The sequence below is a fragment of the Copidosoma floridanum genome, unplaced genomic scaffold (genome assembly GCF_036245765.1).
Source record: "Copidosoma floridanum isolate Cflo_tuat_1 unplaced genomic scaffold, Cflo_Japanese_pri ptg000014l, whole genome shotgun sequence".
Classification (NCBI taxonomy): domain Eukaryota; kingdom Metazoa; phylum Arthropoda; class Insecta; order Hymenoptera; family Encyrtidae; genus Copidosoma; species Copidosoma floridanum.
The window spans coordinates 2904344-3131525 of NW_028321891.1; the positions used below are offsets into that span (position 1 = coordinate 2904344).

At 41.9% G+C, this 227182-nt stretch overlaps 8 protein-coding genes across 12 annotated transcripts; 1 reads left to right on the top strand and 7 right to left on the bottom strand.

Moving 5' to 3' along the window:
• The first annotated feature begins 30467 nt into the window (after window positions 1–30467).
• On the top strand, window positions 30468–53217 carry LOC106638261 (uncharacterized). Its single transcript, XM_089592183.1, has 17 exons — window positions 30468–30507; window positions 41775–42140; window positions 44693–44977; window positions 45548–46226; window positions 46493–46831; window positions 46896–48188; window positions 48263–48607; window positions 48683–48994; window positions 49070–49638; window positions 49721–49904; window positions 49972–50188; window positions 50281–50460; window positions 50545–50828; window positions 50907–51236; window positions 51326–51546; window positions 51634–51814; window positions 51895–53217. Exons 4-16 carry the CDS (start codon window positions 45873–45875, stop codon window positions 51806–51808), a joined length of 4803 nt encoding a protein of 1600 aa, XP_089448309.1. The 5' UTR covers window positions 30468–30507; window positions 41775–42140; window positions 44693–44977; window positions 45548–45872; the 3' UTR covers window positions 51809–51814; window positions 51895–53217.
• Window positions 35808–37192, bottom strand: LOC106638148 (eukaryotic translation initiation factor 3 subunit G-like). The gene is made up of 3 exons (XM_089592031.1): window positions 37119–37192; window positions 36281–36728; window positions 35808–36199 (listed from the first exon to the last, which is right to left on the bottom strand). Exons 2-3 carry the CDS (start codon window positions 36726–36728, stop codon window positions 35811–35813), a joined length of 837 nt encoding a protein of 278 aa, XP_089448157.1. The 5' UTR covers window positions 37119–37192; the 3' UTR covers window positions 35808–35810.
• A 138-nt stretch (window positions 53218–53355) lies between the features above and the next one.
• LOC106638147 (glutamate receptor ionotropic, kainate glr-3-like) lies at window positions 53356–55083 on the bottom strand. The gene is made up of 5 exons (XM_023392800.2): window positions 54877–55083; window positions 54551–54819; window positions 54036–54471; window positions 53715–53968; window positions 53356–53629 (listed from the first exon to the last, which is right to left on the bottom strand). The coding sequence occupies exons 1-5, from the start codon at window positions 55081–55083 to the stop codon at window positions 53356–53358; spliced, it is 1440 nt and encodes a 479-aa protein (XP_023248568.2).
• Window positions 55084–64180: 9097 nt separating this feature from the next.
• Window positions 64181–66274, bottom strand: LOC149374749 (lipopolysaccharide-induced tumor necrosis factor-alpha factor homolog). Of its 2 annotated transcripts, none has more exons than XM_089592029.1 (4): window positions 66238–66274; window positions 65562–65714; window positions 64816–64969; window positions 64181–64676 (listed from the first exon to the last, which is right to left on the bottom strand). In XM_089592029.1, exons 2-4 carry the CDS (start codon window positions 65695–65697, stop codon window positions 64577–64579), a joined length of 390 nt encoding a protein of 129 aa, XP_089448155.1. In that variant the 5' UTR covers window positions 65698–65714; window positions 66238–66274; the 3' UTR covers window positions 64181–64576. The 2 variants fall into 2 exon arrangements, with proteins under 2 accessions (XP_089448155.1, XP_089448154.1); XM_089592028.1 differs by having other exon boundaries at window positions 66207–66267.
• Window positions 66275–68637: 2363 nt separating this feature from the next.
• Window positions 68638–72078, bottom strand: LOC106638230 (uncharacterized). 2 transcript variants are annotated; one of them, XM_089592013.1, is made up of 4 exons: window positions 71999–72078; window positions 69459–69833; window positions 69202–69373; window positions 68638–68956 (listed from the first exon to the last, which is right to left on the bottom strand). In XM_089592013.1, the coding sequence occupies exons 2-4, from the start codon at window positions 69823–69825 to the stop codon at window positions 68857–68859; spliced, it is 639 nt and encodes a 212-aa protein (XP_089448139.1). In that variant the 5' UTR covers window positions 69826–69833; window positions 71999–72078; the 3' UTR covers window positions 68638–68856. The 2 variants fall into 2 exon arrangements, with proteins under 2 accessions (XP_089448139.1, XP_014206793.2); XM_014351307.3 differs by lacking the exon at window positions 71999–72078 and adding an exon at window positions 70789–71003 and having other exon boundaries at window positions 68639–68956.
• Window positions 72079–78328: 6250 nt separating this feature from the next.
• Window positions 78329–83300, bottom strand: LOC106638201 (uncharacterized). Of its 2 annotated transcripts, none has more exons than XM_014351268.2 (4): window positions 83220–83300; window positions 79191–79316; window positions 78948–79101; window positions 78329–78858 (listed from the first exon to the last, which is right to left on the bottom strand). In XM_014351268.2, exons 2-4 carry the CDS (start codon window positions 79306–79308, stop codon window positions 78759–78761), a joined length of 372 nt encoding a protein of 123 aa, XP_014206754.1. In that variant the 5' UTR covers window positions 79309–79316; window positions 83220–83300; the 3' UTR covers window positions 78329–78758. The 2 variants fall into 2 exon arrangements, with proteins under 2 accessions (XP_014206754.1, XP_014206755.1); XM_014351269.2 differs by having other exon boundaries at window positions 83117–83293.
• A 2892-nt stretch (window positions 83301–86192) lies between these two features.
• Window positions 86193–217901, bottom strand: LOC106638241 (uncharacterized protein CG43867). Its single transcript, XM_089592188.1, has 20 exons — window positions 217540–217901; window positions 216802–217470; window positions 193818–194915; window positions 107877–107939; window positions 97796–97963; window positions 97408–97593; window positions 96788–97080; window positions 95585–96351; window positions 95234–95525; window positions 94883–95156; window positions 94404–94802; window positions 94093–94311; window positions 91404–91696; window positions 90497–90830; window positions 90184–90423; window positions 89980–90110; window positions 89769–89898; window positions 89469–89678; window positions 89263–89398; window positions 86193–88917 (listed from the first exon to the last, which is right to left on the bottom strand). Exons 3-20 carry the CDS (start codon window positions 194679–194681, stop codon window positions 88853–88855), a joined length of 5064 nt encoding a protein of 1687 aa, XP_089448314.1. The 5' UTR covers window positions 194682–194915; window positions 216802–217470; window positions 217540–217901; the 3' UTR covers window positions 86193–88852.
• Window positions 217902–219237: 1336 nt separating this feature from the next.
• THADA (Thyroid adenoma-associated protein homolog) lies at window positions 219238–225774 on the bottom strand. Of its 2 annotated transcripts, none has more exons than XM_089591973.1 (14): window positions 225751–225774; window positions 224416–224711; window positions 224191–224331; window positions 223493–224110; window positions 223313–223419; window positions 222930–223239; window positions 222254–222847; window positions 221890–222180; window positions 221631–221819; window positions 221375–221559; window positions 220734–221298; window positions 220500–220656; window positions 220165–220421; window positions 219238–220099 (listed from the first exon to the last, which is right to left on the bottom strand). In XM_089591973.1, exons 2-14 carry the CDS (start codon window positions 224584–224586, stop codon window positions 219758–219760), a joined length of 3927 nt encoding a protein of 1308 aa, XP_089448099.1. In that variant the 5' UTR covers window positions 224587–224711; window positions 225751–225774; the 3' UTR covers window positions 219238–219757. The 2 variants fall into 2 exon arrangements, with proteins under 2 accessions (XP_089448099.1, XP_089448098.1); XM_089591972.1 differs by lacking the exon at window positions 225751–225774 and adding an exon at window positions 224790–224992.
• Window positions 225775–227182: the final 1408 nt, after the last annotated feature.

Below are 227182 nucleotides of genomic sequence, written 5' to 3' on the forward strand. Positions count from 1 at the left end.
ACCGACGACTGTTCATGGTTTTTTCAACAACATAAGTGACACATTGATCGATCGCAAACGTCATCGAAGGAGCTTACCGATCAGTGTACCGATCTCTTCGGTGATGATAAAAAAAAAGGTCCATCCCTCCGTTCTACACAGTCTGACCAACGTCCCAGCATTTAAAGTTCCCGCTCGCACCAAGACCTACCCAACCGATCGATGGTAGGCGCCGGAACGCCGGCGTTTTACCGATCTTACAACCACCCCCGCTCGCTCGCTAACAGCCGTAAACCCCAGCCGCGCGCGCACGAGCAGTGACGCACAAGCCAACTATATGCTCCCGACGGTGGCCCCAGCGCATATCGGGCAGTCGAGCGTCGGCAGCCTCGCGCCACGAAAACTCTACTCGGCTCCCATCCTCGCACCGCTAGCGCACACTCGTACACTCGACTACACTGACAACGACAACGACGAATTGTCCAAGCTCGTGTCCGACCAACCGATCGAGTTAGCGAGTGCGGGGTACAAAAGAGCCGATCGGCTAATGAAAAAAAAAAGAAAAGAAAAAAAAAAACAAAAACCCAACTAACTAGACGAGAAGAGTCGCTATATACATATATACGTGCACGGTCGCGAACGCGCGTCCACGGTATACGTCATGTTGTTGGACTCTCCGGCTCCGTTGTGCTCGCCGTTCCCGTTGAAATTTCGGAGCACCGCAGTGCGCGAAATACTTACTCGCCACACGTAGCTCAATGGTAATTGAAATATTATTATTAAAAAAAAAGAAAAAAGTGTCGATGCTGAATGATTGTATATGCGCGCAAGCGGTGTGTGTGAGCCCTTCCTCCGTGTTCTTCCTCGAGTGTTTATTTTACGTATACATACAGATGTATTTGTGCGCGGGTGCAGCGTGAGCGAGAATAAGAAGAAAAAGCAGTAAAAAAAAAAAAAAAAGAAGAAGAAGAGTGCGTACGTGTATACATAACAGTCGGAGAGTGGTGCCGTTGCATTTATCGTGCACACGACAACAAGTGAAGAGGGCTCGGATCAGTCGCTCTCGGCTGGTAATACATCATCAACCTGCGCGAGTCCGAACGAGGCCCATAGTTGTACACACAATAAGAGAAGAAGGAGACGTTGCCGGAGCCGAGGGAATACAGAAGAAGGTACAACCGGGGAAGGGTCCTCGAGGGGGGGAAAGGAAAAAAAGAGCGGAACAGCAACGACAACAACAACGGTACGTCTCAACGTGTATCTCACGGTAAAAGCAATAAATAAACCCCAATCGTGTCGTTGCAATTGTACATGTACAAGTACATGCGATAACTGTATATACGACACGACATAAAATCTTTAAATGGCATATTGTCAGAGCTCGTGGGGCAGGGGAGGCTCTCCCTTTCATCGATGAAATAATCAATGAAACACACATACACGCGTGTATGTACATAGTTACTGTGTAGCGAAACAACGTACGTATAATCCACCCCCTGACGTACGAAGGGAACCATAGGGGGGTAGCAGTGGCAGCTCAGGAAGAGGGGGCGGGTGGGAAAGTCGAGAACGTAATATAATACACGGAGGCAGAGGGGAAGAGGGATGATTTTATCGGAGCAAAGCACATTATCGGGCAAAAGAAGCAACTGGACTCGTGTCTTTCGTGCAAATGCGCAACCCCCTCTGATGTACACAAATTATACTATGCAATATAATATATGTGCTGTGCACTCTTGGTTGTAGGTATATATACATCTCCTTCGGCCGTGTGTGCAGCAGCTGCTCTCTGCACTTGCTCTTCCCAACTCCCCCGTCGCCTCCTTCCCTTTTCCCCGGGTCGTTTGCTCTTTCGCGATGCGTTTTGTCGCACATATAGGTACATACGTACCCCGAGCTCCCGGCAAACGTCAGCAGCAAGCCATTGTGTGTGTATGTATTGTATACGCGCGGCGTGCATTATATTTATACACACACACGCGCCCGAGAGAGAGACGGGGAGGAGGTTTCACCGGCGTCGGTAACCCCCGCGCGCTCCCATTCAACCCACGCAACTTCCCATCCACCCCCTCGCAACAACTGTCTGCCAAGTTCGCGAATATTGCGCTAGGCGAGGGGGAAGAGAGCGGAGACAGGCAGAGAGGAGCGAAGGGTGGGACGGAGGCTTTTTCTCTCCCCCTGTGTAGCTCCTTTCCGAGACTACACTGCTGTTATTTTCACGGAGATGAGTTAGTTTCTCGAGAGGACGACGTCTCCCTGTGCTGATGAGGATCTTTGCCGGCGCGCAGAAGAGGGGGACCACACCGTGGTTGCCGAGCGGTCAAGGGTAGCTTTTTTTTTCTCCCCCCCCCCTACTGTCTTTTTTTTCTTTTCCTTCCCAGAGAGCACAGGCGCGAGAGATGCGCCATGTACGTGCGGGAATGCCGAGAGAGCGCGATCTGAATGCGGATCCGGCTACTTGATCCTCGCTTGTATACATCCGCCTGTCGTCGTCGCCGAAATTCGAATAATGCAAACACGCGAGGTGCGAGAAAATTTTCGTTTTCCTCTTTGCATAATACTATTGCGCTTTCGGCTGTATTTGCGAAACAAAAGTTTTTTGAATGCGCTTATAATGTGCTAATTTGCGACATCTTCGTGTATATATAATCCATTATTGTATCTCATTTTTCGTTTTGAAAAGCTATGTGATTACGGGTGTCAACTACCCTTGGCTTCGATAAATCTCTGTTAAAATAAAAATCAAACCAATCTCTTTCGATCGATCTTACCATACATTGCATAGGCTCTTCGCGGGTGGCTCAATTTTCTCGAGGCAATTTTACACCCCCATATACACATACGCAAGTGCAAATACATACTTTTTTATTTGAACCATATATATGTATACACATGTGGGACGGAAGAGATACGATTTTCGGAATCGCGTCGGTCGTATGCGGTGTAGGGGCAGGGAGCTAGAATAATTTTCCGTATTTCCTCGAGGAGATTCTTCACGCTCCGGGGGACGAGGGGATTAGAAAAATCGATCCTCCGCGCGAGCTCGATCTACTCGCGTTACACGTAATTTCACGCCCGACTTCGAGATCGATCTCTCTCTCTCTCTCTCGTCCCTGAAGTTTTTCCATCTTTTCTCGCCTATATATATTATATACGCGCGTGCTCTATACCCTATACTCCTTTGGGAGCTTATCTCCCGCTACGTATATATATTTATAACTTGTAACACGGTGGTCATGTCCCTTCGGTTTCTCCCTCTATATAAATACACAGATATACAGCAGTTCACGTTTGCAGGACGCTAAGGCGACAAGGAATATATACACGTACCCGAGAAATCCCGAACAAATAGACACCCGGAGGATTTCAATAAAACCCTTTTTTTTTTTTTTTTTTTTTTTTTCATTCTCTCACGTCACCGGTACGCTATTCATAATGTACAGTCGATAAAAACAGTTTGACCTCCCCTGCTGCACCCTCCGATCGCGCCGATTTGTATCGATAACCATTAAACGCCCAAATTGAAAAAAAAAGCTATCCCTCTCGCGCAATATCACTTATACACTCGTCCCTCAGCCGAGCGGCGTCGCGATAAAATCACGAGTGAGCCCCACGCGCTCGTAAACACCGTCAAGAGCCCAACGTTAAAATAAAAAAATAAAAAAGACCCTCACGCTGTATCTGCGATGAAGGTAAAAAAAAAAAAAACAGCAGACGTGTCAATTAATTAAGATATCTCCCCCTTCCCGATTTGCGAGAAAAAAACAAAAAACAAACAATGCGTGTGCACGTACAACATATTATGTATATTTATTGACAAAAATGAGAAAACAGGCACACGATAATATCCAGATTACGCGTCGCGATCCCAACTAGCGCACGCACAGAAGAGGAGGGTTATATTCACGAGGGAATTCAAAAGAGGCACCAAACGAGCAAATCTATTTATAAAGCGCACGATGATCTCCCTCGTGTGTGTACACCGCGGGACCAAATGAGAGAGAGAGCGAGGAAGCTAACGATATCCCTCGAACTGGAAACGCGGGTGGGCGACGAAAAAATACACACGACGATGGAAGAAAAAGGAAAAAAAAAAAAAAAAAAAAAAAAAAAAGGAGTTATAGGGTGCGTAGGCTGCCATGGTGAAGAATAAGGGTGGGTGGCGCGAAAAATTTCTTTTTTTTCTTTTCTTGCACCCGGCAGAAGGGCTGCAGAACGACAATTAAGGAAATTACCGGTGGCGCTACACCCATTGTACTTTCACTTACCCATGCAGGGAACTCATCAATCGAGCCATATTGTATTATGATATACCTTTACGGGTGGATGTATCATAGAGAGGGGGGCACGCGACGATGACTCACGCTCGAGCATGGATATATATTATGAACTTCCAAGTTGAACTACATCTATATGTATACTCCTACACACCATACCATAGACACATGTACCTATACTATCGTTGGCTGGGCAAAGACGTTCCGTCATCGCGATACACCCACATTTACATAATATATATATATATATACGTGCACGTAACGGACATGTATATGTCGTACGTATATTATCGCGCCACGATGTGCGTGTACACGCGCTCGCGAGCGTAATATATGTTATACACGTATATGTATGTAATACACGAGCTATCGTGATGAGAGAGTACATGTATATCTATAATAGGGGTAGATACAAGGAAGGGAGCTGCGCTCGTGCGATTGCGCGAAAACTTTTCGTCGCTTCGGGGCCCCGTGCAGTTAATATATAACATACAACGGGAGATATTGCATGTGGGGCAGACTGTGCGCGAGGGGAGCCAGTCGTCACTGTATATGCACCAACGAGAGGGATTGTTTTGATCTTTGACACCTACCCACGTTCTATACGTAGAAGCACACGTACACGAAGCTGCCGGGAGATAAGGAGCTTTGTCGGCCTATACAATGTATATATATACGTGTGTGTGTGGGTACGGTGGCGTATTGTTTTACAGCCGCTACCCCCTTGTACTTACACCCTCGGAAGGAAAAACGCAACAGCATCCCTTACGCTCGTCCGGAGGGCTTTGTTACTGCACGCCTCGTTTACAGTATACGCACATGTATATAATATATAAATATATATAGGGGCGTGCAGGCGGATTGGAAATTTGCATTCGTCGCGTTGCCCCCACCACCGTATGTTGGCAGCAAAAGTGTAAAATATAATATACATGAACCCTCCCTTTTGCTGGATTTTTCTCTCTTATATACTTTCCTCCTCCGTTATTTCTTTGTTGAATTTTTATCCACCGAGTCTGCGAAAGGCTTTTTATTGGTTCCAGTCGAGAATCTTGTACGTATATTATATAATATGTACGATCGCGGGGACGATGACAACGAGCAGGAGGAAAGAAGCCTTACGTAAGAAAGGATGAGGTGTCTCTTTTTGTGCTTTTGTTCCTTGTAATTAGGGCCATCGGAAGTGTCACCATAACAACCTCTAATCACGGAGTATGGATCTTTTTTTTTTTTTTTTTTTTTTTACAATAATACATATATAAATAGGAGGGCACAAAAGAAGCAGCGGTGCATTGTGTGAGTGTGTGCGGGCATCGTTCGAACGAGATCGATGTCAAGTGATTTCGATGAAGAAACTGTACATGACGCTGCCTCTGATGATGCGCTTCGAAGAAATTTTTTTATTTTTTGTTTTTTTTTTTTTAGCCGCTTCGTCAGACGACACATCGATATACGATGGATAATGTATTTATATCCTGTGTATACAGATTTAAGGAAATTAAAGGGGGGTATATTGTAGGAGTATTCGTGTATATATATATACATATTCCTATATATTTATGAGACTCCGACTGCCAAACAGATCGATACGAGAATGTGTATATATATATGCGTGGTTGGGTACGTATGTATATATGTATATGGCACGCCAGAGTGTCTCAATAGAGGAAATAAATGCACAAGCACGACGCCGGCGAGGCGCCGGGGCGCCTACGTGAAAAAGTCAAGTAGAGTCAATTAAAGTATACACCCTCTCCCGGTCGAGACGACGACTACCACCGAGACGATGGCCGATAAAAATTTATTATTATTTATAGTCCCTCTCCTCCCCTCTCTCTTTCAAGCAACAGCCAATGTTTTGCGTGCACCTCTCTATCGTCTAATCCGTCGGTTTTACAGTGTATACGATGTTGTTATGGTGGCACTTATGTATATATTACCAGTATTACGGAATGGTAAAAAAATGCTAGTAATGTACAAGTAGGTAACTTTTGGTTTTTTTTTTTTTTTTTTTCGAAAACTAGCATTGGGAAATATGAATGATACAACGTTGTCTTCACTATACTTATATAGTAGATATACAGTAGCTACATACGCATGTTTGTTGCAGTAATTGTTGTTTGTTCAATGTTTTCGAGTCACTTGAAAATTTTTATGTTATTATTCGCGAGCAACTGTGTGGGAAAAAAAACAATACTGCAAACTAAAAGCCTTTAAAGTCAACTGCAGCAGTTAATGGTAACGATTGAAAAAACTTAGAATCTCCTTTTTCCGCGTATAGTGAAGTATAAATAGGTGTACGATTGTACAAGTTCGGGTCTCACTAACGGCAAATACCACAGTTCACAAAGACAAAACGGCTTATGCTTCTGATACCGTGATATTACCAACCACCGACAGTCCTTCCCCATACCCGTGTATATTTTCGCCACTGAATTATTCCCTTGGCACCGGAGGACGCAGGCATTGTGCATCGGCTCCGATGGGAGAACGAGAGAAAGGAACAAAAAAAAAGAGAGAGAGATTATTCATCCAAACTCGCCAACCGCGCATTGATTGAATCGGCACAAAAGAGTCGCGCAATCAGGAAGCCCTCCATACACCGGACGAGAAGAATCCCTTTTAATGAACATTTTTCCGCGCTTCCCACCGATTCTTGAATGCAAGTGTGTTTTTTTTTTTTTTTCCACCAACCCTACGCTTCAACCCTGATTTCAATCGGTAAGAGTTTTTACAAATACACGCCCCCACAATTAAGACCCGCGAGATTCCATTGAGGCCAGAATTTTTCACTTTTTAGCCCCGGCAATAACATCTTTTCTCGTCGAATTCATTGAAAAAAGCTCGCAGGAGGGGCAAAACAAGAAGAAGAAGAAGAAGAATACCGATATCTAATTAACCAGCGCGCAGGGGCCGCGATTAAACTTCCCCAATTAATGTTTGCCTCGCAGCGGCCAATCTGCCCCCAAAGAAAACTCTCATTTTCCCCCCGCGCGGCAGCTGCACCCTGTATTATATCGATTACCAACAACAGCAGTTTCATTTTGTTTATTATACATATTCCGTGGCAGAGTGTCGAGTTACGCGGCAAGGGGGGGTGGGTGGGCAAAACACTCGAGAGATACTCCGCTCCGGCGCGGGTTTTATCTCTGGCGGCTGCGGGATTCCTTTCTCTCGCATCCCCGCATATTTCACGAGGAAATGAGCTGCGGCTTTTCGCGTTCTCCTCGGTATGGCGTTTTCGAGAGACGCAAGGGATTTCCCGGGGAAATGTTTTGCGCGAAAAATATACGCCCGTGTTGCTTTGTGATTGCAGGCGTGTGTCAGTATGTCTGTGTGGGGCTCGTAAAAAAGTCGTTATATACGTGCAATTATGCTTTTAACAACACAAGAGAAGGAACTTTCTTTCCTTCACCACCGAGTATGAAAGAATTGCGTTTCTCCGCCGCGCAGTCGTTTTTTCCCTTTTGTTTGTGCCTTGCACGGGAGAACAATGCGCCTCGCGATGTTTCACGCCCTAACAAATTAAGTATATATCCACGGAAGAAAAATAATTTGTTGTCTTGATTCATGAGAATGCAAAATGTATACATATATATTTCGCTCAAAGTGCAGGATAATCAATAATACAGAAATGGAGCAGAAGTGTCGATACATCGACGCGTTTTAATATCAATTAGTACGTAATATTACCTATACGCATTGACTCATCAGATTTGAAACCCGTTATTGCGAGCGCATATAATATATCGCCAAAATCGCACGCATCGATCATCGTTACGTAAAAACCGAGGTGTGCATACACGTAACACTCACGATTTTCCGGACAAATTATAATAAATTACCCAACGACACACACACACGTTATGTTGTCGCAACTCATTTCTCAACTGCGACGAGCGATCGATAATAAGTCGTTTAGCCCCACGCGGTTTCTCGCTCTCTCGTACGTTTCTTCGAAAAAATTGATTTTCACGATGTATACACCACCATACACACAAATGGAAAACAACGTCGGCAACGTTACTCGCTCCAATTAGAGGCAGCGTATTTTTTTTTTCCCCCCCAACTCCCCCGTCGTCGTTGGCCCTAATAAATATGTACACAGCGAGGATCAACTTCGAAGAAAAGTAATTTATCGCTTGCCTTATATATAATGTACACCGGGCCTGCATCAGCGTCCTAAATCTCTTCTCGCCGCCTGTACGAGAGATTCTCAAAGGCACCAGCCAATAAGTTGTGGGTATTGGCTCTCATCCGTATATCAAAAGGGGAATGGTGCGAATGACTCGTGGCGCAGTTGTTTATGGTTTTTGCATCTCTGCAATTATCGGGCGTGAGGCTTTTTTTTTTTTTTTTATCAGTTATCCCCGTCGCTCCAATACACGTGTACACCTTGAAAGGAAAGCCACCGGCGAGCTTGCGTGAATCACTATTCGAGAGTATACATGGTACATGTGTTTCACGTCCGTCAGCGCCGGGGTGTATAAAATCCAGGGCGTGAAAATCTCAACAGAACAAAAAAAAAAAAAAAAAAAGAGGTAGCAGAGAGACGCGAGAAAACAAGAGCGCCGAGGCGCCTTTACCGCCAATAAGTAAATCAGCACAAACTCGCGATCGAGGGGCTCTGATACATACGTGTATATATATAGGCGCGCACGCGAAAAACGAGAGGAGTGCTATGGCTGCTGCATGTGTAGTAAATTATCATACATAGGGAGTAGAATTGCAGGTCCTTGTGTTGTACTTTTCATTATAAGGACGAATAATTACGCGCGATGTGAGCACTAGATCGATTTCTCGTTGCATTAATGGTCTAAGTGTGCAGCGCCCCTGTACATATGCGTATATATATATATATATATATATGTAAAGAAAGTATACTCTCTTTAAATACAAATAAAGCGTGTCCTTTGATAGGTGATTGATAGAGGGGGTAAGGATATTGAAGGTAAGAAGTGAAACAATAGAGAAGAGAGAGGAAAAGGAGTAGTAACAGATATAAACTCAGAGAGAAAGGTAGTGCGAACAAATAAGGATCAAGAAGCAAGTGAAATATAAAATTACAGTCTTCAGTGTAAAATATAAAATACAATAGAGATAATAGACTTATATTTTCGTTCCTCTACTTTTTTCAGGTAAAATTACGCTGTAAATATTGTAAATATTGTATAATAATTATTAAATAAACTCTACTTTTTTCAGAGTAACAAAAATTAGTTTATTTTTCTCGTATCTATTGTTATAAATATAAAACATTATAGAACGAAAATATTGTCTCAAGATAACAAAAATGCCAAAATTAAGATTTAATTTTGAAGTTGTTTCCTCACCAAGTGATAGCAAAACAAACATAACAAATATAACCTTCATCGAAACGGAAAAAGGAATACAGTATGCTATACCACGGCAATATCAAAATATAGACAATCACACAGAAGTCAAGAAAACAGAGGTATTTATTAAATTTAAAAGTAACGCTAAAAGGGGTACACAACAGAAGTTATGGATAGGATTAGATGATGAGTTAGCAAAAGTATATATAGATGAAATAGGAAATTTTCAATTTAAGAATGTATATTTAAACGAAATTGAAAAAGAAAAAAAAATAATAGAAAATCCTGTAGACATAAACAACTTGATAGAACAATTATTAACAAACAAACAAAAAGATAATAGCAAGCTGAACTTAAAAAATATATCAGAAAAATTTATTTTAGAAAAATTTAATGAAAAACAGACGAATATAACTCAATGGATGAATACATTTGAAAAAGAATGTGAAAGATTTGAAATTATTGAAGATAATACAAAAATTGAAATTTTAAGATTATTTTTAGATAAAGCCTGCATGGACTGGCATTATACAGCACAAACAGAATTAAAAATAAATAATAACTGGCAAGAATGGAAAGAAAAATTTCTAAAAACTTTTGCAGATAGAAGTTGGAATTCATCTATATATGCATTGTCCTATAAATATTATGAAGGTTCATTAACAGAATATGCGATAAAAAAAGAAAGATTATTAATAAATGTGGACCCAAACATGGGAAAAAAGACAATAATAGCGTTGATAGTAATGGGTCTGCCAGAATGGATAAGAAATAAATTAGATAAAGAAGAATGTGTAGATTCAACAATATTAATAAATGAAATAAGAAAACATGAAAGTTTGAACAAAAAAATTATAAGCAAGAAAAATGATAATAGATACAATTATAAACATAAAAATGAAGAAAAAAAACCGTGTCAAATATGTGAGAAAATAGGAAAATCCAACAGATTCCATCCTGAAGAAAAATGTTGGTTTAAGAATAAAGATAAAACAAGAGTAGTTGGGGCAAATGAAAGAATAAATGCAGATTTATATACAGAAGAAAAAAACGAATAGAGACACCATTGATTAAAATACCAATATTGTTAAATAATAAATTGAGGGTTATAGGAACATATGATTCCGGGGCTCAGATATCATTAATAAATAAAAGAATAGTTAAAATACAAGAAGAAGAAAAAAATGTAAACAAAATATATTTGAAGTCAGTCAATGGTGTCAGCGAAACAAAAGGCTTAATAAAAGTGAAAGTAAAAATATTCGAAATAGAAGAAGAAATAGACTTAGATATAGTGGAAAGAGAAGACTTTGAGGATATTATAATAGGTTTAGATATGATAAAAAAATTTAGACTTATACAAGATGAGAATTTAAATATTTCCCAAAAGAAAAAAATAATCAAAGAAAAAGATCAACATATAAAACAGAATTCAACAGAAAAGGTTACGGAAGTAAAAATAAACTTTAATGAGCATGTGACAGAAGAGGAAAGCGATTTACGATTAGAACATTTAGAAAATAGTAAAAAGAAAGAGATAAAAAATATAATTAAGAAATACAATTCAGTCTTTGCAAAAAACAAATATGACATAGGGACAGTTAAAGATTATGAAGCAAGAATAGATTTAATAGAAGAAAAATACTGTAGCAAAAGACCATATAGATGTACAATAGAAGATAAAAAAGAGATAGAACAACAAGTAGCAAAATTACTTGAAAAAAAATTAATAGAAGAATCGTACAGCCCTTTTGCAGCACCTGTTACTCTAGCATTTAAAAAAGAAGAAAATAAGAAATCAAGACTATGCATAGACTTTAGAGACCTAAATAAATTAATTGTACCGCAAGCACAACCTTTCCCACTAATCGAAGATTTAATAACAAAAACAAGAAACTGTAAATTTTTCACCACCCTAGATATAAATTCGGCTTTTTGGTCAATACCTCTTAGAATTGAAGATAGAAATAAAACTGGTTTTATTACACAAGATGGACACTACCAATGGACTTGCCTTCCGTTTGGCTTAAAAACAGCACCAGCAATATTCCAAAGAATACTAAGCAACATTTTAAAAAAAAATAATTTAAAAAAATTTTGCAGAAAATTACATAGATGATATACTTATATTTTCACCAACTTTTGAAAAACATATAGAACACATCAAACAAGTTTTAAACGCAATATTAAAAGAAGGATTTCGATTAAAATTTAAAAAATGTACATTTGGTTCAAATTCTGCAAAGTATCTCGGACACATAATAGAAAATAATACCGTTCGTCCAATAAAAGATAATTTAATAGCAATAGAAAACTTTCCACAACCAAGAACCCAAAAAAATATTAGACAATTTTTAGGCAAAATAAACTTTTATCATGAATATATTCCGAAAAGTGCGATATTATTAGACCCACTCCACAAATTACTTAGGAAAAATGAAAAATTTATATGGACAGAGGAATGTGAAAAATCATTTCAACAAACAAAAAAGTTACTGTGCTCAAAACCAATTTTAGAGATATTTGACCCAAACTTAGAAATAAAACTGTACACAGATGCATCAATAGAAGGAATAGCAGCAGTGTTTAAACAAACACAATTTGATGGAAAAGATAAACCGATAGCATATTTTTCAAAAAAACTAACAGAAACACAAAAGAAAAAAAAAGCAATATATTTGGAATGTTTGGCTATAAAAGAAGCAATAAAATATTGGCAGCTGTGGCTTATTGGAAAAAAATTTATAGTATATTCAGACCATAAACCATTAGAAAATCTAAATATTAAAGTAAGAACAGACGAAGAACTAGGTGATTTAACTTACTATTTATCGCAATATGATTTTACAATAAAATATATCCCAGGAAAAGAAAATATAGAAGCAGACTGTCTTAGCCGAAATCCGGTATTAGAACCAGAAATAAATAACGAAGAATTTTTAAGAATAATAAATTTAATAGAAATAGATGAAATCAAAATAGATCAAAAAAAAAACAAAGAAATACAAAAATCAAATAAAATGTTAATAAAAAGAAATGAAATTTTTTATAAAAAGAGTAGAAAAAAAGAAAAAATAATACTATCAGAAGAGTTTAGTAAAAAATTGATTAAAAAAATACACAAAGAATGGTTTCATATTGGAATAAAACAAATGATGACTAGAATAAGCACAAACTACACAGCGAAGAATTTAACAAAAAATATAATCAAAACATGTAGAGAATGTAAAATATGTATAGAAAATAAATCAAGAGGTCAACTTAAATACGGCCAAATGTCACATTTAGGCCCAGCAAAAAAACCTTTTGAAATTGTCTCAATAGATACCATTGGTGGATTTGGAGGAAATAGATCAACAAAAAAATATTTACACCTCCTAGTAGATCACTTTACCAGGTATGCTTATATAATAACATCTAAGACACAAACGGCAAGTGACTTTATTAAACTAGTAAGAAAAATAATAGATACTGAACAAATAGAAATGATTTTGTCAGATCAGTACCCAGGAATAAACTCAAAAGATTTCAAAGATTTTTTGGAACACAATAATATCAAAATAGTTTTTACAGCTGTTAATGCGCCATTTTCTAACGGATTAAATGAAAGACTCAATCAAACAATAGTTAATAAAATTAGGTGCAAATTAAACGAAAACCAAAATAAAAAAGCTTGGACATCAATAGCTCATGAATGTATAAAAAAGTATAATGAGACAGAACATTCTGTTACAGGATTCACACCGCAATATTTACTAGATGGGACTGATGTAAGCATAACACCTCAAGAATTAATAACAATAGATAACAAAGACATCTGGCTAAAGAATAGACAAACAGCAATAGAAAATACCATTAAATCGCACAATTATAACAAGAAAATATTTGATAAAAACAGAAAAAATCATATATTTAAAATTGGAGATCTAGTATATATAGAAAATGGAAACAGACTAAATAGGAGAAAAATGGATAGATTACGAATTGGACCTTATGAAATAATAAATAAAATTTCAGAGTCTATATATCAAATAAAAACAGAAAAAAAATAGAAAACCAGATTTATTTCACATAACAAAATTGGTTCCAACGAATATGGAACTAAATGACGACGATTTTAGTGAGAAAGAAATGTAAATAAAACAAAATGCAATGAGATGTTCCAATTTTCGGCTCATACGGAGGGGGGGAGATGTAAAGAAAGTATACTCTCTTTAAATACAAATAAAGCGTGTCCTTTGATAGGTGATTGATAGAGGGGGTAAGGATATTGAAGGTAAGAAGTGAAACAATAGAGAAGAGAGAGGAAAAGGAGTAGTAACAGATATAAACTCAGAGAGAAAGGTAGTGCGAACAAATAAGGATCAAGAAGCAAGTGAAATATAAAATTACAGTCTTCAGTGTAAAATATAAAATACAATAGAGATAATAGACTTATATTTTCGTTCCTCTACTTTTTTCAGGTAAAATTACGCTGTAAATATTGTAAATATTGTATAATAATTATTAAATAAACTCTACTTTTTTCAGAGTAACAAAAATTAGTTTATTTTTCTCGTATCTATTGTTATAAATATAAAACATTATATATATATATATATATATATATAACAATTCGTGCGATGCATCTTTTTTTTCACTCCTCTGAGCTCCAAAGTCTGAGCACGTATAGAGGTACACCTGATGCACACAAGTGACAGCAGAGTTGGGCGCCCAACGACATTTTCGCTCACGATGCATTTATACGTGTGCGCCGCGATGCAACACACACACACACACACACACATATGTGGCAGTATAGCGCGGAGGTAGCGTTAAAAGTCGCTGACTCGAATTAACGCGCGAGGAGAGAGAGAGAGAGAGAGAGATAGAGGAAAGCAAGCCCTGCGAGTAAGCCGAGTAGGCTGGAGGGGAAAGGGAGGACTCTCCCAGTGCACATGCTAAAAGCTGTCTATATAATATGCACCGGCTGTAGCCCACTTGTTCACATAGACAGAGAAAGGAGATAATTAAACTCTCTAGGCGGGGTTTTTTTTTTTTTTTTTTTTTTTTTTTTTTTTTTTTTTTTTTTTTTTTTTTTTTTTGGGAGCCACGAGGGGGCTTTCACCGTAAGGGGGGGCAGCGTCGGCAGTATCGTATTATCCATCCTGTAGTGTGGGTTACATCTTCTCCTCTTTCTCTCTCTCTACTCTCGTATGGTCATTTAAAGAGTAAACTCGTGGCGTCTTTTATTTCTTACTATTCGCAAATAAAAAAAAAAACCGTGATCGATAATGTTATTGTTGAAAGGGAGGCTGTTCTTTTCAGTTTTATTTCTTTTTTATTGCTGCACTTTCATTCCTCTTCCTCTCTACACATCCATCCATCCGTATCTGGCGAATATTTTATTTTTGTCATCGTGCCAAGTCCCCGACAATGGAACCAACTCTCGGCGACGCCGTGGCTGCTGCTGGGGAAACGTTCGTCGGGGGGTAAAAAACAAGTATATATATATTGTACTATGTAGATGTACGCCCATCCGAGCGCATTTAGGGTAACTGTATAAACTTGGAAATTTTCGGTCGAAGCGATGCTTAATACTCGCGGGGTTTTTTTGTTTGTTTGTATTTAAATACGTCGATTTCAGAGCCAAATCGTTCCCATTAGCGAGATAGTGTCTCGGTAATCGGCTGTTTTTTAATTAAATTGCGGGAATTAATCCATTGGGTGATGGCGACAGCTGGATCTTACATTACCGCGAGCTACGACTACTCGCGTGGGTTTCAATAAAGATGTGCTCGTTAAATAGGGGGGGAAAGAGGGTGAGATCGATCCCCCAACGATTGGAAATACCGATAGCTAGAGTCACCCAGATAAAAAACAATCTGTTTTATAGGAGTTTCAGGAATGTTTTATCTCCCAAGATTGGAGACTTTGAAACAAAATCAATAACCCAATAGTCGGTCACTTTTTTCTTTTATAAGTAGGTCCTTCGTTATGTATTCAATTAGGTATAAAAAATTAATATTTAAAAAATCAGCCGAATGACCGATTATTGGGACATGGCCGAGTACTAGGACACCGACCTTATTCTCCCGAACCAGTGGTTTATAATTTTTGTACTAAAAATGGGTGACGAAAGTCTCTTTATCTTATGTACCGGAGATTATGTTCGGTCGAGCCCATGTGTAATGGTATAAATTAATCGTGTGATTCATAAGGTTTTTTTATTGTATTTTTCCTTTTGACTAAGTAAATTTTGTATACAATATAGACACATCGGTGAATTATTTGACGATTCATCCAGCTGTATACCATATATCCAAAACGACAACAAAAATCATGTATGTATGTAATAATAGAGTTTGCTCGGAGCGTCGGGTTTTCGCGAAAAATTAGAGATAGCCGCGGTAGCGCGCGGAGAGAGGAGAAAATGAAAGAGAAGCAGACCGTCGGGAGCGGCGCATTGTACATAATATTATTATTACACAGTCCGCGAATGAAACGCAAGAGAGATGCGTGTGCGAGGGACGTGTACAATACCGCAAGGAAAAAAAAAAAAAAAAAGCGAGACTGAGCGCGTACATGCCATAATAGAGGCTAAACGAGGAAGACGGAATAAAGAAGCAGAACAGCGAGAGAGGGAGAATGAAGATAGATAGATGCACGGAGGGGGGGGGGGTGATGGAAGGAAAAAAAGAGGAGCGGAGCGTAATGGATATATAAAAAGAGAAGCGCACGTATATTACAAGCGCCGCTATCTCTATCTCGTTCTTCTCCTCCCACCCCTCACCCCTCACCCTCTTTCTGTTTCAGCCGATGATGCAAAGGATAATACAATACTCGCAACGCACACTGGCAGTAGGTATATACACACCGGGGTATGCAGGGCTGACTAATACTTTGGCGGAGCGAGCGAAACGGACTCGCGAAATCAGATATGAGTGGCGAATGAAAAATGCCGTGTTTATAAATATAGGAGGGGTGGGGGGTGGGGGTAGACACGGGACACTTGTAAATAAAAAAAAAGCGCACGAGCCGTATATGAAAATGTGAGTTTTTTTTTCCCTTCCCCCGCTATCGATTCGAACACAGGTACTTTGCAATATTATAGAGTATGGAGAGGCTTTGCTCATTTTACTTTCTAATGTACAGTGGCCTCAGCGGTTTTCCATCCATACTACACACTGCACACGTAAAAGTGTACAAAGAAAGGAAGAAAGAAATAAAGAAAAATGCTCCCTCTCTGAGTAAGTAAGTAAGTATATATACTTATTTATCAGCACGGAGGATCGCCACTAGCTAGGCGAGTTGGCCTTTGTATGTGTATAGGTATAAATATACGAGTATATTATATAATGTGTACAATCAATTAATGGGATATGGAAACGAGACTATATTTATACGATATCGGATTTTTTTAAAAAAAACTCTTTTTTTCCAAGAGAAATAGAGAGCGGGGCACGGTGTAGCCGATGATGCCGAACAGGACAGGAGTAGGTACATAGAGGGTATACATTGCCAAGAGCACCCGGTCATCATCAACATCGGCTGCATCACCGAGCAAAAGAAAACCCGCAGAAAGAGCAAGTGCGCGTGTGTAGAGCCCTTATAGTTCTCTCCCTCTCTACTTCCTCTTTCTCCGATGCGTGCTCTCCTTCCGTCGCGTCGTCGCCGGTGCGTCTCGCCATCGTTTATGCGTACACACACATGTGCACGCTCGCGCGCGCGCGGATGCGAAAAAAAAAAAAAAATAGAAAAAAAGAGAAAAAAAAACAGAGGGACCGGAAGAGGGTTGCTTCGCAGTCGTACAGCGAGTGTAGATGTATAATACTATACGTGCTAGCATATAGGAGTATATGGGAAAAAAGAACCGAAAAATCCCTCCAAGCTCTCGTCTAGGTATACCTATACTATTTTCTTTTTTCTTTTTTTTATTCCTGCCGTTCGTTCGTTCGCTCGCAGGTTTCCATTGCACGTCATCGCGCGCAGTTACTAGGTACCCCTAGGTTTAATCACTGCAGCCATGGCTGGTCCATACCTATATATATACGTGCCATACATACCCCATAATACTGCACCGAGTGCGCCGTGCCTGGCATATACAATATAATCGAGTTGCGCGTTCACGCACATTGGCGCAGCCGGTGCAGCTCCTCGCGCTGTATATGTGTGTTTCTGCGCGCCCGATGCTAACTCTCTGCATTCGCTCGCTATAACGGTACACATAAGTATATACCTATATGGTACGTATTGCATCGATCGATAGTTTGCTTCTTTTTTGCTAACGCCTCTGTGTGTGTGTGTGTGTGTGTGTGTGTATGCTCCCTACAGCTTCGTTCGTTCGTGGCCTTTTTTTTTCTTTCTCTCTCTCCGCTACTCTCTGCAGTCCTATACCTACTTATATGCTTGATGGTATGGGTGGTATACATGTATACATTGCCATGGCGGCACCGACAGTGACGCCGTCGTGGCTGGTCTCTCCCTTCTTTCCCCCCCTTTTTTTTCCCTTCTCTCTTTCGCTTTCGTTTCTCGCTCTTTCTTCCTTTCTTTCTTTCCCCACACGTATATATGTACATGTATGTGTGTGTGTACACTTTTTGCACTGCCGTGCAAGCAAGCACCTTCGATTATTCACTTTTCGCAGTACACAACCTGCATGCACGCCGCCTTTCAACGCTCGACATCATCGATCCCTCCTCTCGCTTCATTCTTCTTCTCATTGACGCCGGCCTAATTTGCATTTCTCTCTTTCTTTTTTTTTTTTTTTTTTTTCTCCGCGTCTTTTGGTCCACACCTCGGGCAATCGTCCCATTTTTCCTTTCACACCTCGGCCCCCCCGGGCGAATCGACCTTTTTTTTTTTTTTTTTTTTTGTTCGCAGACCCCCACCGTCTCCTTTATCTTCCGGCTCGTGTTTACTCTTCGGATGTACAATAGAGTCCCCCGCCCCCCTTTTTTTTCTCGATCGATCCCAATACATTTCACTCCCTGTATATATACAAGTGGGTGAGAGCTTCGGCCCCTCTGTCTCTTCATCCCGTTATCATTCGGCTACTTTTGGTATCCCAGGAATATTTTTATTAACACTGTCTGCGACTCTACTCGCAGTTTCGGCAAGTTTTGCTCCTCCGCCATAATTATATTATCTTTCCTTCCGTACATACTTCCGCTGTCGCTTTTATCTTTCCTCCTTCCTTTCCCGATAACGAGTATACTGCCGTGATACACCCTTTTTCTTTTCGAGATAACGGCGTAATCTTGTAATTTTTGCGTTAATTGGGCTGTTGGTGCAGATAGAGAGCGAGAGGGATATGATTCATTTGTCGAGTGTGTATGTAGTATTTACAATCTCCTCCGTGTGCAGCGCGTTTGTTTACAAATTGCTAATCTGTCGATTGACCGATGACTGACGGACTCCATTCACCGGACTAATTATTATTGGTACAACGCGTGCGTCACCCGCTTATTTTCGCGGCAATTACACCATCGCTGTTTTATTAATTATGATCGATCGATCTCCGTACTATATGTATAATACATGTTATACACCACGTCCGAGGCGCACTGTAATTAGGCGCAGAAGATGGAGTGCGACGATTAATCAATACGGTCCATATCGGAAAGGATGTTTTTCTCGGGGGGGCCTCATCCTCTCTCTCCTCTATATTATCTGTCATTGGAGAGGAAATATCGTACATCAGCCACGAATCCCCGGGAAAATCGCGGTTTGTCTCTCGTTGGCGCGTGGGTATACATGTACGTACTCTGCACTTCTTTCTTTTTCTTTTTTTCGTGAAAATTAACACCCAGAAAATCCAAAGAGGCGCAATCCGTGTGTAATTAAAATTCCGGAAATTCGTTCGCAACTGCTTGCACTGATAAAAATTCCGTTTGAAAAGTCGAGAGCTCACCCGAAATTCCACCCACGAACTGGTTACAAAGTAACGCGGGCTGCTTCTTTCATCGGGGGTCAATACGAGCACCGAATCGAATCCCTGGATTTTAATTATAAAAGCCAACGCCCCTGCAGAGCGGCAGTAACAAACGCTCGCCCACGTGTGAGTTTTTGTTTTTTTTGTTTTTGTATCCCAGCTTGATCTATTAATAGAAGAATTTTTTTTTCGGTGAACCGTGACGCGACGGATTTCTCATGGGTTCTTTTTTTTTCAATCTTCGTTTAAAAAATGAAAGTTTCCCCATAGCGAGCAGTGGTGTGTCTTTCCGCGTCCGCTGGTTCACCACACCCGTTTTCTATATATAAAAGTGCGCGCAGTGGAACCCACACTGTGACGGCAACCATAATGTATACTTGTCTTGCACTTCCTTGGGTCATATATAGTATACCTATACACACTTACAAGTGCATACGGGGCAGGCACGAGTTTTCTAACTTTAGTTCGTCGCGCCAGCACCCCTGAATATTTTTTTTTTTTCCCCTGCAAGTGCACGCGCGCACATTATATTATATACACTTGTATACGCTGTAGCATATACCAACGCGATGACCCAACACAACGCTTTATTTTTCTTTACACAGTTTATTTGTTGACAAAGTTTCATTCATAATTAAACGTGCAAATAGTTGGAAAAAAAAAGGTATTGGTCTTCATTGGTTTAACCAAAACATGTGTTCAATGTTGTGAAAAAAAAAAAAACCTCAAAGCTTCGTAACGTGAATAATTATCCAGAGGAACATGGATAGGAGCCAAAAATATCCGTATCGACGACTCGGAAGAGAGACTCATCGCTGGAGAAGAATAAGTGATGTCTCGGGGATAGGTGGATTTTCCCAAACTTTAGAGCGTCACCTCTGCTATTTTGTTTGAGATAACAAATATTCCTGGAACTATTATCTCTATCCTAATGGACGAAGACCCAATCAATATTTTCACTTACTCATACGAGCATTTTTAATTTTTTCTCTCGCTTAGTATCTCGCTTTCTTTCCTCGAAATAAAGTGAGATCAGTTGTTTGTTTATCACGATTTTCCGAAACTGTCAACAAACAGGTAGTTGTTTCTACTATCGGAATCGATTTTTTTTGTCTCTCTCGCAACGACAAAACTCTATATCTCTCGCTTCCTTTTGTTCCTCCTCTTCCTCCGAGGGACGCCCGCCTTATCAGCACCGTAGCGCCGTATACACCACTGCGGGATTGTGATTTTGTTGCGCAACAATGGCCATTTCAGTCCAAGAGTTGCCAAGTAAAACTTACTGATTATATAGATCTCATCAATCTGGTCTGATGTATTTTTCTTTTTTTTATCTTTTTGGCCGGAGAGTTAGTAATGGGGTATACTTTCTGGGAACAATCAATGGAATATCGCGTAGTCTTTGTGCGAAATATACATCTCTTCGGAGGTTACAGCGCGGGAAAATTTTAATTAAAAATTTAGACGTTCAAGTAGGTCAGTCCATTTATGCTTCAATTTGTTTGAACCTTTTTCGCCTCTCTCGACCATTTCAGTTGAGATTTGCGCGATACACTTGGTGTATAAAGTACACAACCTCTTTTTTTTTTTTTTTTTTTTTTTTTTTTTTCCTCTGCACAGCTACAGAGTAACAAGTTCAGTTCGTGACGGGAGAAAAGAATTTTTTCATTAAACGCAGCCGAGAGGGAGGGAGCTGTGGGTATAGATGCACTTAAATGATATACATACAAAAAGAGAGAGGAGGGGGGGGGGAGAAAATAACTTTTCATTGAAACACTGGTAGAAACTTTGATTTGAAAGCTTATACTTACTTTCTTACGTATATAAAAAGACGCTTTTCAGCCGCTCAGACGCCAGGGTCCTTTCTCTCCTTCTCTCTCTTGCATTGGATTTACGCCAGAGTAACTTTCACCAATTTTGCCTAAGAATTTTCGTCGAAAAGCCGGTTCAACTGTACCATTGTACCATTTACGAACGAGCTTTTTTTACCCGTATTGCCTCTTTTCGTGTATTAAAAATTATCCACGTAATATTTTCTTCTCTGATAACTGTGCTGCATCATCCTACGCGGAAAAACTCTAAAAAAAAAAATCATGCGACTGACATCCTCTACCTCTCTAGAATTTCATTCATACCGTTCCACCCATACGAGAGACATAATACACATTTTTTTCAAAAAAAAAAAAAATTGTTCTCTACGTACTAAATAAATACGAGGACACGCAGAGACTGGAATCTCCATTAATCCAGTGTCGCGTAACAAGTACACGGTAATTAATTTCTCAGCGAAAACGCGCAAAAAGCGAGCAGAGAACTGAGAAATCGATAGGCCAACGAGACAGCGAGTGCAGCGCTGAAAGTGCAAGGAGCCGATATACGTGTATATTTATATATACGGTACCTGCGGGAGAACGAAGCTCATCGTTATTCAACACGTGTACCGACACGGCTGACTCGAGAGTATAATACACCCCCCCTCCGCACCGCCACCTTGTACATTAACATATATAGACACAGACGCGAGCAATTAGATGTCAAGGGAGGGAAGTTTTCCTCCAGAAAATACGGATTCGCCACGAGGAATGATTTTCCCTCGAACGAGAGGGAGAGGGGAAAATGTATAAGCTGCAGTGTCGCCTTCTACGTAATTAATACTCCAATTGCGGCAATTGACGCTGACCCCGCGGCGCATGTACACCACACGCACGCGTCGAGAGAAAATTATTACTATTTACAGTTATACATATATACATCGCATCGAGGTGGAGGGGAAAAGTCTCACAATTTTCCAACTAGGGGAGACCGGGGCGAGATGGGTATTCGGGGAATATGGGTATTTGCAATATTTCAAAAATAATGATATGTTAATTGCTATACTTTTGTTTATTGCATATTAAAAGATAAAGTAGTTTTTATTAATAAAAAATAGTGATCCAATCAATTAAAAAACTAAGATATTTTACGATGAAAATTCAGGCCGTAAAAGAAATAACTTTAAGGATTTTCAACGAATAAAAAAATTATGAAAAATAATATACTGAAGGCTAAAAACTATTCTTTCTAAATGTTTAATTATCTAACTTCAAATTGATGATCTATTTTCATATTACCCTTTAAGAATAAAATTATTGTAACTGTTTTAAATAAAAATTACCTTTGGGGCGGAATGGGTGTATTTTCATGAGGTGATATGGGTATATCGGCTCGGTTGCGGTAGCCTATATGCAGGCGCACATAAATAAAATAAAATAGGATGTATCAAATGCTATAGGTACCTACCTACGTACCTACTTATTGTTAAGTAATTTAGTTAATTTTAAGTGTAGGTGATAGCAAATATTAATGGTGCGTAACTATAAAAAGGTAACGAGCAGGCAGTCATGGTCTGCCGAAGATTTAAAAAGTGCATTAGACGCTTTAGCGAAAGGGAAAACAATAGGATCCATATCCGAAAAATTCAAGATTCCTCGAGAAACATTGCGAAGAAAATTTATTAAGATATCAAAAACACAAGTTTTAGACGATTTTGCTTATAAACCAGGTGAGTACGCTATAAAAACGTCGATCAATATTTTGAGGTTAAATGTATTTTTATGTAATAATTTTAGCTTTAGGGTACAAGTCTGTTTTTACTGCAGAGCAGGAAAAGTATATGTGCGACAAAATTTTAGAGAATGAGGCAAGATTGCATGGTTTCACCCAATTGGAAGTTCGAAGGCTAGCGTACACTTTTGCTCAAAATTTAAATATACCAAATCGTTTCAACAATGATACTCAGTTAGCTGGAGAAGACTGGTTTAAAGGTTTTCTCAAACGAAATCCTCAACTCTCACTCAGAAAACCAGAGCCAACATCTGCAGCTAGAGCAAGTGGCTTTAACAAACGTAGCATTGATGAATTTTATAAAATACTGAAAAGTGCATATGATCAGTATGATTTTGATGCTCAAAACATCTACAATGTAGATGAGACAGGTGTTTCTTGCAACCCTAAGAGCCAAGCAAAAGTGTTAGCATTAAAAGGCAAGAGACAGGTTGGTTCGAAAGTTTCTGCAGAAAGAGGCACAACTGTGACTGCCTGTATATGTTTTTCGGCCTCAGGGAAATATATGCCACCGATGCTAATATTTCCTCGCAAGAATGAAAATCCAAGATACTTGGAAGGCAAGCAGCAAGATGCATGGGCTGAGTTTAATGGAAGTGGCTGGATGGAAGAGAAAGTATTTACAAAGTGGCTAGAACGGTTTATTCATTTCTCAAATGCAAGTACGAGTAACCCAGTATTGTTGCTATTAGATGGCCATGCAACGCATGTTAAGAACCTTGATGCAATTAAACTGGCTCAATCTAATGGTGTTGTGATGATCTGCTTTCCCCCACACTGTACCCACAAAATTCAGCCACTGGATGTATCTTACATGAAGCCATTAAGCAATTTTTATACTGCTGAGGTAAATAAATGGATGAGAGATCATCCTCAGTGTACCATAGGATTGAAAGATATTTTTTCAATTTTTACTCCAGCATTTTTAAAAGCTTCTTGTATGGCTACTGCTGTCAATGCATTCAGGAAGACTGGTATTTTTCCTTTTAATCCAGAAGTATTCACTGAAGATGACTTTGTAGCATCAAAATCCATTGGTAGTGTTGCTACCACAAGCTCAGGTGAAAGTAAGTGAGCCTCTTTATTTTGCTTGGTATTTTTATTAATATATGATTTTCAATCTATATTTTTTACTCAGATGCAGTAACAAATACCATTTCTCAAACGTATAATCACACAGCAACTAAACAACCACACTCACAAGTAGAATGTTTACCTCCAGAAACAAATACAGGTACATTGTTCAGTAACATTGATTCACATTATTCAAGTAAGTTTTTTCATTGTACATAAAATTTACAATCTGTATTTTTTGCTTAGATGATGCAGTAATGAACACTATTACTGAAACCTTTAATCATACACTATCGGATCAACCAAACTCAAGAGTAGAGTGTTCAACTTCAGTGAAAAGTTCAAGTACGTTGTCAGCCAAGGATCATGTAACTAGTCAAGCTGTTCGATCTAGTATTATTGAGCACCAAGAAGAACTTCTTTCACTGGACTTATCTGATATTCCCATTGTTATATCTGGTGATACAAGTATCGTGACAACAATGCCATTTCAATCTTCTAATCTAATCACAAGTGAACCATCGATTATTCACTCAGATTGTGACGCAACTAATGTATTATTGGACGTATCAACTACTACAGAAAAAGTCAACATAAGTTTATATCCAGAGGCTGTAAAACTTAAAAAAGCAATTGTAAAAAGTATTGAGAAATGCATTGATGCAGAAATTTTTAAGTACTTTCAAAGTAAAGTTGATAATGTGCAGCAGAAACCAAAGGTAAATTTTATATTAAATAATACGTTTAAAGATATAATATGCTGATATAATGATGATTATACAATTTGTTTAGGTGCCTCGAAAAAATAATACTAGAGGTAAAGCCGCCATTATAACATCTGTAGAATATGAAAATGAACTGAAGGAAAATAAGAATAAACGAAAAGCATCTAACATTAAGTCTGAGCCAAAGAAACGAAAAGTTGGTCAAAATATTACGAATACAGTTCCATTGAATCAGACTATGCCAAGTTCTGAAATGCGTATTTTAAACTTTCCAAAGCAGTAAGAGGCAATTTTAAAAAATTATTCCATGTCAAGCGAATCCTATAATTCAGACACTCGAGCTTTAGGAAGAAACGAGCAGTATTATTGTGTGCCTTAATTATTGTAGTTAAAAAAAATTATAATTTTTTGTTGCTTGTTTACTAGATTTCAAAGCAACTGTGATTTTGTTTTGCCTTATTAATAAGTAAATTATTTTAATACTTAAATATTAAAATGCACATACAGTAAAACCAAAGACTTATGTGTTACTTATGATCAGAATATATGAGAATGTAATATATTACTATTTTTCTGAATAAATATTTAAAAAATATATCATTATAACTTTTACTAACTTTATTCTATTATTTTTTGTAAATTAAAGGTCATACTGTAGACATTAAATAACTTATTTGAGAAAAATCTAGCCTCCATTTAAAATGTATGGACTCATACCGCCTCGATGCTACACCCATACCGCCCCAAGATTGAGGCGGAATGGGTATACTGAGTAACCGTTACATTTTGTAACTTTAAAAAAAAAAAATTTGTTTTTTAGATCTCAGTGGCAGCAAACGCAATTTTTAAGACTCCGTAGAATGTATTGTAAGTTAAAGTGTATAGTAATTTTTTCAAATTACACAAGTTCTAATAGTTTAAAAAATTTGTTACCCATCTCGCCCCGGTCTCCCCTACATCAATTTCTCGTGGGACGAGACTGTTTGCTCGTTTAAGCGCGCATTTACAATATATGATGTGTATAAATATATCGTAAGTAAGTATACAATTGCCCTGGGTTTTCGATTAAATTTGTTGTTCGAGTTAAACGTTCAACTACAATCCCCGCGTACCGATTACACGCGAATTTCAATATTGGGTTTAAAAATCGTGTACATATATGCAAGCGAGGAAGCGGATAGGGAAAAAGATTCAATGGCAAGTATTGGCTGCGATTTTCCCACTCGGAGCATATATATATATATATACACGTGTGTACATATCGTACATGTACCGAGCAGGCTGGCTCGTCGAGCGAAATAATGCTTTTAAAAAGGCTCTAGCTCGCTCCACTCGAAACTTTTTTTTTTTTTTTTTTTTTTTTTTCAAACACAACCTTTTACGCGCATGAGAAAAGTATACGCGGTGTCGGTGAAAACAACCGGGGTATTTTTTTAAAATGTATCACCGACGGAAAAGCTTTCCCGGCACTTGCGTCTATTTCGAAAGATACACATCGCTCGCGACGCGGTATATAGGAGCACGTTGGGTATGGAGGGCCGCTTTAGCGAGTGCAAAACTACGTGTATCCATACGCGCATGGGTATCGGGAGCGATATATACACAGCCGGCTCTGCTGAAGAGGGGCATGCTAACGACTTCTTAAAACTTTCATACCGAGCCCAGATTCGTATACGAGGGAGGGAAGGGAAAAAGGTCTCGCGGCACTGCTCCAAATATACTCGAGTGAGTGTGCGTATATATATGCCTGCAAAAGTTTTTCTCGAAAGATGGATAAAAGTGAGTACTTACTCGTATACAAGCACATATACGTATATAATATACTTGAAGCGTGTTTTAATACAACTTCGTTGGGGACGACGAGACGTTACTTTTAGCGAGAGAGAGAGAGAGAAATTATTTTTCAACCTTCGCTATACTTTCACTCCCGCCCTTTGCTTTTTACACGCTGCACGCGGTATTCCATGCATTAGGAGTCCTCTCTTTAAATCAGTGCTGGAAAGACAAGCACACGCGCGCGTTACTTTTCCGCTGATGCATCTCCGTGCTTTTACATTACATTTTCCTCCTCCTTTCCTCGCCGCTCCCTTTCGCGTATACACCCCGAATGAAGTTATTTTTTCTTTCTTCCCTCGTGGTTCGCTACAGAGCGTACAGGTGGGAACTCTCGAAGGCCGGGGAGAATAGCGAGCCGCGCTCCCGAATGCTTTTTTTTTTTTTTCCTCAACCAACATGCCGTTTAAATTTTAATCCATGTTTGTACGACTCGCGATTGTTGTTTGCACATTATAACACCGCGAGGCTGCTTTGTCGCTATAATTGAAAGGACCATGGTGTTTGTCAGCGGATTTGGATACGAGAGGGGAACAAAAACCGACGCCAAAAGCTCCATCAGCTGTATTTTCAAATGTCAACTAAGAATAAAAAAAGCTCTACGCTCGAGTGCGCTCACGCACCGATGGGACGACCGATGTACACGTATCAAACGATAATCGATGTATGTACGCTCCCGTTTTTTGTAAAAATATGCAATCTCGTCACTTTGACATTCGCAGCATAGGCTCGCCTTTATTAATTTGAATACACGCGTATACTACATGGCGAAAGGGTTCAACGCACGAGTTCGGTCGAACTTATCACATTCCGCAGCGACGAATCGACGTATCCCGCGTAGACGCGGCGATAAACCTGTCCGCCGAAAACTCCAGCGAGAACAGATAACTCATACGTTGCGCGTATATGCGTGGAGACGACGCGACGCTCGGTGCACGTCGAGGAAGCTGCCGGCGCCAATTCAATGTATATATACACTTTCGGAAACGACCGGACCAATCGGCGTTAATGGAAGCGCGTGTGTACAACCCCCGCGTTTAGATCTTGGACTGTGTATATATGGGGTTGCGGACGTGATTTTACAAACTGCACTTTTATTTTTTGATCCCACACTCGGCAGCGTTTAAATCATCATCGCCAATAACTCGTGGTTTTTTTTTTTTCACGTGACTCACGAGCCTTGAAATATAAATTGGCGGTTGTGTATGGGTGTATATATGTACTTCGCGTCCGCACTTGTCACTCGTTCTCTCTCGACTACTATATTTATATACGTACGTAAATACATGTACACTCGTAAGTTTCGTCACCGCGTTCATGCAGATCGATATTTGGCTCGCGGTTGCTGGTTTCCGCGTTGGATTTTTCCCAGTAGCTTTGCCTTGAGATTTCGCTATTTTTGGAACAGCCGGAGCCAACGCACCTACACGTTTTCGAGGTGGCATACGCGTTGTTCTTACTGCGTTTAACTTTTAAATAGAAAGGCTTGATCTTGTTCCAATCGAGTCGATTCAGGTGTGTTACGTGTTAGCTTGGATTCGGAATTACTTTCCACCAATGAAGGGTGCCAAGGAAAAAAAAAAAAAAAAAAAACTGTTTGACTGAATGATTCGAATAAACGTTTGGAGGTCACTTGAAGAGAAATATAGTTTTTTCACCTGAATTTTCTCAAAGTCTTTTGAAAAAGTTTTTTTTTTTCCAAGTAACTATTTTTCAGAGCTAATTACACCTTGTAAAACGTGGAAAACGATGAAAACTGGACCAAAAAATGCGCTTTCCTCAAAAACATGCTTGCTGTCCACGGCTTTCTAGGGGACTTTGTCTACTTTCAATTTTTTTTCTTTCATCCTCATTATAGCTGGAAGATTCTCTGTAATTTCTATTGTTTAATAAACTGGAAATATAATTCTGCAGCGGTAGGTGTAAAATGAGTACACTTGAGTGTATTCCAGCTGAGAGAAAAAGAATGACAATAATAATAATAATCAATTAAGGATCTCTCGGGCATTAGCGCGCCACTGTCCCACGACAACTAAACATTGTAACACTTGTAGTGCACCGCATTAGCACAAAGTCTTGCACGCACGCGTTACACTTTTCTCTTCGAGCAAATCTCTCCGGAGGATTTCTCGCACGTGTACCCGTATACATAGGTATACGGGCAGCGTACAGCCACAGCTCCTTTGTTTTTTCGAGCTCATCGCGATATACCTGCAACAACTTCCTGCTTTAACGCTATATGTTTTTTTTTTTCTTTCTCCCATAGTCATCGCGCGTCGCCTCCCTCCCCGGCCCCTGGGAAAGATCATCCTTTTCTCTAGTGCTCATTATTCCCGGGAATCCCGTCTCCGAACGAGCCCAAGGCTAAATGCACACGATCAACGGAACCGAGCACGCGAGCGGAGCAATTAGAAAATTAAAAAAAAAAAAAAAAAAAACTAAGTAGTCGGGACATTTTTCGAAACGCCGGCTTTCCATTCGATTCGCTCGTCCCTCTCGCTGATGGGCTATACTACTCGGAACCCATACGTACATATATATAAACAGCTGAAATCTCACGAATTTGTGCGCTGCTCGTCGACGATTTTTGTTGATCAAACGAGTGGCTTTTAAAAAAAAAACTTGGTCCGAGTTTGGAAAAATAACATACGCGTAATGGGAAACAAGAGAGAGCGGCTCGACGGTGCCATTAACCATTTCGAACTCTCGCGACCCATAGTCGTCGTCGTGCAATTGAATTACAAATTAATTAACGATACACGCTTTAAAGTATATCGATCGGTAAGTATATATGCTCCTTCCACACTGGGCACGTTTCAAGCACGCGCGGGCCGTCATATTATACAGATTAGGTTTCGGAATCGTTTTACCATCACGTCTGTGTGGGTCTTTTGCTCAAGGGGTGAAGAGTTTTTTTTTTCTTTTTTTATTTGGCCTTGCGAACGAACGATCGTTTTACAGCGCGACTCTATACTCTATTTTCGCACAACTGCGAGGGGTTTTATTCAATTGATTGTAACTTTTTTTTAAATATACGGAATATACACAATGAAAAAAAAAGAAAAAAAAAGAAAGAATCTCGATACGCTTGTAAATTGTACGCTTTTGTTAAGACTATTAATGTATGGACGCGTCATCGGTATTTACCGTTCCGCGGCACAAAAATGACCCTCCAACATACGTGCCGCTTTTCCGATAATCACCGTAATTATACGTACTTAAGATTTTTCTCCTTCGCCTATGTAATATACGTGCACAAACTTGCAAAGGTAAATCTATAGTGCTGTTCATCGAGGAAGTCGTTTTTCTGTATAATTACGCGTCTCGCTGTATATATATATATACATTATTATCACCGCGTCTCACGTACATCGTGCGTTTCAGCCATAGCGGGCGTCATTACGTAAGATGCATATAACTAAGGGGTATGTGGAGTACAAGCGGAATTATAAATAACACACGAGTTGTAACCACTGCGGTGGCTATATGAATTTAGTTTTGTTTGTGTATGCCCAATTGCACGGGTCACCGTTTCGAGGCTGTATTTATTATATAGGTAATACACCACCGCGGAAAGGAACAATCATTGGATCGTATAAAAATATATACGTATACGTATAGTGACCTAGATAGTTTAGATTTTTTGCGATTAATTAAAATAATATGCTTACCCATTGTTTTTTGTTTTTTGTTTTTTTAAGGTAAATCTCACGGGATTGCGCGAGAAAAGAGCCGTGGCATTGTTTGAGACAAGGTTTCTTAACCACGTGAGTAATGAATGAATGACGAATAAAATAAAGAAAAGGACATGAAACGCCTTAAGCGTGTATCTATACACATTGAAAGAGATACGCTTTAAAATAATAATGATAAAAAATTTAATGACGAAAGAGCTGCTGTGTACAACTAATCAGAGTGCGCGTCTGCAGATTGGTCAGGAGCACGAAACGAAATTTTCACAGCGGTAGGTGTAGGTATATAGACTTTTTCGCGTGTTTCCGCCCACATGATCGTATAAATTCACAGTGGCTCTGCACGGGATGTGTAAAAGTAAAGGGCCTTCTTTCCACGTCTTATACGCGAAAACCCGAGTGTAGGTACAACATACAGATACCTATGTACACCATATAATATCCTCTCCGCATGAGCTCTCGTGTGCCGCTTGTAATTTGATTGCCCTCGCTCTCTCTCTCGTCAAAAGCAACACGCATATGCACGGATACCAGAGCGAGCCAGGAAATTTCAAAACTTCGCGTTCTCCTTTTTCTTTTCTCCATACATGGGGGTGTCGGATAAAAATGTATGTACTAATATTCCCACAAACTTACTTCTTTCTCCGTCATTTCGAAGATGATGTCGTTAAAAGCGAAATAATAAGTAAGTACTGGTCGCACGCGTGACTCTATACCGCATAAGTACGCATCAAAGTCAATTTTGATTACTCTCTCTTTGTGTGTACAAAAGAGAAGGCGAAGCGAGAAATAATTTTCGTTGCCCCGGTGGGTTACGAAACAACTGAAGAAGAACAGCTCCCCCGTCCCCCTTCGAGTGCTTTTCGATCACTCGTTCGAGTGTATATAAATATCCATGTGTATATGCCATCGAGTAATTTTAAATTCTTACAGTCACTCGTTCGCCCCAACAGTTATAAGATACTTCGTACATAATACTATACGGTTAAAGCTCATTCCACATGCGAGAGGAGCGTTTCCTTCTTTTATTAGTTCGGCGTCAGTTGTTCTCGATTTTAAAGTGCATATTTCATAAATTGCAATATTTACTCCTCGGTACTATCATGTAGGATCTCTCTCTCAAGGGTATTTGTCAAGAATTTTCAATTTAGATTTTGTACAGAAGCAAACTTTTCTGGCGCACTTATGATAACTCTCAACATGTCAAGCTGTACTCGAGTGCAAATCAATTGCTGCGCCTGTGTATTTTATTACTCCCATTCTGTCGAGAGTGTGGAGAGTCATCGATCGATTGTTCCAATTTGTTCGAACGATCTTGCGCGTTGACTTCTGTGAAATGTCAAAACAAGAGTGTACAGCAAATTGTGCAGAGCCGAGAAGTGCATATACGTAACTTTTCACGGTTCGAGGATTCAGGAATGTAAATTTTGCGAGTATGTCTCTTGAAAATTTCACTACCAAAGAGAGTCTCTCTTTTCAAAAATTCGTAACCAACCGAACCTGGTGTCCCTGTGCGTTTTTTTTTTTTTTTTTTTTTTTTTGCAAAAGCACAAGTAAATTACTTTGATACGTTACGTATCATCTCCCCAGAGGGCAGTGCGCCATTAACGATGAGCGAACATTACCCAAGAGCTTTAGCGCCTCGAGTTGAAACCTTCGGGGCCCCACCGACAGCTATACACGTACAAAGCCGGTCTACCGGCCGGCCGGCCGGTACACAATGAACTTACTGTACCGGATGTGGTGTAGCAGCCTGTGTCATGCAGTCGTGTCACACGCAGGAGGATGCGCTGCACATGTACGTGCATAGATACATGCGGCACGTGCATCCAGGGCACTGCATAAGTGTGCGAAACAAGAGGGACGGAAATAATGACGCACTGCAGCTTCTATATACATACAAATACAGAGATGATATCAACTGGTCCTAGAAATTCACATGTGCTTTACCCATACCACAGATGCTATACGTACAGTAGGGACCTTTTTTTCCCTTCGTCATCCCTTTCTGTTTCTACACATACACGGATGCAACTCTGGTGTAATTCTGGAGCGGAAAGACGAGCTGCCCCGAGAGACACATTTTCGCAGCGTTAATGGGCGAGCGACTGTCGATATCCTGTATTCGTCGTTTCACTTCCATTCGCCTACTCCTCTTATTCCCCGGCTATTCTTGAATCCGTGTCAATGTGTTTCTATTCCCTCTTTCCACGCTCGTTTTGCGAATTATTCCTCTTTCGAATGCCGAGATCTCGGGATGCGATGATGGCGAGAATGCGGGCCTCCCTGTTGTATTTTTAATCCAATGCACCGTATACGAGTCTCCGGAGAAGTAGCACGCAAGTTACAAGGGTGTATAAATTATAATATAGTTGTTAATTGATGTCTCGTTTGAGAAAAAGAACGAAAGTAAATAGGTATGAGCGACAATGTGTGTCGAGCCATTGTAGGTACTATGTATAAAGTGAAAAGGCACCGGCCGGCGTTCAAGTGCCTGTGATAATTAGTAGGCCAGGATTATGCTGGTTAATGAAAGCTGGGGAGTGGGTAGGGAGAAATCCTCTTTTAACATATTGGATTTTATGTTTACAAGTATGTGCTCTCGACTCGAGCGGTTTGACGTGCACGATGAGTCAATGAAGCGCGTCTCGAGTGCCTTTACCGGCATTAAATTATCGGATTATCTGTACACCTCAATTATAATATACACATAATAATAATATATACTTTTCACGCGGGCTCAGAGTTTTTTTTTTCCTTTTTTTCAATTAAACAGAGCGCAAAGAACTTTTCGTGTTGGCGATACACATTTTTTTTTATAAAGTTTGAGGAGTTCAACCGAGTTATTTTCTTCGAAACTCCGACTTTTCTCTGTTTGCCACTTGACCCTGTTTACTCACTGCCAAATCGGTGGCGTTTTTCGAGCAAATACCTACTACCCGTGGATTGAAGCTAACACACGGACGATTCGAAAAAAAAACTTTGCTCTCCTCCAAACGGGCGTTCTACTTCGCATTGCGTGTGTATATTCCAATAACGTGAGAGTACTTTTTTTTCAAGCAGATGATTTTTGGCAGATAGTGTACAAAAGTTTTGCTCCAGAGAAAAAGTACTTACTTAAATTTTCTGGCTTATTTAAGTCTCGTTTACTAAGTTTTAAACTTAAAGGAAATTAATATTACTTAATATAAAAAATAAAAATCTCACAATCATGTGATACCACAATAAAATCAAAGGTTTTATTACTTACTTGTTATGTTCGATGCCGTCAAATACCTATACTTTCCACATTCATGAAGCGCCGATTTGACATGGTACATTTATTTGAGACCACTTAATGTACTGAGTATTTACTGCAACCATCGCTTGCTATTTACTGCAACCATCCACAAACTTCATCTACGGAGCCCAAAATCCTCTGTCATTATTAAACTCACTTTTAACTAAAGCTTCACTAAATTTTCAGAATAACTTTGGTGCTTTTGGATCCTACAATAAAAATAAATTAGTAGAAAAAATAAATAGTATTTGTAGCATTTTTAGAAATAAAATAATTACTCACATTAAGGGTTAGTAATTAACAAGATTTTATGTATAAAGGTGATAAGCTATTTTTTAACAATTTTTTTTTCTTTGTACACATCAAGACTCGCTGTGTAGCACTAGGGATTACTAGGGATTTTTTTGTTCATGCCTAGTTTTAGTGAGTGATTACTCCACTTATTAAGTATATGTTTAACGTTTATTTAATTAAACACTGTCACGTTGGAAGTCTTTCTCATATGCTCTATTTCTATACCTTTGTAAAAGTGAGAAATAAGAAACCATTATAACGTCTATCTTCAGAAACTTTTTTTATTGTCTTGTCTTGGTAAAAAAACATACTTTTAGGGTAGTCGTATACTTATACAAGACTGCAAATTAAACAGAAACATGGTTGATAAATAATTTTCAATACAAAAAAGATATTGGGATGGTGAATTAAAATTTAAAAAGGGGTATATTACCGTGTATGGCTTTAAATACATCTTTCTGGACTCGTTTTGACTTTCGTAAAGCTGCTTGTATGATATGGGCTCTAAAGTCTGTGGTCATTTCACACTTAGCCCATAAGTTCAGGATGAGGATTCAACTTAGGGTTCAACATATTAGTGTAACTTTTGAGTGCCTCCTACAAAAAAAAATATTTTTCAGATAAACCTTTCTTTCATGTTCATGGTACAAATCTCAAGAAAAAAAATTGAGTATTATGAATGTGGGAAATAAAATAACGAATTTAAATGAAGCCAAGCAGTAAAATAGTAAAAAACAGACCTTGTTAGGAAATGCAAAGGCAAAAATAGAAAAAATACTCTTGGCTTAACCTTTGCTGATGAGAGTATATATATATTGATTAAAATTCAACGCAGATGGCAAAACACGAACAAAAATACAATACGATAAACATTAAAGAAGAGAGTATTTATTTACCAACGAGCCACTATTAGAGCTAAAAATTGTTTCGTATTTACTTATGTAGGCATTCTGATGAAGGACGAGGAGGTGCATTCACTGGTGCACAAATATTACTTACTTGATAAGCGCCATGAATAAATGACCACTAACAGTTGTTGACTGCAGAAAGGAACGTACAACAAGAATAATAAAAACATACTTGAAAAAACCTTCCATAGGTACATACTAACAATTCAACCGTATTCTAAGTACACGCAAGTAATCCTTGAACCGCTCGGTGCTTAGGTTAGAAACGTCTGATGACGAGTCGTCGTCGTACCATTGTAGATATATACCACAAGTTTGTGAAGAAATAATTTATACACTTATACAATTGCTTTTATTTTAACACAGCGACTTACCTTTATTTCTATGCAGGATAAAAGGAAAATTTGGAAAAATTTCAATAAAACCATGAATCAATTATAACAAGGCAAAAAGACTAGTTCTGAATACAATGAAAATGTTAACATGTTGACAAAAAACAATTATTTTAGAATGCACTCGTACGATACCAAACAGACTCGGCAATAGAACTTGCGAACCTGATTTCGTGTGCTATGTAGTTTACCCTTTTAGACTAAATGAGAAAAAATTAAAATATAAGGTAATCGGAAATGATTTTGAGCATGGAAGGGTAAAATTTTAAACGCTATCGCGTTCGTTCGGCTGCCCTTCATGAAACTATAGACACTCCCATCTATAGGACATTAAATGCAGTGGCAGACATACAACTTAAACATTAAATTACATTATAATGTAAATATAAACTAAATAAAAAGATTTACGGGATTTTTTTAACCAATATATAATTACACTGTCATACAAGTTAATAAAGAATAATTCGTATCAAAATTTTTACATTTATCAGAATTGCATGCATTTTAATGACTGAATGGTAAAGCCCAATCAACTTCCAAGATCAAGTGATCATATCGATGTTTGTGCAAACCTTTAATAGCACGGGCAGCCTCTTCGTTTGTTCTGTAATGCACAAATGCATAACCTTTGCAAATGTTTGTATTATTGTACTTTGACAGATATGTTTTTAGTATCGGACCAAATGGTTCGACTAAATCAAGTAGATCCCCGTCTGTTGTGTTTTCAGGCAAGTTCCATATTTTGATCCTCGTTGAAGGAACTTCCTGTTGCTTCGAATCATCGCTATTGTTGCCAATGTTGCGCATATTTGGAGGAACGTATTTTAAGACTTGAGATTTTCCAGTTTCTTCGTTAAGTACCATTGGTTTCTTGTCATCTGGAAGTTTGTCATCTGAAATTTAACAAGAAATGACAAGGTTCATTGACATGTTGCATAATGCATTAGGTTAAAGGTATTTTTAGAATAACTTACTGTCCATACTGAGTGTATCTCTGTAGGGACACTTGGAGGTCCAGTGAGCTTGTGTACAATGACGGCATCTAATAACGCCCGTATCTCCCATGCTTCTGAGTTTTTCTAGCACATCCTCTTCATACATGTTGTTTTCTTCCTTGTTGGATAAAAATCGCATAAATGTAGCTTCGGAAATGAGTGTGGTTGCTGGATTTGGTCCAGGACCATCGCTTTCAGAGTCTCCAAACTTGGCCCAGGTTTTCCTGGCTGCAATAGTTTTGGAAACTGTATGCTTTTCAATTCGGTAGGTACGAATCACCTTGACTCTCTCGCCCTCTTCATTCACCTTATACTCGGTTACAATTTTTAAATCATTTTCATAGACAACAGTGAGAGGGGGACAACCAATGTTTCCCTCTTCTTCAATCTCATCTGCCCAACTTGATATACCACGATTGCTTGTCATCTGTAACATAAATAAGTTTTTTTTTAATACCTAGTCCCTGGTATACCAAGTACTGTTGGTACAAAAAACCATTTTCGCTGTTTACTTGTAATATTGTAACACTGTGTGCGAGTACTATTTTGCAGGTTAAGTTTGCAAAGAGCGAAAACCTGTACTGGTAAAAACCAAAAACTTTACAAAAGTTTATAATAAACTAAGACGAATCTGTTTTGAAAAAAAAAAAAACAAGAAACGTGAACTACGTAATAATATACGGTAAAACGTATTTTGTTTCACGAGTATTCGTAGTAGTGCAGTTACAGTATGTTTTTTGATTACGAGCAATCTGTTGAATGCATAACAGTAAAGTTAATGAAATAAACAAACTATGGTTCCTTAAACTATACTTACATTTCTTTTATTGACGTTGTTCACTTTTTTTTCTCGTATGCAATGGAAACGGCAACGAAGAAGCTCCTGGCAAACTGGCAATGCGCACAGTAGTGGTGCAAGGGTGTATAACGGGTAAAAGCCTAAAAGGCCTGGCCATGTTTAATTCTCTGCACTTCATACAGCACTGGCTATCGCAAGATAAAACAGATACCTACCAAAATGGCCTCTGTTTTTACATAATTTGTTGATTTTCTCGACAGTTACCAAAAAATAAATACGTTATAATGATTTTTTTTTGTAAAATAGATACTGTAGTGTAAATTAAGTTAGTAATTTTTATTGTTAATAAATTACAAGATGCATATTAATAGCTTCGAAAAATTATACATTTATGCGCTTGATATATACCTAAAGAGATGCCAAAAAGAGCACTTTTCTGACAGACCGATCGTAAATAGGCAAATACGTTGAATGTGAGAAAAAAGTTGATAATGTACCATTAATAAAAAAGTACAGAATATACTTACCATTATACAAAATTAGTTAAAATAGTGAAACATATTTATTTAAATTTTTTTAAATGACTTAGTTATTGATGAAAATAGTGAAATATATCAGGCTGGGCTAAAATACAAGTACATACATCTCTGTATACGCAGCTCTATATACTTATTGGTATACTTAATAAGTGCATTTTGAATTTTAAGGGACGCGCTTCGCTATTACCACAAAAATTTACGTGCGATTGTAGAAAGAGCCTAAGCTATTTTAACCGTATATACATGAAAACTCGTCACTTGTTGCTAACTTGATAAGTAGACTTTCCATAATTTTTACGTCATATCTAGGTGATAAATATGTGGGTTGGTCGTTAGTTTTCGAACCACTTGAAAAAATGTGAAAATCGAGAGCAAAATCATTAATGAATCCTTCCAAGCCCACACAATGTGTACCTACATTTGAATATTATGTCGCAAAAAGGGAATGGAAAATCGTGTGGTAATGGATGCTATGACCGTTAATCTGATCGTTATATTTTTTGACGCAAAAAGTCTCTGGTACCTTTTTTTTCTTGTAGACTGCACCGGCAGATGTGGCACTAACTTGTGAGCAAATTTTTTTTCCATACAAGTACTTTTTATATTTTGTTTTGCTTGGAATGAAACTTAGTACTCAGTTAAGGCTCAATATTTCAAAATTAAACACACACACACTTGTGTCAATGAATCAAACCATGGTAACATTGTAACATGTACCATTTTCGGACCGCTTTATATCGCCATAAGTTAATCAAATCATTTTAAATGTGTACACTTGTAGTGAAACCAATGTAGAGTAATTTTTTTTTTTAACAAACTGCAAGAAGCTATGAAACACATTGTTGTAAAAAAAAACAAGCGAACCGTCGTGAGTCTCGCCAATCGCTTGCGCTATCCTTACATTCCCGATCGATACGACGAAACACATGTACAGCTGCTCACGTATATGGCAACTACCCCGATATTTTTTTTTTTTTCAAACTTTCAGCCAACAGTTCTCCTCGCTCTCGTTCACAGTCAACCGTAAAAACAGCTCTTTTCTGGCGTAAAATAAAAAAAATAAATGAATAAAAAAAAATCCTCCCTCAGTCGTGTTTGTACGCACTAAAACGCTCTCTCTTTCTCTCGAAAAGCCCCATACATCCAGAGATTATACTTTTAATAAAATCACGAATCCCTTTCGCTCCGCGTACAAAACTCAACCCCTTCCCCTTTGGATACATATATATATATATTATACTTGTACACGCGGAAGCTCTTTGTAAGTATAGGTACATGCGTTGGATATTTTCTCCCGCAGCGCAAAAGTCGACGACGGCGAGCTTTGCCAAAACATCCCACACGCGTAAAATGAAAAGGAGCAAAAGGAAGGAAGGGAGCGCAAAAGAGAAGACGAGATAAACTCGAAAGAAAAGGGTCTCGGTTACTTTCTTTTTTTTTTTCCCTATATACCGATGGCAACGATGTACAATTTCTCCCGTCTTTATAGGCGCAACCGGAGGAAGGGCACAATATATATAAGTTTGGATGGGCGGGGTGCAGACGAAGACGACACAACATGTGCGCTCGTCGCGGCGACACCGAAGAGTCTCGGGTATATAATACCTAGTGCGAGGCAACCGAACTCGGATACGAACGCACATAACATCCGGGGAGGGGAGTGGGCGTATTTGTTTTTACTTGCTTTTACAGGACTGCTATACTTAGGGGATGTTGGGCGTGACGATTTAAATGTGTAAAAAATATTCATCCTTCGCAGCTTGCAAAAGCAAAGAAGGTCAAGTGCGATCAGCAGCTTGTTAAGTATATCTTAAAAACATATAGGTATGTAAGTAAAGTTGTTGGAGGGCACTCGACCGGTACAAAGGTATTTGAATATTCGAGGAATAATTTGCGCAGTTTCGAGAAAAATATGGAATGAAGCGCGGTTTCGTCTGTGCCTGCTTTCGAGACGCTGTTTGCAGTGTAATCAATAAGACAAGCTGAGTCAGCTACATTTTTTTTTTCATTCGCCGATTTTCCAAAGGATCAATTAATTTAAACGAGATTCTTTTTCGGCTTCGAAAAGTTATCTTTGAATAAAAAAAGAATCTGCTTTTTCCCCGATACCGATCTCGAATAAAACGGCGACGAGGTCCAAGTTTTTCGGCTCATCCACGTCTCTCGACTAGAGGATTATCGCTTGGGGCACGATTAGCATCACAAAGAATTTAACGACCATGACATATGAATGGAAAAAAAAGATGTATTTTTGCTGCGCTGTTTTAGAGTCAAAGAACCGGTTCGCTGCAGTTGGGCCAAACGCCTCATAGTTGTTTCTTCTTCTGTTTGGTCAATGACTACATATACATATGAATAACACGGTTTAACATTCGACTTGCAAAATAAAATCATCCCTTGAGCAGTACTATTTTTTTTTCGTACAAACGCACTTATGGTGACCGAAAAATCGGCAAGGGGAGCAACCACACGTGCGTATATACCTAATGAGGCGTTAGTAGCGTCATGCATGATACATATAAAATAACGTACAATACCTAAGTATAATAATACAGGTAGCTCACGTGCATTGAATTACGCGCAAACACCGGGAGGAGAAAGAAAAAAAAAAAAAAAAAAGTCAGAAGGAAGGGAGCGTATTGAAAATCCTCCTCTGGCAGGATAAAATCGGACAATCGAGGGCCACGAGGTGATATAGCATAACCCAACCGCGCTCGTTATCGTGTACACGTATACTTCATCACGCAAGGTACCCTACAAATTACCGAAAAGTTTCAGCTCGTTAAAATCGATTTCGCGGTTTTGCTCGGCTTTTTATTGCGTTGCGCTGCAAAGTTATGAACGAGCGGAGGCCGATAACGCGGGGGCTTGTTTCACATCCGTGACCCACTTATCGGGTTATAGTTGAAGGGGGTGAAAAAATTCCAAGGATCCAACCACATTGCATTTTCACCCGTACACAAATATAACTACGATCGTGTCATTGTAAATCCATGTATGTGCTTGTCTTTCTTTTTTCGATGCGTGTAAAAAAGAGAGAAGCAACAATGGGAGAGCGAAAGCGAATATAACGAAGATTAATTAGCCCCGGCTGCAGTTGTAGCAGCTGTGCCCCGGTTCTTCATTTTCCCCAAAGATTTGGCTATACATTCTCTCTTACACCCGATGTCAAATTTTTTTCCTTCCATACTTTCACCGTTTCGGTTGAAATCAAACCGGAGCAGCTTTAGCTTCGAATCCATTGTGATCTCACTAATCATACACAATAAGTCCCCTACCTCCCTTCCGTCGAATACGTGAAATTAGCACCCTTATATTATATTATATTATATTATATCTAAATGAGGCGCTGTTATTTATAGAGGGCAATTAGTTGATGGGATGGATGCAATTAGCGCAGTGAAACGAGTATCAATGAAAAAGCAATAACACGCGCGGGCATGTGATACACAAATCTTCAATTACGGTGAGTGGAGGCGCGTATACAGAGGTTGTAACCCCACTACACCATATACACATATATAAATACACGGAGGGAGCGATAAACTAATAGAGCTGTTTTTCATTACGGAACGTATTATTTTTCTTGCCCAACGATGGTAACGTATGTAGCCAAGCTCCACGGGCACTCTCAGCCGATGCCGGCTTTTTAGGAAAGTTGCCCAAGAGATGCTCATCAGAAAACAGCCGAACTCTCTCTCTCTCTCTCTCTCCTCTCACAATATACCCCACGAAAGAGAGAGAGTGGAAGCCTGTATATACATCCGAGTCTTATTACCCGCGCCACAGCGAGAGCATCTCAATAATGCATAAATCTGCGCCCCCGCCGTAATTATCTATCTACCCCACTCGTGTAGCTCCTTTCCCCCCCTCCCCTTAGCTCTTCCTTTTAGCTAAAAATGAAAAACGAAATGGCAGAAAAATGACAAACCCCCCCAATAAACACGACGGCTCTTTCCTGAGTCTTAAATAAGTAAAAAAAAGAAGGGGGGATTTCTTAAAAGTAAAATGGCACCAAAAGGTAAAAAAAAAAAGGTAGAGCCTCCTTGGAAGCCTCCCCGTGCATAATTAACCACCCAGCCCGTTCTCACCGGCCTCGTTCTCCATGTATGCTTATACCCGTGTATCTTTGCAGGTTTTCGTGAAGAAAGGAGGGAGACCATTCAACCCCGTGGACTACACGGCCGACCCGATTCCAGAGATGCGGTCCGACCGGCCACACTGTCGAGCGGCAGCAGACCGGAATATGAGCGGAACATGAAAAGGGTCAAAAGCAACGCTCGGCTTTGGCACATCTGTGTATACGTATACGTAGGTACGTCGTTGTCAGGGGCCGAATGGAGGAGGCAGCCGCAGAGCCCCCCCGGGCACGGTGCTCCTCGTTATCGATACCATTCCGGCGTTCCTCGACGCTGCCGATACGCTACACCTACTAGGTGTACTCTCTCCTCGTTCGATCGTCTTCGTGGTCTCTGGCAATGCCGAACATCTAGACGTATAGGTAACTGCACGTATCATGTATATATATATGTACACACCTTGCATTTGGGCATTTACCCACTCGTATACATATATGTATACGAATCGAGAGACTACAAAGGGGCCATTGACGTTATGTGTGTACCTTATAGTAGCCGTCCCGAACGGCTTTTATCGAGGAAAGTAAGAGCACTATGCGCGTCGTCCTGTGTGTGTGTGTGTATAGGTATCTATACGGGAGATAGCGCGAGCGCGGCCGTTCACCGGATGCCTTTTATATGTATAGATATACACTTGCTTGTGCGAGAGGCGCTCTATATGCGCGCTTACTCCCTATACTCCTCCTTAGTTGAGATGCTACGACACCGATATAACTTACTTGTGCTCTTTTTTTTTTTTTTTTTTTTTTTTTTTTTTTCTTCTACTCCGAGAGACACAGACCAGCTGATTGTATGCGGCGAGGCAAGGACTCTGATTTTTTTTTTCCGCTTCGCGTACGATCGGCAGTAAAAATAGTACTGTATAGTAGGTGGTCGGTAGTTTACGAGGAGATCGGTATACACCAAACGGAAAAATAAACTGCGTGTGTTTTCGAAAGAGTCGCCTAATAGCGTTGGCCTCAAAAAATGTATGTGTAATACGGTGCCCCTCCTGCTTTCGTATACGTATTTTAGTGTACTTACAGTAGCAGGGAATGGATGCTCATATATTGCAGTATATGCGTGGATCGTTAAAATTCAATCGTTCGTTCATGATGACGCGACGATGAGTGTTTTGATTTTCCCTCGGACCTATGAAAAGTTAAAGGTTTCACAGATGCACAATCAACTACACTGCATCTGACAAATGAAAAAAAAGTTTGGACAATTGTTAATTAAAGTTATTAGTAGTTTACTTGTTGATCTGTTAGGCAAATTTTAAATAAAATACAATAGTTCTGCAGTATAACAATGAACAAAAAATTGAAGAAGTATTGTGTTTTGTTCCAAATTTGCTTTAACGGATCTACAAAAGAATTATCATATTTCATAGCGAATATAATGAGCAATTGTATCGGTTCGTCAAAATATCCGTGTCCAAGTAAATTTTTTTTTTTAGTACAGACACGTCTGCCGGACTAAATCCTCGATATCTGCGAGGATGGCACTCGAGGGTTCGAAGTAACGATCGGTCAATACGGCGCACCCTCTGTTTGGATAATTCAGCGAAAATCAAACTCCCACGCAAGCAACACGTTTCGTTTTTACTTTTATCACCCGATCGACGATGGGAGTTTTTTTTTTTTTTTTTTTTTTTTTCTCCAAAACAATTTGCGAACCAACGACAACCAGTGAAAGTATTAAAATCCGATGAAAACTGCGTTCAAAACGCGTTGAAAGAAGAAAAAAAAACAAAAATCCTCAAACAATGCAGCTGTGCTATACATCTACTCTGATAATTATATACTACCTACCTACGGCGGGAGAAAATGAAAAGTTTGCAAAGCTCCTTCTTGCGTTGCAAAAGCGCGTTTGGGCGTCGTAGTTTGCGTCATGGCGTTACTCGATGATATGGGGTTAATCGTGCGAACAATGTATTTACTTACCGAGTCCATATACTTACACGTCGTGCACCACTGTGCCGGTACTTTTTTTCCTTCTTTCTTTGCTTCACACAGATTGTAAGATACTTTTATGGGAATTTCATAGGATTCGAAACGCCCGAGGTTTAAAATGCACGTGAAAATTAAATATCTTCTCCAAAAAAAGGTTGTGAAATTGTTCTAACAATATTGACAATGCTATTTTTTATTATGTTTTTCAAGTAGTGAAAACGATGATTTAAAAAAAAGTTGTATGTATAAGCTATTCGGGATGTACGTGTAGGTATAAAAACGAATATCGATCTTTCACCCTTTCATGTAAGAGCTAGACAAATCGTATCGAGGACGCGTTGGATGTTCCGTAAAGCGCTAAATAGCGGTAAACAACAACAACAACAAAAGCCCATCCCCTGTTGGTAAACACTCAGCCAAACTCTGTTGTACCATCAATCATTTGTTTTGTAATCAACTCGTCACTTCCAAGTGGGCAAACAGCTTAGCGTAATGATACAACCTCCAAAAAAAAAAAAAAAAATTTCTAGACCAGAGGCCCGTGTGAAAAAAACACTTATCAACAATACATTCAATTAAACATGCCCCTCGTGCAACCCATTTGCAGTGTGTATAATTGTTTTTAAATTAAACTGCCACACCAATAATCCCCATTTTTCTTCAAATCAGCGCGGAAAGATGGTCTTATAGGTATTTAATATTATATGGGCACATATATTATATCGTAATCCCTTTGGCATATAAAATCAAACTCCCTCTATCTCCCCTTGGTCGTCATGGTATAATGTATAATAGAAAGCCCCACGGCTGTGCACAGTATGGAGTAAGCATCATCGGGAGAGACCTCCATAGGAGATAGAGCTAGGGAAATGCATGTACACGCGAGTGATTTTCCATGAATGCATGGGGCAAACATAACATACATACAGCCGAGCTACGGGAGATCGAACCTACTGATCGGCAAAACTATTGTTCCGCAGCCGAGCGATAGAAGAGGAGACAGACGCGCACCCACCCACACGAGCCTGTATAGATAATATACCTACAGACTGTGGAGCAAAAAGGGAGAGGAGCCCGCTGATGTTGCAGAGCTGCAGGGAGGGCCGATGGCGAGAGATTCGGCCGAGCAGAAGAACCAGCAGACGCAGAGGAGCGGAAGCAGTGGAGGAGAGGAAGGAGAAGGAAGCCGCGGGCTGGATCCAAAGACGACGGCCGAAAGCTACCGACGGAGGAGAAGGAGGCGGAGGAACCGGCACGCGGGCATTGTGAGTTCCTTTTGCGATATTTTTCTGTGTACGCACTGTTTTTTTTTATGCTCGCTCTTGTGGAGCCGACGATTCACGGAGGAGATCGGTATGCGATCGTCTTGAGATCTTAGGGGAAAAATACGCGTTTAAAATTACCGTTGATAGATAAACTCGCAGATGAACGTCGTGCATCACAATTAATCTAGAGTGTGCGTGAAGGAATCCCCTAACGAATTCATGCGGTTTTTCGCTTTACCGATCTCGATCCCATCTCGGGAATGGAGTACAGAGTCGAGGTATTTACTCGCCCGACTGGAATCTTTTATTAATATATATCGATGGGTTTTCATCGGCTCTCAATCGAGGACGGTAGTGCCATTTTCGAGTATCATCGATCGATCTCCCTTTTCCTCATGAGGAATCGGTACGACGATAAGTAGGTCAGTCGTTTTTTTATTTTTCAGCATCCACTGCCAGTAATGATTTTTCATGGCCTCTCTGCGTAATTTTACTGTCTCTCGCTACACCTATATACTGTTTATTTTTAAACGCAACTTTACTGATTCGCCTTTTTGCTTCCATTTTCAGTCGATTCGCCAAATATTTGGGCACAACCGCGGACGACCAGCCGAGAGCACAACTCGCACGAGCATCGAATTAAAACGAACGAAGAAAAACGAAGGAGGAACGGTGGGACGCGGTTACACGCAACAATAATACAACAATACAAACCAAAGGACCAAAGCAAAAAAAAAAAAAAAAAAAAAAAAAAAGAAACCTAAAGAGCCTCACGAAAAACGATAAAATATAAATTAACGCTTATACGCATACGCGGTAATATCGATATAGTATTAGCAGTACATATAGGTATACATATAAATTTAAGCGAGAGTAGGCGGTATAGCGATAAATAATGGCGGCACCGGTGATCGAGAAGAAGCGGTTCTTCTGCCGGGAGTGGGCGTTCGCGAAATTGGCGCACTGCCTTGAGCAGAGGCCGGCGTCGAAGACGTGCGGGGCACTGGTGGTCGGCGGCCCGGGCAGCGGCAAAACGGCCCTTTGCGCCGAACTGGCGTGGCCATCGAGCGGCGCCTCAGCCAGGCACCAGCGCTCCCTCAACCGGCGCGTCCTCGCAAGGCACTTTTGCCAGGCCAGAAGCGAGGCTAGTCTCTCCCCCGCCCAGTTTGTAAGGAGCCTCGTCGCCCAGCTACTCCAGACCACCTCGGACCCAGTCTGCCGGCTACCCCCCACGGCCGACACCTCTTCGGTGAGTATTTCTTCTTTTTTTTTTCTTTGGAGAAACCAAAAGCGTATTTCCAAGTGCAATCGACCCCGGGGAATCTCGATGCACACACAGCACAACGTACACTCGGCTGTCCCGCGCGCGCGAGCCATGACGTCACGCTCGAACAACGTAATATTTTTTTTGTTCCTTTTCGTTCGTGCGTTTGACGCTAATCCTAAGACCCGCTGCTGTAGGCCATAAATCTCGGTTGCCCATTGGCTCCAAAATAATACCCGTAAAGAGAAAAGGTATGCGCTTTGTCGCAGCTGCCGACCTCGCCGACGACGACGACAGTGGCGCCGAGCACCACGTCGCCGACGAGCGATCAGCATAAGCAAGCCAACGGTTCGAACGGGCCGTCGTCGCGCGAGGCCGTGGCCGAGGCTTACGCCGAAAAGCTGCGCACCGACCCGGAGATACAGGCGGCCCTGCAGCCCGAGGTCCTGGACCGCAACCCCGACGAGGCTCTGCGCAAGGCCGTGCTCTTTCCTCTGCTAGAGATCGAGCCTCCCAAGGACTGCCTGATCCTCGTCGTCGACTCCATAGACGAGGGGCCCATCATCGGGCCCGGCACGTCCGCCGGACAGGTGCGTGGCTGTTGTTTTTCAAAAAATATTTCCATTCGAGTGTAGGAATATTTTATTGTACGAGCAGGTGCCGAGCGCGAGCGTGTTGGCCTTGAACACGAGCGGCTCGACGAAGCGCGACTCGGAGAACGAGGAGGAGGACGAGGTGTCGAGAACGATAGCCGAGCTCCTGGCCAGCCACCACCACCTCTTTCCCCAGTGGTTGTTGCTGGTTTGTACGGCGCGCCGCCAGAGCAAGGCCATATCGCGCATGTTCACGGGCTTTCGGAAGATATCGCTCGACGATCTGCGCAAGTCCCAGGTGGTGCGGGACGTGCAGCAGTACATCCTGGCGAGGCTCGACCAGGAGGACGCCTTGCGCCAGCACATATCCCGGGACACGGCCGAGATGCTCAACCACCTGCACATCAAGAGCAACGGGTGCTTCCTCTACCTCGAGAAGGTCCTCGACGGCGTGGCCGAGAATTTCATCGTCTTGCGGGAAGTTAGGGAGATCCCGGGTACCTTGAACGGGCTTTACCTGTGGCTTTGCCAGCGGTTGTTTAGTCGCAAACAGTTCGCCAAGGTCCAGCCGTTGTTGAACGTCATACTCGCGGCCAAGCTGCCCATCACCCAGGCTGTGCTCTACGAGTGCGTGAAAACGGCCCAGCCGAGCATGACCCAGGAGGACTTTAACCGGCAGTTGCACCTCCTCAGGCGCGTCATCTCGGTCTCGCGAGCTGGCGCGCTCATGCTGTTTCACCACAGTTTCGCCGAGTGGCTGCTCGACGTCAAACACTGCACCCAAAAGTACCTTTGCTCGGCGACAGAGGGCCACGCCATGCTGGCCGTGCACTACACCCTGCGAGCCCGCAACCTCGATCCCGACGAGATCTGCGTCCTCGCCCAGCACGTCCAGGGTGCCTTTGTCCACCAGCAGAAGCACCACCACCACCACAACAACCACGGTTATTACCACCAACACCACCAACACCACCACCACCACCACCACCACCACCACCATCACCACCGCCAGCAGCAGTTGTCGTCCGCCAACTCGATCTCGACGTCGCTGTCGGTGGCGCTGCAGTCGGAGACGAACACGGCCGTGACTAGTGTGCCGCCGGTGCCGGCGCTACCGGCGCCCGACAAGCCGCCCGACAAGCCGGCCATCGACACCTACACCCTGCAACTCCTATGGCTGATCAGTAGCGGGGCGCCCATCAAGCACTGCTACCTCGACAGCAGCGAGTGCATACTGTGGCCGAAGCAGGACGCCAAGCTGCTCAAGCTGCTCGTCGACGCGGGCGCCAGGCTGTCCGAGAAACTCGCCAACGAGGAGGACAGCCCCGACAACGCCCTCGTTTCTTCTAGTCAAGTATGCCACATTTACACACATACATATTCAATACCCCACCTTCCCCACATCAGCTCCCATGTATGGAATTGCAGATATCGCGCAACTCGAGCCCGACCGACGAGTCGCCGGTCGAGCCCTTGGCCGAGCTACTCGGCGAGAACGGCGACATCAACCAGACCGACTCCTGCGGTCGCACTGTCCTGCACAACCTCGCGGCCGATGGTAACGCGTCCCTCCTGGAGTTGGCGCTCGACGCGTGTCCCCAGGCGAAATTGGAGGCGACCGACCGACACGGACAGACGGCTCTGAACCTCGCCGCGCGACACGGCTACTCGGACGTTGTGAAGGTCCTACTGGCCGGGGGGGCTTACGTCGACCACGCCGACTGCGACGGCTGGACGGCCCTGAGAGCCGCGGCATGGGGTGGCCACACCAAGGTATATTAACGATACTATGTGTATATCTCGTCGATGCAGCTTCGATCCAACGTACAACGAGCCGATGGTCCACAGGTGGTGGAACAGTTGCTCGAGTGCGGTGCCATGGTGGACTGCGCGGACTGGGATCAGCGCACGGCCTTGAGAGCAGCCGCCTGGGGTGGCCACGAGGAGATCGTCAAGGCCCTACTTCAGCACGGGGCCGACGTCAATAGGACCGACGACGAGGGCCGCACTGCCCTCATAGCCGCGGCGTACATGGGCCACAGCGAGATAGTCGAGCATCTGCTGGACTACGGGGCGGAGATCGATCACGCGGACAGCGACGGGCGCACGGCTTTGAGCGTCGCGGCTCTCTGCGTGCCCTCCAACCACGGCTACACCAAGGTTCGTATACACATTCATATCTTGTTCCCCTCCCCCAATTGTTGAGTTATAATCCAAATCGTTTGGATGTGGCAGGTGGTGAACTTGCTTCTCGAGCGAGGGGCCAGCGTCAACCACCAGGACAAGGATGGGATGACGCCCCTGTTGGTGGCCGCGTTCGAGGGCCACAAGGACGTGTGCGAGCTGCTGCTCGAGTACGGGGCGGACGTGGACCACTGCGACGCAACGGGCCGTACGCCACTGTGGGCCGCGGCGAGTATGGGCCACGGGGCGGTGGTCGCTCTGTTGCTCTTCTGGGGCTGCTACGTCGACAGTATCGACAACGAGGGCCGTACCGTGTTGAGCGTGGCAGCGGCCCAGGGCGGGGCGGACGTGGTGAAGCAGCTGCTCAACCGAGGTCTCGACGAGCTGCACAGGGACAACTCGGGCTGGACGCCGTTGCATTACGCGGCCTTCGAGGGCCACGCCGACGTGTGCGAGGCGCTCCTAGAGGCCGGGGCGAAGATCGACGAGACCGACAACGACGGCAAGGGCGCTCTCATGCTCGCGGCCCAGGAGGGACACACGAACCTCGTCGAGAGGCTCATCGTTCAACACAGGGCCCCGATAGATCAGCACGCCCACGATGGCAAAACCGCTCTCAGGTTGGTACCCTATTTTCATTCCCAGCTTGGTTTGTATCAAAAAAATCCATGGTAAAGAGAAACGCGGCGACGTTCCCTTCAGGCTGGCTGCTCTCGAGGGACACTACGACAGCGTGAAAGTGCTACTGTCCCACGGGGGTGACATCAACGCAAAGGACGCGGACGGCAGGAGCATACTCTACATCCTGGCTCTGGAGAACCGACTGGCGATGGCGAGGTTCTTACTCGAGCAGGACAGCCCCGATATCGAGAGCAGAGACTCCGAGGTATCCTCATCGGGTGATGTAACAAACATCACGAGCAAATAACAAACATCCATCGATTATCTTACAGGGCAGGACAGCACTGCACGTGAGCGCCTGGCAGGGGCACGTGGACATGGTGGCGTTATTGTTGGCCGAGGGCTGCGCGAGCGTCAACGCCCGGGACAACGAGAACCGCACGCCTTTGCACTCGGCCGCTTGGCAGGGCCACGCGGCCATCGTTAGGCTGCTGCTGGAGCACGGGGCGACGCCCGACCACACCTGCAACCAAGGTGCCACGGCACTGGGTCAGTAAATACATGATTATATTTTGTCTCGTGTACACCTCGTGTGTGTACTATAACGAGTCCCTAGCTGCATGTTATATATTGTGCGACAGGCATTGCGGCGCAAGAGGGCCACGAGAGCTGCGTACGGGCACTTTTGAACCACGGCGCCGACCCGAATCACTCGGATCATTGCGGGCGGAACGCCATCAAGGTCGCGGCCAAGAGCGGACACGACACCGTTGTCCGGCTACTCGAGGAGCACGCTGCCAATCGACGCTGTTCACGACCAGGTACGCGTTGCACATTAAAGCCCTATAAATATAGCCATTGGGATCCGCTTGGGTGACATTTACAAACGAGTGTCGTTGGTACAGGTGGGAGCAGCAGCGCGACCTCGGTGACGTCCAACTCGACGACGGAGACAAAGCCCTCCTCGGCGGTTTTGAACCCCATCTCGACTCAGTACAGCCCGGCCGAGTCGCCCGACTCCACCAAGAGGCGAAGCTGCGTCTCGTTGGGCAACAACTCGAGCAACAGCAAGTCGAGCAGCAATCTCACCGGCAGCACCAAGAGCGACCGTTGCAAGGCCAATCCCAACCCGCCGGTCGTCGGCCATCAGCAACAACACCAGCAGGGCTCGTCCAGCGGTAACGGCCGGGTCAGTGGTGTTGCTAAACTAACGCATCTCCCGTGAAATTTCCATGGAATGGTAATCGAGTATTTGTTTGTCTCGCAGACGGTGCTGTCGTTCACCCAGCAGCTGCAGCAGTGCTCGCGGGGCGTCAAGTCGCGTCCCCTGAGCAAGCTGCTGTCGCCGCTGAAGAGCGAGCCCCAGTCACCGATCTACGCGTCGCCGCCGCACTCGCCCTCGAGCGACAGCATCATACCCTACTCGCCGACCAACACGAGTCCACCGAGCGCCCAGACCGCGGCCAGTATCATCCAGAGCCAGTTGGGCGTTTCCCTGCTCACGGGCAACCAGAGCACCCAGTACAAGCCAGCGCTGGGTTACGACCGCACGGGCGCCCTCTATGACGCCATCTGCATCAAGAAGAACCAGCACGTGGTGAGTTTGATTGCCACCGGGAGGCAGATGGTGTTATATATTATATAGAGACAAAACAAAGAATAAAAAGGTTAATCCTCGTGTGGCAGCCAATCATGGAAAACAGCGCGGACGCCAAGCCGTTCGAGTTGACCAACGAGATGTTGGGACTGTCGGTGAGCAAGGACAGGATGAGAAACAACGGCCACGAGGAGAGGAAATTGCCGGACAAGCATTTCTCCAGGGACACCCACATGCGAATCATCTTGGGCAACAACGGCGCCGGTGTCGGGCGCAACGTCAAACACGCCGCGGACAACCACACCGGAAAGTTAGTTTCGTTGTCTTTGATATCCTTATACTACATATCAGATCCTTTGGGAATATGATTAATGGGACGTGCGTGTGTGTTTTGTAGTTCCGGCAACTCGAGGCCCAAAAGAAACGGCTTGGTTTCGTCGAATCCGGCGATGCGTTTGGTCGCCGGTGTCAGAAATGGAATAGAAAACGCGACGAATCGACACAAGCCGGTCACCACGCGGGTCAATGGTTTCCAATGGAAAGCAGAGGCCAGAAAGGAGACTCCGTTATAGGAGCAGGTATAATACATGGATACACATTTTTATACGTTACACTTGAACGTTTTTTTTTTTTTTTTTTTCAAACGAAACTTTTGCAGGATTTGACGTTTGCCAGGTGCACGCACGAGGTGGCATCGAGTCACCAGCCGAGCAATTCCGATTGGCGAAGCTACCTGAGTAAAAAGCGCAAATCCATCAGGAGGTTTTTCTCGTTTCCGTTGAGCAGAATCAAATTACCGCCAAACTACCGCCAAAGCATCCGAAGCAGGAGACGCAGGAAGAAGGACGACATGTGATTGGGCTCGGCGGGCCACTGGGTACCGCCGACGTCAACTCGATATACCAAATTCTTTAACGAATCGTGTGAGAATTTAAATTAATAACAATTATTACAATATTAGGATGAAAAAAAAAAACGTAGGAAAAAAAATCGTATGGTTATCAATATTATTATCATTACTATAGATGTATGTAAACGAGCAGGTGGTGTGTAACCGTAAGTAAGACTTTAAGCAACAACGTATGTATAAATGTAACATTTAGAAAAGTCCTTTTATTGATCTCATCGAAGCTTATGAAAAAAAAAAAAAATAAATAAATAAAAAAGGATCGTTTGGATCGTATGTAATATGTGCGGCCTTAATCTCTACGCGCGTATTGGATAAAACAGTGAACATAAATTTGAGCGACGAAGAAAAAAAAATTTGGAGTGGACTGTTTGTAACGAATACAAAATAAAATACAAATTGAGTCTTACGTAGTTGTACGGAGCATGACAAATGAGTGAAAATAATTATAAAAGAGTGTCAAGTGTAAAGTAGATTGGATAAAGACTGAAGGCACACCGAATACAGTGCTAATAATTTTTTCGACGACTATATACTTTGATGAACAAAAAAAAATGTAGATTTTAACAAAGGTTGAGAAAAATTAAAGAAAATACAAAGCATATACAGATATATAAATATATATATTATATTGAAGTGAAGCGTAAAGGGTTGAGAAAAAAAGACAAACAAAATACTATTAGCATTGTCATTGTTATTTTTATTAATGTCGTAGAATTGAGATTGTAGTAGCGAGTTTTGACGCATTACTTTTGATCATACCAAATGTTACAATGAATACGTAAAAGCATGGCCTCATTTTAATGAAAAGAAAAAAAAATTAAGCTAGAAAAAAAAAAAATCAATTAAAAAAGAAAAAAATGAGATTTGTGTATATAAGTACGACGATAAAAAATATGTCACGCATGTATGCATTATGTACTTTTTATATTATTTTATTATTGATATTATTGCGAACAAATATTTATTATTAGTTCTAGTGAAACTATTAGTGATGATCATAGCACTATAATCGATTTGCGTTTTGTTGTTATGAAACAGTAGACAGAACAATAAATTAAACTTTTAAAAAAATTGTCATAGTTGTTCCACTATTACGTTACCCTGAAAAAAACTCAAAATTCTTCACTTTTGTACATAAAAATATCAATCATAATGAAAAAAAAAAAAAAATCCTAATTCCATTGATTACGTTTATTTACAACAAAATTATTATTCAGCCAAGAGAAAAACATCATTTTTACGATTTTTAACGATCTTGAGCTTTTCTAATTCGTTTGTTCGTTTACTTCTGAAAAAAATCACGAACTCGAGCATCAAAACAATAACGGACAAAACACACCCTACAATCAAAATGGTAAATATCAAATACGTTTGCGTGACGTCGATCGACTGAAACGGCAACTCCTCGTTCTCGTCAACCTTCCAATCGAGCCACCGATCCTTCAGCCCGTCCAACAACCCAGTTTCGTACATTCTCAGGATCCTGCGATAAAATTGTCCCTCAACTCTGCGCACGATTTATCATCCACTGGAAAAAAAAAAAAAAAAAAAAAAAAATATCGTATTACCCGTTGTCGAAGCTGCGCCTGTACCGAAACCTCCTCTTGATGGCCGATGCGATCCACGTCTCGAAGTAAGAGCTCTGGGTTGGCACGAGCCGACATATATTTCGGCCAATGGCTTTGTGGCGATCTATGGCCTCGAAAGCCGCGTATTTTCCCTTGGTCGAGAAGCACACTTTTCCGTAAACCTCCTCCGCGGACGAAGCGAAAGTCACCCGACCAAAGTCGCGCATACCTCTGTAATACTCGGTGGCCGTTTCCTGAAAATGGACATCCCATCACAATGCACGATGAACATTGTAAAAAAAAAAAAAATACTTCTCTCACTTCGAACTGTTGGTGGACCATGGAACCACTGAAGGCGACCACGCCGTACTTGCTGTTTTGTATCAAACTTTTCAAATCGGTAAACGGCAAGTTGGATTTTTTATTCATCATCAAGTAGATCGCGTGTGAGCTGAAGGCGATGATGATGAGCCACGAAAACATATTAGTGCACAAATATATCAACTTGGACTTGTCCTCCAGTTCGGACGAGGTGGCTCCTTGGGACATCGCTATGGCTATCGTGTGGAAAACGTGGTCCAACAAACTGTGGTGGGTGACTGTTCCCTGCTTGTCGAGGGAGTTTTTTTCGTGGATGTACGCTCCGACGCTCATCAGGAGCAAAAGTAGGAAAAACGAGTACCAAACTTGCGCGGAGAACAAATGGAATATCCAACCGTCGTCGTGCTTCCACTCGGGCTTGATGTACAAGTGGTAGCTGATCGAACGATAAGTCGTTTAAACGTACATTATATATAAAAAAAAAAGGTCCAAGCGACAATATTACGTTCATTCACCGGACTCTCCACAGCGGCATCGTGTATTGCAGCAGCGACAGCCGGTCGCTGAATATTCCGGACCTCGGGACTATCTGGGACTCGTTGCGGTGTATGAGACCCAGGATCCCGTCGTAGCTGCCGTTCGCCAGCCTGCCCCCGAAATTCCGGCTCTCCATTTTGATGGGGACCAACGTGAAGTTCAAATAATCGGCCAGGATGTTCCACAGTTCGCCGCAAACTCCGGTCATTTTCGTGTCGTTGTCGACGAAACTCACGAGGTTCGGCTCCTTCGGAATAACAAAGACGTACAGGAATGACTTTTTGAACCCGATTCGCATAGGTACCTCGTAGTAGACGGCCTTTAGAACGGCTCCGTGGAAGTTGTGGCGTTCCAGCTCTTGGATTTTTTTCACGAAATTCTCGTTAGCTAAGGAAAACGTTGGTATGCTCAGTAGCGACACGAAATCGTTACTACCCTCGCGCCAAATGACCCCACTGGCCGCGGAAGAAATTTCCGCAATGCCCAGCACGAGTCCGATCGCAAGGAGCATTGCGTCGACGAACGCGAGGGCGGTAAATGACGGCCGTAGCGCGAGGACATCATCTGATTGTGTTTCGAATCAATGAACTAAACTACCGTTGCTCGTTTGTCATTGTAATCTGATTTTTCATTACTGTTGCCGTGTAATTTTCTTTGGAAAACTCCCATTGGGGCCATCTGTACTGTGGCTCATCACTGGCCGTCACCCCTCGCACTGGAGTTAGGTATCGTAATGTACTGCTGATTTTGCTTTTTTTATCGCGACACTTTATCGGACCTATTTGTTTCGATTGCATATATATACGCGTACATCGGCCTTCACCTACATTATTTAGCTTAGCTTATTCAAGAGCAGAGGTGTGCCCAGGATACTGACATTACTTTTAATACAATAATCATTAATACTGGAATATCTGATGGCAAAAATAGATAGAAAGTTGACAAAAGTCACGTGGATCATGGGAAATTCATTGAGGGAGCCGTAATTTCTACAATTTATCGAGATTTAAATTTATTACATTTTTGGTATCTTGGATGATAATCTTGTTGCTTTTAGAATAACTAGTAGTATACGATAATGTAAGTCTAAGGGTTCAGGAAATTAATAAAGGATAATTCAAGGATCCGCTTGATAAAAAGTATTATTTATATCACTTAAGAATAATCAACTAATCAAAAAATAAAAGTAATTTTCCCCCACGGAAACAGAGATTTGTATCAATGCGCTTACTCGAAATCAACCTTTTAAATGAAAAATTCTCAGACCTTATTGTATTCAAAGTAAACTAATGAAAATAATAATATTATTTTGGCATCAAAAGAAATTGATGTAAGCATTCTAATTAATTTTTAATAAATTCTAAGATTTTAAATTATAAAAGTGTGAATTACTAAATTAATTAATTATTTATGGTTCTTTCGTTCTAAAATATGCAAAAACTTTGTGAATCGATGTTTGTGCGTATCAATTAAACAGCGTCACAGGTGAATAATAATATTAATATTCAATGGGTGTAGTGATATCAGTTTATAATAATGAGAATGAAAGAAAAATACAGTAAGTATGTATGCACTTTTTTTATGAAATCGAATTTTAAACAGACTTTGGCTTTATGTCATGATAATTGGACTTTTGACGACACTGTGTATAATTTTAAGCCAAAAGGCTTGTTTTTCCCGTTGCATGAGAAAGCGGAAACTCTGCTCTCTATTAAGTAAATAGAGATTGAAATAAACAAATTTCATTCGACTTGAGCCAAAAAATTGTTACACGTAGGGCAATAGTATTTTTTTATCAAACATTCATCGCAGCAGTAAACAAAAGGTGAGCAGGGCCAGCAACTGTAAAGATAAAAAATGTGTGCTCCGTTTTTTTGTAAAAACATTTGCGTTATCATCAAGTACACATTTGGCCTACAACTTACAAAAGACAGCATAGGACAAAACAAAGATGTGTCCTGATTGTGGGGACTTTTTTAACTCTCGGGACGACGCTCGTCCTACAGGTTGGGCAATGCATTGTTACGGGTTCTTCCATGGTGGTTTACTATAGAAAAGAAAATCAGATTTAAAAAGTCTTTAAAAAATGGTAACTATCTGCCACGTAAATTAATATAATTTAAACTAAATATTACATTTTACAGTTTAAAATAGTGATTCTCCTACAGTGATGTGATTTTCACTTCAACAACTTTAACTCGTGTGGAAATATTCTCATGTATTTGAATAATATAAGATATTATTTTTTAGGATTTTTTGTTCATCAGAGTGCAAATAAAAAAGTTGAAAAATTTTCATGAAAAAAAATACGGGTGACCAGAAGTTGTTTAAACAATTATAGTAATACCTTATTTTGCAAATATAAAAAAATACAATGCATTATTAAAAAATGAAAAAAATTTCTTAAACATTTTTTACTGGAAGTATAGTCATTTCATATTGCTTTTTAAAAGCCATTTTGTAGTGTAATTGAATAAAATAATCAACCTTTCATAGACCATGCAACATATGTTTTCAAATAATTTTTTTTTTCCTTTGGTCATGAATAATTTTTTAAATCCAGTGATCATGGGAAAAATGGTGCTAAGGATTATATAAAAAATCGTAAGTACAGAAATTTAAACTGCTTACAACTGCCAAAAAAGAAGGTACGTTGAGGTATATGGCTTGCACAAATCAGAAAAGTGTGAAAAATTACTTGAGGTGTGATTGTCAATTCAATTTTGATGAGCGCAAAGTCTTTAAAAAAATCCGTGGTGGGGGCTGCTGTCGAGTTCACCATTTACTGGCTGCATCGCTTTTTCTTCCACTGTCTGCCATTTCGCGGCAAGGCCTTCTTCCGAATTTTTCGCACTGTAAATTGAAATCAAATAATCCAGTAATCGGTTCTGTTGTAACTTTTGATATTTTTTGGACTGGATTGGATTTTATCATGCAAAAACACCACATGATCAGTAGAGTAAAATTGAGACGAAAAATCAGTCAGAGACTTCTTTAGATTCACATGTCATACGTAACTGAATTGGTTAAAAATGTAACAACTGATAAAAATATCTTACAAAACGTTATTAAAAAGTTTTGAAAACAGCTTGTCCATAAGTATTGAACGCAATTGGAAAATCAACAAAAAGCAAAACCAACCCTTAAGCTTCCGCTAGAAAGTACACATCGTTGAATCACACTGAAAACACCATAGAATTTGAATGAAGGTCCGCTGTTGCACAATAGACGACGGTCATTTGTACGACCGCGCGTCACATTTGCTAATTTTGCGTCAGCCTGTAAAGGGGACAAGACAGACGACTAGGGATGCAATAAAGGTCAACTACTCAGGTTAAATTTTTCTCACTCATGCGTCAACTTCAGAGTGATCAGGCGGGCATTGTGTGACCTTTTTTTTTAGTTTACGGGCTCATGTCTTGCCATAGGAACTGAATATAATATTACGTAATACCACCTTTGCCCAGACAAGTGCCTCTAGACGAGGTCGGCGTTCGAAAATTGAGATTGGAAACTGTGACTCTGTAGTCCATTCCATGTTTTAGTTTCTCTTCTCCCGGTTCAGTATATCTAGTGCTGTACGTCGGCTGCTCTTTGACACGTGAGTACACTGATACAATTTTTAATTCTCTCGGTTCTCGAAGATTACAGAGATATGGAAAATATATGGTCGTAGGGACACAATATTTAACATAGAATTCTCTTACATACGTAAAGTAATAATAATATTAAGGCGTTTTATACTTTTTATTTTTATTAAAAAAAAAAAAAAAAGTTACAATTATTTCCAACTAAATGCGTTTCAAACTTTTTGTATATGATATCACAACAGTCGTATCTATTTCTAATGCGATTATACGTACTATCTCCTTGCGAAAAGAAGTATAACTTAGATTATTCAAAAATCTTGATTTACAACAACTTGATATAATAGTTTATCTACCAATGATTTATATCGACTTTGGAAATCAGATTATCAACTTAATGAAAGTTTAAGTAAATGGAAATTAACTTGGTATCTTAATTGGAAACAGAAAATGTTGCAAATACTGTGTTTGTAGATGATACTACTACAAAATTTTTTTGCTTCGTTCTAATGAAAAGTTGTTTTTTGGTAATACGATCATTACAATTAAGATTATAGTGGTTTACGCATTACCATAAAACAAGCCTCTAAAGTACAATACCCCTATTAGACCCACGAATCAATTAAAAGCTGTAAGCCTAGATTTTACATTATAAAAATATAAATAATAAAATCAATATTTATGGTTTTTTCGTCCATCAACGTTGGTATAAATTTAGTTAAATTGTTTCGCATTGCAAGTAACCAACAGTTTTACAATTTCAATATAAATATGTAGTAATGACGTTTACTAATAACTGATGATAAAGGGAAAATACAGGAAGTATATACAAGCATTTTTTTATAGAATTATATTATAAACAGAATTTTGCCTTGCGTCATGATAGTTTGACTTTTCATGACATTGTACATAATTTAAAGCCCAAAGGGCTTGTTTTGTCTATTACGTTGGGAAGCAAAAACCCTGTTGTCTTCCTTAAATAAAGGGTCAAGCAATTTCATGAGACAACACCTAAGAAAGTGTTGCATCTTGGGCAGTAATGTTTTTTCACTAAACATGTATCGCAGCAGTAAACACATGGTGCACAGAGCCAGCAACTGTAAAAAGATTTATGTCACCGTCAAATATGCATAATTATAATAACAAGTAAAAACTCGGCGTGTATGTATACATTGATTCACTAAGTACTCACAGAAAAACACAGCATAGGATGAAAATAATGTGTGTCTGAGCTGAGGCTCCTGTCTTAACTCTCGTGACGACGCTCATCTGGCAGTTTGGGCAATTCATGGTTTCGGATTCGGTCATCTTGCCTTACTGAAAATAAAACAATAATAACGTTTCAAACAAAAATTCTGCAAGGTGACACAAACACATTCAGCTCAAGTAACGTTTCTTTATTATCTTTATTTGCCTAGCTATAAATACTATTTCAAAAACAACCACATCATGTAGCTGGCTCTTGATAACTCGTTTAAAAGGAAGTTCTGATTTGATTGCTGATAGATAGATATAATAAAGATATAAAAGTAAAATTAATGACTCAAAAGCAAAGGTACACAGTATTCTTATAATAGTACATAATTTACGTCATATTGTATACAGAGTGTTTAAATTTTTTTTTTGAATGTTAACAAAAATAAATATATTAAAAAAAAATAGCAACGACTTGCCATCTCAATTAATACAGCGAATGTTTGGAGATAAACAACAACATTCATACTCGTGTACAAATAACTTTATGAATGAATACTATAAAATACTATTATTTACTTATCGTGAGATTATTCTGACTTTGAGGGCCTTTTCGTGTATCAGTATAACAAATTGAATAAGTAATGTTTACTAACAAGTGGTCAAAGGTCATTTCAACGAATGTAATAATACTTTGTTGGTAATGTTCAAATGCGTATCGCATTCTTTAAAAAGTATATTTTTTTTTATCAATTTATACTGAGCACTAGAAAATAATTTAGATTGTTGTTAAAAAAGGCCTTTTGTAGTAATCAAATAAAAATTAATTAGTCAAGAATCAATCTTCCATAGACTAGTCAACGCAAAGCTTGGAATGATTTTTTCACTACACTAATTGCAGACTCATGATTAATGTTTTCACTGAACATGAAAAAAATAGTTTTAACAATTTTAGTGTTTCAGTTACATGTAAAAATAAGTGTAAAAATTCAAACTGAGAAAAATAGCTTGTACCATATCGTAAAGACATGGAAAATGACTTGAGAAATTATCATGAGTTAGATTTTGACGAGCGCACAGGCTTTATAAAATCTGTGGTGGGGGCCGACCGTGGCCATTTTACTAGCCACGTCACGTTTTCTTCCATTGTCTATCATTATGCAGTGAAGCTCTTCAAGGTAATTTTTTTCAGAACCTTGCACTTAAAATCAAAATCAAACTATAAGCTGTTTAAACTTTGGCCTGTCATTTCTTATAAAACTGCAATACTACAATTTTTTTTACACTTTTTTCCATGATCAGTGAAGTATAATTATTAAATGCCTATCGTTTGCACGGTACAAGATGAAAAGTACAATTTCAAAGCCTTGTTACTTGGAATATTTTTCCTAATGTTACACCACGTTAAATATAGTATTGTTTTTATAACAACAGAACGTTAAAAGATTGGGTGCAATCAAGTTGTAAAAAATGTTTTAAAACATCTTAAAACTGAGACTAAAAAACACTTCTTAACTTTCTCAGTTTTAATCTGCATGCCAAGCGTAACTGAATTAGTTAACAGTCTAACAATTTGGAACAATTTCTTTTTAAAACGGTATTGAGTTTTAATAACAACTTTTTAAAATGTATTTTGTGTACTAATATTAATAGCGAGTTTACGAAAAAGAAAACCAACCTTTAAGCTTGAGCGGGAGGGTACACGTTGATAAGAATTCAGAATTTGAACTATGGCTGAATGGCTTACTGTTACGAAGTAGAAGTTGGTCTTATCAACTACAGTGGTAAGTACCTCACGTCATGTGTATGTATATATGTATTGATTTTGTGTCAGTCAGTAGTGAGGACATGACAAGTCAGTCGACGTATGGGCGCGCGATGAAAAAACAAGTGAATCATCGTAGTCGAATATTATTTATACTGTGTATAAGTATACATATGATTCCTTCTAATACTTATGAGACTCAGACCTTACCTAAACACTTCAATCGTGAATTTTTGGTATGAAAAAGAAATTATTTTCCATCTAGAATGGACGATTATAATTTGTATTGTAAATGATGATTGTATGGGTAATTGGTAATAGTACGCATAATAGATGAAAATTATAATTTTTGATTACAATCACCGCAATTTTCAATAAAAAATGTAATTTTCAACTACAGTACTCGTCGTAATAAGGAACCATCAATTTGTATTAAAATGGAAAGGATCTTTGGATAAAAATTAATTTATGAAAGTCGAAAAACTTCTAATTTTAATCAGTTTTATGAAAAAATATTAGACAGTAAATATTAAAGAGAGTAGCAGTCCAACATTCAGTGACTATATGTGGATCAGTTTACCTCTCTTTAACATCGGGATAAAATAGTTTTGAATATCTAATCATGCATGTTTACCATATGAATTTCACCGTTTTTTAAAACAAAAATAGAAATTTTTATTTACATTTTACTTTGACCGAAATACAACGTGTGAATAATTTTTGCAAAAACTTCAAATATTCGTCTACTCTGTCCACATTGATTTTATTACTGAAAATCATAGTTTTTTTACTATGAAAAAAAGTTTTTACAAATAATGAATCCATATAAACGTTTGTAAGTGATGTCAAATAATTTATTTTGCAATGACGTTAGGATCATAATAGCAGCTTGAATTTGTATTTAGAAACACAGTATACATCAAAGATTTTTTTTTTACTTGTTTAGTCAATAAAAGTATTGCTGACGATAATAATTTAGGAACTATGTAATATTCTTGCGTATAAGCCTACGTAATTGTGCGTCATGTATGAGATCCCTTTTTAAATTTTTTTTTTTTCTTTTTTGTCAAATTTACCTTGGAGACCTATTATCCTTGTCTTCGAAAATACAAAACAGGTTTATCTATCATATACACTGAGTTTAACTACTCTATCTTACCGTACGTAAACATTACAATTTTTTTTTTTTAATGTTAACGTTTTTAATGACTCAGAAGCAATGAAATGTGAAAATACTGTGCAAAAAGGTTTCCTATCTCTATCGCAATATTCTTGTGAGTCATGTATGACACAGGCACTTGATAACAAACCTTTTGATTCACACAAATATCAAAACCAACAAGTTGACGACAGAGAGCACACGCGTCTTACAACTCGATCGCAATGATAGTAAAGTTCAAACTGAGGCACATTTCTACGCAGCGATGTCTTATTTATCAGATATGACTGTCACACGAAAAGTGTCTTTGAGATAATTGGGCTCCACCCTTTCCCCTTCCTAAGTACAAAATGATTCAAGCATATGCGAGATAATTATGTGTGTATTGTATACATACATGAGGATTGTCAAAGGTAATACAACTCTTAATACTCGGGGATCACGGAGGTAGGGGCCAGGTCGTAGTGAAATAATATTCTAATCGTTTCTTCTCTTTAAAATGTAGAAACGAAAGAACAAGATATTTCTACTTTTTTTGAAAATAATTCTTATGTACTATTTAATAATTTTGGGTAAATACATTTTATTTTAACTAGTAAAATTGGTTGTTTTTAAATTTTATCTCGTATGAAGGAATGTATTGTGAAGTTTGATAATGTGGATTTCAGCTACTTTTTGAATCCGAAGACATGCTCATTCACATGAAGTTTAAAAAAAAGTTGCAGCCAGCACCGTTGATAATTGTAAAACATAAAGAATTTTTTTTGTAAGTATCCATGATGTCATAAAATAAACATGTATAAGATCACAAAATTAATTTAGTAAAGGCTTTTAACATGTTTTTTGGGTATTTATCTACTCACCTCCCAGTTTCATTTAATAATTCATATTCTTACTCTACAATAAAAAAATTTTTCAGAGATGCAATGATGCCATGCTCATTTCTCTTGTCTTTGTCTTAAATCTTGCCATAACGGTTTTTTCAAATAATTTCGTTACAAGAATATATACACTTGGCTTTTACCTTCTATCTACACCGTTAATCTTATCATGTTTCACTATCGTATTTCTTATCGTATTTATTAAATTTTAACAGATACTTTTTGATGATGTTGTTCCAATACATTATCTATAATTTTCATTTGCCACGTAGAATTTCAGTACTGGTTAATACAAAAATTTACTACATGATTGTATTTCAAACACATGATTTACGAGTAATTTAAATATTCACAAGTAACTACGATTATCATAAATGTAATGACAGGATTAGAGATAGAACACTATAAAATAAAATATTTTTAAGTTAATTTGATCCAGTTCCGTATCTGTTGGCATCAATAAGCTTATGGATATTCGTCCACGGCTAAGTTACTATCTTAATTTACATTTGAGCTACTATTTGTGGGAAGTGACTAATTTAAAAATGACGAAATTAATGAGCTTTGACATCAAAGACGATTCTTTCAGCTACTTAGCTGTATTATTTATAATATCACTTGTTGGATAGTAAACAGACACTATGAAAGTTATATAAATAAATTTATAAGTTATAAATTGTCATATTGCTTTCAAAATGTTGATTACGGAAATTTACACGATTTATTATGTTAACACACAAGTGTCGACTGTTGTTTTATTAAAAAAAAATTCTTTTTCAATTTTACAACACGGTTACTGAACAATTCATTTTTAACACACACCAAGTGAGGTACTCCCTAATAATCATACGTATAATGAAAAATTGTTTTTTCCCTTTTGGTTCATAAACAAAAAATGTATTCATTTGTTCCTTTCAAGTACTCGAACAAAATCCAATTAATAAAGTGAAGTAATAAAAATATAGTAAGAAATTTGAATGAATTCATATTACATTTAATTTTAAATTTGTTTTTGAACTGATTACATTTTTTTTTTTTACAATTTTTTTTCATAATTATTTTAATCCAATATTAAAGTACACAGTTTTTATGCTGACTTTAAAATTCTGACAATGTGATTCTCCCTTTCGTGTATTATTATTTTTTTTTTTAGCACTCGTGCTAATGTTTCAGAGCTATACAAAAGAAAAAAATGTGTACTTGGAACGTTTGTATTACATTTTATTGTCATCTTACGCTGCTACGAGTAGATAGACATGCATACAGGCAGTACACGAGTTGAATAACAGTACACATAAAATAGTTTTTAACAGTATCACTTCTGTTCTAGAAAATGGTTGTTCACTAATAATACAAAACTACAATTCCGGACAAGGCGTATCCAAGAAGTGCTGCTGTATACTAAGCATGTGGTGATTTTATTGACTCTGCCCTAGATGGTAGTTGCAACTCGGGCAATAATGCTTTGTTCGTGTTAAAGTACTGTCGCAGTAAACAACAGGTGCACAACACCAGAGCCTGAAAAGATATAAAAATTTTTATCCAAATTTCACTCGGACTTTAACAAATAAATAAGTCATAAATTGGCATTAACTATATCGATACGTATATAAATACATAAGTACACTAGTACGCAAAAGTCAACGTGACCCCTTACCCCAGTAGGCAGCATAGTAGAAACGTAACGTGTGCTACCGCTGTGGGAGTAGATTTGATTCTTGTAACAATCCGTGTAAAGCAGCGTGGGCATTGCGTGTTTTGGGGTTCTGGACCGAAAACTTCATTTTGAAAGACGATGATTGGTCGTGGTGCTGTTTATACAAAAAAATTATCGTAATTATTTAGATTATACATATAATTCAATAAGTATACGTGTCCCATATATTTAGCTTATATTAAATTATATATTTCTTTAGATTCTCCCCCTTAGGTTGTTAATATCTTATGGAGGCTGCACCAAAAAAATGAAAGATATGGTCAAACAAAGCATTATTAACAATGTAATTCTTCAGTACAACGTCATTAAATATATTTAGAAACTAAAATTCTTGTCGAAAAATTATTATTATTCTTCGGGCACGGTACAAATGGTGTTAAAAAGAGGAAAAGGTGCGATTAAGCAGGTTTATGCAGTAACCGACACTACCGACAACGAAGTCATACTGTGGTTACTTAAACTGAAAATTGTGATTTTATTTAAACTAAGCCTAACATAAAACTAGGGTACGTGCACAAAAATACTTGTTATTGATAACATATTTGACTAAAATATCTCCCACAACGATAAATTCTAGTGATAAAGAACTTTTTAATTTTCCGAGTTTTCTCACTATGGGTGATTCGATAGATTCGTCTAGTCCCTCTAACCTCATGTACCTGGTAAATAGTTTGTTTGTCTTATACCTGGAATTCCAGTGTGAAATTCATACGGAGGTGGTGCCTGTGGTGGAATCCCGCTACAACTCATTTGCTGTGGCGAGACAGCACTATAAGGTGGCGGGGCTACGAATCCGGGTGGGGCCAGAGAATTTGGGTGCATGCTACTTATTTTCTAACCTGTAAAAAAAAACATTGAATACCCGAAGTATATTTAAGATCGATTAAAAGCTATAAAAAGCACGCAATAAATGTATGGTTGCTATTGTCTCTAAATTCTTGGCAGTCAAATATTCGTAATTGCATAAATAAATGCATTGCATGTTGAGTGTGTATTAACTAAAATGTAACTTTAACCGATATTCCAAACTGTTTTCGCATGTATATAAGATATGGAAAAAAATACTATTATACAATTTTGGTCTTTCTGGCACTACATTTGCATTAGAAGTTTTAAAGAAATAACACTTAATGATGAATGAATGTAACGGTATCTCAGTTTATTATATGTAAGTATACAATACATCACAAAAACTCCCAATGCTTTAATGTAAATCCAATAGCATATTGGTAAGAAAGTTCTTTAAAAGTATCTTAATATAATTGTAATTAAATAATGTTTAAATAGATATCAACTAAATAAAACGGCTAATAGTAGAAAACTATTCGTACACAACAAAAACAAAATAAGCTGTAAGTTCACCATCAGACGTGCACTCGTACACAAAACTTGACTACTAATGTTTAAACTCAAATTCAGGCTGATTTTTACGCTGTAGAGTTTTGTTACTTATCATCTATAATTATCTACTAAAGATAGTGAGTGATTATGAGCCTCTCTCATACTATCCACTGTGATGGACGAGAATGACGCATGCATGTCTAATACGTATACGTATCTACAATGTCCTATGAAAGTAGAAATACGTGTGAAAGTAACGTTTCTTTTTACATTTTTCAATATCGTTTTTCTTTTATTTTTTGCTGTACAAATTTTAGCTTATTCTTCATCAGTACACAATTTTAGTCATAGTGAAATATTGTTTTTTTTTTTTTTTTTTCGAGATCTACTGAAAAAAAATATAGATTACTATACATATCACATGTATGTGACGTTCAAGAAAATACGTAAATGTGATTGAGTTGGAAAATGGAATTATCTTCATAAGGTTGACGTCAAAAACAACACTAACGTCATTTAGCTAAAAGATTACACATAACTTTTATTTCACTGTCGCTTACAATGCAAGACAAAGTATCTAACAATCTATAAATATATAATACTCGTAGAATAATCATTGCAACTCAAATAATCTCATTCGTAAAATGGTTAGCTTGGAGAAATAAAAATAAAAGTCATTCAGTAGCTTATCAAATATTTATATAAATAAATGACCTCTTAAAACTTTCACACATTGAGTTATTCAGATTTATCTGAGTTTTAGCTAGTTCTTGAGTTCAAACTAAGATTTAAATGATAAAAAATCTAATAAGAAAAAAAAATTACCGATTATTTTAGAGTTTTCAGGTATTGGGCATTAAAATGACTTCTAGAAAAAAATGATGCATAAATTTATAATACAATGTTATCTATAATTTTTCTCAAAACTCACTACTGTAAGACGTCAACATGTGAAGTTATCCAAATTTTTTCTACGAACCTCTGTTGTAAGTCTCTTGTCAAACAAATCGATCGTAAGTTTACTTACAGGAGATTTTGTAAAAGATATTCGTCAACTTCTATTTTTGTTTTTATTTTGTACTTTAAGATAGTGTTAATGTATTTTAAAAGTAAAATGTTGTACAAACAGTAACAACATTGTGAACAGCAATTAGCAGCATTTTTTTTTATCAATCAACATCTGTTTTGCAATCTGCTGTTAATTAGCTCTTAGTTGATTTTTGTATGGTTATTGTCATACCACAATAAATCTACAAATTTTTTTGAAAAAACCAAGTATAAGCTACTTCAAGATAAATATTGCCAAAACCTACAATTATATCAGCCATAGTCTCAACCTTATACAGCGTGTCGGTTATACCTGGGCAAAAAGCTTATACACATGAGCTACAAGTGACTACAAATATCGCTTATTGACTAAGCTTAAATACACTTGACATGTGCATTGAGTAAATCTATGGCATGTAATGTACGATAATAGATAAACTGACTGTAGATTGTCTAAAAGAAAGAAAATCCTTAACTCTTCATGGAATGAAATTTCAGCTTTAACGAATGTCATCACAAAGGGAAGAGAAAGTACAAACACTGTTTATCATCAGAACAAAACGTTTTATTGCAACAGATCTGATAATATTTGGGTCCACTAAAAGTTTGATTTTATTAAAATCTAGAAACTTTCTATTTGATCTTTTTCTGTAAAAGCTGTAAAAGTACGATGCACCTCACGTCAAAAGTCATAACTTCTTTCGTTATCAAACATATTTCATTTTTAAAATTGTTTTATTCGTAAATTATACGTTTTTATTACACGCATTTCTTTAAAAATCTAAGTTTCTTTTAGTTATTCATACAATCAGTAATTACAAATAAGCTTGTATGAAACTATTTATTTTTTAAAATTATTAAAAATTTTCTCTAGACCTATAATGTTATATAACCCTAACTATTTGTGGTATATAATTTTTTGTGTACAATTGCTTTTATGTAGTAATGTCAATCAATGATCAACTGACTGCTCTATCATCAGTATGAACAAAAATAAGTTTATAACTTGCGATTAAACAAAATTTGATCAAAATCAAATGCCCTTTATCCTTTTTTTCATCATTGGTCAAAACAGATACAATATATTTAATCAGTGTATTCGAATTTTTTTGTGATATGCTAGAATATTTAAGTTTCTAAAATTTGTCTTATTACGAATAAAATTTCCAATACCTAACCAATATTTAAGTAATCAACGTGATGATAACAAGAAAGATATAATCTTTGTATCATATTACATCAAGTGAGCATAACAATATTATATATCATAAGTGTAACGAAATCCAAATCGTAAAAAACTTCTTTTTTATTTTGATGTTATTAATACATTTATATCTTAAATTATAAATTATTGTTGTTTTTAATACGGAAAAGTATGGACGTACAAGTATGAGTCTTATTAACGGACCCTACTTTGACCCTAAAAGACCACACAAAATAATTTTTAAGTATTAGATGTATTTATTATAACCTTGTGGTTAAAGTTGCAGTTGAGTTAGACATTTTTTAAATTGTCAATGGAAAGTGTTAAAAAATCTTCGCTTGCTTTGCGTTTCGTGGTCTTCCTTTCCTCAATAAAAAATGTAGAAGCCTTTATTGGCTCTGTCCGAGGTAATGATTGCACCTTGAGCAGTAGTGCTTTTTCTCCGTACAAGAGTCTGTACAATATACGCAAGGCGCGCAGCAAATGCACCTAAAAAAATAAGAAAAATGTGGTATATTGTTTGATAGTGTGTACTCCAAAGCTACATAATATCTGCAAGAGCATTTTGAAATGTGTCGTGTTGAGTAATAGACAATCTTTACAAAACAACAAGTAATATACATAAGATATAAAGTTACAATCTGTACAACGACAAATCGTTCCCATAAATACAAAATAGCTTGGAATTTCATGAGTATATTATACATCAAGAATTAAAACAAGGTGTTGCATACCCAAAAAGGCAGCATAAAATGAACACAATATGTGTTATAGGAGTAATAGCTGTCTCGGTTCTAGTGAACATCTCGGTGTGGCAGAGCGGGCATCTCGCGTTTTGGGGTTCAGAACCAAAAACTGGATTTTGCACAACAATGACTTCAGGTTGCGATGGTTGGACATTAATAACTGTATAATCATTGATTGTATAGTCGTGAAAATTAATCACTTGATTTGACTAGCCAAATTAATGTCAAGCTAACTTTTTTCGTACCTGGTTGTTGTTGCTGTTGTGCACCACTGTAAGTTGGATGTGGATAAGGTGCCGGTACTGGTCCTCCACTGTAAGTTTGATGAGGGTAAGGTGCTGGTACCGGTCCCCCACTATAAGTTTGATGAGGGTAAGGTGCCGGTACCGGTCCTCCACTATGAGTTTGATGAGGGTAAGGTGCTGGTACCGGTCCTCCACTATGAGTTTGATGAGGGTAAGGTGCCGGTACCGGTCCTCCACTATGAACCTGTAGTGTTGGATATGCTTGTTTTTGTATATCACCGTGTGTTGTCTGTTGCGGTGATAATGTACCGTACGGTGGTGGCTGAATATCAAGTGGAGCCGAGGGTGCATGTGAGTCTGAATTCATATCTAATTCTACAAAAAAATAAAGACAATAGGTAAAAAAAATTTTGATTGGATTAAAAATTTTATATTGTGTTGTATAGTGATGAATTTTTTTTACACTAAGTTATATCTTTAAAGGATATAAACTCATTAATCAACATCCTAATAACTGGGGTAACATTGTTGTAAGGTTACAGGGTTAAATTCTTAATAAATATATTTAAAACATTTTCTGAGCTATTTTAACGGGGAAAGTTCCTGCGTTTAATTTTCCAGTCAAATATGTATAATAATTTCATTTAGTACTTCAATACTAAAAGTTTGGGAATAAATAGAAAAAAATGTTCAAATAATTCAGTTTTATTTGAATAAATTTATACGTTCAAATTAAAACCAGGAAAGAGAGACACAGCAGTTTTTGAGGGCATTTTATTGAATGCACAATGAAATCCAATGCATGTAACTCAGTGAGTGAAATACTAATACATGTTTAGTACGTTTTACGGATAATAACCTTGCATGTTCTAATATTTTCAATTCGACAAAGTATCAAAAAATCTAAATATATTACGGGACTGTCGATACACTGAATTATATGTATTTATTGGTGTTCGTTTAATGAAATGGTGATGAAAAAGAAGTTGAAAACAAGTAGATACTAAGGTATTGATAGTAAAGTAAAAAAGCACATGTTTCATACAAGAAGAAAATCGATGTTCAAGCCCTAGTATCAACTTTTTTTTTTTTTTTTTTCGAAAGGTATAGAGTCAATGTAAAGTAATATTGTCTTAATGAGAACAATAATAATGGGTTTGATAATATTTAAAAAATAAAAACAGCTTAAAATAATCTACAACATTGTATACAAGTTATACAAAAAGAGTCAGCTTGAATACTGACACTAGCTTTCGAATACGTATGTATACCCGAAAATCTTTGTTGTTAAAACGAGAGCTATTAGAAAAACAAAAAGAAATGTTACAACCTTTTTATGCTGCAGAGCGAGAGGACGAGGCGAGGGGAATAACGATTTCGAACGAATTCCTCGATGAAAAACGAGCAAACGTGTTTTTGAACTTTCAAAAGCAATAGTAGCCCGTTTAGCTTGACTGCCACGAAGCAACAGAGCAAGCCCACATATTTACAACTAAACGCAATCGTCACGAGGCTTCGCCACGAGCACGGGCGGGGAATCCTACTAGCGACATGCGTGTCATCGACACAAACAATAAAATTTTCAAGACAACCTGCTCTGATTCTTCGGCTATGCCCAAAAGTGACTTCATAAAGCTACTGTCTCCAATAGTACAACTGTATGTAATTAGCTATATTAAACGAAACAATTTTTTCCTCTTATAGATTTAACACTTCAGACGTCATGTTTCCTGACAAATTCATACAATCACACACAAGCGTTTAAATAGTTCGTACTTGAACGATTATTTCGTTTATGAAATGCTTATTAACATTGCTATTACATATTTTTTTTTTAAGTATAGTCATTTCAATAACTGCTCGCTTCAGTTTGCAGTAAAACATTTTTTGAAGAGTAATTGAACAAAACTAAGCGATTAAAAACGAACCTATATCGATAATAATAAAATTATGAAAAATAAAATAAACTAGAATTTTGTGATGGAGAATACAGAGTATCCATAAAGTTGAAAGTTTCAACGATTTAACTTGAACTGAGTCTTGTTTTCATGTAGTAACGTTATATAAACGAGAAAAGTTATTCCATATAACTTTTTATTTTGCGAAAAAGAAGACTACTTGAGTGAGGAAAGGGTCTCCATCGGCCGGCTAAATTTGTACCACGGTATTTCCCACAGCACAACGTGTCCTTCTACTTGCTCTAATATCTGACTCATCCGTTATATTTTCATTACTTTGACACGTTGAGTGTCCCGATACAAAAGCTGTGTGCACGTAGTGTTCGATGAAAAATTAAAAATATTCTTACCTTTTAAAACAATGAGTTACGAAATATTAACATCCAACAAGCATTACCATGATAGAAAAAAAAATGTATGGAATTTTTTCTTTGGAAGGAAATAGACAAAGGACGATAGACAGCTGCAGTTTTTATACATTTAAAAAAAAAACGTTGAAATGAGTGTAAAATTAATGAGCGTAAGATAATGATCGTTGATAGTTGATAGTAATTAATTCAAGCCAAGTATCTAAGAACCAACCCTCCAAACAATGAAGAACTGAAAAAAAACGAAACCAATCACTGCTCCACAATAGACAATGTATAACTAAACGTGTCCAAAAGTTAGAGCGCACTAGTCGTACAATTTGAACTAATTTTTGTATATGATCTACAACCGACTACGAATATCGCTTAATGACTAAGCTTAAACCTTCCCCCTTCCCAAAGGCACTATGATGCACGTACTTTTAATAAATACATGACACTATTGAATGTACTGTAAATTATGTTTTGTAGAAAAGACAATGCTTATTTTTTCACAACATAAAATTTCGACTCAAGCAACCATCACCGTGGAGTTCGTGCACGATTACAAGTTGTTAAGAGACACAGTAGGATGAGTGACACGAAACAACAATCAATTTACGAAAGGTCAGTTTTTTGATATTATTCATACGTCACCTTTTCTGGTTTGTTCCTCTGAGGGACAAAGTGCGACTTTCCCAATTTCTAAAAGAACATTTTCAAATGCTTATCACATAATTACTATTTCAGCTTCAAACGATAAGATTACGACGTCATTTACTAATATTTGAAAGTAACGAGAATACCTTTCAGAATAACGTTCTGGCTATACATTTTTTCATTGCACTCATTATCACATTTTATAAATGGTTATGTATACAAACAATAATGTACATCACGTATCCTTTTTTAATTGACATTTTTATTTTAATTATGAAATTTTTACATTCAAAACTTCCATTCAAGCAAAATACATGTGGTGAAAAGATTCCGTGGATTCTCAAGTATTACCCTAAAGATCAATTTTGTAGCTTTATAGCATACTATAGGAGCCAGCTTTAATGTATATGCCATCCATTCTAATCCGTTCTGTAGATAAAACATCAACTCTAGTGGCAGCGAGACTTCCATCGTGTCTATAGATGTTGTTTTGATGCAACGTCACAAGCTGGCTTCCAACGTTTTATAAAAATTAAACCTTGACCTATAAAGAGATTTTAACGAATAATCAGAGGTAACAATTACACGAAGTTGCTACTTGCGCTCTACGAAAGTTGGAGATGATCTACGACACAAATTTTCTTCAGTGGACCGACTTAAATTTTACCGGGTAATTGATTTCAATCATAGGAGGGTTCTCTCTAGACATAAATATTATTACACTTCTGAAGAGAATTTTTTCTGTTATCATTAAAAAAAACAAAACTTGAATCGTTTTCTTGAAGCGTACAAAATAAATGTTATTTAATGCTAAGATTAAAAAAAAATTTTGGATTTGACCATCACAATAATACAATAATATTAGTCGATACAGATTCAAAATGAAGCATTATGAATTATTATAGTGAGGCAGGCCAGCAAATAATATTACCCCAATTAACTAGTAATGACACAATTATAATGGACACAATAGGTGTTAAATATTGTAAATTCCGATCACAAGATAAATCACTTGAGCTAGTCCCGAAATTTTATAATCTGAGTGCATGCAGAGTTATTTATACACATTGTGTTAAAAATACTCAAACCACACTGGTTTTAGAACTAAAAGTCAATTCATATGCATAAATTTAAATACAAACAGAACTATTTGATTGATATCTGTGTACTTAGAATAAATGATCGTTTTATATTATATTCTCTTTTTTCTCAATTTTTTTTATCTTTTTAAGTATACATTTTTGCTGAACAAATGTATTTTATTTATTAAACAATCCACAACTTACAATAAAAAAAAGTCATTATAGCCAAGTGCTCCGACTTTATTTATATAATTTTGTATATCATTGTAGGTAAAGTATTTAAAAGTGAAATTTTTTTTTTTTATTATTTTTGAATTCTGAACTTTACGAAACTCTTCTTTTTTTTGTAACAATTTGAAACTTTGTAATAACAAAGAAGCATTACGTAACAATAGTCAGAAAAGGATAACCGAAAAATCAATGATTGTATTACTTTGTGTATCTTCATTAGTCTTCTTAAATCATTTATTCTAACCCTAATTGTATATAAAAAATATCTCTAGATATTAAATATAACAGCATTAGTATAAGTTTTGTGCTGCTATTTTACTGAAAAGTGTGAAAGTGCCGTTAGTGTCAACTAAGAAAGTTAACAAAAAATATTTTTTTTAAATGATACAAACATATCTCGTAGTAAAAAAACTATCTGTAGGATAAACGAGGCATGGTCTCACCAATCTATTTTTAACTTAAAGTTCAAGGAGTAACCCACTAAATTCATTGAGAAAAAAAGCACATGTACACTTGAGGCAGCCTACTTACCGTCAATTCCCTAATTTGTGTTTCTTACGTCTTTTCTTTGGACTTTGAAAAATGTTTGTACTGGTTTTACGTAAGTTTATTCTGGTATAAAAATGTGTGTATACTAATCCTGTTCACAATTATGTTTTTAAAAATACTTTTAGAAAGTATTTACGAAATGAAGTTTAGCGCATTTTTATCTTACATTCTTTTTTATTAAATTGATGATAATTTTTTCTTGAGCCGCAATCACTTTTTATTGCTTTTTTATTATCCCTTGAACATTACAGAACCCAACGAATAATAAAGAGACTGTTATTGGCTCTGTCCGAGGTAATGATTGCATCTTGAGCAGTAATGTTTTTTTTCGGTACAAGAGTCTGTGCAATACGCGAAAGGCGCGCAGCAAAAGCACCTAAAAAAAAATAATATCAACGTGGTTAATTTGTTTGATGATGTTAACAAGTAAAAAATTTATGTATTTTTGTTAACTATGTACTTCCAAGCTACGTGATATCTACCATACCCATAAATATATAAAATATCTTGGAAATTCATACATCAAAAATTAAAAAAATGTGTTACATACCCAAAAAGGCAGCATAAAATGAACACAATATGTGTCATAGAAGTAATAGCTGTCTCGGTTCTAGTGAACATCTCGGTGTGGCAGAGCGGGCATCTCGCGTTTTGGGGTTCAGAACCAAAAACTGGATTTTGCACAACGATGACTTCAGGTTGCAACGGTTGGACATTCATAACTGTATAATCATTGATTTTATAGTCGTGAAAATTAATCACTTGATTTGACTAGCCAAATTAATGTCAAGCTAGCTTTTTTTGTACCTGGTTGTTGTTGCTGTAGTGCACCACTATAAGGTTGATAAGGGTAAGGTGCCGGTACCGGTCCCCCCCTATAATCTTGTAGTGGGGGAACAAATTGAGTTCCGCCAAGATGAAATACTTGCTGCTGTGGTGGTGATACTGTACCGTAAGGCGGAGGCTGTGCAACATTAGCTGAAATTGGGGGTTCAGGAGCCTGTGGATACTCTTTGTGCATTATTAAATCTGTAAATACAATAAAAAATTATTAGAAAGTGTTCACGCTGTATTTTATTTGCTTATTGGATATGAATTTTAGAGTATGTACACAAAATTTTCACATGTAACAAAAAAAATTTTTTAATTTCTTTATTATACTGAAATTCCATGTTACTTGAATAGATTTAAATTCAAGAGTAAGAATAAAATTTCATTTTCATTTCTAATGTATCGAAACGTGATTTAATTGTATCAGTGGACTGTAAGACGAGTTAAATTTAAAAAGTAGTTAAACATTGCATTGTACATAGTTTAAAATGGTTAATCGTCAAGGTGGTGTCCTATAAATTATAATAGTGCATCTGTAAAAACTCTGCATTTTATCTATCATATTCCTCCATATTGGATAAGTTTGCAGGTGTTATCAAAACGTAAAACTGTTTATTTTTAAAAAAATTATATAGGTATTGACGAAAATTGCATCAGATGTCGAAACATTAAGTTGTTTCAAAGATTGTTTGTAGTGTTCAAATATTGTTTTAGAGGATAATTTTGGTATTTTTTTGATTTCAGTAAGAAAAATACCTAATGACTCGTAATAAATGCGATGTTTGCCCAACACGTATATACTTGATGGAAATATGCCTGAAAGAGGTAACTATAGAAATATTAGATTCGCTTCACTAGGAAATTGTATTACAAACGGTTGGACAGGATTGCTGTTTGAATTAACAATTTTAAATAGCCTCTATTAAGCGTACTTCTGGTAAAATAGTAAAATAATCGTTATCATTAGTTTTATCATCTGAAGTAACTAAACTTCGAAAAAGCCCATTTATACTGTATTAATACTGTATTAAAATTCTTGGGGTAGAACAAAGAATCGGTTTAAGTTGTGCCAACTGTTACTATATTTGGATTAACTAAATTTTTTTTCAAATAAAAAAAATGTCATACTTGGACATGGAACAAAACTCATCAAAAGTTGGCTCACTCTATAAATAGATGGATAAGGATTTTGTGTTGAGTTCATCTCAGACATCAAAAATTACAAAACGTATTATGTTAACGTGTGTATCAACAAATTATTTTGATGCTGATCATTGTTACAGGAAAGCTAAATTCCGCATCAGTTATTTAATCATTAATTAAACAGGATTGTAAAATCATACTAATCTGAAATTAACGTTATACAGATCTACAGGTTTTATTAGATATTATAATAAAAATGAATTCTAATTGTATAAAATACTGATCTTTGGTGGCAATTATATTCAAACCAAGTAAAAACGTACCTTAAACCCACGATGGAGATTAATTAATCGTGTTGAAAAATTCGATCACTTCAAACGTAGCGGTATGCTTCGAACTGAGACTATTTCTTAAGCAGCAGAGTCGTATAGATGAGCTACGACTCCTACCCCCCCCCTTCCTCTACTAGGTGTAAAAACGATATTATATACTAATTGAATAGCAACGCATACGTGAAATCTAACATCTTCTTTAATCTTGTCGATTTGTCTGCAAATCATGTTTGTAAATATAAAAAATATTTGTATATTCCAGTGGAAATAAAAAGAAAACTCTTTTATAAGCAGATTCACAAAATTTTCATAGCTGTCAAAAATATTGCAACTCTGTCATTAGGAAAGCTAACTGGATTAATCGGTAGTTTTTGTCACAAAAGAACCATCGCCTCCAGAGCTATTTTGTGACCCAAGGGTCCTGCGAATTAGGCCCGAGGGAGCGTATGGTAGCCTCGGATGGATATGGTACTTGTGGGCCGAACACTGTTTTTCCTGCCGAGATCATGCCCGAATCATCAAAAACGTCCGAGGTAGGAAAACAACCACTATAGCCTTAACACCACGTGAAGTCTTGATCATCCTTGTGGCAGCTTTGATCGTAAGATAGGAAAGTTGGACAAAAAAAAATATCCTTTTTAATGGTAAATAAGTGTATTTGTACGGAATTCACCATACTATATTGCATTGAAAACATTTCGACGTACATTGCACTCGTGTTGAACACAATTAAATACTTCAAACCGCTGGCAGGTAAAATATTTTTCTAGCTCTTGTTCTAATAAAATTGAAACTGTTTTAAAATATTTAATCCAATAAATGAATACTTTCAAAATTCATTAAAGTTAAAGGGGAGTAAGAAGCTTAACTTTAAAACTCATAAGTTTAAAAAATATAAATAGAAGGAAATGAAGGTTCATCTGTGATACATTCCACTCCTTATAAATCCTGAAGAGCACAATGAACTTTTGATGATTCTCGAGAAAAGTACGTACGTTTGGATGAGGTGGATACGTTTCAAACACAATTTTGACCATCTTAAGCATGTTTGCAGTGAAACAAAACACTCTAATTTAATTTAATATATTCGCTCAACTCACAATGTACACACACACGCGGGCGCATGCAACACTCCTAAATGAGATCGGTTATATGTTTTTATGTATAGTCATAGCTGACGGTATAGGTATTGTTTGACGAGGAATCATTTTTACATTTGACAATGAACGTGTGTTTTAACAAAGCATTTTTTCGAAGTAAAAGGATGTTGCATCATATTTATGGTATAATTGAAAATTGAAATTTTTTATAAATTGATTTTGGTAGTACCCCTGAATTTTATCATGTAAACATAAGATATGCTTACAATTAGAGCTTGAAGTTTTTCGAGGATTAAAACAACAATGTGACGATTTCAATAAAAGGTGTAATTCGAGTGGACGAAAGGAAATAAAAAATGTATATACTGTGACAGTATTGGTATTTTATTTTCAAAAAATGATTAACAGTACGTAGAAGGAATATTTTGATTTATATTAGGTATTTTAACTTAGTTTGCAATACCTAAGCTTACATAATTATAATTACGTTCATTATAATTAAAAATTATAGAATAACGAATAATTAATCCATGATAATAAAAATAGGTAGAAAATGTGGAAGAATCAATGCTCGTATCACACTTTGTGCCAAGTAAGTATTGCAATATACATTGTAAGTACAATACAAAATGCAAAATTGTAATGATACCGTTTATTTTTCATTGAAATTACGTAGAATCACAAATATAAATTTAAAGCTTCTTAAAGTATCAAAGTCGTACAATGTACAAGTGTATACCCACTAAAAACACTCGTGAAAAAGACTTCTCGATAACTTTTAAAGTTTTGAACAAAAAACCTGTTGTAACCATAACTATTTGTTAAAAGAATACTTCATTGTAGTCACTTTTGAGCCCATAAGCAGTCGTTGACATACACATTTTTGCATAAGCATGACAACTTCTCAAACTCCTTACACGCTAAAATAATTCAATACTTTTTGCTCTGTACACAACATTAATACAAAACGTCTATGAAAAAATGCGGTGTTTGCTCGCATCGCGATCGACGATCCCGACACGATGGACAATCGTGGTCTCCTTCTCGAACGAAGAATGGATAAGCTTTCATTGTCCTTGGCCCAAGTAATGGTTGCATCTTGGGCAGTAATGCTTCTTTGCCAAGCAACAATCCGTGCAATAAACGAAAGGCGCGCACGGCCAGCATCTGGAAAAAAAAAGAAGGATGTACTATCGTCATTAAGTTTTTGTATGCGCGTTTTACAACGATGGCATGAATCAAGACACGTGACTCACATGAAAAGGCAACATATTAAAAACACGAGATGGGTCGTGGCTGTGGGAGCCGACTCCGTCCTCGTGACGATATCCGCATGACAATGTGGACAATTCATCCTTTGGGGTTCAGATCCAAAAGACGTATTTTGCACGATAATGACCGTGGATTGTGCTGTTTGAAGGGTTAAAGCCGCACTATTAATTTGTCATAAAAATGTTTTCAACAAAACCTAACAGGCACTTGGATTTGATTTTTCATACCCGGTGGTGGCTGATGTGGTATTCCATCGTAAGCATGTTGCAATGGCACTGAACTGTAAGGTGGTGGCGGTGCAAAGCCAGCCGGTGGTGCATTTGGGTCCGGATACATCTTACTCATTTTTTAATCTGCAAAAAGTAAAGGAAGACGTGACCAATATAATATGTCTAGAAGTACAATAAATGTGTCTTCGTCTTAGGTACTTGTATAATAAATAGAGAGATTTTTTTTTTTTTTTTTTCTAATAAACTCTGTTGTATCAAACTTTCATAAATCAGTTTTATATATTTCAGCGCAACAGACATGCTTTGCATTTTGAAACGCGCATCATACATGAGGATAAAGCGTACGTGATTGTAAAGTTATGGTTAAAACAGTAAAAACTTATATGCGGGTAAGTAAAATTTATTAATCGATCCTTTTAAGGTTTACCGTTCCAGAATGGTAACTTTTGCTGTTCTTACCATAATTTTTACCATTCAAACTACAATTTTTACCGTTAAAACAATAATCTTTACTTTTAAAAATAATAATTTTTTCCTGTTTATCCAGCTCGCATCCGATTTACTGTTTGAGATGGTAATTTTGGCTGGAATTTCTCTATAATATTTATTATTTTTTTCACTCAGTGTGTATTCAATCTAATATGAGCAAACCGCCAAGCTTCTCGGGAATAAAGTTGTTTAACGACGTGATGAAACATCAGGTAATCTATTTGCACATTGAGCTAACTGATGGACTACGCGTGGGTGATAAAACGGGAAAAACTCGAGATGCCGTTTTTCTTACATTTCATGCCGGATAGATAAGAACTGTAGCCTATCGCTTTACGGCTTTGGATATCTTTGAAAAAGCGAGTACGTAGAAGGAGAAGACTGATCTTCTTGTTACAGGCAACAGTGGGCGATTTGACAACGCGGATGCTTCAAAGGTAATTTGCAACTGAAGCAAGCGTGTACGAGAAAGAGAGAGCTCGAAAAAAATTACACAAAAGCGCGTAACAAGTTTTTGCACGTGCGAGGTTGGCGCTGTTTTAAAATCAGCCTTGAGGTAAAATTGATGGAGCCGAGCTGTGATTTTTCAAGCCACGTATTATTTTCGTCGTAGCACCAATACAAAAACTCGCGGTACATCGACAATAGAATTTTTTTGTCTTGCGCTGTATCACATGCGTTTATCTTGATTCTTTGAATGGATATTGGTACATGTACTGTTAATCGCATCTTTTGTCTGATAACGATTGCTACGTTTTTACCTCTAAGAAACATTATTGTTTGTAATGCAGAGCGATGATAAAGTTACAATAAGAATATCGATGACTCATACTTGATACGCGAAAAAAATCTCTGTACGGCGCGTAAGTACATACAGGTGATGTTATAACAGCACTCGGACGAAACGAGACACGTGTACCCGTACAATATCAGATTAACGTTGTATCTATATCTGTTTTTTCCTACATCAACGTCTGTACGTAACGAATCGACGAACGTCGGACTACAGAAAATACATGTAAAATTCTCGAAAAAGAACATGCATGTGTTCGGGAGAGGAAACATTTCAAAAAATTATTTTACGTGCCTTACTTTTCAAAAATCTATCGTCTGTTGTAGAGGAAAAAATGCTCTACAATAAAGTGATGACCAGAGACGCCCAGAAATTGATTTCTAAGATTTTTTCAACAAAGGATGACTTGGCTACAGAAAAATTGCGGACAGTGTTATTTTAAATCTACTATTAACTTGTGAATAATATTTCGCAATATTTGGCGCGCAATCTTCTGTGCACTAGAAAAAAAAAAAAAAAAAAAAAAAAAAAAAAAAAAAAAAAAAAAAAAAAAAAAAAAATAGAGAGAATCTTGTGTGGCGAGCTTATAGAAAAAAAATGAATGAATGATCTTTATATTCATCTCAAATTACAGTATAGGCTATGAAAGTTGGGCTTAGCATACACTGCGGTATTTTTAACATAAACAATTTCATTTTTTTTTTTTATTCATTCATTACTCTGGTTACGAGTAACGTAACACCATAACGTGGAGGTTCAGTAAAAAATGGTGCATTTTTATGAGTCGAGAAAAAGTCTGTACGTCGAGACGCGACACGAGAGATGCGATGAGTCACATGCTAACCCGAGCTGAAAAGTACGGTACTATGCAGCTTGGTTTGTAGAAGATAAAAAAACTCTTACACGTGGCTTTTTGCCGGCTTAAGTAGGTATACTCTTTTATTTGAAATGCTTTCTTTGTTTGCAATAAATATGGCCAAAGATGTAATGCTTGGAAAAAGAGTAGAGAAATTTTCATATCAAAAATATGGAAAACGAGGAAAAGTGTTGCGTAAAATTGTAAAAATTTCTAGCACGAAACATAACGTGTGAATGTAATGTTTTTGTTATCCACACACGGTTATTGATCGGAAGGCTTAAAAAAAGAAAAACGTGTTTAACTATCTGCTGCTGCCATCGACGCGAGCACGGCAACGTGTATTACGCAGCTGCAGTGTCTATAAAAACCGCGCCACAGACAGCGTCCCCATGAAACGGAAACACGAGAAGTAGAACTCAACTTCACCTCATATATATATATATAAAAGGACAGCATGGACTTATTGATCGCCTCTGAGGTTGCGCGACGTCACGTTTTCCTGTCTCTTTTCTGTTCATCGATACTGAAGTACATGCGTATAGGGCACGCATAAGTACAGGGCTTCATCTCCCCTTATATAATCTCCCAACTGCGGTATCCTTGGGAAGCAATTTGCGCAAATCGAGTGATATTGTTTCGTTTTAACGAGACCGATAGGCTCGATTATGAACGTTAATTTGCGGGAAATACGAATGACTCAATGTTTGTTTTTTTTTTTTTTTTTTTTTTTTTTCATTACAGTCCGAGTGTGACGATATTTTACTTACGCAGGCAAGCCGGAGTAATCTGATATCAGCTGAGCAGCATAAGCATGCGCCTCGGTATGGGCTGACGAAAAAAATGTACGCGCGTGCGGGTAGATTTATTTTTTAGAATATTTTTGTACGCCGTTGTCTATTGCCTCGGAAACATTCACTTGCAAATGGTGCTAATTAAAGGGGAGATCTGCAGCCTTCGTGACTTATTTTATTCACATTCGTCAAAAGGCAATTAGCTGAATCGAATATTAATATTGATTCCTCGTAGTGCATATGGAAAAAAATGATCAAACATATTTTTGTTTTTATACTTTTATTAATTCCCGGAGAAATTATGAAAATCAAAACGACAAAGGTGTTGGTATTTGTTTCAAGGTTTCCTATGGTCCTACGTAAGCTTAATGCCTTGTACGATGAAAAGTGTGTATTTTTTGTGATGCGCTAAAAAATCTAAACTCATAAAATATAATAACTCGATAAGGGAAGGCACGCTTGAGTAATAACTATTTTATCCGATAAAACATCTGTATCGGAATGATAAGCGTTAAATAAACAAAAAATGAGTAGTATAACGATGAGTTGTCTACTTTTTGCAATTAAAAATTCCAAAGACAAACGTTTAAAAAAAGGAACTAAAAAAATTGTATTTTGTCCAACATAAAGACATAATATACATGCACACACACAAAAATACACCCATGGATGAAAAAAATGTATGTCTATAAAAATAGACACGATTTCGGGAATTCCCAGAAAGACTTTTAAAGATAAATTACTATTCAAGCAGTATTATTACCCAAAGAAAAATACATGTAGATGCAAATCATAGAGATAAAAAAAAACTGCATCCTTAATTATTACCTTAGAGCGTACAGGATAAATTTTACGTGAGTTTTGAAAAAAAATTCGGTACTTTCAATTAAAAATCTACCACTACTTTAATTTGCCAGTCAAGCATTGCGGGAAGCAAACGGGAAAAAAAAAAAATTATTCCTACTACTTTCGACACCATCTTTCTACTCACGTGTGCCTGTAACCATTCGTACATGTTTGCCCAGCACAGATTTTTTACAACAATGCTCTTCGGCAGTGATAAAACAAAACCAAAAATAAAATCGACAACTAACCTTTTTGTCACAACAAAAACACACGAAAAACAAAAATCGAGGACCAAATCGGTAATAAAAAGCACGAGAGTGAAAAAAAAAAAAAAAAAATCGAGACTTGCTGACAGTGTTACACTGAGAGTCAAAACGAAACTAAGATACTGTCATACGCAGCAGTGGCATATACATTACGTTCACGTTACGAATCATATACGCCAGGAGAGGGAGAGCAGCGAGGACCAGCCTTCTCCTCCACCGCTCTACGACACATTAGAGCGCACACCAAAATTATATATAAATGTACATTTATGTTGTGAGCGGCTTATTGTGTACACGTGCTCGATGAAATTGTGTAAACACATAAGTAAGTATCTCCCTTCTGTCGTATCGTGGCTGTTCTTTTAGGTGGCATGTGGTTTTAATTTTTTGAAGAAAAAAACACGTCACCGGATACCTATAATGCCCCCTTGGAGCGATGATGTCATGATATCTCGCGACAACTCTTTCCATACTGAGCTTTCGTGACCATTTTTCTCTGTAAAATTTTATGCCCATACTTAGATTTTTAATCATTTTGCTGTTTTGTCGCTTATTCTGTTCGAACTGGATTAATTATGGATCGAGTTCATTACCTCCACGAAGTAAAATTATGGTTTGCAATAAAAATAGTTTCATGTAGAGGAAAAAAAAATTCGCAGAAAATTTACAGCTTTTGCGTATTGTATGTTTTACTCAAAGATGGATAAAAATGCTATATAATTCAGGAAAGATACGAAAGCATGAAAAAAAAACTTTTGTTTATTCGTTGCAGAAAGTAACTGATAATTTTCAACATTGTAACTAATGTAAAAGCTTTGAATGAAAAAAAAAACTTCCAAAAAAACAATTTTATTCTGTAATGGCTTTCTAACGCTCTCAACAACCAAAATCGTTTTTAATTAGCAAAAAAACTGTTTCGTAACATCTATTTTTTATATACGTGTCATGAAATTTCTTGCATTCAGTAATGAATATAATTTCTGTCATGCCTTGTACGTATGCACAAGCGTAATTTTTTCATAGCCACTAGCTTTTAATAATAGATCCAGCTTCTAAAGTGTGTTGTCAAAGACAACGATAACTTGGCTCTATTGTATTACCACGACTAAATTTCATTTAATTCAAGTTGACTAAAATTTTTTCTTTTCAAGCAACAGACATTCAATTTTCTGCATTTATTAATAAGTACATCATCTTTATCCAGATTCTAATCGCTTCGTCTATTCCATCTGAGAAAAGGAAGAAAGCCAGACTCGCCCAAGTACTGGTTACATTCGGAACAGTAGTGTTTCAGAGTCAGACAGCTTTTGGTGCAATAAACCAACGGGATGCACGGCCACATACTGCAAATGTATTATTTTTAATTAAATTTTTTTTTTTTTTTTTTTTATTCCACGTGCTTCAAATTGCGAGCACATGTGTACTTTTTCGACGTACCACAGCAAACACAGAATAGCAGCTGATAAGTGAGTCCAGATTTTGGTTCTGACCTCCATTCTCGTAGTCATTTTGGCCCGGCAATACGGACATTTCATGGTTGTAAAGTCGTGTCCGAACCGAATCTTGGGTTGTTTCACGATTTCAACTGCAACTACGTATGCGATTAAAAAAAATAATTTTTGTACAATATGTATAATAAAATTTATAAATAAAATGTACGGTTTTTACAAATAATCATCCATTGCGCTTTTTAGCTCGAAAAAATAGAAAAACCATATCAAAAACGTGCAACAGTACAGTTAAAGATCTATAAAACAGGTTAGTATGAATTAATAATTAAAAAACCATAACATTGGTTAATTAACAATTAGTATGGTAAGTAACGAGACTTGGGCATGGATACTTTTCCAATTTTTTGAAACTTTTTTTTTTTGCTTAAAATGTGTTGTGCATTGTTTGTGTGAAAAATTTTTTTTTAATGCCGTTTTTAACATAGTACGAGACGAATTTTTTTGTAACAATAATAATGCATTGTAATTTGAAAGAAAAATAGATAAAAAGTCAAAGTATTTGAAAAAGTATAAAAATATTTTATTTTAAATATTTCATAATAAACTTTAATATTTAAAATGTATCGCACTTATTGTCAAAAAATAAAAAAAATTTTACCATTATATTGTAAATCGTAATAAATAAAAAAAATTTTTAACAAAAAATGCGCTGTATTCAGGAAGAAAAATTTATGAAACGAGTGTATTCAAGTTCCATAGTAAAAGTAAAGATTGTTACGAAAAATTAATTTGCGTGACTGTTAAAACATATTTTAAATTACATATTAAAAGTAAACGTATCATTAATAATACGGATTTATTTATTAATAAAATAATAAGTGCCGATTCCATTTTTTAACTACAAATTATTACACGATAATTACTCTAGTAGAAAATGATAAGACAATTGCACCGTGGATTAGTATCTTTAAATAATTGTGAAAATAAACGAAAGCTGTTGCAGGTGAAATAATAATCCAGTTTCAGTTTGATTTTCATACACATACCTTCTCGACCGGCTTCGACATCACGCGTCAGCCTTTGATTAAGTTTCGAGCGAGGTAACTCTTGCAGCTCCATTTTTCTCGATTTAAAACTTTTAAAAATGCAAACCGTATGAGTGGACAAAATAAATTTCTAACCAACATATAAAAAAACCAGCAGAAATTTTTTGATAAATGTGACGAAGTCGTTACGTGCTCCCCGTCAAACTCGGAGTGAATCTCTCTTCCATCCTGAAAATGTTCTCGACTTCCTACGACACCTTTGCTCAACGGGAGGTAGAAATCTCTCGGAGTAGTTGTTTTTATTGAATCCCAGAATGTAGGAGTCTTTTAACGACATTACATTCAATTGATGGAAAAGAAGTAAAAGATAATGGAAAAAGAAACTTATTGCATGGCACACATTCGAGCATAATATAATATATATTTATTGTTTGTACAATGGTACAATGTATCATAAATTCTGTCGTACATTGTGTGATTTACGCCTCTAGCGTCGTGTTACAAATAAATAATAAATAAAGTTATCCAGAATGCACGTGCGCGCACACCTTGCACTGTAATTTTTCCCTTTTTTTTATTATCCATTCACATATCAACCAAATTTCGCTGAGCAAAATTTTCAGCTGCTCATGATATATATATATATTTTCGACTAATATAATATGTGTATGACATACCTATACATCCTCGCTTAGATACAAACATAGTTATGTACAAAATGAGCCAACGTTTCGCTTACATTTTCTCCGCATATCGCACAATATTCGTATATTTTTATTGTTTACAAAGGCGTCAAGCACCGACGACATTATGTTCCTCTTTTTTCGTCTTCGTATAAAAAACTAAGGACAAAAGTGTCTTACTTTTACATTTCGTGAAAACATTTCATTTCGTCTTTTTATTTTTTGTACTACTGCCTCCTTTCCTCGATTCATCGTAATACAATAGTCATAGTAGTCCACGATGCGACTATTTCTTATTTTACTTTTAAAATTATATCGAATTTTCCATTTATTTTTATTAAATCAGGCCAATAAACTATAGACTTTCATCAATACTTCCTTAATGCTCATCCAAAAGATAAAGAAGTCTCGTACGTATTGCACGAAAGCCCATTAAAATGTATTTGTGTATTTGCTGTACATGTAATATTTTATTTGCAATTACTTAATAAAGGAAGACATTTTCTAGTTGATTAGGGCACAACAAGCGATTGCGTACAAAACTTCTGTATCGATTGAAGTGGTGCATTTATATATGGATCATATTTTGCTAGTAGTACAAAAAACGAAACATCAATCGTAACGGAGAAAATATTTATAATCACCTCAGATTTTTATGAGCATTCAATGCACAGTGGTTGCGTTGAAATTCGTACTTTCATTAGCGTGAGAATGAAAGAATAATTTAAGATTGTTTGGGATAACTTTATTCGATTAAAAATAAAAAGTATCACATTGGAAAATTTTACTACTCCAATAAATTTAAACACTAAAAACACTAGTTTTAACAATGCAAAACATATTTTAACGTTAAAAAATTTCAAACCACATAAGTTTAAGAAGTAAATCAAAATTTGAACAATACATCGCGTAACATTAAAATTTAAACATTCCAATTGAAGCAACCAATAAAGTCACCAAATACGTGCTTGAGTTAGAGGAATAATTTAATGATACAATTTCATCCTTTTGAAAAATCATGATTTTTTTATGACTATTTGGTCGTGTCCTTTTTTTAAATCAAACAAAAAAGTCATACTCTATTACACCTGAAAATAAATTAAGCGATTAAACGCGACTAGCTATTATTACATTAACAAAACTTTGCGTCAATGTTAATAGGTGCGATCGTTGCACATCAAGTTACATTCGTAGTTACAAAGACATTAGTTTCACACGCCCAACATTTATATTATTAGTTAATTTTTTAGGCACCCTGCTTTTATGGCAATTCATTCTCACGTTTATAACTTCTGGAGTACTAAAAAACTTAAAAAAATTTTTTTTTTAATGAGTGCAATATCTTTTTCGTAAACCAACTTCTGCTTTGAACAGAATCTACTCGAATTACAATTTGAATGAAAACGAATTCGTCTAGATAAGATTCAAGTCATAATGTAACATACGAGCTTTTTAATTTCGTTTCTATATAATTTAATATACACTCGTGCGTCCGATAAATTGTTTAACTTTCTGATACGCGAAAAAAAACATGATGTGATAATGTTAACTAAGAAATGCCAAAATTACTTAAGTAATAAATAAAAAGTTATATGACAATGGCACGCACTATATCAGACTACAATACGTTATGATTATTTCTACAGGTGTATGCAAATTAGATAAAAAATAATTGCACAACTTTTTTCCTCGTGATGATTTTGGCAATTACTCGAAAGTCAACTATTCATTCACCCCTAGTTGACATGTATCCATGCAAGGTTTTATAATTCGTGTCTAAAAACTTTCCTTGCCATGTGTTGCATTGTGTTTCTAGAGTGTTGAGATAATTTTTTTCTTTCGTCTAAAAATTATAAAAGTGCTTTCAGCTTGTTTCGACTCTTGCGATGTGTGGATAGTCTCATTTTTCTCGCATTGTCCTATTTAATTCCCTAAACATTTAGTTGACTACTATTTACTATACTATTTACACAACGATTACGTTCGACGATTCTTATCTATTTTTTTTTTCGTTTTTTGTTTTGCTTTTTTTTTTTAAGGAATATAAATATGGTGTAACAAAAATCATTATCCAAACACACGTTCAAACAAAGCTGAGCTTCTTTTTTTTACTCTTTGCACATCGATCCGAACTTTTTATCCCGTAAAACTTCTCTAAATTAGGCAGTGTCAATCTGTTTGTATTGTTTTTTTCTCCTTATTTTAATCGACTTACACGTTAATTTTTGTTTACTGACTATCACGCTCCTTATACCATTAGTCCGTTCGATTTATTTACATTACGTAAACCGATTAATTTCTTCTTTTTTTTATCATGTATATAAACTTTAGGATGAATGCTTTAGTACCTTTGAAAAACGCATGGCTCTTACGGAGCCAGACTGTTTGCTCGTATAAAACAATTCGGAATCTTCCGAACGATTTTTACTACCGTCTCATGGCCTCTGATGGTCTGGCGTCGATTTCAGGATGTCAGGCTGCGTTGGGAGGCAACCTGAACCTGAAAATTTGAAAAATTAATTCAATTTTCGTTTCGTGTTTTGAACTTTGCTAATTGGCTATGAACGTGGATGCTTTTAATTGGTAACTACTACTGATCAAAATGCTGTTATTCTGTTTGTTCATCCTTTCAAGTCCCAAAAAAACAAAAACAAAAAAACAAGCTCGATTAATAAATTGTTAATAAAAATGTTTCATTTATTTGAAAAGCAAATGAGGGGTTTAATGGTAAGAATAGACACAAAAAAATAATAGTAATGACTCTCAATCCAAATAAATGATCTTTGTTGCATCTTAACTTGTACTCCTATCAGGGATTTTTAGGATAAATCAGATGAACTTATACCAGTGCCAGTCCGTAAAGTAGACTTTATCGATCGATGAGAGCCATTTCGCGTTAACGTGTTCATTTGTGGCGTTCCGGGTAACGTATGGCCCAATGCATTCATGTAGTCGGCTATCAACAAGGTGATTTCCAATATCTGTCGAATCAAAAGCATTTGTATCGAATGTTAAGAGTCAGATAAGGGCGGAAGAGGAAACAAAACGGACCTTAGGTTTGCTAAGGGCAAACAGGAGCTTTTGCTCGGCAGCTCCTTCGTCGGGGCACGCGACGAGCATGAAATCATCCAAGCATCCACCGAACGTGATGATGTTCCCATAATTGTACCGGCACACGACAGCGAACGTCTGTAATTCGAGAAGCGTCACGCTGTCCTCGGACACCGCGATCCACACGGTCGTTGGATCAGACTGTTTGATCTGCAAATGTTGTGAAAAAGGAAAATTTTGATTTCACTTGGAGAGAATCGTCAACGCAATGTGTATATTATAATTGTCTCAAAGGTGTACCTTTGCTTGATAAAGAGTCGCACCGAAGAACGGCCACTTTCTCGTGCAGGTCAGGTAAATTCGTACGCAATCCAAGATGCCACGACCCTTGAGCGACATCCACTTTTCTTGCAGTTTATCTTGCAACTCTCTGTAAGAACACATGAAGAATCGATCAAACCTTTTTCACAAAAAACCCACGTAAAATCGAGAAAAAAAAGAAAACACATACCTCAATTGATCGGCAGTGATGTTGGCGCGATATCTAACTGGGAAAAACTTATCCAACGCCTGCAGTACCAAATGATGAGGATTGTTGCCGCTTCCCCGTGCCTTTTCCGCATTGTACTCCCCGTAATCGATCTGAAAGCAATAATTTCATTTAATCTCGATTCAAAATAATATATACGTACAGAAAAGAAAAAAAAAGTCTCACTTGAGCCATGAGGGCTGCCAGCTCAAAGGCCAGTTCGCGGTTGAGGGGAAACTTGCCCTGGACGACCTGCTGATTAACTTGGTAACACAAAAGCAGCCGTTCACGATCTGTTTCCATTTTAGCCGCGTGTCGCCAGTAGCAGCGCGACTTGTACGTCAATTGGATCACCCTCGTGTTCTCAAACTTGCCCGAGCCCTTTTCCCGTAGGGCCGTTTCCCACTTTGATATTATATCGCAGAGCTGAAATGTAATTGATTTCCACTGTTGAGACGAGAAAATCCAAAGTAAAGAAAGAAAAATCTGCGTATCTTACCTTGGCTTGGAGGTCGATAAAGTGCTCGAGATCCTTTTCGATAGGATCGTCACTGAAGAGCGTGAAGCCCGACTGGTGGACGTCCCTGCAGCCGATCTCCTGGTTGAGGGTTGCCAAAAACTCCTCGATAGTCGTGCTGCCGTCGAAACTGACCACTTGGTAGGTGCCGTTGAGAAAGTGCACGGGTATCGCGTGAGGGAGCGAGTGATGGTACGGATTCTTCATTAGGATCGACAGCACCTCCATACGCGACGGCTTGACCTCCCGGCACCCGTTTTGCAGGGTACGCTCCAGCGCTCGTTCGCAGTAGGCCGAGTACTTGCCGCACTCCGTTCTACGAGTTATAAATATACGGTGGTTTCCAAAGTCAAAAGTATGTGTGCATTGTATACCTGCAGCTTAATATTACTACGCGATTGTGTGTGGAGCAAGAAAATTAACGCCCAAAAGACACGGTTTTAACATATAATTTTGAGAATTTATCAGGTATTTTTAGCCAAAGTTGGGGAATAAGTACATCTATTGCTGATTTTTTATTACATTTTATATTTCCATCAAGCATTTACATGATGGCAGACTAGAACAAAATTTGTTCATTTGATGTCATGTGTGCCAGTCAAGTCTCTGAAGTAATACCATTTGACTAATTCTAAGACATCACTGTATTTTAAGAAGATTTTTTAAATTATCCTCTCTAAATGGTACCATTCTAAGACATCACTACATCTGGCCAAAATTTCTTTTGGTTTCCTCTAGAAAAACTATTTTGGAAAACAAGCTCTTGTTAACACGAAGGGCCATTAATTTACAAATTTTTTTACGTTTGAATCGATTACAACAATCGCGGTAACGTCACAATGGTATAGTGGAAAAAAAAAAAAAAAAAAATGGGGAGGTATATACTAACTTGGAGTCAGCGTTTCTTTGCAGGTGTAGCTTGAGGTACCAGAGGAGCCGATTGTTGCGGGGCAGGAACAGCGAGACGGCCAATGCGAGCAGCTGCCAGCCCTGGACGAGTACGTACTGGGCCGGATTGGTCTTGCAGTCGAGGAGATTCGACGAGGAGTGACCCTGCGCGAGCGGAGGACTGTGTGAACTCGAGGCGGTCGACTGAGCGTCCGCGTTATCACCGGCCCCGCTACCCCCGGGGCCCTGCGTATCGCACGTGAAGAGCGATTGCGTGGCACACAGCAGGAGTTGCTGCAATTTCAGTGGTATGCTGGCGTACTTCTCGAGGAACTTACTTGCCTTTTTTTCTTTCTTTTCTTTTCTTTTTTTTTTTTTCAACTTTTTTTTAATGGGCTCTCTAATTAGATCATTTTTTTTTCTCGTTTCCATCTCGTTAACGCGTGGTGGAGCATTTTTTCATAGTGAATTATACACGGTACGCGATTTTGATATATTTCTTTTTTGTTTTTCTTTTGAATCATTCTTTTTATTCTCTGTGAGTTTTTTAATTCTTCATAGAACTGAGGAAAGTTCGTTATCAGACATATATAGATTTAGGTTTCGGTAATATACCGTGTACAATCAACAGAACCGAGTTTATTTCATTTGTGATTTTAATATGGAAAACTATAGATTTTCTTCCATTTTTCTAGATTGAATCAAAATGTTATTAAATAAGCAAATGAAAATTCACCTTTAATTTTTTGACAAGTATTTACGTTAATGTAAAAATTGTATAATCAGTGCACCAGTAGTGATTAATCATTACTTGTAAAATGGCCAAACCTCCTTCAAGTTAGTAAAAGCAAGAACGGGAAGTTGAAGGGGGCCCACTGCAAAGTCTTGATTTGTTAAGCACCAAAAGTTATAAAAACTCAACCGAACTTTTAACCGAGCCAATGTCACCGGATGAGGATGATTAGCGCCTAAGTAATACAATAATCTAAAGGAAGAGAGGAAGAGTGAAAGAAGAAGAAGAAAGGCATTTGCAAATATATAAATATGGTTCCCCAATTTTTTTCAAAAGCCAAAAAAAAAAAAGTAGGAAGAAAGAGACTATCGAAAGAGAGTCTAAAAAAACCTTCCACATGTGTGTAACTCAGTAAAGCAAACAAAGTGTATGTTCACAGTAAATTGGGCATCCTCCTAATACATCAGCAAATCAAATATTCTAACAACAGAGATGCTTATTTGTTTCTACGTTTGGAAAAAAATTGTCGAGCTCGGAAGGGTGCTTTGAAACGTTGTAGTAACACGCCAATAAAGTTGCTAATCTGTCACTAATCAATTCCAAGTATTTCAAGCGGCATTCAGTATAAACACAGTGATAAATGTAACGAAAATATTTTTTTTTTCTTTTTTTTTTTTTTTTTTTTTTAAATAAAACAAAATAAACATAAGCCACTTTGGAGAAAATAATGCTGTAGTTGAAATTATAATCAAATTATAATAAAAGGCAGGATAACAGTGGACAAAACAAACAAATAAAAAAAAAGAAGTGGAGAACGAACAAAAAATCGAGAGTCTAAAAAGAATGTCTTTTTTGTGTGTAAAAATCTTCTTCTTCATGTACACCAACATACCATTCTGCATGTGTGCGTGCCGCTGAACGTACTTTGACTAGGTGTGAATCATTTTTCACGTTTTAAAAAAAAAAAATGTAATTTGTTGTTTGACAATAACTGTGGTAGTGCTCACATTGACCAGTAAAGTGATTGTGTGTCAAAATACGTTCGGCTCGCGTGATTGGACGTATAGGGCGTTCAGTGATTTTAGAAAGTATATGGCTGATTTAATCTTGAAAGCATTACATAGAATAGAGTCGAATTTCCTTTTTTTTTCCATCTACAACTATATGTGTATCTTGTGATGGAATCATATTAAAATGCTACAATAATCATTAGCAATTTAATGCAAACATATTTCATCGACTCTATTCTTTAACAGTTGAGTATACAAAAAAACAACAGATTGTGTTAAAAATATGATTGTGATTCATGTTCCACATGTAACAAAACATTTGTCAAAAAAAAACCCATGCAACATGTGATTGTGAGCGATATTGGCAGCAGCACATTTAAAGCAGCAAATGAAAATGAAACGTGATCAGTGGTTTACAACTAAAATTATGGTTAACACTTTGTCAAGTATATATTTCGTATTTTCGGTTAAAACGTGTGCCATAAACTCTATGTATAATCAAAACATTGTTAATAGTGATTAGCGGACGAAATACCACATTCAAATCTACGGCAATCACCAAATGTAAACTGTATCCTCGTTTAAATCAACTTACAATTGTTAAAAGTGTTAATCTACGATTACACGTGTGTATTAAGAAAAAAAAAAAAAAAAAAGTTGTAAGCAGACATATTTTAATGGTATTTCCACAAATTCCAGCTCTTTGGGCATGGGAAAATATTAGTTTTCATACTTGACCAAGTTTACCCAATGCACAGTTTCTGAATGAGATGCAAGTTAAAAACTATGTCCTTCATTTCAGAGGTACTTATTTTTATGACTCGTATAAAACTGTACTTGGTCGAAGAAAAAAAAAAAAAAGAAAAAAAAAAAAAAACCATGAAAGAATAAATAAAACTGTGCGTTGAGCTACCGAGTGTTGATTCAATACAAGAAGCAGGACTTACAACGCGCGCACTGCCCAGCGACACAAGTCTTGCGGCCTTTTTTACCTGTACGCCCAAACGGTGCTGCGTGTGCCTACTTGTCTGCTTGACCAGGGCGCATATGAACTCGGACTGCAGCTCCGGCTGATCGAGGCACTGCTGCAGGGCGTTCTGCGCGAGGACCACGTGGTAATCGATCCCAGCCTGCTCGACCGCCACCGACATGAACAACTGGACCGCCTATAGTACGAAGAAGAAAAAAGTTGCTCGAGCCTTTTCAGCGCTCGTTACATCGACACAAATGGTCTAGGTGGTCAACACGTCAAACGTACCTTGAACAACTTGATGGCCTCAACCTGCAAGGCTTCCGAAGTAAGGCTCGTGAAGGGCGTGGCTATGTGTTCCTTGGAGTGAAGCAACAACGGATGCCTCCAGAGCACGCAGTTTGGATCCCCGTCCGTCTCCATGAGCCGCTGGACGAGCTGCTCGTACTGCGTGCCCGCGCTCGGAGCCGCTCCCGAGACTACCGTCAAGTGGTACAGCCAATTGTCCTTGTCCTGCTTGTGCTGCATGAGCAGGTAGGTCGGGCCCTGATGGGACGGGAATATACCGATCGTGTGCTCGTTGCCGCACTCCGAGTCCCTCTCCTCGCTGTCGCTGTCCGACACGTGCTCCACCTCCTCCACCCGCGCGTCCCTCATGTTTATTTGACCGATTGGATTTTGGGTCGTCTATTTAATCAACGTATCATCATCACCTGCTCTATTCTATCCACTTGTACTATTGTACAAGTACACGCATGTACACTCACCACGTCGTTCGGGCACTTGAAGTAGAGGAACATCTTGCCGATGAGGACGCACCAGCACCTTTTGGCGTGTCCATTCTTGACTTTGGTCAGCCAGCCCTGTATCGTTGGTTTGTTGTCCTCCTTGCTGAGCAAAAGCTTGGTCGCGTTTCGCCTCTGCACGTTCTGCAGCACGCGTATCCAGTCCTCCATCGTCGCTATGCAATCCGCGGTCAAGTAGTACGTTTTCTTGCCCGTGGCTATCTCGAACGTCGCCGCGCCCTCCGCCCTGTTCACCCTGTGGGGGTAATCAACGTAAACGTCAATACATGGCACCAAAAAAACCAACTAACGTATCATGTAACGAACACCCACCTGCACAGATCGTCGATGAGTATCTGTCCCTGTGGCTTCCTGTTGACGTCGCTCTGGCTCTTCCCGTAACTGAGCACGCCGTTCTTGAGGACAAAGTAACGCTTCCTCCAAGTCTTCAGTTTGCCCCCGAGCTTGGCCAAATGGCCCGACTTCTCGAGCGCCTCCAGCCTCTTGGGACTGTCGCCCGAGACGCGCAACAGTAGGCTCGGCATGCTGGACTCGAGCGACGCCGAGCTGAGCGCGTCGGGCGGTATCGCGTAGTCCTCCGACAATCCGGACTCTAGAGACATGTCTGCGCGTTTAATAAGAAACAAAGGTGGTTTTGTACCCTCGCCAATTCGAGCAACTCACCGCGTTTGACGCTCTTGCTGGGAGAGCCGCTGGAGCTGCGTTTAGCCGGGCTCATGCTGCTCGTGGTCTTGACGCTCTTGGAGGGACTGCTGGCGCTGCCGAGGGACGAGTCCGTGTTGTCGGACGAGCTGTTGGTTATGCGCGTGTTCGTCTCGGTTTGGTTCTGGTGATCCTCCCCGTCCGAGCTGTCGTCCGAGCTGTCGCCAAAGGGCATGGACCTGATCTGGCTGGCCCGGCCCTTGACCGTCGCGTAAACCGGTACCGAAATGTCGCAGTAGCCGGCCGCCGTGCCCACTTGGACCTGGTGGTTGTGGTTGTGGTGGCTCGAGTGTTTCGACGAGTTGCTCGTGTTGGTCGTGGTCGAGGGCATCGAGGATTCGTCGCTGGTGGCCGGCCCGATGCCCAAGCCTCCATCGGCCACCTGGTAGATCTTGGCCTCCCAGCTGGGGAACCGGTGCAACGGTGGAGTCGGTGGCCTCGGCGTGCCAACCTCGGGCTGGACCTGCTGCTGTTGGCCGTTGCCGTCGACAACCACCACCTGCGCTACCGCCGTCGGGGCTAACTGCTGGTGCTGGGGCCAGGCGTTGTTACCCTCGCGACACGGCGTGTAGATCTCCGCGTAGTCGTGGATGGCCTCGTTGCTGCTGTCGGCGCTGTCCCGGCTGAGGCTCTCCGAGGCGGCGCTCGAGGCCACGGCCGTTCCCGGCACGCTGCTCGGCAGCATCACCAGGTTCTCCACCGCCGCGGCGAGCTCCTCCGAAAGTAAGCTGCGAGGGAAAAGTTCAACCGTATACCGGCTACGTCGAGCGAGGGGAAGATAAACGTGTAAGGAAGGCGAAGAAAAGAAGTTGCGGTGGGAAAAGCAGGAAAAACTTGGTGTTGTTCCTCGGCCGACCGATAGTTCTATCAAGAAAACTTGATTTTAACCATCGGCGACTCCACACGAGGAGCATTGATTGTTCTTTCAATCGCAAAGTGGAAGACGATCAAAGGGTGATCCAATCGTTTGGCAAGAAGCGCGTTTTTTCACTCCAATCGAGCGATCGATTTACAGGCTCTTGTCCGATTTCTCGAACCGCGCGAGATAACTGTAAGCGATTGGCGAAACGTGGAATAGCCTATACAAGCAAGGAGTTGAAAAGCATCTCAAGGGAAAAAATTTTAAATTATATGAATGAAATGACGAGTGAACGTCGATCTCACCTGGAGTCCATGTTGGCGTTGTGGCCGATGATGGGTTGTATGGTGCCGCAAGCGGAGAGGTGCCTGCGATGCCTGGTGCCGGCAACTAGTCCGGAGTGGGCCTCGGCTTGTCCCGTGGCAGTGGCACCGGAGGATTGTCCCACGCCACCGGCGACCTGGTGGTGTCCAGCTGTCGAGGGAACGGTCGCCACCTTGGCTGTTGCCACCTGGTGGGCCGTGCCCTCGAGGTTCTCGGACCGTCTGCGCAGGCTCGAGTCCACCTCCAGAGACAGGGAGGCCCGCGTCGGCAGTATCTGCGGATGTGTGGACGCGCGTCAGAGCTGCGCTCCAACGGGGCAAAGAGGGGCTGCCGAAAACTGAGTCACGCGGAGATAAACGGAGACGAGGCTGGGTTTTGTTCCGACCAGCTCAAGCGCGCCTGATAACTACTCTCTCTCTCTCTGCGTGCTAAAGCTTATTTTGCTGTGTTTGAAAATGGCGCGTTTTTTACGAAGCAACAACGGAAACTCGCGTGTATTGGCTCACCGAAGGGCAATTTTATTTAAAAAACTGCGAGATTTTGTCGTACACTTGTACCATTAGGTACGAGAAAACAGAAGATAAAAAAGGGGGGCACTTACAGGGGGCCTCAAGCCGATGTTGGTGATGTGATTGCGCAGGAGCTCGAGTTGCTGGTTGCACTTGTTGTTTTGCTCGCGCAGGTGCTGGTTCTGCTGCTCGAGCTCGCGAAGCTTGTTCGTCACCCACTCCTTGATGCGGGCGGCCTTAGCCTCGACTTGACGCGCGTCCTGGAGCCTAAGCTGCCGCTGTCGTTTCAAAACGATTTTCATGCATACACATATTATATATTTGTATAAGGCACCTACACCCTTAATAACCACCGCCGCGAGTTAATCCTTTTGACCCACTTTTTTTTCAATTTCATCCCCTTTCGTTTTGTGCGATCGAGCGTAAAATATAGATCGAGCGAATCGACCCGAAAAGTAAATTCTTGTATAGGTAATATACCTGCTCCTCGACCTGCGTCTCTAGCTTGGAGATGCAGGCGCAGTGGGTATCGTCGATCTGGTCATTCTGGACGCTCGAGGTGGATGGCAGGGAGTGCGGCGGGGAACCGACCCCGGACGTGTTTAGGCAGTATTCACCCTTCACTAGCCGCTCCTCCATCATCCGTACCTGCAAACAACACCGAGTCAAACGTCACTCTCTAGTTCTTTTTTATTTATTTTTTTTTTGTTTCCTCCCTCTTTTTTCCCTTCGCTCGCAAGCTCCGGCACCTGCTATACATACGCTTCCCTGCCAAGCAATTATATATATATATATGCACACATCGGAGGGTTGGTAACAGCGGCGTATTTTTCTCTTGCCTTCCCCTTGTCTTCAATGAGCGAGTCGTAGCGTTTTCCTCGAAAGAAGAAGATCCACGCACGGGGAAAAAAAAAAAAAAGAATCATACAGCGGCCCTTCATTCTCGTGCAGGGATCCAAGGGTGGAAGATGATGAAGACGGGGATGCACGGCCGCACCGCGTGCAAGCGCGGCGTCCATCGTATATATAAACTCGCCACCCCCTCTTTCCTGCGCCGCGAAAATCCTAACCAAAGCGCGGAACGATCGTGGGTATAAGTATATGGGTAAGTGTGTACCTTTTTCTTGACATCCTTGATGTGCTCATAGTGGGGGGATGACATGATACACAAACAAATGCCAACGAAAATTGACGACATGTAGGCCTTGGAGACGATAAATTGTGGCGGCGTGCAGAATAAAAGAAAAAAAGAAAGAAAAAAAAAATATATACCACCAACGAGAAAAACCACCCGCGCTCGCAATCACGACACCATCACCATCACCTTATAGCCACCGGTGCAATAATATATTTGTACACATTATTATACGTAACTTGTCCAGCGCGCGTGGGTTGTGTATGTACGTATAATATTTGCCACCAACTGAAATAAAATATACAATGGTATATACGCGCGCGTGTGTGTGGTGTACACCCCCCGTTATTATCTCTTAACCCACGCCGCTACGCTTGCACGCACGCATCGCGCACTTTGTACAGACTGGCGACGCGAGAGAAAAAGAGAGACGTGACGACGACTGTACACACACGACGAGGTCCTCTCGAGTGCGCGTCGCTCTTTGCCCCCGACGACTTTAACCGTGTGTATACATATGCGTGCGCGCAAAAAAAAAAAAAAAAAAAAAGGAAAAAAAAAGGTAGCGACAGACGTCGCTCGTAGGTATATGGATGGGGTAGGTATAGGTGGCGGTGGCTGTGGAGCATCACCGAGAGAGAGCGAGCGGTATAAGGTAACGGAAGGGCAAGGGCGATTTATCCCGACATTATAAGCGTAACATGGCGCGCGCGAGCCAAGCTTGGTGTATACACACACACATATCCCAGTGGGGTAGGTAGGTGCCTATAGGGGCGACACGTGCGCGCTCGGGCTTTCGCTCTCTCTTTTTTTTTTTTTTTTTTTTTTTTTTTTCTTCCACCCCCGTTTACTCCGTTTGTACCACCGTAATGGCTATATATACTACGTGTGTATACGCAAGCGCGAGGGTGCAACCTATACGTATATATGTATACACGGTAAACTCGCAAATACCACTGGGGCTGCTACCGCTGTCTGGTATACGCGACCGTGTTGGGGTGTACAGCAACCCCCCCCATTTCCCTTTATACGTGTTATACCTATTTATACACGCGACTACGAGCAGCTGTCAAAAATCGATCGCGGGTACATGACGTTGTAGGTACCTACGTATACCTACCCCTCGCTATAAACGGACGGACAGACGCGCCGACATCTATCCATCTCTCTCCGCACTTTCTCAGGCTCGCCGTCTTTCTGCACGTTGTATGTATATATATATACGTATGCGCATCTGGGGGGGTGGGGTAAGAGGAGCTTGGGGGATAAGCGCGAGCCGGAGAGGGGGGAAAGAAAAAGGGAGAGACAGGGAAAATCAATACCGAACATTAGCCCTTTTTCTTTTTCTTTTTCCCCCCTTCGAGGGGCCCTATACGCACCCTCCATCCGTTTATACCCCAATGCAGCGCCCTCCAAACTATCCCTTCGTGTTTTGTATACCTTTTGCATACACGCCCACCCTTCCTCCCTCCTCTATATAGTTCTCCTCCTCCTCCTCCTATGTATATATACGCGTGGCCTCTTTTCGTTCGAGCAAAGGGGAAAGGAGGGGTTGGGGATCGACGTTTTTCAAATACGTATATGAATAGGATCGAGTGCCCGTGCACGATGACGCTTTGTTGAGGGCCCGCGGGCGCAAGTGGCTAATCGGGGGGGGGGGAGTCGGGGTGCCTTTGTTTGTTGTTTTTGTCCTCGGTATAATCGACGATTTTCCCAAGTCCTTTCCCTTCCCTCTCGTCTACATTACCCTTTACACCCGTTGGTCTTTAATACTCCTCTTCTATAAGTACACCCTACTATGTAAATACTTTGTGTGAGGTTGTACTACTGTAATATTTAAAAAAAAGGTAAGTAACAATACATATATATTCTACACGGACCGGAAGGAAGGTGGACATATTGTACTAATATTCAATTGGGATCGTTTAACGATGCACGTGCGGCACCGATCCTCGGGTTCTCGTTGACATTTATAAAATCGCTGGTTGGTCGGATTGACTCACGAGGTGAGAAGTTAAAGAGCTTGCGGAGTGACGTTACATGTCGCATCGTAAAACTCCCTTTTCGCCAGTCCATGTCAATTGGAAACCACAATCAATCAGGTACAATTGCAACCAAAAATGCTGATTGGCGAGTTGATTGTATTAATTTAGAAAAATCCTACGGTCACGTTTTCTTCGCGTACTACTCTTATTTATCGCTGACATCTACCTATATATGTGGAAAAAATCGACCATAGAAAGTCATTGCCCTTTAAATAAGGAGTACTGAAGAAAAAAAAAAAAAAAAAAAAATTGCACTCTAAATCCACTAAGGAACAAAAGAAACAACAATAATCACACGCACAAGGAACACCGCAAACCTTGTTAATCCCGGGGCACTCAACGTTGCGCGTATACTACTTATGGCGCGGCAGACTTTCGCGAGCACTGAGACAAAAGTTGAAAAGCCCCCTCATTACTCTCCAGTTCAAAGCGATGAAAATTAGCAGTATGAAAAAAAGTAAAATCTCACCGTGCGAGGACTCCATGGCCGGACCGGTGGGGCGCTCCGTACAGATCGAAGCGAAAATCACAAAAAACAAAAGATCCTCTAGTGGCCGCGGCACAGCGACCGCGCGATGGTACAAACAAGACAAACTCCCTTTCTCTCCACTCACGATGATAAGTATATTATATTACGACACTAGCCGGCGGCGCATCCAGCGCGAGAGAGTATAATATGTAACGCGGAGATGGAGAAGGAGGAGAGCGTCCACGCCGAGAAACATAGAGGAACTCGAGCACGCGGCGGCACAGAGCATCGGTATACCCAAAGCTTAGGCGCTTGCGCGCCCTGGTACACCCCCATACTATACGGGAGGAGGAGGTGGAGGCGACTCCGTGGGGGCTGTATAATACACACGGTCTCCTTTTACCCCCCCCCCCTCCCCCGATCGGTGGAAGCGAGAAAGAGAATAGTGGGATACGTAGTCACCGCCGCGCCGTCGACGCCGGCGAGAGCCGGTGAGTCATGGGCTGGCCGCGAGCCAAGCCCCCTGTATAATATACATACACGGGACACAAGAGGATGATGACGATGGGGGCTAAACTTTGCATGCACCGCACACGGAAACTCTACACCTATATATGCGACACTCTTTTTTTTTTTCTTTTTTTTTCTGCTCATCACTGCGTTACATGAACAGGCTGTAAACGAAGACGCTATATGTACTTCCTGATCGGGGTGTGTTACACCGGTACTGTGGGGTGCCTTTCGCGCGCTGTTAGTCATGACGACAAATGGCACTTATCGGGGCTAACCACAGCTCCACCCTTTGCTCCACTTGCTCCCGGTTTTGGGGCCACTTTTTTTGTTTTCGCCTCTCTCTCTCTCTACTGGCTTTTGCATTTAACGATACTTTTGCCCCGACGGAAAAATGGGGCGTGAATACCTCGGCGGTGCGATAAAACAAAACGAAGCGGCGGAGATTCACCGGGATTTGGTAAAATATGGTGGCCCACGAATTCCTCGGCTACGACGAAACTGCGAGCGTTGGTATTTTGAATAAATATGCGCTCGATGCTTCTCTCTCTATAGCCGTTCCTACGAGCAATTACCAATTAGCCAAGAGTGCATATTACGTACAGGTGAAACGTCAAATTAAACATGAAATCATTTACTCGTGTGGTCGAGAATCAAACGGAGCAAATATACGTACACCGAAATAAATCCCCTTTAGGCGTCGTCGAGGAGGAGGAGCCACCCCTGGGCCCTCCGTGTGTGTATCCCTAAAACGGAAGGCCGTGATACGTGAGTAACGTCGTTACGTCCGGTCGTACATCGACTGACTCACGACTCGCTAAACAGATCAATCCAATTCACGGGTAAAGTAACACCGATCAGATTTACGCACCCCTATTTGCTCCTCTTACCTATACATGTATACATAGTGCATACGTGTATATCTACAGTAGAGCCATATCGTTTCTGCACGAGCGTCAAAAGAGAAGCAAAAAAAAAAAAAAGAGAGAAAAAAGATGTACGAGAAAGAGGAAAAAAGAAGAGAGGGAGAAATAAAAGACGCGCGCTCGTGCATGTGACCCTTTGGTTTTTAAGGGAGATGGTGGTGTCTTTTTCTCGTTGAGCGAGTGTTTTGAGCGAGGCACAGCCGGGGGCTTTTTACGCTTTCGAGTGAAGCATATTTCGCAAGTGTCGCCCACCGAAGCCCCCGAATGGAGTAATACGAGAGTGCATAATATAACCACTGCGGGAGAGCTTTTCGGGACTAATGAAATTTTTCAAGGGGGTCATTTTACGTTTGAAATCGGCGCAGCTCTTGTTTACATGAATATTACATTCACCGTCGAACCGATGATAATATATGTTTTCCCATGCCTATACGCTGCACTCGTATGTTCTGGATTCGCTCCAGAAACCAAAAATTTCGATCACCAGTCCCAGGTGTGTATACATATAGGTATAGCCACGTAAAAAAAAAAAAAAAAAAAAAAAAACAAAAGCAAAATATCAAAGACGCAAAGAGAGAAGATTAAAAAAGTTGAGCTCGAGAGGGACGCGCGCTCATACTCGCGTGGCTGTCTGCCAAGAGGCGCGCAACCCTGCAATAATACACCGTCAGTTGGAAAGCTCGCCTCGGGTGTTTGACCGAAATAAGCTATACGGAATAATCGTACCTATACAGCTATACATGAGAATTCATTTGAATAGTAACTTAATGCGCAAGCTTTGAGTGGGAATTTTCATTGGGCCATGTGACGTCGGGGAAGGTTGCAAAGACGCGCACAAACATCTGCCGATCAGAACTCGTATGGCGTGTACATAATATATACGCGTGGGTATCGGGAAGGGAGATCAAAGCGCATCTCTTGATTGAGTTGCAGCGGATAGGGGTCCCGTCGTCATCATCGCCGGGAATTAGCACTGGGAGCAAAAAGAGAAGCGAGAGAGAGAGAGAGAGCCCATCAGCAACAAATACAGCAACCGCTGCGTGCGCGATGCGGAAGGTCAACGACTGTCTGCGTAGAGTCGAATGACCGGCGCGTATTGTACATAGTTACACATATATATGTCTGCAGTCGATAACTCGCTATGCCCATTATATGCGTGTACACTGTATTATACTTATACTCGCTCTCTCGTGTGTGTGTGTATGAGGTGTACTATGTGCATGCACTGCACAATTCTGCGCCACCTGAGCGCTTATCCATCGGGCATATACCATATATACAAGAGCGAACAATGAAAAGTATTTTCTCATCTGCTCGTCGCGGCTACGCGGAAAATCTCGATCGATCGGGGCTGATTCGATACTTTGGCGAGAGCTCGCGTGGCGGCAGCTAAAGTTCATATTGCAAACTTATGCCCGACGGATCGAGAAATTTAATGCACGAGCCGATTGAACGCGTAAAAATACACGCGCATATATTGGAGCGTCATTGGAAAGCGCGCATAATTTTATATTGGTGATTATCGTAAGTTATGCGGCTACAGGGGTGTGGTTTATGAATTGAGACAAGTCGTTTACTGAAAAACAAAATTTGATGATATTTTGAAGCGGATGCTGTTGATGGAGTATATAGAGAGCTACCGTATAAGAGCACTAATAAAGAGTAAAATTCATAAGTGTTGGAAGACTACCTTTAAAAGAAACTTTTTTAAATCCCTGTATTCTTTTTAGTGAAGTAGGGAAGCAAACAAGAAAAAAGTTGAAAAATACGATTGCATAATTTTACATTTCATTACTTTCCAGTGTACAAAAAAGTTAATTTGTATAATGATGCATGTAATATGTTATAATTTTTATCGCAACACATCGTGTTGTGGTTGATTGTATTAAAAAAAAAAAAAAAAAAAAAAAAAATTGAATTTTCAAAACATTTATTTTAGTTTTAAAAATCAGCTAGTTCATTCGATTGAGATCCATGCCCCCACGTATATTGTATAAACAGACAAAAAATGTTGTTAATTAAAAAAAATTTAAATTGCTTTAACAGAGTGGTTTTTTTTTGGAATTCAAACATTTGTTGAAAAAGGATCAAGCTTAAAAGCAGCACCCGTAAGTAACATTTTTTTTTTTTATAAATTCCAAGCTCTGCGGTTAAAGTGCTAATGCATTTTTTCATTTTTAAAGAAACTTGCCTGCTTTGATACTCGTAATGATTTGGTATGAAAATAAAGGTACACACGATATGATTGATTGTAACACAAATATATGTGCACAAAAGTACACAGCAAAAGATACACGCTCTTGTGGTGACACTCCCGTGTAGACCAATCGCGTTGAAAAAAAAACGCCCATCCGATAAAACCGATATCAAACAGCTTTATAATTAATCTTTCAAAACAAATCAGTCCACGCGAATAGAGTACATGAATTTCAACCGCACACCACATATATATCACTCCATAAGAGGAGGTAAGCACTCGGAGTACCTATACCATAAAAGTACAACAAACCATCGAACGAGCCGGCGCGTCTCCGTTGTGTGTGTACAATAATAATTAAGCAGGAGAGGTATAGAGTACATATTATAACGTCTGAATGAAGCGTAGCCCGCCACCAGCATCGCCGTCGTCTTCGTTTCCGCGCAACTTCCCTGACTTCTCGGAACATTCAAAATAAAGCCCTCTCTCCCTCGGCCTTCCTATCTCCCCCGGCACTCCGCAAGCTCATCAGCTGCCCGTATATATTTAGAGGGCAGACGAGCCTCTCTTTATTTTCGCCGCGCTCGGAGCTCATACGCATTATAATATACGTCGTCGTTTCCTATCTCCCCCGTATATAGTGTATAGCCTCACGCGTGCACGCACACACGTTCGTAGAGAAACGTTCGTTCGCCCCTTGAGTGAAGCACACGTATGACACATGCACCGTGTCGAGAAAAGGTGTAGATCGTCCAAAAGGGGAAACAGCTAACCATATACATGTAGTATGTGCATATGTCATTAAGATGTTTCTCCCGGCTCAGTGTATGGAGTGATAGCACCAATGACGAAATTCTACAATGGGTAACCCTTTCCAACTCAGGAAAATAATAGGAGTTTTTAAGATACCCTATGTACGTATAATTTGGTTCAGCTTCGTTTCGAAAGCCCAGCAGTTTTGGCAGTACTATAACTTGTAATTTTCCCCCTTTTTATCGCCAAGTAGACTCAAGTGATGAAAAAAAGTATGCTTTGATATCCACGTGGCACAGTCACACGGCGCCATTCAGGGAGCTGTCAAGCCGCCCTCGTCTATAATCGGTTTAGCTCTCCCGTCCTCTCATCGATACACACACCAACACTCTAACGGGTTCGGCCGCAGAATGAAACGCTAACGAGGCTGTCCCAGGAGCCTTTCGGAAAACTAAATTAATCCCCTCGACCGAGCGCGCGCCAAGGAGCAATTAACCCTCGCTCGGCCCGCGGGCTCCGGTTGTTATCGAATTTGCGAGCACTCCCCGGCGTCGCGCCGAAAATTACACAGGAGGAGGACATATTTATACGGAAGAGCTCGAGAAAAGCGAGAGTATGTACGTCAGGTCCTCTCCTTTGTCGTCGCCGCCCGAGTGAACTCACGTACGCGCGCCCCCTACTTGCCTCGAAAGAGTAGCGTTTCCGGTCCAATTTCTCGCACCCCTCGCTCGATTAATGCGCGCTAATCTTCCTCCCTGCCCCTGGATATGTACACACGCGTGCCGTCGCTTTTTCCACACCTCCTTACGTGTGGCATGTATGTACGACCCCGAGGGTGCATCGAGAGAGACTCGCAGGGGGTTGGGAGGCACGCTTTGCATTATGCATGCACGGCACCAAAGTGTCGAAAGCGCGATAACGAGGTCTACTGGCCCATACGCCGCATCGGAATGATGGGGGAAAAGTAAACAGAGCTTTTTGGAGTGGCACAATATTTAAAGCTCCGTAAAGTACCGTGTAAACGGGTGCATGCGTTTAAAGCCTCGTGCACGATGTCGATGCTTCATGGTTGCACCAAAGTGCTTAAATTGAACAACAATTAACGCGACGTTAACGGAGAAAGAAAGAAATCTTACATACAGCCAAATCCTTGATTATACCTATAATATTGTATAAAATATGAGCTCGGGTTGTGATGAAAAAAAAAAAAAGGCCCACGAGCGATCGGAGATTTACCTTTCACGAGTGTCACCTGCTGGGATGATCCATAGTACCGTTGTCTCGCGCGCGCTGAGTGTCCCTCTGCTCCGTAACGTGCGGCTTCTACGGCATCAACACAATAACCCTCGGTCGCACCGCAATTCGTCCTTATCCCCGACACTTTGCCAATTACCATGGGGCCGGACATCGCCCCTTTATCGCGCCAACGTCGCAACTACAACGGCAACGCGGAGGAGTAGAGTGTACGCCGGCCCCGGCGACCGCGGCTCGTTCTCTGCCATCTTGGCAGCGGCGCGCTGTGCCCTCGCCTACACACACATCACAGTCATACTCCTCGCGAGCCTATACATCCTCTCCTATCTTCTACTACTAGTATATAGTACTATACTTTGTCGCCCTCCTCCAACCCGCGCACTCCACGGGCTACGAAAATCAATGCTCGAGAGATGCAGCGCTTCTCCCCCCCCCCCTGCTGTGTTATACGTCTATACGCGCCCTATACGCCTCTTTCTCTATCTCTGTACATGCAGTACGTGATGGGTATACATCGCGAGTGTCCTCCTCCACCGTTTGTCCATCTTTTATACTCTCGTCCCTCCGTTCTTTTGCCAGTCCGTCCGTTCGTCCGTATGTGCATGTGCCCGGCACTTTCATACACACACCTCTATACTTGTAGACGGTTGCAAGTGTAAGATGTAGGAGTGCGTGCCCAACACGCGACTCCGGGGATCGATGCCCCCGTGCGCCTCGCGAGGTCGGTAACAGCAGCGGTAGCTGCAGATGGTGATTTTTTATTTTTTTTATTTTTTATTTTTTACGTATCGACAGCAGGGCGTGCTTTTCGACGGACGGTCCTCTATAGAGTTGGGGGCGATTGCCCATGGGGGTGTAGCTGTAATGTTACGTGGGAGTAAAGCCACCCCTGGTGGGTCACAATCAATTTTCGGGAATCGCGTTGTTCGCAAAGGTGGATTACATATTCGTGATTGCCCAATTATAAGTAGGTATACAACCCCGAGCATCGGTGGTCGTCCCGGGCGTCGATAAACAAAGTTACCCTCAGCTGCGGTCGGTAAAGCTGGGGCGCGCCCCTTCACCGGCAACTTTGGGCCAAATTACGGAGCTGGCGCTGCAAGCTGCGCACCAGCTGCGGCGGGGCTCACCGGTATAGGTCGTTGTAATCCGCCCTTTTTCCCATCGGAAATCCATACGGCATCGAAAAATTGGAGCACGCGCGTGTGTGTGTAAACGAGCCGTTTTCGTGGCACTTTGCATGCGAAATGTGTTTGAGAATCGGGGGCTTACCTTGTCCTCCGCCTCGTCGGCACGTCCCTCCGCCTCCAGGACACGTTGTTCCAGCTCCGACAGCTGCAAGCACACAAAAAAGAGAATATGGTCAATTTCAGTGGATAAGGTGTTTTTATGGCGGAAATCTGGGGGCCAGTTGCTCTCTATATTGATTTTGCATGTACCTACTATTTGTTTGTACATATAACTTTGATAATTTTTTTTTTATTGCTATCCTGTGCTCGATGTAGTAAATCAAGTCCACGATTTAGATGCTTATATTTTTTACAACCAACATAACTTTGTTTCCCATCATCAGTACAACCATCGTTTAGCTAAATTAAGCAAATTTGGAGCAATTTAAAAGCAATTTACCGGAGGCATCAACAGGTTTTTAGACGCTCGTGTTTCAAGCGAGTTTATGTAATAAACATCTCCAAAGCTGCAGATTAACATTTCGAATGCAGTTGTCCTACTCCTATATTACGACAGCCAAAATAATTCAACATGTCAGGATTGCTCTGCATAAAATGTACATTGGGGTTAGGCAAAAAAAAAAAAAAAAAAGTAGGACACCAAAACGCGACACGCGAGTACTTTGCATACGTATAAAAACATGCACCATCAGCCGAAATAAACTAGTCACTCACGACGTAGAAACAATATATGATGTCGGCCCGAAACGATTTATCTTTCCCCAAATCGAAAATGCCGTCGTGGAAAAAAAAAATCCACCATTAATGCTCGCAACGTCGCGTCAATCAAGCTTGCGAAACAAAAACACAAAAGTATATACCCCATCGCGCAACCTTCGGACGTGTATGTAAAAAACAATGAATTCCCCCCCGAAAAAAAAAAAAAGGGAGAGGAATCGACGTTACTTCAACGCCAGGGATCCGTAGAATTAGTGGGCCACGCATGCTCCCCCATGAATAATCGACAGCTCCGAGGATAGAGTCACCCAATGCCTACATCCGTCATCGTTACGCGGGAAATAATATATGTGATAAATAACTCGGTCCTTCGTCCACGACTATAATCATACTATTGCCCACAAATCTCCTCCGCACTCGCTCTCCCAAATCTAGACAGCGCGAGCAGGCGGTTACACACCCAACGTCCCTAGAGAAGATGGGAAAAGTTGTTTTTTTTTGTCTTCTCCCAATCCGCTATACTTTTTTTCCCTTCCAGCCTCCAAGTGTGGACCACATAGTTTGTAATCCCCGTCGCGGGTTTTTTTTCTAATGAGATTTTAATGTCGAGGAGGTGGGGAGGATCGGCTCGCTCAAACGAGATCTCAAGCTCGTAATCCAGAGCGCATTATACCTTGGCACACCGCACATGCAGCCACGTATATACGTAGGGATGTGGCTCTCGAAATAGGACGCCTAATGAATTTCGGGGCGCCCTCCTGTATGAGTGTAACAAAAACAGAAAGGAAAAAAATCCGGGGCTACCATATACTCTCCTTTCGAGCTCTACACGAGTGGGTTTAATAGCCGGGGTATTACCGGGAGAGAGAGAGAGAGAGGAGGGAGAACGTAGACGACGATCGTTTAAGCGGAATTAGCTGAAATATCATTTTCAGGGGGGGATGAGCCTCTAGAGCTCGTACATACCGAGGATAACCGGCTAATCTAGTGCGTCTCCCCTGCGAGGGGAGTAGGGAGTTTATTTCGCGAAAAACCTCTGCAACGCGGAGCTCCGCTAGCTAATGAACTGTTCCTTTTGACCCTGACGACTCGTTGATATTTCACGAGGAGCAGGAGGGGGAAGCTTTACGCTTATCGTCGGTGTGTTTGCTCAATCTTTTGTGAAGCGAATTCATCTTACGAGGCTCAAATCGAGCGAGAAGAGCGCGATAGTGGGTTCATTGGATATGATTATCATTATGGCGGGCGATGCTATCTGCTTAACCGACTTTGCGTTTGGCCCGTTTGGATGAAATTAATTCGAATTTGTTGACTCCACGAGATGACGCCGGACTCGCAGAGCCTCGCTGGAAAATAATTTCTAATAAATTCACTCACCAACTGTGCAGCTAGTGTGTATCATCCATCGGACCGTATAAATCCATTGTAGCAAAAGATAACAAAATTACTGTTCAAGCGTGCACCCATACCATAGACAAGCTTGTACAGTTGGCAAACGCAAGCGACAACACACTGCCCCGCGCGAGGCTAACTTGCACCGTTGATCGACTAAACGAGAAGTTAAAGACCGGCTTCGTTGAACTCTGCATATTCGCGTAAATGGTTGATCGTGCGTAGGGTATACTTTGCGAAACTACCGCGGTGTTAACGGGTACATATTTATATGGGTAACCTTTTTACTTATATACATATGTATAGTGTTTACGCTGCAGAGATACTATATGGACTGACTTTTATCCGGTATTTCGTTCCAACGCGCGGGGGCTTGTTTTGTTTGTGCATTTGTAGGATACCGCCGGCAAACACACGGGGGGACGATGCCGAGCTTTTGTCAACCTGCCAAACGTCGGGGAGCTTTCATCCACCACCGCGCTGCTCTTCCTCTTTTTTCACGCCCCGTCGTTTTCTGTAATTAAAGCCCGCATCCTTCCGGCTTGCGTGTATGTACATCGGTCTTTTATTCTTTCTTTCACCCCCCCCCCCTCCTCCACTCAAATAATTATTAAGCTCGCCGATTGGCTGAAAATCATCAATTATACCTATACTCTTTCGAAATTCAATCTAATTTTCTCTGCTATAGGTGTGCGCCGTTGTCGTTATTAACGGCCACGGGATCTAAATAACAATAAATCGTCGCGGGGCTACATTAGCGGTGGAAAGGGCGGAGGAGGCCCCGGATATTGAAAGCCAGATATATGCACATCCCTCCCTTTCGTACATGTATATACGCTGCGGCTCCTCAAAAGCTCTGCAGTAACCCGCAATAAAAGTTATTCATACGAGGCATCGATGTATACTATACCCCTACAAATGTAAATAATACGGAGGACGAGAGAGCACGCGGATGGATCCTCGAGGGCACCAAAAGAACCGTGTGTTAAATTACAATAAATAGGTAATGGGGGGGTTGGCGCGCATCGTATTACACAAAGGCCACGCACCCCTTAAATCCTTTCAACTTCCGGTTGATCGCCTCCGCGATACAACGATGGTGTTGCGCCACGAGAGGCGTTAAACGCGCTAGCTGCCGCCATAAATGGACTCTGCTGCAACGGGGTACCTATAGGGTGATTAATTAAAAGCAGACGCACGTATACGCCGATGGGAGGGGGGGGGGAGGGCCTAATCTGCGCGAATCTCCACGCCTATGGTACATGTAAATGTACTCGATGTAGTTGGGCTTAAGTGCAATACGCGTCGCGTCCCATCCCTCTATACACATATATACATATACGGTCAGCAACCACACGAAATATAATTACACGGCACTCCCCGGCACTTTGGTTGGTGCATGCAGCTTCTCGGTCTGCGCGTGCTCGCGTATAGTGCATCAGAGAGAAAGAAGAGCCGTCCCCTGCAGTGTGAGCGCCGCGAATAATTACGCCGGGCGTCCGAGAAGGATTATTTATCGGCATCCGAGTCCCTCTCTCGTGTGGTTATTTACTCTGTGTGTACGATGCGCGAGCGCAATGCGGCAGTACGCGCAGACCTCGGCTGTATTACATTGCGAGAGCGATTGGTGACCCTCTTTCTTTCTTCCTTGGAGGGTTTTTCGAGTGACGATCAAGATTTGCTTTGAACATGGTCTTACGCTATACTGTGCAGTGGGCTCTCTATTGCGATTTAGGGTAGCTGTGTATACAAAGTGTATAACTAGGTGTGTGCCTATAATATGTAATTATCGAGTGTATTGGTAACACGGCGATTGTTTCGTAATTGTATGCCACGCCATATTATACCTATACACCTGCACTCCACCCGTGTGTTATTATGTTATTGAGCGAATGGTGAACAATGCCAATTAGTATGCATTGCATACACAGCCATCGCGTGTATGCACATTGCCTTTGTCACTGTACAATGTATTTATAGGATCGTACGTGTGAGGGGAAAGCAGAGCTTGATTAACGAGATCTATGCACCACGTGGTGTATAAAATCACAGACGGACGACAATATGCATTCGTCCACATTTGAATCACTCCGACTTGGACTGTCACCTTACTGAGAGCTAAATTTTATTCGTCATACAAAGATACATTTTTGTTGTTGTTGTTTGTTGGAACAGAAAAGTTATTTTTTTTTTTCTAGTTATAAACAGTACAAATAACATCTATAAAATTAAACTATAAGCTTCTGTTTGCAGAGACAAAAGATTCTCGTGAAAATTTCCGATCGATCGATTGTGGGGTGAAATAAAAAAGTAGGCATCGTAGATAGGCACGTGTATCGTCATAGACCTATACAAACACGAAAAAATCAGAGCTATGCTGAAGACGTCGACTTCCAAAGAGAGAAAAAGCTCGTGTCCGCTTACTCGTTTATACCGCACAATGTCACTGCCGTATAGAGTAACCGGTGGTCACAGCCCCCACCTTTTATAATACACATACCGAGTCCCATATACCCTCAGGCCATATACGCACGCGACAAAAAGCAGTGGATGCGTACAATAACGCACGGGGCTCGGAAATTCGGTGTCGCGTTACATCAATTCTGCCTTAATTTCTCGGATAGCCGATACGCTTGTGCTCTTGTCAACGGAAAATTGCAAAAGTCAAAAACAATTTACGCATATCATTCCCCTTGAAAATATTGGTTGTCATCGACAACGCGCATACTACGAAACGCGAACGGTTATTATTATTATTATTTATTTAATCATCGATTCAATCGCCCGCGCATATTTATGTTTACTCGCTCGCGATCAATCAGCCGAGATAAACAATTCCGACGCTCCGTCGGTTAAATAAATTTTCCCTCCAACTCGCGTACGTGTACAAAATAATATAATATAAAATACCGAGCTCTCTCTCTCTCGGATTTACATACGTGAAACACTCGGATGTAAAATAAACACGCCAACGCGGGACAAACGGGGGAGTACTTAACAATTACAAAAAAAAAAAAAAAAAAAAAAAAAAAACCCCGTAATTTATAGCCGATATACCATATGGTGTAAATACACACACACACACGAGGGAGTTAATTAACAGAGAGCAACTTTTAGCCTGACGGGCCACGAAAGGCCTCTTTGTACACGGGACACTACTGCGCGCGTGAGTAAGTATATACAGAGCCATCGTCCGTGGCGCTTTTATCGCGATGTAATTATCCGATCGATCAACACGGCCCATTAATTGCCGGCTGGAGGAGGATGGCTCTTCCCCCTTGGTCCCAGCTCTCCCGCTATATGTATAATGTACTCCGCGACTCACCTCGACCGGGAAGGTAGCGGAGTGCCGATAACACGAGGAAGGACCTCGCTCTCGTGGTGTACGTACAAAGGAAGGACTTTTACTTTGCGTCCGTTATGGACGGGTTTCGTAATTTTTCCGCAGGAAATCTAGTCCCTCTCTCGGGGTGTATATCCTTCGCGCGAGGGATCCGCAAAGCCCCTTTATGTCGCTTCTCTCGAGTGAGCTCGCGCGGTGGCCCAATGAAAATAATTGTCGAACCACGTGCCACTGCAGCCGCACCGGAGCTTTTTCCACGGGGTTCTCGAGTTGCTGTTGTTGGCACCTTTCGCAACTTTCCGGAGACAACTAGGGCCTCGAGCGGAGGTAGTTTCTTTTATTCCTCGCTCCCTCCCTCTCCTTTTCCTCCCTAACGACGCGCCTTGTGGTCCTCGTTCGCGGTATTCCACTCTCTACAAAAATTTTGCGAACCGGAGTAAACAATCGGCAGATGCCACTTTGGAGTGTGTTAAGCCCAAAGGTATACCGCTCAAAAATGTGTACCGTGAGCCTCGAGCCCCTTTCCATCGAGCAGGTGTTCCAGACTCGCGTGACTCTGACCGCGCAATTTCAGGCTCACTCTTCGCATTGTCCACAAAATTACGACTCTCCTACACCATATCCCATTTTTTGTATACGCGCGTCTTTGTTGCGTATGTACGTGTATACAAAGTGGCTCCTCCTCGTCCTTTCGTTTTTTCCTTCCCCCTTTTGCCAGTACGGACGAAAATCCTCTTACAGCTTGAGCTCTCGGTCCTTCCGCCGATCTAATCTGTACAGCGTGTCTCCCGCGTGCACGTCTGAAGAACCGTCTCTGCCCTCGAGGGCTCGGGTGATCATTTGCGTGCTCGTCAACAATGAGGTTAAACGCGAGAGGCTCTTGGGCCCCACCAACCTAATCGTCCTAAAAGAAAAATCGCAAAAGCAAGCACATGTCCCAGAGATAATCGCCTCTCGCTTGAAATGAAGCTTTCACGTGTATTGTGCTATACACGAACAGGTTGTTTCCGCGTAAGTAGTAAATACACTGGCGATGGCACCCAAGAGAGGGAGAGAGACAAAAAAACCCGAGGAATTATGATGTGTGTATATACATATTATATAACGTTATCGATGATGCGCGACAACAAAATGCTCTATATGGTGTCTCCTCGATGTCGTCCCCCTCTAGAGGGATGGAGAATATGTGGGAAATCGAAGGAGCCGGTGCATCAGCTCCTGTAACGCGAGAGTATCCGCCCGAATCACCTGAGAATTGCCTTCTTTCTCTCTCTCGCCCACTACCACTGGCACTCCGTCACCATATTATATACCTCGTCGATCCTTTCGTCTCCTCTTACACCGAAGCTGTATAGCCTCGTCCGTCCACCTTTTCCTTTTTTTTTTTTTTTTTTTTTTTTTCCTCCTTGGACGACGATGCTCTCGCTTCATCTGCTCCTTGGACTCTCTTTCTTTTTTTCCCTCTGCAGGCTGTGGATTTCTTTCCCTTTAGATTTTTTTTTTTTTTTTTTTTTTGTCTCTTTGGGGGGAGCGCGATAAGAGAAATACACGGTTCGCCGATTTCAATTTAATTGTTCGAGCTGAAAAAATTCTTTGTCTAGCTACTAAACAAAGTATAATTTACCGTCAATGTACAACAGACGCGTGTTGTAAAAGACTCGGTGTTTTTCACCCCCAGCCCCAACCCCCCTTCTGCTCTTCTATATACTCCCGCAGGATGCTTTTTAGCTTATACACGTGCAGTACATTATGCAAGAGATACCCGCTATCTGAAGCACTTCAAGCTACGCTTCCTTGGGGATGTGTCGTTACCTCCTCTCGCTCCCCCCCCCTTTTTTTTCCGTACTGATCTTTATTTTTCACCGCCCGGCGTTTCATTGCCCAACCGAGCAAGTTCATGTTAATGGGTTACGGGTCACCAGCGACGATTCGTGTAGGTATCGACTCGCGTTTTTGATACACATCACCTGTAAAATATACTTGTACCAATCGGAGTGAACGAGGGGCAAAAAAAAAAGATGGATAAGTAGATATAGATGCACACGAGCGATGGAGCGAAGATATTTAAGGCACGATCGTCACCGCTTCGTTAAACACCCGCTGTAGCTGGAGAAAAAGCACTTCCAAACGCATACACACACACACCCCCACTCTCTTGTCTCCCTCGCTTTTATTTACTCGTCTGTTTACCTATATACGCACACAACGCGCTTTTAGTTGCTTCCCTCCGTGTCGAGCTTTTGTCTTCTTTTCAGGATGGAGGACACTCGAGCGCTCTCGCGCAAATGAATCTGCGTTTCGGATTTTCCCTTTACAAGCTCCCAGCCGCACGGCTATGGGAAACGCCGGAATTCCTCCCTCTTTCGTGGATGAATAAAAAAAAAAGGTAAAAGCGCGAGATTGCTTTTCTTTGTAACGTGTGTGTGCACTTGACTTTGAAATGTTTCAACTGAAAGTAAACTCGAAATAGTATAAATTGTAGTTGTAAAAACGAAAATTGTTCCGAAAAATCCCTCGGCCAGGAAAGAGGTTCACGTATGCGAAATCGGCCCCAGTAACACAGATATCTCACCCTCTCCTTCAATTGCGAGTCAGACTGTGCGGGCACACACCACCGATGTGCACGTATATACGTGTACAGTTGTATTCCTTTTTTTCCCCAGCAGAAGTAGCGAAATAGTTAATACACGGGGCTCCCGAGGGCGATTTCATAACCACAAGGGGAGCATAATCGCGGGACTTTTGCCATCCCCCTTCCCCCTACCCTATACATGCACCATATCCCTTCGCGATACGATGATAACAATCGTAACGACGATATACACGCGCTTGTAATTAAAAGTGATAACAATCACCCGCTGAATTTTCCAAGGCCCCCTGCCCTGAACAAACGAACGGCTGAACCGTGCGCCCTTCCTCTTTTTTTCTTTTTCAAACCGCACGGTACAATGTAGGTGCATAATACGGAAAAGGGACGCTGCTCTATCGCTACGGAGTAACTTTCCCGTCTTTTTTTTCCACCCCCCACCCGTATTCATTTCGCGCTCGTTGTATATACCTAAGCGCGGTGCGTCGTGAAATTAATGCGCGTCTCATTAAATCGTGCGGAGGAAAAACAAAACTTTTTATTTATCCTCCCCGTAGCGCGTGTTTGCTCCGAGTAGTATAATGTATATGTGCTCCACGGACTCGAGCGCCCGGATGCGTGGAAAAACAAGTCCCAAAGTTTGTCCCGAACCCCGAAACTTTTATACCTTTGATTGAGGTATCGCGACGTAATCAAAGGGACCCGCGTCGATCGGCGCGCGCCTCTTTTATCATGAGAGAAGTAACGAGAAAAGCAAGTCTATACAGAATTCCGTATAGGGGACACATCAAAAACTTCCGGAGCCCACGCAGCTTTCGAGTCTCGTGAGTAAGGGAGGGTGGATCGTTCGTCGCTCTACCTCGGCTAATTAACGAAGGCGCAGGGGGTGGGGGTGTACGGATTTTGGCGCTGCTGGGCGAAAAGCAAACCCTGGGGCTGTGCCTGCGTCTGGGAATTTAGGGAAATCGAAATGAGATTTTTGAGCGGGTAATCCGCGCCGGCTAGGGAAGCTTGACCCCTCGGGGTTCTCCAACTCGATCGGGATGTGCGGCCAAAGTGCCTCGAGGTGCTCACCCCCTTCCCCCTTCGGGGGTCTTGTCTCGGGAATTTGTTGGCCCGCGGCGTTATTTGGGTGAAGTCGAGAGGCCCACCCACCGGGGGTATTACTTCACGCCACATTTCCAGTCCACAGGGCGTCTCTTACGCTTTTCGCAGGCTCATCGTTTCGTACACTCTTTTTTTGCATACCAAAGTTTTAAAATTGCACATATATGGTATATGCCTTACGAATTGTTCCATATTATGTTGACAAAAGTGAGTTGTCGGCTGTCAAAATCAAGCACCATGCAACAGACGTGCCTGTATAATATGTGGTAGGAATGATACGTATACCTTAGACACAGGACGGAAATCCCAAGTTTCTATTCGTTCGCGGAGAGAAGAAGGGGATGAAAAGAAGGAGGGGCGATAAATTCACGCGATGCAAAGGCTGCATAAAAGGAGCCAAAGGGAAGAAGAGATCCAAATCAGTTATGCCACGTGCAGCAGCTAAAGGGGAAAAAAAAGAGTATATATATATGTATATTGTACGTAAAGCCTGGCTCGTTCATCGTTGCTATGCGATCCTTATACCTGCACCTAGCTCGGATCGGCAGTGCAGCATCTACTGTCTCTACGTATGCATGTGCACGGCAGTTGCTTCGGTTGATGGATTTTGGCGTGCGCAAATATACCTATACGCGTGACAGCAACCGCCTCTGCAATATGCATGAAGAGAGCTCGTTGCAGTAGATACGGATATGTATACGTATACTCGGCGCCAAAAGTGACACTCGCTTCTGCCACAAAACCGTAGTGGTACTGTGTTTGGGAATTAGAGCTGGATATATATTGTATATACTATAGAGGCGAGCGTCAGTAGAATTTCGCGGCTTCCATGGTTTTGCGGGATGCGCCAGGATATGCCGGGTGGGTTTATCAGGGTGTGTGTGCGTGTCTATATAGAGGGTTGCTGCAGGTGCTGGTTTGGGACCAAAATTAGCGTGCCGTGACCCTATACACTCTGATGCAGTGATTGTCTTCTTTGCGTCCTCGACGCGCTTTGCTCTCGTTTGCTCGTGTGTTGGACTATAAGGAAGTGGTGAAAATTAGCCAAGTGAGTTGTTTTTTTTTTTTTTTTTTTTTTTTTTTTCAAAAAACTCTTCTTTCGCATCTTTGCTTTTCAAAGTGAACGCGCACAAACTTGCAACTCGACGGTGAAAAAACACAAAACATTTTCCGACAACCGGGTCGCTTTTCCGTTTTTCCCTCTGTTTTCGCGTTACCGCTTCCGCGAACTGTTTTAATTTATATGGATCCTTCAAACGGAGCCTGCAAGGGAGAGGTAAGAAAAAAAAAATCCTTCGCAGTTTCCTTCTATATACGTATACGCGCAACCACTTTGTTTGCGCATTTTTTTTCCCCCGCGAACATGTGCAGGAGGGCTCTTTTACTCGCTGATGCTTACGAGGAGTCGGCTGCGAGGCTTTTAGTTTATTGAAGGCAAAATCGACCTTCCACCGGATTTTCAAGCGCACGTGGTAACAACTGCAGCTTGCAGGGGGCATATTTTTTTCGGATAGTTCGCGACGCGCGTGTATGGCTTTAGCGCGCTTCGGTTCAATTTTTCAACAAAAAGCTCTCAACATCCATAGCGCGAGTAAGTGCACTTGGAAAATGAAAAAAGGAAGAAAAAAAAAAAATAGACCAACAGCCACGCGTTATCAGCGCACTTTCGCGTCCCTCTCCGTTTCAGCGTGTACACTGCTGCGCTCGATAAGTGACACGCAATTATAATGGCTGCAAGAGGAGCCAAGCACCGAGAGTCACACGCGGGCGACGGCTTTTACCGTGCAAGTTTTAACGGCCCAGGGAGCGCAATTAGTTTCTGGAGGGAAAAGGTAGACGATACCGCTGCCGTACAGCCGCACCTAGATACCCTACAACGGGGGGGGGTATTAGGGGCCAGAGCCAAGTTAACGTCCGGCTATTTTTCGTGCTCCGCTTATCTAGTCCCTTTAGCTGCTGCTGTTGTTGCCGTTTCTTGTACAGCGACGTTTTTTTTTTTTTCCCCCCGGAGCACTACTGCAGCATCGGTGCAACCCTTCTTTCCCAGAGAAAAGCTCACTTAATGGATTTTAATTGCGCGAGATTAGTGTATAGGCTTTTATTTCTCGGGGAACTGCGCCGCTTGAAACATACCGCATTGGAGTTTCGGCCCTGAAATTAAATTATTTCGTTGGTTTGATACGGGGGTTAATTCAGCGGTGGGAGGTATACACATATGTATTTCTGTCCGGGACCGGTCATTACAATGAATCATACGAGGATCTGTTGCTGTCACACTCACGCAACCGGACCGGCCATTTCGCAGCTTCCCAAACAGCTCCTATTGTATTTTCCGTCAACTCACCTGCAACAAAGGAAAAAAAAACATATTATTAGCAATGGACAAGCAACAATTGTTATTTTATTTTCATTTATCTTACAATACAAGGTTTTTTTTCCCTAGGGGCGAAAAATTAATGATCCTCGAAGCGCACCGACTACGAGGCAGAGACTAGCTTGACGCGAGTTTAATCGGCGTATTACGAGCAAGTTTCGGCGTCCGCATAGCGGTCCCCATTATTTTCATCATCCTAAGTAAGCGCGCGCATTCGTCAAGCTCCCCCCAAGGAACGATATCCCGGGACTCGCGTCCGCTGCAGACTTGGAGGAGCACTCACGTTTTTTTTTTTTTACCCCCGCACGCACGCGGGACTTTCTTTGCCCACTTGGAGGCCCCTCCCTTTTTTCCTCAGCCCTTTCTCTCTCTGTTTTTTTTTTTTTTTTCTTCCGCCCACTAACTCGCGTCCCGCTGGGGAACGGATTCCCATTTCTCTCGGCTGAAGCATCAGACTGCGCGCATAACAATCCGCACGAGTGTGTGTACGTGTGCGCGAGAGCGTGGACCAAAAAAAAGGGGGAGAGCGATGATGGGCGCGATTCGTTGACGGATTTCAAAAACAGCTGCACCAGTGGACGTGAAAAAAACTCGGGCTCCGGGAAATTGTCTGCGGTCTCGGACGTGGATGGATGGATGGATGGATGGAAAGAGAGAGCGTGGCGTACACGTATAGGACGTTATTGCTGGTGTTGTTGCTGATGCGAGTATATACGTGTACGCGGTGAGGAGGAGAGCTCGATGGAATTTTAATATTAAAAGCGGGAATGACCACGGGGAATTAAAGCGGCCGCTTTGCTCTTTGCGTTTATTGTGCTTGGCTGTTTCGTTTTTGCGGGATGAAGGTGGGACGATAATGCACACGAAAAATTTGGATTCGCGGATCGTTACAGGGACCGGAGCTTGGAAATAATGTATACAATTTTTTTTTTTTTTTTTTTTTTTTTTTTTTTTGTTATCACGTACATACGTTTCAACGGGGATGTTTCTGAATTTTTATAAATAAAATTTTACAATACTCGAGTAATTATTATAGAGATGGTTAACACTTTTCTCTGCAAGATATAATCATAGAAATTCGTCTAAAACGTAAAAATTCTATTTTCATCACCTACACTAGAAAGCCAATGGGACATCAACAAAGATTAATGGATGCAAAAAGTGATTGTGTTATTTAAAAATACCAAGGATTCATGTCAAATATTCATTTTTAGTTGAAAATTGTAACCTCACGGACAATGATATCATGACAAATATATTATTAATACCTGATATCATCGAAGCTAAAGTACCAACGCCAGCGGGATTAGTTTTAATGTGTCAATCTATAAAATTAAAAAATTAATCTTTTGCTGTTCACTTCTTATTTGCGGTCATTAACTGGCACTTTACGTTTCAATACAAAAGTAATGGGATCGGACATTAACAAGTTTATCGTTTACTGGTATCAGCCTAATAATGTATTTTAAGGCTTGAATTTAACAACTTGAAATTCTTATTTTTTTGACACTGTCTCACGCACAAATTTGTAGTTTTATGTATATATATATTTTTTATGGCCATTTGTGAGAATAATGACAGATAGGCTTCTGCATTGTTGTTATGATCTGCATGTATAGGCTATCGTCACTGGTACATTAAAAAACTGCCAGTAATGAGGACTTTTACTTTACATTTAGCTTCCGAACCATCAGACCACGGTTTGAAGTACGCAAATAAGCAATTGGTTTCTTAGAGGTGCGAGTCAAGTATGTATAGATCGAGTTTCGAGTTTGGAACCCTGTGGTCCCACGTTCTCGAGCCATAAGAACGACCACTTGAACCACTATACTACAGAGTGTACAAATTTGTAGAAAATAATATGAGCCAACCAGTTATTAACTACAATTTCACATCTCCTCTCATTTTCAACTTTTCAGGGTACCAAAAAGTGCCAAATTTAAATTTTAAGCCACGTTCTATAAATAATTTTTTTTCATTATTGATAACTCAGATTATAAAAAAAATTCCAAGAACATTCAATTCAGGTCTTTTGCGCATTTTTTTAGCGTTTAAAGTAAAATAATATCGATTTTTGCTTAAGCAGCGGACATATTTTCATCTTACGGTTTAATTAACGTGAAAATCTCAGTACAAAAAATGGGCAACATAACTTTTCCATTTTTTCGAGGTTGCTCGTTTTAATCGTGCAGTTTACATTTTGCTGATCTCTCATTTTTCACTATGTGTTTACAAAATAACATTAAAAAACACCAATTGTCCTCTTTTTTTCTGGATTTTTTGCCTTTCTTGAATACTTTGTATTATTTCGTAATAATAAAGTGCGTGAATAGAATCTTAGAAAAAAATTTCGAGTAACTGGTTAAGCATTAAATTTGGTTTTACTAGTTCAAAGAGAAAAAATAATTTTTTTATACAAATTATGGCGAAAAATTGAGTTTCCACAAAAATTCTTGTTCAATATTATTAACGAAAAAATATATTTAAAAAATATTAGTTTTGCAATTTATTTTTGTAAAATCATTTTATTAAGACGTATAACAATATTATAATTAATTTATGAAGCAGCAATTATCAGCTAAAGTAGCTATACTTTCGATATCTTGATTACTTATTATAAGTACATACTTTTCGTTTTAATTTATGGTTGAAAACTATTTCCATTATATACCAGTTTAAATTAGAAATCAAAACACATGAAAAACTTTCATTTCTTAACATGTTTTCATATAATGGAATATGATAATAATTTTAGTAGAAAGTTAAATTGTTCGTCCATAATTTGTATGAAAAAATTATTTTTTTAAATAACTAAATATAATTGGCAGATACTCGCATTTATTTATGTTGAACTTAAATCAGAAATATGAGTTCATGAGCAAATTCAAAATGTTGATTGGGACTTAAGTATATATTGCGAGTCAATAATGTATATGCAATCAGTTGTTTGCTAACTCAACAAGAAAAAATATAGAAGTTACTCGTAGAATAGAGTACAATGGCTACGATTCCAAAAATAACTTTTTGCTTAGCTTTGTTTTTTATAGTGAATATACTAATTGCCAGTGGTAAGTAATTTTTTCACGTATAAAATTTTATTCGTAATGTAATTCAATACACAAAATAAAACTAATGATTTGCGAGTACTCGAGTCTGTTTACTCCATTGATCGAGTTTACGTTTGGACCACATGATGATTTGAGTAAAATGGTGTGTTAAAGTAAATTTAAGAAATTTGATATGATAGTAAAATAAAATTAAAAATATCCAGTTCTAAGAAAAATAATAAATTATAATTTGACAATAATAGTTGTCAAAATTGATCTCAAAGCAAAAATATCAAAGGCCAGTTACAAATTTTAATTAATTTCATCAGTCTGTATTTGACATTTTAACTCAACGACTAAGTGAGTACGTAAATATTTTAATTAAATTGCAATGAAATAGATTGGAGCATGGGTCAAACTTTACTTTTTATTTTTTTTTGTATACTAATAAGACGGACAAGAGCATGAGTACGTACATATTATGAGCCGAAAACGTATTGCATTTACAATATGGCTTTGATTTTTACTGTATGACTCAAATAAAATTTCCAATTGTACATTTTTAATCGAAGTTCGTAAATGTTACAGTATTTCAAATGACATTTTCCCAATAATCCATTTCTCTGATTACAGCACTCAATGAAGACTCGAAATGTTCAGAAGATGATGAACGTAAATGTAGAGAAAAATGCGCAGCTATAGACGTAACCGAGAGCCAATGTGTGGCAAAATATACATATTTACATGTACGATTAGCATCATGGAGCGGCCACCTTATTTACTCATCCAATTGCAGCTGCATTGTACACTAATTGCTTTTAATAAGAACGTTAAGGTCGTAGCTAATACTTTATTATTTGTTTTTAACATTTTTGTTAATATGTATGGGCAGTAATTAAAACGATTGAACAAACCTTGATTTCATCAATCTATATACATGCTTTTTAGTTACGACCAACGTTATCTATTTGAGCAGAATTTTCTTACTTCAATTTGAATGATAAATTAAAAATTTCTCAAAACGACAAAAATGTAATAAAATACTATAATTATCCTTAAATCTACGCCTTCTCAGATAATTTTTGACCAACGTGATTTAAATTTGAAATGGTACTTTATTATGTATAAAAAATTTTAATAAATTGTATTTATCTCCAACAAGACAATTTGGGTCATTTCTTTTCCAATGCCTAATGTGCACTACATACTATACTCTAGAATATCGTGCTATTTTAAAGTAACGGACGTTGACACAAATCGTTTACTTTTGAAAGTAAAACTTAAATTTTCATTACCACATTGCTATGAAATTTTTTAATGTTGAATTTTCAACAAGTGAATAATTTTACTGCTATTATTTTTGTGAACTTAAAAAATTAAAATATTCGATGCTACATTCATTCACGTCCAAAGTAAGTTTGCAATATAATTATTTAATTACTTTGGCAAGCGTTCGACTCTCAAATGCTAAAAAAATACCATGACAACGTCAAAAAATTTCAGAATTTGACAAAGTACGTTCTCAACATGGATGATAGAATCTACTTTTTTTTTTACTGCAAACGAATGTATATTTCATGGTGGTGATTTTTTGCTGAATTGTAAAGAGTAATGAAAAGATTTTCACCTGTGACGGATACTTTCATCATCAAAAACGTATTCCAAATACACGTATATATTAAAGAACGTAGCATCAATGTGTATTCAGACGTCCCACGGAAGTCTGAATGACGAGAAACGAGAGCCCCAGGGAGCTTTGGAAAATTTTTCCATCCACTGGGTGAACATAAAAAAAAAATCCTCTGTACAGTTACCAATCATCAGCATCGATGAATATATTTAAAAAAAGCGCCAACGAAGAAAAAAAAATAGAAGCATGAGACATTATCCCCCCTCATCTTCATCCTGTAGCTCCTCTTCACCTCTTTTTAATCCCGAGAGCTGTGATTTGACCGTCGGATTAGAAGGAAAAACATAAAAAGCCAAAAATTTAGAGTGCGTGTGCAGAAAGAAGTAAAAATGGAAAATAACAAAAAAATTTCACGCTATATGCGAAAAAAAATAATCATGACATATGTGCGTATAAGGATGGCATCAACAAAATGAATTGTATTTTTTTTTGTCTAAATTTCTGCATACACTATTAAATAAAATATGTCTTACAACAAAGTAAAATATTATAAATATTATATGTTAAATACAACGCTGATGTAGTGGGGAGTGTTTCATATCAAAATACTCCTTGGATCAATTAATTTGGTATAAAGCCTACACACAGTAAAAAATAAAACACCTAATACTACAGACTCTTTTATTACGTCATGACAAATTTTTTTTTAAAAACTTAAAGTTTCGTAGTCTCGCACCATTAGAAACTTGATATAAAAGTATCAATTCAATTAATAAAAAAAATTGTTTTTAAATATTTAAAAAAAGTCTGCGCAAGTTCTTGACAAAAATTCCTTAGGAGTAAAAGCGAGGTGCTAATAAATTTTTACTCGAAAACTCTCAGCGCGCGATGCACAACCCAGCCGAGAAAAGTATACAATGGTACCAATGCTGTTACACGTCGCACATGAAATTCACGTAGACAAAATTTATCCAACGCTCCGAGCTTTAGCTCCCAACCATTGTTATAACCTTGCAGCGGTGACTAGTTTATATATCTGTGTGCTTCTATTTTCCCCTCTTTGCGTATTATTTGTATACTTATGTCCGTATTTTATGTACAGGTACATTACATAAAAAACATGGCTTTTCATCTCATGTTACGTCACGGCTTCTGAATTAACCATACCCAAAATGGTGCTTTGATATTAAACATAAGGATTGTATATGAACTAACAAAAAGAAAGCACTGATGACTATGCAAAGTAGGTTCTGGTTCATCAAGTTCCGAATAAATCAAATTTATGCGGAAATTAAATTATATGTACGAAAGTTGTAGGATTGTGCAATTTATTATGAACAGCTGTAACTATACGTTGCACGTCAATCGGAAAATATAATTGGTGTTGCGTAAACCAAGTAAAACCGGTAATATCTACCGATCGATTGCGGATATTGGAGAGACACGTGGTTCATTTACGTATTGAATTGAATGCCCGCATGCGAACGTTTTGTTTTACTTTTTAATCACAATTACCGATTACGATAGGAGTAAGGTTTTTTTATCATTGTTAAGAAAAGTCAGTCCGTTAGTCATTATGTTTTATCCTATTAAATCGATTTTATCGAGTCTTTTAGTTTAATTCTATTAGATATTGGAATCATTTCTTAGTATTAATTTTGATTTGATGCATTTCGGAAAATGGAATGAAATGATAAGTTTTTCTATTCACGTAGGTTTTTAAAAATTCATTTTCCGCCCTCGGGTGGTTTTGGGAGGTACTTCCTCGGGCGAAAAAGCAGTTTTCCGGAACTCGTTTGAAAAGTCTCCTTTACGAACCTCGTTACGGACCTCGCCTTCGGCTCGGGCCGCAAACCTCTCGGTTCGCAAACAGAGACTTTTCAAACTCGTAGGAAAACTACCATTTTTGTATCGAATATTTTAGTATCGCAGTGTGTGGTATCCAAACGCTGCCTTGAAAGATGAAATAATCTTTTTTAGTCGAATGAAATTTATACATGGTACATTGAATATCCGAAGCTTGTTATTTTTGAGGAGTATCAGAGTCATCGCACGCAAAAATGGATATAAATGAGTGTGATGAAAAGTGTAAATCAGAAAGCGCAGCCCAGAGCCAATTTTTTACAAAATATAAGTTCTTAGTAGAACCAGGACCGCTATACAGTCGCTATTACACAAGCCATTGCTTCTGTATAGTATACTAATTGGACGAATGAACATGGAGGTTACAGAATAGGTGAAAACTTGCCTCTTTTGTAAAATCAATAAACATTTATCACTTGTAATAATGAAAAAAAAAAAAAAAAATCTAATTGTATGACTCAAAAAGCAAATAAATTTAATTCACTTTAATTCCATGAGATTTATTTTTTTCCAACTTTCTGTATAATGAAACATTGTTATACATATAACGCACACACATGTTTACTATATACATACACAGAGAATGTAAGCACTGGCGCATATGACGGATGTATTTTAATTTCGGGTTGTCACGGGCTCTTTTAATTAATAGTAGCACAGTGGCAACAGCAGCAATAAAGCCGCGGCGCAATAATGCACTCTGCCATGCACCAACAGCTAGCGCGCGACTATGCAAATCATCCGTGCGAAATTTAAATGTTAATTTCACGAAAATTTCTCGGAACCATCCAAACTTCACTTTAACTGTACAGTCTTTATGAAATTCCCTCACTGGTTTTTGACATATTGGATCTATACCACTATACTCTACCGAAAAATGCTAAATTTAATTAAAGATCTAAATTACATAAAAATACATAAAATATAATGATTATAAATGTTTTTCCTCGTGATATTTTCTACACACAAAAAATTGTTTCATTTTTTTTACTCACTTTCTATTTAACTCAAGTTTTGATTATAATATTGAGTAAGTCCTTTATTAAGCAAGCCGCGTATGCATCAGTGTCGACATCGCACTATATCCTTGCGATGGAATCGTAAAGACGCCGGAAATGAGATCATCGAGGAAAAGTTGTTGGCAGCAGAATCCCTCGTATTCCGTAGCATAAAGCGCAAGTATAGGCATTAATTGAAAGTTTTCTGCTGCTGCTGCAGGTGCAATTATCGGCCTGTCTAGACGTCATCACCGCGAGGGCGTTGAAAGCACACGCACGCGTATGAGTAAGGGTTATCGAGTTTTCTTTCAGGTAAAACGCAGCTTTTTTTCATCATTTTTGAAGGTTATCAATCCATTTAAAAATGTATCACGCATTTATACTGATTACCCGAACATGCAATCATTTTTTCGACAATGCTCTCGACACTTGCATTGACATGTGGTTGAAGTATAGAAAATTTAGGATATACCATACAATCTTTTTATTTGCATGTCTCGATGTTAATGTCACATTTTTATCTTTTTAAGACAATTTTTGCACTGGCTTATACTACGTATGTCTTATAAATGGACTATAATTTTTTTTAATTTTTATGATTATTAACACCATTTTGTAAGGATAGTTATGCTACCCTTATTGCCTGTGTTACCATTTAAATCCCGACGTTGCTAACCTTTAATAAATGTTGAACCAGACAATTAGTTGCACGTCCGCAAAATTATTATACGTACGAACCAACGACAATTTCAAATAAATCGTACAAGTCATCATTAACTCGCGTGACGTGTAAATCCACACGGAGTATGTGTTCATCAGCCAAGGCACGCGAGGGTTATTACATGCTGCAAAAGAGCCAAAGTGGGTATGGTAGTAGACAGGAGGGCCAGAAGTACGAGATAATTAAAAATGGAAACTAATTTCATCAGCGTATAATATGAGAAAACGTGTGAGAGGACGAGTGAGGGAATGGCTCTACAGCACTTGTGAAAGTAATATTCAGCTGCAATATCTTTCGACCCTCAACGATGACGACCACGGCGAGAGCCTCTCCTTCCCGTTATCTCTTTACTCCTTGCTCTCCTTTGCACGTGTATATTATATTAAGGAGAAAATGCAAACAGAGAGTAAGAGAGACATCTTCCGACTAATACGTACTTGTACGGAAGAAATTTTTCACTCACGCGCCACTTCATTATATCGTCGTCTCGGCCAAATTAACGAATAACTCGGCATTAAGTTACTCTCCTTAAACATTCTCAGTGTAAGCTTTTGAGACTCGGATAAGGGATGATACAAGGTGTTTCGTAAACAAATTAACATGTAGCCAGTCCGTTGTAACAGTTTTTGTATGAGTCACAGTGAATTTAAAGCACAATCCGGAGAGCAATGAAAAGATTATCGCAAAGGGAAACGCGCAGAAGATAAGCGTTTTTGTAAAGTTGGCGCAGTAAATGAGCTCTCCCTTACCTTGAACCTGTGACTTTTTTCTTTTTTGTTCCACCCGTATATATGATGTGGATACGAGACAGAATGAGGTGCGCGCAAAAGTATTGTTTTCACTGTGCACGAAGAAGCAAGGAAAGCATTTCGATTGTGCGTGTGTACGTATCAGAAGTACCGTGTAAAGCTATCACATGGAAAAACAACTGCAGCCGACGTTTTATCTTTTCTCATACAGCAACAGTAGTGTAGTAGGTCTGAGCCATAAACAAAAAGGGATCTGCCCTTGCAATGAAACTCAATTTCTCGTACTCTTGGAGATAGCAACTCTGCAGTATTTTGTGTGTGTCGTGATAGCCAAAGGCCTCAAAAACTGCTAGAAATTGCTCCAAAACTGGACCAAATCAGCAAACAATGTAGGGATACCAACCTACGATCTGCCAGTAACTTACGGAAATCTCCTTTTTGGATACTTACTCTCAGAATCAAGCAAGAACTCGATCGAATTTAATATTAAAAGTGGAAATGATCATGGGGAATTAAAGCGGCCGCTTTGCTCTTTGCGTTTATTGTGCTCGGCTGTTTCGTTTTTGCGGGGTGAAGGTGGGACGATAATGCACACGAAAAATTTAGGTTCGCGGATCGTTAAAAGGACCGAAACAAGGAAATTATGATTTTTTTTTTCGTCTTCGTAGACAGTATTTTTTACATCACTCGAGTAGTATAGATTTAGTACCAGGTACGGGACGATAAAATTATTCCCGTTACACTCTCATCATATAAACTGACACACAAATTTGTGCCGTAAAAAAAATCCAAGGATATTCCCATTCAATGTTTGTCCTCACTTCATAACTTTAACTTTGCGATTATGAATATCACACATAATATTTTGTTAACTGCTAAATCGTCAAATCTGAAGTATTGATTTCAGAGTGGCAAATTTTAAAGTAGCAATAAATAAAAATAAAATTACCATTTTGCAGTGATTAAATACAATACAACACACAACTATATATACGTACATAATTAAATCGGAAAGTAAAAGTTAAATTTACTGCGTTATCACATTAAATGTGAAGAAATTCCACTATGCCAAGTTTAGTGGTCAATATTTCTACAACGCATACTAAGTGAATGGACTGTAAATGACTGGAGAATAACTTATAAATAAACTAATTAATCAAATAGTTGGTGGATACTCGTATTTATTCGTGTTGCACTTTAAATTAGAAATATAAGTTCATTGGCAAATTGATGATGCTGATTGGGACTTGAGTATATATTGCGAGTCAATAATGTATATGCAGTCAGTTGTTTGCTAACTAAACAAGAAAAAATATAGAAGTTACTCGTAGAATATAGTAAAATGGCTACGATTCCAAAAATAACTTTTTGCTTAGCTTTGATTTTAATAGTGAATATACTAATTGCCAGTGGTAAGTAATTTTTTCACGTATAACATTTTATTCGTAATGTAATTCAATACACAAAATAAAACTAATGATTTGCGAGTACTCGAGTCTGTTTACTCCATTGATCGAGTTTACATTTGGACCACATGATGATTTGAGTAAAATGGTGTGTTAAAGTAAATTTAAGAAATTTGACATAATAGTAAAATAAAATTAAAAATATTCAGTCCTACAAAAAATAATAAATTGTAATTTGACAATAATAGTTGTCAAAATTGATCTCAAAGCAAAAATATCAAAGGCCAGTTACAAATTTTAATTTATTTCATCAGTCTGTATTTGACATTTTAATTCAACGACTAAGTGAGTACGTAAATATTTTAATTAAATTGCAATGAAATAGATTGGAGCATGGGTCAAACTTTATTTTTTATTTTTTTTTGTATACTAATAAGACGGACAAGAGCATGAGTACGTACATATTATGAGCCGAAAACGTATTGCATTTACAATATGGCTTTGATTTTTACTGTATGACTCAAATGAAATTTCCAATTGTACATTTTTAATCGAAGTTCGTAAATGTTACAGTATTTGAAATGACATTTTCCCAATAATCCATTTCTCTGATTACAGCACTCAATGAAGACTCAAAATGTTCAGAAGATGATGAACGTAAATGTAGAGACAAATGTGCAGTAATAGGCATAACCAAGAGCCAATGTGTGGCAAAATATACATATTCAAGTGCACGAACTGCATTATGGAACGGCAGCGATACTTACTCATCCGATTGCAGCTGCGTTGTACACTAATTTTTTTTTTATAAAAACGTCAAGGTCATAGCTAATACTTTATTAATTGTTTCTAACATTTTAGTTAATACGTATGGGCAATAATTAAAACGATTAAATAAATTTTGATTTCATCAATCTATACATACATGATTTTTAAGTACTACCAACGTTATCTATTTGAGCAGAATTTTTTTACTTCAATTTGAATGATAAATTAAAAATTTCTCAAATTGACAAAAATGTAATAAAATACTATAATTATCCTTAAATCCAAGCCTTTTCAGACAATTTTTAACCAACATGATTTAAACTTGAAATGGTACTTTATAATGTATAAAAAATTTTAATAAATTGTATTAATCTCCAACAAGACAATTTGGGTCACTTCTTTTCAAATGCCTAATGTATTTTCATTGTACTTAATGTAGCGACATGTAAAAATAATATTAACGTATTGCTACCACTGATTATCGTTGTTTGCTATTTCTAATTCTTATTTGCAATTATCAATTATAACGAAACTTCTGAATATACACAGTATAGTCGGACATTTACAAATCTTGTTTATTGATATCTGCCTGTTAATTGAACTTTAATTAAATTTTTGAAAGCAAACATTTTTTTAAGGATTGAATCAAAGAATATGAAAATCTTGAGCTTGGTATATACTTGGGACAAAAAAACATATGCATTCAGTTTGTATATAACTAAAGAACAAGAAAGATTCATGTCAAGTGACCTGTACAATAATAAAGTAAAATGGCAGTGATTCCAAGAACAAATACCTGTTTAGCTGTGATCCTAACAATCAACATGCTAATAGCTAGCGGTGAGTACTTGTTTTCGTACGTAAATTTTTTTGCTAAATGCATTCAATGCAAGTAGCAGAACGAATTGATTTTTTACTTTTGATGAAAAACATTGACCAAAAAATTTTATTTTAACATTATGTGTGAATACAACAATTAAGTATATATTTTAAGTTGACGCTCTCGAAGAAAAAATTTGAAATGATTTGGCATTTATAAAATATAGTATTATAAATCTGATTACAGGACAGAGTAATAAATTTCCATGTACCGAAATGGATGAAGTAAATTGTTTCGTGAACTGCATAGGTTTCGGTGCAACAACTGGTTTCTGCCTTGCAAGATATATGTATATTTACGAAGAAGGATGGTTCATAGATACTTATATTGAAAAACCCCTGTGCCACTGCATAGTGAACTAATTCTCTCCAAACAGTACCAACATATTTTTATAAAAACACCCAAATAGAACCTATGTGATTTTTTTAGTCATACATTTTACTGGGTAACGTTTGCCAGCCGTACATATCGATATTGAAAACTATGAGTTTAAAGTATCGATCGAAAAAATTTGAGGTAAAATAGTTGGAAATTTGTAAATCGAGCCCATGATCTTTCGAATATTTTGGGCTACAGCAATATAATAAATCTTAATTCTCGAAATCATTACACATAATAACTTGTTTGTGTGTGATTTGAGATACGTCAAACTTCAAGAATAGAAAAAATAATTATTTTCATTTTGGGAAAGCGCATCCATGTTTATCAAGTATTCTCGATGCATTAGCACACTGGGATAAAAAAATAATAATTATAGAGAAATTCCAGAAAAAATAACCATTTCGCACAGTAAATCGGATGCATGTTGGCTGTAGAGAAAAAAATTATTAGTAAAGATTATTGTTTAAACAGTTAAAATTGTGGTTTGAAAAGTGAAAATTATGGTGAGAACAAGAAAAATTATTATGCTGGAAAATAAAAATTATCATTCAATCCTTTTAAGGTTTACTACTTCCGCATAGTCATTTTAACTGTTTAAACAATAATTTTTTCTTTTTCTTCCAGCTTGCATTCGATTTTCCGTACAGAATGCAAATTTTTTCTAGAATATCTCGCTAGTTTTAATTATTATTTTCTCTGAGTGCAAAAAGACAATTTGGTATGTATACATTTTTCTTTCCCGCTTCAGTTTTAACCAAAACGTCAGACATCTATATACAAATGCAGTAAAAGATATTTTGTACAAACATTTAAATATCAATTAAGATAAATGTTCCAAAATATCTAAACAGACGTAAGTAATTACGTGGTGGATTAGTATAAAAGACACATACGAGTACGCCACGTAAGCGCACCCGCAAACAAGCACGAATGGCTTCGTCGCAGCTTACCATATACAAAGTGGCAACATTTCGACGTCCGACGAAAGCTCTCCAGCAACAGCAGCCAACTCCCCACGTAACAGTTTAATCGACGTCGAGAGAAATTCTGGCAGTCCTCGGCGGCATTTTGCCTTTGTCGAGAGAAACTCGGCAATTTGACGGCCACCGCGCAGGGCTTCGATCGTAAAAGCTTTCACGCGCTCATAACGTCATTGTCCCTCCCGATGGTCTCGGATGGCCCCTGGGCCTACAGCCACGCGCTCATAATGTACGTCTCTTGATCGCCACTCTTCCTTCGATCGAGCCATACAGCCAGTTGTGTGTATCGCAGACCGCGCGGGGCGTGGCTCCCTTTGCGTCGTAAGATTTACGATCAGCCGGACTATAAACTTCCACTCCCGTTGTACCGTTCTCGGACAGTAAAGAGAAAACACCCTCTCGTAAACGTACGACGCTCAAAGAACTCGTGAGCTCGTTACTTTTACTTTTTTTTTTTTTTTTTTTTTTTTTTCATTCTAGCAAGTTCAAGTAGATGAGGTCAAGTTTTGGTAAGACGTGGCGCGATAGCATATACTTTTATCTTCTGTATGATTTATCTCGATGTTCTTTTTTCCTCCTTTCGATACGTAAGACGTAGGTGTATACATAAGAGTAATAATATTGCTGATGCGTTTTCGAAAAAGGGGAAGCCCAAAGTCAGCGAAAAAGCAAAACACGCGCGCGCGAGCAGCCATAAATTTATTCCGAAAGTTGAGAGTTTTTTTTTTCCTTCCCTATCTTCCAATGCGGAGTAATGTGGAACAAAAAGCGAGGAGAACGAAAAAAAGAGTCCGATCGTTTTTCCGGTGTACGAAAGCCTTGAACCGCGCCAAATTCGGAGATCCTTGGATTATGAGCCAAAAAATCCTCGGTGGGACGACGTGCCGCATCCGAGGGCTCTTCATCATTTGCAAACGTACATACATCGATTTACGCAATAATATACAAGAAATAAAAAGTAAAAGAAATGACACACGGTCGGATTTTCTTCAAAAGTACTTCCGCGATACTCTCGGCTGGAAGAGTATCAAATTTTGGCGTCGTCTCGAAATTAATAACCACTGCTGCACCGTCAAATAAGTACACACAACGGGTGCCATTCTCAGCGAAAAGTCGTACAGAAGTTAGGCTCTCGGGACGATTTATAAACATTAGCGATAAGACTCGTCGATTTCGCAAACGCGAAAAGTGTGCGCTTAAACTGGCGCAAGTGTCGAGCGGAAGACAAGAAGTGGGGGGAGGGGAAGTTCGAAAAATCGCCCAGGATTCGGGTTCGCACGCAGTATATACGGAAGAGCAAGGAGGGAGCGAGATAAAAGGGGTGGGGGAAGAGCTAGTGCCATGTAAAGCTCGTAACCCAGATGCGTCCCGTGTGTTTTATTGCCCCTTTTACGCGCACCGGGACGACACACTGCTGGCGTAAAACGAAAGAGAAGGAAAAAAAGGAAGAAGGACTTGGGAAGAAAAGAAAAGGCTGCTTGTATATATACGGGCAACAAACCCCCTGACGCAGCAATTCCTGTTGGTACTGTGATCATCGCTCCTACTCCTCCCTTACCTTCTGACGCGAAACATGAAACCCATCGAATCTCGCTCGGCTATATTTTATTCTTTTTTTTTTTTTTTTTTTTTTTTTTTTACAGCGCTGATGATTAAAAAAATAAAAGGGGGGAAATTCATGAAGGAGCAAAAAAAAAAAAAAAACCCACGCCCGCATTAATTACAAGAGATAGGGGACCATCGACTTCTTAATCCGATGGATTTTATTAAAATTCATGGCATGAATATTCAAGTCAGCTGCTGCTGCTCGTTGATATTTAAATATCAATTCCTCTGTAAAGCCAAGCCCAGGGATCGCGCTGAATATTAACCAACAAGTTATCACAGTCCTGCGTGAGTTTTGAAAGGAAAAAAGAAAAAAAAAAAAATTGAAAAACTGAAAAGCGACGAAAGGGTATAAATTATTTTCCAAAAAATAATAATCACACACGAGTGCTATTACAGGCGGGTGGGGATCGGAACAAAGCGGCGTATAGGGAAATTCAAGGAGCGTAAACACACGCTCGGTGTTTTCTTTATACGTCCTACGTGACTCGTTCGATTGTCGGGTAGGAGGCACCGAAATCCCACCTCGACTCGGAAGGAGTCGTCGCAAAGTGTAAGTTTATTTGCTCACGTCGGGAAATAAAGAACAAACACATACGCACACGCGCGCGGTTGGTAATCCGTCCATCCATCCGAATGATACCACTGCGAGGATACGGATATTCCACGTCGGTCTGTCTTCCGAATGATATGGGCTTGCGTTTTTCCGCGTGTAACGCCGCTCACGCGGATACACGTTACGTATACATGTACAACCGGAGGGTGCGGGCTATCGCGGCGTTGGACTGACGTTTCCATTTTCCCTCTGCGTGTTGTTACTATACATCCGGAGAGAAAACAACGTGTGGTTTCCAAAAAAGACGTCTCCGTCCAAAGTTGCTCTGTTTCATAGCGGTAAGACAATTAGCGTCGTCTCGCACTGCACAGTGGGAAAGAGCAAACCCAGAGCACCAGACGAGGATGACGAAATCATGGGAGCGGCTCGAGAGAGAGGGAGTATAATTTTTTGCGACGCACGAGGTTGAATTTGCATGCGAAAGTCGCTCCGTCTCCTTCTCTCGTGCCTAATGAAAACCAACAGCTGGGACGCACGCGTCTGCAAAACGAAGTGATATGTCGCGACGACGACGGTACATATATCCGGCGCGGAGCTGCTTTCGAGGGGTGACGTTTTTATTGATAAGACAAGCTGCTCTTCCTTCCTTTTCCGTGAAAACTTTCCGGGGTATTCTCCATGGGGAGCTGCTCTCGTGGAAACTTGCACTGGTGCACCAAAGTGCCTCGGACGCTAAGGGATGATCGCGAGGGGAGGGAAGGGCTCTCGAGGACGCCCGATTGTTTTGAGCGATATCCCCCCTCCCGCGTAATAAGAAATCGATAGCCTCGCTGAGGTTAACTACGGCAGAGGGGGGGGAGGCAATCAGCATAATCAGGGAGCTGGGAGGTGGCGTAGCAAAGGAACAAAAGGAGGGAGGGGGAGTCGGCTCTTTTTTGCGGAGAAAGGGGAGAGAGCTCGGAAACAAAGTCTAGCTAATTTTCTCTTCCCGCTTCCTTTGTAATCCACGGCCAAAGAATTTTTATATTCCGCGGGTATGTGCAAGTATGGTCACGTCTAAAAATTTTGCGTTGAACTTTGATTAAATTTTTTTCTTTTTTCCAACCAAATTGTCTACAAGGCGTCCTTCCTACAGAGACATTCCAACGAACAAGCCCATTGTGGAAGCGAAATTACAGCGTCGATCCATCCGAAAATCGAGATCAAAAGGTGAGCAAACAAAGAGTGGGAGCGGGGGAAGAAGGTAAGTAACAGACCCGTTAAAGAGATACTACGCGAAGAAACAAAAAAAAAAAGGAAAACGAGGTAGAGGAGACGAGAAAAATCAAGCGAGTGGCAGCACAGAGATGAATGGAATGAAAGCGCGTGTGTAGCTCCAGCGAAGCGACAGAGGGATGGGGGAGGGTAAACAAAGGAGTATAGGGGGAAAAAAAAAAGAAAGCGGACGGGGGAGGATCGGGTGAGATCGCGTGAGCGCGTGTGGGGTTACGCGAGGGCAGACTCTGTCGAGTGGGTATACACATCTGAAGTTCGAATCGAGTTAGGAATTAAAAGTGGTGTATCGATCTGAGGATTTCTCTTTCCATCACGTGTAAAGGCACGCGTGGAAAGATGGGGGGGAGCAGTGGCACTTTTTTATTCATCAGCGAGTTCTCGAGATAGGAAAACTTTTGCGCAGCAGCTCAAAGGGTTTTCACCTCCTCTATTGCTCGAGCGATGCACCCGATGTTTCTAATTGAATGGCGAGTGGTGACCCAGCTAGGATGAAGGTACTAATTACGTGAATTATAGCTTTGCCACGGACGCGCCTCTGCTCTACTGTTTACCATTAATTTCCAGAGCAAACCTGGCAAAACTATCAGAGATCAAATTCGGGGCCGGGGCAAACGAAAGGAAAACAAGCCTGTCGTACAGTTTGCTCTCGGGGGAGGGAACGGAGCACAATGGCCGCACACTTCTTTCAAGAGACGGGCGGACGTGTACTTATCTCGAGATCCGTCAAATACACACGCGCCAACCGGTCAAAGGGAGCGGGGGTTTTCTCCTTAACTTGCACGCAATCTGCGTTCGGGATATAAGGGTGTATAGCGGGGTGATCGCATAAGATCCCATACAAACTATAGCTCGGCCGTTGATACCAGCAGCGGCAGTATGGATACACAGCCATTAGTCCTTCGGATGCTGCTCTTAGAGAGATTATGGACGAGAGGGTGCGGGTGACGGCGCGTCTGTCACACTCGGGGATTATGGACGGACCCCGATCGGAAAAGCCTTACACTCTCTCTCTCTCGACTTTGGGTATTAGTTCGCGGACAGATGAGCATGGCAGAGGTGGGCTGCTGTTTGTTTGCTCGCAGTGTATAATATACACACACGCTTTTGAGCTGATACGGTATTTTATGACAAAAGCCATTATAGAGAGAACGCGCGTGTGTATGTTTATATGAAGTAAAAAATTGATAGCGCACTAAAGCGCCCATTAGGCACTGATGCGCGAGGCCACGCTCGCGAGAAAGGGGGAAAAAAATGAAAGCAGTAGCCGGGGAGAGCCGTGGTTTCGACATCAACGGATGGACGTTTGTCACGACCACCGTCGCCCTCTTATGGGAACAAAAGAGCGAGCGATACTTATTGAAACGTGGCTTAAATGCAAAGAGGGGGGGGGATACGGTGCACGTACCTACATATACGTATTCTGAAGTGGATACTGAAGCGCAACGCTCGTCTGGGCGATTAATGCTTCGTGCGATGAAAACGAAAGGGAATAAGTGGAGATGGGTCCCCTTGGGCAACGGATCAAACTTAATCTCGATATCTTGCTTTTGTTCGTGCGTGGCGCGTGATGATACAAAATTTAAAAACTTAAAATATTGGTTTCCCTTTGTTTTCATACGGTCTCGATGATATACCTTTTAGCTCCGTGAAATACTCTGCACTTAAAAAAAAGAAGGAGCCCAGCATTATTTTCCTGCCGTGTCGACGCGCGCGACAGCTTTATTCGTCCACCGCAACACCAGCGATGACGACGCCATTAAACGAAATCACCCCCAAAGATGCACCCATAGCTTCTTCGGCACACGTGGCTCGGGCCCGATAAGAGCTTCGATCTTTATTAGAGCGGGGGGGGGTGTGAGGGGGGGGATCGTTTTCGGGAAATTGCGAGAGCGATGCTTCCGGAAATGCGATAAGCGACTGCTGTTGGGGGCGACGAGCCGCGAGACGAAGTGAAGAAGAAGAAGAAAAAAAAGAGGGAGGATCTACGATACTGCCTTTCCCTCTCCTTGCGGGGACTTTATTATTTTCGCGAAACTCTGCGTCTGAAGGCTTTTTTCGGCTCGTCGCGTTGTGCACAAGTGCCTTGGGGACGCGCGCGTGTGTTTATGACTTCACAAAGGTGTTTCTTCTTTCCTTTGTTTTTTTTAAAAAATAACAAATGGCTCGTGCGAAAAATAACAAAGATGAATTTCGCTCCTCTTTTTGCGTCGATCAACGGAGTGAAAAATGAAAGTAAAGCCACTTGAAACTCCCCGGCTAAGCGGAGGCGGCGGCTGCCATTAATTATTAAAAAGCCTCGGGGAAGGGGGCCGCGTTTCGGGTGCTTGAGCAACGGCGTGATAACTCGATGAAAAAAAAAAGAAAAAAGAAAGTTGGAGGCATGTCTCGAAAAAGCCGGAACCAAGGAGAGATGAATGAAGACAGTTGTGCAAGCGCCGCTCGATTGTTGTACCGTCGGAAGGAAACAGGGTTACGGCGTAAGTGGCGCTTCTCCTTCAAGGACTTTCCCGCCACTCTAATTGATAAAAATTGCTCCTTCCCTCCGTGTACAGCCGCTCCTCCCTTTTTTCGACCCCTCGAGCCTTCACCCTGCTGCTATACTTGCACCGACTTGAAATTTAATTGCACGCCGAGATATGACTTTTCTCCCCCCCCCCCTTCCGTGACCTATGCTATACGATATGCCTATAATGAGAAAAGAAGATGACCTGGTTGTATAGTTGTATGTTTTGGCGTTAAATCTGCCTTACGAGGCTCAAGTTGTAACTTCTCGTGGAAACGGACACAGTAAACTATGTTGATTCATTGGATTAAAACGTATGGGTAAGCGTGAATAATTATTGATCCCCTAAATCCCACCCAAGACCCCTTGGCCTGCTCGGAAAATACGAGGGAGAAAAGAAGAAGGAAAAGGGAAAAAAAGCTCCGACCCTGCACGGTGGTGGGTAAAACGGCCGTCGACACATCATAGTTCTCCCAGAGAGTATACACGACACGTAATTTTTCGCCCGAGCAAACCAAACTCGGCAAAGCAAAAACCAGTCAGCCAGACCAGGTATATGTACTATGTACACACCCGAGAAAAGGTGCGAAGAAAAAAAAAAATGGGGGGTGTGGGCGCTCGCGAACTGTATATTTGCCGCAAACAGAATTACACGTACATGTATATACAGGTACACCCGGAGTGGATTCTCCTTTTTCCGCAAACGCGGGAACGGAGCGTGTTTATGGCATGCGCTAGAGTTGCAGCAAAGAGAGCCCCCGCCCCCACGACATAAACATATCGGCAAACACGGGTGCCTTTTCTTTGTCTCTCCCTCTCTCTCGAGAAAAGCGAGAGAAATTGCCAAAATCGATCGACATGCAGCCAACCCCGTTGGCTCTAATAGCTCCTGTACACCCCAGTGCAACTGACACTTTTATTGCGCGGAAACTACATCGAAGAGCGCTGCTGGTCCGCGTAAACAAGACAAAAGATGGAGGGAGGGAGGGAGGGGGTGGGAGTTCCACGCTTGCTCATTCGTTACATCGCTCCGATCATTTGTCGGCGCTGCGTATCATATGTTATCTGTCTTCCGAGTGACTCTCTCTATGAAAAATATAAAATAAAAACAATAAATAAACTAGTGGACAATGAGTATGAAAAATGAAGTGGGTCTGTCTGGCGTTGGCCACCCCTTTGTTTCTACAACTACACCAACTCCCATTCCGGTGATGGGCGAAAAATTCGAAATAAATACCGGGGGGCAGGGGCTAACGGATCTTTTTCAATATTTACCGCGCAGAGGCGTGCTCGTGTTGTAGAGCCGGAGAGCAGGGAAGGGAGTTGCACTTCTCGAAGAGAATATCGTCACGTACAGTAGCTGAAAGGGTAGGGGTAGATCCGTAGTCGAGTAGCGGAGCAGCGCATTAACCGAGAAAACACGGCTTTTGACTTTAATATTTACACCCAGCCGCTCTCTGGTCGCGAAGGGAAATCCGCTTCGTTTTCCGAGGGATAAGCCGAGGCTCCGGGATTGTGTAGCTCCCGAGCAGCGAAATTAAATGCAAGAAGGGGGTATGCGCGTAATGCGTTATTTATATGTGCAGCCGTGGAGGGCGGAAGGGGGGAAGTGCTGTTGGTAAAAAATTCGTCGTTGATGGGGGAGCCACTTTATGACTGCTCTGTCTCTCTCTCGGCCGTAATGCGAAAAACATACCTAGTTTCGCGTCCCCGCGGCCATTGTTGGGAGGTCCCGTTTTAACATTTTGTTATTTTATACGTACACCTTTTTTTTTATATGATTAAAATTTCTATACTTGAGTTCAGCAGTTGATAATCCGAATCGATTGGGCTAATACTGGCACTGAGGATAAAACCTTCTTTTTTTTCCGCCCAAAGAGCCCTGCCGCCGACAGCTAAATCACTCCCAGTGCGCTAATAAAGCCGGCTCGCGCACGCGACGCGGCGGACCGAAAATTTTCGTCCTCTCGCGCCTGTACCCAACTTAAACTCGTCGAGCTGAGCTTTAGAAGAGAAGGGAAGTAGAAGGAAAAAAAAAAAACAAGGAAAGTAGAAAAAAAAGAAGAAGAAGAAGCAAAGCCGGAAAGTGGAGTGAGTGAGGAGACGATGTATCCGTCGCCCGACTCTACCCAGCACTATACAACCTATACAGATATATAAATATAGGCAAAAAAGAGCGAGGAAGAGTAGTCTTTTTTGGCCGCTGTCCCGGTGTAAGCGGCTTTTTGCGGCTAGAACGCGTATTATCGACCCTCCCGCCCCTTTACTCTATCCAATCCATGTCCTTGCTCCTCTAATGCCGATGACGCTCTCTTGTAATAAAAATAGTAACTTGGTTGGACACTTTTTTCCCCATTTCATTATTAATAAGCATGTTATTGATTTTCGGATGACGAGGCTAAAATTAGAAAAACTTACAAAATAATGATAATGTTATACACATGTATAGTATATATAACTGCAGCCTTTCCGAACGACCAAGTCAGCAGAAACGAAGCCTCCTGACCTCGGACGCGTAAATGTGATGTATGGAATATGTTACAAGTCGCGCGATATTTCTCGATGAAAATTCAATAGATAATATAGATAAAAAGATTTCCTTGGCGATAAAACATATTGAGGACACCAATCAAGCCTCTCTCCGTCCAACCTTGTCCCGACAAAGAGATTCATTTTCGGCAGGATTATCGGGTTCAAATAATAGAACAGAGAAGCTTTCTATCGTGTGCGTGTGGTCGCGAAACATTAAACTCCCGACCCTGCAGCACCGAAGAGAGTCGGGCATGAATTCACCAGCTAGTTTAAAATTACATTATATACATCTCCGCAGCCCCGGGACTAATTCGTCAGTATGGGTATATAAACGCGAAAGGGGCTGGTTAATCAACTCAAACGCGGCCAAGATTCCGGTAATTTTGCAAGAAATAAAATCTCATTTCGTGTATGCACGGACCCATTTAACGACCAGCGAAACGACTTATGCCAGAGTATATGCCTTGCCCTTCCGGTTTAATTGAACAACAGTTTATACTTTTTGGTACATTATGTCCGTACGGCATCACTCAAGCGACGTGGTTCCTCATACAACAGGGACGTCCGCAAAATCACTGCCACCCCCGACAAAAGAGAAGCGAGAGATGAAACATCCCCGATACCGCTCGTCCTCGTTTATTTTCAGAGTCCTTAAGTATGGCTCGCCCAAGAAAGGTAACTTTGCCGACATTGGGGTCAAGTCGAAAGAGCCACCCTTTCGTCCTCTTCAAAAAGTTTAATTACTAGAGGGAAACTGTCACCGGCAGACGTCGACAAGAAAAAAAAAAGGCTCTTTTCCTCCTTGAGTGATTACAGAGCTCCCGGTCCCGACGTCCGCGGTGATTAGCGTTGAACGGGGAGGAAAATTAATATCCAAAAAACCCGGCGACCTTCTTCGATGATTACTCCCTCGGTGGTCCGATCGAGTGTGCACAGCTGCCTTGGCGCGAGGGGAGAAAAAAAAAGAGGCGAGCTTGCATCATTGATGCAGAGGAAACGCGGCCCTGCGCCGTTTGTTTTCATTTTCCTCGGCTAAAGTTACCGGCCCAGACGACACAAATGCCATCTCACGCACCAAACGCGGCTTGTACTACAACGATGGGGTACGGGGGGAGACGCTGGGCCTGAATTATCCCCCAAAGTGCTCGCGAACGATCTCGTTTTTTTCAACCTGACGGGGAGAGAGAGCTCCTTTTTTTTTTCTCGTGTGCGCTATCGAGGGCGAAAAGCTTCGGGCGACGTAGTCTCTTCAAGTGCGGATATCAGACAGTGGTTTGATGTACTGACTCGTGCTCTTAATACTATTTTCAAAAAAAACTACTCGCGTACCAAAAAAAAAAAAAAAAAAAAAAAAAAAATCGATCGGCAGCAGCAGCGACAGCAACGTGCCATGTGAAAGCTCTGTGTGTACGTAAGGTCGTGTCGCTGCGCCGCGGGCAGGGAATATCGTCTCTTGTTGAAAAGTTACGAGCGCTGAGTGTATGTATTTTACCTTCCCAGCTACCGCGACGCCGCGCAGAATTAAAGGGTGGGAGGGATGAAGGTTGAAAATTGCCGATATGGTGAATTTTAATTGACGCGATCGGCAACGTCTGCTTCTCCGCTCCCCGAGGAGGAGGAGGGCTCTTTTATATATATATATCTGCCTCGAGGGTGGGTGCGTAGGGAGGGGGGAAAGTTGCGCTTGAAGGGGAAACGAGCGAGCTTTTGTCCCTTTTTTTTCCTTTTGACTTTTGACTTTGGACCGAAGCTCGCAAGGTTTTCAATGGGGATATATGAACGTGGAAAAGAGATTGGAAAATCCCATGCGTACAAGGGAAGGTCTAAATTGTAATGGGGGATAAAAAAAGAGACTACGATTAATCCGAAAGCACGGAAGCTCGACAGCGAGGCAAAAAAGTGCCGCACCGGCCTTGACGAAAAATATAAAAGTACTACTCGCAGGAGGGAAAAAAAAAAAACTCGAAAGGACATCCCGTGCTCCGGCTGCAACTGTAAAACGAAACGCGAAAGCTCAGAGGCGGGGGTGGAAAAACAGGGTACGAGCGAGAGTGAAAAACACAGGGGAAGACGATATAGAAACGGGAGAAAAATCCAGAGATACACATCCAGGCGAGCTTTGCGAGAGAGGGAGGGAGGGAGGGAAATGAAAAATGTCTGCACGAGCGGGCGTAAAAAATCTCGAAAGCCAGGCGTTTGACGCGAGAAATCGTCAAAGAGAAAGAGCCTCGCCCCCCCCGTGAGGCGACATTAAAGCTGCGTTCCGGCAAACGCGAACCGTTTGGGTATTCTTCTCTCATTGCTTTTGGCGTTCCTGCCGTCGCCACATACCCACTTTGTTTTTTTGTTGCGCGTGGACAGGGACGACGAGGATTCTCGCCGGGAATGCTGAAATACGAAAATGAGGTTGGCATCGCGGAAGGGACACCCTCCTCCTTTCGTTTATTTTTCCCGGCTCATCCATGGGTATGTGCTACTACTGCTGGATACCCACGACGCTGGCTGGTGTATACGTGACGCGAGAAAAGCATCAGCTCCTAGGAAAAAAAAAAAAAAAAAAGAAGGAAGGGGGAAAAGAGAGGGTCCGGGAATTATATAGCAATTTCGTCGTTGGTGCAGCTTGCGCGCACTCTCGGTTTGCCCGGTGATTTCGGCTCTGATATTATTGCTACCGAGGACGCGGCGGAGGAGAAAAAAAAGCGCGCTCACATGCTCGTCGGTGGCCGTAGCGTGAATTTTATTGCGCGCGACAACAAGTCCGGGCTGTATAGCGCTCGAGAGGTTTTTTTTACCTCGGAAGTTTGGCCAGAAAACGATATTGCGATTTGACTCTGTGGGACTGTTTTATTTGTAAAAACATCGCTGGCGCGGGAAAATGATGCTTTGCCGAAAACCACTTTCCTCGTGAGAGTTTCAAAAAAAAAAAAAAAAAAAGACCGTTGCGAGGTGAAAACTCTGAAAATCTCATCATACGATATCGTATACATATAATATTCGACGGATTGACATTACTATACCGTTTACGGGGTACGAAAGCAAGAGCATCCACTTTGAGAGCGAATAAAGGCCAGCGTCCCCTCGACGACGACCTCGCAATTGTACAAACGTGTGCTCGCGTGTGACGCGCAAAAATTCCAAATCGATCTTATATCCATTAGCCGTACGCGCGAAGGGTAAAAAAGCTCTAAGGAGCTAATAAAAGCGCGGCGTAGCTCGTTTCAGGCTGAAGAAAAGCGGCGCCGGGGTTTGGGAAGGGAAGCCCCTTTCTGCGAGCTTTTCTCATGTTTGCGCGCTAAAGCTCTCTTCGCTTGTTTTCTCCTCCACACACTGACAAGCTGTTTCTCATCCTCCTCCATCACCCTCCGCTCCTCGCTGGGAGTAAGCTTTGCACTTTTAATACACAGTGGATTGGTGATACTACATATTAAACACATGTATGTTTATAAGGGATTTTCGGGTATACTATACAATTGTATTGAGAAGGAAGAAGTGAGTAACAATCGGCAAAAGTGTGCAGTGTGGAGCAGGCGCTCGCGACAAATCGACGCGCATCAGCGCGGAGGGTCGTCGAAAAAAGAAAGCTCGTACCCAAATCCACTTTGTACAGCGGCAGACGATTCTCGAGCGCGAATTCACATTCGATAATAAAGCCACTCGACGGCGCCAAGCTCTCCTGTGTATATGCATATGTACACTGCTTGCCGGGAGGAAGCTTCGCTCGCGCTCTTCGGGACTGGGTATACAAGCAACTCCTCGAGACACGGACAAAAAGATGAATCGCGGGAGACGGATGGAAAATAGGTGTATACAGAGAGACGTCACTGCTTCGTTTCCATCGCTTCTAACGCGCCCCTTCTCCCGTGGATGGGGGGCACAGGTTTATCTAAGCCGCGCGCGCTTTTTTTTCCCCCCCTCTGTAGCACGAGTGCCGCTAAGTGGTCCATTCAAGCTGTCTCTCGGCAGCGATTCTTAGCCTCTATCCAGATTTTCCTTTGAATGCACCACATACATTATTGAGTAAATAGGAGGGAGGGGGGTGGTGGCACGCGTAGAGTGCGAGGAAGGAAAAATATAGCTGGCAGATGAGGTGCGAAGAGGTTGCGCTGCACGTACCTCGGCGAGGGATGGAGCCCTTTCAAACGGGAAATTAATGAAAATCGGATGCTTCTCTGCTGCTGGCTCGCATTTTTCTCTCTTGGTTTGCTTGACAAATGTATATATACGCTTTGAAGCGCGGCGCGTAAAAGCATTTCGCTTTTCTACGTGTATACGTGATAAATAACGCGCAAATACAACAAATGCCCACACGCACAAAAGTTCCTCCACATCGATCTTTACACTTTTGTGCGTGACTCGCTCGCTTTTTTATACAATTTTCTTTACACCCTCCCACCTTTGCGTTTTCGAATCTGTTAACATTTCGTCGAATTCTAGTAGGTAGAGGGTACGTGTGATTGTATCGCGTCGAGAGTATAATATAACCATAACACTCGTGTGCCGGAAAAAGGGAATAATAACGAAGTCACAATTTGACTATTTTTTTGTTTTTGTTCTTTTTCTTTCTTGGGAGAAAAAAAAAAAGAAAAGAAAAACACGCACGCAAGGGTGGAGCAAAGCACGCGAGCAAAAAGAAGAAAAGAAAAAAGTATACACATGTGCAAACAAAAAAAACACGGCGAGAGATATCACTTACCTTGCGAAGCATTTCTTCGAGGGACTCCATGTCGAGGGCGGAGTTGTTGTTCTCGGTGGTGACGGGCTGAACCATTTGTCAGTCCTTTTGTCTCCTCGCTGACGAGGATCAACACTTGTTGTTGTCGTGTAATACCGCGCACACGCGCGCACCCTACTCCCCCTCCACCCCCAACCCAAACTCTCTCCTCCGCCACGTGTGCACACTCGTTACGCCCACTGCAGCCTGCACCGTCTTATTCTCGACTCTTCGTCTCTCTGCTCTTCTCCCGGCCGTATACACTACTCCTCGTCTTGTATATATACGTATCTACGTGGGCCGGAGAATTAGTTTGCTCTTACAAACTTGTTCGTCTCGCTGACGCTACTGCCACCGCTCGCCCGCACAACCTTTTGCATTTTCTTATCACCTGCGAGCAGAGCCCCACCACATGGAGGAGGACAGCGTTACGCCCTGCGAGCTTTGAGCTTTTCTAGTGCAATTGCCTTGGCATATACGTCATTCATCGGTCCGAGTTTTTGTAAAACGCCCTCGTATATAGTATTAGTGCGCGGGACCATAGGATAAAGTGCTGGCACGCATTACGTTACCGGCGAGAGATTGTAACGCAAACTGAGCAGCGCGAAGAGAGAGCCACCGAACAAAAAAGGGACAAAGTGTCCGCGTAAACCGGTGGGTTAAAATAGTCGGCCCTCCCATATACTTTCTAAAATTAAAAAATGTGTACCCAAACTCGCGAAGCAAAACAGAGAAAGGGAGAGTTGGCTTTTCTTTCGACCTCTTCCCCCCCCCCTCTCCCAACCACCGCCACGTCTTTAACTAGCCACGAGCACGCGATCTCGTAATCGGCGTAATCGATGCATCGCTATGGCCCTCGGAGCTTTCGCGAAAGCCGGGCATTTCGCGCTCGGGATTTGCAGGTACACGAGCTTCGGCTGTGATTTTCGCTGTCTCGCGTGAGTCGGGGGAATCAAGTTGGTATATATATATTTGGAATTTCTCGAGTCCGCGTGTAGGGTCACGCGAAAGGGCGACATGTATACACACGCGCGATTTTTCCTCGTCGCGTCGAGATACCGCGAAGATTTAGTACACGCAGAAGTAGAGATAAAAATATACATATACACCGACACGCGAAAGGGCGAGAAAAAGCGCTCGCGTGAGAAAACTCGGGGTGTACTTAATATATTGTATACCTATACTACCCCGGGCCCCCCTCCCTCCCAAGGAAAGGCTATATTTTTATCCCTTTTGTTTCTTTGTTTGTGCACCATCAAAAGTTTAATAGACCATAGTAGACCGAGCATATAGTTGTGTTCAAAGCGAAGGAGAGAGAGAGAGAGAGCCCGCAGTTAACTCCAAATCTGCTGGCCGTCGGGCGCACTTGGCGCGCGTATAGGGCTTCCTTTTAGAGGCTGTTAAAGTTGAACTGAATTTTAATGGCTTCGGAGCAGGGAAGGAGGGGGACGAGCCATCGCGTGAAATGACTCGGGGAAACTTTGTTCGGCCGATGCTGATGGATCTCCCGGCACTCGCAACCCCAACTCGAATATCATCCCGGTCTTCGACAAATTAATCCGCAACGACATGTACCCGTATATACTTGTAGGGCTAGATTATGAAAATCCACAAGTAAGTACAACACAGGTATACGAGTCGTTTGGCCGCGACAACGGGGCAATGAGCCTTTCTCAAAAAAACCCAAGATTTTTAAAGACGAACGAGAGGGACGGTGGTGGCGGGCCCCTTAAATCTCTCCACGGCTCGGACGAGAGCCGTACCACCGAGAGCGGAGTCGGGGTCGTTCGTTAGTGTCGCGACTCGCAAAAGGAGAGCCAACGACGGGTGTACGGAGAAGAAGAAGAAGAAGCGGGGAAGAGAGGCCGGATGAAGAAGCGCGCGTGACGAGAGAAAAGGGAGGCGGCGCGGATGAATGGAGCGGGACGAAGACGCACTGTGGCACTCAAAGAGTTTATTAGAACTATGAAATTTGCGCGATTGTTTATCGCCTCCACCTCCTTCTTTGCAGCGATATGTATATATTGAGATATTGTACCCGATGCGATGGGGCTGTACCGATTTTTGCAAAGTCTTTGTCGCGGGGTATGTATATTTGGGAAAAATTAGCCAAATGCGAAATTATCCGGCAATTTGGCCGTAGCGAGAGGGCCTTTCATCAAAGGCGTACCGAGTGTACACTGCGGGTCTCTGCGCGTTAATTAATAGCCGTGGAAGGGAAGGAGGAGGAAAAGGGAAACGAGGCGCGGCGGCACAGGGAGAAGCTTTTCGAAAAACAAAAAAGGGAACAAAAGGAAGGGACAGCGAGAGTCGGGACTATTTCGAGTGCGGGTATTTTTACGCCGGCCCCTCTTCGTTTCCACTTGCTCCTACGGGGAGCCTGGATGGTATAGGCTTGTGGAAATCGAGATAGTCGGGGACATCCGCGGAGAAAAATTATTTTAATGGAATATTTTTCGTGCCATCTCGTTTGGAACGTGCCTGCACTGTGCTTGGTTTGTCAGGCCGAAATGTAGTCTGGTGTGTGTTGCTCAAATAAAATGTCCTTGCACTCTTTAGTTCAAAGTAAACGAGGAATTTTCGAACAAATTTTAATCAAATAACAATATCCTATAGGAAGACATTCCTACAAACGTTAGTTTTTTTTTCAACGTATTGTTCAATCTGCCCTGGACTAAGAATTTACCGAAGACTGCAGTGTGTGTATTTGTAAATCAAGTGCAACGAGCCGAATTTTACCTGAAATATCAATGCGAATGAAAAAAAAAGGAGGGGGGTAAACAACGTGTGCTTGTGATTATTAATTAGAGCGGATAAATGAAAGCTCGCGATAAAAGAGAATAAATAAAAATCCCATGCCCGTATACAGTATCGCTGATTTTACGGGGTATACATTTCCCTCTCGTCCCGCGTGCACGTATATACTTTAAATGCATGTATGCGTAATTAGCAAAAATCGCATCGGCCCGACGCTCGATGAAGGCACACATACATAGGTATATATTGGTACATAGCTGACGATGAGCGCGGGAAAAACAACAGAGTACCGCAAAAGACATGCGTATAATGCGACAGTAGGGGAAGGCACTTGGGAAATGAAAGCTCGTTTTATTTATATTTTCTCTCTCCTCTTTGGCTCGTTGTTCCATACTCTCCCGCGCATCGATCGATAATTATTGCCGAGCTCAGCCACGGTTGGAGTTAATTATCGACGTAGCACACAGCGACTAAATGAAATACCATCAACAGCATCGCCGACGATGAAAAAGCAAGAAGTTTCTTTTTCTTTTTTTTTTTTTTTTCATCAAGACTCGGCTTGAATTCGTTGTGCTTTAGCGCCCACCGGAGGTAACAGCTACAGGGCTCGAGTTTATTTTCAATTAAAACGGGTTGTTGATTACGTTAGATGCACAACACCAAATATCCAAGAATATCATTAAAACGGATGGTGATAACAGTAATAATAAGGACGATGATGTACAATCAGATTATTGCGTGACCCGAGCTTTAGGTGTTACGGAGCCAATTACGTAAGCTCGAAGATATGAAATGGCAGAAGGGATGATGTAAAAAAAGTACAGAGGTCGAGCCGGTGAATCGATGCATCGAGAAGCCGGCTGTACGTTCTGGGTATCGCTCATCTCTGATTAAAATGCAAATCCAAGGCCACGCTGGCGCGAAGAATAAGTTACCTGATCACTAAAGAGCCGCTCGCTGAAAAACCCCCTTTTTTTCTCGGAAACGTAGGAAAGTTTTGTTTTTACGGTGTAACTCGCTCGTGTACGTAAATCGAAGGGCGACCCGCGTGCACCGAAGAGCTTCGGCGATTTTTAGTCAACAGCCGCGCGCTACGGCTCCCGATACTTTTTTACACCCGCGGCCCGGAAACGACGACCGTAACTTCGAAATAAATTCCAAGAGTCCCTTTTTCTTTTTTTTTTAATGCACTTTATATCGTTTTACAAAGTTTCCTTCCTCCCCGTGCAGCGCAATGTTTTTTTTCTTTTATCCACCGCTCAGTGCAGTTTGGACCAAAGTTTTTCTCGTTCGCGTAACAAAATCACCGTGCCGCGTTTATTCTTCCTTTCGAGCGGATTGAAATATCCTGAAAGTTCGGGGGTAAACGTAACGAGGGGCAGTGCTCTCGATGCGCCGGTATCAATTTTAAACGCGCTCGTCGATACTTTCGTCCGCATCGGGTATACGCACGTGCGACGTGCGACCTTCTTCCCTTTGGCGCGATTTTGGCATTGGATTGCCCCCTTTTGGCTCGCGCAATCTTTCCGCAGTCCGCTACGGTCCGACCGCAATTCGCGATTGCTCCTTTGTTGTGCTGTACTATCGTTTGGCCCACGGGCACCTGCCAACAACAGCTCGTACTTCGGCATCGAGTCCTTTTAACTTGACACGGCGCTCGGTGTACATTTTTTTTAGGCATACACCGGAAAAGAAGCTGATGTACGTTAATTTCACTGCCGAGCGTCGCTGTTTGTTTTTCGGGCAGCTTTTCCGTTAAGGTAACCGATCGCGAGAGTGGCGGTGGCACTTTATTTTCGTCCGACGTGTCGAATGGATTTTGGTCATTTCATTTTGGAATATTATGGGTCCTGTTGCTGTAAAGTCGATACGATGAACATTACATATTTTTTTGTGCTCGAACCAAGTTCTATCCATTCACCAATGGATCAAGCTTTACCAACTAGACAACGTCGGTTGACGGCTTCAAGTGTAATTTTTCTCAAACAAACAGAGCCAAAACAATAAAAAACGACTCGTTTACATGGGCAAAAAAAAAGAATTAACTTGCACCGAATCGACTCTAAAGCATACAAGTATTATATAGAGGTTCTGTTGTTGTATAGTATAGAGTCACGCTACGATGGGCATTGCAAAGTTCATTGTGCTTGAACCAAATTATATCAAAACGCCAGTGTATCCTGTTGCACAAACTTTACCGGATAACGGCGGTTGACGTTACTGCATGTAACTTTTGTCGAACAAAAAGAGCTGAAACAATAGAAAACGGCTTGTTTACGAGAGGCAAGTATTTTTCTCGAAAATAAAATCTCTAAAAATTGTATTACACACCGTACGCGTTTGGTATAACCAAGTATATACGAGCAGTAAGTGTATACGCGGGGCCGAGCACCCGATATTAAAATACGCGCAAATTTTTTTTTTCCTTCAGCGTTTCTCCCCCGCTCCACCCCAATAAAGTAGCTAATATAAACGAGAGATAACGTGGAAGTATGGGCGCGCGCGAGCCCCAGCCGCGCTCGGTATCGCATATACTTTACGACGCTCTCTTACGCTCCACCGTTTTTTTTTTTTTTTTTTTTTTTTCATTTTCCCACCCCGATACCCCCAAAGTGCGTATATCGACTTTTGTGCAGCTTTTACATACATGTACACGAAGCAAAAGGTGCAAGGGGAGTAATTTCTTGGTCCAACTAATACGTCCAATAGAGCGACTAATTGATAATTCAGTGCTGATATTTGGTCTCTGCTCTGGGAAAACAATTTCCAAGAGAAACAGTTTTCGCCGAACAAACCGCGCGGCAACGGCAGCCGGCCGTGGCTCTGCGGTGGCCCCGGTAATATTAACACTCGCGCGGCGCAATAATGGAAACACAACGCATCATTACGGCGGATTAAATCGTCGTGTTTCATTTCCGGGGAGGGCGATTTCACTGATTCGTGATTATTTTAAGCAATACCAGGGGGGGAGCAACGCGCTCGTGCGTATATTACTATTATAAACCAGTGGCTTTGCAGTCACGGCAACGACGATGATGGTGATTGTAATTATTACCGCTTGAGCGTTAATGCCGGGAGATCAAAGCCCTTTTCGATGTTATTGCGGGTACAGCGCGTGTATATATATGTACCCTGTGGGAGAAAGGGTGGGACGCAAACAACGTTGAATTGTAATTTGCGGGAAGCCGGTGTGTAAGAGTCGAACGAACGAACCTGGAAATTCATATTTTGTTGTTTGCCGTGATATGCATTGATGTGTAGGTACGGCTTTGCGTGGCTTTTGGACGTTTGAGCAAACGTTTGTGCGCTGTTAAATTAATTTGCGGGAAAACGCAGCTTTGATGCAATTTAATAAATAATTAATTATATGTAGACGTTTGAAACGAAAGCTATACGGCGAGTGAGTGCATTTTTTGTCCGACCAAAGCTTTTTTGTACTACTTGAAAACGTTTTAATGAAAAATCATGGGGGAGGGGAATAACGGAGAGCTAAATAAGGGTTCGAGGAAACGCAAAGCTCCAGAGCGACTCTACGCACCGAGGTAATCAAGAGAGCGCCCATTTACTTTTATCTCATCCACGCGTGAGCGCACAATAGGGGGGCAAAAAACATTTTCCAATTTTTTTTTTTTTTTTTTTCCCAGAAAACACACCCCACGTGCCCACCACAGTCGGAACATAGAGAGCCCGGAGCGTCGTTCGTTCCCATCAATTCGGGCTTGACGAAAGTACGACCCTATCGCCCATCGGCTCTCTCCTCTATCTCACCTTGCGTGCTGACGCAGCGTCGACCGAGTTACTCCATTTGTTGTTGCGCGAACCATATTTTATTTCCCTTCGCCCCACCAACGTAGCCGTTCCCTCCTCACTCGTCAATGTACGAAGGGAAAAAAAAGACTCGGAGGGAAGATTGACACAACGAGTGGGGGTGAAAAAAAAAAAAAACACGGCAATACCAGTGGTAGCGGGGCTATTGGAGATTAATTGGGAAAGACCGCCGAGACGGACAAGGACGACTGCACGCGTGGACACCCTCGTACACGGAGAAAAGCTAATCTAGCAACGCGGATGAATTTCGTTTCGATTTCCGAGCTGAATCGACGAGCACGTCGAGGGCTTTTTTCTCACAACTCTGACTCTTCGCACTTGACTATACGTAACGAGGCTTTACATGTACGCTCTTGCGATCGGCTGCTTTTCAAGTGGAACGATACCATTAAATATCTTATCGCGTCCATGATTTTTAACAAGATCACTTTTTTCCAAATAATCACTTCAAAAAAGTAATTCGTTATTAAAAAATTATGAATACACTCGTCTCTCAATTGTTGACCCTTTCAGCTTATTTGCTGAAATTTGTTACAAAAACTTACAAATTTTGACATTAAAAAAATTGGTTGACTGATCAACGATTGCCAGTTTTTTTTTTTTTTCTCACCCCCAAAAAATGTATCCCTGTGCTCAAAGCTCGCAACTTAAAAACCCACCGCAAACAAAATTACCCCGATCCTCACACATGACGCTTGACGTATTACCATCCTCCTCCATGAGCGACAGCACCAACGTGATGTGTATCAGCAACACGCGCGTAAACACTCGTCCGACTTCCGTAGCGGTGTGGATAAAAAGAGAAAAGAAAAAAAAAACATCAAGCAGCAAAACGAGCCAAAGAGCGCTCACATGACACCGCGGTCGCGAAGAGCGCAATTGTTGCAAAAGTACACACGGGTCCCAAGGCGAAGGGCTCGGTTGGGCGCCACCTGACAGCGCGGCTTCTCACGGGCCACTGATGCCAGTCGCGGCCCGCTTGCCACGGCTATACAGCGCGACCGAGAGAAGCTCGCGCGCACGCGCCGACTCTCCCCATCTCTTCTTCCCAATGCACCCGAAAATACAACTCGGTATAGGTACACAATGTATAGGCGTACAGCTTGCGCCGCGGGAGAAAAGCTCGGGCTGATGTATATATGTACCCTCCTCCTCCACTATCCATGTGTCTCTACGAGTGTACGTGTGTGGGTACTGATGCGTAGGAGGCTGGAGAGGACAATGAAAGACTGATTGAGTAAGCTCTACTATACGGGGTACGGGGCTCCGGTATCTGTATTTGAATGCATGTATGTATTTATGGACGTTTGCACTTGATCGTCACGCCTCAGTGACAAACTTCGGGGGGGTTCGATCGGGAGTTATGTAGCCCGTGTGTTGCATAATACGTGTACGTGTGTGTACTATTTTCACATATTACAACTGCCAATGGCTTGCTGTTTGTGCCTCTATTTTTTTTTTGTCAATATGCGCTCACTCGAGAGTGAAGAAAGTTATCGACGATTACGCATCTATTAATCAAGTTTTTCAATGGTTTTTTTCTTTTTTGTTGATGGGACGTGTGGGCGTGTGCAATTTACTCTATCTTGTTTCCACCGATGGAATGGAGTGGTTTTCAGCGCCCACGCGACTGTCCTGCGAATAGATCCTTTTTTTTGTCGTCGTCAACTGGAGTGGACGCTTTCTCTCTGAGCTATCAAGCCTGTCTGTCTGATAAGGACGTCGTCTCTTTGAAGATTTCATCGTTTTCGGAGATCCCGAGTGGATTTTTCCTTTTTTCTTTGAGAGTCACAAACTGCTGTTCCATCACCGATAACTTTCTTGCATTAGAGATATTAAGTTTGGTTTTTTCAAAGTTTCGAAACATAAAAAAAATATATCTCGTTTCAATTGGGGTAACTTTTTTTTATCCAAGTTAAATAAATTGTTCTTTAATAAACAATTGGATATTTTATTTGCAGCTAAATACCCTTAAGAGTATTCAAAGTTCAGTTGAAAACTTGTGCAAAGTGTTTTGAGTGAGCGCAACTGAGAAAATCAAGTGTCTGCCCAAACATTGAGATGTACTACTGTAAAGTTTGTCACAAGCTTATTATTCAAGCTACATTATTTATGCTACCTTTCAAGCTAAATAACAAAGCTTGGCTTGCCTCGCAGTCAACACTAGCACGAATAGCCTTTGAACACGAAAGAGAGGGTGGAAAAGTTCGATTGACGTTTCAGCGTCCAACGAGGGAAAAAGTTCTCCAGTCAGAGGGCACTACATTGCAACGAGTGTCCCGCAAAAGTTCCCAACCACAGTAGCGACACGGAAAAGTCGAGCACAGTACGCACATACTCAGGCGTATCGTCGACCCACATGAACAATAATCGCGGTACAGCTGAAGGCCGGCTGATCGAAACGGGACTCGTACTACTGGCGAGAAGCCCCGGCAATCTCTTTGTTTCTCTGGTCGCGATTCAAGGACTCCCTCCCCCTCCTGCACTGTTCTACTTAAGCTCGAGTCTTTGTACAAATGTTGTTGTTGGGAGAAAAAGATACCCAGAGATATCGCGTGTGCTGGTAACAACGAGCGGGAGCCTGATGATGATTGTTATTCTGGTCAAACGGCGCAAGAGCTTTCAGCCAAGTTGTTGTTTTTCCTTTCTCTCCGAACGGTAATGGAGTGTGTGTGTGTTTGTGTGTATGCAAGGGTGATAAAAGTTTCCTGCTCTTCACTTTTACCAGCTAATTATCATACTAACGCCAACGGCGAACTTTTATACCTATTCTAAATAACGTTGTTTTTCCCAACTTTATTGTTTCGCTTTAATATAATTGCTTGTTTTTTACACTTTTCGTTAGCTTAATTTAAAGGTATAAGAGTTTTTTGTACACCTTTTCAGATAACCCACGATCGACCGTATGGATAAAAAAGACAACATCAAAGCTGTACATTATTTTCTGGATGGAACTTACGCTCTGCTGGCTGGTGTACATAACAAATAGTGTATCCATATGAACAGCTTACCTGTAACAAAAAAAAAAGAAAATTTATAATCATAAATATCACATACCATCGATACATTGTTGGCAGTTAGATTAATTTAACGCAACCCAACACACACGAGTAATCGATTTCCCAACGTACATCAACCCAGACGCCACAGGGTCAATATTGGCGGTTAGCTCGTGGGCCCGTCCCGGAATACCTGAGCCGCGCTAATGAAACCACCACTGGTCGCTCCTCATTGGCGAGGCAATAGTTAACCGATTGATTAATTAATCGCAGCAGTGCAAGAGCAGAAGCTAGTCTGCTCTGGTGGGGAATCGACAACGCTGGCGTGTAAAAGTGAGGGTAAACAGCAGCAAAATGATATCATCGTATTTGGGGGGAAAGAAATTTTTGCCGGCCAAGTTTTACCAACCGGAAAATCGCGTGGACCCGTTTGGTGTTCGTTCTTGCGGTCTGTTTGCTCGTTTCGGCCCGGGCTAACGCGGGGGTTTCGACAATTTACATTATCGACGGGGGTTGCGGAAGCCAACGTTCGAGGGGCTAGTTTGGTCAGAATTGATCACTTGTACGGTTGCTTGTGATTAAAATTTTCACGAGAGGAAGGGGGCAATTCAAGTTTAATTGAAAAGGCTGTTTTGAAACTTTGACCTCGGCGAAACCGTCGAGTGCTCTGTGTTTTGTTGCGGATCGTTGATTTCGTTTGCATCTGTGAATAGAGAGATATTCTATATATATTTATACTGACAGACTTGATCATTTTATGTATTTTCAAACACTTTAAAATAAATAAAATTTTTTTTTACCCCACTTAAAGAGCATTCTTTTTAAGAAAAAAATTTTTATTTATTAATATTCACGATTTAATATTTAGGGAATTTTTTTCCGGCAGATAAGTGCAATACACTTTAAATGATAAATTTAATTGTAAATCAAAAAAATTATATTTTTTAAAAATTTCGAAAGTATCTGTGCCAAAGTTTGTGTAAGTACCGGGGACTTTGCTAAGCAATACGAAAAAGTTGACAAGTGCAATTATTGAAAGCTACAGAGGTCGAAAAATGGCAGAGAGTAAGGAGAGCAACATACATATTTAGGAACAATACCGTTTGGCTACAAAGAGTATACGAATAATCAATTTTCTGCTCGTAAAATTTGATTTTCCGGGCATTGATGGATGTATGTTCAAGTAAAAGAAGAATGGAAATAAACCGTATCTGCAATGTTCCGAAAAATACTACGTAGAACTTGAATGAAGCGAAAATTGCTTTTTTTTTCAATAGCCATCGCCGACAGTAAGGGTGTACAGGGTTAAAATCTCGATGCGTTACACGATTGATTTTCCCTTGGATGCTTGTGCAATTTAGACAAAATCAATTTTCCGTTATTCGGAGCACACTCCACCGAAAGTACCGAAACACGAAATTTCGAGTAATGGAATTCCGCTGCTCAATCGGGAAATTCGAAATTTGGAAATGTACGAGTGTAATTCAAGCCTCGTAACTGAACAACGGAGAAGGGGAGGAGAAAGGTACAAAACGCATGATAAAAACTTAAAATTTGGCGGCATCCCCCCCCCACGTACCAATCGAATCCCCCCCTAATGTGTATCAATTACACCCGATGGATATTTAAACAGTGCCAGAGCGATACATCCAGCAGCAGTAAGCGGACAAGCGTCTCAACGTGCAATCAGAGAGCGACATCGGATTAACCGGTATAGATACAGGACCGAGAGAGAGAGTAGCTCCCTGCAAGCGTCCCCCCGTTGATTAAATTTCCCGTGTACCCTTGCATTATGCGCAGCTATGGACCGTTCCTCTGTCGACTCCAAGTCACACTCGCTCACTCAAAATCCCAGCAGCCGGACCTACGCCACAGAGGAGGCGGCTAATGGAAAGTTCGTCGCGGGGTAGGAGTTTCGCTCCTCCCTCCCGGTAATTAGCCGACTAGACGGCCTTTTAGGGCCGAAGAAATCAGCCCTCGTCCCGCGCGGTTATGGCCCATGTACGGTCCTGCTCATCTCCTCGCTGCCCGAAAAAAAAACCATTGATGGGTTCTTCCATCAGGAGGGACGAGCAAATAAACAAACTTTCCCAATACGCCCCCGACCGATCCTCCTCCTGCAATATTCATGAACGAAGGCCGCGAAAAACACACCTCCGATTTCTCTGTTTACGCGAACTTTTCGAGCCAGCCAGCGTATTCGAAACACGTAGGTATACAGCTCCGAAAAGGAGGAGGTCTGGCCAACGAAGGGGAGCTGCGCTCTTCGCGGGCGCTTGAACGTCAGTTTCGCACCGAGTGCTCCCAAGGAGAAGAGAGAGAGAGAGCTGTCGGAGCCACTTCTCGAATTCGGGGCTTTTGACGGAGGAGGAGCGGGTTGTGCATAGGGGGTGGGAGCTAAAGGGGAAATTAAAGATCCGCCGGGGAGGTGTCAAAGGAATAACTGGCGCTCCAGAGCTCGAGGTAGGTCCTCTGCCGGGGGGCTATACATTTCGTCTTTGGAATCGCGTTTCCATACTCATCCCGAGAATCCCCTGATCAACTCCTTCTTTACGCGTACGTGACTGAATGCCGGGTATGATTGGTTTTTAAAATCAAGGGCAATTCATCGGGAATGAAATTCTGGAAATACCTCCTTACCAATCCCAACTCCTTGGTTCCTTGGGCACGTATACGGAAAGAAAGAAGGGTAGAGCTCGAATTCCATGGGACCACTTGGAGGGAGGGTTTCGCCATCCCAATGAGATTTAATAACCAAGAAAATCCACGCTACGTGCCTCGTTCGTGCAGATTAATTTTCGCTGATAGCCCAACCCTCCCTCCTCTCCTGGGGACTTTTATAATTTTTCCCTCCGACTGTCGTGACTGCGATCGCTCTTATTCCCTCCGAGGTGATGCGAGCTCGAGATAGCCCCCCCCCCCGCTCTTTTTCCGTAGAATGCGGGGGTGGGGGGTATTATTTATCCAAAGCCTGGCATGCGCCCCGGTTTACACTCCGGTGGAGCATGAAGCTGCAATTGCGACGGACGGGAAATTAAATCCGATGCCCCGGACCCGTGCAATGAAATCTATCAGGGCGAAATGTCGCTTTTGAGAGCATTTAACACGGCGTAGCAGCGGCAGTCTGTCGGAAGCGCGAAAATTTTTCAAACGAAAAACCAATACTGGATATGTCTCCCTCTCTCTCTCTGAAACACCGCGTACACACTATTTGCACCCGGTAGGGAGGGGGGGTGTATGTCGCGCCGAGTAACGAGACAAAGGAGGACTAGGCGCTGCGGAATCAATGGAATTAACGCAGGCCCGATGCGCCCATTAGTGCTCTTTCGGCTGTGATGGGGCTCCTTCCCTCTCGCTGCTCGGTGTACACTGTACGTGCTTTGGCTGTGTCCGTGCCGCGAGCGCCGGGATTTGCATTTCATAAAAGGCAGGTTGCCTCGTCAAAGTGGATAAAAGAAGCTCCGGAGGAAGTTTCTTTTCCTTCCGTTCTTTTTTTTTCGAGGGAAATGGAATTTCCGAGCTAATGCGCGACTTATTCTCAACCGAGAGTAAAAAAAAGAAAATGCATGCGCCGCGTCGTCTCTCTATCGAATCTAATTGGCTCGTGAATTTCCATTTCGGGAGTGTTTTCCTCGAAGAGTAGAGCTTATTTCATGAGGCCGGATTCTTCAGATTAAAGACAAATTCATCTCGGAACTCCTATTCCTACCAAGTTGGTTTATACGCGACAGGACGATCCGAAATATAGGTATACAAAAAAATACGTACCAGGATTTTTTACCTAAATCGGATTCCTATGTACGCTCGATCGCAATTATACGTCCGCACCTGCGATTCGACTCCACACGCGCGTGCATTGCGCTTGTATGCAAAACAGTTGGTCGGATGTTTCGCGGTGTGACGTATACCCATTTTTTCCCCTCCATAAATGCGCGAGTGGCCGAATTTTATTTCCTCCTACATGCTCGAGCTCGCACGTCTACTGTTCCTCCTTTGTTTTTTGTTTTTTTTATCCATTTCTACGCATTTATATCTCTTTGTATTTTTTTTTTTTTTTTTTTTTTTTCGCAAGTAGCGAAGAGCTTCGTGAGTCACATCCGCCAATTTGATTGTCTTTTTTTTTGCACCCGCGTAGTTGACGTCGACGATTTGAATACCAAATTCGCGGATCGTCCTCGCTCTGCCTGATCGCTCGGCTTGTCAGATTTTTTGTTTCTTCCGTAGCACGTATAGCTACTATATGTGCCTACACTGACGATCCTTTCGAAACAATTGAATTCAGCTTCGCGAGCCGATGGAGACTCAATTTTGTAGTTTAGAAGGTTCGGCTCGAGGCCCCAACAATGGATTTGAACAAGTTTTCAATTAGAGGCCAGCAGTATTGTCCAGTGAAAATTGCACAAACAAAATGTAAGAAAATAACGGCTGCGACAACGGGTTTCAAACTTTATTTTTTGTCCTCCCCCTTCCAATCCAAACGCAATTACAGCGTACGCGCGTTGTCTGGCAAAAAAGGTTACATGGACCGACTTGTCCACCACCACGGCGACAAAGGCGAAACAAAAGAGAAACAGACGAATGGAACAATTTGAACGGGAGTTGTAACGAAGTAGAGCAACTAAACGAATAGAAATTCAAATGACATAGCTCTGCCGCTCATCGATACCCACCCCCATGTACACACACATTTTTTTTCCACGTGTGTCGGGGGAGGATCCATCCACCTGCCGTGTCGTAGCAACAAAAACTCGTTCACCAGAGAGTACAGTAACAAGTCAGCCCCACCCTACGATCGGAGTCTTCGATTACCCCTGTCCATACCCGTTCCCCGAAAGCCCGTGTAAAGTTTGAGGGGTCGAATTAGCCCCTGTCCCCAGGCTCCTTCTGCCCGTGCCTATGTACGCTTGAGAAGGGCTTTATTAAAACGAGCACACAACAAGCTGCCGCGCACACCGTACGGACGGAGAATAAGCGGTAACTATAGCTCGCGGGAATCCTTTCTCCTCGTCTTCCGAGGTACAAATATACCCCACATGAGCTACAAACTCCGCTGCCCGCCTATACTCTCTTGCTCCGATGAAGTTGTTGTCGGGGCGCATGAAAGGTGTACCACACGCCGGCTCTGACGAGTCCAACCATCGAGTTACGAGTTGTATAGTTTGATTGGCGGATGATCGCATATTTCCCTTTGCTTTTCATCGAGAGAAAAAAAAGTAATTATGGAGCTCTGATTCGGGCAATCAGCACTTGCCCCTCGGTATCGGGATCGATGCAAGTGAAAAGTTATTGTTCTATGCTCCCGCAGTAACAGCCGTGCACCGCAGCAGCACACAGGGTTATCCCCGGGGGCGCAATGAGGGTCCCGTGAAACACCTCGCCGTGTCAGTACTAATCCTCGGCTAAGGAGCTCGGACGGGATCCCTCGGTCCGGGCCCTCCATTAATTTCGCCGCTGCAGTATACACTCTCTCTGCGCTACAACCGCAACACCGCAACACCCAACGTCTCTCTCTCTCTTATCTACTTGCAGGCTAGTTTCTCCTCCTCGCGGTGGTACAGGGTGAAAGGGATTTTCTGGTTTCATATATATGCTATATATAGGGCGGGTAGGTACACCAGTAGCGTGATAACGTTAATTGTTGGGGCAATTGTCTTCGCAGGAATGACGGGTATACCACCGCTTATTGGCTCGTCGTCCGTCAAGTTTACGCTAAATATACCGCCCCTCTCTTCCCTCCTATATTCACCGAGCTCGACTCGAAGGGTTTATCGGTGCATACACAAGAGTATACGTATCTTAAAGGGAGAGGACGCCACGGAAATAGAATAGATAAGGTTGATGGTGTGTGTATATATACATCATGCACATATATAGCCACACGGGTGAGTGTGACGATATCTCCGGGCCGCGAGTTCGTTCACCCGGAGTGGGTCGAGGGAGCACCTATGTAAGCTCCGTTGCCACGAGCTTCGGGGGGTAAGTATATATCGATATGGTTATTGGTGTAGGGGATCGAGGATTCGGGATGGCAGCAGCAAAAGCCGCAAGTCAGAGCGTGCTAATAAAAGATCCCCCCTCTCTCTCCCAGAGAGGAGTAGGCTGGGCTTGACGGGAAAAAACCTTCATTTACATCGAGTGATGGACCACCCATCGATGTTGCGTTTTTCCTTTTCTTTTTTTTTTTTTTTTTTTGTTCAATTCGGGTGATCGACACGCTTTTGAATTTGACGGGCATGTCAAACGCGTGACCTACATGCATGTCCCTGGAAAAAATCTAAAATTCCATCATGTGCACGGTAGGTGTAGGTATGTTTTTCTCCCCTGATTGAAAATAAATTTTCGACAAAGAGCAAAATACGCGATATGCGTGTATCGTAGGGGAGAAGGGCGAGAGGAAAATGAAAACAGATAGTCATATAATCGGGAGTAATCGGACAGCTCGGGGGGGGGGGATATAGATAAAAGCGCGAAGGGGGAGGGGGGTAAAGGGAAGATTCGGGGGAATAAGAATGAGGAAAGAGGTGGAAGAGGGTTTCACGAAGGAACGCGAGAAAATGATGGATGGAGGCGCGAGGCGCATCCATCACTGTCGCGCTCATCGCGGGACGACGCGACGGCATCGACGAGGAGGAGGAGCTTCCCCGAGGCTGCCAGCAAAGCAAAGATAATTACCGCGAGGAGCAGCGGGATGTGGCTCTCTCTTCTCTTTTATTCCTCTTGTTTTACTCTTTCGCTTCTTTGGATGTACCTGTAACGGATCGGCTCTCTCTCTCTCCTTTAACCACCTCGACGTGCGGGCTCGAGCGTTATCGGTCGTCGTTTGTCTTGCACATCCGCTTCGTGACGGCGAATTTGTTTGATTCGGCTGCAAGTGCTTCTTTTTTTCTCTCCGTTTGTCTGTCTGCGGGTTTGACCGTCTTACCGAGAAATCGGCGCTGATACGGCCGCACTTGCGGTGCTCCGCTCACTTTGATCAATCGAATGGAATACCGAGACTTTTCGTCTTTGGTAAAAGAAAAGTTTATGATTGTGGATTTACTCAAACGCATTACAAATGAAACTGCAGTAATGGGCCTAAAGCCAATCATCCCTCAATATACGTAAAACCATTGTCGCTGTGACGGAGAAATACATACGTGGGCAGCTGTCAGTATGCACATACACGTACTACGCGAATCTCGTCGTATCTCATCAAAACGATCGCAAAACTGGTTCTTGCACAATGTAAGTGGCCACATACGTGTGCAGAGTTATTGATTCGGCTCGCTTTCATCGCTGATTGGCCTCGCGCGGAATACAAAACGAGCCCCAGGAGGGTGTGTATACCGCACTATCGCTCCCTTCCCCTCCTCCTCTTTTGATGCCCTATACGCGCGTTTGTTGGTATCTACGGTCGCCGTCGACTCTCAATGCGTAATTCAAGGTAACAGAGACGCGCATACAGAGGGCCCCGTACAGTGTATGTACAGGCACACCACCCTCCTATTGTCCGTCAACTCGTATGCATACGGCTGCGATGCGCTTTTCCGTTTCACCCTGACGCTCTTTGTTTTCGCATTCAATGGGAGCGCAGGTGTCACCGAGAACAATGAAAAGTTTTGATTGGGAATACGGTGCCTATGGACGCGACACTCTTTCCCTCCTCTCTACCGATCGATACACCGATGTTTTTTAATTAAATCCTCCCCCTCCCCCTACGGTCGTACATACAATATGGATTTAAAGATCACTCCCAAAGTGTATAGTCAATGGAAAGTAGTTTTCCTTTTTTCCACTATGTGGAAAATAAAGGTGCAGGACGATCATCCCAACGACGGGAGGTCTCTTCGTTGCAATCAGCGCCAATAACCGTTGGTATATCACAAAGCCCATGGCATCATCATCATCTCCGCGTGGAATTTAACGAGCCCACGGGCTCCGGTATAATGCCTTTGCCCCCCTCGTTTTTATAAATAAACAGGATAGCTGGAAGAAAACTAAGGTGTATACCTACACCGCCTCCGGTCATTTTCGGCCGGTTTAATAAGACCGTAGTCGGAGAACTTCCCCGGGATGTTTCCCCCCCGACCCCCAACCCTACAGCTGTAGAGTTGAGTCTCGTAATGGCCGTGAGAGCCACCGAGAAATTGCATCGATGTGCTATATGCTGCTGAATATTGCCGTGACAATTTTCCAACCCGCACTGGGGGCTCGTCTTTTCAAGGAGGAGGAAGAGACGAAATTGTGCGCGCTTACGACAATACCTCCCTTCGAACGTATAAAACGTAATATAATTGAACAGTAGAAACAGCCGAGTATGGTCGGACCCACGATGGGCGTGTAAATTTACTTGTCCGTCTGTACCCACCGTGAAAGTTTAACGTCACTGTTATTATTCAATGGATCATCGTCGCGAAAACCTCCCCTCAAATGTGTAACCTCACCCCCTGGGGTCAGCTTCGTTAATCATCCCTCGAAAGCGAACTTTTCCGCATACGTATACGTTAATAATCGTTTCAAAAATCCTGAGCTCCGTCGGAAGGTTTCTCCAGCTGCCAGACAGTCGTATGATATAATTAACGAGCGACTATATCTTTGCTCGACTGGGTTGGAGGGGGGGGGGGCGTCAGTCGAGATCTGTAATTTTCGCGGGTGTACTGACTGACACCGACGTAGAGAGAGACGTCAGACGGACGTTATATTTAGCACGCGTCGTTCGGCCTTTCAAGACCCGAGAGTTGCTGAAACTTTGCCGCTGTATTAAGTACCGCGAGCGCGTAGCCTTTGCGTGTAAACTTATATTATATACACCTCCCCACGTCAGGAACAGTTTGACGTTCGACGTTTCAATGGGTACAGGTCCCACAAGTTTGAAAATGGCTTTTCCCTACACCAACGCTCCCGGGTACGTGTAGTTATTACCCTGATGGCAGATGCGGGTTACTTGTCTTTCGTTGTTGTTGTTGTTTTTTTTTTCTTCTTCGTTAAATCAAAGTTCACACATGTTGGTCCTTTGTACGCGCGATAAACTACCTACTATATGTACAGTGTGTGCACTGTACGAACCGGTGGTCGAGCGCGCGCTGTTTGAGGTTGATTAGAGGCGGCACGTACACGACGAGCAAACGCTGATTATTAATTAATTATAGCCCCGCGTTATTACGCCCCCCCCCCTCAATGGAGAGCTAATAACGCGTTGGAGCAATTATCGCGCCGGACTTGGATTTCGCATGATCATCGGGTATTAGTATGATGCAGCCGATACAGGGGATCAATATCAATCAATTGTATCCGGGTAATCAACGCAAAATACGAAAAACAACGCGACTAATATTCAATGAAGGTCGGTGGAGCGTATAGCTAACGAGTCCCCAGAGCTATACGATTGCACTTGCTGTTGATTTTTCACCAGTTTCGCGGAACGGTAATGTATGTGTATACACTGTGTGCACAGCAAGCTCGCTTCATCCGTCTAGTCAAACAACGGGGACTCGGGGAGAAATTCGTCGGGTCCCTCTCCTGACGGGATGTACTCGCAGAGAGGAGGGGTAGAGGGTGGGCCGTGTTTGACACGATCGATCCTCGAGAGGAACGAGACGGCGTCTTATCGTGCGTCGGAGTCGTTTGCCGGGGAAAGTTATTGCACATGGTGTATGATTGCCAACTCCTGCGAAGTCGTAAACCAAAAGATTTATGAAGGATGATCTATCCTTGGATGGTCGATAAGTGGCTCGTATCACGATTGTGCAGTATATACAGTCGTTTCTCTCTTTCTCTGGGAATTTTGATTTCACTCCGCGTTTTAGCAAAGAAGAAGAGGAAGCAGAAGGCCTCAATAGCCCATCCTCCGACGCGCAAATCCTTCACGAGTGACGGCGAGCGGTACAAGAGCGGAGCGGGCAATCTTTCACCAGAGATGTTCCGACCCACGGAAAATTGCCTTCTACTACGCTTCGCGGGGGAAGGCACTTCACCGCCCAACTCGCAAACAGAGGTGAGCCTGACGTGTAAAATTAAGCGATCGGACTGCACACCGGGAGCTGCGTGCGTGCCCGCCGTTGGAGATTCAATTAAATCCGAAATCGCAGACGCGACTGGGGAGGGAAACGAAAGAGAAAGAGAGGAAGGGTTGCGACGAGCAACGAAAAAAAAAGAGGAGGGAGGAGGAGCGGCTCTTGCTGTCGGGACCTTATCTGGGCGTCCCCCGGGGGAACACTTTCGCCAAATCGCTCGATAAAAAGTCCATCGTCCGGCCATCCTCGCCACCTCCTCCTCCTCCTACTTTCCTCTTCGATCTGTTTTCCACTTAAAAATGTTTCATATGGGAGGCGGCTAAGGGATACGGGTCCACCGGAACTCATCGAAACTTGGACGTTACACTGCACGCCCAGGGAAATTTGCCTCCTCTGCACCCCCTTCCAGGATCAGGGGAAAAAACTCGATTACAAGTTTAGATGAAACGAAACGTGGAAAAAAAAAAATCGGACCTTCACTTTGTAATCTCGACACAGCTGTGCGCCAGGTGGGGCCTGGACAAGGTTAAATACGCGTAATACCTCATTGTTTGGACAGGGAGGGAAGCTTAAATACCCAAAAGGCTCCAAACTCGGCGGATGAGCTTTTTCGCCTTTCTCTGATCCGAAGACCATCGGAGCCATTGTTTTTCGAGGCGATTGTTCGAGGCCTTTGCAACGCCGAGTTCAGCCCCGTGGTGCGTATATATATGTATCCAAGCTTAACGCGAGCCGTGGGAGAAAGGAGGCTTTCACGGTATTCTTTTGTGTCGCTGCAGTTGAAAAGCGCGGGTATAAATCAGCGCAAACTCGGGCTGGGAAAAAAATGTATCGGGGAGGAGGGCCGATTGAAATACGGGACAGGAAACATTGCGGCACTCGAGCGATTGCTCCCGTGTATACCTGTTATCGGCACTCGCGCGCGTGTGCCCAGAGAATATAGATTTTCTTTTCTCTCTCTCGTAATTTAAGCCGATATATTACCGCCGCCGCGATATGTGTCCGTATTTCACGCTATCCGGAAAAAAAACAAGGCTGCTTTGCCTCCCCCTCCTAGTATATTTATGGCTTTTTATTGTTTCCTCCCTTATTCTTCCACCCCAATGATGCGATATCGTTACTTTTGCTCCGTACGAGCTATGTAATTGTTGGTAATAACGACAACAGCTGCTCGAAGCACTGGGCAATTAGCTCTAATGGAAAACCTCGAGGGGCTTTTTAATCACGAGCCAAAAAGGAAAATACGTTTCGTCTCCAAAGGTGTTTTGGAAGAAAGATGCGTTTGGATATCTTTGTTTTGTTTCAAAAGAAGGAGGGAAAAAGGCCGAGTGCAGTGACCGAGCGGCTCCTTTGTCACTCGGCGGGGGTAAAAATCACATTGACCCGCTTTCGGCAGGAAGCCCCCTCCTCCCGGCACCCCCTCGTTACATCGGTCGTCCGCCGGCTGGCTCCTATCCTCCTGCATTCAAACCACCCTGTACTCCCCCATTCCGAAAAGGCTACGTGATTTCCACAGGTAGCACGTTGCGTTCCCGCAGTTGAGCTCTCGCGCGCTTTATTCAGCTCAGGTCCCCCCCCCCCCCTGAGTCGAGTAAAAGCCTACGTGAGCTGTGTGCGTTTGTACGTGTGGCCGGTGGGGGATCTTGGGATAGGGCCTGGACGTGAATGTGTGTTTACACGCGGAGGTGCGGATGCAGGTATCTCGGGGATGAACGCTTATACTAAACTGGTTATACGGGTGCTCGCTCGGGCTCGAATTACTCGGCTGCGCGTGTATGTGTGCGCGGGTCGGATGGGTAACTATTTTTTCGTTTGCCCCCCGTGATTTTATCCCCGCGTTATTGATTTTTTCGCGCTGCGTCTGACCAAAAACGACCATTACTACTTGGAAGCGCGTTTCATTAAGAGCGGGACGGGGGGGAAAAAAAAAGAAAAATTCGAATAATTCGGACCACAGGCGCACGTGGGTGGAAAATTAATTTCGTAATATCCGACGTTCCCTACCCATACATACATGCTCGCGTATTAACCGTACGATGCAGAAGAAGGGGACGGGAAGAAGCAAAAGAAAATGGGTGGTGGTCGCGCTCCTTTCAGCGTCTCTCCGTGGTGGTGTATCTGGGAGTATACATGTAGCCAGCCAGGGGTAGGAAAGTGTTAATAATAATGGGAAAACTTTCAGCCCTGTCTGGTGCTGCTGTTGTACGCCGACCCCGTTAGTCCAGCCACCTCCCGTCCCGAAGCCTCGCCCCCTCGCATGACAAATTGTACCTTCGGGTTTTATTGTTGTTCTTCTTGCCCGCCACCTTTCTTCCACTTCCCGTCGGTTACTCCTGTATATCTTTCGTTTTTCCCGGATTATCTCAGCGCGGGGCTGAATTTTCTTATTCCTGCACGCGTGTGCCTCGGAAAAACTTTTCTTCGCGGCACGCTCGCGTTTCCTTTGTTCCTTCGACTCTCGGACGAGAGGAAAACGGAGTCTTGGATAATTAATATTTGCTCTGGTTGGACGCGCCAACCGATACCACTGGTTGCATCTAATTTTCCCTCCAAGATTGTTTTCACTGCACAGCTGCGCGCAAGTTTATGCTTTTCTCGACGGCTCCGAGGCTGGATTTTAAATGCCGCAAAAAGTTTACTTGGTATTACCATTTTTTGTTGTCCCCCGTTGTGAAAAATCATCTTTTGACAACCAATTAAAAGAAAACAATAGAAACTCAAATAAAATTATTGTAACTGTTTTTTATCTATCGCTCACTCTTTTACTATTCACTATAGGAAAAGGAGAAACGCTTTGAATTGGCGACTAAGAGATTCCATCCCGCAAAAACCACTGATCATGTCCCTCGATGGTGCCGAGATATTAGACTCCCTAATTAAAAACGCTATCGCAATGAAAACACGCACCACCCGTTCTCAATCATTTCCCGATCGCGGCTCGATTACGCAAATTCATCACGTCCGAATTAAAATTAAAATTGGCTTTTCCGATCGAGCACACCTCATTAGCCACCTGATTAATCGACTCCCCCCTCCCCAAGTCACCCCACCATTCGATAATGTTCTCAGCCAACATCCACAGATAAACTGCACTGCGAAAAAGGGACACGTTGCTAATTTCAAGAGACTCGGGAAAAAACTGTCCAACTTGGTCTCTTTCGATCAGCAGAGTATCTCCCCCCCCCCCTAACAGCACGACTTAATTGCCGGTGCATTTTTGCGGCGCACAGCCCGTTTAATTATCTCGTTTCGCTCGCGCGCAGCTGGCAACAATAGAAGCCCGCCCGCCTCGCTGATTAAAGAAAATTTATGCGCGGGCGCGGACTCGATTGCATTATCCAGCTTAATCGAATCCGCGTGGCGAACTTGCCCCCCCCCCCCTCCATTAAATCGAGCTCCAGCTATATATGGTCACAGGCTCTCCTGTACCTTGCGAGCAAACACCGGCATATTGAGTCTATTAATTTTCACGCGCGTGGCCGTCGAAAGGGGGAAATGAAAAAAAAAAAAAAAGAGCGTGACCTTCTTTTTCTCTTGCTCTTTCCCTTCACGAGTTTATACTCCCGCTTGCTTGTTCGACATTGTGCCTTTTCATTTCGCCCGGATCGCACGAGGACATCACCGCCAAAGTGCCAAGGAGTAAGGGGCGTAAACGGTCCGGCCGTGGAGCGATAAAAACACCTTGATGAAACTACCACCCCTTACCCTCGTGGTGCAGAGTCAAGTCCGAAAATCCCTTGTTTACGAGCTCGGAGCCCGGGTTCAATTGATCAGCCGCGCCATGATCATCTGAGACGTAAAAGTTACACCACGGCACCTAGACGGGATTGTAAAACAATTGGAACTTTCCTTCTCGGCGCTCTCGGAGCTTCAAAACAATTTATCGCCGATGCTCCTGCACTGATCTCCTCACGGCGACCTCGTCTATCGGAGACCTGCATGTGTATAGCCGAGGGTGGGATAAACGATAGAGTTACGAGATGGAGAACTTGGTTGGCCAGAGAAAAAGGCGCTGGATTGACAATTTTTCGGGGTGTCTGGATGGAAGGATAAAGTTTTTGCGATCCTTTTTATGTTTTGCCCCTGTTGTGCAGATTGTATATACGTACAGAGTCGTTTAATTGAAAGTTGCGTAGCACCCCGATGGCCAGATTTGGTTTTCAATCGAAGGTCCATACGTATGCTTTTTCCATGCTGTTGTTGGGCTCTCGTCCGAAAAACGGATAAGCCAACTAAAATCAATCGGACCGAACGCAAATGGAGAATGGAGCAACCTCTTTTTTTTTCATAAAAAACAGTGTGTTCTGTTTGCCGGGTGAGGTATACCTTTTCGATTTTTCACGTGTATGTATACTCTCTCCGGGTGGCAGAGGCCACGAGCTGGAAAATTCTCGGTAAATAACAGCGATGGAGGAAAGAGATAGGCCCGCAGCTGCTGCTGGCGACGAGGGCCGATAATCTCTTTAAGGAGCTCCCAAGGACGATATAGAAAGAGAGAGAAACGGGAGGAGGAGCTGTTGCCACCGCGTGTTACTTATCGACCAACTAGGCGTGAGCTGCAGGTGTATGTATACTATATAACATCCAAGACGCGAGAGAGATAAAACGGAGGAGAAAAAGGGGCAATCGAGCTGAATCGAGTCTAGTGCGGAATCAGCGTATTCGGAGGGCCGAAGCGAAGGGAGAAATACATCTATTGCTTATCGAAGCTCCCCGCTCCTTTTTCTCTTTGTTTATCTCCATCTTCCAGCTGTTTCCCCCCTCCTCAAACTTTCTCTCTCTTTTGCAGATCCTCGTCCTCTCCTCCCTCTTTTTTCCTTTGGCCGGAAAAATCGAGCAGACTCCAGAGCGCTCTTCGCTACCTGTAATTTGTCAATCGTAAGTTCGCGCCCTCTCTCTGGGAAACTTTATCTTATCCGAGCCTCCCGCGCTTGTTTCGCCACTGCTCTTCCCCCGAAACGATATCTCGCTCTAAATTGTACACGTTCCCCGTGTATCTACCAGGTTCGGAGGAGCTTGCATTCGTACTATCGAGGGATTCAGTGACGGAGCTGTGCTCATTTTTTTGCACCCATTCGTTTCTTGCCTACAGGTGTACGCTTTGGTTACACGGTGAAACTATAGGGAAAAAGGGCCAGAGCAGGGTTATACTGTTTTCCACTATCAATGGAAATGTAAAAAAAAAAAGTACTAAAGCATTAAAAGCCCCAGGTGGCACCGAGCAAGTCTGGAATCAAACCTTCCTAGATCCTACAAACTGCGCCCAAGACAAAGGGCAGGTATATAAGTATAGCCAGGCAAAGGACGAATGTAAATCGCGAAAGACGTACGGGGCAGTGGTACACCCTGCAGTGGAAAATTATCGAAAGCCGGACATCGGGAGGAAGCCACTGCGGCGTTTACGCTCGTATATCTCGAAAATTGGATTTGCCCGGTCCGCGACGATAAATCGAGAGGAGACTCTCTCATTCTTTTTTTTTTTTTTGTCGTCGATCGTCCAAGGTCGAGCCGCTAGAGAAAAGGAAGGCAGAGGAACCGGACTCTCCTTTAAAGCCACCACTCGCGCCGTGTTTCAACCCCTGCGGGATTAGAATCTTACTTTCACGAGTGTGTGTTCCTACTTGGTCGCGGTGGTGAGTTACCCTTTTGAATTATTCGCTCGCGCCCATTTCGTGATTTACGGGAGGGATGGACCGGTACGTATCGCCGATCTCGATCTTTGCTACGTCTGGTCCCCCCTTACTTTTTCTCCTTTCTAATCCGCGGACCTCCCCCTTTTTTTCCTCACGCCCTCTGTACTCCCTAAAACCGTCCAATCGACGAGGACGGATTTACTTTGATACATACGTCCGACTTTGATTTCACGGCTGAGGGAAGAAAATAAAAAAATTGCTCAACCGCGCGTTTCCACGCTCTGCTACCTTATTTCCCGAAAACAACATTAGAGAGAGAGGGGGGGAGGGGGGATATTTACGAGGTTGTAGGGCTCGTTTCGAGTTTCCGAGCCAAGGGAGGTATCATATCCCGGCACGAGCCAAAAAACAAAATGCAGACGGCATCGCACGAGAGAGAAAAACGAGGATTGGTCTAACGCAGTCCAAGATCGAGAACTTCCGGCGACTGGTGCGCCGACCGTAAATCCAAAGACGATAAATCGCGCGAGTGGCTGCTCTCCTTTCCTATGCACAGCATTACCATTATACACGTATTACGAAACACGTACATTTATATATACACACACCTGCGACTCGCCTTCTTCTGCTGTCCCGTATATTTTTCCCCTCTTCGTTTTGTATAGCGACGGAAAGAGAGAGAGAGAAAATACACACACAATTAACGCCGCTGCAGTTGTAAACAGAGCCGGGGAGGTTGGGCGCGGAAATGCCGTAATTTCCTCGCTACGACATAATTTCGGCGACAGCCCCGAGAAAGGGGGGAGGGGTAAAAAAAGGGGGCTCACCGTTTTTCTCGGCTGTCCCCCGCACGTTCGGATTCTAGTGCTCTTGTGTAGCGTAATTAAAAAGCCGGTCTGATTTAAGGACAACACATTTTAGTCCCGACGCTTTTCCAATTCGCTTCTCAGGTGCGTTGGGCGTTTTTACGTGACAATTGGTTTTGCGAAATCGTCCATTACCAGTAACACTATGATGACGATAAAAAAATGGTAATACCATCATTTGAATCATTCACACGCACGCACACGAGTATTGAATTCCGCAGCGTGGAGCAAAAGTTTTACCTTCCCCCGAAACTCGATGAATCATTAAAAAGAAAAAAGAATCCACGCGAGAGAAAGCGGGCCATCCATTTTTTCCGGCTCATTCGATTTTCATACACTATTTCTCCTCGTTCGGGGAAAAAATCCTCGGGAAAAGCCGCTGCCTCAGCAAGGATTCTTACGGCTACATACGCGGAAGAAGGAGTTGGGCTCCAAACAAAGAGGAGCAAACACATATATAGAAGAGAGGGAGTAGAGCGCGCCGGTCGTCGTCCTTAACTCGGAGTTTCGAGTTTTAGTCTCGTCGTATACTTGTACGTACCTCCGACGAGTCCTTGCAGCCTCTCGCGGACTTGGACCCTCCTCCTCTATTTCTGTGTCCTCGTACGTATACGCGTGTGCCCTCTAAGATGAAGAATAGGAGCGAAAAGGAGAAAAAAATAAAAGAGCCGTACAAAAGACACGAGAGTCGGAAGGGATTTTTCCTTCGCTCAGCCTTTCATATATATACGTGTACATGTATAAGAAACAGGGAGGAAAGAGAACAAGGGGAAAAAGTATCTTTTGTGCTCGCAGGGGTGGAAGGCGACTCGCCGTCGTTAAAATTAAATATCGATTTCACTTTCAGCGCAGTCAAATTAGAGGCGAAAGCGAAAGCTGAGAAAGAAATTCTCGGGACGGCCGCGCTCTGGGGGCTTCGGTGTTGTCTGTCTGGCGGCGGGATTTGCGTCTTCCCCCTTATATATACATCGTTATACTCGTCGCAGGAGCCAAAGCCCTGGCTTCTATTGTTTAAACGCTGCTGCACTTTTCCCTTCGCCCTCCTCGCGAGTATACCATTTGCTTTTGCCCCGTCAGTTTCAGAAGGTAAGATTGTTGCCGAGCTCTTTCCTTCGCCCACCAATTTTCTTTTGTTTTCACGGAAGCTCTGTAATTATTGGAACACGCAATTTGTGCGAGGTTTGTTTCTGCTTCGTCGAAGATTGCGTTGTTGCACACGTGTAAAAGTAATTTGTCGAAAAAATAGAATCTCAGTCACGTGTGTACAAACATACGCATGGAAAAATACACGATACGTATATCCCTACCAACTATTTTTCCCACCTCTCTCGCAAAAAACTCTTGCTGAAATTTGTTTTTTTATTTTCCAGACTGGCATCTTTTTTATTCCATATTCGTGTAATTTACCACAGCAAACGCGCAATCGCTATCGGTCAATTAATTGAAAAAACAGCGATATCCATGCATGTACTTGATAACCCAATACCCATTACATTTAATACATTATGTATAGAGTATACAGTGATTCCGTGAACCAAAATCGGGAAAGTAAGTATTCCTCCAGCGAAAAAAAGGCGCAGACAGGAGCAGCGTGGACGGTACAACTTGCTTCGAAAAAAAAAAAAAAAAAAAAAAAAAAAATGCTAAAGGGGTGCCCTTTCAACCCCCGGCGAGACGCGTAATATTAATAAACAATGCTCCTCTCCACGCAGCTGCTCCTTATGCTCTATTAAAGAAACGTACTCGACAACAACTCGTAGTACAGCTCCACTCGCACAAAACCTCTATCCAAATGCATATTATTTCCCAAGTAACAAAGAAAAGGGCTCTTCGGCTCCGACTTTTGAGAATAAGAAAAGTCTGCGATGCAAAAGCGGAAGGGATAAAAGTTTTCAGGGAACGCTTTTCGTTTTTCCAGGGCGAAAAAGGAGACGCGAGGGGGAGGAAACGTGAATCGCTAAGCTACTCCCACGGGGAGAGCGAATCGAAACTTGTACTCGCGAGACTCCCGGGGACCTGAAAATCATTCACGAGGACTTTTTGTATCGACGTTGCAATTTGTCCTCGGCACTAGCGCGTTGGATACACTTATGGACGAAAAGAAAATTTTAATACGCGAAAAAAAAAAATGGTGCATCGAAAAACTATTGTTCCCTCTCTCGTATGTACGCACCTCTATACTCTTGAATTAAAAGCAAAGCGGAGAATAACAAGTTGAAAGCGAAACTCCATTGGAAAACAGTTGTACGGGTGTTTGTGACGACAACAGCTACGAAATAGCACAGCGCTTCATGCAAAAAAAAAAAAAAAAAAAAAAACGAAAAATTCAAGAAAAGCTCAGAACTAGCGACATTACGGAAATTTCGCGGGGCGACAACTGTACGTAGCATGTACATGTACAGACTAGCAGGGGTGGGGGGTTACCAACCGACAAATAGAGGAAAAAGAGCGCTACAATACTGTCGAAAGTGGCTATTCAGATAGCGGCCGAGTCGTTATACGCCGCGATAGCGATTGAGCGCGGATCTCGTTTTCAAAGATATTCCAAAGCGCGCCACGCAACACGGCAATTGGATGAAATTTGCTCCGTCCTGGAGATATAAAAAAATACACGACTCCCTTTTTTTATCACCAAAGGACCCCCGCGTCGATCAATCTACTTTTTTTTTTTTTTTTTTTTTTTTTCCCATCGAAACATCATTCATCGATTATACTCGAGGCTGTCCTAAAAGTGTATATATACATCTACTCGCCCGGGGAAGCAGCTCCAAAGAGCTACCGAGTCATCGGTGGCGCGTGTATATCGATCCCTCCACCAGCGGACCATCCATCCCCATAACGCGACCAAACAAGACAGCGTCCATACAAGGGTGGCCGCCCTTCGTTCCCCCTCCCATCGGTGTTGTCGGCGAGACAGGTAGGCTTTCGGAGATGGCGAATTTGTGCGTCGGGAGGAGGGATGTAATAAAAAAATCCAGTTATCGGCGAGAGGGTGCGAGAAGAGCGGTGCTACCTGTCGCGTCCCTCTCGGATATGGGGGCGCAGAGAGGCTGTCACGGCTAATCAGGGAAACACGCCCCCCAACAGCTGTACCATGTATGTACAGGGTCGTTGTGCGATGCGAGCGCGCGTTAGCTCTACTGTACGCAAGTGTCGCAGCCGATGATGATGGTATCGAGGGCAGAGGGTTCCTATTTTGGCTCTTATTTTTTCATTATTCCTATCGACAGATGCTCCGGGGAATGAGCCTCTGTTTGCTCCGCGTGTCTGGTAAACCAGTTGAACGCTCGTTACATTCACGGTTCTTCTGTACTCACACCCTGAAATTAAGGGCTTTTTATTGAAACGTCATGAATTTTTAGATTATTAACTTTTGAGAAGTGACAGCTTCAAATCGGACTGTGGTGCGAATAGTTTGGATTGTCTTTGGAAAATTTTTTTTTTAACGGTAGGATGCGTTGGAGATTCGGCATTGGGGAGAAAAAAGATTTGTGATTTTCGAAAAATCCAGAATTTCATCTCACGCCTACTGAAAAGCTGTAAATTAAACGGCTACCGGGTGTTTTGTACGAAAATCGCTTACGCATACCGTGTATGTGAATAGTGAAAGGACCCACGCAACGTCTGCTGGTGAAAATCAATTTCCGCCCAAGGGGTTTTAATAACGTGCCGATCCTCTCGCTGTTGGGTCATCCCGTACGTATATACAACATCGGACGGTGAAGGGAGAAAATTGCAGTTTTCATCCGAAAAAATAACAATAGCGCCTACGAATGGATTTGAACATTGAGGGGAGGGATTTTGTTATGGGAGCTAAAAAAAAAAAAAAAAAAAAAATAGAAGATCGAGAGGGAAAGAAAAGACGCAACGGTTATTACTTTTTGAAAAGGTCACATGGAGACTTGTGAGCAAAAAAATATCAGTATTACACATAGAGATGATTTATTGAAATTTTTACGTATAGACCTCAAACGGGTTTGTGATACGGATGAGGTAATTTGTTTTTAAATAAAATTGAAATGGAAATTTTATATGTTAAAATGTGGTTTACTGCATGTAAGGTGTGTTTCAGCTCGTGAAGTTACAATAAATTAGATTTTTGAAACACGACTTGATTAAAAACACACAAAGACATAAAGATATTATGCGGGGTAAATTTTAGTTTGTAATTTATATTTTTTCACCAAAAAGAAATGTTGCCATCAAAGGAAATAAACTCTAATGGAAAACGTGCTCGGTACACCACACTGTTTGAGCCATTAAAAAAAAAGGCCTTTAGAATATCTGCGTTTCGCCAACGACTGCGGGCTAATTAAAATTTTTCTACCTTCAAAAGATGAAATCGACGGCTGACGAGAGAGAGAGAGAGATTAAAAAAAAAAAAAAAAAGGAGCGCAGCGTTGCGTACACGCGATCCAGTATAAGTAGCCGTAAAGGCTCCAATCGGGTTCTCTCGATCAAACAAACGGGCAGTAGAGAGAGGCAATCAAGTCGGAGGGAAAATCACGGAGGAGCCTCTGCCCCCCTTTAACATTTCTTTCGAGGGCTCGTACACCCCCGCCCTAGTTTTCTATTACACTTATCCAATTGGGGTGGGAGGCAATTTTGGGCATAATAATTTATACGCACAGCCAAGGGAGATGTGGAGAAAGCTCGATTCGAATCGATTTCGCAAGGTTCCCCACCTGGTAATTGAACGACCTATTACGAAAATGTCTTTTACGACACCCCCACCAAATCTTGAATTTCTTACTCCAAAGTGAAGGAGTTCGGGGGCGAGTTTGGCTCTGATTACCTTTTTATCATCACGAGAGAGAGGAATAATAATAACAATAACAGCCATCGCCATCGTACGGAGCGTATATCTACAAACTACGACTGGACGACTGCCTCGGAGTTGCCGAGGAGCGGCAATTTTCCGGCAATTCGCGAGACTTACGAGCAACGTCTGGCCTCCGAGACAAGAGCGGTTGGAGAACGAAGAAAAAAAAAAAAAAAGTCGAGAGCTGCGAGCGCTAATAAAGCCGGGATATATATCGGCGCTCGTGAATCACGAGTCAAGTAAAAACAAGCGCGAGCGCGTGTGCGTGTGTGTGTACAGGAGCCGGCAGGACCTGTTGCAAAAGCTAGTATGGGTCTACACTCTGTTGTACGTACATATACAGGCACGTATTCTCCCCTTTGCACACACAGACACACACGCAATATCTGCTCCCTGCGAAAACTATGTGTAGGTGTATATAGCAGTAGTGCGTGGGGGTTGAGGTCGACACGCGTGGTTTGGCCCGTTAAGCCTAAGTATCATCGTACGTCAGGCCCGAACGAGTGCACCGGGGAGACATATCTTTGGTAGAGAGGGTGACGTCCTCCACACCACCATCCTCCCTCGCGCGCAGTAGATTTTTTATTCCACATCACTGTATATGTATATATACACGCGCGGTTGGCGCTGTTTCTTTTATTTTATTTTATTTTTTCCCCTCCTCTCGTGGACTAACTGATAGCTGCGTACAAAACGACCCGCATCATTTTTCCCCGAGACATAAATTATTGTCGCCGTTGTCTCCGGGGGAGGAGGCTAATTCGTCACTTTCCACTTATCCCCCATCGGAATGTCGGGTGATTTTTTTTTTTTCTCTACAAGAAAAAATAATAAATTGAATCCACCCTTCCCACCCCCCCCCGCCATCACGTGCACTGATCAAACATTTATCTAATACGTATCAATAACTTGTACGTATTTCATACGTCTCGTGGCAGTGGCATAATGAAGCTTTAACAACCCGAGTTGCACGCTGTCACCCGTGTATACTATACGATAATGACTTATTTCTCCGGAAAGCGGGTGCACAGAAGAAAAGCAATGTGTATGTACGCGTCAATGGGCTACATATATAATATGTGCGTGTTATTTGAGGAAAAAGCCGCGCACCAATATGCCTTGCTCGCCCAATGGCTGCGGGTATTCATTTTTCACTGCGCCTCGTCTCCTTTTTTTTATTCCCCCCTGCAACGCTGTCACTCCGAGAAGGAGGGAGAAAAGGATCGGGAAAGCAGAAAGGTTTTCTCCACTCCACTCTGAATGTATCATCAGGAGGGGCATGATTATCGATTGATACATATTTCGCGGCCTTTACGAGCTACGTCGACGTGTCCTTGTCTGCGACGCACCTACCTTACTTTTTTTTTTTTTTTATACACCTGATGGCTGCCGCGGGCGATCGGAGGCAGCTATAAAATAACGTAGCCCACGGAAATGAGGGAAGATCAAAGACCATCAGCGATGTATATACAACCACCGATGAGACCTACTCGCTTCGACGGATTGGCCGATGATGAATAATGAGCCCCCCATCCCAGAGTCCCTGTTTACTCAATGGAGACGTTTTTTTTTTAATTTCGTTTGGTTGTTGGTACACGTGAAATTGGTGATACATAATCCCCATTTCATCCCCCAAGAGGAAAGTTACAATTTAACGAAAGACGCAGCGGTTGTCCGCAAGAAGAGTTAGCTCGGCTTCCCGATTAAATTTTTCCCACGGAAGCGCGCAATTAGAGTATCGAGGACGGCTCCGATCGCCAACCGCGAGCCTCCACCTCTTGGCACAGTTCCTAGACCCCCGTAGATATATACATGGCTCTCGGGGAACTAATCCACCACCACCTGATTCTCGCGAGCGGGCGAGTTAGCTCCAGGATAAGGAAATAGAGGGGTGGTGGAACTCTCGCCTCCTAATTAAGGCTATAAAGCAGCGCTAACGAGTGTTTCTAAGCAATTAATTCGCCCTCCCTCTTTTCACGAGAGAGAGAGGAGCCCAAGACTGCCGTGCAGCGGAGAGGGCCCGGCTCTTCCCCGAGCAGCGACGAACTTGGGCCATTTGGCCCGCGTCCGAGAGACAAAGGTGTCCCTTGCACCCGTCCTCCTACCCCGGATCTCTCTTCGTTCCTTCGTAAAAGAGAAGTAACGCCGTCGTCCTCGGCACCCCCCCCCCTAATCTGCCTTAATCGTCGAACAATGGGCTTTACTTTGCCGCGTACCTGCACCTCCGTGTATGTGTATGCGCGCGATGAAGATGACTCCAGAGAGAGGGTGTAATAGGAGATACATAGGAGCCAAGAGAGAGCGGATAAGACGATACGGCTTCTCTGGAGGGATTTCCCTCTCCCTTCAGTATAGGTACAGTAGTTTCGCTAATGAATCCACTGGACTTGGTACAACGTGCATACACACACACACACACACGTGCACGGTATAGGGCATTGTTGTAATGATAAAATTGGATCACAGCGCAGGCTACGAGTTGGAGGCTGAAAATTAAAACGGTGGGGAGGGAGGTGGAGTTGAGCAACAGCCGAAAGTTGCTATTCTGCAAGGGGCATACACTCGCGAATGAATATATCCCGCGAAAACTAATCAAATTTCACCGTCGCAGGGAATAACTCGATTTGAAATAGCAGCAACAACTCTGTGCGCGCCCGCTCACAATGGTCCATCTTGGCATTATGTATGTATATATATTCATTTACCCCGGGCCATTGTGTTACCCTGTGTCCTGTGTATGCACGAAGGCTCGAACAATCGAAACAACATATTGACGCGCGTATAGTGACCGGGATGAGCGCGTGGCGTTTTCGTTTCGGAAATAACGAGAGCTCGATCTTCGTTTCTCGTGTACGGGGGCACCGCTGGCATGTGCTATGCGATGGGTTACAGAGAAAAAAAAAAGAAAAAAAAAATATGGGGAGCAAACGAAAAATAGCACGGGGGATGCTGGATATTGACCGTGGCCGTATGTGTACACGCGTGTAGCATTGATCGAGCATCCCGCGACCGCAGAAAAAGCGAAAAAAGGGGGGAGGGAAAGCTGCGTATGCCAATATGTCACTGGCTATATGTGCAACTATACGCGTATATATATATAGGTGTGTGCGCCTCTTTGAGCCCTCGTGATGGTGCTGGTAGACCCACCGCCGCCACGGTGAGGGAAGCTGCAGCGACGGATGGCAAATAGCTGGGGGAAGAGCTCGCGCTGATCGAGCGAGAGGAGAGATTTCCCAGCCTCCCCCTCTCGCCGCCCCCACCCCCTCCGACCATGCTCACTCGAAGCCGATGCAGAGTTACCGAGTGCTGCTGGTCTCGGGGAAAAAAAAAAAACACAAGAGCTCGGTCAACTTTTTGCTCTTTCCGCGAGAGCAGCGTGTAAGAAATGTAGAGAAACACATATATGTATAGCGAGCAATCCCCATCTGACTTTGATCGTTGGGATATGGACAATTTGAGGGTTCGATGTCGTTGCAATATGTTACAATCAAGTATGGTATATCAGGTGTTACACCAGATTGTTGGCATGTAGAGAACTTTTATTTATGGTCAAGCATACGATCTGTGCCATGGATTGCTATTTAGGAGCAGTTGGAAAAAAAAAAAAAAAAAAAATAGTAATGTCTAGTGTAATTTACTATTTACAATTGTTTGTATGATAGTTTACAATTTTATTTAACCATTAGTGTTACAACTGTCAGCTAATTTTTTTTTTTTTTTTTTTTCAATTTTCTTTGTTTTCATAATTAATGTTATTTAATAAATATTAGTATACTTTTCAAATTCAACTTGCACTTTCTTGTAGTTGAGTTTTATGTGCTTGTAATAGACGTAAGGTCAATTAGCGTAAAAAAAAAAAAAAAAAAAAAAAAACTTTCAAAAAAGGCCCGTCGAAAAAGTCACAAATCGCACAAAATACAAAACGTTTACATCACACCTACAACAATACCCGGCTAATCGCACGCTATCGCATTAAAAAAAAAAAAAAAAAGGGTGGGAAAGGGGAGGGGGAACAAAGCGTACAAGTTCCACTCACGCATCAGCACATTGGAATCGGCTACCCGCGCCGAACGTTTGGATTAAGCAGTGCTATTAACTGATTCCCACTCGATATTGGCTGGCGACTGCTCCCTTTAATTTGGAACACACCCGAGCGCCTGCATCTCGAGCTCATACACACCCTTCCACCCTCGCCCTGTCACCACGGCCGTATAATGCGCACGTATATACACACCGGAGCTTTTCTCCGTCCTCTCTCCTCTGTACATATAATACTGCTCCATTCTCTCTCTCGCGCACACACACACGAGAGCGAGACAGAGCTACCACCTCTAATCAGTCGTTCAGCCGGATATCGCGTCCCTGCCGTACGGGCGAGGGCCAATCATAGGGACGGATCGATGAGCTTGCAAGCTCGTATGCCCTCCCTCCGTGGCCAACGAAGCTGCTGGGGTTATGCACGTTACAGTAGTCGGTGAAACGAAGCAAGTGTGTGCTCTCGATGACGCTATGCGTGTTGTTGTTATTGTTGTTGATTATCAACGCTTTGGCGAGCTTTTTTGTCAGCTATGTCGGTGTGACTGTTTCATTTTGTTTAAGTACATGGTAAGTGACTCACCAATCCTCGCCGAGAATAATCTATGTATGGAGCATTATTATTAATACGTTGTAGCACATCACCCACCTGAAACATAAAAAAGAAGAATCAAATGTAAGATCATCTCGTTGAAAAAGTCCCAACTGTTTTTTCAAAAAATATATACGTATGAATTGTATCGCGTGAGCTCGAAACTAATAGAAAGTAATCGAATTTCACCGTACGGTTATAATAATGGTAAATAACACTCCGGACACATGCACGCGGAGCAGTGGCCCTTTCGCGCGACTGGACAAAGCCTACGCCCTGTGCACGGCCACAAAGAAGGACCCCCCCTCCCTCCCTCCCTCCCTCGTGCATGTGTACATGCACAAAAAGGGGGCACAAACGTGCGTCGAATCTTTCGGCCCTTTGCCCACATGTATGCGCGCTACACGGGTGCAATGCACCCGTCGCAGAGTTCATCACGGTGGAAGCGCTGGCCCGCTCTGTTTGCTTCGTTTTCGAAAACGCCAATCGGCCTCGTATGTCTTTGAACCGTAGTACCGGCAATGACGTTTCGGTCCTAATGGATGGGTGGGTAGGCCCCCCCCCCCCGCCCGTCATTTCCGAAACTGTATTAATGATCCGTCGATGGGGATGTCTCTGCGGTTGAGGGTCTGCCTTTTCGACCCCCCCCCTGTGACATACAAAGGGAGTCTCCACGCGGAGGAGTGCTGCAGTCGAGGTCATTTCCGGGGGACTTTGACGGCTCACTGAGATTCGTTGTGTATATGAAATGTCGTTTGGGGTACTAAAACCTTGTATTTTTTTTTTTTTTTTATTTATTTTGATTGCTGCCTCGGTTGGACGTGCGTGGGAATAAAAGCAAATGGCTAAAATTCGAGAAAAAACACGCGAGATGGGGGAAAGACGGCATTAATGATAGAAATTGTTTCAGAGTCACAAAGTCTGCAGGTTTCAATTGAAATCTGTACACTAATTTAACACATCAAACCAAACACTTGCGGATTTTTTACGCGGAACATTACGTGTGCTGCAATTATGTTTTTTGCATAAACGCATCAGTGTGCGCACGTACACAGCTTGCCACAGGTTTAGACAATAGGGACCAGAACTGAAAATTGGAGAAAAATCGAAAAACGGTGTTGATATTTATTTTTTGTTTACTGTTGCCAGACAATTTTTGTTACTCGTGATTGTAATTATCATCCCAAAGATCACAGAACAAAAAAAAAAGACACATAGGGCGAAGTGAGGGGAAGGAAAAATAAACGAAACAAAAAAAAAAGAGAAACTTACAATGAATGTAAGGAATGAAAGAAAGAGGTAGAGAAATCATGCACTCGTAAAAATACGCAAAATCAGCTTACACAAAACAACTGGGGTATAAAAAAGATACCTCAAAAAAACAACTCCTGCGGGTGTATAAAACGAGGGTAAAAAAAAGAAAGAAAAGACGTATAATATACGTCGTCCATTATGTGATTCGATAAAAAAAGACGTATATTCTTCCTCCGCAAGACCTTTAGCGAGAATAAAACCCAGACGAGCAACGTTGGAGCTCGATTCAACAGTTCGATCGAGCACAGCTGCTGTCCGCAAAAAAAAAAAAAAAAAAAAAAAAAAAAAAAAAAAAAAAAAAAAAAAAAAAAGGGAGGAAAGAAGGGGGTGAGGATGAACGAGCCTTTCCGAAAAATCAGCACATTTTTGACACGGTCGCTTCTTTCACACCTTCCCGGAGAATGTATAGCCGGGAGCAGAAAAGACGGTCGCCATGGAAAATTGCGCATTTCAAAGCTCACGAAAAGACTCTTTTAGAAGCCATCCCGGCCGGGAGCTAGCCATCCCTCAAAGGCGAGCGTGTAGAAGAAGCAAGACCATACAGGCGATCGGAAAGTTTTTTTTTTTTTTTTTTTTTTTTTTTTTTTTCGCTCCCTTTATTCGCGAGTTTCACGGCGATTTATTTAGCTCCCGTGATGCTCTCCTTACCTTTTCGGCTTTTTGACTTTGAGAAAAAGAATTTTCCCTCGTACGCGTGATGCGCTCTTCTTGTTTTTCCTTTTCTTTTTAATACCCTCCATCTCGTGTAGTCAAGCGCGTGCCTTGCTTTACAGCAAAAATGCAACGTCTTCCTGCCTCTAATGGAAAAGTAAATAAGTTATCTTTGAAATAGTAAGTACAAAGTATTGAGCTATATACCTATTACAAAGTATTTCAAGTTAAATTCCTTGAGACATGTGTCTACCTTATGCTTGAAGCATAACTAAACAAAAAAAGTCCCGGTTAACTGAAGTACTACGATAATAAAACTGTACCAAATGGACTGACAAATAAGCGTTGCAACAAATTCGATGAAAACAACAAAATTTAGCTGTATAAGACATCTTGTATTAATGAGTATCGGTATATATATACATATATACGTAAAAGCTTGGCTGTCCGCGCAGTCTGGTGCTGCATTAAGTATACCAGGTAGGGAACAAAATTTTCGCGAGGAAATAAAGAGCGAACGGGCTCATAAAGTATTTAAGAGCCAAGAATGAGAAGCTGCTGGTGCGCCACTCGGGCGCTCGAGTCGAGAAGATTGATCGGCGCACTTAGCCCGGGACTCTCGTTGATCATCATCCCCTCTCCTTTTTTTTTTTTTTTTCTATTTGCATATTTTCCATTAATTATGAAAATCGCAGTTGTTGTTGTTACTCCCAAAATTGAGACAGCACTCCAAAAGGTGACGTTGAACTTTGAGTCGAAATTTCCACTTACACGGACGTATACTCCGATACAGCTATGGCTGTTTTACACGTACAGACAAGCTAGCTCGCGAAACGAAGCACCAGCTCGTTCATCAGCTCGTTGAAAATTACGTGCGAGTTTTACGGAACGTTAACCAGCACATGCTGCGGTAACGAGTACAACTGTATACTCTTTTGCAGCTGCAGTGCACGCAAAATGGAATATGTAGGTATAGGTATGTACATTTTTTTTCCACACTCCGCATCTCGGTACGTACATTTCGTTAATTTTTATGATAAATCCACACCCAACAACGACGGCGAGTGATTGCCAAAAGACCAAAGAGGCGCACACGATGGTTGAACCCCCGTACACCCGAGCGCATCAAAACAATCAAGCCAACAGACGGAGGAGCGTACGTATATAAATCCGTCTTGTAGGAGCAGCAGCTGGAAACCACTCATTTTCAATCCCGTCTTAATTACAAAACGGCAAACGAGCTAATCCCCCGTCGGCCGAAATTGCCGCGTCTACTCTCTCCCTTGTCATACATGCGCGTGCCAACTTTCTGCATAAAGACGAGAGTCGAAAGGGGGGGGGGTGCGCCTCTAATTGGTTAGTGTCTCAGAGTGGAGTTTCCTCCCTGTGACCCGCAACTCGTGTATTGCACCGTGACGGCGGCAGGTAGATGATTTTCCGACCCTCCGATGATTGCGACGATCGAGACGACTCGAAAACTTTTGCGGGGAAGAAAAGAAACGACGGCGAGGAGGGAGGTGGTTGAAAAATCGAGTCGGGCCGGGAAAAGTTTCGGCGACTTTGGCTCCTCTCTTTTGAAACGATGCGTGGAGGAAAAGTTTCGGCCCAACGATGCGCTCTTTTTCTTCGTCGGATTCCATTGAGCTCGGAATATCTTTACTGCTTTTCGATTATTTTCCATCAGGCAACACCTCCTCCTCGATTGTATAAGGAAATTCGAGCTACGAGGGAGAATAAAACGCAATGGCATGGACTGCACTTTTTTTTTTTTTTTTTTTTTTTTTTGATGGTGGCCTTATTCCTCAAAAATTCAAGGAAAACCTCGTAAAGGAGCATACATTGTTCTGGATAAGTGTCCCTTATTTTTGTACTCGTCGCAAAACTTTCGAGACGTTTCATCCATCAAAGCATCAAATGTCGGCCTCCGGAGCCTATATAATATGAGAAAATGGTGGGATGCAAAGTCTTACGGTCGTGTTCTGCAAATAATACGTGTAATCTCTCTTTTTTTCTTACACGTAATTCACTTCTCCCTTTTTAGGGAAATTTTCCATAGTAATAGTTACATCTGACAAAAGTTTCGCAAACACGAAAAAAAAAGGAAGAAGAAACAAAAAGAAGATGATTTCGTCAAAGAAAGGAATATGAAATTATCCCGAGAAACACTGCACTCCTCGGAACGTACACACAAGTGCAGCACACAAGAGGAAAAATTCCTCTCTGATCTATCGAAGGGGAAAATTCTCTTCATTTTGAAAATTCAAGTCACACGGCATCGCAGCATCTTGTAAAAAAGAGAGCGAACGGCATTCAAAACCGAGTTTTCCTCGGAATTAAGACAAGCCTGGAATTTTATATTACACACGCCACGTCCGCTCCGAACATAGGAACAGGGATGCTGATTTCCCGTCGCTTTTCGGAAAAATGTCGCAACCTTTTTTTTTGCTCTTACCTTGAAATTTCTGAGGAAAGTTTACAATGCCCACCCCCGCTTACACAGAGCAAACACTGCGGATGATAAAGTTTGAAAAGTGTTCAAGCCGTCAGTCACGCATCAGCCACTTTAACATTGAGTGGCTATACGTAAGTAAAAAAACGATCTTTGCTTACGTTAAATCGACGAGAATCCACGGGCAAAGCGATTCAGGGGAGAAACGAAGAAGCTGCGGTGTCCCAAAAGAAAGAAGACCCCAAGGGAAGGCGCGAGATTATGCCCATCACGCGATTGATAGATTCGACCGCACTTGCATCGCCAGCCAATACACCCCTCGTGTACATACACATGGCACACACTCGATTCTCACGTAATTCTCACGGCCAATCCTCCTCTCAGGTATACACATACGTACACGGGTACACATGAAAAATTAAGCCCCGTATCAAGCGTATGGGGCAATGGATGGTGTACAAATCAAGATAATGGCTGATATTTCACGGCTAATACAACAACCCGCTGGAATTCTATAGGTCCCTCGGGCGTTTGGCTGCGGGTTGGTCTACGTATATATATAGACCTATATACTTCCCCCAATGTGTATATATACGGAGACGAGGTTGAAAGCAGTATCTGTATAACCGAGCACCGTCATCTGTATCAATATACTCTCGAGGCAGACTCTGCGTCCTGACTGGACGATTTTTTTCATTTTGATAAACGCACCCCCCGACTATTACCTGCGAATTCCGAGTAATTACGCATATTGATTCTATACTACCTCCGACGGTTGGCGTAATATCTTCTCTTTAACGAGTATGAGCCCACGTAATCTTCGGTAATTTGGTGTAATGCTTGGAGATTACATTATTCACGGGCATATCAGCGTCGAGTGCCCAAAAACTCGAACGAGTCAAACGCTCCGGGTCCCGAGGAGGTCGAGCCGACGCCGCCTCCCGTTGGGTCGATTACAGAAAAGAAATCAATCTTCCGGGACTTGAAGGGAGGCTCTCGCTTGCTTTCTCCCCCCGATCATGGATTATTTATGTACAAGGGGAAAATCGCTTCTCATTGCGATGCAAGTAACGCGAGTGAATCTTTATCGAGTGCTTATTGCGGTGCACCCCCATCCCCCTTGACCCGCGCGGGGATTTATATATATTTTTGGGCGTTGTACGGTGACGTCTCTCTTTGCACGCCGCGGTAATTCCATGGCAAGCGATACGGAGCAGTCTCGGGCTTATTATCATCCCCGGCCCTCTCGGCTCCCTTTCGTTCTCCGTGACTAGGAGCGGCAGTCGATTGTCGGATCGACAACGAAATAAGGGGGCGCGCGCGCTTATACGGATAATACACGAAAATGGAGCAACCCCTACTCGTCATGCATCGATCCCACCCAGGAAACGCTCTCTTGCCGGAGAATATTTTTCATCTCGCGAATTCAACCCTCCTCCCTCGCCCACGTCGCTCTCGGGACAATATAACTCGTGAGCAGCCGGGATTGTATACAGGGGATCTCGAATTTGGCATAGAGATTTTTTCGACCGTGCGCGTATTTGGGGCCCCAATATAGTACAATGACCAGTTGTTGAATTGCTCGAGGATACAGTCCTTTCTCGTAATTTTTTTTTTTTTTTTTTTTTTTTTTCAAGCTTGGATATTGAAAATATATCAATGATGTATGGGTACTCTGTTGAACGTTATCGGGAATATCGATACAACTGCCACGAGAGGACACGTGTATGGAAGAAGAAGCGATTCGATCAGACCTAGGCAAACCACATGCGGTGTAGGTACGCACTCGGCACAGAAGCGAAGAAATGAGGTCGACGTATCCAGGCACACAATTTTCCCGCCTCTGTTTTTCTCGATTTTCCCCAAAAACAAAAACCTTGACGCTTCGCCTGGGTCGAGGGGTAATTAAGGCACGGAATAGGAAGGGGGGGCTAGGTGATTTTTCGATTTAACGCTCGAGCGAGCGGCGCGTCAATCAGACTCTCTCGTTACCCCTCGGACTTTGTACCTTTTTTTTGTTTATTTACCCTAACGAGCCCAATCGCTCCAAAATTACGGGCACCTGTCTACCACACGCGCCTGACTTTATTTTTCACTTTTCCCGTTGCGTGCGCCCCGGATACCCTCGCGGTAATCGTGCGGAAGGAGTTGGTGTGCAAGCAGGGCGATGACGGCCGCACATCCTTTTCTTTTTCACTTGGTGGGAATCGGTGCTCGGAAAAATAAAATTTTACAACCACGCATCCACCGAAACGACGCGGATCAAAAATATCGGGGGGGGGGAAGGGGCCACCAACGGCTCGAATTTTTCGCGAGATGAAAAATATAAAAATAAAACCGTGGGAACGGAGCACCTGCGCGCGTTCTCGCTCAAGTGGGTGACAAAAGAAAAGCTTTTTACAAACAAAAACAGGTACCTAAGCCAAGAAGGAAAAAAGTCTCGAGACGCCGTGAATCAATATATGCGCCCTACGCGCTTACGCGCGCACACAACGATTTTTACCACTTTACCCCCACTCCCCCCTTTTTATTCCCTTGGGACGACGATATTGATGACCAATACGCGCTATCCTCTCTTTTATGACGCCTCGTTTTATTTATTTATTTTTTTTTGAAGGGAAGGGGTAGGTGTGAAACCAAACCAAGAGGGTGCAGTGGATCGACGATAATCGGCAAAGTTCGCGCTCGTACAGGGGCGTATATAGGCACTGCACGAAAGTTTGCCCAGCCGTGCTAAATCGCGGGCAGATCAGAACGGATGGGGATGAGCTCTGCACACGCCGAATACTCGTTATTGTTGTTGGCCACTTTCGAAGGGAGGAAGGGAGGCTGGAATGGGATTAATTTTTTCCCTCTCGCCATTGTCTTGGCTCCGATTCGTTGAAAAAGGGAAATATTAATCACTCGCGGGTCGTACGATAATCACTGCCTCGGTACTCTTCGGTGTACTTATAACTCCTACCTTCCGCCGCGTATAACAATCCCGTTTAATCGCCAACTTCAATTTCGCAAAGCTTCTCAAAAGACTCCTCGATAAGAAAATAATCACTCGCGGGACATAGTCAAAGGGGAGGGGGGGGGACTATGGACGCTAACGTGAAAGAAGGTAGTCTACGTGCGGTGGAAAGGAGAAGACGGAGTGTGGTAGGTACAGGGCCATTGTCACGCCGACGCAGTAAACACGGGAATATCCTTCGAGGGGATTACCAGCCATGCAACTGCAGTACTGTACCGGCCGGGGCACTCCCTACATACAACCGAGGGGGCGAATTAGAAATTCTAACGAAGATTACGGCGTCGAAAAGCTACTCGCTCCGGTATCTCTTTTTCGCCGCGAGCGATCCATGCAAATCAGAGTGCAGGCGTTGGGGGTGAGAGATGATCCCTACTTCCGGGGGGGGGGGAGGAAAGAGAGCTTTTCGATCGACGGACTCGCGCGAGAGTAATTTTACAGAGCCAAGGCTGAGCTTTTAGGGAAAACAGGTAGAACACCCTTTCTACGCAACGAGTGCACGAGTTTGAGTTGCTATAGAATCAAGGGGGTGCACGTACCGGAGATTCGCGTTTTTATCCAACAATAATATATGGATGTACGAGTTACAGCTAACTCGCTGTTATACAATATTCGATTAGGGGAAGAAAACGATACAGTCGAGGAATAAGCTCGCGCGCATCAATATTTATACGCAACGCCGACTAATCTTTGCATAATCACATACGCGTGAATTTCTCGTCAGCAAGGCGGTGCAGGCGCGAGAGGGAGCCACCCCCGTATACATTTATAGCCTAGTAGTAATTATGCATGACTATAATGTATACCACGCGTGTGCGCGTCTCTGAGTATAATGCACATCACGGCGAGATCGGTAGATTACGTGTATACATATATACGGGGCGGGGGGAAGGGGTCGTGCGATCGCCTGAAGGGGGTACGGGAAATTCGGCAATTTCGAGGAGGAGCTGCTACCGCGTGTGGTTATCATACACGGGCTAATCAAAACGGAAGTGCATTGAATAACCATTTCAATCTAGAGGCCATTTTCCAAGTTGACGACAATGGAGGGAGGAGAAGGGCGAAAAGGGAGACGTAAGATGACGGAGGGAGCAAAGTTTGGCTACCGAGATGATGTTGTTGTTGTCTGCTGTTGCGCCGAGTTTTGAAATCTTTATTATGTGCCGAGATGAATAGAGTCTGCGTTGCTGGAATTTCTCGGGAAATTCGTGCCCTTTGTTGCTTACTTTGGTTGTGGTGAAACGAATGATTTCCACTGATTGCTTTCGTATAGTTTATTGAGAAATAACAGAAATTTCATAATTAACTGTTTTGCGGGTTCAACAAAAAAAGGGGTTAAAAAAGAGGAAATAAAAGTGAATTTCATCCCGTTTATTGTCCTATCCGTTGGTTCAAGATTAATCTCATATCTCGGTAAAAAAAAGTACCTCAAGTAAGTCCTCTCTAGTAGGTATAACTTGGACGACCCGCTCTTTTGCCCGTGCATGATAATTTTCCGTCCAACTCGACCGCGAAAATTCAAATAAACTGAAATTTCCAAGGGAAGAAGCGGAGAAACCGCGAGAGACGCTCCTTTCGATTCCAACCACGTTCATTACAGCGCGCGCTCGAAATATGTTGGAAAATCCCCCCCGCACGTACAGCTCGGCGCCTTTCAAAAGTGAAACGAACGACCGGAGCACTTTTTTCGAAAATTTCCCTCAAAACTTTTGTCCCCCCCCCCCCAACTCGAATCGGGCAAGTGTACATTATCCGAGAAGACAGAACTTCCTCCCCATATTTTTCGTTCAATCCTTGTTACTTCTAAGCCCTGCCATCGCCTTCTCGATCCAAGCCGTAGAGAGCCCCTTTACTGCCGATCGACGGGATTTCTTAGAAAACCTTCCACCCAGCAGGGCTGGCGCGCTTTTAAAACCGAGGCTCTCGCGGGGAGTCGAAAAATTCCGCGAGCGCGGAGCTCGTTGTTTCTCCCTTCGTGCGTATACGGCTGGAGGTATGGGGGGTAGGGAGCACTGCAATGCGCGGCGTTTAGAAAAAGCACGTACCCACCCACCGCAATTTCCATCGTCGTTCCAGATTTTACCGCTTGACTCGTCCCTTTTTTTTTTTTTTTTCTTCGCGGCAATATTTCTGCATTAACCCATAGGTCCTCTTTGCCCGGTTGGTCGTGTCCACCGCTCTCTACAACTCTCTCCCCGTCCAGGTACATACATTTCCTCGTTTGCCCGGGGATGCGTCGTATACCGCGCGATTTAAACTCCTTCAATTGCCGGATGGACATATTTTTTCACGGCAGAGGATATATGCCATCGTCGAGTGAATTTAGGTGCCCTTACTAGCTGGCAGTGAATTTTCCGGGTTTGTCGGTTAATGTGTGCGCGCGTGAGCAAGATTTTCCGGTCCGCTGCGCTGATGCAAAAGAAAAAAAAGTACCCTTACGTTTCATAAAGCACAGCAGTGATACAAGCATAAATCCGCGCACCTATGTATATTATGTATATATATATATCCATGTTGTGCACAGCGGGGACTTTAAGCGTAAAGTAATTGTTTTTTTGTTAGTTCAAAGACGCGAGGGTTAACCTGTTGGAAAGAAGAAGAGCACAGGGGCCATACGGACGGCGAAAAGGGCCGGTAATCCGCACTGATGATGAAATTTCCCCGGGGAGGATTATTCCGGCACGCCGAGGGAAAATCGAATGACAGGCGGCAAACAAAAGCTGGCGCTCATGGTTCCCGGGACACGGCGAAGCTTAAACGGGAGTCTTTCGAGTCTCCCCCTCCTCATCGAGTTTCGCACGATTCGTTAGCTGCCGCTCCTTGGAAAGGCTGGATGGTGATGATGGTGTATATATACGTATGGGTGCGGGGAACGAGGCGTACATACAAGGGGATTTTCAAAGACGGAGACTGCAGCTTCCGAAAGATGCCGAGCAAATAACGAGTTAGCGAGCGAGGGAAGTACAGCCGCGCGGGGGTGTAGTTTCCCCGTGTGTGGGGGGAGGTCGCGCTTTCAGCGGCGTATAAGTGATTCGATTTCTCGTGATAAAAGGAGCCTCCTCGAAGCTCTCCGTGGGGGATGAGGTGCAGACGGCGCTGATGATCCGTTGCCGCGGGAACGCGTTTCGGCGCTTTAATAGAAGTTGCGAGGTACTCGCGATCACCTCGTGGGGACTTACGCGCATGAGATAGATTTTACCAAGTTTTAATTGACGTGCACGTAGAACTTGTATAGTTGCGTCGTAAAACTTAATTTCGGGTATCGCTGTGGACATGCAAACGCTTATATGTATTCGTTCATCTCAAATTTCCCAAGATTAACGCGGAGATTATGATACGGTGATACACATGTGGGGATTTTTTACGCGAAAAGTCAAGTTGACTTGATTAGTTTGACTAAACAAATTAACATTCGAGGAAAAAAAAAAAAAAGAATGTTTCCCCAACACCGATTATTTCTTAATAAATTAATAAATTTCAAAGACACCCAAAAACATCGATTTATCCCTTTTTTTTCAGAATCCAACGAACAATTCACACGCATAATCAACACAACCCGCGACCTTAGCTATACAATTAAATATCCTTCTAATTGACGACAATCCTCTCTCCCTCTCGCATACACCGCAAACCAAACAATATGCCAATACGATCCATGAGCTATAGCCTGCGAAAAACGATACCTCATAAGAGTGTGCGGTACAAGGACAAATATTTCTCTCACCACTCTCTTTTTATCTTTCGGCGCTAAACAATACTCGTTCCAAGGCTCGGAGTCATCATCCAGTGCACCCCGTCAAAGGAACTCGAGCAAACAATATATAAGCCTCGTCTCACACAACTGCATCACCCATTAAAAACGAAATCACCCACCCTATATATACAATATAGTATACCATCTTGAAAAAAAGGGGCTCTCTCGATCCTCGTTTAGCCTTGTACAGAGACCGACTCGGCTACGTGCCCTATCGCGGAGAAGGGAGCCCGTTAAATCGTCGCTCGTGACCGTACATACAAAGTGCTCGTCACGAGTATAAGGGGGTTATACATGACGATGACGAGTGGGTATATAATATACATGACAGTCAACGGAGGGGGCCGACGACATAACTAATTTGACGTATGCGGAGCGACAAATGAAATTTCCTGCGTTACTGTACGGCAGTGCGATAGGCCGTTCATTTGCAAGTTATGCAAGGAGGTGTGTGTACTGCAGTGGTGCGTTAAATTTTTCGCGGCCGAGGAGTGTAAAAGGGTATACGACAACGAAAGAGGGCGTGTGTCCCCTTCGAGAGGGAGGAATGGCAATTGAAATAAGTACTCGTTAATGAAGTTGAGGGTATTTAATTTGCGTGAATTCTCGAGGGGAAGGAAGAAATAGTAGGTCGGCGTGTACGTGGAGTGATTCATCGAACTTGACCGAAACCATTTAAAAATAATAGTTTAAAACCGTACAATTTGCAAACAATTTCAAGATTGGCGCTTCGCTCAAATGTGCACGTGGGTGAGATGTCGTTTCGAGGCTGTCATGGGGCTCCTGTCCCCCGTTTATTTAGCTCCGGTCACGGGCCGTTTGCATTTATACGATCGGTCCCCACGGCCTCGTCCGTCAGCCCCTCGTTCGAGAATATCGAGTTTCTCCGGACGACTCGAAATCCGCGCTACTTTGCTTTCACTTTTATCATCGCGTTCTGCGAAACCCTAGCTACAACCTCGAGAGATTTATTTTACCATAACAATGTACAAGTAGCCAATGTACTGTAGCTACATGGAAGTTCGAGGCCCCTCTGAATGCTTGGGCTGCTAAATGACGTTAACCCAATAGATCCAACATAAAAATGTATTTGATCGATGTGTTTTTTTTTTTTATCTTTCCAAACGAGTCGACGTCAAGCTTGATCGAGAAAAGAAAGGATGTTGGGGGGGAGGAGTAAAAAAAAAGCTCACCTTTTCCCTGAGCATGTCGCGCACCCTGCTCGCCTGGTTCCTGCTGCGGTGTAGCTCGAGTTGGAGCTCGAGGCACCTCTCCTGCCAATTGAGCTCCTCGACGGTGCTAGAGTAACCATCGAAGCTCCTGGACGAGCCGTACGCCGGTTTCGGCTCGACCAGCCCCGTGCCGGCAACCGGATTGTGCCTCCCCGCCCCCATCGAGTAACTCCTCTCGAACGGACTCCTCAGATCGAACAGGGGCGACCTCGTGTTCTCGTAGGTGACCTCGCCCGAGTAGCAACAGCCGCTGTCGAGGCTCCCCGGCTGGTTGGACGATCCGGCAAACTGGTACACCGGCGGCCTCTTGTCCTGCACGTACTCAACGTGGCCGCTCGGCTCCGAGCTAAAATTGAACGGGTCCACGCCACCCCGGCCACCACCAGCACCGAGTTTGTTGCTGCTGGTGTCCTTGAGCTCGACGTACCCGGCGCTCTTGGCGCTCTCAGCGAAACTCTTGTCCTTGTGGAACACGAGGTTCGAGACGTTCACGTACGGCGAGTCCCTGTAGTGCACGGGGCTGTTGTTGTTCCTGGGCCTCGGGGGCGGGGCCGGGCCCTGCCTGCCCCTCCTCGGCACTAGGCGGGGGCTGTCCGGTCCCCCAGTGGGGGTAGTTGTGGTGGTAACCAACGACGGGTGGTCCTGTAGGGACGAGGGCCCCGAGGCGGATGGACAGCAGGAGGGGTCGTGGTGGCGGGAGCCGAGGCGCGGGCTGCACGGGGCCGAGGAGGAGCTAGCGGTGAGCTCCGAGGTGAGCCTGGCTATGGGGTCCAGGATCTGGGAAAGCCGGCGCGACGACGCGGGCGAGCCGCGCACCTCCTCCATCCTCGCGGCTCCAATTATTCCAAGCGCATGGTGGCCTCGTCCGCTTCTGGTCTGTCGGCTACTGTGGGCTGGCCACTCGCGTGGAGAGCAGCGACCAATGGGCCGGGTCGCATGTCGGTGGTGATCCCTCACCGGCCTCGCCCTCGGCTTGCGCTGGTGATGCTGCGGCTACTTGTGTCCGAATGACCAGGGAGCCGATGGAGACCGCTGCGAGTCATGGCTTGCTCCGGACGCCTGCGAGCAGAAAAATATCGTCGATATCATCAAGATGAGTTATCATTATATTTTATTGTGTAACAAACGTATATATATGTATGTAGCTTCGAAGGTGCAATATGTATGTTTCATGGTTGTCATAAATACGGGATTTCATGATTCGAGAATAGAGTTGTACACAAGAGTGCATAAGATATATAATATTGTATGTGAGACATGGGTAGTTTGACAGCAAAAGAGAGCAAGGAGCATTATAGCGCAGGTATATACAAGATAGCGGGTATCGACATTCCATCCGGGGGTCAGGAGGGAGGGACATTTCGCAATCGAGTGCGTGCACAGGCATATATTTATATATACACCCCCTATACTATAGGCACGCAGGCGTTCACTTTCTCGAGAGGGATATAAGTATCTCATGATGGTGTGTCGTGTACAGCTGATTGAAAAAAAAAAAAAAAAAAAAAAAAAAAATGAATCTCGTTTCGTGATATGACCTTGAACGCTCGTACTTTATATACAAAGCCATGCTGAGCGAGCGATGATAAGCCGATTATGCAAATCTCGATTTTGTCGTTTGTATATAAAGTATGATACACAGCATATATTATACGTTTCAAGGATTAATTTGAGGCGAGGAGCTGTTGTTGGCACTGGGAAATGGCGTTTGTTGAAATTGGTAGTGCCCCCACGTAACTACACCATTTCTGCTGTATACATCGCACGTGAATATCGCCTATAGCAATTGTGATTTTGCTCGATTGAAATAGATCAAGTTTTGCAAAAGCAGTGTTGACCCTACACGTATATATACACACACACACACTACACTGTAGGAACGACAAAAACCATCTGCGCAACATCTGTCACTGGTAAAACAAGTTTACCGTGGCGTTAGAAGTAGAGCAATCGACTCTGCAAACAAGTGCATTTATGTTACATACGGAGCAAAAGGAGCCCCCCCGAAAATAAGCCAAAACAAACATCGACTCGTTACACGCACTTGCAGAACCGCAACAGCGCGTTTCAGGAGGGAGAGGGTGGGGGGCAAAAAATGAGTCCTCTTCAGCCGAAAAAACACGAGTCCCTTCGCGGTATTATATACACGAGGGGCAAGGTCTCATCCTTTTTTTTCGGCAGGGTCGCGGGGTGAAACGGAGCGCGCACCGAGTGTTTGCGCTACTAAATTGAAAGCTGTAACTCTTCCGGTGCTTTCCCCCCTCAGGCAGTATGGGAGGAAAAATACAGAGAAAAGTCTGCGGCCCCAAAGGAAGAGAGAGAGAGAGAGACAATGGTCTACGAGAGCAATTATACACTCGCTCGCGCGCCGAAAATGTGTTTGGTCCATACCCTCCGCGCCTCGTTATTAAAGTACTTATACTAATTTCTCCAACATCTTTCGTCACGGGGTGAGTGCAACACTGTCGCGCATATATACCTTACAACTCCGGGATCATAGCGACTAATCCAAGGGAGGAACCATACCGTGATGTAAAATATGCCTGTAATAAGCGGACGTGTACAACGCACCCGGGACACTGAGTCTACGCTGTGTACTTACATATATATATTTTATTCTCCGGGAGGGGCTAGTTTAATTAACTCTTGATGAATTTTTTTTTTTCCCCTGCACCAAACGCAAGAGTTGTTTTTTTTTCGTCAGCGGGGGAAAGAAGTGGCGGACCACGAGTCGAGCGGAGAAAAGTATAAAATTCACTGCTATATGTACAATAACCCGCAATAGGTAGTACTTACGTAACAAAACGATGGGTATATACGATGGCCCATGTCGAGTAACACGTGTCCCCCTAAATCTCCGATGTGCAAAAAGAAGCTACTTGCGAGGAATATCCTTTAGCGTGTGCATCACGAAATTACAAATTGAGAGCTATATACGTGCAGTGCACACGCCGGGTTTAAAATAGACCGGAGGAAGAAGCGCGTTCGGGGCCCTCCCTCGAGAGAGACTCTGGTAACTTGTATGGGCGGGCGAGCGAGTATATATACAGATAGCCGAGTAATCGAATCAGAAGACGCGGACCGAAGTCGTTCGCTCGAGAGTTCAAACATCAAAGGGATGAAAAAGGGAGGGAGGAGGGATTATAAGTGCAGAGAAGGACCCACAGAGAGAGAGAGAGAGGGCATGGTCGTTGTTTTCAGGGAAAACAGCAATTACACCCCGACGCCTCGGCTGCGCCCGGAAATGAATCTTCCTCTCGTCTCTTGTGGAGGAATAACAACAACACGCCCCAGGGCACGACACGCTACACCCACAGGGCGCAGGAGCACGCGTCTCTTTTGTGTTTTTGTGCACATATATATGATGTGTACGGGCTGGATATATATGTATCCCTTGGCGCGAGCAAATAAGTGTACCCGAGACGCGCTGTTTCATCTTACCTCGTCGTCCGTCACGCGCAATCGCGGGAGAAACGGAGATTATTCGCTCTTTCGTGTATACTTCCCTGTGGGACACCCGAGGATGTAGCTTTTAGGACGAGTTGGGAGAGAAAAAAAAGAGAGAGCCGCTGGCTAATATATGTTGTTGCTTCGATGTTGCTTTGTACAAGTCCATCATTAACGCTAATTTCCATAAGTAGCGGGGGAAAGGCGATATACCTGTGTGTACTCCAAGGGGGGGTTTTCAATATCAGCGGACGGGCAGCAGCTTATCGGGCAACATGTATTATTTACGCCGCTGCGGGATTTTGTGTGAATCCCATATCCCATGAACCGCGGATACAACGGAAGTGCATTATTCTTTTATTCATGGATCTGTACCTGCACCGTGGATTTGAGAATGCAGTGTGTGCGTGGTGGCTGCTGCTATACTGTCTGGCCTACATAATATACACACAGACGTGGGCAAGGATTATACTTTTTCAATTTTTTTTTTTTTTTTCTAATTCTTACTTGTGATAGTGCTTGACAACGTTTTTTTCAGCAAAAAAACGACGTATTAAAATAATTAAAAAGAAAAAAAGAGTCAAAATATTTCAAAATTATATAAATATTTTCGATGAAATGTAACATCAAAAGAAACTTTTAACAGAAAAATGCAATTCATTCAGAAAAATAATTGTTTTTTAAAGTGTTTGAAAATCTGAAGAAAAAAAAACGTGTGACCAAGTCTGCATGTACATAATATTATATACTACGCTGCAATGATGAATCGCACCCACGATGTCTATTAATTTCATTTCCATATGAATCGACGGTTTGGGAATATAAAAAATGCTACCTCAAAATCATTCTATTTTGGTATCACTTTGGAAACGCTTCTATTGGAAAATGCAATCAGGATACTTTTTGAGAACAAGGGTACTTGAGTTTTGCGATTTTTTCTTCTTATTTTTCTTTTTTGAGAACAACAGTCGCAATGGTTCTGTAAAGAGTGGGAGAATCACCACATCCTCTCCGAGAGTCATCGATAATGCAACTAAATCAAGCTTGACGGTTTCTCCCCGAATAACTTCCAGGGGAAAAGTTCGTCCTCTCTTGTGTCCCAAAAAAAGACTTTTGCAAAAAGGGATTCGAGAAAAAAAAATCCAAGAATTTGAATTTATATTGAATTTTCGTCGTTTGCCACACTTTAATACGCCCGTAGCGCCCAGGTATAGGCTATACGTAGCGGAGCACGGGAAAAGAGAGGCGCCGCGATTTGAAAGGCAATGAGCGGCTGTGTACATCACGTGGCTGGCCGTGCAGTGTGTGCGTGTGCCACCACCGTTGCCGCCGTGGAAACTGAAACTATTTTCATCAACTCGACTAAAAATACATCGACGCTCCGGTCTTATGCAATCTCTTGCCCCTCGCCCTTTCCCCGTCCTCGGAGTTTGCCCATATAGTCCAGTGGACGCTAGCTCCTCTTCTATCGCCTTTTACACCCATAGAAACCGGAAACTACGAAATCGCAGTAGCTTTTTTTACAATTTTTTTCCCTCCGCAAATACGAAATCGTTGTATCACCGGAAAATCCAACAAAAAAAAAATCACGCCCTCGTTTAACACGGAAAATAAAATAAAGGGTTTCGGGTCTTTTTTTTTGTCGAAACATTTTTACACTAGATTCCGCACGGCTGCCTTTTTCCACCAAATACGGGAGCTCCGGGCGAAACTCGATTCAAACGCACAAAAGGTCCAAAAGAGCCTTTCTTCCCGAACTTTTCGGTCGAGGCCGAAAGAACCCCCCGAGAAAAGGATAGCGCCCATTGTACGCGCACACAATCCCAGCTGAACCAACAATCGGGGAAAATTTTTGTACGTTTTCACCCTCCAGCTAATTTTCCCCCGACCGAAGTAATTTTTTAATCGACATCCGCGCAAAGGAGCCGACATCGAGAGGCAAAAAAGAAAATTTTCATCCCGGCCCCGAATTACAAGTTTGCCAATCAGTAGGAGAACGGAATTTTTTCCTTCCCGCCCCGCTTACTCGTCGCGCGCCTAATTTCCCTGATTCTCGCATTAAATCGACCCTCCCGGGAGTCGAGCCGAGGAAAAAAAAAAAAAAGAGACGGTATTATATGCGTGATGAGGTGAAGGGAAACGCAGCGAAATCACCGAGCGTTAAAGTGGAGGGCCTAATCGATCGCCGGTCTTAACTCCTAATTGTAATAAAATTACGTATTCATAGGAAAGAGGACTTGGCTTTCCTTCTCCTCTACTTTTTATATGCGTATCGGGACGTCAGCGAGAAATGAATTTTTTAATAAGCCCGAGGGGCTTGTCCGAACCATCGGGAGCTTCGCCATTAATTTTTACTCAACCCGGTCGGGGGAATTGAAATCTCTCGCAACTATGGGTAACTTGTATCGGTTTTTTTTTTCTTTTTTTTTTTTTTTTCGAGCTACAGATAACCCCGTTCCAGCGAACGTGTATCCCGTTGATGGAGCGAAATTTTCTCGCGACCAGAGAGCACGTTTATACCAATCGAGTCTTATGCAACTGCGACAAATGCTGCTCTACATGGGAGCAGTGCAACACGCCGATGGAGACTTGGGTTTAAAAAAAAAAAAGAACTGTGCACTCGAGCGCGTTCCGCTACTCTTTTTCCATCCACACGTATATATACATCTCGGCCAGCACGAAGAGAAGGAAAAATAATAAGAGCGGCTCCTGCAGGGTACGAGAGAGGTCAGGTGATTACGTGGCGTTTCGCGCCAGCGGGTATAGGTGAGCGTGTCCCGAGTACTTTTCCACGTGTACCCAGTGCGAAAAAACCTCGTTCTCGGCGCCTCCGTGAGTGTATATGATGAAAAAAAAAAAAAAAAGAAAGAAAAAAAAGAAAGTGGAGACGATGTGAGCGCGCCCCCTTGGAAAGCAGAGCAGGAAAAAGTGACCGAAAGAGGGTGTGATGTATGGCGAGCACTTGGCTGGTTGGTTTTTAGGTACCCCGCCTGCCGGGATATATCAAAATGAACTGGAGAATTTTCTTTCGGCTACGCTCTTCCTCCTCGTCGAGGGAAATAATGAATATTTTATGCCCCGTATGAATTAAAAAATTTCCGAGCGTGAAAATTTATATCTTCCACCCGCTGGCTGTTTTTGTGCTTTCGATGTTTTTTTTTTTCTTCTTTCTTTCCAGTTGAACAAGAGACCGACGGACAATTTGGACGAGGCAATTATAAGGCGTAAGCGTATGTGTTTGAAATTAACTCACCGAACGTTTTCACTTTAAAATGTCACGAGGGAAAAGCTCCGAGTCCCAGAGACGGACTTGCTCGCATGTGATTTCGAGCGAGAGAAAAAAAAAAGGGCGAAATCTCCTAAATTTCCCAGGGATATAAACATCGCGCGTCCCCGGAACACACCGCAAGTTTAATCCAAGTAATGGACCGGCTCGTCGTCGTCCGCGTGTCGTTCTCGGCTGAGTGAACGTATAACCCATTTCCAGCTCGAGCTAATAGGTAGTAAATCCCGGGGCTCGCCGCTGCTTCCATAAAACATGAAAATCAAAAATCCCTGAACGAGAGAAAGAAAAATAGCGTGCATTTTGCTATTCTTTTTTTTTCACCTCTAAAATATACCCATACACATCAATACGAGAGAAAAACACCGCACGTATAATAATATCCCGCGAGACGCCAAGGGGGAGTTGGGGGGAAAGAAAAACAACACCCGTGTCCCAGCACCCACCCTCGTACGGCAGTTGCACACAAGACGACGAGAGGACCCTAGCGGTGTTGCATCATACCACCCCGTTATGCAGAAGGAGGAGGAAGGGTGACAGGCAAAGTAAGAAGAAGAGTTGCCGCGAGGAAACCCGCAGTGGGGTACCGTAGGAGGAGGAGGAGGGGGTTGCTGGCACACGGGGAATCCTGGGAGAGAGAGACAAAAGGGCCGTACCGCGAATCCCCCCTGGGCGCACTACTGCTACACACGGTAGAGTTTTTTTACATGACTCCGTATGGGTGTACAGCTTCCTGATTTCGCATATATTTGAGCTCTCGGGTACGTATAGCTCCGCGGCTCGCGATATCTCCCGTATCGATTCGCGCTCTCTCCCTCCCCTTTTTTTCCTCCGCGCAGAGCACGGCCTCGCGACTGATTTTTCATACATCTCTCGAAAAATAGGAGGGACGTGTTTTTTTTTTTTTACCTTTTACCTTCGACGCAGAGCACACCCGGTAGATTAGTTTTACTTTTTGGTGATACCTTTCGCGCCAATTGTTTGCGGATTTCCTTTCGAAAGAGTGAACATTTCTAGCGCACACGGAGGAGCATCTCCTTTTTTTTCTTTATCCTTCGGACATATAGTCGTCGTAGACAATGTATTCATAAAAAAAAAGGCAGTGCGTATACATATAAATATATGTATACGCGAGCCGCAGCTCCTGGTTCCTCGAGGCGCCAAGAGAGCGGCTGGGTGCATGCATTATTTATGGCCCGACAGATCGTTCCTCTTTATTCCCGATAACTAAAGGAGGAGTATAGGAGGGACGCACCCCGTGCATATATATATATATATATATATATATACCTGACCGTGCGCTGGAGAGGAAAGAGGGACCATCGACATTATTTATATACGCTCCGACGTATCAGTCGTATACACGTATATGCGTACAAAAGTTAGTTGCGTTATGTATGCCGTCGCGTTACGTGTACGTGGAGGAGGGAAAAAAAAAAAAAGAAAAGTCAGAAAGAGGTGAGATTTTCTTTTCCCTTCCAAAGAGCTGCTGCCGTAGGGGACGACGTTCCCTATACGATGTCTTTATGGCAGTTCAGATATATAAGCTATAAGTACACGAAACAGAAGGATCGGCAGGCTGCGGCGATAAAACGCACGGGATGTGCGTATTTTTATATTATACGACGCGTAAATTTGAATTGCTAAGAAATAGATCGTCAAAGCGAGGAAGGAATGAAGGGGGGGGGGAAACTTGAAATTTGCGTAAGACGCCAAAAGACTGTATACTTATACGTATGTACAATGGACCTCGTGATTGCGTCCGCGATTACGGATAAGTGGATGGAACAGGAGGTAGGGGGACGGGGCTTGAACTTTTTCTTCTCTCGGTGGGTGTGGGGTGAAAGCTCACGAGAGCCAGCTAAGACCGGAATAAGGGCGGCTCTGTTTCCTGACCCCGCTTTTTTACGGCACTTTCCCTCTTCTCGCCCCAAGACTCTGCAGGGGTGGGGGGGGTGTAGCTTATGTCTCGCGGAAATCCACTGTTTACAATTACAGCGTAGTTTACTCTCAGTGGCTCCTCATCCTTTGTTAACTCCCTCTCCCTTCCCGAGGACCAAAAATAAAATATCGTTTAATTTCACGTCACGAGCAATACCTATGTATACTATTTTCAAGCTGCAATTTCGTGTGCAGATCATTGACGTCAACGAAAAAAGTGAGAAATGAGTCAATTAAAAAAGTTCATCGTCTACCTTCGAAAGTTGATAATTCAATAGGCCAGCAAATACCTATACTCACTCGGGCATGAAGCTGATGCACGTACAAAATATAACATGTACGTATCTTGATTATGCCAACGTGAAAGATAATGAAGTGTGTAGTGCACGAAAAGCTTGGTGTTTCGATAACTCGTTTCATTATTGTTTATACAATATTCATCAACTCAGTTGTCATACACACACACGGGCGATAAAATGAAAAAAAAAAAAAAAAAAAAAAAAAAAAAAAAAGATGCAAAATTGTATTAATATACTGTCCAAGCAACCATCATCCGACTCACACTCGTGTAAATTTCATCACATGTACGAGCAAAAGGCGCGCGTGTTCTCTTTAGATGAGACACAAATTGATACCCGAGCGCAGCGCGGAGGATTAAATTTACGCCCAAATTTCAGCACTCACACACGCGTGTGTGCAGAGAGAGCTCGGCACGGCTGGTCAACGGTCCCGTCAATTACAGCGGCAATTCGCCATACTGTATGTATATATACCCCATACAGTTGGGGTCCGGGAGGATGGACAACGTAACGACGACGCTTATGCAAATAACACACACGCCAGCGCGCACGCCGAGGGAGGAGGGACAGCGGCAGCGATTTGTCACTCCATGGCATTCCTCTTTTGATTCGCTCGATTAAATAATATGCTTTCTCCCTCGTTTTCTCGAGAATGGCCATACACGGAAAAGGAGCCAATCGCCAAATGGCCTTCGCTTTGGAAGTTTTCTTAATGACCCTCTCTTCAATTCGTACGATTATTTTTTGAGGGCAATACCGATCACGACCCAATATTGCAACGGCTCGCAAAACGATAAAAATATACGTATATGAACTTACGTATGTTAGCGAGGCGTAGATTGTCCATGGTGTCCATTAGCGGGAAACTAAAGTATATATACGTGCAACGGGGGTAGTGAGAGCTTATATTTATCCATACGTAACAACAAGGATATACCTCCCCCCCCCCGCGTATTGGTACTGTGGAAACTCGGTGTGTATTTTTGCATCCCATCACAGTATACGTAACTCTCGATATAATTTAGATAGGTAAATATAGGTATCATACGCACTAAAAGGAAATATTGATAAGAGTACTTCTTTAGCTGCGAGTAAAGTAGTATAACAAGTTACAGGTCACGCGATACCGAACCACACGCATGAATAATGCATGCGTAATATCACCATGTGCATTACATATACGCAACGAGATAACACAGCATGTGTATTATAAGGGCTTGTACAATACAATATATAGTGTTGTTCTCTTGTAAATGCTAAGTTATGTACGTGAATTTTATTAGCTTCCAAAACTGATGGATCTCCTTGTTGTTTTTTTTTTTTTTTTTCTTTATTCGTGAGTAAATCAATTAAACAATTGCGCATAACGTACAGCCCGGATGAGTTTACATGTGCTATTTATCAGGCATCCAAGTAATTAGTAGAAATGAGGGTGTACTTATCTCGTTTCGACGTACTTTGCTCCACAAACAACATATCAATCGACGAAAACAAAAACAAGAGTGTTAAAGTACCCACTCCCGTAAACCGCAGTGTATACATGTATAATACCATCAGGTACGATGTTTATATAAGTTGATTATACACGACGACACGCCTAGCTGGATACTCCTCTCAACGAAAACACGTACCTACACCAATGCGCAATGTAATAAAGAACCTCATACAAGCACCAAACAACAGCTGTAGTCTTTTTCATATACGTACATGTATATGCAGTATACGCGAGAGAGGTGTACAATACTATGTGTGCGGGGGTGGGGGGGATTTTTTTTATTGGATTCTCAGTTTCGGATTCTTATACTCGAGAACGGCGTATATCGGGTTTCGCGCCCTCGCCGCTGCGTGTGTGTACCCATACCTACGCACGGAAGAGGGTAAGGGGCGAGGAAGGGGGCGGGAAAGAAGAAACGAGCTGGTGATTTCGTGCACGCGCCCGTTCAATTTGCCGTTTTCACGCACTCGGGAGGGCTGTTAGAAAATCCGGGGGCCGGGGAAGGAAGAAGACGAATCTCACTCCCGAGGAGACGACGACGTGAGCTGAGATTTCTTACGGCACCTACGGGTAACATGTTATACACTGCAGGTGGTACACGGCGCACTTGTGTATAACTTTTTTCCTCCTTCGCATGCGGAATTTGTCATTCATCGTCGCGCGGAAATGAGTTTGGTGCATCGACACCTGGTAGCTCTTTTTTTTTTTTTTTTTTTTTGAGATCACATGCGAAATTACGTATGCAAGAGCGCCATCTCGGAAAAAGTATATATACCTTTATTTTCATACCCTCTCGTTTTAAGCGAAATGTCAGTAAAACCTTTTTTCCCCAACAAATCAAATATTCCGAAATACAAAAAAAAAAAGGATTGAAATCGTAGGCTCAAGAGAAAAATTTGAGAGCAAAAAAATTCAAAGCGCCTATAAAACACGGTATAGCTTTTCATTCAAACACAACCCGTACATGTATTTCTGAGCCTTTGTAACTTTTATGTATTTAGGTGTAGAGCAAAAAATACTCCAGCTCCATTGAGAGAACGCCCGAGGAGGATGGCCACGATTAATATTAATGAAGTAATTCGCTTTCGCGAAACTCGTGTCTTTCTCTATACTCGCGCTCTGGACTTTTTAGCCCACGCACGGAACAATGGTCAAATTGCTCGTGCACTTCTGCCCCGGAAATGATAATAATAACGAGATGTACAAAAGTTTCGGGGGGGGGGGGAGGAGAGGCGACGCGGAAACGCGCGAATTTACATGAGAAGAGCACACAGCGCTTTCGGCTGATCTTTACATATATACGCGTAGGGTATAATTCATACACACCCGAGTCTGACAAGTTGGACTCGAGGTATCCTCTGAGAGCATCTACGCGGGGGACTGATTCAAGTTGTACAGTTTCGGCCCCCAAAGCCAGTATACTAGTTTCTGACGCTCCCGTTGCCGTTTGAGGCAAGTCGAGCTCGCGCTCATTACACGTACAATGTTTTGACTGTACCCTCCCCCCCTATACAGTAATTAGTACTTACTCCGCCGGTTGTTATCAATCGCGAATCAAATACCACAATTCCAAGTTGCGCGGGAGTAATGTTTGGTTATTAAATTTCGCTGCTGCAGAGAACAACCCATATTTTTTTCAACAACACGCTGACACAAGGAAAATATCTCTCTCGCCGGGCAGTGCAAAGCACCAGACACGACAGCTCATTAATCTCGAAAATAAAGGGAGGGGGTGGGAGGAGGAAGGGCTAATATTATACATACATCGGCGTAATATTCGTAATGACAAATAGCGCGAGTGGCGCGCACCAGTTGTTCGGCCGCCCCGGTTTTCTCTCCACTTTTCTCGGCTCAACTCCCCCGCGTCGCGCGTCTCTTGCTCGAGTCCCCATGATCAGGATATAATTCATCCGGGCAAAAAGATGGGGGAGGAGGAGCCGACGGAACACACGCGAGGGCCCAATTTACAAACTCTATACCCTACGGCTAAAAACACCCGCAAGCCTAATGGCCGTAACGAGTCTCCGTGTATGTATAACCCCCGCGTGTGCGGACGTGTATGTTTCTCTCCTCTGCTTCTTCGCCCTCTGTGAAAATATAACGCGTGCGGTGTGTTGTAGCCGCCAGTGCGAAAACTGCTCCCCGTCACGAGGAGCTTATTCGGATAGGGTGGAAAGTAATGGAAGAAGAAGAAGAGCCACGAGCGCGACGCGGTATAATGTAACTTGTCGTCTCTTTCTCGAGCTTTTCCGAGTGGGTGTATACGGGTGTATACCTATACCTGTGCGTGCGTGTGAATGGATTCGGGATTAGCTGGGTCGTTGTATTTTTCCGTCATCAGGGGGCACGTTGGCGAGATTTTGCCAAATTCCATTCAACCGCGGAGAATTGATTGCGCGACGGCGTTCATCGTGAAAAACGTTTTGTGAGCCGTGTTTCAAGCTCCCATGTGAATAGGTATAGACGTTCGCCGATTTTTAAGTTGTACACCCACGTTTTGGGGGGTTTTGGAGGAAAGTTACAGCGAGTTTGGAGTTGTTGCGTGAATATTCATGACATCAAAAGCTCGTCAACCGCTGGCGTGGATCGTCGGATGTACGGGGTTGGGCTTTGCATAATGCAACGCACGTCAAAGTCACTGGGAGTTGGGCGTTTGGAAATAATAAATGGCACTATGTAAGTATACCTATACGCTTATAGCGCGTGAGTGTTGATGATAATTGTTGGATTCTCTAGGGTGACGGTGATTGATTATCGCCTATTCGGTGGGTAGTAAATTTGCCAAATCAAATTGTTGCGTAAAATCAAAATGTTTTTTTCCAAACACGGACATTGTTAGACGTAGGCACAATTATTTCATTGGATTTTTGAATCATTGAAAGAAAACCTTCACTAATAGAATATCAGGTAATTATGTTTTCTGGCAGATAAAGGCCAATTATTTTAGATATTGAAATCTATTGCCAAGTGTTTAAAATCAAATGTTTGGATACTTTTTCAAAATAGTTGGACTACTTTTTTCGTCTTCATTGCAATACATTGTTTTCGCTCTGTATAGAAATTTTTATCAAGAACTACATTATACTGAGTGGTAATTGAAAAGTAAATTACACTTTCAACTGCTAATAATATTCCAAAAAAACTGAAGAAACACTCGTGCCCAAGTATGTTTGTATCATTGTAAGGGTTTTTGCTTATTCGAGGTGTCCTGCAGTTCACTCTAAAAATGTATAGCCAGTAAGGGAAAGCAAGAGAAAAAAGAAATAATGGAAATATAAAGGAGATAAAAAAAACTTAAAGCAATTTCCCATTCACAGAATTATCACGACCAAATTTCCCGTCACATGCAGGTTATATGACCCTTTGACACAAGAAAGATGAGATTTGAACACTTACAAACGTGTCAACCCATGTCCGACTCTTTACCATCGGACCATTGTAAAAGTTATTTCAATTAATGTACAAACCTGATTATTGTACGTCAACTTATACATACAACTCCACAGTCGCAAAAAAACGACTGGTTGACAAAAAGAAGTACAACCATTCGACTTTTGCAGAGTGAAACTCGTCCAAGGAAGAAAAGTGCCATTTTTCTAAGCACAGTGTATGGGTATACCTCGAAGACAAGAGATAATAAATCGAGAACAACAAAAGGGGGATCGGAGAGACCGCGTTGCGGCAGTAAAGCATGAAACAAGAAAAAGCCCGTGTCAAGCGCAGTAGCGTATCACGTGCTCGTTAACAATAACTCATTAGCGAGGCAGTCGACCGCGACGGAGAGTCCCAAAGCCGAGCACTGGCACATTATACAAGAGCAAAACTATTATTTACGAGTACATTATATACTTAGGCAGCTTGTGCATACATTACGGTGTCTCTCGCTCGATGTGCGCAACAACCAATTTTCAGTCAGCCAACCAACTCAATGACAATGCCTCGAAATGGTACTTATAGCGACGTAATCAGCTGTCTCGTGCGCAAATACAACGCATCGACGAGAGCCGTGCGCCGTCGCGTTTGCTTATAATATTATACAGTAGGTTAGTTGGTAACAAAAACAACAAAAACACTTTGACGCAACTCCTCCCACGTATATAGCCTATACGCCGGACGCGGATATGGCGTCCACGCCTATGGGTGTACTATTTATCGTTGCGTCAACTGTTCTGCCTGCAGCCACTGTCGCAAACGCGTGGGTGGGCAGCAGCGATCCCGCGAAATAATCCATATAAGCCCCGGTATAATATAATGATGCCAGAGCTATACTTATATATATATGCAACTATATAGGTGATGGTGCCTGTTTTGGAGAGACGTCTGCCGGTGCTAATGACAATTTTTTTTTTTTTTTTTTTTTTTTTTTTTTCAAGTATACCTACATTCAGCTGTGATTCATCGGTTTACCGAAAAAGACTCGCGAGTTGCAAGACTGTTTTCTCGGATACGCGAACTTGGGTGTAATGATCATCCTGATTCGGTCAACGGGGACGAATAATGATCTTGGCGTGGCTTTTACAGTAGGTGGTGGTACAATGATCGGGTCGAGTTGGGGCTTCTCGGAATAAAAAGAGGCGAGCCAAGAAGAGGATGGGGGGAGAAAAAAAAAGGAAAGTCAAAGTAGGCGGTGATCGTCTATTCTTCATCAATACGAGTATAGTGTAGGTATATATGGCGTAAAGGCGATTATTGCGAGTGACCTTTCGCGAGGTTGGCTTGTTGTAATTAAAGTTTACATGATGTACATCGTGCGTGTGTGTATGATAGACACATCGGAGCTGCAAGATATAATATTATATACCCGTGCAAGGCGATTTAATTCGATTTAATTGAAAGCCAGCGCGTTTTCTTCGTTACCTTGGGTGTCACGTGTCATTTCATTTCAGGACTTGCTGCTGTTAATTCAATTAAACTGATTTGACAGGCAAATATTGACATTTCGAAATTAACCATTGAAACACCGAACCTTGAGTTTTTCAACGCGAGAGGAAATTCAGCAGTACTGCGGACAAAAGAAAGTGAAAAAGACCGAGCTTTTTCGTGTAAAGGTCGACTGATGCGTTTATCATCGGAGCAATGAATTTTATTACAATTAATGCACAGTAAATTTTAAAACTGCATATTTTTTTATGTATGATTTACAAATTGTTAAATTATTGGACCACACAAATGGGTTAAAAATTTTTTAGACACGAAAAAAATAGATGATCCATGTCTGTTTGCTTTCAAAAAAAAAAAAAAAAAAAAAAAAGCACCACTATGCTACCAGTATTACCTAAAAAAATCATACAAAGCGAGGATCTTTGATCGGAGACAAAAGCCATATGTGTAGTCGATACTAATACCTATGCATCTATCGACCCTTGCAGCGGCTCAAGTCGAAAAATCCGAGAAGAAAAAAGAGGATGCAACATTGAAGTTGGTGTGTGTGGGTGTGTATGAACGAGCTACACCACAAGAAGAAGGAGGAGGCAAGATGAGGCCAAGTACGTTGTTAACACAGATTTATAATCGGGGACTCAAGGACCGAAGGTGCACAACTCGCATAGGTATATATAACAGAGGGAAGAGTAAAGTCGACGACGTGGCCCACTGCTCCTACATATTGTACCTCAAACACACACACACACACACACACACACACTCTTCTTCCTTGAGCTGATACAAATATACTTACTCCACGAAATCATCATTTATGCAACGAGGCGAGCCTGTACGCAAGGAGGCATACAACCGAAATATGCTTGCCATTAGGGCGTGTGTGTATAGGTATGCAGATATATACATATTACGTACGTGACAAGCCGGATGTGTGTTAGCTTAGACGACGTACTCTCTCCGTCTTTCCTCGACGGCTGTATGCATGCGACTCTGCTCTGAATGTCTCGTCATGCTTCGTTTGGATTAAACATACATTATATTGGCTGCCAGGGGGTGGTTGTTTTTTAGGATTCAATATGATGGCGAGTCAAATCCCAATTCACATCTCATAGGTATAGTGTTACTCGGCGTAGATAGCATGTATTGTTAAAAACGATGAAACCGACGTTTCTATTTTTACGACGTGACTTTGGAACTTTTTTTTACGCGGTATAACCCCGTAGAACTTATTTCCCGTTCAAGATAACACAGTCCAGGATACCTTGTAGGGAGGGGAAAAAAAAAAATACCGCGTCGAGGAGTAGTGCCGAATAGGTAGAAAGAAAGACTCACGACGATGTTGGTCAATGGGGAATCGAGAAATCGATAACTCCTCCCCCCTGCGCTCGACGACGAGCTCTGTCTCACTTTGAGACTCTCAGCGCCCGTAATTACCATCGATCGACCTTGTCTATTTCTCGCGGGGAAGTATAAAAAAAAAAAAAACCCCGACAGAAGCGCCCTTCGATACAGGAAGAGCTAATGATGTACTTGGCACACTAAATTACGAGGTACGCGAGCCTTGTGTGTGTGTGGGGTGGGAGGGACAAAACAAAGAAGAAAAGTTGCGACAAACCACCACCACCACCATAAAATTTAAACGATTGTACAACGTATATATTATATGCTAACAACGCGGGCTCGACAAATTCTTTGTATATACGCCGAGCATAACTCTTGCGTGCACTTGGAGAACTAGTTCACGCTCCGTGTAAGCGCCAAAGACGCACGACCAAAGTCAAAAGCGGCACTAAAAGCTCAAAGTTTTTCTCCCTCCGCCCCGCCTCACGAGCCTTTAATCTTCGCGCGTACACTACACGCACTTTTTTTTTGTATGCGAGCACAATACGTGGGTGTACATATATGCATAATAATAATAATAATTACATGCAGCTCTCCAAACGACTTTCGACTGAACGTGTGTATAGGCGAACTATCGGCGCGTCAATGAAACGTGCATCCTCGCGTATACTTGCATTACATCCGCAGTCAATCAAGTCAGAAATAAACACACGACTTTTTTTTTTTTTTCTCGCTCTCGCGACTGCTATTGACTTGTATAGCGCATATGGACAGGAATTCCGTTTGGGCGGTGGTGGTGAAGAGAGCGACGAAAGACGCCGGGTTTCCCTTACGAAATTGTCGCCCGAGGAGTGAGCATGAAAAAATAAAATAAGCGGGAGACCGTCCATGTATAAATATGGTAAAAAGAGGGCGGTTCCCCCCCACCCCCTGCCTTTTTTTTTCTTCTCTCCCACGCGCGTATAATGCACGTGTGGCGGCTCGAGAGCTTCCGATCCGAAAAAAGAAGAAGCGCCCGCGCTCTCTCGTATATAGAAAAAAAAAAAGCTCCCTCCGGCTTGTGTAAGCACGTCCGTTTCGAGGGTATTTTAACGCTGTTGAATAACACACGGCGCTCAGTCGGAAAATTTTTCTGCCTCGCACAAACTCTTTATATATATATACATGAGCGCGTATTTTATCTTTCTTCTGTACAGGCGCGTACATATATTTTCCGGGTATGTAGCTAATACTGCGCGTTGGATTTATATTAAATAAAAATGTGTTATCGGCGCGATAAGGAGTGCGGTACGAAACGAGAGACTCGCCGGATCGAAATAGTATATTATTTATGCACACTTGTTTATTTATTTTTTTTTTTTCTCAGCCGAGCCGAGGATAGTCATCGTTAAATTACACTCGACGACACCTCCTCCAGTCGTGGTGATAAAATTTTATTAACAATCAACTTGGCAGTGGTATACTTCCGAAAAGAAAACCACACAATAAAGATCGAGCAAACTTTTTAATGGATGGAAAATAAGTTGGAATCGAGACACGCTGCGCGCAAAACAACGACCATGTACATATATATATATAGGCACAAATGCAGCGCCAGCGCGATAATATATACAACGCGGAATACAGACAGAGAGCCCGGGGGTCCAAGTACGGATTATTAGTTGCGGGGGGCAGCCCTTCCTGCTTTGAAATAACCCGACTGTACCTTAATCAGCAAGAAAAACGAAAGAAGGTATAACGACCGGGGGGGGGGGGCACGTTTCGTTTCGCTCCCGTAATCGCGCGTAACAATTTGAAAGGAGCTAAAAACTTTTCCAAACAAGCAAGTTAAACGAGCAACGGGGAGGGGGAGATTTTTCCTTGAAGTATTTGATGCGTACCGCGTCGGTATGATCCGATTGCCGGTATCGCATCTCTTCATGGATAAACATCGTTATGAGTTCGAATAAAAGTCAATTAAAAACCTTGTTGCGCTAACTAAAATAAGCAGATGTTATACCATAATTAGAGGACGTCGTAGCGGGAGACCGATGGATTCATCCACACATACACACACTCACGTACGCGTGGTAAGGATGCGTGTAAGTTTATTTTTATCTTTTCTTTTTTTTTTTTTAATTTCAACCCGTCGGCCAACGCTTACGTAGTTATATACACGTACAGAAGCCAGGACAGTGAAAAAATACGCCCCAGACGTGCCCAACACGGACGTTGCACGCGAGGGCGGTGCACAGCTCGAACGCGATTTTTCTTCTCTTTTCTTAGCTTCCGTCCCCTCCCTCCCTACTGTCCGTCTGTTGTGTCGCATGAAAATGTAATTGCGTTTTTACAAGACAATCAACGTACATAAATATACGAGTCTCGGGCGCGACCATCATCCGATTCGATAGCGCGAGCGAGTGCTCGATAACGTTTAATTAGAAACAATGTATTTGATACGTTCCTCCGACGTGTGGATGTCGCGCGATTGGTATCAAGACGTTAAAGATATCCATCGAATCTGATGGTATACAACGGCATTCATTGAGCCATGTTGCGTTAAACTGTTATACGATCGGGAGAAACGATTGCGGGTGTGAGAAGAAGATGCGCATAATTGAGCCTCGCACAAATCGTCGGGTAATCAAGGGGAGAGACGACAGCTCGGGCGACAAGTAGGTCGCGCCTTGCTACTACTAGTATAATATTATGTACTCGACTGTTACATGTATAAGTGTTAATAGCAGAGTGTAATCTGCGTTCTGCTCTACCGATGTGCATATACGTGTGTATTGCGTCATCACCACAGATTTTGTTGTTTGTCTGTGGACGCTGCGCACGTGGGTGTGTGCTCCATTATACGAGACGTGAAGCGCTGCTGAGCAATGATGACGCAGTACACCAAAGTAGGTATACCCATCCCGTACCCAAATTTTACGTATGGGTGTGTATTATTGTTGTGCGCGAGAGGAGAATAAATAAATCGTTCGGACTCTTACTTTTTTTTTTTTCAAGAGAAAGGAGTACGCGTCTATGATCTTTTAATAACTCTCCTCACGTTTAATCGAATATCACCTCTAGGTGTAACGTTGAAACAGTCAAACTCGAGATCCTCTTGGCAACGTAAACTGCCGCTTGCCTCGATATGATTGCAAACTTTGCGGAATCCACGAGACCGAGGAAAACAGAAGCGTGCAATTTTTTACAAAATCAAAAGAAAAAATAAACAGAGTAGAACTTTTTTCCATTTTTTTTTTGTCGCTAGTACAGTGTGTTACCTTGAATTATTTTCGAGTAATTGCTCGGGTGATTTTTTTTTTTTTTTTTTTTTTTTTTCAAACGAATTTCAACGTTTATATACGTGTGTACACGTGCACTGCCGCAAATACGTTTTTGCTGACTATTAGATGTTGTTAAGAGCTCGCGAGAAATAACGAGAGCCAGCGGCCGTAATTGGATCAAAAGATGCTGAAATCATCATTTCATTTTTAAAAAATAATTTCAGGGTTATTGCCGAGGACCAACTGCAGAGTGGAGAAAAGAAAATCCGATACATAATACGTATTTCTAGCGGAGTAAAGCTAAATTAATACTGACTCCGAAAAAGCGTTGAACCCGCCCGTATGCCGGAGAATGTCTTTTTCTATTTGACATACATATCATGTACTTACAGGTACGAGCGATAAAAGAAAAAAAAAAAACGTTTACATAAAAGCGACGCAATTGCGATCGCAGGCGCCGATCGGTATCGCGTGAAAAAAAAAAAAAAAAAAAAAAAAAAAAACGAGTATAGAAAAAAAATGGGGGCCATCGTAATAGCAGCGCGAGATAGGGTACGTACCTGTGTATCGTCTAGCGTCGTCGCGGAGACGAAAGTGGGTCACATCGACTCCGACTCGACGACAACGAAGGGCCTTACGTTGCTTGTCTCTTCTATGCTTATACTCCGCGAATAGGTACGCACGTATTGTAACTGAAGTCGTGAGCTTTTTGCCTAATATATTGCCAGAGAAGGAATTTCGCGTTTACAACTTGTTTTTTCCTCTACAGTTACCCGCTATAGGACGCAAAACAGAAAACTTTTCCTCTCTCGAGGTTCATCACTTACTTTTTTTTTTTTTTATGTATATAGCGCGATGACGATGTCGTTGTTTCCTTAGGTATATACACGAACGAGTAAGTCCCGCTCATGTGTTTGAGCATGTGTCAGCGGATCGCGGGGTGTTTGGAATATTTTCGTCTGACGAATCGATCGAGGAGTATAACTGCGCACGTTGAGGGGTACGTAAATCAAGCAATGGTACTTACTTCACGAAAAAATACTCAAGGCTTGTGTCACAGGATACCGGTATTTTCTTCTTCTTTTTTTTTTATTTTTTTTTATTTTCATTCGTGTGCACAAAAACAACATTCAATTTAGAGACAGGACAAGTACAATATGATTTACAATACAGCCGTAATACCTGGACCGATAATGTCGTTAGAGGATTATTACATAAATCAGGTGGTAAAATGCGATTCTGATTTATCTCGTGTATACGTATACGTACAGAAATTCCGCGATAATTATTAATGGGGAAAGAAGAGAAAGAGGAGGGGGTCTCGTTATACGTACTTGCGTGCACTGCACCAAAGATATCATTAATCAGCCGAGAGAGAGAGGGAGCAACAAATAAAAATTTTGAAGTGCATCGCATTAAAGGAGAACCGTTACGTAATTATGAAAATCTCAAACTCTATTTAATTTATGATTTGGAATTCCTACATTTGTATACCGTGTATGATGTTTAAATAACCGCAGAGGATGTATAAATAAGTAATTCAGGGGGAGCACAAAAAGTTTTTTGTTTTTTTTTTTCCCTCGACTCTTGTCGTTGTTTTCGTCTGCCAAAAAAAAAAAGAGATAAATGCCCGATAGCATAAATCTTAGCTTACTATCGCGTAAATATGTATATATTTATATGTATCAGTTCCTTCGCAAACAGAAAGATGAAAATAAGATAGAACTGTTTTTTTTTTCTTTCTCTCTCTCGAGACTTGATCTTGAAACATTTATTAGCCGAGTTTTATTCCAAAGTACTTTTTTTTCGTCGTCCGCTGCAATAAAAGTCGTTCGAACTTATCAGCGGTGTTTTTGAAAGGAAAAAAAAAAAAAAAATCACCGACCTCGATCGCTTAGGTCTACTTAGTATATATTGTACGTACACCAAACGGGAGAAATGCACTGGCTAGGCACGATCGTAAGAGGTGAATCACCTCTATGTTGACTTGCTGAATTGTAAACACCACTAGAGTAACTATATTTTCTTTTTCCAACATACCTATAACGTCAGACTCGCGTGTGATGTCAGCATCGATTGTGGTTACAAAAAACGAAAAAACGTATACCTACTTACTTATATTACAGCGACAGGTACGAGTTGAAAGAAAAATCCTATAGGAGTCTTTTAATAAACCGAGACAAATAAATAATAGCACAGGGTTTGGGGAGGGTGTGCGAAGGACAAGGGAGAGCGAAACGAATGAAATAATCAAGCTAATGGATTTAATTAACCAGTCGGGCAGTGCCGCTTATCAGAATCCAAGGTCTCGGGAAGCATCGTATCTATACTCACTTTTCCCCTTTTTTTTCTTTTTCTTTTCAAGTAAAACGGCACGCATATAAGCGAGAAGGTACATATAAGTATAAGTACTTTCATACATTTTGCGCACGCTTCGTCGTAAAACATCTGCTCGTCGCCCGTATAATGCCTACCGCGCTCTGTGTGGCACTTATGTTTTACACGTGCTGCAGTATGCAGTTGTAAATAAAAAAAAAAAAAAAAAAAAAAAAAAAAAAAAAAAAAAAAAAAAAGGGAAAGGCTGTATAATATAAGCTCTCGATCGCAACGAGGAGCATATATACATAGCAGCCCCAACTAAACTTGCGGTCGTTTACACCGGCAGTAAAGAAAAGCATCAGCAGCATCAGCAGTAGTAACAGTAAGAGAGCTCAGGTCAAGCAGCAGCAGCGTGCAGGTGTAGCCAAGAGAAAGAGAGAGAGAGAGTGCCTATGGTCACCTGCCTTGGCAAACAGGGAGACAAGATAAAAAGAGAAACAAGAAGAAGCAGAGGAGGAGGAGGAGGAAGAAGCGTATACAGGGAAAAAAGAAAAAAGAAATGATGATGACCAGCAGCAGCAGAAGCATCGGCGTCATTCCGTAGGGACGAGAGAAAGAAAAAGAGGGAGAGTGCCATGTAGCAACAGGGAAGCGCATACCTATACGTATAGCTGCTTACCTGACGTGTGTGTGCTCCGAAATGAAAAAAAAGGCGCCAGAGTGTTGCGGTCCTCCTCCTCCTCTTGCTCCAAAGTTGCACGTTGTTGTTGTTGTTGTTGTTGTCGTTGTCTTTCTTGTTTCCTCTCCGACACCTCTGGAGCTCTCTGCTCGTCAATATCAGACGACCTCTTCCCTCGTCTCTTTCTTTCAAAGTCAAATGCCAACGAAAGATACAGAGAGAAAAACCGAACGAAGCTCCGCCTCAGCTGGCTCCTGACGGATTTCGCAGATCAATTAGGTACAACTGAGAAAGAAATCGGAGCACACAGCAAAATACGCACGAGAAAAAGATTTCCCTCCCCGTGCACATGCACCACGCGTTCTCTTGGTCGAGGTGTATAATATATTTATACCATCGTACCCATGCAAAGGTCCCTCCTTTCCATCGCGCACTCACACTCACTTTAACTCACTTGTTCTTCATATCTGCTATTACAGGTATATTGTACGACGATTAATTTACCTTATTTATACGTACTCGTGTACAAACCAACAACGTTGTAAAACACACACGCGAATAAGTTAAAAAACTGCAGCCGAAAAACGTTGCACGCGAATAACCACGGGAGAAACGACTGCCTTGCATTTGCCTGCTGGCTGACTGGTTGGCCTGCGTGCAGGTATAAATCTATATGGGTATGTGCCGTAGTAGGTGGGTTGGAAAGCTATATATACAGGTATATATGTATATATATACCATAAGAGAAGCACGGTAAAGTATGTGCCACCGCCAGCACCACTACCATCCACCAGCACTGTACTCCCTCTCTCTGTTGCTCCGAATGCTCCGATCCGAAGCGAAGTAGCAAAAGAGACTAAAGAGAGAGAGAGAGAGGTGTACCTTATATATGTATACAGAGAGGCACTATATATGTGCGGCTTGCTGCTGATCTCTCTTTTATTTTTCTCTTTCCCTCCCTCCTTCTTTCTCTCGCGCCGTTGACACCACAGTTATATATATCTGCGCGCTGAGAGAACCAGCAGAAGAGAGGCAGAGCAAAAGAGAGAGAGGAGACACGACGAAGGTGCTGCTGTTCCACCTCTTTAGGTCCTCATCTTGTGGTCCATCTATTTACAAATGTGTCCGATGATTTAATAAGTAAACATACACACCGTGTGTTGTACATATAAAGCTATAAACACTACATCAGAACAACATCGCAGATCTGCATCAAAAGTGCAGTAGCAGACGCGAATCGAGCTGCACACGTGTGCTCGACCCTCTGCTCTCGGCACGACACTAACTGTCTCTCTTTTCCTCGCACTCACCCTCCCCTTGTAGGTATATGTATATTTGTCCCAAGCACGCGCACCTCGATTTTCCACCACGTATAGGTATGTTACCAAATACACCCCCGCTGAGTGTAGGATTCAATGGGCCTCTCGTGGGGGTGGTGGAGTAAAGGAGACGGATATATAGATGGGGGGTGTGTATATATATACATATATGTATGTACACATGCAGACGGATCGGAGTTTTGGAGCAATAGCAGACAGGCCGCGGGTGGTGGCGCGAGATCCGAACGTGGCGCAGACTGGCGGTGCGCTCCAGAGATCAGGCACCGGTCGACTTTGCTCATCCGCTCCTCCCTTTCTCACCCTCTCGTTCGGCTCTTCTTTTTCGCCGTGTTAAAGTCGAGCAGGAGGGGGGGGGGGCGGCTGTGACGACGACGCGTATTATATAGGGGCTGACGCCGCCGCGAGACGGGCGTTATTGAAGTTGACGTGCAATTGTGTGCAGCTCGGGGGAAAGGCTTGCAAGCTCTCATCTCTCAAGTGGTAGTATATTATACGTGGTAGGAGCTTGCTTTTTTTTTCCCCCCCTCATAGGTGTACGAAATGAGGAGAGCAAATTTTTGTGTTTTGGGACATTGTTCGAATTATAAATAAAAAAAAATAAAAAAATTTAATTCATACTTTTTATAGTAACTGCCTGAGAAGAAAAAAAATCTCACCTGCCGTTGCAACTGCAAGGCAGCACCACCCATTTCACACTCCGATTTTTTATTCTTTATTGCGCACCCAACAACCCAGTCCGACTGCCGTTGGCGTGGTGGTGGCAAGTGTCCCATGGGAGGAAAAAAAAAAAGAGAAAAAACTCGAAGAACCAACTCCTCTTTCCTCTCCTGCTGAATAAGGAATAGAGAGCGAACGTACCCTTTCGCTAAAGAATGCATGTCCCTCCCTCGCACCAGCCCACACCGTTCAAGATCCGATTCAAATCTCTATTCTTTTTTGTTTTTTTTTTTTTTCTTCTGTGCGGCGAATTTTTGCGCAGAGGAAATAAGAGGTGACTGGAAAGTGGGCTCGTTTCTCCGCACGTTACAGGACGATAGAACCCGGTAGAATCAGTAGCGCTTAGGGTTTGGAATATTCATTCGACTGGTGCATAAAGTACGTTTTGTAAAAGATTCAACGTGATTTATTGAATTTTTTTTTTTTCAGATTGTTGTCTTTATACGAATAATGATACAAAAAAAACTAAACAAAATACATGACTAAAATATTTTTGTGCGTTATATAAATTATTTAGATTCTTAACTATTAGGCGCATGTATGTTTGCAAGAAAGTCTTTCGAGTTGTTATGTGGATACCGTAAGCGTATACTTGTAATAAAACTGTTACGTTTTTAAAAAAATGCAAAATAATGTCCTCATACGCTTATGTACAAAAAATCAGCAGCTTGTAGATTCTCGTCAGATTGTGTGTACAGTCCGTGGGATGAGAAACAGGCGCTTTTGATTTGACGCGAGAGTTCAAATACAATTGTACCCCTCGACATTCCGTATCATATATAAATTACATATTTACCTATGTAAAATCGATTTAGCAACTAATTCGAACTATGAGTGTCTGATTGTTCACTCGCGGCAGGTAATGGCGATCGAATCGAACTCGTGATAATATTATGATGTTACACAATATTTAGGCGGCCTTTTGTATCACAGCATTTTTTCATCTCTTCGTAGACAATCTCGTTTATTAATTTGGCAGGATAAGCCGGATCCAGTACCCTCTTGAGCGGCTTCTCACATTCGGGAACCATTACTTTATACTTGTCGATCAATTCGTTGAGCGTCTCGAATTCCAAACTCTCGTTCAGATAAAGTTCCATTTGCAGCCATTCCTTTATCGGCTTCGGCAGTGTGAGCGAATTGACATTGTGCTTTAAGACACCGCATCTCAAGTGTAAGGCGCAATTTCTTGCAATGTGCAGAGGCTCGAAGCACTCGTAATTGTAACTTTTGTTGAATACCTGCGGTTTCGTTCGAAATTAATAAACAGCAAATAATTAATGGAAATTCGAATTATGGCTCTTACATCGGCCTCATCGATTTCTTCGAGAACAATAGCGGCTGATTTCATGCTCCAGCAGAAACAAGCAGCTGCCACGGCTTCGACCACTTCTGTGAGTGCAGACGCAAACTTCATGAAAAATGTATCCGTGACTATTGTTTCGCAGTAAGTTTTGGTTTCTGGCATTAAGTTACTAATTATTAGTATTGCATTACTACGAACTTCGGCGCTGTCATCGTAAAGTAATTGCAAAAGTGTGGTCCACCACTGAAGTATAAGATCTGTGAAAAAAAAATGTTTCTTAAATTGCTAGATCAATTATTCATTGTAAATTTAAATTGTTGTTAACGAAAACGTACAAATGTCGTTTTTTTTTGTCTTGTCGTTGATCCCAATGTAAAGCAATGGCATCACTTCGGATATACCAATTCGGCAATCAATATTCGACTCCATAGTGGAATAGGTGGATATGGCATCGTACATAACTTTCTTGGCAGCCATCGTCAGCTCGGTATCCTTTAATTTAAATTCAACTCGTGAAGCTCTCAATTTTTTCCAGTAAACTTTTTTTAAATAACATAAACACTCGATACCTTCCTCGTCCTCAGTAAGTATCCAAAAGTCCTTGCAAACAATTTTAAAAAATTTCCCCTTGGATAAAAATCTTTAGCTTTCATAGCCTGACTCATCTTCGTAAAGATGTGCATACACATGTAGACCTTCTCGTCGTCCTTGGAAAACGTGCACTCGGTGCACTCGTTGCCCCTCTCCATCTCTTGAAGAGCGCGGTACAAAAAGTCATGAATTGACTCTTGCAAGTCAGGGTCATCTGCGGGTTTGTCCAGAGCTTTGACGGCCTTTAAAAATCCGAGATCGTACAACATCGCATTGTTTGTCTTTAGTATCACATAAATTAATTTCGACCAGGAGATCGACAAAACTTCCTCGTTTCGATGCTTCAACAAATAATCGAAGAACTGAGGGGAAAAGTATTCGTTGTTTATCAGCGAACCGAAGTAATTTTCAGTTAGAAGCAAATTTATCGCCGCGACCTCATACAACTCGATACCGGGCTTTCTCTTGAGCACGTTATTGTCCATCAAGTGAGCTTGAATTTTTACGTGCAGGTTTAAATAGTTTGAACCTTTGCAGATATAACTGAATGGGAAAAGGAAGTATAATTTTCTATAATATGACTTTTTTGTTGTTGTCACTTTGAATGTATTTGAGTTACCTGTATGCATTCATTTTGGACAACTCGATAAAAATCTCGAGAACGGCAGTCGAAGCCGGGAAACAGGCCTTCTCGGAATTTTCAAGATTATCCAGTAGTTTGACAGTAAAATTGATAAGTTTCTGAATCTCTTCCGTTGAGAATGGAATCTTCTCGAAAACAGGGCTCTTTGCAAACTGGAGAAACTAAAGTCAGATCGTTGTCAATGAATTTTTTTTTTTTTTGAACCATAATAAAGAAAAATTTAAAAATCTACCTGTAAAGTATAGCCATGCAACAAGTTGTGAGGTAAATTATTCGAGGTCATCAACTGTATGATGTTGCAACATTTGGCGTGGATATTGCGGTTCATTATTAATGGCACTAACGCTCTCGCTGCTAATTCACGGGTTTTCCAAACTCTACTTTTGCTACATTTTGATACTAAATCGATATAATAATCCATCTGAAACGAGTGTATTGTTTAAATCGAATATTTCTCATGAGCAAGACAAAAAACTCTACAAAATAATGACCTGCCAGCTATTTTTATCCCCGTTACTAAAATTCCAAGAATCAGAATTGGGCATCAATCTGGACAGTATCAAAAGCATGCACTGGATCTTCGGCTTAATTTCATCCTCGGGACTGTTGACGAATGCTTTCAGCTCGTAGAATAAGAAGTTTGATAGAGCGGGATATCTGCCAAAAAACATTTTTCCATACATCTGGTTGAACACTGATAGGTTGACGTGGTCTTTGGTTCTCTGTACTCCGAAAAGACGGACCATAAGAGAGCTAAACAACAACGTTGCTGCATTCCTTTCCTGTCAAGCGATAAAGATTTGAAAAATTTCAACAAAGAATTTTTTTTTAATTAAACGTCTACCACACACTTACAGCCCACGTTTTACCATCGTAACTCTTGAAAGCGACGATGAAACCATCAGCTATGTAGTCTTTGACTAAATCCCCAAGAAGACAGTGTCTAAACAGGGCTCTCAAAATGTTTAGGGCATGGCTTTTTATCTCCGTAATCTCGTTCAACTGTGTACACTCTTTTGCTGTCTTTTCCAAGTACTCATCAGTGTATAACAACATTTCGCTACTCAGTATCATTTTTACTTCGGCCACATTAACATCATCGTTCAAGGAGGCAAGCATCAATAAAATCTTCATCACAGGATGGAAGATGTAATTTTTCGCGTCACCGTGCTTTTTAATCTCCGAAGTGACCAGTGCTTGAACCATAAACGGCACCCCAGCGCTTCGTCTCGTAGCGCACAGTTTTGAATTCTCAGTCGTCAAGCCAACCACGGCAAGTAATATCTGTCTCAACCAGAATATCGGCAAATTTCGCATATAAGAACTCTCGACGTCCAAATGCCACAATCGGTTGCACAGCTGCTGAAAGCCAACGTGAGCTTGTTCGAATGCCCCTCTGTGCTTTGTCTCGCATAAAAGTGTAAACAATTCGTTACCGATTTGTCTCATCTGCAATCATTTTGTAACTTTCATTTTTGATCAGAAGTAAATTGTTGAGTATATTAGGACTAAATTTGAGTCATTCACTCACATGATATTCATGCAATAGGCCAGTTGTCATTTCTTCGGTTTTTATGGGGGCGTAGCCAGCCAAAAAACCAAAAAACAAACTGATTTCTTTGACCGTTCTCCAGGAACAAAGTAGGACTCTTTGGGCGGTGACTACGACATTATCATCGTCCTTCGTGATGCAGTTCAAGTGCCGAGAATCGAGGTCCATGGGCAGGTGTCCCTCTGGGGACGAGTTATTTACAATTTCTGAGACACCTTCGATCAATATGAAGCATATATCTACAATATCAGTCACCAAATTCCGCCATTGATCGTCATTATCTACAGTACTGATTTGAAAAGATAAATAAGTTTGCTATCATTGCTGGCTCCAGAAAACGATCGTTTTGTTTTTTCACTTACTTTAAATCAATTGTTGTTAATATATTATGGATACAAAATACATAGCCATACAGCGAATGTTTGCTCGTAGCCATAACTATGCTTTTCTTGACTAATTGAAACGGACCCTGAAACAAATGTTGAAAATCATCATCACGTAGGTAACAAGTCCAATAACTTGCAAGAAAACTTTCGCAATACCTGTAAGTTTAGTGTTAACAGCTTGATCATCTGAAAAACTGTTTTTTTCTTTAAGCAATCGCTTTGCTTGGACTTGGTCATTTTGAGAAGTACCTCCTCTACTCTCGAGGACAGCATGCTTATTCTCAGCATGTAAGCCGCAGTAATGCAGTCCAGAGGCCGAACGTTATCGGCCAACTGCACGGCAACCTCGATGAGCTCGGAAAGTTTCTCTTGAGTATCGAAAAACGTATCGGTGAGCTTTGTTGACTCAATCAGAAAATACGCCAAGTCTTTGTTGTTCTCATAGGTATCTAGGAGAACGCAATCCAACAGTACCTTATAATCATCAAGGCTGTACAGAGTGTCTGTTAGATCTTGGCATAAGAACTCATTTATCAGACGTAGTATCTGTAGGCTCGATTTTTTCCTGACGTATACTGCGCCAGGGTAGAGATTTCTTATGCACACCGCGTGTAAAGTAGTTACAAAAGATTTGTAGGACAGGATGTTTGCTGAGATGTTGGATTTTGCGTGTGGATCTATATGAACCACGGAATGCTCGCTCTCCAATTTTTTTATTTCCCTCTCCAATTGGCGATTCATCACGATATAGCTGTCGTTGAGTCGCTTCAAAACCTAAATGTCAAAAGTAATGATGTAAGTAATAATTGACATATTACAGCGATTTCTTAGATATAGAATGTGTGGACACATGCCTTTTTTATAAGAGGCACGTAATCGATCCTGTCCCTGATGTTGCATGTTAAAAACGTAATGATCAATTCGAGTTCCTGCTCTGTGAAGCCGAGTGTGCTTTTCTTGGATATCGCAAGCAGTGACAATGCACCGAGTCGCCACTAAAAAACAATGAAAGAAAAAATATGGACAACGAAACTTTTTTTTTAAGTTACCGTAACATAAATAAAGAAATTGAAAGAAACCTCTTCGTTGTCGCTCGTCAACCAGTTCTCTAGATATTCGTATTCAATGGTGTTACGCCACTTGAACACTTGCTGCTCAAGGCACTCTTTGGAATCTAATTTGCCCTCTTTTTTCAGTTCCTTCAGTAAATTTATGAAATCCGAGTCATTTTCCCGTTTGATCTCGTCCATGTTTGCTCGACCCACCTCACATCGACTTGAATATTATTACCTGCACTGCAAGTAAGTAAACACTGCTTTTGGAAATTATGGAACCACACGCCCTGACAATTTTAATCCCTGACCAAGTTGTAGCGCTAAAAATAACAGAAACCTCGATTATTCGGCACAAATTCCAGTTCCAGAGTGTTGGGTACAGTCTTAAAAATCCTAACCTAAATAAACTGTTCCAGTCTTCCAGTTGGCAAACACCGGACACCACACAAATTTTAAGCTTCAGCGGCGTGACTCACGCCGAAAATTATTAATGCTGTTCACACCAGCAGTCATAATTACAATAGGTATGACGTTGTCGTAATAAAAAGATGATGATTAAGGACGTTCGGTAGAGATAGAACCCTGTGATGAATCGTTTTGAAATTTTAACCAGACGTTTTTATTGTTGTTACAATAAAGCTGTTAAAATTTCAAGAGGTTCGTCTGTTTCGTTTCCGAGATATTGAATTTCAAAGTTAGATCATTGTAACACGGTCGCTTATGGGAAATCTTATAAAAACTCGATTTAAAAACAATTAGCGTTATGAATGTCTCCAATTTTTTTATATGTCACAGATAATGTTATCAACTATATGTATAAAAAGTTTCGTGACGATCGTCTGATTAGTTTATGAATAAAAAAATTAAATAATAGTTTGACAAAAACGTAACGGCAACGTCGCAAGAAGCGGGAAATTCAAAATGTTCCAGGACGTACATTTGAGTAAATATTTTGGTAGATATTTATGTATTTCTGTATAAAACATAAGCTTGTATAAGTGTGTGAATGTATGTACAATATGTACATAGGCTCCACCCGTACCCATAACAAAACAATGTATTATAATAACACATATTTATTTTTCTTAGTAAAATTTTTAATTTGTAATTTTTATACGATACAATTTTTTTACACACGATAACAAAATCACATGCTTGTAGTAATCGCAGAGACTAGAGTATGTTCTTATTATTTAACATATCACTTCCAATGAGACTTTTCAAGTCACATAAAAATTCAAGAATTTTATTTACATTAGCTACGAATATAATTGTATGTACATATATTTGTCACAAGTCTTTTTAATTGTTCACTCATTTTTATTACATTGTTATAACGAATAAAAATCAAATACTTACATCTTTAGCACAAATAAGTACATTACAAATATACAAATAACGCTGCCGTTATGCCGTAACCCTTCTAATCTCTGGCCGTAACCAACGCAGCAAGAGCAGACACGGCAGACACTGCAGCAGAGTGCACAACTGTACACCACCTGATGTGTGTAAGATAAACACTCATGTATTGGAGACCCGCGTGACGATGCCAACTTGGCATTGCCAAGTGCCAAGTCTTCACTCATCGCTACTTCCCTCTTGCCCCGCAAGTGGTCCCCACCCGCTGTATCTACTGAACGTCCGTAAAGGCCTACCGCCTACGCAGTCAATTTGACATAAGGTGCAACAGTGCACACAGTGCACAAGAATAACATTGGTTGGTATATCTATATATGTAAAAACGTAAAGCACAACAAAGCACAAAGCACAACGCGCTGAGCATTGTGTATATAGGTATACTAACCAATGTTATTCTTGTGCACTGTGTGCACTGTTGCACCTTATGTCAAATTGACTGCGTAGGCCTTTAATCACAGAAAAGAACACATTTTGTGGGAGAATGACGTCTGCCTGTAGTGGCCATCGAGCATACCTATATATATATATATATATATATTCATCATCGCCCCTTAAGGGCTCAGACATGGCTATTTTGACACTATAAAGTGTATTTAGCCATACGTTGGGTTTAATAACAGTAGGGGGAAACGGTAGATGGATCGGTAGGTTTATTGAAGTACAAATCCCATCCAGAAAAAAACCTCATTCATTGATGAAATTTTTGTCCAGAGTGGGATTTGAACCCCGGCCATCAAGATCTGTAGGCAGACACGCTACCGACAGAGCCATCATGTGGCTCTATATATATATATAAAACGCATATCACACTGCTTGATAAATTACCGTCGTTGCCAACGGACGATCACATCGCATAGACGCCGAGTGTTTCACTGTTGGATTACATTGTTCAGAGATGACACTAGTGGTCCGTTCAACCGCGAGTCGCAGATTTTTAAAACGATTGTTCACGCGGGGTAGACGAATAACAGTGTCATTTTTTTCAGTCAACTGTAAGTATAATTGACCAATCCTAATTATGAAATAACGGGAGTAATTAACCGTCTATTAGAGCAAAGAGTAGATGGTACCGTCAATTACAAAATAATCAGTTGGTGATGAGGAAATAAGTAATCCATGTGATTTTGGCCCATTTTTGACTTGCCTGAAAATTTGTTTCTGTATGGAAAAAAAAAAAAAAAAAAAAGAGGTACAAATTCGAAGATTTTTGTTTTCATAGGAGGGGGTTGAAAGTTTTAGATTTTCGTGATGTTTGACTTGGAGCCTCATTTTCAAAAATTCATGACTCTGGTTCTTTTAAAGCTAGAGAAAATTTTTTTTTTTTCATTTTGAAGACAAAAGAGTAAATTTTAAGAAAAAATTAGTTTCAAAA

Bases quoted from the DNA above. Each gene is read 5' to 3' on its own strand.
- LOC106638148 (XM_089592031.1), bottom strand. From the start codon at position 36,728: ATGACAAGCAATCGTGGTATATCAAGTTGGGCAGATGAGATTGAAGAA. The intron at 36,200-36,280 runs GTAAGTTATTCT...GTTAAATTTCAG, and splicing joins AGATACACTCAGTATGGACA to ATGACAAACTTCCAGATGAC.
- LOC106638261 (XM_089592183.1), top strand. From the start codon at position 45,873: ATGGCGGCACCGGTGATCGAGAAGAAGCGGTTCTTCTGCCGGGAGTGG. The intron at 48,995-49,069 runs GTTCGTATACAC...TGGATGTGGCAG, and splicing joins CCAACCACGGCTACACCAAG to GTGGTGAACTTGCTTCTCGA. The intron at 49,639-49,720 runs GTTGGTACCCTA...CGTTCCCTTCAG, and splicing joins GATGGCAAAACCGCTCTCAG to GCTGGCTGCTCTCGAGGGAC.
- LOC106638147 (XM_023392800.2), bottom strand. From the start codon at position 55,083: ATGCTCCTTGCGATCGGACTCGTGCTGGGCATTGCGGAAATTTCTTCC. The intron at 54,820-54,876 runs GTACCTATGCGA...GTTATTCCGAAG, and splicing joins TAAAGGCCGTCTACTACGAG to GAGCCGAACCTCGTGAGTTT. The intron at 53,630-53,714 runs GTAATACGATAT...ATTTTATCGCAG, and splicing joins AGGCGCAGCTTCGACAACGG to GATCCTGAGAATGTACGAAA.
- LOC149374749 (XM_089592029.1), bottom strand. From the start codon at position 65,697: ATGCACCCAAATTCTCTGGCCCCACCCGGATTCGTAGCCCCGCCACCT. The intron at 64,970-65,561 runs GTATAAGACAAA...TTGTATAAACAG, and splicing joins ATTTCACACTGGAATTCCAG to CACCACGACCAATCATCGTC. The intron at 64,677-64,815 runs GTAAGGGGTCAC...ATATCTTTTCAG, and splicing joins CTACTATGCTGCCTACTGGG to GCTCTGGTGTTGTGCACCTG.
- LOC106638230 (XM_089592013.1), bottom strand. From the start codon at position 69,825: ATGAATTCAGACTCACATGCACCCTCGGCTCCACTTGATATTCAGCCA. The intron at 69,374-69,458 runs GTACGAAAAAAG...ATGATTATACAG, and splicing joins ACAACAGCAACAACAACCAG to TTATTAATGTCCAACCATCG. The intron at 68,957-69,201 runs GTATGCAACACC...TTATTTTTTTAG, and splicing joins ATTTTATGCTGCCTTTTTGG to GTGCATTTGCTGCGCGCCTT.
- LOC106638201 (XM_014351268.2), bottom strand. From the start codon at position 79,308: ATGAGTAAGATGTATCCGGACCCAAATGCACCACCGGCTGGCTTTGCA. The intron at 79,102-79,190 runs GTATGAAAAATC...CCCTTCAAACAG, and splicing joins ACCACATCAGCCACCACCGG to CACAATCCACGGTCATTATC. The intron at 78,859-78,947 runs GTGAGTCACGTG...TTTTTTTTCCAG, and splicing joins TTAATATGTTGCCTTTTCAT to ATGCTGGCCGTGCGCGCCTT.
- LOC106638241 (XM_089592188.1), bottom strand. From the start codon at position 194,681: ATGGAGGAGGTGCGCGGCTCGCCCGCGTCGTCGCGCCGGCTTTCCCAG. The intron at 97,964-107,876 runs GTAAGCCCCCGA...TGTTGTTTGCAG, and splicing joins CCGACGAGGCGGAGGACAAG to GTACGGATGATGGAGGAGCG. The intron at 89,679-89,768 runs GTACACCTTTGA...CAACATTTGCAG, and splicing joins CGACTCTTTATCAAGCAAAG to ATCAAACAGTCTGATCCAAC.
- THADA (XM_089591973.1), bottom strand. From the start codon at position 224,586: ATGGACGAGATCAAACGGGAAAATGACTCGGATTTCATAAATTTACTG. The intron at 221,820-221,889 runs GTCATTATTTTG...CACTCGTTTCAG, and splicing joins GGGATAAAAATAGCTGGCAG to ATGGATTATTATATCGATTT. The intron at 220,100-220,164 runs GTAAGAGCCATA...ACGAAACCGCAG, and splicing joins AAGAAATCGATGAGGCCGAT to GTATTCAACAAAAGTTACAA.